This window comes from Plectropomus leopardus, chromosome 6 (genome assembly GCF_026936395.1).
Source record: "Plectropomus leopardus strain MGB_pleo_1.0 chromosome 6, ASM2693639v1, whole genome shotgun sequence".
In the NCBI taxonomy this organism is placed as follows: domain Eukaryota; kingdom Metazoa; phylum Chordata; class Actinopteri; order Perciformes; family Serranidae; genus Plectropomus; species Plectropomus leopardus.
Window position 1 is genome coordinate 6754129 of NC_142181.1, and position 241534 is coordinate 6995662.

The window sequence follows — 241534 nt, forward strand, 5'->3', positions numbered from 1 at the left end:
TGGCACATCATGACACACACCGCTCGCTTCACCTTTGACCCTCCACATACAACCCCATCTCCACAAGATCAGATTGATGTCACTGTCAGATAAAGCCCCCTAGTTGAACTTGTGAAATCATATCATGGGCGCAGTATTTTTTATGATATGCTCTTTGAGAGCAGACTGTATTGATTGTGGCTGCAATTTAGAGGCAGCCTCAGTTAATGTCTGACATAAAGAGCATAGCGGTATTAGTTGGCAACTTCAAATCAGTTCACATTTCCTCAACATGAATAATGAATTGTGGTCTGGTGGTAACGGTAACAGTAATACAAACCAGACAGGAACTTTGCATAGAACTATAACTAAGCTGCACAGACTTTGAACACAAACACATTGCTAGAAATATGCTGCTGATAAAGAAGCTCCAGGTCACTCAAGCAAATGTGTTTTATCTTGGATTGATTCTTAAAGAGAACTTAAAGTCAGGAATCCTGAAAGACATTTCTGCAAAAAAAGGCTTTAGCTCAGGTCTGGTAAATACTGCTGTGGTGCTGCATTTAAGTCAACAATTTCTTCCCTTGAACTTTGTTCCTTGATATGAAACCAGAGAGAAATCTTTCTACTGCAGGCCCCAAAAAAGACGCAAGAAATGAACTTCAGGGCAGCTGAGGTAATCAGAGCTCGTTTCTGTCCTTGCTTCCCTCCATCTTCCATCCATTCCAGTACATTAGAACAAGTAATTGCCAGAGCTGGCTTTGTTGGGAGGGGATTGAAGAAAAGTACAGCGGACTCTTTAAGTGCAGCCAGTCTGCACACACACAATACACAGACACAGGTGCACAAATTATCTTGCAGGTATGAAGACGTTGCATGTGCAAGTGTAATGAAGGAGACTGTTGACAATACACAACCTGAACTTGTTAGCATGCAAACATACGCACACGCTGTCCTGAAAGAATTATCAGCCGGACCCTGTCCTTTAGTACACACACACACACACACACACACACACACACGCACACACAGACGCAGTGTATTTAAAGGGCTGGGCTTAGACTCTCGCTCTCACACTGTGACAAGCACACCTAAAGGCAAACCACTACCTCCATTTCAAACAAAAATGCCTGCAGACTACAATGGACGTTGGGAGATGGTGACCAACGACAATTTTGAGGATGTCATGAAGGCCCTTGGTAAGTTGCGCGTTTTCCTTAATGCTAAACTGTATGAAAAGGGAGATTGTGGCATGGTAACCATCAAAATCAATTAAAACTTTGCATTTAAAGATGCAGCCAAGTAGGGAGCTAAAAATGTGGGACACATGTGACAGAAAGAGTGATAGAACAGCGTTAGGAGGAGGAGAGAGAGGAAAAAAGAGGAATGCTGTGGCACTGCTTCATTTCCTCATTGAGCCGCTGTCAGGCCAAGTTAACCTCCACTCTGTGAGCGCTTGCCGTCTGTTACAGCGCCAAATAAATATTGATTCACTCCATTCTGATTTTCCATCCTCCCGATCAGGAGAAAAGGAAGACAGATTCGACCCTGGATCAGGCAGCGGGGCAGCTCGTCATAAAAGAGAGAGAGAGACAGAGAAATAGAGACAGAGAGCATCTTTCTCTCTCCTCCTTTTGGCGCGCCATTGATCAGGCCCAGAAACACTTTCATTATTCACGACTCTATCTGCAATTCATAAAACAACCCCGGTACACTCAGCTCGCGCAAAATCCGGGGAAATCCTGAATGCCTCCACCTCATTTCCATCGAGCGGATAGGAAAATGACATCCTTATGGAAATGGGTCAAAAATATTATTTAGATGGGTAAATATAGGGGCCTCGTCTGTAAGAGTGATGGGGAGAAATTGAATTTTTACGTTAAGGCAAATGGGATATGAATATCTAAACGGTCGGGGCGTGTGGATCTCGGGGCCCTGGCGCTTAACGGGGCGGAGGAACTCATTTGACTCGGGGGCAAGGTCATTTTTAAAGGGTAAATGAGACTGTCAAATGGACCAGTAGGAGAGGAATCATAATAAGTGGCCTGGAGTGTCTCATGTGTGTCTGTGGTTGTGTGCTTTAGTGTGTCTGTGCACATAAGAATTGAGTGTGTCAAAAACATCCCCACATGATTCATGCTGCCACCACTGACTTTTAATCCCTTTTGCTTGCAGATATCGACTTTGCCACCAGAAAGATAGCCTCCCACCTGCATCAGACGAAAGTGATTGTCCAGAACGGAGACAAGTTTGAGACGAAGACTGTGAGCACCTTCAGAAACTACGAGGTCAACTTCACCGTGGGAGAGGAGTTTGAGGAGCACACAAAGGGCCTGGACAACCGGAAGGTCAAGGTGGGACTACTTTCTTGGATTTTGCACTGAATTGAACTAAGAAAGTCTCTCACTTTTGAATAATAACCTTCAAAAAAATGTTTTTTTGTATGCTTGTGTGCTGATATCAGACTCTGGTTACCTGGGATGGGGACAAGCTGATATGTGTTCAGAAAGGGGAGAAAGAAAACCGTGGCTGGAAACATTGGATCGAGGGAGACCTGCTACACCTGGTGAGAGAAAGTGTGACACCTGTTACTAAATCATGGGAGTGTTATAAAAATGTTGATATATCTGCCAGGAAACTGGCTGTAGCTACAGCAGTAGCTTGCAAATCCAGTCTCTCAATTAGCCACACTTTACTACAAAGTAAACACAATTTAAAAGAGAAAACACTGTCTGTCGTATGGTGCTTAATTAAATACATTCCCAACCCTTAGCTCAGATTAGATCTTCGCAATAACAATAAAAAAAGATAATGAGTCCCTATCTAAAACACATAGATATAATGATGCCTGATTGCGTAACTGAGAGATACATCTGTTGCATCATGTTGGACTCGCAGTCTAAAGGTCTGTTTCTTCTTTTGCAGGAAATCACTGTGCTCGACAAAATCTGCCACCAAGTATTTAAGAAGGCCCAATAAGATGGAGATTAAAACTGTCTATTGTGTGTTTCTGCATGTTTCTGCCTATTTATAATGTAATTGTGAAAACCTGTAATGGCTTGATTTAATATCTTTTAATTATGTTTTTTAATTAAAATATGTCAGACAATTGTAGAGCAAGTAGTATTATTTTTTTCCATATTAAGGTCCAGCTTCTTTCAGTTCCTGTCTATACTTTTCCATTATAAGTACTAAAAACACTCCTGTCATTACAGACATTCATACAGATAAAAGAAAATTGAATTTAAAAAAATAAATAAATGAGATTAAAAAATAATAATAAATTAAATACAAATACAGGCTACATATTGGCTATTGATATTTAAGATTAGGCATGCATACATTAAATATAGTTATACAAGTTTTGGGAATTTACCTTTGCACTTAAAGATTTCTCTTAAATATGTTCAGAATATTTCTACTATGAAGAGGAGGGCGCTGATGATGCACTACAAAAAAAGTGTCAAAAACAAAACTAGTTAAAGTTTCAACTTCAATATAAAATTCTCTGAAAGGTTTACATCATACAAAAAAACCCAAAAAGAACATGTTACCCGTTGTCATAATTCCCATTTGGTTCGCTAAACTGTAAGTAAAGCTGGCCGGTTGCTGTCGTGTAGTTTGTGTATTTTTTGCAGTGTAAAGTAGCTCGCGCTCACAGGTACAACATGTTCTGCCGGATCTTGAGCTGCTCCCGCAGGAAGCGCTGCAGGATCCACGTCGCCAAAACAAGCTGCGTCAAGTCAAAACAGCAGAGAGAGTTTTCAACCGGAAAACAAACATTTTTTCTTCAAAATAAAAGTCTTAAGGCCAGCTTTTATGGCCAAGAACCATAAAAGAAAAGGTTATCTAGAAATGTTCAGATATCTAGACAAAAACTGGGTCAACACCTGTTATTACAAATATATTACAGTTTGGTATGCAAATTGTGCAATAAAATACAATTTACTGTTGTTGCAAAATATAAATGTAAGCATCTACTATAGCTTATAAATGCTGGTGTATAATGTCCAGACAACCAGCTCTCCCATGTGCCCTTGCACATTAGCTTTCCTTTTTACATTAACAGTTTGACCTTTATGCAGACAATGTTATTGTTTATTTTTTGTTTATATGAAGAAACATATTGGCTAACTATTATTTATATTCTTGAGTTAAGAGCCTTTGGATATCGGAGTCAAAATTTTTGTTTGCATAATATTTTGTTATGCTCTAATAATTGCTCTGAATGTAATTATTACAGCACAGGAAATTAATACAACCAGCAACAACAACTACTACTACTACTGCTACTACTACTATTACGCCTACTATATACTACTACTACTAACACTATTACTGCTACTACTACTACGACTAGCAATACTACTACAAGCTACTGCTACCACTAATACTTGTACTACAAATACCACTACTGCTAACTACTTCTACTACTACCACTACCAATACTACTACTGCTAATACTACTACCACTATGAATAATAAAATAATAACAATAATAATAATAATAATAATAAGATTATTATTATTATTACTACTACTCATTATTAGTTATTTTTGTAATGTTACTTTAAGTTGGTTTTATATAATTTGTTTCACGTTTGAGAGAACTAAGCGCTTTATTGTGAAAATATATACAGGAAGTCATTCTGTTTGCATTCTTGCATTTGGTTGCAAAACTTTATCCACGGAGTTTCTCAGCAGAAGCCCGACGAGGGCAACAGGGAAGCCGGTCATTTTTGTGGACAGCACAGCAAAGACTCCCTGACGTGGAAACATGGTAGGAGGACAAAAACACAGTCAACATGTTTGACCATAACTATCTCTGCTTGTTGATGCTTTTTGACGTTTTTTTTGTCTGTGTGACGCGGCACCATGTGCGTGCAGTCACTATCCATTGACCTTACCTGCAAAGCTGTAAACTCCATTTAAAACAGACAGCATATGTATAGTAGGTAGGTACTGCAAAAAAAAAACAAAAACCATAAACTCCAAATACTTAACAAAAACAAAAAGTAGCACTAGACAACATTTTACTTTCTTTGACAAAGTTTTTTGGATTCGTGTATTTCGAAATTGTCAGCGTTCATTCATCCCATTAAAAGCAGACAAATAAAAAGTCCACTCATTACACGGACATGATTAGACTTGAAAGGATCCAGTCATTGTGGAGCAGGCATGCAGATAAAATGTGGAATGGGAAGTATCAACAGACACGCCCCCTCCACAGCAAGCTGCAGAACCTGAAACAGAAGAGCAAGCAGCCTTTTATTACAAATGTTTCCACATTACAACATGGAAGACAATGAATTAGAAATGTCTACATGACATATGGACTATGATAGTTAACCTTTTTGTTGTCTTAATGTTATGTACACACCACTTGTCCTAAGGGTCAAAAATGACCCGCCTTCACTAAACCTGTAAAATAAAGCAACTTGATTGAACTTTAAACCCCAAATCTATTTTGCATGAAGAAACAGCCTGCGATTCATCACAAACTTTGTGAATATCTTGGTTTTCCCTCTTCACAGTGCACAAAAACTGCATTTAATCAGTGGAATCCATTCGATTTTATCACAGCACACCTTTCATTTTTGTTTTCCTATCACGTTTATTGTTATAATTATTATTGCATAAGGTACTGCGCAGGTGTAAACATATTTTTGCAAGATATATTACTTGTGTAGCTCAATAAAGTAGAGAAAATGTGCAAAAAGTAGTTTTGAATGCATTTTATTAAAGGGGAACCATCACAATCTTTAGCAACATAGTATATTACCCCAATTTCTCAGTTTTGAGATCAATAAAGTATATCTATCTATCTATCTATCTATCTCTCTATTATACTGCACAATGAGGACAGTATGTAAGTTTGTGTGTATGGATTTTGCAGAAATATTTCTGCGTGTGTAACTGCTGCATCAAAAATGACCCCTACGACAAGATTTTTACTCTTTTGGGTGTACAGCTTTCATGGAAATATGAACACAGGCAATGTTTCACTTTTTTTTACCTATGCTGTTAAACATTGTGAAGGTCATTTTTGACCCCTAAGACAACTTAAAGGTTAAAAACAGGCAGCTTATTGTGCTTTTTTTACAATCTGCTGGGGAAAAACATCGACCATTGTTGAGAGAAGCTTATAAGTCACCTGATTATTTGACCTGATTATTTTATTAATTTATTTTTTGTGCAATCATTAGTCTTTCTATTTTTTCTCCTCTATCTTAAGCCTCTGCGGTTAGACATCAAGCGGAAGCTGACTGCTCGGTCAGACAGGGTGAAGAGCACCGACCTGCACCCCACTGAGCCCTGGATGGTGGCGAGCCTCTACAGCGGCACTGTGGTGGTCTGGAACCACGAGACACAGGTCACTATCGGTCACTTACACACTCCTCTGATCACACACTCTTTCACACACTCACAATCTCTTCATATTTCTTCATTCCTATTATGATGTCAATAAAATCTGTACAGTGTTTATCTGGTTTAATCGCTCCTTTTTGTGTAGATGATGGTGAAAACCTTTGAGCTGTGTGACCTGCCTGTCAGAGTGGCCAAGTTTGTAGCCAGGAAACACTGGGTTATTACTGGAGCTGTAAGTACTGTGACTCAACTGGGGTATAAATATATATATTAAAAGTCCAGTGTGTAGGATTTAGGGGAATACATTTGGCAGAAATGAAATAAAATAATGGAAAGTGTGTTTTCTTTAGTGTATAATCATCTAAAATAAAAAAAAAAATCTGTGTGTTCTGTTGCCTCAGAGTGAGCTGTTTATACCGACATACAGAGCGAGTCCTCGTCAGGGGAGATCGCCATGTTGCCTTGTTATGTTTTTACAGTAGCCCAGAAGGGACAAAACAAATGCTGGCTGGTTATTTGTGTTTTCATGTCAGCAACTTTAGATCTCCTACACGCTTGGCACACGGGGCAAAGTTTCAGTTGGTTTGAAATCTGCAACCTCCCCGCTAAATGCCACTAAATCCTACACGCTGGACCTTTAAAGTTACAGTGTTTATCAATTACCTTTCCTTTCCTTTGATAAGAAGTCAAGTTTTAAATGAACTTGTGATGAGCATTTTGAGCTAATTTGATCCATTTTCAGTAGCCCAGGACAGTTCAGTTGTTTTATTATTTCCCTTGGAACAAAGAGCCATTTTTGCAGAGGAAATATTTTTCAACTCTTAAATTTACAAAAACAGTTGGATTTCGTAATTTGGGTGAATGTAGCACAGACTTAATTTTACCCAGAGCCCAAAGGTCCACCACTCACATCCAAGACAAGTTACTATAATGTCACTGGTCTTGTACTGTATGTGTATCCTTTGCAGTTTTAAATGTCACACACATCATTTTGCACAACTAACGATCCATTTGAGAGTTTTAAGGTCAGACCAGAGCTTGTTCTTTCTCAAAAAAACCAACTGTTTCGGGCTGATTTGGTGACCCAGTGTTTTTTTTATTCATAGGCAGTGCATTAAGCAGTCCTGCTCCTCTTTGGAGGCGGTGACTTCAGCTAGATGAATCTGTGTTTTTCAGTTTTGTTCAGGGCTAAACATTTTTGTCACTTTCCGTGTCTGTCCCCAGGATGATATGCAGATCCGTGTGTTCAATTACAACACGCTGGAGCGAGTTCACATGTTTGAGGCTCACTCTGACTACATCCGCTGTATCGTCGTCCACCCGACACAGCCCTACATCCTCACCAGCAGTGGTACGAAAGAACTATACACAAAAAAAATGTTTGTTTTCTCTAATTTTTTACATAAATGGGCTCTGAAACTCCCACCATTTCCAACTATAACTAGTAAAAGTACAGCATATTCAGCACATATGTATCAATATTGGTGTGGCAACACATTTTGACAAATACAGGCCTGTCTTCATTAGAAGCCAGATGTGGTTGCATGCAGTTCATTTTTATAGAGGTTATTTGGATGTATGAAACCAGGCTGTTGGCTACCTGCTCGAGATAACCTTAGTCAGCGGCTTCGATTACGTATACGATATGTATTTATGTTCAAACTTTTGTCAGTTTGGACTTGCTGCAGACATCGTTAGCGTCTCTTCAATTCAATCATTCAGTTAATTTTAGTGAAACCGTGAGCACCAAAGAAGACAGTATTATCAGCATGGTAAGCAAAAAAGATGCAAAAAAAAAGATTAGTAGATGTAGAAGACTATTTTTAAAAAGCTAGGGGAAAATGTCCAGCGAACTATATTCATAATTATATTATATTTTCCAGAATTATTATAATTTTTAAGCATTTTTTTCAGGTCATTTCTTTGTAAATATATATGTAGATAATTAAGTTTAACGGTATGTATATCTTTTTTCAGACGACATGTTGATCAAGCTGTGGGACTGGGACAGAAAGTGGTCGTGCAGTCAGGTGTTTGAGGGACACACTCACTACGTCATGCAGATTGTCATCAACCCCAAAGACAACAACCAGTTTGCCAGTGCCTCTTTGGACAGAACCATTAAGGTACACACACACTCACACACACACATGCAAATGCTTGTAAGAACACACAAAAGAAGATGACTTTAGGGCACAAACATCAGATGAAGATGAGGGTTGTTCTTCCAGTTTAAATGAAGGTAAAAGTGACAAAAAGGAGGAACGTGCTTTTCACAGCCAGAGGTAACAGGGATCGTGGGAGATGTGGTCTTAATTTTAAGCAACACTTCCACTAACAGCGCACCACCTCTGTGATATTTAGAGTTATTTAAAATGAACCACAAAATATCTTTAAATTACCCTATTACTTATGTATTACTATGCCAACTGTCCTGGGTTGCTCACTGTCGTACACGCTCCCATACACACTGTCTTTCTGCATGTTTCTTTTCCGCCTGCTGCAGGTGTGGCAGCTCGGCTCCAAGACTCCCAACTTCACTCTGGAGGGCCACGAGAAGGGTGTGAACTGTATTGACTACTACAGCGGAGGAGACAAGCCCTACCTCATATCAGGGGCTGATGACCGCCTGGTCAAGATCTGGGATTATCAGGTAACACGTAACCACTAGACTTATTTATCTCAGTATTCTGTAGCAGTGTAGCAGTTACTGTGTATTACTAGGTATAATAATAATAATAATGATTATTATTGCTTTGGCAAACAAAGCAATACAGAGGCTTGAAATCCCAAAAGCAATATAATAAAAGAAACTGTTTAAAAATGCTGCACAGTAACAAAATAAAGGTAATAAACACAGAATATTTCACAGAATATTAATCTTTGTGTCAGACATGCTATTTTATAAAACATGCACATACAGAAAAAAAGTGTCAGTTACACTTATCATACTTTATTGTGCTTTTAAATAACATATATGAAAAATATACACTGAAAAGATCTGCAATAAGCCTAAAGTCCCAGGCATTCTCCAAGTAACTGTCTAATTTAAATGTTTCCGTGTGAAGAGCCAACTCAGTCCTTGTGCATCATCCAAGTGTTAGACAGCTCCCAGTAGAAAAAGGATAATAGAAAACAAAATGGAGAATGCATGTGCTGTGTGTCTTTATCTGCCAGAATAAAACCTGTGTTCAGACTCTGGAGGGTCACAACCAGAATGTGACCTGCGTCAGTTTCCATCCAGAGCTGCCAATCATCCTCACCGGCTCTGAGGACGGTAGGTTTTGTATTTCAAAGAATCGTTTTTAAAGCTACACTAACACAGCTCAAAATCTTCACAGCATTTTATTTCCATTTGACCACTCTGCCTTTTTCCCTCAGGCACTGTTCGAGTGTGGCACTCCAACACCTACAGACTCGAGAACACGCTCAACTACGGCATGGAGAGGGTGTGGTGTATATGTGGACAGCCTGGCTCCAACAGTGTGGCGTTGGGCTACGATGAAGGCAGCATCATCATCAAGGTATGCTGTGGTTTTTTTGTTTTATACAAAGCACTATCTCCCTCAAAAAACTGCCCAAGTGGTACATTTTCATTTTAAGCACGATACTCTGTTTTCCCTCATTCCTCCATAGATGACTAAACTTACAAATTACCTTAACTTTTAAGAATAAAAAGGTCAAGGATGGTCTTGGTAAGCACGTAGGGGTGGGATGATTTGAGCCATTCATTTCGGAAAATTTAAAAATATAATGTATAATGCATTTTTTATTATTTGTGTCAGTAGTTTTTCTCAATTTTATTCTTTAGCTACATTCAACATCCGTCATTCAACCCCCTCTTTTGTCAACAGAGCCCTGAGGACAGCGGCTATGAACCACTGACTCATGAAATAATCTTAATAATGTCTTGTTAACAAAAATGTTCAATTTTAAACTGTAAACAACTCTACAGATCCCTAGAGAAAATAGAGGTCGAGACCTCTCTATCTGCGGTAAAAGCTTTGGGCAGTCATAATCCACCCTCAGTTGGATTATATTATATCCCAAATTGCACTGTGTAAGCTGAAGGAATATTTGTTTACCTGCTATATTAAAAACAATCTTTCACGTCATCCACTGTTTCCTCTCCGTCTCTGTCTCAGATGGGTCGTGAGGAGCCGGCCATGTCCATGGACTCCAGCGGGAAGGTCATGTGGGCCCGCCACTCCGAGGTGCAGCAGGCCAACCTGAAGGCCATGGGAGACACTGAGATCAGAGACGGAGAGAGGCTGCCGCTGGGCGTCAAAGACATGGGCAGCTGTGAGATCTTCCCCCAGACCATCCAACACAGCCCCAACGGGAGGTGAGAGCGGTGGGCTGTGGGTGGAAGAAGTGGTGATAAAAGGTTTTATATATATATATATATATAATTATCACACAGCTTTGTTAAATACTGAATTCTGATTGGTCAGTTGCTTCATTCGACGGTCTGTTATCTCTGAAAAGCAGACTGTTGCTATGGACACAGTTGTGATCCTATTTGCTCAGAAGAACTAATAGAATTATTTTTAAATGTGTGAAATTCAGGGTCATTATGTATAATGAACCCTGACAAACCCCAAAGCAAATCATAGGAAACTTGACTCATCCTACACATACATAAATACATACATGCATACATACACACACGCACACACACCCACACACACACACACACACACATACATGCATACACACATATTGTAAGAGGTACACAGTAAAATTGTGGGTTTTCTAAATTTCCTTTTCCCAGTACTAAAATGTGTTCGTTGCTGTATCGTGTAAAGTCCTTGTTAGACTTTGACAATTTTAACTTGGCAGTTACTTCTGAGACTTTACAAACCAGCACTGTAACACTGTTAATATTCATCACCACGTTGACTTATCTGAGAGTTACTGAAGTTTAAAAAAAGCAATGTGAATATTACTGAATGAAAATGATAATGTTTGATTGTGAAAGTATCTTTGTATTACTTTTTTTATTAATAATAGTTTCTACGGTTATTATTATTATTATTATTATTATTATTATTATTATTATTATTATTATTATTATTATTATCATTATCATTATTAATGATATTATTGCAAATGTTTATATATATTTTATATATGAATATGTCTGGCCTGTACTTTTATGTTTGTGTGTAACTACAGAGAAACTGTCCAGGACACTGTTTAAAAAAGTGTGTATCATCAATAGTTGAGGTTTTTCCATATATGTATGTGTTTTTGTGTATATGCAGATTTGTAGTGGTGTGTGGAGATGGGGAGTATATCATCTACACCGCCATGGCCCTGAGGAACAAGAGCTTCGGCTCAGCTCAGGAGTTTGTCTGGGCCCATGACTCCTCTCAGTAAGTCCATATTGTGGCAGTTTAAATCTTATTTGCTGTCTTGCTGAGTTAGATGAGATTGAAAGATTGAAACCAGCATGAGCATGGCAATGTTCTTCTTAACTAAGTCTCACCAGAAAGTAAATAATTAAGTGTTTAAATTATTTTTTATAGGTATGCCACAAGGGAAGGCAGCAGTATGGTCAAAATATTCAAGAACTTCAAAGAGAAGAAGGCTTTTAAACCTGACTTTGGGGCTGAAGGTGAGCTTTATTTTCTTTTTTTTCCCCATTGGCATGAGTGTTTTTTGTTATGTGGATACAGTACGCATATACAGTTAATGCTTGGTGTCCATCTGTCCCACAGGTATCTTTGGTGGCTTCTTACTTGGAGTGAGGTCAAACAGCGGCCTGGCCTTCTATGACTGGGAGAGTGCTGAGCTGATCCGCCGGATCGAGATCCAACCTAAACATGTGGGTCTTTACTGTTTCAGCTCTTACACCCTCATTAGTCTGTCTAATACCCTCAAATAATATCTTGTCTTTGTCTTTAGATTTTCTGGTCAGACTCTGGGGAGCTCGTGTGTCTCAGCACAGATGAGTCTTTCTTTGTGCTACGCTTCCTACAAGAGAGAGTGGCAGCGGCTCAGGAGTCCAAGGAGGAGATAACAGATGATGGGATAGAGGGCGCCTTCGAGGTCCGAGACAAGTAGTTAATCCTACACACAGGACCTTTCAATTTTAAGACAATTTTGTTTCAAATGATTATTGTCTTGTTGCTTCCCGCTCACCAGGTGCTGGGGGAGGTCTCAGAGGTGGTGAAGACAGGGGTTTGGGTGGGAGACTGCTTCATCTACACCAGCTCTCTGAACAGACTAAACTACTATGTTGGAGGAGAGATCATTACCATTGCTCACCTGGACAGGTACACCGCATGTATTCATGCACATTTGCAAAGAGCTCAGCATTTAACCACAATTACACCCTTTGAGCTGTACACCTTTGCATCCACAGCCGTCCCCTTTTCTCTTGCCATCCATTTCTACCCAGTAAATTCGAAACACCATAACAAATTCTTAAAGAAGTGCCTTTCTGGTGTGTAGGACCATGTATCTGCTGGGCTACATCCCCAAAGACGATCGTCTGTACCTTGGAGACAAGGAGCTGAACGTCATCGGCTATTCCCTGCTGCTGTCAGTGTTGGAGTATCAGACAGCTGTCATGAGGAGGGACTTCAGCACAGCCGACAAGGTGCTACCCACAATCCCCAAGGAGCAGAGAACCAGGGTAGCCCTGTTTTTGGAGAAACAGGTACGTTTGTCCTCAACTTTTTGTGAAGCTCTGGGCTTTTCTTTCTGCTTGAGCTGACTATAAATTCAGGGCTTGTTGGAGGAATGCATAATTTACAGAACATCAGGCAGCCAGATGGAGTCAAATCTCAGGGCAGAATTCATGCATGTTTCACTTTTAATATATATTCATCATGGGAGTGGTTTTGCGTCTCACGCAGTGTCTTTTGCCACTTTGCTTTCACGTAGTTTCACGTATTTAATCTACAGATTGTCACTGCACTTTACATAGCTGTTTATTCTGTTGTTTAGGGCTTCAGACAGCAGGCCCTGGCTGTGTCCACCGACCCGGAGCACAAGTTTGAACTGGCCCTGCAGCTGGGAGAGCTCAAGATAGCCTACCAACTGGCCGTGGAGGCAGAGGTCAGAGCAAACACACAGTACACACAAAGAAAGATGGCAAAAGCTGTATCCACAGATGTTAATCATACCTAGACAGCTGACCAAAGATGGCGCCTATTCATTCAATGGAGCTGCTAAAAAGTTTTTCTACCTTCTGGGTTTACTTCCGTGCAGTTGTGTTCACCCTGCTGTCCCACTCGGCTCATAGACTTTGCATTGTAATGACGTCACAGATTTTTCAATCACTTTTCTCAGCTTGTGGAAAGTTTTACAGATATAAATTCACCAAGGCTCAAAAATTCAGGGCAGAAAACGTCATAATTGACCTTGTCAACATTTTTATAGACGTCTCTGTACATTTTTATAGACATCTCTGTAACAATGATGTCTGTAGTGAAAATGCTTTCTAGGCCACAGGGGATTTTTTTCGCCACAATACCACGTGTCGCCACCGAAAAATCATTAGCTGTAAGGCTGAGCGACTTTCCTGGGGGGCTGGTTGAACAGTAACTCTATACAGTATGTACTACATTCTTATCGTCATATGTTGTAACAGTAATTATACCAAAACGTCCTCAGATATTTTATACTAACAAGAAACGATACAATTAGTGTCATCTGCTTTCAATCAAACATTGGAGAACTACTGCCATTTCACTTCACAGTGAGACGGCAAAGTGTTTTTTTGTTGAGCTTTAATATTTATTTTTGCTTTCTAATTTTTTAAACTCTTTCACAACTGCACACATTTTTTTTATCTGAAAGCAGGTCATCCATGTTATCTGTGCATCACAATGATGAAGAACAGGGTGCATCAACAGCACCCTGTCCTGTTCAAATTTGGGGGAATTTTCTTTCTTTCAAATTTTTGTTGATTTTTAAGCTTTTTGGTCATTTTCTTTGTCTTTAATTTAGTTTTTAGATTTTTTTTCTTCCTCTAAAAATGTTTTTTTTTTTTTTTTTGGGTGATGTTTTTTTCCTATGTGTAGGGGCTGACACATTGAGACAGACATACTCATGTATTCACATCTACGGGGCCATTTCTAGTCAAAACTTAGCATAACCTGCATGTTTTTGGACTGTGGGAGAAAGCCAGACAACCTGGAGAGAACATGCAAACTCGGCCAAAGCCGACCAGCAAGTTTGAACCCAGAACCCTCTTGTTGTGAGGTGACAGTGCTAACCACACAGGGTGATGTTTAGTCACATCCCTGGCTTCCCATACTTGACAGTGTATTGTTGTTGTGGTTCATGCTTTTCCTCCTGTGATAATCCTTTCTCCCGTCTCTTTGGCACCTCGACATGTGGGTACTACAGTCGGAGCAGAAATGGAAGCAGTTGGCGGAGCTCGCAACGACAAAGTGCCAGTTTAGCTTGGCTCAGGAGTGTTTGCACCAGGCTCAGGATTACGGGGGATTATTGCTGTTGGCCACCGCCTCGGGCAACGCCGACATGGTGGGAAAACTGGCCGAGGGAGCAGAGAGGGATGGCAAGACCAACGTCGCCTTTCTTACTTACTTCCTGCAGGGAAGGTGAGCAGGAGGAAGGGAGCTATGTTCAAATCCAGATTTTAATCAACTTGTTTATATTTTTCTAAATTAGTTTATTTATTTTTGCCCATTACCACTTCTGTATTTGCCCAGATTGGACAAATGTCTGGACCTTCTCATCGAAACAGATCGGCTGCCAGAGGCTGCATTTCTGGCGAGAACATATCTGCCCAGCCATGTGTCGAGGTAAAGTTGTTTTTTATTGAGTGCACAGCATATGCCTGGGTGTTGTGCTCCAGCCTGTGTTTGTGTGCATACATTAATCATATATCTGTACCTGAATCTTTACATATACTAGTTTGCCTGTAGTTTTGAATTAATACCTGTTTTTGTTTCCCATAGGACATCATATTTCAAGTTTTTAATAACAGGATTGTCTGCATCTGTGCTTATACTTACATGATGTATTACTGTCGACTGTACACACTTCCTCTCTTCCAGGGTGGTGAAACTGTGGAAGGAGAGTCTTTCCAAGGTGAACCAGAAGGCAGCAGATGCTCTGGCTGACCCCTCCCAGTACAGCAACCTGTTCCCTGGCCTCCAGCAAGCCCTGCTGGCTGAGGAGTACCTGAAGGAGACTCACGTCAGGGTCAGGCCTGCTGCAGAATACCCACTCATCATGGTCAGTGGAAGTTAGAGGAGCTATGCTTAAAAAACTTTTAATAGATTGAGGGGTGATTTTATCCCAGATAATACACTAAAGTTAATTTATTCAGTCTTTTAACCAGTTGTTGTATATGTCCCCTTAAATCATAATTTGCACATCCATGAAGCAGTTGAATTAACTGTTCATACCTTGAGTATCATGTTTGAGATTACATTTTGCACGTCTCTCTATTCTTTAGCCAAACGAGGACCGAAATGTTCTGGACGAATCTGCAGGTTTTGTGTCCAAAGGAGAGATCACTGAGCCAGAGGTGAGGACCGATTGAGAAAGCTGTTACAACTTTGGCAACCATGGGCAGAAAAACACCCAGGATACGGGGTTAATTTGATACAGTAACAAAAAAGACCCAACACTGGCTCAAAACAATCCATTGGTACTGGATTAAGTTATCCCAGTTTTGCATTGGTGCTACATTGACCCATGCTGAGTCCATTAGTATCTCACATTTTTTTATGTGTTGTAATAGAGCATTTTAAAGGGACAATTCACCCCTAAATCAAAAGAACATATTTTTCCTCTTACCCATAGAGCTATATATCAGTCTAGATTGTTTTGGTGTAAATTGCCAAGTGTTGGGAGATATCCTCTGTAGAGATGCCTGCCTTCTCTCCAATATAATGAAATTAGATGGCACTCGACTTGTGATGCTTAAAGTGCCAAAAAAATAATAATTTAAAAAATGCAACAGACAAGTCTCTTTCCAGAAATCATGACCTTGTTACTCAAGATAATCTACAGAATTTGTTGTGAGCAGTTTCATGTTATGTTTTTTCTACTGACATCTAGTAGAAGGCAGACATCTTTATGGCTGATATCTCCAAAACAATCTAGATTGATAAATAGCACTGCAGGTAAGAGAGATAATTAGCATTTTTTTATTTTGGGGTGAACTGTCCCTTTAACATTCACGTATTGTACTTTTACTTACATAAAGTATGTGGTCAGTTTCAATGTATGTATGGGCATGTACAGAGTATAGTATAAATATAGACTCATAAATGAGTATCAAAATTTGTAATTCTGCTTGTTCTTTATACAGGAAGTGGTGAAGAGCGTTAATGAAGTGGTCATGGTAGCAGCAGTGACTGAGGCTGTATCTGCAGAAGCGGCAGTGGTGGAGGAACCAGTTCCACTACAGCAGGACATAATTGATCCTGTTTCCGCAACACGAGAAGAATCCATCCCAACAGCAGCATCTCCTCTGCCTGTCACAGTAACAGAAGCGCATGTTGAACCAGAGAAAGCGGAATCTGTGTCTTCTGAGGAGGACGCCGTCCCTGCGTCAGACGAGCCTTTAGTCTCTGTCGAGGAAGACATTGTAGAGTCCACCTCAGAGATTGCCCCCGAGGAGCCTGCGATGGTACATCCCAGTCCTGTGGAAGATGTTGCATCATCAGTTGAGACAAATGTTCTGGAAATTTCTCCAGCTACTGATGCCGAGCTTGCTTCCTGTGTATCTGAAACATATCTAATCAAGACAACATCAGAAACCATCATGGCAACAGAAGAAACACCAAGTGAGACACCGGCAACAGATGCCTTCATTAGCACTGGTCTGTTAGTTGATACTGATGTAACAGAGTCCGTAGCAACTGGAGAAATGCCTGTTAATGAAGAACTGGAAACAGGTATCATCTCCTCAGAAGCAGCAACTATTGTAGAAACAGAAGCAGAGGAGACTCGTGTTACAGAGGAACTTGTTTCAGAAACAGCGGTGCCAGCTGCAGTGGAGGAGCTGATCTCCTTTGAAAACACAGCCAGTCCAGTGCTGGATGAGCCTGTCCAAGCCCAAACTTGTACAGATTTTGCCCTTGATCCACTGCTGGGCCCACTGGAAGATACAATGCCAGCACTGAAGCCAGTTCCAGCACAAGAACCAGAACAAGAGGAACAAACCACGGCACTCCCAGTAAAGCCCGAGGACAACCTGGAGCCTGCTGTGCCTCTGCAGGCTGAGCCAGAGGTTGTATCCCCAGCAGCAGCTCCCGCAGAGGGGAACACAGCGGAGGAGGAGGAAGGTCCTGCGGGAGATAAGAAACCTGCAGAGGATCTTGAAGCAGAGATAAATGAGGAGGTAAACATCAGTTTTTAATTCTATGGCAAACACTTAATACTATTGGCATGTTAATGGACTCGAATAAATTTATGTGTCAAAGAACACCGTGTGTCCTTTAATACAACCCTCTTTCTTTCCCACACACACCTCTAGGCCCTGGATGATCTGGATCTGGACAATTTTGACCTGGAAGATATCGACACCACAGATGTCAACCTGGATGACGATTTTTTGAGTGAATAGGAAGAAGAATCTTTCACGAACCAAACTTTTCTATTTTTTCAGTGACCAAAGAGCACAGGGCTGTTTTTCGACACACTGAAATGCCTTGAAGCTTAATTCTTTTTTTTTTTTGGTTATGAACGAAAATATTATTTAAAAAGATGTACCTGCTTTTTGTAAATTTGTGGTACTGTAAAACTAAATTGTTCAAAATAACACCTCCAAGAAGACAAGTTTAACCACAAATTAAGTTACAGCCTTGATTAACCGTTCTGACGTGTCCAGGCTGTGTTTAAACCCGACCTGTGAGACCAAACACATATAGTGGCGCTCTGTCGTAAAAGTCGAGGGCAAATTGAAAGGATCCCAGATGTGCTTAAAGGGAAATTGAGAGGCAAATTCCCTCCCCTTCTGGTATCCTCCATGGGACCTTATGCTGGAAAAAAATGTACAGTAGTCAATGGCAAAACAAATATTGTTTTGCATCCAAATTCTGCTATGAGTTACACATATGATTTTTGTCATAGTACTATTTAGTTTTGTGCAAAACCTTAGTGAACAACATCTCTTTACTTGCACAATATACAGGCATGCTGAGTAACTTAGCTATGTTTCCCAAACTACTGTAGCGTTATCTCTCTGGATCTCGTATGCTGTGTTTTATCCAGAAACTCTGGGTCATTTTATCAGCTAGGAAGCAAAAGAATGAGCAGGACACAATTGCTCGTGTAAATGCATTCCAGTTGAAAACACACAAGTATTGTTAGAAGTTAATGTCACCTATGCAATTTCTGTAGTCTTTTGAATTATGTCTTATTCTTCAACAATTTTACAACAAAATTTGATTTTCTTGACTTGCAAAATTATGTTTTATATTGTAGTTCATGGCATAATTCAAAAGGGATTAAAAAAAGCTCACGTTTATTACCATTTTTACACTACACATTTTTTATCAATACTGTCACCGTGAAGGTTGTGTTTTACTTCTTTCACATCACAAATTTAAGTGTCATTAGTTTACAATAAGAATCTATATTTAGTGGTAATGTTTCTCATCTCTCTGTGCCATATGCTTTACTAGTTGACTGCGTAACATGAAACGTATGAAGTTACTTTTTTTTTCCTCATACCTCATACAGCGTGACACAACTGTTGATCAGGGTGTTATCCAAGCTTTTGAAGAATTCTTCAGGTTTAAATACTGCCTTCAGTTTTGAAGTGAAAACATTCCTGCTGGAGGTAATCAGAGCAGTATTTTTGAACAACCATCTAGTACAAGTCTGCCTGCACCAAATTAGTGCCAGTTTTTATAAATAGTATGCATTCAACAATCAGCCCACACTTTGGTTACATCCTGTGTCCTTATTACCTCTCTGTTGTTGATGTCCTAATAGTTTGGTGCATGTTTACCTCTCACAGCTTGTATTATCCCATACTGCTGCTTTTAGTCTTATCAGGTGAACTTTAATGCAATCTACAGTATGTTTCTGTTACAAGTGCCTTATATTTGTTGTTTAAGGGATGTGTTTTCCCCTTCTTTTAAAAAGGATGGATGGTACTATGTATCCAGGCTTGGAAATTGAATTAAATAAATTTTAACCAATAAAGTCATCTATGTTATCCCAGGCTTAAAGTTATTTTACGCCAACAACTTCTCACACATGTACAAAGATCTTTATTTTGTTATGTACATCATTTGATTAACAGGTTCGACTCAGATCCAATTAAATACACATACACATACAGACATACTGCAATTTCTCTGTATGGATAAGTGACTCGGTTTGTGCATCTTACAAGAACTTTCCGAGCTAATTCTCCCAGTCCATGCCTGTAAAGTGTACAGCTTGCATTTCAATAAAGGAAAGAACAGACAGCTGTATTTTACATATGAGAGGCAATTTTCAGTCTGTTCCCATGGTTATGGGTACCATTTGCTCATTTTGGATGAATTTGTATATTTCTATTCATGAGTGAGCCAGTCAGGCTGCAGAGCTCTCAGCAGCCGTCTGTCTGTATGCCTGAAGGGCCAGCTCGATGTAGCCCGACCTCTGGGACTCCTTCTGGGCATAGATCTGCAAGGACAAGGGTCAGAGGTCAGCAAAATGGAGGAGAGAGAGGTCACCCCAATTATTTTGACGTTGGGGCTGTAGTCAAAAACGAACAATCACAGTGTTAATTCATTTAGCAGTATAGTAAAGCACAGCTAAGTATGTGCTCCATGAGCAACCGTGACTAAAGGAGAGGCCTTGTGTGATAGTGACTGCAGCAGACACACACACACCCGTGTCTCCTGCCGCTAACCTTTCACATTAAATGGCTGTCACTCTCAATGTCCCTCCCCGCTGCTTCAAGGCCGACGGGCTGTGAGCGCTAATAAGACCTGATGTGTCCTGGGCCTGGCCCCACAGTTCCCACGCAGGAGACAAACGCAAACCCTCTAACACAGGAAACCCAAGATGAGACGGCCTTAACATGACCTCTCAAGAGCTGCACTGACTCCTGATATACTCTAATACCCGAGGGGGCACGATTTTCCCGACGTGAACCATTTCTGGATCAAATGGTGATTCATAATATACACAGAGCACAGAGAATAGAGCTATACAATATAGCTACGAGTCAGCAGATATTTCAGGGCAAGGTTGAGATTTTCTCACCTGAAGAAGGTCTGCTCCGGTGGCCTGCTGGCTGGCAGCCTCCTTGGCTGACTCACTGTGGGGGTGGACCATGTGGAACAGAGATACTAGGCTCATCGCATCCTCAAACCTGTAAACACACACACACACACACACTGAGGGCTTAGGTCACAGCTCTTTGCCAGCAGGTACAGCAGCTTATGTGACCTAGAGCTGACAAAGACAAATATTCCAGCCAGAAAACCATTTGCAAAAACAGTTTCTTATACTTGTATTAACCACGAGCTGGATAAAATAATCGACGTAGCATTCCGTGATGTAACCCATTAGTTTGTGGACTGCCATTTAAAGCCTCAAGTTTGGCAGTTTTTTGGCCCTAAACATCTTAAATTTTTAGAGCCAGAAAAGCTTTGGAGCTTTGTAGAAGTTAGGATTGGATCTGACTTATAAGCACTATTTACACTGCCTGTTCAAGGCAGGAATGTTATACATTATGCCACTTCGCCATTCTGTACAAAAGGTACAATCATGGAATGGGAGGGAGAAAATTGTCTTGCCTTTCAGCCACCGCAAGAGGTAGTAACACCGAAACGGTGTCTGTATGAAATGGACAGCCGGCAGATGGCTCATGGGCGGGATGGGTGTGACGTTTTGACAATGTGTTATGTGTGCAACCCACTGCGAGAGATTTAAAAAGCAGCTGACAGCAGTTAGCAGCTAGCAGCAGCTGGAAATGTTCACAACATGGGAGACCCCTGAGATTCAGGAGCTCTTTACCCTACAAGCAGTGGATGAGATCAGCTGCCACATGACAGAAATGGTAAATGATCATTATTCACTTTATGTCATTGTTTTTGTTTAGAAAGCGCTGCCGACGTGTTTGTTATAAGTCACACACTGCAGAGGCCAACAGTGCTGTGTTAAATGTAACACGTCTTTTGCTTCTGTGATGCCAGCCTGCTGTCTAAAATGACACAGTTATATAGCATGATGCCACTTTTGTTTGGTTCTGTGTAAAAATGCAAATGCACCGCAAAGGAGGGACTCAGTAGCGGCCCTTTAGTGCATTCTTCATATTTACAGCTATACACTGTGGTGAAGCCTCACAGACAGTCTGTCACTCAAAGCAGCCTGCCCTTACATATGCAGAACTTTAAGTCTTAATAAAATATATACAGGTGAGTTATATAAAAATGTGTTCCCTGTGCAGTTGTCATGAACAGGGAAATTAACAATAGAGCCCAGAAAATGTTTTTTGTACCAGGCTGTACAAATGTTTATTTCTGCTGTAAAGTTTGGCATTTTAACACGGCGGTCTAGGAGGATTGACCCACATTTAGAGCCAGCCTCAAGAGGCCGTTAGAGACACTGCAGTTTTTGGCACTTGTGCATAGGATTCCCTTTTTTAGCCCCGAGGTTGCCACTTTGAAAGATGCATACAGTTATCACGCACAAACTTACCGCTCTCTCTTCAGCATGTCCACTATGAGCCCATCGACCCTGCGAGCGTTGAGCAGGTACCAGGCCATGCCTCCGAAATGTCTAGTGGAGCGCAGCAGCTCATATTTGCCGTGCTTTTCCAGGTCCTCATAAGTGGCTGCATGTGCCTGAATACACAGCAATGAAATGGATATGATCCTAAATCCACTCGACACGGTAGACACGCAGTACAATGCTCTTCACATGAAATTCATGAATGTCCAATTCACACTCTTGTCCAATTTTACAGTTTGTATCAAGTGACCTAAAGAAAATATAGTGCTGACTGTGTTAATGTCATGGTTTTACATGCAAAATACAGTCTACAGGTTTCAGTGCAGTTGGTGAGCAGGTCAAAATAACAGGAAAATCAATGTCATCTTACCCTGATGTACTCTGAGGAGTCTGGTTCAAATTGGACCTGACACAGGTCCAACACATCCTCATGACGGTCCTGGGAAAACACCATCTAATAGAGAGGGATGTATAAATGCGCCAAAAAATGAAAGCCTCTAGACACACACTGGGCACCCACACAGGTGTTTTCACTTATTGTGCCTGATTAGACCTCCTCTCAGGACCGTACTGGTGTTCACAGAGCTCACACCGCCCCCCACAACTCCTATGTCAGTGAAGACAGCTTACAGATTTATTACTGATTGTGTGTTTACATGCGCATTAGTATTATAGTAATAACTAGGTTTTGGGGGGGGGTTCTGTCTACTGGGGGAGATAGGATAACCCTATTTAGTCGTTTAGAAATAATTATGTTTTTTACCCCAAAAATATTGGAATCAACTCCCCACGTCTGCTGGGTTCTAGCTCTTCATAGACAAAGACATAAAGTTTGTCATCACTGGAAAGACATTCATCTCTGATCAGCGAAGCATAATTGGAGGAGGCAGCAGACATGGCTAAAAATAATCTGTATCCTCTTATGATCTCCTTAAATCCTCAGATTTAGAATATCCTACCTTGAGGTTCTCCTCCTTAAAAATGAGAGGTGCTATGATTTTGCGTCCCACCCTGGGGAAGTACGTCTGAATGAGCCTGTCTCTCTCCTCCCATGTCGCTTTCCTCAGGGTCCCACTGGGCTCCCGAACAACAATAAACCTCTCCTGGAGAAAAAAAACATGGAGTATACAATTTAGTAATTTGTATACATCAGGATAGATTTGAGCAATGTCTTAATCTAAAGTCCATTAACTAAGTACAAAATTGGGTTCTTATCTTATGTTATGGATATTTACTATATTAAAGTTAGAAAGGAACAACTCGCTACTGACCTGTTAGCATGTAAATCTGTGTGATATCAATGCCAAAAGATCAGCAAGGGTTACATTATTTTAGGGTGTTTACTCTAAAATAACCAGACTTATGAATTGTGCTTTGGTATGCATCAAGAAATCACCAATCCAACCAAAAGTTACACACATGCACACAAAATAAACTGTCATGTACCTACCCTGTGCGGCACAGTGTAGGTGATGTCTGTGAAGACGTATTTGGCTGTGTCCATGCCATCCAGGAACTTGTCATCAGACAGAACATCGATAATGGGCTTCCTCTCTGGCAGGACGGGGGGCATCTGCAGCAGCTTCTTAGCCTGCTCTGTGGCCAACTCGATCGCCTGGAAACACACACAAAAGATTGGATCAAAAACTGTGTTACTGTGACATTTGCGTGCATGATTGAGAGGGTGTGATTATGGTTTATTTGAAAGGCACCTGCTCCAGCTGTTGATCAGTCATGAGTTTATATGTGGGCGGCTCCAGCTTCTGTTTAAGGGGTCGGAACACTTTCTGCAGGTCCAGGCCCGTTATCCTGGTGAGGATGTCCTGCACGGCTGGATCTGTGAACTGGGGCTTTGGATTTTCTGGGAGGGCTAGAGAAAAAGTCATGGAGGGCACTTTAGTTATATAAAAATTTCTTCACGTAAATTATAAGTAAATATATGTACGCACTCACAGTGTACTATGTAGCTAATGGAATAGCGAATAAGCTTTCGACAAGAGATCTAATGAGTGCTTGATGTTACCTGTAGTACAATAACAAAGACCAAAATCCTTACGAACAATTCAATGTTTAACTTTAAAGTTAGGGGCTTTCCGCATCAACACATCTCTTGCAGCTAGTTTATTTGTTTATCATGAGACCTCGCCAAATTCACGCAGCTCCTTTCCTCAATGTACACCGAAAACCAAGCAACACCTCTTGTGATTAAAACAGTAACTGCCATCTTATTTAGCTAAAAAAAAAAACGTTGCTATTGAATGTAAAGTTATGCTAATGTTGTAAGCAGCTAACAGCTAGCGCATCTCTAATAATATTAGATTTTAGTATAAAACTACCGACACTTCATTAACTAACGTCATGCCGAATTTACAGAAAAACTGTGATTATTTGTAAAATACATTAAACGTTCTTCTAAATGGTCTATATCTTTCTTAAATATCTAAAGCGATCTTAAACTGGCCGATTTGTCAACAGAGTTTGGCTCCCGCAGTGAGAGCACCGAGGCTAACGAAACACGCTGCAAGGTCAGTGTTACAGCTACCAAAATAATACAGGTACAGTGTTATTCACTGCATTAACACATACCGGCATCTTGTGTTCCGCTACAAAGTGTCCTGACGCTGCATTTGACCGATATTTGTTGGCTCTTTTGGACATTTTTCACCCGCGAGTAGGTCCGAAATAAGAACCGTGCTTTACCGAGCGCCGCCATGATTGTTATTGCGTCACCGAGGCGACGTAACCTTTGACCTTACAGTTCGACAGCCAAGGGGTGATGGGATATGTAGGCGTAGTGAACAAGCTACGGTACAAGGCAGATTTATTGGCATTTTTCATAAACGTGGTTTAAGAGGAAATGAAATTGAAGTTGATCCTAAATCCTGCTACATCTTTTTGGCATTGAAGGAGGAGTTGAGTTCTTACGTTTCCATAGAAAGTAGCGCCTTCTCTGTGCTTTTTTAACTTGGGTGGTGATGTGTGATGACCAAGGTATATGGAGCCAGATCAATGCCAAAAAGTTTGTTAATTTGAAAAAACTTTGATTGATTTTTTCAAATTTAACACTGAAAGTTCAAGTTTTGATCTTGAATTGTAAAAAAAAATGACAGTATTTTCAAATTTGGAATAAATGTACAAAAATATTGATTTCAGTTTAAATATAATTTTGATTTAATTCTGATATTCTTTCAAATAAATAATTTATTTTCAACTTTCACTTTTACATATTTTCATATTTGAGGTCTTATTTTTTTTTCAGTCGCAGATTTTGTTTTCAGATTCAGATCTCTTTTTTCCACTGTCAATTTAATTTTTTTGTTTGTTTCAGATTTATTATTTTTTTCATTTTGTCCCCGATTTGCCATGGGGGGCGTCAACAGCATGACAAAGAAGGTTTTGGGCCCTCCCCAAATTATGCTGCCTTCAGGAAAGGTGGCTACTTTGATAAATATGACTCAACACACACTGTATTCACGTGGTTTGCTGGGATAACGTGATGCTCAGGACAAAGTTATGTTTAACAAGCTGTTTTAGACCACTCTTGGCAACTATCAATGTATGAAGAGCAGTAAAACATGCCAGATTCTGATATTTCCCAGTTCCTCTTAAGACTGTGAATGTATCGCAGATTATGATGGCGTCCTCCTCACCTGGACAACCTGCCGTCGAGGGCGAGCTGGTAAATTTGGAAAATTATCTTTACCATAATAAAGCTGGGTAATTTTGGAAACATGGGGACGTACAGAAAGACTTCTTTATGTCGGGAGTTTGTCAAAGCTGTAAACTAAGCATAAAGTCAGCATTAACTAGCTTTATGCTGTTAACTGCTGTTAATGAATGTTACAGTCCTGTCAGTGTGTAGCTCAAACTTTAGTCTTTAGCTGTCTTTATTAACCGGTGTGTTTTAGTCAGTTATGCCGCAGCACAGCACTGCACTGAAGCGCTTCTTAATGTGTTCACACTGAATCTCAATACATGTATGTTATAATTTAAATAAACGTTTGTTTATTGTAGGAGCGACTGAAAATTGACTTTTTTCAGAGGCTGCTGACTGCAGTGCTGTACTGCTACATAACTGACTAAAACACACCAGTAAACAAAGACCACTAAAGACTAGAGTACAGTGTATAGAAAGTGTGCTGAGTCATATTTATCAAAGTAACCACCTTTCCTGAAGGCAACATAAGGGCCTCAAGCCTTCTTTGTCATGCTGTCACTCAGTGAAAAAAAAATCTGAAACACACACACACAAAAGTTTGAATTGATTTGAATCTGAAAAGAAAGTCTGAAAGACCTCATTTATGAAAATTCGTAAAAGTGATAATTGAAAAAAAAAAATTTCAAAAGAATATCAGAAGTAAATCAAAATTATATTTAAACTGAAATTAATCTTTTTGTACACTTATTTATATTTGAAAACTGGAAACTTTTTTTCAAATGAACAAAAATTTTGGCATTGATCCGTTGATCTGGCGCTCTAAAGATTCTCAGTTTCTCAGTGACAGTAATTACAAGGAACCTGTAGCTCTTCACCTGCTCCGCCTCAGCCCCACTGATGTAGACGGGGTGTGTGTCTTTGCCTCCTTCTTTCTAAAATCAACAATCAGCTCCTTGGTTTTACTGTTTTCATGCTTAGGCAGAACCATATGGGCAAGACCATAGATTTGTTTATTATTATTATTTCTTTATATACACTTTATATGCAGAACCCACCGATAGCCTAGATATTTTATTTGTTGATTTTTGTTTCCAAAAGTCTATCATGAATCACTTTATCAACAATGTGCTAATAGACAAAACAAGCAAGCCAAGAAGAAAAATACTCTGGGTTTTTGGTGCTGCTGTCGCTACATTTTTATCTGTGGCTTTTTTTAAATTATTTTTTTTAAAGCAGTGGACCTTCAACAACATAAGAAAGCATACATTTTTTTATGTAGTAGTGGCCTAGATTTCCCAACAGATAGTAACTGTACAATAACATATATTAAAAGGTCATCCTAATACTTGGACATCTAAGGAAATGAGTATAATAAAATATTGTTCTGTTTTGGGTGAGAAGCCTGTCTATGTGGAAATTACTTTACCATGAAATAATCAACAAAATCTTTTTTTTTAAACCAGTCACTAAATTGATCACCAGGTGGCACTGTCCTACCAAATATCATTAAAACTCAGTGTCAATATCACCAGTGAAGCAATTTATTGTTCTCTCAATAAGGACAGTTAGAGATAATGCTCATTCATGCATATTCAGTGTTCATATCAGAGTGTCACAGGCTCTTTTGTCTACCTCCTCCGTGGCTCAGCTCAGTGTAGCCTACACACATTCCTAACTTGTCATTACAGCGTGTTCTTGAATTGACTGATAACTTAAAAATCTGTCTGGACGATAAAAACCGTGCTAAGAAGTCAAACACTCTACTTATAAAAGGAAACACCCACAAAAATATACATGTTTTATCAAGTCATTTGCCTCCTCGTTTATTTTAAATAAAAGTGATTTATTATTGTGTAAAGTGTAACCACAATGATGTAGTACACTTATCAGTGATCATAGAAATAAGTAAAATTTTCTGTTATGGCATAATTTAAGTACAGTCAAACTATTCTATTTTTTTCTTTTTTTTCTTTTTTTTTTTGTTTGTTTTGTGTGTTTTATTTTTGGTTTTTTTTTGGTTTTGTTTCTAATTATAAGAATGAATTGATGAATTCTTCATTTTTGCAAGAAAAGCCATTAAGAATTTAAAGCTGTTAAAAAGTTAAAAAGATGTGCTTTCAAATACTGAAGACATAACAAGACAAGAGAGATGATGCACACACACACACACACACACACACACACACACACACACACACACACACACACACACACAATTTTGTATCTATTCACAAATGATACATTATTATTTTGCGGGCTATGTTTTAACAAGTGTTTGCTGCTTTAGTTCAGCTTAAAAATGGATTCAAAGTCTGGCAGTATTGCAATAAAGCAGATAAAAATATTACCTTCTTGCTGCAGTGCTTTTAGTCCCCAAAAGTGCCTGAACAGTGGAGATACTGCTCACCAGGTTGTGTAGCTTTTGGCTGCATTGTGCTCTTGATGCTTTAGTAATGAGTCAATCACTGACACATAAAACTGTAACGCGTTATCAGAGTGCTTCATCATCACATTCAGCACTGACTAAACACAAAGTAATGTCCATCAGCAAAAGTTGTTGTGGAGAAAAGCTGAGGATGAGTAATCCTGACAGCAAGAGTTTGGCTGAATTAGATTCTGCTGCCATAGCAGATTTTTTCAGATTAATACCAAGATGTTCATATATTTTTATTTGTATTTTTTCTATTTTAAAGGGATGCCACCGAAGACATGAAAAGTGTGTTTTATAAAAAAAAAATGCTGATTGATTCTTTTTTTCTTCGGACTTTAAGCATAAAAAATGCCCCTCACTTTCATGACAACCAGACAAATATTAGTGAAATTCTCTGTACAGCCTTATTTTAACAAATATTAATTAAAATTTACCTCCCAAAAAAATCTACATACTTATATTAATAGTTGTTAGCATGAGCTACTGAGAACTTGTTTTAAGATGTACTCTTATAACTTGTGATGCAGAAATTAACAAATTGATACATAGTGTTGTCGACAGTTGTACGATCACAGTGGTGTTCATCCTGATGGAATAAACCCTAAGTAAAAGTATGTTTTTTTGTGCAGCCTTACTTGTTCTGATATGTAATCCACAGTTGCAGGATAATTCTGTATATATATATATATATATATATATATATATATATATATATATTTAAAATTTAGAAATACTTCATTGATCCTCAGGGGGAAATTGGAGGGAAATTGTGCAGGAGAAATTGTAGAATATCATCACCAAGTCCTACCAACCTCATTTGTTCCCATTGCGGATATAAAAAAAGAGGGGCTTTAAAATATCTTTAAAAAAGTTAAATTATTTTCTAAAGCGACTGAGTACTGTAGTTTTTAGCAAACATTTCCCAAATAGGATTAAAACATGCACTAATTAGGGACTACTTGGTGTATTTGGTGTGCTAGTGAGTGTTTAGAGCAGCAGGACGCTATATGTCCGTAGAACCTGCTGTGTGTGTGTGTGTGTGTGTGTGTGTGTGTGTGTGTGTGTGTGTGTGTGTGTGTGTGTGTGTGTGTTAATGGATTTAAAGGAACACATCAGTCAGCGCCACAGTGTGACGCATTGATGTGCTTTTAATAGGCTTAGTTTCTGGACAACAATGGATTACAGGGAAGACGTGCATGTCACTGCATTGATGGTTATTGTTTTCTAATGAAATTTGTTGACTTTTTTAAACTTTTATTTAAACAGGGGATGCCGTTGAGAGCAAGCTCTCTTTTACAAGGATGCTGTGATTACATTACATATAAAAACAACAAAAGCGCTCCACAGTAAACACTGACAAGACATGAGAAATGTAGCTGATACTAAAGTGCACATTACAGGCAAACACACACTGCATACATCAACAAATAGCTCAAAACATCAACATCTGAGACAGCATCACTCAAAAAAACATGTGCATTTGCCCAAAAATCTCTTACAGCATTCATTGTGCCCTATGCCAGTCAAGAGAGATTTAAATTCATTGGAAATTGTGTGCTTAGCACAATACGGGAAATAGACTTATTCTTTCAAGACAAAAAAAAATAAATGCATGAAGAAGATTCTCAAGCAGTTGACCTAGACTTTTGTTAGGGATAGAAACTTCAGAATAAAGCTATTTTTCACATTTTACACCATCATGGAGGGATTACGAGATCACATGACACCATCACTCTCTGCCTTCCTCGGCACATATACACAGGTACTCTGTGTAGTCACAAGCCCCCAACATGCCACCTCTATCCACAAACCCAAAAAGCAGCCGCTGCCGCCACACAATCCCAGAGATCATTAATAAAACCTCATGTGCCACGCACAAACTCTCCTCTAGGATCTTGTTTCCCCTCTCCCCCCCAGCCTCCCCCCTTCCTCCTCCACAGGGCCCCGACTCCCCCACTAATCTGCAGTAGGATTTAGATATTAGGCGGACAGATGGAGGTGTGGCTCATTCAGTAATGAGGTGAGCAGTGGCAGCGAGTCCGGAGGCCCAGACACTGGCAAAACGATGTGCGGATTGAGCTGTAAGAGGCCCCTACATAACCAGATGTACACAGCTGTCACACTGCTGACAGAAAGTAATCCTGCGACCCCAGCCCGCTGCCAAAGACAGAGAGAGAGAGAGGATTACAATCTCTCCTGTGGAGGGTTAAATGACTGCCAGATTTAAAAAGAAAAGTTAAATCTATCTATCTATCTATCTATCTATCTATCTATCTATCTATCTATCTATCTATCTATCTATCTATCTATCCATCTTTGCAGGAGGGGGAGCGTGAACCCTCAGTGTAACTCTAAGTGATCTTAAAGTGGCACTTAGCTTCAGCTCTCAGGTATGAAATGTGAAATGCTCGCTGTTGAATTGGAATTTCCGTTCACCTCCTGAACTGAGATTGAGTTGACCCTGAAACAGACGGCACACAGTGGATCCACATGGACAGGGCTGCTGTTGCACACACACACACACACACACACACACACACACACACACTGCAAAAAAGAGACTAACTTTATACCCTGAGTCTTCAACAGGGAGTTCATGACCCCTAGGGGGTCCTCAGAGTTACTGCGGGGGAAGCCAAATTATAGTTTGATAATTTCATTTGTTTTAAATTAAAATGTTTTTTTTAAAAAAACACATAGACATGAACCCAACCCATTATTAGTGAAGATAAATTCATAAAACTCTTTTAATTTACAGAACAAAACGTTATTTATACTGTCATTATAACTGTTACCCATGACTCCTTGTGCAATATTGTGAGCTAACTAATGCTGAAGCACTGCTGCAACTTTAAAAAGAAAGAAAGAAAAGGAGCTAATGAGGCTGATGCACCTCGCCATGCTCCAGTTGCTGCTGACTTAGCAGCTACAGGAAAGGACAAATGAGAGAAGACCAAAAAATATAATATAATATTAAGTGCAACTTAATTTCATACAGTAGGGGGTCGCTACTTTCATCTCTTCTTAAGCTAAGATGTCCTTTGCCTTAATGTTTTATTCAGGTAGAATTTTTTTTTTTTTTTTTTAATAAAGTTCGCAAGTAGCAGACATAATTTCAGGGCCAGTTTTTCGTTGCACTTTCATGGGTTTTTCAGCATCTTCAAAACAGGACTGAATAAGCAAAGCAAATATAGTATGAAAAAATATATATCTTTAATGATTTGACTGGTAAATGATGGTAGTTTGCACTAGAACATTTGTAATGACTTCCTTACAACAACAAAACAAAACAAAACAAAAAAAAAATCACAACATTTTCATAACTGAAGAATTTTTGTGACTACATATCAGTGTGTATCCTACTTTAACTGGAAACAGAGAAAGAAACAAAATATGATCCATTTACTCAACTGGGCCAACTTTTGGCGTGCTAAAGCAAGATGATAGAACCCCTCAAAAGCATAGATATATTTACTATAAACTGTACAATTACATCTAAGGCCATATTGACAAAAAACTCAGTATAAAAATCATTACTAATATTGTGGTAATTAACGACTCGTATTATGTTTATGAGCAAACGATTTAAATCTGTTATATAAACTCTTAAAAAATGCAAACCATCTCTATGATGGTGTTTTGGAAAAAAAAAAAAATAAAGCCGATACCAACCAAACTATAGCTAAAAAAATTATAGACGTATTCTACATTTACTATAATAACTATCAAACTATTAAAAACTGTTCAATCAAAAGAATATTTTCTTATTTTTTTTGGTATTTATTTAAAATGACGACGCACTGATGAATGCTGGGTATTTGTCCAGTGTCAGGACGATACGCTTCCGGTTAGTTGAAGCGCGCAATCTGTCAACACTGATAACCGGAAACACCGAGGCAAACCCCGGGAGCAGTCAGGCCGTTCAAACACAGAAGTCGTCGCAAGAAAAAACATGAGAGAAAAGAACAGGAGAAGAAGGCTGAAAAGTTCCCTAAATTGGATTTTTTAATTTTTATTTTTTACAAACAGTCGCCAGCTCACGGACAAGCTCCTCGCTGCTGCCCTGTGTGAGTCAGCAGACATGTCGCAGGTAAGCTAACGTTAGCAATAAGCTAGATAATGTTGGTCTAAATTATCGTAACGTTTGGCGGTTGTTTCAGATGTAGGTATTATGTAGGCTAAGTTGGAGGCCGCTAATAAATTAGTATCTCTACCGTGTGGATAGTTAGCCCGAGAATTATTATGGAAAGCTAGCTAATAGCCTATTAGATGCTAGCTGTTCCTAGCATTAGTTAACTGTTATATTTACATGTTTTCGGTTGCAGGTCTAACCAGTCAGAGACAGAGGCTTTCAAATAGGTGAGTACAAGTGGCTTTTTAAGGGGATTTTGGGTATCTGTTGGGCCGCCGAGCCCATGTCTTAAATGTTGTTATTATTTGGGAGTCAGGTCACTGCCAGCATCTGTGTCCTGTGTGTATTTTTGTGCATGTCGCTGTAGCTGCTAGTTTTCGGACATTGTGTGTTTTGTTGATAGCTATTGTAGCTCTCTTCTCTCTTATTTACTGCAATCTCTTGCCTGAGGAGTGCAGTTGGCCTGATGTTGTTGTACTAAAAATGCTTGAAAAAGTCCACGGTCATTTCAGCAGATAGTGATTCTTTTCTCTGCTGTCATTGAATTGTTGTCATGTTTGTAAACTTGTAAACTTGGGATCACTTTTTTTGTTTACCTATATATTCTGCAAATAGAGCAATTGATTTAGCATATTCCCACAGTAAAATCCAACACATGGTTGGTACTCTATATTCCGTAATTGTGTGTGCATTTCTATGTGTGTGTGCGTGTGTACTTTCTAACTAACAAGCCCAAGGACCCGTCATTACTAACTTAGGCCACTGGAAAAGACCAAAAAATATTCAGAGATTATCTCAAGTACAACTCTATTTAATACAGTAGGAGGTCCCTACTTTCGTCTCTCTGTAAACTAAGGAGTCATTTGCCTAAATGTCATATTCAGATAGAAAATTTGTAGTTTTTTTTAAATTAATTTTGCAAGTAGGAGACATATTACCAAAGCCAGTTTATCATTGCACTTTCATGTGTTTATCAGTATCTTAGAAGCAGGGCTGAATGGAGAAGGAAGGAAAACATGCTTCAGTGATTTGACTCTTAAATGATGGTAGTTTGCACTGCAACATTTATTTTGACTTTCTTACAAAAAACATAACATTTTCAATTTTTTTTTGTAACTTCATATCAGTGTGTAGCCTGCTATAACTGAAAACAGGGAAATAAACTAAATAAATTAATTTCTTCAACTGGGCCTACTGTAGGACTGCTAAAGTAAAATGTTAGATACCTGTGTTTGGCTTCGGCCTACTTTCAGTCATTTGCTTCTGTTCTACTACATTTTAGAAGTTATATTGTACTGTTAGTGATTTTACTGATTAAAAATCTTCATACATAACACATCATCTTATAAAATATGATGCATTGTTATATTGGAAAAATGCCCATCACTCTAAGAGGTCATGAAAATAGCTCTAGCTCAACCAGCTGCAATATTAAAAATGCAACTTATATGTTAAAGTATCAATGATAACATTAGTAATCCAATCATTAAGTCCATTCTGCATATAACCAAATATTTAGTATAGTATGCTCTATGGAGTATAGTATATTTCATATTATATTTTTAATCTTGATACTGTACTCTAAACATTTTGCAGTTATTTCTTGTGTTTGTTAACAAAAGTAGCTTAAAGTTTGACTAGTCATTAAGTATTCTGAAATAAAAGAAGTATTGCATCTTTTACTTAAATAAAGAATTCGTCTTCCACCACTGCCTCTACGACAGTCAATAGGTTGAGTGTAAGAGTGTGTGTCAGTGTGACTGGGAGCAGCAGGAAGCTGAGAGGTGAAATTTGAGTGTAGAAGAAGGGCTGGATGTGGGTGGGGGGGTGTGGAGGAGATCATGGAAAGGGATGCAGGGGGTGTAAAGGGTGGTGGGCGGGTGAATGGCAGTAGTGGTGGTGTTAGTAGTGGGGCACTCTGGGAATGACTCGCTGCATATGTTTATTAAGTTTTCAGCATGGTGGACGGAGAATGGGTTCAGAGCAGGGTGAAATGGAAAGGTGTGTGTATGTGTGTGTGTGTGTGTGTGTGTGTGTGTGTGTGTGTGTGTGTGTGTGTGTGCACTGAGGAGATGATGGAACAAATAACTTCATCATAAACTTGTCATTGGGAATTTGGCACATTGTTTCCATCTCTGATATGAGAGATTTATGAAGGGATGGGAAAATATGTGTCTCTGTTGAGTGGTTTGCAGACAGAGTTCATTTCAGAGCTAAAAAGTGTTTCCATAATATTCTTTGTGTATAATATTATTATTCTTGATTTTATTTCATCTAGATTGGAGTGCAAAATCGTAATAATCACTGGCATCTTCTTATGATCTTGTTGAAACTAAATACTTGGAAAAAAAAGTACTGATAACCCTCATTTGCCATAGACCGGGGCAACACATTTGATGAAAGTGACAAAATAAATTACCATAATGAGTTATTACATCACATTTAAAAAAAAAAAAGGTTCTATATGGTCTATGCATAAACAGACATAGAATTATTTGTATGCCAAAAAGTCATTCACAGAAAATGACATTTTCATTTTCCCTCATTGGGACATTATGGGGGTCAATGAGGTCACAGAGAGTTCAAGCTCCATGTTAATCTGTCTGTCAGTTTTGTGTTTAATGTGAACTCAAATAAAATGAACTTTACTGTAGAAACTGACAAGTGACTTTTATGGTGTCTAATGCAGCTCATGAAATAATTTGAAGATTGTTGTAGTGTGTGTTTGAGAGAGAGAGAGAGAGAGAGAGAGAGATGTTGTGGCTTGAGAGAAAGATCTCAAGGCCAGTCTTATTTCTCCTCCTCCTCCTCTTCCAGCCGCTCTTTGAAGAGGAATGAGGATGGGAGGGAGGGCGCATAGAGGGCCAGAGGAGACCCAGTGATAGTAGAAGTGAGGGGGAGAAAGAGCGGAGGAGAGGAGAGAGGGAGGGAAGGGGGCAGAGGGCACAGTGACATTACCTCCAACAGCCTCCGCCACCTCCCTGTGAAACTGATTTAATAATTCAGAGACTGAGACGTTCAGATGAAAAGAGAGAGTGTGTGTGTTTACAACAATCATAGCTTTTTAAAAGTATGAATGTATTCATTTTATTTTGCAAAACAAGTCACACTTGTCACCCAAACCAAAAACGATTTTCCATTATCTATCGCTTCCCTCATTTACGTTTTTTTGTTTTACTGAAAATCTCATTATTGTGCACTTATTAATCATCAAATTGTAGTTTACATGAAGAACTAACAAAAATTTGCCATACAAAAATATTTTATTTTAAACTGCTGAACTTCTTTTAACAACAATAAATTCTGTAAAGTGATCCTTCCTGAAATGAAGTAAATAAGTTAGTAAATTATGTGACAGTATGAATTAAAAATGCACTGGAATAAGATGGATTTTTGGCATTTCCAACTGTTTGAAAGTGATAGTAAAGACACAGACAGAAAATGAGTGAAGAGAAAAAGATGGGCATGACATGCCCAAAAGGTCCCATGCTGAAACCAAACCGGGGACGGTGCGGTCATGTGGTATGTGTCTTAACCGCCATGTCAGCAGGACGTCTCAAATGGGATAATTTTAACCAGTTGACCAAATGTTTCTCTTGTTTAAAAAAAAAAAACAAAACAGGAGATTTGAAAGATTTCAGACTTTGACTTTACTGCCATTTGTGACAGAGAAAGAGAGAATAAAAGCAGAGCCAGGGATAGTGTAGACATGGTGTTTTTGTGTATTTACGTGTGTGTGGATGTGTGTGTGTGCAGCAGAGGGGGGCTGTGAGGAGGGTCAAAGTCAGGGAAGGCAGGAGGTATGAAGCAGAGTTCACCTGCACCTAGTGACCTTCACTGGCCTCCATCCATATGTTTATATTCACTGATTCATGCCTTCTAGAAAAGACTTCATAGAAATGCATGCACGCATGCACGCACACACATGCACACACACACACACACACACACACACACACACACACACACACACACACACATACACACACACACATGTTAAAGTCTATCAATTGGCATTTTTTTTTATTTTTTATGATTGGCCTTGAGTGGACAAGTAAAAGTAAAGATAAAGACACACCTTATATATTTATTCCATATTTTTCTTAAAAAAATAGAAACAAAAGAGATAGATATCGAAACAAAAAGATAAAATATGAGGGAAAAAGACATCATGTATAAGTCACCAGTTCATCATTTTGTCCTGAATAGGCGACATTTCTTTATCAGAAACAGTTGGTGTCCATGTGCATAAAGCATCCCCAATTTTTTTTAGAATATGTGGCCTTCAGTAACATATATCAGCTTTATCATGGCCAGGCAGCTTGAGAGGCTATCAGCCATGTTGTCCTTGTACGGGTTAGTGTACGTGCAGCAGTGTTAGACAGTGCAAGAAACACAAAACTGTTGTACAGGTTTTAAATAAACTCCCAGCTTCGAAAAACGTATTTGGAGGAGGAATTTCAAATTTGACAAAGAGCACCTATCCATGTATCGTTTTGTGCAATGAGACATTACTACAACAACTGCCACATTTTCAGATCTCTGTAATCACTTCACTGATTACACTGTTACCAGAGGCAACAGAAATGAGGGCAAAAGCTACAAAAATAAAACCCAAGTTGTTTTAAACTGTAGGAAATTCTTCACACGCAAATGCACTGTTACACACATAAACACATAAATATGCACACACTAACCTGACTTCAGCCTCACCCATAACCCCCTGCTAGCTTGAGCTGAAAGGCAAACCAACACCGACCCACACACACCTCCATCAGACCTCAGCGCTGCATTTGTTTCCAACTAAACCCCCGCCTGGCCGAGTTTACGGGGTTTACATGCAATGCGAGAAGCAGCACACACTCCTTCACACCCCCACACCCCCTTCACTCTCGCTTTGTTATTTTTATAATTCAAGATTGGGGTGGGTAAGAGATGGGGTGACAGGGGGAGCGTGGCACTGATAAGGTAGCTAATACCCAGCTTTTTAAAAGGTCAGAGGTCACCTTCGCTTGACTGGGTGGTGGTTGGGCTGTTTTTCGCATTTGAGGGGGCGGCCGAGGTTATGGGGAATGGGTGTTAGATGACGTGGGGTTGTTTTTTTTTATATTATTTAATTCTTAGCAATAACAAAAAAGAAAAAACTGCAGAAGGAAAAGCAGAATGTTTTTCCTCAGTGACGGTAAACGGAATCAGTGTCCTGTAGGAGCAGGAAATCCAGCGGGATCAGTCTTCTGATCTGCCCCGGCACTCCACTCAGACGAGACACACACACACACACACACACACACACACACACACACACACACACACACACACACACACACACACACACACACACACACACACACACACTTGCTACCACTAAATCAGGCTGTTGATTGAGCCGGCCTCTAATTTTAGCCGCAGACCCCCGGCTCCCGACCAGCAGCCCTTTACATCTAGGGTCCGGTTGGTAATAGGCGGAAGAAAAGGTGATTAATAACTGTCATGTCTGTCACGGCACAGTGGCGCACAAGATGGGGAGGGGTCTGCGGCGCTGATGCTGTGGGGGAAATGGAGTTACACGCGAGATGCTAACAGCTGTTGTTGTTGTTGTTGTTGTTGTTATCTGGGGAGAGTATTACATGTTTCTGCAGTTGTTGCAGTGCAGCTATGCACAGACATCTTGCTCAAATAGTTTTGCTTAAGGAACATGCAGATAATATGCAAGACAATATGACCTTAGACGCTGAGGGAGTTGCAGCAGCAGAGGGAAACTCATGGATAACATTAGAACAATATTGATTTAAGACAGATATAAATATTCTAATACAACCCCCTAGGTTTTTTCAATTTTAATTTTTAGAATAAAATTAACTGAGAAAAATTAAATCACAAATTCAAATGTCTTTTAACAGGAAAAAATGTTGCTGATTTCCTAATGACAAATTTGCTCTTGATTAGTGATCAGAACGGATGGCGAAGCTACACATTGTCTACATGTAAATAAAGCACACACGTACACAGAGACATACATGCACACACATACGCTGCAGCCATCACGTACTGGTCACACACACACTGTTGTTCCTCTCTCATTTCCATTTACCTTAACACAATTTACTTAACTCTTATGTTAATTATCCGATTTCTGTATCTCTCTAATGTGATCTGATTTTTCTTATAACATCTCTCTGCATTCACACTTAACTGGAGTCATTATCTTATATATATAGGACAGACCACTAGAGGGCGTTAGGTCAGAGCACGATGGGTGACACCAGAGCCATCCTCACTGATTTCCTTTAACGCTGGTTTGCTGTTTGATCAAAGACTTTGCCAGGACTTGTATTATTGGCTAAAGATATAGACTCATTCAGTTCTCAACCATCATTTATATCCCACTAGACGTGTGTGGCGGTGTGTTTTTCTGCAGACTCTGCCCTCTGCCTGTATTTTTGTTTTTTCTGCTGGTTTTCTGAGCTGTGCTTGTACCCACAATGCTCAGGTGAAGTCGGGGCTAACTAAAAAGGTAGTGACCAGGTACCAGACTGTAAGCAGCAAGCATCTAGTATAAAGTCCAAACAAAAACCAAACAAGAGTGAATCTGGGGTTGGCTTTTGCTTTCACTTTCGCTGGCGAGCGTGTTTACAATCAGTAACTTACCACCCTAAATAGTATACCTTTAAATGTTTGTGTTATTCTTCCAAAGACAGATAGATTAATTCAGAGATCCAGCAGGAGTTTTATCCAGTCTGATTATGCTGTTGTAAAGGTTTTGTGGTCCCCAACTTTTATCTTTTAAGACCCCTTGCAACAAAGTGAATCTGCTCTCTACTGCTTCATCAATGGTTGCATAAGACATATGGATGGATGGATACTATGGATACGTTAATCTGAACTACTTAGAGTTTAATAAAAATAGCTTGCAATTTTGCCCCCCCAAAAAATAAAGATTAGAGAAACGTGGCAGAAATATGTTATTATTTTTTGTTTTTGCTTTACCCCCACAAGATTTATATTGTGACCTCTTGTGGGATTCCTTACCACCATTTAGGCATGGACCAACTTTCTGTCTTTGTTGGATTACAAAAAAATTAAAGCCAAGATCGTTAAAAAGAGTTTTTTATTAGGCTTAGAGGTTTTGGTGGTGGTCTCCGACTTTTATTTCTTATGACCTCTTACAATGAATTAAATCTGCTCTCCACCGCTTCATCACTGGTTGCTTAAAGTCACGATATGATCAGTTTAACTGTTTTCTTTGAAAAAAGAGAATAATTTTCAGTAGTAACTAAATAAAATGAGTTTGAAATTTAACCTTGGAAAAGGAGTCCTGATCCCCATGTTGGCATAAAGCAAACTTTTATTATTTTTGGGTTTAAAAACATCTAAAGCCAAGATCTTAAAGAAGATTTAGTGTTTAAATGAGTGTAAATGTTGCTCTGATATCTTTAGAATGCAGAGAGACATCTGAAACAAGCGTCATCAGGAAGGTTTAGACTGAAAATGGTGTAAGGAGGAGTGTGTTTTTACAAAATACTAAATGTTTCAGATTTACCGTGGCCGTGTCTCGATGTTAAAGTGTAATGTCACAAGATATTTCACACTATTTCACTTAGTGTACACATCTTACATCACTCGTGCACTCTCTCTCTCAGTCTCTCTCTCTCTCTCACACACACACACACATTCTCACGTACACACCCGGACACACTACACCCTTATATTATATTGCTTGTCAGTGCCATGTAGAGGGGTTTAATCTTAATTAGCAGCCAACATTAGAGATGTTTAGACGTGTCTGTCGGCACCAATCACTTAGAGCCTAGCTGGTTTCCAACAAATCATCTGCAGTTGACCTTGCTCCTTTGATGATTACCCAGTTAGCACCTGTTTGCTCTGCCACAGGTAAACTCTTGAGAGAAAATAATAGAGGCATGGAGAAAATGTTGCAATGCTACAAAATGATACTGCAGGTCTGTAAACTTTGAAATAGGAGTATCAGGGTAAATTGTTGAACCACACTGTGCAGTGTGCATGCACTGAAGCATGCACGTGGGTGTGTGTGTGTGTCCATCTGTGTGAGTGACCTCAGTGTATCCACCGCACTTTATCTCCGGCCCTGCAAGACTGTGTATCCCCTCGTGAGTGGGAGGCTCCGGGCGTTTGATGTGGCTGACAGTCGCCTCCTCTCTCCCTCTGGCCTCAGATCAGTGGCGTGGGTCGGCCCGGTTGAGATGACCGCAGCGGCGACGGTCAGCTGCCAAACCCACCGGTCAGGTTCTCCTCAGTCACATGACCTGGGTCACGTGACCCACTGGGGGCAGCCAATAGTGTTGCTGCCCTCACCTCTTCATGTGGTGGGAAAACATTCCAACAGCTGGCCTCGGACTGTTTCTGAAACATCTGCAACGTCCGCCACTAGTGAGAATCCCACCCCCTGCCGCCTCAGAACATAACCTTATGATAATAGAGTCGCTGGATTAGGAGTGATATTGAAAAGGCGTTATGCTCTTGTGTCCCACGGTGCATTTTTTGAAAGGTTGTGGGAGAGCATTCATATCAGCCTGACACACAGAGTGGACTTATCTGCAGAGGTGCTGAGGTTATTCCTTATCACAAAGCAGATCTAAGCGTGTGTGCATGTGTGTGCATGTGTGTGCATGTGTGTGCATGTGTGTGCATGTGTGTGTGTGTGTGTGCGTGTGTGCCGGAGAGCACTCCATAGCCTTTGACATATTGTTAATTTGAAGAATGTTTGAAGTATGATGCAACATCAGCTGCTCTCACTTAGCTTTGAGCTGCTTTCCTCCAAAAAGTCCCCTCCGGTCTCAAATTACCACCGAGACAGCACTAGTACCACACTTTGTATATGTGTGTGTGCATGTATGTGTGTGTATGTGTGCGTGCGTGTGCATTGTTGAAAGAACAATACTCTAAATGCCTTGTAAATGTGGTTAATACTGTAACATGAATTCCATATGAGATTAATTGGACATTTTTCAGAGGCGTTTATATGAACTGACAAAAATTTTTGGGGGCATTCAAAATTTCCAAATCCAAAATGTGGAATAGATAAGATCCGTATCTGTTTTGGAAATTTGTGCTCGGCTAGCGCACTGCTGTGGCGCAGTCTCCAGTTAGGGACTGTTATGAATAATATTCAGTTGAGTTTTTGTGCATTGCTTCTTTGTTGTGATGTGGATGTTAGTATAAGTGGTTTGAGTAAAACAGTGTTTTCCCAATTTTCCAAAATCTGTTGGTGGAAGTGTGCGGTAGAGATAATTTTGTTTCTATTGGGCTCCATTTGTTTCCGTTCCTTATAAAGTGAAGGAGGGTGTTTGACTAAACCTCTTCATCCTCTTGTCATGATGTAATATGAAAGGTTTCTGTTATCTCAGATTGCAACCAAAGCCCCAAATACCCCATTGTTCACACGAAGTTATGACAAGCCGAGCATTAAGCATTAGTCGGTCAAAGAAATGTGTTTTTCCTCACTCAACCCTTGACATTACCCTTGACCCATGGAGGACATTGCTTCCTCATTCACACTCTCTTCCTTCAACATGTTGCTCTCTTCATTCTCATCATTTTCCTTCATACATGAGCTCATTTGTTAATGTACCTCTCGGGTTGGCCTCTATCCATCCTGGTCTTCCCAACAGTTCCTGTTGGTGCTCTGCCAGGTCTTTAACACAAGTCTCAGGGTTTGGTACTGTATGATCAGCTGGAATTTTACATGAGCAGCAGGCTTACTACTGATGTTAGAGTTTGATAAACAAGAGAGGACAGGATTTGTGGCGCCTCGCTAACCTGGCTGCCGCTGCAGAAAGGACGCCAGCAAGAGAGATTTTCACCCAGAGTTGTTGTGATCAGCAGGGATACTTTTGCATAGAGAAAAAAACAATGTTCTTGTCATTCGTTTACTGCGGCAAGTACAAAGTAGTGAGTATAATCAAACCAGGATGAAGCTGACTTTTTGCAAAAGTGATTTTGCACTGAGACTTGCTTCATACATGCCAACATTAACAGTAAATGTATTAGTAAATTTTATAAAAATAACTGGTAGAAATAGGGGTAGGCTATAAAACTTAGGCTGTGATTAATCTACAATTCATTTTATTTGAAATGAATCATTCATTTTCATTTAATTAAGATCAGAGGAAAAAAATAATTTTGTGAATAAGTAGTGACAACAACTACAAGAAGATAAAGTATACTTTTGGATATGTTTGTATCAAGACAAGCTCCATAAATACCAATGTTACCTGACAATATCATGAAATTATTATAATCTAAAAACTATGAATACAATTCTGAACATTTTGAACATCTAACACCTGATTTCAGGGCACGTCCCACCGGTAGGAGACCCCGGGGAAGACCCAGGACACGCTGGAGAGACTATGTCTCTCAGCTGGCCTGGGAACGCCTCGGGATCCCCCGGGAAGAGCTGGACGAAGTGGCCGGGGAGAGGGAAGTCAGCCCTGCTTAGGCTGCTGCCCCTGTGACCCGACCCCGGATAAGCGGTATAAAATGGATGGATGGATGGACACCTGATTTACCCTATTCTGGGTTTTTTGTGTAAGGCACTAATTTGTGCCTTTTCTGCATCAAAGGTATAAATGTCTTTAATTATGTAAAACTAAAAGCACATGTTCTAAATATTAACAGGAACATGTCCCCTATGCCACCCCCCACCCCCCAATATAAATATACATCTATGGATTTGGGCAATTACAAGTAAAAGAGTCTACCTTTTTAGAAGAAAAAAAAAGTATCAAGATTAACTTAAATGCCAATGTTAACTGACAGCATCAGTCAATTATAATCTAAAAACAATAAAATGAGCAAATAAGTAATCTAATAGTCATACTAATAATAATACTGATGATTACAATACTACTACTACTAGTAGTAATAATAATAATGAATGAAGGACTTGTAGGCGGAAATGAAACAGGAGTTGGGGGCTTTCCACCATTAAATTTTCAGAGTAATTTTTGCAATTCTGATGACTTTTTTGCATCTTCTTTTTTTTCCAAGAAAACCAATATTATTTTTCTGCATCAATTTATGTTGCAAATGTCTTTAATTATGTCAAAGTAAAAACTTTTATAATTTTATTTGCATCCATTCTAAATATTGAAGGGGGTGTCCCCTGCATGGAAGTGATAGTAATTACACCACGATAAAGTATACTTTTTTAACTCCATATACAAAAAAAAGCAACTAGCATAAATAGTAGTTGGGAAAGAATCTGAATTAATAAACTTTATAAAAAAAGTCTGATGAGAAAAATGTAGTAACTATAATAATATTAAAGTGCCTCAAATTGCAGTGAACTTTTTGTCTCACCTGCCACCCACCTTTAGCAGTTTTGCTGTGACAGTTAAATGACGACTAATACATCACCGCCTATCTGTCAGCTACATCAAGCAATGTACAACAACAGTTTTAATTTGCACTGGCATTGTTTCTGACCTCTCACCCACTGAAGTCACCCCATGTTCTGCCCTCGTCTTTCAACTGTGAGCACAGGCTCCAGGCCCTCTAGCTGCTAGCCTCTAGGTCAGTGTGGATAAAAGCTCTGCATTATAGGAAAAGGAAGCAGCACATGTTGAGTTTGTTTTACATGGGGCTTAATGGATTCCCGCTTATGCATGCATGTGTGAACGTCCGCTTCCCTTCACCGTTGGCCCAGCAGCACAGACACGCGTGAGCATGCACACGCATCACGCCTGGGGACAGGATGGGCACCCACACATGTGCCCACATCACTGGGGCTCGGGAGGCACGACACAGGGGCCGACGGTTGCCAAGGCGGGCACGGCGGGCACAATGGAAGGATGTGGTGTATTGTTCTAACCCATGTGGCAATGGGGCGAGGGCTGCCAGAGGCGAACGTCACGGTTTGACACATGTGGCAAGGTCGATGACTGACGGTAGTAAGAGCTGAACCAGTGCACGTGGAAATAGACCCAAACCGTGAACTTGAACTTTTGACTGCGGTCGATATAATGGGATCTTATCAGTGACATAACAAGGTCAGGAAGGGAATGAGAAAAGGTTATGAAAATGACTAATTTTGAGCAGGTGCTGCCAAGTTATATTCAACCAAGGTACTTTTTTTTGACATTTTTGTAGCAAAACAGCTTCCAAGCTTGAGTGTTCGGACAAATTTAGCACATCTCGTCTGTCTTTAGCAGCCATGTATAATTTGATAGGGCGACATCAATGGGAATGTAAGTTGGAGTGGGTTAGAATGTGGAATGTGCCACAGCCAATCAGGCGCCTCAATCTCAGGCTGACAGCCAATCAGGTCATGGCACTTCAGGTCCCCGAGAGACCACTGAACTCCGCGCAGAGGACATTTCTGAAGAGATCATGAACTTTTCACTCCAGGAGATCTCTGCTTCCTTTTCTCCATCCATAAATTGCTTTTTTTCTGTCTTAGAGAAGTATGTCTCTCTGGTAATTGTATTTTGCCTCATGCCAAAGAAATGTTTCCTCTCTCACCGCCCCTGATCTCTCTCATTCTGTCTCTCTGTCCGTCTCCCCTCGTCCCCCCTCCCTCTGTCTCACTCGAGTGATGGGAAAAGAGCCTGAGCAGGAATTTTTGTGTCTGTGAGTGCTGTTTGGTTAGACAGAGTCATATAACACGGCTATGGCGCGTTCACATGTGCCTGAGAGTTGGGGCAGCGACGGCTATTTACATTAAAGAGCCCAGAGCGCGCAGCACTGGGGCTCCCAGCCCTCCATGGTTACATTAAGTGAAATAGAATCAGCCTAACGCTCACCACTCAACACTCTCCATCTCTGTCTTTTACTCTGTCTTAACACTTTGTGCCCCTCTCTCACATTTTTTCCTCATACTTTATCATGCTCTCCAATGTCTCTGAGGTATCTCAGTCACTTTAGCATCATTTCAATTTCCTCTTTCCACGCCACTCTTTCTTTGGCAGATGCTAGTAATGTCATCACTCTCAACACCACGCAGCTCAGCAGCATTGTCCGCCATACAAACCTTTAAGTCCATGTGGAGCAAGATTTCAAAACAACAAAAGTATTCTAAGGCAGCATCACATCAGTCATTGGCAAATTGGCAGCCTTCTGTGGCTCACTTCCACTCTGTGCTGCAGTTTGCACCCAGTACTGCAACATCTGGCAGAAATGGAGCAGTACCTCACCTCTACCTTTACCTCTTCACCTCTGTTATCCAGCTGTTTCAGTGGAAAACAAATCAGTAGGCTTGCACTGTAGCCCCTATGTACCTTTCAACTGGTATACACTGTCTTCTGATGCAAACATGGGGGGGTGGGGAGGGTACACTCATTTGTTTCTTGCCAAGAGTTAGATAAGAAGATAAATGATGAGAAGACTGATAAACTCTCATGTCTGTACGCTAAAAAAACGCTGTTAGCTTAGCACAGCATAAAGACTAAAAGCAGGGGGAAACAGGTAGCTTAGCTCTGCTCCAGACTACTAAGTCCTCCAAAGCATCGTAAGGTCGCCTAGCAACCATAGGAGACCCTACAAAGTCCCTTTGCCTGCCCAAAACATAATCTGGCACATATCTCAAAGTTGTTGTCAAAGCACAACAGCATTTTTGAAAACACAACAGAATTTCACAAAATACTGCAGCGAAGTGTTTAGGGAAATGCTGTTTTGTGAAATGTCATATTTTGCAAAATATTGTTGTGTTTTGTGAAATGTTGTGCTTTCTGATGCTGTTGATAGTAACAATTACTTTCACCTGTCTCAAGCACACACATAGTGTATGTCTTTCTCAGAGTTTTAGTCTTTTGATAATTTCATTTCTGTGTGTTTACACCTCTGCTGATTCCCATGATGTGGAGAATTAAGACAGGTATTGGCTTTGGCTGCTGTTGAAGGAGGCTCAGCCGCAGCCAAATATGTCCCTCACACACACAGCCGTGCCTTATATTCACTTGCACACACACACAGAGTTACCATGACTAATACCGTACCTCTTGGCAGGCACAGGCTAGGTTCAAAGGTCAGCTCTGTGTCAATAAACAAGGGACCATTTGATTGGCTCCACAGTGACTCAAAGCATTACTGCAGCCTTGTTTGATTGGTTTAAACCCAGGCTGCCACCTCTGAAATTGTCTTTTAGTGAATAATACATTGAAAAAAGTGTTTTTGCTGAAGTCTGACACACAAAATATGACATAAATTATATATTTTTTTTAGGGACTAGGGTACATATCACAGAGACAAACATACAAATACTTGATTAGAGGAATAAATAGTTGAAGGTAAATCAAAGTAAGCGACATCTAAAGCAGTTCTAGCAATATTGTAGCAATCCTCGAGTATTTCAGAAACATCCTGTTTGATAGAGCTTGTGATATTTTTCAGTGTTTTTGGATTTGTCCCCTGATGTGAGTTGAGTCCTGACTTTGACCCTCCTGAGATCAATTCCTTTCCTTCTTAACCTGTCGATGGCTCTTACCTCCAGCCTGCTCCAAAAGACAGGTATAGTGTTTCTCCCTGAGATTTACACTAAACTTGACCCCGGCACATAGAAAACATGTTAGATAATGGGCCTGAGCTAGCCAGTGGGGCCAAGTCATAGCGTTTGATCAGGAAATCCTACATGCAGGCTGTACTGGATGGAAATCTGATTAGTAACCTTGGTGACGAAGCGATGGGATCCACAAGGCTTTGCTTCAATCAGATGTGACAGGTCAAGCTTTTGTCTACAGCTCCAACGCGGCAGGATCACCTCTGCCTGTAAGAGCAAGTTAAAGCATTAGATAAATTGAATGCATCAACCGGGGATGGTCACCGGACCTCTGATTATGCATCGATAACCTGATATAACTGTACCCAGTGCCCTACATGCTATGTAATGACTAATTTCTACAAAAGCACTAGATGGTTGCAGATCTGTGGCTCCAGATATCAAACAATTTCACAGAGTTCTTGAGATGTTTATGTGCCTTTTAAGGATGTAAAAGGAGCGGGGCCAGGGTGATGCAGTGGCCAGGAAAATCAGCAACCTGAAGGGTGAAAGTAGATTCCAGTAGTCAGGAATTTCTAAGCATAACAAACATGTCAGACCTATTTAGCAGGCAACGGCAGGTCGCTAGCCCGAGCTATGAGGTGTATATTGTTTCTGATTAAGCTTTTCTATGCTCATGTTGCTGCACTTTGTAACAATTTACTTTCAATTCATTAGAGCTTCAAACATTTTGCTTTGTCATCTCCATAAAAAATAAATCCGCCTTGCAGAAGGAATGAAGCAGAGTGCTGATTAGCAGCAGTGTTCTCTGATCCTCTATTGCACTAGAATTTTTTGAATTTCGAAAGAATGCAGATAAAAGATATGTGTTCTTTTTACCTTTGCCAAAATTAAACTTTTTGTAAGGCATCCAATTTACTATTTCCCTTTGTATCTATAGATTGATCAAGCACAGATTCCTATCACTGTTTCTTCACACTTAGACACTCAAAATAAATCATCTCCTGGAGTTCTCAATCTATTTTTCCTCCCAAGGTCATGGATATTAATATCAAACGGGAACATTTCACACTAAAACACCTCATCCGCTCTCTCTCTTTCTCTGTCCCCCCGGGGGATAATGAACAAAAGGGATGAATTGGGTGACCATAAAAAGCCAACGCGCTGATAATTTCCCAGACATCTGCGAAAAATGTAACCTTTCCGTCGCTCTCATGATGTCAGCGGGCTGTTGTGTTCAGCAGGGGATTGGGGCTAAAACGCTTGTGACGGAGCCAAGGTAAACCGTTCCAAATGGAGCGCGGCGCGGGAAAAGGGACACCATCGCAACAAAAGGAGTTAGATATGGATCGTTGGGTCTGCGCACCGGCCCCAGCTTGAGCCAATTATTGGTGTCATCTTGATCCAATTTAATCAATCTGAGGGGGGACTAGGAAAGCGGAGGGGAGGAGGAGGAGGGAGTGTGGAGTGGTGGATGGGTGCAAACCTTGGTCAAATATCTTGAGCTGACTGAGGAGCTGTTGACCCCCCCTCCCACTGCCACCCACTGAAACCCGTCTTCATACCTCCCAAAATCTTGAACTTGTGACCAATATTTGATCATTTCCATGTAGCTATCTGCAGTTTGCATGGACACAATCATCCCACAAACACTTCAGAGTGTGGATTTCCAGGAAACCAATATTACCATAGCATATAAGGAAGGATTTCATAATATTAAAATTATAGGTAAATGTGTACGTGCCAAGTTTTGTTCTCGATTTCAGTAACATCCACTTACACCTCTTTTTCCTCTGAAAATGTAACAGGAGATACGACTAAACACTCATTGCCTGAAGGCACTGAATCCCTCTGCTTAGCACGGCTAAGTGTTCCAGATTTCCTGTTTTCTAAGGTGGTCCAGCTTTACTGTTGTTTCAACACCTTTTTTTCTTATCTTTGTTTTACTCATATTTGTTATGAATGAAGTACAAATGCTGAGCATGTCTGCTCTTTTGAAAAATTGCCTTTCTCCACAGGAGAGGCAAACCAGGCAAGTTTTTGAGCCCCCCAAAATTGCCCCCGATGGCAATTTGTATTGGCACATATTGCAATGACAACTTAGAACCCCTTTAAAATGTTGAATAAAACCAGGCTGATATGCTTTTTTAAGCTTATTTGCATAAATACAAATAAGGTTACACATTGAAGCTGCCCTTTCAGCCTGGTTTCACTTCCAAAGTGCTGAAGTTCGCTGATGAGGGAGTTTCATTGTGGGCACTGTTTAGCCTCTGTGTCTGAAGCTCAGGGCTTTCCACCAACCCCAATGTGAACCCATCAGCATTATTTTTAGGTTTCAGAGGAACAGGCATAGTTTTGAAAGTGTGAAAGTCTGCTCAGGGTGGTTGGGTCCTACGCATGTCTCTGACGCAGGAGAGCGGTGTTCAAGACCAACAAACAAAAACATAGTTTGCAGTGTCTGTGCCTCTACCATTTTTTTTTAGCAACACACCCATGCCTTTGTGGCTGTGTTTATGCCCCTCAAAGTTGTTTTTTTTTTTTTTTGGTGATATCCGTTATCTTATCAAGTATTTTTGTTGATTAAACCTAACTGCCAACCCCTTACGTGACTTAAGTCAACCACAATCTTTTCTCAATCGTTAATCCAACTCCTTCTGCGTCAAGGTACAATGCAAAAGGCTGAAATCGCATTGGTCCAGTATTTTGACTCGAAGAACCAAGGTCTAACTTAGCTCCTAGTTCCTAGTCTGAGAGCAGCATTTTTCCAAAGATCCAAGAACACAGGCAGATGTTGCAGTGCGTCGTTCATACATAGACGGTCACACTACATTGCAATGTTTCTAGCTACATTGCCACCACCAATAGCAATCAGAAAACTGTCATGAAGCCAATGTCAACCACTGTTTATTTTTTCATGATTTAATGTCTTCTTGTCTGTAGTGTTGTTCTGTAAATACTTTTGTCTTTGTCTTCTGTCATCCATCTGTGGTAAAGAATTTTTAAAAAATTAAACCAGTGACAGGAATGTTTTTATGATCAGAGCCTACTAGTAAAAACATTGCTCTGTAGCGCCTCTAGTAGTCAAAACCTCCACTAAGCACCTTTATTTTTGCAAATACATTATATTATATATAATAATTAAATACCTTGCTCAAGAGCATCTCCTGCACAAGTACTTATGCAGGTAAAAGCATATATTCTACTCAACCGACCAATACACACTCACACACTTGCAGTGTGTAACAACTCTCATCTAATCAGTGTTCCATCTCCAGGAGTCTGTTGAAATAATTAAGGCTTGAGTAAAACAATACACAAGACCAGCTATTATTTTTCATCTAAAGCCAGGTCACGTTCCCAATTACTCTAAAATGTTGTGATGACATGCTCTCTGTTTTCACTGATAATATTTATATTATTCCAGGTAATGTGTTTCGGCACGGCAAGTGAATGAGATACATTTCAGTTGGTTGAGATTGTTACATGCAGTTTATATTGAAGTTTTGACAAACCACCTAAACCAAAACCTGTCATTTGATTAAAAAAAATAACCTAATCAATGACATGCTCAGTGATTAATTAATCTAAATTAATTGCATACATAAATTGTTGCTTTGAAAGTATTTTAGAAAATTCAATAGAGTTACATTTTGACAGATTAATAAATCAGTGAATAATTGAAAAGTATTTTAGCATGCAAATGAATGAAGTTTTCACTCACTGCCAGTGACATGTGCAGTAATCTGAGGTAATTGAGATTGCTAACTGAAGTCCAGTGATCCCCAGTCAGGGAAATATATTCGCCCGCGCCACTACATCTTCTTTTTCCTCTTTCCGGTGCCATACGGTGGCTGGATTTTGGACACAATTATGCTGCCTGATGGCGGCTTATAATCTGTGTCAGAGGATGCTACCTGTAAAGCCTCTGATAACCCCCTGTCCTCTACCACCGAAACTGGTCTGCAGTCTCATTGAAATCCATTTTGCAAGTGAGTTAGTTAGTTGGTCACAGGTAGACTTACTCAGTTTGCGTCTGAATGTCTGGTTGAGTGTGGCTTGACAAGGCTGGCTGCTAGCACTAGCATCACAGGCTGTGCTAGCTCGGACCTCTGGGTTTGCTGCTAGATGGTTTGCGTTGAAGTGATATATCTGGCTTGAAGAACACAGATGGTACAAAAAACTCATGTTACAAAGCCACTGTGGCATTCAATGAGGAACCAGGTCAAAGGGCACCACGAAGTGCGATTAATCAGTGTTCATTTTTTTAAAGCATTGTTTTTTCTGTGATTAATTTATTGAAATTAATGTGTTATTTTGACAGCACATTTTTTATATCTGTGAATGTAAAGCTTTATTTATATGACTCTTTTAAAAACACGCAGTAAGTGATTCACAAACACAATGGATTAAATAATAGTTCCAAAAAATTACAACACGAAATACAGTACAATGCGGGACGGACAAGACCCAAACAAACAAATAAAAACATCATACATGGAGTTGCTATAGGAAGGCTTGCCTTTAAAGGTAGGTTTTTAGTAGATGTTTAAAACAGTCATAGCAGGACTCAGTAGGTCTGATGGACAGGGTAGGTTTGTTAGGGGCAAGATCACCTTTTATAAAAAAAATAAAATGAAAACAAAATAAATATTTAAAAATTAAAAAAATTAAAACAAAACAAAAGTTCTGACTATTCTGAATAATTCTAGATTTTGTTTTTGTATTTCTATTCAAATTGTTTTGTGGATCTCCTTAACAGTTGTTTCAGTAATTTACTTAATATCCCATCAGCCCTGTGATGTTGTGGCAACTGTGGAAGCCAGTGTGTGCATCCACAGGATGGTAGCCAATTATTTGGAGCCCGCTCCAGTTTTCCAAATTAAAAATGGCCTCCTTCCACTGTTGACCTTGGATCGGCTTTCCATTTCTTATTATTATTAGGTTATTAACACAAACCCCTGAAAGTATCTTTTTAAAGTCTAAAACAAATTTGATTAGGCCTCTTTACTCGCACCGGTGCAGACATATCACTGTCTAACTCCTGTCTGCTCCCTATTACCTTCGACACTGAAGTCAGTGAGAGAGTCCGGACCTGAAAGCCTATATCCCCCTGCACACTGGACAAGGCAGGGGGGTGCCGGGTTTGCAGCACATTACCGCTTTATTGAATTAATTATGATAAGGATCATAACTTTAAACGCGGGGTGAGGCGCGGGGCGTTTTTCGGCACAGATCGCTTGGAGCAATTTCTCCTCTGAACGACGGTGGAGGGGTTATTGGATCTGTCAGGCCTGAACTCTGTGGCATTGTAACGAGCTCCATAAGGTAAGCTGAGGTTGGGCACAGTTCGCCGCACTGATCCCTATATGCCTGCAACACGGAGGAAATTTGTACTACATACTGAACAAATAACAAGAGAAGAGAGAGGAGAGAGGCGACTAGTGAGGCCTTGTTTTGATGGCGCCTCAGTCCGAAGGCCCAGAGGGTCATGGAGGGTTATCCTGAGGTCTCGCGCCATATACAGTTCCAGTAGATGCAATGAAGTGTGTCATTATATTATGATGCTGCTTGGATGTTGCAAAACGTTTTTCCTCTGCTTACTGAGCTCTCACTGCTCCCAAAGGGCTGCGTCTTTGTGGGTTATACAAGATTTTAGATTCCTCCGCAAGGTCCAAGAATCCCCAGAAACCAGAAGGCATTCAATCATGGTGGACTTTGGCGAGACCACATCAGTCAAGCTATTTTTAGGTCCTGTGGCTCATTTTAGGTTAAAATGAGGTAAAAGAAAGAGTGAAGGTCAGTGCTGGCATGCTGTCATGTCAAATCTAGGGATTAAAGAGACAATATAAGTCAACATGCTGTCCTCATATGTCTAACAATTCAAGGATGCGTGTATCTAGAAACCCAAACCTCTATGCAGTTCACTTCAAAGATTCCCTGGCCCTTTCTTATTTCCACCATGTGTACCCGCCAGCGACATTAAAAGTGGTGTTGGACATTTAGTGAGAAACATTTGTCCTTTTTTTTTTTTTTTTTTAGAATAACAAAAGCCTTCACCGCATGGGGGTTGCGGGGAGAAAAGACTGACTTGAGGAAGGAAATCACCAAGGGTTAGTCCGTTTCGGATTAGCCGCCACATTGATCAATAGGTCTCCCCCGGGGGGCGATAGGCAGCTGATGACGTGCAGATAGCGTTTTTATTGCTTTGAGCGCCCACCAACATTTTAGCACGTCTGACAGCACTCCGAGACCCCTCTCTTTGACTTTTCAGACATGTGAGGTGTGTGTTCAATGTGTGTACTTTCAGGCGTTGTGTCTGCGTGAGTGTGTGCATGGCCAAGAGCTAAATATGTGCAGATGTATCATAATATTTTCACTGTAAAAAAGGGACAATAACCTGCAGCTGAATCAGCGTGCTGCCCCGCCACGCGAGTGCCTTTCATATTAGCCACCCAACTATCTGGAGAATGTGTAGGCTCGCTCAGGGAGAAAGTTTGAGTGTTTTTTTTCTCCTTTTTCACATGCACTGTTATGGTCTGTGTGGATATAGAGTGAGCCAGTCTGACATCAGCGTGTGTCTGTTAATCATCCTCTCTGCACACCCTTCCATCAATATGTTTTTTGCGCACAACCACTGTCGATATTACTCACACCTATGCATGTTCAGAAAATAAGCCTGCTTGATCGGAGGCTTCTCTGTGTGATTGCATGCAGCAATGCTCTTTTTTGCTAAACAGCAACATACTGCTGTGTTGGTGTTCAGGGCAGACAGTGGGGATATGAGATGCAATCACAGGCTTAGACAGCTGGCTCTTGTTTAGCTGGTCGACACTGTTGCAGGGGGAGGAAAACTAATTCCCAATCAAAATACTTTAGCATCAAAGAGCCTCCAATAAAGGCTGAGAGTCATGGCTGCTAGTTCATGAAAGCTTGGGTGATCTTATATTGACAAAATTCTGAGCTGACTTAATTGGACTTCTGAATAGACTTTTGTGTGGCGTGTGCATTTTTAAATTTGCATTCTTGTGGCCGTGATTGACAGTGTGTATCACACTAATACCTGAAATAAATGTGACCATATTGGGTGCGGTGTATTGAGAACATAGCAGCAGCTTGTTGAGCTGTTTTTTTTGGGAAATCCTTTGCTGAGAGATCCATGCAAGGTTTTGGAGATTAACATTGGAGATGAGTGGGACAAATGAGTGCGGCTAAGTGAGTGGAGTCAGTCTTCCTACTGTCCTGCTACCTGCTACCATCATTAAAGGTTGCATATTGTATAGTTAATATTGTCATAGGATATGTTAGAATTGTACATCAGTCAAAGAATAGAGACCGCCTTATGATGAGATCACACCAGCCTCGACATCGATCCACGACTAAAAACGAATGTAGGCCAGGGGCATTAAGTTGATGGAAATGGCCCCTTCCCTACTTCCTTCACCCCTACCACCAGTGCTTAAATCATATCCATCTTCAAACTTAGCCTTCAGTGTGATTTCAACTTCACACCTGTATGGTTTTGTAACTGCATCTTGCACGGTTGTGAAGCTATAATACTGACAAAATCTGTCCACAAACCTATAAACACCTGTCAGATGGTTTCTGTGGTAGTTCCTCATATCATATATGTCTTCAGGACCACATTTTGTCATGATGACAAACACACAGACTCACAAGCTGAAAACAGTCCCAGCTGTCACAACTGGTAATACATTATGATAGTTAAAGGTATATCATACAGGACTTCCATGAAAAACAATGTATAGACATTGAGCCTCATAAACTGCTCCAGGGGTGCTGTGCTATGGCTGACCCTGCGCTACCCCTCTGAAAAAATGCATGTGGTGGTGTGTATTAAAAGAAAGGGATATGCAAAGACATATATTTCAACAGCCTTGTGTGAATTTGCCTTGTGTTGATTGACGGATAAAGCTTTTTTCTCTGGACACCCTTGGGAGTCATGAGCAGACACCCACACAAAATAATAAAGCCGTCTAAAATTTGTGAGATAATAGAAGAAGGAAACTATGCATTGGAACTGCATTGACGAGCATGCACACAAACAGATGGCCTGCTTTAGAAGTCCACTGTCTCCTCCCCTCCCATCTCTCTTTATCTTTGAGTTCAGTGCACAACAAGGTCACAATGCAGCCACTGAGGCACAATGTCAAAGCAGCGTGGGACACAAATCTGTGTATATCCTTACAACTCCTGAGCTGCTGAGATTCATTAAAGTGGTAGCTCCTGTGTCCAAATTTGTTGAAACTGAATGTCATCTCCTTTCTTGCAGTGTTTTAAAAAATGTACAATATGTACATGGACTTTATCTGCGGCACAATGTTTTAATTGTGGCTTTTATTGTGAAGCATCCACAGCACAGGCCCACACAATTGAAACAAGTTATTCCTTAAAGTGACATTGCACCCCCAAATCAAAACATGTATTCCCTCTCTTACTATATATATCAGTCTAGATTTTTTTGGTGTTAGTTGCAAAATGTTGGAGATATTGGCCCTAGAGAGTCTGACTTCTGTGCAGTGTAATGGAACTAGATGGCACTTGGCTTGTTGTACTCAAATCACCAAAAAATAACATTTGAAAAACTCAACAGCAGTGTCTCTTTCCAGAAATCGTGACTTGGGTACTCCAAATAATCCACAGACCTTGTTTTGAGCAGTTTCATGTAGGAACTATTTTCTTTCTACTGACCTACACCTAAAAAACCATATCACTGCACAGGTGGAAGCATGCATCTACTCATGGATGACAAGCTCATGCTCTTGACAGAGCGAGATGTAAACATTAATGGCGTCCTCTTCGGCTGAGCTGCAGCATTAGTTACCTCAGTGGTGCTAGGTGAACTAGCAGTAGAAACACGCTTCTTTCTGTGCAGTGATGCAGATGGCTGGTGTAGTTTAACAGAAGGAGGTAGTTCCTACATGAAAAATGCTCACAACAAGGTCATCAAACAGTCTGTTCTCATGCACTGTTCATATGTTTTCCTACAAAAATGTGCCATACCATACCATACATATCATGTATTCATGAGCCAATAATTCATGTATAATCCCGGTATTTGGGGAGGCTGCAACCACATGACCAATGTGCTGATGGTAAAGAAGAAAGCGGTCCTGTAAGGAGGCAGGTTGTAAGGTTGCCATTTACAACATAATACAAGGAGCACCGGGGCCCTTATAGGGCGTATGAGAGGGAACGTAGACGGGTCTCACAAACCTTTTTGTTCTACACCTTACCATCCATGCTGTTGTTGCATGTGCTTTATCAACGACGTGCCGTATAATCCCACCATGTGCATGTGTGGACATCATGGTAGCAGCATCCCCAAATGTAAACAACAGAGGCGGAAGGATACCTTACTCATAAGATGTAGATATGGAAGTCCATCGACAAAGCTGCAGTATGACAAGTTGGGATTAGAACGTGTTACTTTACTTGCCTAAACCAAATTTATGTAACATCATTTGTAGGTTTTTATACAAACTGTTGTATACTTTACTGTGGATTAAGTACATTTCTGGGAAGAGATATTGCTGTTGAGTTCTTCAAATGTATTTATTTATTTTTTTGGCACTTGAAGCACCCCAAGCTGAGTGCCATCCAGTTCCATGGCCTATATTTGAGTAAAGGCAGACATCTCTACAGCTGAAATCTCCAACACTCGACAACTCACCAAAACAATCTAGATTAATCTACAGGTGAGAGGATTGATTTTGGGGTGAACTGTCTCTTTAAAAAATAATCAGGGTTTATACTGGATATGTAGGAAATATTTGTTTACTTGCTAGTTCTTTATATTGTGCAGCCCTGGTACACACAAATATAAATAGAAACCCTTCACCCATCCCTCCCTCCCTTCCTCCTCTGCCTCTTTTTATTCTATTAGCTGAATAAATATTCTGTTGGATCGTGGACTCTTTTGGATTGACAGGCTCTCTGAACTCTACAGAAAAGCCTCTTTATTTCACACTCTGGACCTTATTGGCCGAGCTATCTCTTCATCTTTGGCCCGGCTGAACTTCTCCAGTTTTCTGGCCTGCTCTCTATCTTTACATCTCCGTCTCTTTGCCTCTTTTTTCTCCTCCGTCTGCATGTTTCTTTCCTCATCTATCCCTTTAGATTTTTTCATCCAGGAACGCCTCATTTTCTCACCTTTTTACTGCATTTCTCTATTGGCCAAAACACATATTTTCACAGAAGGATTTAGACATGGTGCTGTAGGCCCGTGGGAATTACATATTTTCTTCAACTGATCTCTTTGTGTCATTTTGTGTGTTTCCCTGTCTTTGTCTCCAGTGTGGGTCCATAGCAGTGCTATTTATGTTTTGCTCACTTGTCACTTCATTATTTGTTGTGCCACGGTACAGTAAATGTTTCTGATAGAGATAGGAGCCGCTGGAAAAGCACTCCTTCGTTTGTTTTGTGTTTATTTTGTTATCCTTCCCTCACTCCCTTTCTCTTCATCTCTGGGAGGCGAGCAGGGCCGAGTCTTTATCTGGTAGCCAAGTTTACACACTGGAAGGGGAGAAAGGCTTCAAACAAACAGCTCTGCTACTCTTAACGTAAACACCAGCACTTTAACTAGACCAAATATTTACCTTTCGCCCCCGTTCATCCCTCTGTTCGGCTTCTCTTTCACCTCACAGTGCCACACGCCCGGCAGATGGATATCACACACTCAATAATTTGGCTTGAATATGAGGAGCCTCCAGTATTTTGGATTGTGCCTCAGTGTGTGCACGTGTGTGAGTGATAACTTTTATTTTTATTGCTAACAGAAGGCAATACAAGTTTATATAAATAAATATACAAAAAAAAATACAGAAATTTGCATTGACACACATTCATATGCCTATCTCAACGGGCACTTAAAATGATGTTTGTTTTCATATTCATTGTCAAAATAATGCTTCTTCTCACTCACATGCACTTGCAACTTGCACACACACACACACATTCATAATAGTCTTGGCTATAATCGCAAACACATGCACACGCAGGTGGAGCATTTGAACTGAACAGGTGGGACCAACTTTGTGAAGAAGGCCCTGTTACAGATGCAGCAATTTTATTCCACGGCTTTATTTGGGCCACTGGCGAACACACACACACACACACACACACACTGCTAGCTCCTCCTCTCAGCAAGTGCATGATTGTTTGTTTTTATAGTTTTTTCAAAATTGATAAAACAATAAAACATAACTCTCTTTTTCTCTCTCTCTCTCACTCTCTCTTTCTCTCTCTCACACACACATATCTCAGCAAGTGCTTGATTGTTTGTTTCCATACTTGTTAAAAAATAATAAAACAATAAAACTTAATATCACTCTCCCCCCCCCTTCCCTCCTCATGCGCGCGCACACACACACACACACATGCACGCACGCACGCACGCACACACTCCGTAGCCTGCTCTTTGGAAGAAGTTGGAACAATAACAATGGATATGATTTGGGTGTGAATGCCTAATGCACAGATTCACTCAGAAACACAGTTTTGCAGATAAGCTGACTTCACATGGGTGCTACTTATAGTACTTCTACTCGTGTGTGTGTGTGTGTGTGTGTGTGTGTGTGTGTGTGTGTGTGTGTGTGTGTGCGCGCCGCCCGCGCAGCTCTCTCAATGTTCATTGTGTTTGCGTGTTTGTTTAGGGGTGCAGCTTTTGTTTGGTCCTGTCAGAAGCTTCATCGCTCTCTTCCTGTGCAATGTGTGTATATGTTTGTTGTGTTAGGGTTGTGTAGGCTAGGTTTTCCCTTCAAAAGCAGTGCTCTGCTCACCTTAAGGGATTGAGAGTTTGATAGAGTCCAGTGCGTTCTGTGATACAATTAGCTAAGTATTGTATGCATAAGAACATTTCACACTCATGTAAAATGACATCACATAAAACTACGCCCTACCTCTGCTCTCAGGTGGGCTCTGAACGGCAGAAAATGTGTTTCACCTTGATACCAATATTGCGATGCACTGCAGAATTAAACCCAGTTTAACTCCTCCTCCCACTGTTAGCACACGTAATCTTCAAAATGGAGCCACTCTGTGTGTGCATTCTGTGCTTAGATATGAGTTTGTGCCATTTTCATGAGCATACACAGGGGTTATGTGTATCATGCATTTGTGTGTCTTGTTGAAGAACAGCTGCAAGCAACAGCAATTAGGTTGAGAGAGTTAGTACTGGGTGTCACTTCACACTTCAACTCTCAGCCAAAGTCTGCTCAGACATTCCCCCTGTCACTGCTGACACCTGCTGCAGCATGCACACACACAAACACATACACACAGAGGCCCTAATACTGCTGTTTACACATAGGTTCACAAGCATACTCTTTCAAAGAAAGGCAAGCTGATACACACATATGACTGCTAGTGCTGACTAATGAAAACCAAAAAATGTAAAATACCATGGTAAAAACAGTTCAATGCAATATGAATACCGATAATATTTTTTTTTACTGAGTCTGTTAACACTTCAAGGCCAGATAACTTTTGTAACTAATAGTATCAAGTCTTTTGTATATAATGGAAAAGGTAATAAGCAGCATTCAGCATTCGGGGCCAAATGACTCTGCAGTACTCAGGGGTATATATCAGCTCCAGCTCTGATTAGCTCCATTCAATAGCAATGGAACTACATCATCCACATGGACATGCAAATTTTTGCCCTTTTTTTTTTTGGTAAGATACAATTACGCACCACGAAGAAAATCCACTCAGCCCCATCGAGGCAGTGCGCAAACATTGTTCCTAATCTTTTGGCACCTAGTTTGAAAGAGAGACTAAGAAAGGAATATGTACGAAAAAAGGCAGCAACACAACACTGGCCTTCATGCTGCTTTCAACTGTTTACTAACCTGTTTTTCTGGTGCATTTGTGATGCCAAACATGAAACAAAAAAAACAAAAAGAAACATACCAGAATGGCATACCGGTACTCGTCGACTGCAGAGCCTTGGTCTAGTGTCTTCCTGCAAGAACCATAAATTGTTGGAACACAGGCGATATTAGTTTTAATTTCTACATGTTTGTACTCAGGCTGCAGGAAAGGGTTAGATTTATATTTACAAGTCAACAAACAGAGGCTGTGTTGGCAATTTTAAATGACAAATTTGGCACCATGTTGGGTGCAGGAAGCTAATCTGGTTACAAAGCAACAAATTTGCAGAAAAAGCATGCTCAGGTCGGAGGAGCAAATCTGGAAAGATGATGAGATGGATAATATCTCATCATCTTTTAAGAGGGACTTACTTTCTAAATCACATGAAATCCTTAGGTAATACCACAGGAATATGGTGTTAGATCCCAAAATTCCTGTGAGAAGAATTGGTGAAAGGACCCAGTTGATTGTATGGAGGGTGTTCTCAAGAATGAACATAGTTTACATGGATCACCACAGATGTCGTATGAACTCATTGCCCTGCAGGATGAAACAGAGAAGCATGCTGCTCAGGACACACAACATGTTGTTGCATTGTCAGTATACTTCATTTCTGCTTGGAGAGATAAAGCAGCAGGCTTTGGGCTGTTCCCTGCTATAACTCGCCACCACCATCCCTCCACCTCCCTTTTCCATCCCGCCCTGGTATTTGGGAGCCTCTCACGAATACCAGCATGGACAAGCGTGTCCTACCACTGAACCCCATCCCACCTCCCTGGTGACACACCCGCCCTTATCGCCACCATCACGCTGCTGAGTAGTTGGCTTCCTGCTTTGCTCACACACATATAGAGCGCGGGCACACATGGCTGCTGCAACACACACTCTGCACTGTCACAGCATCATCACAGCACCCCTCTTATCTCATTTGTAGAGATTCAATCACACATAACTTCATGTGCACCAACACACTCTCATCCAGGGGCATACGCTCACTGGCTCTGCAGTCTGTGGTGGTGTTTGTGCGTCCTGTCTGAGATGTGAGGGAGATGCCTATCTGGACCCTACAAGAAGAGTTAAGCAGACAGCAGATTGGAAGAGAGGGGGGGAGACAGAAAGGACTGTGACTCAAAGATGCGTACAGGCTGATGTGTTTTATCTTCTGCTTCCATGTTAATGGAATCATACAGGCACACACACTCATACTGGACACAAACATGGACCCACAAACTGTCTCATGTCTCAGTCTGCTGTTGACACTTGTAAAAGAATCGTTTGACATAGTGGAAAATGTGCTTCATTTAATTTTACAGTAGATGGTGTTAGCCTCCTCCATGGTTAAATCTTGTTACTAATTCTGTTGGTGATATTCATGGACAGGATCAGGAGGTGTCCAGTTTTCAGAATTGCATCTCTGCTCTACGCAGATCATGGGTTTGAAACCATGGTTCTCTGCAGAAAAACGGTAGATTGCCCCCTTAATATCGTTCCTCACTTTATAGTTTGTTTGCCTTTGGAGGTGTTTGATAATTTTTTTTGTCTGTTCATTTATTTTAATTAGAAAGTAAAAAGAAGAAAAACAAACAGTGCATTGTCTTCAGACAATCTTCTCTCCATCTCTTGCTCTTTTACTCACTCCCTCACACACCCACACACACACACACACTCACACACACTCGCACGCTACAATTAGCTGTGGCTTTGCCCGCAGGCCGTGAGTCTTGGTAATAAGTGCTTGTTGATGTTTTCCAAATCTTGCTAATAGAAAGAATAAACATGGCCTAACCTTTTAATTGAGTGATGACGTGACTATGATGGAGAGATTGTTAAGCTCTCCGTGTTGAGCTAGAGAGGAGTTTCCTCGTGTTTCCTTCTTTAATTTCACCCCTCCATTCATATGCGTGGTTCCTGTTTGTGTTCATTAGCATCAGGATGACTTGGGAGAATGTGCTGTTTTATTTCTTCTCCTGTCTGTACAGTACAGTATGTTCTCTTGTCACTGTGCTACAAATAACTAAAGTAACTCAAGATGTTATTCATGGTATTGCGCTGTTAGCCAGTAGCTTTCAAACCTTGTATCCAGAATGCTTCCCCTGCAAGTCTTACATTTTGTCTATAGACTATTACTGTCAGCAGCACATAAGCAACAGATAACCCTCCTCTCCTTCCTCCTCTTCTCCTCCTCTTTCTTTGTGTTGTGAGATCTCCTGTCAGAGCCCTGCCACTGCTAATCTCTGTGATAGATTCCTGTCTTTTATTTCCTCTGTATGTGCCTCCACTTTAACCCTCTCTTCCTTTATTTTCTTTGTTGCTGATCCTAGAGGTACTAAAGTCTTAGTTTAGTTTATTTTGGTCATTTTTTATAACTTATAAAACTCAAATACACAAGTAAATATACAATAAATATACAATAAGTCATTGCTTTGCATTGGAAACAGAAAAAAGTCCATGTACTTTGGCTGGAAATTTGGTCTCATTATTGCTGAATTTATTGTATCACAGTATTAGGTCTGTATTTACTGTGGAGCCACTACTGCGTGATAAATTTGATCTATTATTTTGTTTTTTTTCTTCTTATGAACAGACACTTCAAAATATAGCTACTCTGCTGCACTGTTGTTTCGCCAATGTCCACTCGGTTTCTGGTAATCCTACTATATCCTACTCACAATTGGCAAAAGGAGCTGTTTATGAATGGTGGTGGATCAAAGTTTATTGAGATTACAGGCACGCGGTTGCCTCCCGGACTCATATGCAGAGAAATCTCCTGTTGACGGTCTGGGGGTTCAGCCTGGGGCTGATCCACAGATACTGGGCTGTTTCAGTCCTTCTCTTTTTGCTGAGTCTGTAGCCAAGACAAGCGAAACAAATTGTTCGTTAACTACAATCTCAGTTAGCAACATAAAGGTATGTAGGGTAGCAAGCATATTTATGGGTCTTTATCATGGAGGACATGTTGACTCACCAAACAGGAGTGATAACTTTAATGATGACTGCGTTACATTTATGCATGTCAGTTGAAGGACGCTGGGACTGTGATATGACTTACACATAAATGGAGCAAAGCCAACACTTAGAAACCATCTTGCAATGTGTCACTCAAGCTGCAATACAGCGATCCGTGACTTTAAAACCATTGTGGGCCAAGGGTGTTGAGGTGGAGGGCTAATGGCCCCTTCCCTGCAATTTATTAACAGGGCTTCTATCTTCTTTAACCTCAAGATTAATTAGTATTACAAGATGCAGTTACAGTAATAACTAACAAAACAGTAATTAACAAAAAAAAAAAAACATCACAAATATCAAGGTTACAGCTACAACACTCAGACATTATAAAATAGCTAAAAATGCTCACATCTCTGATTAAGCCTCAGCCAGGATTTAAAACCTTTGTTCAAAATCTTAATAACTGGTGTTAATTTTATTTCAGTTGTTAGTGTGCTCCACATTTTAGAGCCTTTTATGGAAAAAGCTTACTGCCCCAAGGAGGTCTTCCAGTGTACGGTTTTACAATTGTCGCTTCCTCTGCCCCTAGCGTTCCTACCACTATTTTGCCTGCTGATAAGTTTTCATAAAATATCCGGCGTAAGTTTTGAAGGCATTTAAAAAACAGTTTGAGGGATGAGAATTTTAGAAAATTATCAAAACTGAACAAATTGTACTGCTTCAGTGTGTGACAGTGATGCCACCTCATGTTTTTTTTTATCTTTTATTTTTAAGACTTAGTTATCTGGCTGCACAACATAATTTGCTGTCAGATTTTGTCAATTCTGCCCACATGCCTTTTGAAGAAAGCGAATAAGCAACTAAGTAATGGTTATATCATGTGGTATGCGTTACATTGCAATGGCAGGACACAGTGACATTGCAGTATTTGTCATGCTGCATAACTCAAATGCAAGTGTTTCTACATGTTAAAAGCTGACCGGGAGCATCCAGGGTCAACAGAGAACTTCAATTATAGCATTTTGGTGTTTTAAAGCAAGTTCACATGCATGATCACTTCCAAACTGTTTATAAAGATGGTTATTACCACAGGATGTGACCGCAGCATAAAGCAGGACAGATTCTCACTTCAGGGAACAGCTCATACTTTCATCTTTCCCCTGCATTTGTCTTCCTCATTTCTACTTCAGAGTTTTAACTTCACTTCCACACAAGTCTGTTGAGCGGCTTTTCTTAAGAGATTCCTTGTACGCACACATTTTTTTAACATGAGTAGCAGAACAACAGACAGGTGTACACTAACTGTGTCTTTTTTTACACACACACACACACACACACACACACACACACACACACACACATTTGTGCACACTTTTAAAAGCAGAGTATCTGTCTGAGTGTGGGGGAGGTCCATGGCCCCCAGGGAACCAATAGCAGGTCAGCATTGTAAGGCCGGGGGGGCTGTCAGCCTATTAGAGAGCCACAGAGGAATTCTCTGTGAAACAGAGACCAGCCGACTGACAGAGACACCACACAGCTGCACGACTACAGCGCCGCTGACAAGCTGTACTCGCCAGCTTTTTAAACCCATTTTCTGTCTTTAGACCCATTTTCCTTTGTTGTCAATCTCGTGCACTTCCTCCAGCTGAATCTACTTTTTTAAGTGGTCACTGGAGACAACAAGGGACAGATGCTATTCTTTTGAGGCAGTATATGCAAACAAGTAGTTTGAATTTTAATTGATAATTAATTGGACTCACATGGGGTATGACAATATAAAGATTAGATGCTTTTTAGATGCAACAATGAGAGTTTAATGTGATATATCAACATATCCTCATACACCGGTTAGTAAACGCTCACATAATGATATCTAACGAATTAGCGCCCCAATAATGGCATTTCGTTCATAAAGGGATGGTTCACATTTTTTGAACTGGGGATGTATGAGGTACTTATCCCATGGTCAGTGTTAACACGATTTGTCAAGATACAGTAGATTACAGTCGGCACACTCCCTGTTTAGAGAAGCAGATGGACTAGCATCCCAGAAGCAAAGCTGTGCATTGCTCTGGATAAGGGTTTTCAGTAAAATATATTTTACCTATTAAAAAAGCACCCCATCCCCCCAAAAAGTCAGTTTTTAGTCTAAGTGGATGCTGTTTTTAGAATATTTTTGCCACTTTACCTCACTTTACACTAAAACAAATACATATAGCATCTTAAATGTTGTGTTTCACGGACATGACTGTTTGGTGCGCTTTTATGGGTATGTGCTGTATGTATAAATTTATGTCTAATTTTTGTGTGAACTCTAAGTGGATGCAAAATGAATTTTAGTGTAAACTGACAATAAAGTTGTATTGTATTGTGTTGTATCGTCAGGCAGCCCTTTCCTGTGGTGCTACATTTTCTAAACCATATCACTTCATTATTACTTCTCAAAAGCCCAACTGTGCCGTGCACTGTATTACTGTTGCATGAATCAGTTTTTTAATATTTTATTCTTTTGTGATCCCTCTGAAAGCCTGACCTGAACAGTTGACCTGCGGTATAATACAGTAAATGGCACAGCTGCCCTTTTGCATAGGAATACAGATGTTACAAGGTTGAGAAAACATTGTGTCAAAGGAAAGGACTGTCTGACACTATTTTCTTAATATAGTGTCCACTGTGACTAATATTGATTTTATAAGCAAGCCTTTTGTTATATACTTACTATGGATACGTACCTCACACAGCCCCACAAAAAAACAATCACAGCTATTACTTCAGCATAAAGTTACACAGGTTGTGTTTAGACAGAGAAACATTGTGCATTTTCAGGATAAGGCAAGTAAAACTGTGTAGGTTAGGTTTTGTAAAAGAAACATTGTTTGGCATCATCACATTACGTACTTGGCATAACATACTTAACATAAAGTCGCATAGGTTAGGTTAAGGAAAGAGATAGGGGTAGGGGGTAAGAAGGGCTAGGGGTCAGGTTAACCCTTATTCTTAGATAAGTTAGGTTAATGAAAAGAAACACGATGATGAGGTACCTTAAAATAACTCCAAGTTTACTTGGTTACACATAGTTCTGAACGCTCGTCCCGTCTGCCACCTCGTACATGGAATTTCAGTCCTTATACCACCTCCATCCTCACTCCTGTTAGCACATTTGGTGCAATCTAATCTAATCTAATCTAACAATCTGTATCAGTGTCAGCCCTGAAAAATCAATATCGGTCGACCCCTATTGTACATGGATTACTTGTTCATGATTACATGGGTTATAAAACATAAATATACAAAGTGTGGTGCATTGCATTTTGCAGGTATGTGTACATACAAGGTGTGAAATCAGTCTAGATATATACGGTATGATTCAATTTGCGTGCGTGCGTACGTGCGTGTGTATGTGTGTGTGTTGAGATATGAGTGTATCACACACACCTAGTGTTTGTCTTGGCCTCAGAGGTGCAGACACAGACAGAGAGAGGAGTGGAGAACCATGCCCTGCAGTGTTTAGATAATGAGCCATGTGTGAGTGTATGTGTACGAACGTGTGTGTGTGTGTGTGTGTGTGTGTGTGTGTGTGTGTGTGTGTGTGTGTGTGTGTGTGTGTGTTGGAAGCAGCATGTGGATTCTCTTCCCACAAGCTAAATGATTTTCATTCTTTCAGCGTGTGAATTGAGACAAGATATTATCACACATGCCAGTCAGTGGTACAACAGGTAGAAGTGCCACAAAAGAGCTGCAAGCAACCGGTTTCTGCACTTTTCACAGTGTTTTGTTTTCACATTATCTGATGAGCGTTTTGCTCCAAATTCATTTCACCCCCTTAATTGGCATAACATATAATAAAGCCCAGCTCTTGTTATTCTTGTGTTATCTTTATTTTTAATTCACATGAACCGCACAAATAAACAGGACAAAATCAACGCTTGCAGACACACACTCTAATACACACACACACGTGTGGTTTCGCGGTGTGGTGGGTTGATTGGCAGGCAGTAGAAAGGAGAGGAAGTGAGGCTGACAAGACTCTCAGGTGGTGTTAACTCCTGACTGACAGGCAGGCCGCGCCCTCACTGACAGGCGGGGAGAGTCAGTTAACTCTTCCTTGCCCAGACTCTCCGCAATATTCGAAATTTATTGTCACAAACTTTTTTTTTTTTTTTTTTACTTTTCTCCTTGAATGAAAGCATAGTTTGGGAACACAGAAAAACAAGATGAATATCATGCAACAGAGGTCATGAAATTGACCTTGATCATGATGCTGAACATGTATGATCATGTCAGGCACAATATGTATTCTTTTCACTATTTTTTCAGTATTAAATGTGAATTTATTGATTTATGGTTTTGAGATCTTGAGTTTTCAATCGTTGATTCTTTGTTCCAGCCTCACTTCTTTGCCCCTCCTTACCCTCCACCTCTCTCTTTGTCCCTTGTTGAGTACTATCTTGCATCTGGCTCCTTCTGTCTTCTCCTGTTTCTCTAGAGTGTTTCTGCTGATCCCTGACTTTCCCTGCAGTTCCCCAGGGTGTGTGTCTGTGTGTGCATGTGAAGCCAGGTGTCTGCTCTTTGGGCTGTGTCTGTCAATGATGTCGGGGATAGAGTGGGGGGGGGGGTGGAGGACGTGTGAGTGTGTATCTGTGTTGTGTGTAAGTGTGTGTGTTGGTGAGTAGGAGCTGCCGGGGCACTGTGACCAGGAGCGTCTGGGAGAAATTCCCTACATTCCCAGGGATCTGCCTGGGATAAAAGCTCCACAGCAGTGCCATGCACCTGGCTGGGAGAGGAAGACAGAGATATACATGCAGAGCCCCGACCCTGACACACACACACAGCAGAACACACACACAGAGGCATCATCTCATCACCAATTAACCTGAAATGTAAAACTACACCATCAAGCACAAAGGTCAAATAGAGAAATTGAACCCGAGGACCACCCTTTTCCTCCTTTCCTAACAATCTAAAACAGATATTTTACCATTTCATTCTGTTTCTTCTCTCGTACACACCATTGTAAACCACCATCTTTGATACTGAAACATATATGGATTCTCACTGAACAACACTGTAGAAAAACATGTCCAATCCTGAAGATTCAACCCCTCCTCTTGATTCATTTTGGTATAATCTTCGTGTCCTTCTGTTCTGTAGTAGTGTCAGTCAAGCTGAGTATATAAAGGCGGGTGTAACAGTGAGTGAAAGTGTGCTGGTGAAGCTGTTTGTGTGATCAGAGGCCCTTGACAGTCTGTCATCTGTCAGCACTAGTCATCAAGAGCACTGAGAAAACAACCACAGACACAGACGGGCGCAATGTGAGGATGGAAAAGCGTTACAGGAGACGGAGCTCTGGTTAAACATTGTGTTTAAATGGTGATATGATATTATATACAGTGCAGTTCATGGACACAACAAATCTGTACTGAAAAACAAGAAACAAGCGACTTCCATGTGTCTAGTGAATGTTCACAGAAATTGAACTTTACTTGAGCATGTCTTAATTTTTGCTACTTTTCTTCTATTTTATATGTTGACAATAATAATAATGATAATAATAAGTACCTTTGACAGAGTTAGCGACTAGGCGGTGAACATAATTAAATATTTAACAGCTAAAGAGGCAGATATTTGACTCAGGACTTGATAGTGACCAAAAACAGAGCGTAAAGACACTCCAGGTGGACAGATGCGCCGCTCCAAATGCATGATAATGTGCTTTGCAACAGCTGGATGTGTAAATATGCAACTGTTGCTAACATGGTTACCAATTAAAAAGGTGATGATGTGCCAGCGTTTTCTTCACAACTTGTTTTGGCTCCCCCCAGTTAGTTATTGCAGGTTTAAAGAAAAAAGATGTTTTAGCTTATGTGCTCTCTCAAATACATGGTACACAGACATGGCACAACACATCTCCCACAGCATGCTGCTACACTGACCATATAAGCTGTGCTTGCCCATGCAGCCATCATGCAGCGCTCCTCCATTTTTAAATGACCGATCTATTTATTTTTCTCTATGCTGTGGCCATCCACCATGTAAAAACTATATCAAACTGTTTTAAAAAAGAGATCAGTTTGCTATTTCAGAGGCATTGTGAAGCAACAGAACAAGCTTGGGGTTGGAGTGTTTTTGTATTTCACATTAAAATAAATTTAATCAAATAAATGCATTATGTGGTTAAAACGATCCATTTAATTAATTTAGCAACAGTTGATATAGCTATCCAAACGTTGCAAAGCCGACTGCATTAGAATTTGGCAAAACTCAATTTCCAAGCTATCAGCAACCACACACTGCAAAGACGGAGTGTGTATAGCAGGTAAAAAACCGTGTTTCACCTATGTGATGTCTTGCGTCCTTATATTTTGGTTGTTACTCTCAAAGAGAAAGCAAATTGGAGTTTCCCAAAATGTTTTTTTCCTTTAATGCGGATACAGTATTTCTTCCAATCATTATAATATAATGTGTATAACAATACAACTCCCCGTGTAGTGTATTAAATTAATAATGAATACTACTGATTGATTGTGTGATGGGTTGCTCTCCACAGCTGACTCTGCTTTAGCTCACTTTAAAGCCCATCTCTTTGATACAGAGCAAATGTTTACTTGTACTTCACTCCCCTCCTGTTCTTTTGTTATTCCTCCCTTCCCTCTGCTCATCCCTCCCTCTCCTCTGTATGTGTGTTTCAGCGCACGTTTCTTTATGTCTGTGTGTGTACATGCAGGTGTGTTTTTGTATGTGTGTGTGTGTGTGTCTGCTGGAATGTTGACCCACACGGAAAGAGGGTGAAAGACTTCCCAGACATCAAAGAGCAGGTAGCTGACAGGGAAAAGAGGGGCTGATAAGTCCAGTTAGATGACAATAGACCCCAATGCACACCTGGACTGTATGGAAAGGCAGCGATGTGGAGAAAACTGCGTGCGTGCGCGCACACTCACACACACACACACACACACACACACACACACACACACACACGCACGCACATGCACACACATACAGCAGGTTTGCAGCTCAACACATTCTCGTTCATTTCCCTCTCCAGTTATGCTCCAAACACACACACATCCTCTTAAACGCCTCTAAGCACTTAGCTCGGTTACCATGCATGTCTCAGCAACATTCATATGCTCCTCTCATCCCCCTCACAATCCACCCACAGAGACCCCCACCCGATCCACATCCCCGACCTCTGCACCCACAGGTGTTGGGGTCTTTGTCCTTGGACATGTGTGAGCAGCCCGATGTTGTGACGAGCCCTCAGACCCTCAACCGCCCCCGACATCTCTCCTCTCAGGTGCAGCAGGGTCTCAGGTGAGCTTGTGGGGGAGTTTGGTAGGAGGCTGAAGATTAAGCAGAATTTCACACCTCACAAGTCAAAGCATTTATGGAGGGATCACAGGCTGTTTGCCCTCCTTTTTAGACTTGAAACTGTTGTCAGTCTGGTAGTTTATTCCAGATGATGTTTTTTTACATAGAAACATTGCTGCCTGTCCTTACAGCCATACAGTGATATTGTGCAATATATGTGAAATTATGTACACAATAGCCAAATATGTAATCGTTATCTTTATGGAAGTGCATTGCACTCACCGAAAGCAAAACAAAATAGGAGACCTTATCTAATAATTATGACATCTGTGTCTCATAATTAATATGTATCTAACTATGTTGTTTCCAATTTAAATTGCTCCAAAATAATACTAAAATCCATTAGCTTGAAAATGTCTACAATTTGATCTAAAGCCTACATAAAAGCCCACCTCACCTATTATCATCCAACTTTGCAGTCCATTTTCATTTATTATGTTTTCTGATTAGTTTAAAAAACCAAAACCAAATCACAGAAAGCATTTTCCTTTAGCGGCCCAAAACTGTTTTCAGTCTCACAGCTGTAATCAGCTCTGTATCCAGATGCAGCAGAAGAGGTGTGGACTCCAGTCACATGACTTGGACACAAATCAGGCCTGAGTCACAAATTTGACATGACAAAGACAAAAAAGATTTGGACTTGACTTGGACTTAAACACTAATAACTTGTGATTTCTCTTGAAATTAGTCTTTTAACTTAAAAAAAATAAATACTTAAAACCTTCCCCAAAACTCAAACATAAAAAAGTGTTTTATTCAAAAACTACAGCTGCACTGTTGCTCTGTAAATATAATCTGTTCGGGATATAATGACCCTCAGCTGAATTCATTAGCAAACAGTGTCCAGTTTACTCAGTCAGTAGACAAGCAGCTAACTTTGCATTCATCTGTGTGTGCTTGGCCACTTAACCTAAGTAAGTCTAGTATTAATCCTCTTTCCAGCCATGTTTTTGTCTCAGGAATATATGGCTCTTCAGCACTAATGGGCCACAATGTTTGAAAGCTAATAAATAATAATAAAGCCTATTTATATAGCCCCTTAAAAAACAACATGACAAAGTGTGTTACACAGAAAATCACAATAAAACACACATAGGCAAAATAAACAAATAACAAATTTATTGCAAACAACACAAAAGAAGAATATAAAAACAATGGTTGAATTAAAATCAAACAAAGCAGTGCGAGACTTACTTGCAATGTCAGACGTAAGGTACGACAAAATAATAATAATAATAATAATAATAATAATAATAATAATAATAATAATAATAATAATAATAATTTGAAGAGAAATTATAGAAATGCTTTTTGATAAAAAAAAATAATTATTCAAAATGGGCTTTAAAAGAAGATAGAATTTGCCCATTTGCTGTTAAGGGCTGGGTGGGTAGTGCACAGAGGTTTTTGCCAAAAATAGCTAAGTGGAAATGATGCTAATGGTAGCAATGCCAGTGAACCAAAACAGTGAAGTAGTGGCCCATGAAACCAAAACAGTGAGCTAAAAAGCTTTGTAAAACTATTGTCAAATTGGTTGATAGAATACACTGATGATTCTCTGGGGGTTGTCTCCTTTCACATTATATATAATGATTTGACCCGTTATTCATTTAAAAATTACTTTTGTAGCTTTAACTAAACAATGCAAATATTGCTATAAAGGTCAGTTGGATGTAATTTTGTGTGTAACGTGGACAAATGTGTCTACATACATATAAGGTATGAGTGTTGTGCTCACAGTTTAAATGTCTCACCATTGTGTTCACAGACATCTTTAACTCCAGTGGGATCCTGTAAAACTTCCTCTGCGAAAAAATAGCATACATATTATACCTGTCAAAACATGGTATTCTTTATACACACCTACACTACACTAGACTACAACTTCAGAAGGGGTTGAGAGCGATGGCTAAAGTTCTGAGAAAAAGGATTTGACATTTATCTGCCTAAAGACTTTGTTTCTCTTTGAGGGGCACGCTGGGTTACAATGATCTCAAAAAGGCTGAGAGTTCAACAAGTCTGAGTCACTCAGATTGATACTGGTGGAGTAAAGACACCAGGAGGCTTCACTTAATAGCTCAATATGAATTATTTAAATAGAATATAAGATATGTGCTCATCTTGTGCAGCATTTTGCATGTATGCAGCACTTTCATTGTTTGGATTTTTCAAAGTTAATGAACCTGAGAGCCTGTGTTCTGGATAGACAAGCAGGTATTTTGTCTGATAACTAGTCCAAGGACTCAAAAGGGAGGAAGAGAGGGAGATAGTACACAGAATAGAGACAGTTTAATTAACAATGACCTCCAGCCTTACACCTTATCATCGAGAAAAAGTGCAGTGGTGTGGATCGAGCTAGGACATGGCAAGGGCTTCTGGGAAAGACAGAAATTAAGAAAAGAGGCAAAGCTGGATTCATTTTCTAGTCTTGCCTTCTGTGTCAAATCTGCATGAGAAAAAGTTATCCATATGCCCAAAGCGTGTTCACATGGCTGACATGTTTATTTTAAGTGACACAGTCCCATTAACACATATACCACAAATGAAAGAGGGGAAAGGGGCTGCACGCGAGCGAGGAGGGGTCCAATCAGAGTCACTCCTTGCCCTCACTTCCTGTTTTTCCTGCCGGGATGTCCCGTCACCTTGGCGACCCAGTGGCACACGCAGCCTCTCGGTACCCCCCTCCTTCAAAGGAGCCGGTAGGCCTCAGGAAATTAGTTTAAGGTCTCTGAGAGGGAATCAGTCCATTTCCTAATGGGCACTCATAAGAACAATGGACAACTGCCAAGTCCACACTGGATTCAAAGTGACATGTTTTCCTTCTTCTTGTGTTAATTGTGTTTGATTCTCCACCTATAGCATGTCTTTTTTTGGTTTCTTTTGGTTTCTTACCTAATTAATGCTCTGTTCTTGACAAGACAAGCTCTTATGAGATGTGAGTATATTCAGCCTGTAAAACCGTAAAAACCTGACCCTTATAAAAGGTTTCAGTTGTAATTCATAATCAAGACATAGTGCTGGGAAGTTTGAGTCTTACGTTGGTATGCTCCTGGTGAGACCTTTAAATATATGGTCTCTTCGGTATGTTTAAGCATGCTGGCAGCAGCTTAGCATGTAAGGAAAGTGTAGAGGGCAGCTTTTACGTACGGTAGCTCAATATTAACAGCAGTCGAGTCGAGTCGAGTCGAGTCGAGTATTGGTTTATAGTGCGGAGCGATCTCAGCAGCAAGTGCGTCAGTCAGTCAACACCTGCACCACTTGATGCTATACTTAGTCACACAGAGTGAGTTTGTAACATTTCTTAAATTTTGCAGTCCATTCATTTCAAACCCTGGTAGGTAGACTAATAATATATAAGACCGGCGAAGAGGGAGAAAGAGAGCTTTTGCCGTTGCTGGATTGCGGAGCTATAGCTGCTTCCTGGAAGCAGCATGTACCAGTGCAGACCCAGGAAATGTGGTGTTAAGTAACTTTTAGCTTGTTTGCCATCTCTTTGTAAAACTACCTTAATTTCATAATGTTTTGCCTCACTGTATTTTCAATATTTTGGCACTGTGTTCTGGATTTTCTTAGCTTCTTCTTGGATATGTGCTACTTACAGTCTGGCAACTCTGCACTACTGTCCTAAAAGTCCCGACCTCATGTGTTCCTGTGCCCAGGAATGTCCCAAACACAGCAAAAAAAGAAAGAAATAAGAAAACACAGGCAAAGGGCAAAGTCTCTGCAGATAAGTACGTACTTCTAGTGAATCATAAGTGATGATTGAAAGGCATTACTTTTGTATGCGTCTATTCATTGTATTTTTTTTTTATATTTTAAGGAAAACCCTGCACAGCATACCTTTAATCACCCAGACATCACTTCAGTGAAGTGCTGTCTGTAAAGGTCTATAAATATGTTGGCATCGGATACATGAGCACAGATTGTCGGCACAGTGGCTTGTCCTGTCTGTCATCACGTATTGTGGCCATATGTTCTTTGTCTGTTTGTTGGAATCAGGTATGATTGGCCTCTCATTACACATATAACATCTGTCAGTGACTTGGTCTGGCTAAGATTACTGTTGATGTAGCTTGTAAAGTATTAGGCTGAACTGACATGTACTGGATTTGGTCCCACGACTATGTGATCAGGCCCCTCTGTGGCGTCTTCTGTGGCACTTTGGGTTTCTTTTGGTTCATCCAAATACATCAGTGCACACTATGGTTAAAGCATATGCATACTTGGTGGTGCGTGAGTATGCATATTTGTATGTGTGTGTTCTCCATCAGGTTGCGCTAAAGGTCAGGGCTGAACCTCAGGGAGACATTTAGGCACACGCTCACCTCACACCCCTCTGCCCCCCTGTACTGCTTTCCTCCTTTCATTCATAATAGGGTTAACGAGATCTGTCACCACCTCGCCCTGCGTTTATTATGAGTGGGCTCTTTCCTGTGTCAGGTAAAAATAATCGAGCGGTTTCACGGACGCATTTGGCCACTGGGGTCCTCGGGGGTCCTAGATGGTTGATTTGTTTTTATTGCAGATTCTCCAGGGGGAGTGTGTTGGATGGAGGGGAGGACAGAGAGGAAGTGACTTTAGCTTTTAGGTTTGTAGTCAGGAATGTTGCCACAACCTCCGCAGGATTCTCATCTTACCTGCTAGAATTCAAATTTAAAAATATATGAGTATTTTTGTCCCACTTGTTAAAAGTATATTTGACAGCTCGTAATGGCAGTGAGAAGTAACTGTTCCATTAAAACCTTTCAACAGCAGGGTCTGTTAAACAGTAAAGACACTGACAAATTGTTTTTGAGCTTTTTAAAAAGTGATCTGAGGAGCACAGACCAAATTTAGCTCATAGCAATCAGGTTTTTGCTTCTGTCATACGTGTAGGATACACTCATCATTGCAACCGTAATGAATTAAATCGAAAGAATCCTCCTCAGTTAGGAACAGGGCGGATGGAGAACAATTGATATTCCTGTTATCATATTAGTAATGGCTTATATTTATCACTTTACAAAACACAGACACTTTTTGGCACCCCCAAACCATGTGATAATACGTCCCACTGAAATCATTGAAGCTTTTAACCTTTATTTAACCAGGAGTAGCTTATATCAATCTGTGGAGATGCCAACATTTGGTATAAAACCAGCAGAGCTGAATAAGTTCTGTGAAAACATTCATAATAAACCAATTGATTAGCAGTATTTCTTGGGGAAAGTTTAATAGTATTCATTTTTTTTCCTTAATGAGTTAACGAGAGTATTAAGAGGTAGTGTATTTTTACATACATATCAATATATTCGTATAACTTATGAGAGTGCATGTGCAACAGTTTGCGTGATGTCTGACCAATCACATACTTAACATAAAGTCACATAGGTTAGGTTTAGGAAAATAAAGTTACAGAGGTTGGGTTAAAAAAAACAAAAAACATGGTTAGTTCTTGTCACGCTACATACTTAAAATAAATGAACATACCTAATGGTTAGAGTTATGGTTAGGTTATGGTTTGGAAAGTACAGTTATGTAGGTTGGGTGTAGGGAAAAAAAAAACATAGTGACATACCTTAACTGAGATTTCAGCTGGTATCAAGTGGGACACAAGTGGGAGTATTTGTTTGACCCCTCGACTACTTCAACCTGCATCCTTACTCAGACCAGACTAAACACTACTCCCGTCAGTGTAGTGGTCATGTAATGGCAGCTTTCCAGATTATATTGATTATATACGAATTCTGGTGCGTTACGTTTTGTAGGTACATGTACAAACAGTTACAATTTTATTCAAGACTGTTGTTATTGTCAAGACACAAGATATTGTCTTGACTAAACTTGTGTGGCATGGAGTAAGTGTGCAGGCATTACCCTTTTTTCTTCATGCAAGTTTTTTAAAAGCTTCGCACCTACGTGATGTGCGTATAACTAACCTTTTTCATACATACGAACAGTCCCATCAGAATGGCCTGGTATGAAAGATGGGTTTAACAAGTCTTTTTTTTACAAGTATGTTTGAGTTGAGTAAATATTTCATGTATTGGATGAGTGTGATATCTAATAATTACCTCCCCCACCACCACCACCACCACCACCACCACCAATGGCATCATAACTTTATGTGCATTACTTAGTTATGTGCTTAAAGTAGAGTTTTGTAGATCAGCTTTGGGTAAGTGAAGTTACTTAGGTTAGTTTTAAAAAAAAGAAACATGATGACAACATGCCTCAAAATAACTCAAAATTCACTTGGTTTCACTCAAGACACAAACACAAGTATCCCAGGGAAACGTCTGTTTGTTTGATCCAACCTACCTCCACACACAGACTTTCCTTCTTTACTTCCATCAGTGCATTTGCCACATGATCTCAGCCTTCCCCAATTCATAGGTCATAAACGAATTTTTCGCTCATGGGTAATATACAAATTGTGGTGCATTATATACATACAAATAGTGCATGAGAACAGCCTGCGCTAGCTATTAGACTATAAGCATTAAAGGAAGCAAAGATTAACTCAGTCTTAAAGTTATTATTTAATTTGGGATGATCAGATTCTTGTGTGGTATCTGTTGTTGAAAGTGCTTTGACTTTTACCAGGAACTACTTTCCACCAACCAGTTTGTTTTTGTTTTGATTTCATTTCCAGTTCTGTCTTTTCACTCTGCAACAGCCTTTCTGATTAAAGGCCAAATATTCATCATGCCGAGACAGCAACCTATTTCAGCTCTCTTCACCACGTCCTCTGCCCCCAATTCACACCCTTAACAGGCTGCAGGCCCTTTTGACCAAACATGCATACAACATATTATTATACACACTCACACACAGCACTGGCTGTGATATCAAGAATGCCTTGGCTGATTATTGAATGCACCTGTCAGCAAATGCGGACACCCACAAGTATTCACACCCGCCCACACACACACTACACAGGAGCTGTTTATCCCAATGAGGGCAGAGATGTAGGTCCATGTAGGCCAATGTCAGCGTTACGAGAAGCAAAATATTTTCATTGCGAGGGTATCTGTTCGTGTCAACAATCTGATAGGGCGCTGGGTAGAGATAGGCGGTTCCCAGGAGGCCTGTGGCCTCGGCAGCAACAGGGAAGGGGGGTGAGGGGAACTTTTCAGGGTGAGGAGGGGGTTGCGGGATTGGTTGTTCCCAGATATCAGGAACATGGTGAGTGTCAACACCTCCAGAGGGACAGATAGAGTGAGGTCAGGACGTGACAGACGAGTGATAGCCACCGTGATACAGGTGATCCACTGTAGCTGCTGCAGCACAGCATTCATTTTGATATAATCTTTTCCTGAAAAATATGTTTCCCTGAAAGAAACACATTTTTGCATTTACCCTGTATATGCAGATATAGCCTATATGCCTCCAACTCAATACAATACACTGTTTGTTTTGCTGAAGGCAAAAAAAAAAAAAAAAACGTACAAAATGAGCAGCACAGGCTGTCATTTCTTAGGTGATAACTAGTACTAATGGAACTGAAACAGCTATGCAGAAATTTTAGTTGTTAATACCTGAAAATGTGGAATAACACATTAAATTCAATTTCTTTGCATGGCTAAGTACCACCAGAACAGCAGTCAGGGGCCAGGTACAGCATAAAGGGCCTCTTGCTTGTTCTTCTTTTAAAATTACTTTTCACAAATCTTTTATCTGAAATTTTTTTTTTAATTTTCTAGCAAGACTGCAAAATTAGAGCATAAAGGCATAAAAATGTCTCTTCATTTCATATACTTTCAATTCTTGTAAACATGTACACTCGCTGTGACCAGAAGCACCCCAATTCAATGCAAAAAGCGGGTGAGTTGGCAGAATGTACAGCTCTGTGCGCAAGGAGCATGAATTTTCATCGCTCTTCTCCGCTCACATTCGCTGCCTCTGATATGCTCCTCATGTCTTTCTGCCTAGTCTCTACTTGTGTTTTGCTGTATACTGCTGTTTATTTATTGTTATTCAGTACCACTATCAAGTTTTGTCCTTCTCATAGTGAATGTTTTTTCCCCCTGCCTTAATTCTTCTGCACTCCCACTCTCGTTAAAGAGGCTAGCTCCCGTCTGCCGTCCTTGTACATTAGATTTTGCTCTGAAATGACCTGACTGCGGAAGCGAAGGACAACTGAAATCGTACGAGTGTAAATCTGTTCGTGTTTTGTATGAATGAACTCCATCCATCTCAGAGACGCACTGTTTTCATAACACTCTCTACAACTCCGTCCCAGCAGTGTGTCAAAGGGAATACACACTCCACACGTCTGTCATGGCTAGATGTGTTTCTGTTGATGATAAAACAAACTCATCTCTACTCATCCGCACACCAAGCCAGACACAATGCAAATTGATTGGAACTGCAGATTTATCTTCTCTATCCTATTACCTCTGAAATGTCTTTTAAACACTCTATAGTGCTGTCATAATATTGGTGTTACATGTGTCATAACATGCAGCAGTGTATTATGCCTACGGCGCTTTTTTTTTTTTTTTTTTGAAGTGCAGATTACTCTGGCAATCATTCCTTCAACATTTGTGTCTGAAAAAACAATAAGTATAGTGGCAAGCAAAGTCAAGCTTCCAGCATTTTAAATGTGTGTATTTAATAAAAATAAAGCACGATAAGTGCAGTCAGGTGTTAGATAAGTCGAACAGTGATAAGTAGGGTTAGATTTGGGTAAAGTTACAGAAACAACCGTAGCAGCGTATTACATAATAGGTAGATTTGGCATTTGATTTATTCTTTCAAACCACCAGTCCAAGGAATAAATGATTGTAATTTTAAAGAAAAAAAGAAACCAAGATTTTGTTTATTGTGCAAAAGTCAAAGTATTATTCAGTTTACATTTTTTTCAAAGCAATAAATCATGAATATTTCAAAAATCTGAAATAAGGTGTTAAGGCGGTGACATTTCACTTTTCTTTTAATTTAACTACAAGGTTTTTGTCAGATATTTAGTAATCTGAAGTGGCAGTAATCTTTTAATGTTTTAAATAGTCATTGAATACGTTCGATCTGCAGGAAAAGACAGTAGCTGCAGAGTAAGGCTTTACCCTTGAAGAACATTTAGGAGAACAGTTGGTTCCTCTCTGACCTGATGTGACAATCTCAGTCATACCACTGCTGCACCACCTACCGCTGATGGGCTGACGATGGCCTTCACTCAGGAATGTTAGCCTTAAATCTAGAGGAACAGCATCTTGGGAAAATATTTTTGAATTTTAAAATATTTATTTTCCGGACATAACAAAAACAATAGCAAACGTTAAAATCTAGAGTTTGATAACCAAGTTGCAAGCAACATGATTAGGAATAGACTCTGGCAGGATATTCTGAATGAAATTGAGCGCTGTTTTGCTGATCAGTTTTAGCCACAGAAGACAAATATGGGACGACAGTAAATGCTAGCCTAAAAGTAACACAAGTGAAGATGAGTCATTAAAGTTGCTCTTATCAAATTTATTTTAAACTAACAAATAACAAGTGTCAACGTAATGTGAAAGGGTTATTTCTTACCTACTGAAAGTGTACTCAGCTTATTGTTTTGATACTACGACTCACAACCATGAAAAAGCTGGAATAAACCAGCATTGGCCTTCAGGCACTTAACTGCAGATAGGAGAAGTTACAAACTAGTTGGTGATCATAATGGAAAATGTGTGCAATATTACACGAGAGGATGTGCTTTAACGTCTTTTGAGCACAACAGTGCGGTTAGGAACGAGGTCTATGAGCGTTATTTTTCCATATACAGATTTAGCTATTACATCATTACAAACTTTACCTGTATTTTTAAGCTAGTGGCTGAAGCTAATGGAGGATGCCAAACATTTCCAGTAATTCAAGAGCATGGTGAAGTCCAAAAGTCAAAATTAATGAAAAAAGAGAGATCATTTCCATAATTCACAACCTGTTGTTATCCAATTAAATATTTGATGTAATTCTGCGTCTTGATGCCATTTAGCCTTTCAGAAACATTTTCACTGCAGTCCCAATCACTTAGCCTATATTTCCCATCATGCCTAGATCTGGACTGAGTCATTTTTAGTTTGCAGTGAAGTTTGCTGTTTTATGTATGCAAATGTCACTTTAATGTGTCCGTTCAGAGCATGGTGGTTGATGCTGTTTTTTGTCATCTTTGTGTGAGTTTATAGTTAGTAATTTACAGCAGTAACATTCTAAAATAGCGGTAGGATACGGGCAGCTAGTAGTTCACCATAATTTTGGGAGAATATTTGTTACAGTGTCGAAACAAAAGAGTAAATGGTTACTTTACATTTGTGAGGTGGCCAGAAACACGACACCAAATAAATGCTAATGTTGCTCCATGTCTGCTGGATGTGTAAATGGTCTGCTGTTTGCTAATATGTTTGCTAAATCAGCTTCAGAAGCTAATAATATGTCAGTGTTGTATTTTATTTTATTTCATCCAAACTATAAAAAGCAGTTAGAATGAATTATGCAGCAGTATTGAGCAAGAGTGCATGTAACTGTTATGTAGTTTAGGTTTTTATTTGTAAGAGGAATAGCGTATTATGCTTCTTTTAAAAGCGACTGTCTCAATTTAAAGCAGGTTGTGTTAGCAACTGATGTCCCGTAACTGGATAGTGCAGCAGCACTCGTACTTCAGGTGCTACATACACATGCTAGTTGTAAATGACTGTGACATTGTATGTATTTAATGAACCTAAATGGCCTAAGGCAGCTGCAAAGGCAGACTGATGCATAAGCAGCACAAAAAGGTTTCGGGTAGGCCACATTTTTCCTCAGAAGGATTTCTAAGTTTGATGAATAGGGCTTCAGACAGACGTTCCGTGTCACTGAGGCTTTTGTACACCCAAACAGCAAAGTCCTACCACTCGAACTCCCAGCTTCCCTCCACAGAAATCCTTTGATAAAGTCAAAGTGCTGATGTGCATGTGTGCCTGCCTGTCCATAAGCCCAAAAGTGCATGCTTTCATTAGTACTTCTGTGTAAAAAAAAAAAGGAAAAACATTTACATGAGAATTTCAAGCCAAACGTGTTGATTCCTTGCAATATTCAAAAAAATATTAAAAAGATTTTTGTGCACAGCATGCACTGTACTACATCTGAAATATGGATATATTCACATGGCTTTAACCTTTTCTTCCTTTTTTTTTTCGTGACACCCTGAACTGGAATATAGAAAGGGGGTGTATCAAGGAGAAGAAAAAAAAAGACTGACAAAGAGGAAAAGAAAGGAAGGGTAAAGGAGAGGTTAGCTGGGAGGCAGACATAGGAAGGAGGAAGTTCATCCACCTGTGTCTGATTTACAGCAGTCGGATATAATCTCCCTGACCAGAGAGAGATACAACTCTTTTTTCAGATCGATATGCTCAAACAGGACTACATAGGATGAGGCCTGTTCTTGATATCCGACTACAGATATGAGACAAAGGAGGTAATAGCGTTGCAGTATAGGAAACGTATGGCTGTACCATTTAGGGATCAAAGAGGTGACAATTCAAGTGTTTTGTTTATATAAAAGATAAAATATATTGCTGGATAATTTAGTTGAAAAAAAAGTACAGTTATTAACACTGCTTCATACCTGACACCTAACTTCAAAACTATAAACTTGTTTAAATCCAATATGAACTTTGAAGAGTCTGCCTTCTGTAGAGAGGTCGAAGGTCAGGTTCTGCGACAGACTAGTGCCCTCAGAGTTGACAAGACTTTTCAAACAGTGTTTTGTCCTATTTTAGTAAGCTGCAGCTTGAATATAATAAGTAAGAATATTATTGTGCAAGATCTGGTGCCTTTCTTTGGTCAAAGCTCTTTTGGTTATTTCAAATAAACATTCAGCTGCACTTTTTTGCTTGTAGATTTTTTTTTTCAGGGAAAGACCACAACCACTGCTGGTTCTGTGTAAAAATGCAGGAGAATTATAAAAGGAGGATTTAGTTGCGGCCCTAAAGTGCAATTTCTGTGTAAAAGCGGCTAAAGTAATGCACCAAATATGATATATAACTTGCATAATCATGAGCTAGTAATTCATGTATAACCCCTTATAATTGGGAAGGCTGCGATCATGTGACCAATGTGCTGATGGGAGTAAAAAAGTTAACAGTATAGGTTGGGGAAGCAGATGGGTCAAACAAACATAGGACTTTACACCAGGATGGGTTTTTCACTACATTGCACATGGTAATTCGATCTATGGTTTATATTAAAATATTGATAATTGCAGCTTTAAAACTTGTGTTATTTATTTAAAAACAGTTTGCTCCTCTCATTAATATGAAGACATCGCATAGACAGAGAATACTAACCTTTGATACAATTTGCAAGGGTCTATTTTAAAAAGAAAATTCACCTTAAGTTATATGAAATTGCACAGGGACACCCCATAATCTGTAAAAATATCTGGGACAGGAGATTCAAGAGTGGAGTGAGTAATAGATTAAATAAGATGATTGTTAGATATTGTGATGTGCCTTTTCTTCATTAATGAACATTTTAGCATCCCTACATTTTTATGTCATTTTAGCTTCCTTCCTTGTTTTTGTCAAATTCCACAACTACAATGTGCCATTCTAGGTCTTAATTGTTATCGTCAATTGCAAACTTTATCTAGAAGGAAGTCCAGCCGCAGATTGCATAATTGGCTGCTGCTTTTGTAAATCGGATTGTAAATTCAAGAAAGGATTGTTATCACAAAATAGCTTGAAGTTCACATTTCACATTTGCATGCTGCACATAAATCTAGCTGTGGATACGAGCTGAAACTCTGGAAAATCCTCAAAGGCCCCCTAACTCTGTCAGCCACACTCCATCTCCAGCAGCTATCTGTACGCACGGAAGAGCTAATCAGCAATTAGTGATTGTCGTGCCACCGTCGTAACCCCGCCACAGTGACATTTCCTGGCGGCCGGGGCTCCGCTGACTGACACCCTCCGGTTCTTCCACTGTTGCGTATCCCCCTCAAAGAATCTAATGGAGCAAATATGGCTGCCGATTACGTCGTCCGTGCGGCCTCCTCTTCCCTCGCTCTTTTCTCTAATCATGGTCGAAACAGCCCTCAGCTCTTGGAACAAAGGGCGGTGTTTGTTTTTTTGCGGGCCTTTTACTCCAGGCGTGTTCCTCCGTGTGCGCGTGCTGGTCTTTGATGTATAACACACCAAAGTTCGCCTCGGCCGCCCTGCCTACTGAACTATCTGGGCCTTCGACAAAAGCGTGCAGAGAGGAGGGAAGACGGGAGGCATACAAAGGAGAGGAGAAGTGTTTTCTTTCCTTCTCAATCACTAATAAACTATTTACAATTGTGTGTTTTAGCCAGGAGTCTTTCATTTAGCTCGGCTCGGATCTGAGCTAATCAGCTGACGTGACAGTAAACTTTTCAACCAAAGCACCCTGATCTGATGTGGGCTGTTACTAAGTTTAGCTCAAACTAGTTTGACTTGTAACGACTTGGGTGTTTTTTATGCCTCCTCCTGCTGTTGATCACAAGGAAACTGAAGTTTTTTTTAAACTTGTGTGACCCTGAGTTCATGATGTCTTGATGAATGAATGATGAATACTTATTTTATTCGTCTAGACAGAATCTGAGTCACATAAAAGCACGATTTTTGTCAGAAAATTCACTCATGGCATATGAACCTATGCCGATTGTCTGATAGGAGGGAGTCCCCTCCCGACAGATGATAAAGAGACGGGGGCTGATAAGGTGGTGTTACATGATGAGTTCCCCCAAACACACACACACACTTCATCGTCTGCTGGATGTTACACTTGAGCTAACGTGGAGAATGCCTGCGTCTCATGTGTGTGCGCTTAGTGGAGAAGGTGTGAAAAGTCTGACTTCTAATTCACCTCCCTCTGCATAGGGGTTAATTCTTCCTTTCCATCCGGCTTACTTAGGATTTAGGAGAAGGGGGGTCTGAAGTGGCAACAGATGCATAAATATGCCTGTGTGTGTTATTGGAGGAAGGACCTTTCTCACACTCGAATGTCTTCACTAAAGCCCTGGCTGTCACACACCCGCAGCCCAAAACTTGGTAATTGTTTAATCATTTTTGAGCACGACCCCCATGTCCTAATCTGAACACACACTTTTAATATAATGATTACAGATTCTCCTCTCAGCATGTTAAGTGTTTTTGTAGTCTCTCTAAACAGACAGGAGCTGTTTGGAATAACACATCTTCAAAACAAGCAAAACAGACTGTTATCAGACTGGGATCAGTCAGTTAGGGTCTGTCAGCTGAAGCTGTCTGTGGAGCTGTTTATTCTCTGCAGCGCTCCACAAGGGGGCAACGTTTGTAGGCCAAATGTGTGACATCATCATGAGCTGTGCCCTAAATCCATGCTGCATACTAAATCTAGCTTTAGAGCTTGAAAAGTGATCAAATGAAGTACAAGTCGCATACCAAAAAAAAACTCACTGAGCGTAATGTTGATGTACAGTATAGTCCAACAGGAGCTGCTCACAGCTGCATGAAAAGTCTTATAAAGTCAGAACAGTGGTGAAGAACTGAGCTCCAGGAAGACCTGGGAAAGCAAAAAATAACTATTAAATCTTTGTAAAAATAATAAATAGATAATAATCATTTTCTGTTAGCACACACACAAAAAAATGTAAAGTGCATTTTTGTACTGACAGCTAACAGAATGGTGTAGCAATGTACTTGTCCAAAAAAAATCCCCCAAATGCTAACTTTTCATGCCCCCTAAAAAAAGCCCCATTATTATTACTTTTTAATTTATTGTGTTTATTATAAGTGCTAATTAGAAATCAACACAAAAACAACTTATCTATCAAAAAAATAATATAAAAATAGCAAATTCGATATGTGCAAATTTGTCCAGTTTCAACTTTGTCTTTTTTTCTTCTGTATTTTTCTCTGTTTTTTTCTGCTGCAATAGCTTTTGAATTTTTTTCCCCCTTTACTCTAATGCTCTATTCATACAGTCTTCCTTCCCCATCAGTGCTCCAGCATTAGATTTCAGGTTTATTTTTCCTTTATGTTTGATTTTTTTTTTTTTTTTAAAGTAAAAAATGGTGGGTGGGGGGCCCTATAGACGTACACCTATTTTGCCAATAGGAAGGTCCACCACTGGACTTTTAAATTGTTTATATTATTTAGCCCTAAATAGAAATTTCCTCGACCCCTAAAGGAAAACTTCATCTGTAGGACTATTTCAAAATCTTAAAAAGGTTTATTTTAGGTTCTTCTGTCCAACTTTTTCATTTATTGTTATAAGACTCTAAGAAAATTCCAACAGCAGTAATAACACATTTCTCCAATCTTAATTACCACTACCATGAGTAAAAAAAAAAAAAAAATTACAGATACAGGCAAGGTGCCCCGTTTTATGTGCTGGGACCCAAAAATTTGGACATTTTAAACGCCAATTAACGTGCTTCAGTTATGTCCATCATCACAGCAAACATTAGGTTAATGCACATAGTTAATCCTAACAAATTAAAATGTTAATTTACAGAAATATTGGATTGTTTGGTGATAGTTTACCTGATGCTGAAGACACTCTCTGAGCAAACTGACTAAACATAAGAAGAAGAGAAGGGAAAGTAAAGGGTTAAGAATTCTTCTTGGATATTTAGTGTATAATGTCTCAACAGCCTCACTGAAGATGCTTTATCGTTATGATAACCTCTCCCCGCTCCTCAAACTCCCTCCGTCTCCCCTCACTGGTAGCCAGTCCTGGTAATACCATACATGCCCCACAAAGGCTCATAATTGCCAAGTGCTATTAGATGGCCAAATGGGATTATTTCTTCAAAAGAAACATTAGCTTCTTTTAGGAAGGAGTGTGAGGGATTGGGGCTTGCTGCTCCCCCTAATCTGGCAGGAGACCCCCACAGTCACACTCCACCTGGCTCCCATTACCCCTCCACAAATCCCTAATCCCTCCGTTTGTTTTCCCGGATGAGACAGAGAAGAATGGAAGAGAGCGAAGGCGGAGGAGGAAAGGGAAGGCAGGAGTTAGGGTCATGGGTGATGGCGATAATAGTGATTTGACAGTTATTTGCTGATTTACAGCTGCTTAATCTTTCTGTTAATAGAGCAGAAATTTTGCTATTTAGGGGGAAGAGATACGTGTGTTTCTCTCTCCCTGTGTGTGTGTGTGTGTGTGTGTGGCTGGCCTCAGCGTCCTCCTCCTCCTCTCTTTAATAAAAGTATTGTTTGTGTTTCTCCTGATTGGGAACACATTGGGCCTGGGTCGGGCCCTGCCGGAGCTGGGGTCCGGGGTCTGGGGCAGACCGGGGGTCCTGTTCTCCGGGGGTCTCTCCTCTGGTCCTTCCTCTTCTCTCCTCAGAAGTCCTGGCTGCTCGGGGGGCCACGAGGGGCGGCGGGGTCGCCCCTGAGAAGTGTCCCGCCGCGGGATGACCCCGCGCTGCCTCTATCAGGGGGTAACCTTAGTTCTCTCCTAACGGACCCCCTCCCCTCCCCGCAGGGATGTAATACACACACAGACACACAAGCCAGTCACCAAACAGCCACACAGGGTGATGAAATACACGTGCGCACACAAAATTCACATTCCCTGCCATTGTTCTCTTTTTACCAGACTGTGAAATACACACATACACATTCACACCCTTTTGCTAGACACCGTCATGCACACACACACACACACACACACACGCACACGCACACGCACACGCACACACACACACACACGCACACACACACACACACACACACACGCACACGCACACGCACACGCACACACACACACACACATTACTAAAGAGAACATCGTGCAGGTTGAGCCCAGCTCTGCCTGTGTGGCTTCAGCTTTGTTGTCTTGACGACACCCTGTGTTTGAGATCTCCACATCTGATAGTGTTAACATGATCAAATTCAAGCTGTTCGAGCAATGTAGCTGATGGAGAGACAAAGAGAGAAAGTGAGACTAAAAACAAGAGTGGGAATAAAAAAATCCAACATGGCATGATCAAATTGAAGTGGTGGCTTGGCGAATGAGGAAGTGCAGGATGAGAAAATGCTACAAATTAAAGTCAGAGATGAAGAGAGAGTCCACCACACCTCCACGCAGCATGAATAACCAACACATGGACTCTATATTAGCTCATAGAGTTAACAGGCAGCAGCGGCGCTCTGACATGAGCTCATGTGTTTGGACAGATCTGCTGAAGGTTTAAGACCAGTACTGAAGCCTTATCTGATCCAGAGATAAAGTCTCTCACTAAGAATGAGAGGAAAACACACACAGAGGCAGCCAGTGTGAATGAGTGGTCAGAGGAGAGCGGAGGAGAGGGAGAAATGTACGGAGAGAAAGAGGAAGAGAAAGAGCGGGCCTGGCCCCTGGATGGAGGCTCAAAGAGCATAAGTGTGTCCTGGGAGACCCCCGGTCGCAGAGTCTGCACTGGGTGTGTATTGGTGATGATGTCAGTGTGAAATACTAAAGTGCGGACAGATATGAGAACAAAAGTCACCACGGACCCTCGGCGTGTGTACGTACTACATGTGTGTGCGTATTTGTATGTTGTTTTAAGTCGCCAGATTTTATGAATGAAAGTGACATCTGTATGACTGAGTGTGGAAGTGTATTATACTCATGGGTGCATGCACATCTCATGTTAAACTGTAAAATGTTAGTTCTGTAATGACAAGCAGTGGATCATTTGGATCATGTAATTGGGGTAAAATAACCTCATTAGTTTCAAATACATTTTGCCTTTCAGTAATTAACTCTTCAACTTCCCCAAATTATTATTAGCATTATTAGTGTTAGTATTATTGTTATTATTATTATACAGTAGTAGTAGTAGTAGTAGTGCACCCCAGATGGCATTTCTATTACTTCTATTACTCTCATGCTCTCCACTCATATTGTAAAACAAAAAAAACAAACAAACAAAAAGTTATTTTTGTGGGGACTTGGAGGCAATATTGGCACCCCCAATATCTGCCGCTGGACATGTAAATGCTTTCATCACTTTTTTGTTTAATGACAGTTCATCTGCTTTCAGTGATTTCACTTCAGGTGTCACTTCTGGGCCAATTTTTTCACTTAAATTTAAACTTAACTCCATTTACTCAACTAAAACTTCTTTTAGGACTTTAAATTTTCACTTTTGAGTCATACTTAATTAACACTTCAACTTTGTTCAGTAACACTGAAATTTACAGCCTACCTCTCTCAGTAGATATCTTACATTTTTTTATTTCCATCTCAACCTCAACCTCAACCTATATTTTATATTTTTTCAATGTTGTAAAAGCAAATTTCCATTTGTGAGCACATTCAGCTCCATTCAGCGCTTTTACTCAAAATGAAACTTCAACTTCTTTCAGCACTTACATTTTCAACTGTCATTTCAACTTCCTTCACTAACTCCATTTACAGTACACTGCCACTTCAGCTACTTTCAGTATCCAAACAATTTCACCTGCAGTTTGTTAGTTGTGAACACGCGAAGCTTTTGCCTTTCGTCTCATATGTTAGTCATGCCTTTGACATTGTATGCAGAAGTTTGTACACGTTTTTGGAAGTCAGTATTTAAAGCAGAGTAAATGGCACATTACTTGCGTATCAAGAAAATTAAACTTGATACGGGTAATGTCATTGATTTTTTTTCCCACTTGTTTTACCAAAAATGTTTACATCTTTTTATCGCCATGTCACTTTCAGAAACACAAAATGATATCAAATTATGTGTCTGTTTCCCTGCATCTTTCAGTGGTAGTTGCATTTTTTTCCAGCAGTGTGTCTGCAAGACAATTCCTCCAGGTGACACATTATAAAGTTAAAGGCATAAATACAGTGGCTCAGCCTCTTATAGCTACTTTCTCAGCATCTCACATCAATTACTTTTGACTGTTTGCACATCTGTATTGCAGTGCATTATTGTAGCATTACATCTGTACACAGCACACATCAGAACCAGATCTGAATGGCCAGTGCTTGCCAAGGCTTTGGTGCCCAGCGTGATGTTGCTTCCTGCAGGAAGAGGGAGAGCAGAGGAAAAGCAAAACAGGACATCTTCAGATCTGTCAGGGGAGCAGCCCCTCTCCTCCTCTCTGCCCTTGGGGGAAATCACACCAAAGGAAGCGCTCTCTCCCTCCTTTTATCCCCCCTTGTCTGCCCTTGCTCTGCTCTGCTCTCTCTGGGATGTGTTCTCCCTTCCAATACTCCTCTTTTCCTCCGTGACACTGAATCAAACAGTGATGGGTGTCACCTTGCATGATCTTAAATTCAGACAACCACCTGTTTCACACAACTGTAACTTCATCACTGGAGTTCTACTTTTTCCAGTTACATAACAATTACATTTCAGGCCATTATAAATAGGACTTTTGCTCACCTATCATCGCAATACGTATAATTTTGACACCAATACAACATTGTCACATTAATAGACGTTCTTATTTTAATGAATTATAAGAAACTGGCAGTTTTCTTCTCGTTCCAGCTGGGTTTTTTGTTTTTGGTCAACAATATGATTTTTGGTGTAGTCTATAAATGTTCTGTATGTGTTGTGATTCCAAATAATAGACATTTTATTATATTATCATGTATAAGTATTGTTATAAAAACTATTACATAAATAATATTGTTATATAATATTATTAAATAATTGTTTAGTAAAATTATAAATTATTTATTTCATAAATAATAAATTGTTGTTTTCTAAAAGCTTTAATAAATAGTAGCAGTAAAAAATAGCCCAAACTAATGAAGTGATAATAAAAAACTAAAATCATTTTAATTATTCTCCTTTCTTGCATATTTACTAAAGACTTGTGTTTTTAGTTAAATTTCCATTTTACTCCTAGCAGCCAAGAGAATATTTTTACTTCTTACTCCATGTGCATGGACATCAGCTGTGCTGTCTCTCACATGTTTTTGCCATCCACTCCATCTGCAAGCACTATGGGGGACTTACATGGATTAGGAAAAATTACATGAACATCAGCATGTAAAATATTTATCAATAATTTAGACCAATTTTTTGAAACGAATACCTTGCTAAAAACTAATCCGTGGCAATATCAAAAATGTGGATTTGTCTCCTCCAATAAAAACATGAAAGCAACAGAAGACTTTTATTTTGACAAAATGAAAGACACTTAATGTGAATTGATGCAAAAGAAGACACAAATTGGTGCATAGAAATTTACCCAAATATTTTATGAAGGATCCCTCATTTTACGTGTCCCCCAAAGTTGAAACAAAACTTACGCCCTCGGTGTCGCCATTTTGGAATGCTGATCTTAGATGGATCAAAATTTCTATTAGCCACATGTGTATTTTCCAGCACTTATTAGGTGTTTATGACTTGACCAAGTGGAGCCAGAGGGGGCTCTGCTGTGTTCCAGCCTGAAACAGTAACCCTAAACTCTTCTCTCATCCTCTGCGCTCGTAAACCATCGCCAAGGTTACCGCAGCCACTGTATGTGCTGTTTGTGTGAGAGTGTGTGTGCAAGTTTTTGCTGTAAATGTGATGATTTTGTCTCTTCGTGCGTGTGTGTTCCATTGCCTGGTTTTCCTGTTTGTTATTGTGGTCATGACAGAGGCAGGAGAGCTGGAATTGGGGAGGTTTGTGTGGTGTGCTTTGCGCAGGCGGATCCAAGAGAGAATGACACTGCGTTGGCCGAGCGCAGTATGTTTTAGTGGTGCGTGTGGTTTCAAGATCTCATCTTTAAACTATATTCACTGGATCTGTTTGAAGTCAGCGGCAGTGGCCTCGAACATCATCTCATTTACAACAAATGTGCTGAAAGAAAATCATGGCCAAATTCAAAATGAAGAGGCTCTGGTTGGCTCAGAGTCCTTTTTTCAGTACTTTTGCCCAATTAAGTTTGTTTATGGTCAATTATGACATTGAAAACCTGATTTTTTTTCCCCCTGATTTTTGCTTTTCCATCTCAAAGTCATGAAGTCACTTTTAGGTTTGGCCAACATGTGTATACATGTAGCAGCATATTAAGCTGTAATGCATGGGGGCCATCTATTACATCAGCTTCTGTTGCATCAATCAGTAAGATTGTCATTAGTCAAAGTAACATAGCATGGACCCCAAGCTATAGCCATGCTTAATAAATGATAAGCAGATGAAGAGATAAAGGAGCAACACAAGAACAATATAGAACACTGATGAGAGAGAAAGAGAGAGAAAAAACAAGCAGGAGGACCATAACGGACAGCTGGTGCTCAGTGGAGACTGCCTGGCTCTTTCCATGTGGCGATTAGATAACATCTCTTACCTTATTCACTGAAACCCACATACACTCTGCTCTATTGTACACGGTAGGCTGGCATGTTAGGGGAAGGAAGAATAACCTTGCCTGGTTGCCCTAACAACACTGTGGTTCAGACAGAGGCTGCAGGGTGTTTGTGGAAGAGAAACAGAAAGAGCAGCACTTGTACTTAGTATTTAGGTTAAATAAAAAGGACAGTTCCCCTCAAATCTATTTTTCCCCTCTTACCTGTAGAGCTATAAATCTAGATTGTTTTGGTGTGAGTTGCCAAGTGTTGACAATATCAGAGATATCTCCCTTGTCGTCAGTATACTGAAATTAGATGGCAATTAGCCTGTGGTGCTCGAAGAATTAAAGCTTAAAAAATTAAAAAAATTATATATATATATGAAAAACTCAACAACAGTGTCTCTTTCCAGAAATCATGACCCATTTTCTCAAAATAATCCACAGACCTCATTGTGAGCAGTTTCATAGGAACAATTTTCTCTGAACCACTCCTGCTGATCGTATCACTGCGCAGACTGTTCTCATGAACATTTTTTTCCCCTACGAAAAAAAACTATTCATAGTTCAATTTTTTGGGGAAAATTGTCAACAGACATCTATATCTGTTTAAGGATTAGGGGTCAACGGATAGTGTTTTTTCAGGGCCAATACCGATACCAATCACTAGTATTTGATAAGACCAATAACCGACATGCTTTTAAAATAACAATAAAAATATTTTTGTCAAAATTTAGAATTTGGAATATAACAATCTCCAACACAAAATTTTGTTTAAATGCTTTCAGACAATGTTTAATCAAAACTGTAACATTTAACATCAAATACAGCAAATTACCAGCGATTTTAAAAAAAAATAAAATTCAGTAAAAATTTAAATTACTAATTTCTTTTCATGTATTGCAGGATGTAATACGCCCTCATTTTCACTAATTTATTTTATCTGCAATCATTAAAATAAAACACTGATACAGATAATCGGCAAAATGCCAAATATTGGCTCCGACAAACAGCTAGGCAGATAATCTGTCGACTCCTATTAGGTATCAAACAATTTTCATCACTGTCTCAGTAGTCTGTTTGTGACGGAAAGTATTTCATATTGACACAAAAATGTCCCAACTGACCCCGTTCTCCCCCCCTTTTTTTTTCTTCTCTTTTTTTGGGGGCGTGAACTGTCCCTTTAATTTTTGTGCGATTGAAAAGTTTTAAGTGCAAATGTCAGAGAAAAAGGTTAAGATTGCGTAAAACTATAAATAGGTGGAACAAGGCATAAAAGTGGCTATTATAAAGAAGAAGCACATCACCACGCCCGATGTCGTTCCTCACCTCGCAGACACGCAGACCACCAAAGCAGAGTGCCACCCCTAGCACAGTATATGCACTACATCTCCACTGTTCTGCACCATTAACACACACTGTTCTCACATGCAGCTCAACTGTAAAGGTCGCTCTATTCACCTCTGATTCCTCTCAATCTTTCAACTGCACAATCCCCTGTGCCTCTATAGAGGAAGTGTAGATGGTGTGTGATGTGCACACATCCATGTACCCGTAAATACAGCTAATCGTGCACATGTTGCAGAAAATGAGAGTGTGAGTGCTTAACAAGGCGGTGTTTGAATGTTCTCCTCCCGCTCCTTGTCAGCCCGACGCTTTGATCTGTCTTCAGGGTGTCAGCTGGCAGCCATGTTTGTTTGCCCAGCGAGGTAGGCTACCTGTGTAATTACCTCTAACGAAGTGACTTGTTTTGATTTGGCCTGAAATCTAATCCCCAGCTTGGATGAAGATGTGGAAATGGGTTTGAGGTTACTTGGGGATTTTTAAGGTGTGAATTAGGCTGTTTCAGGGGTGAAAAAGGTTTGGCTTGTGAGTTTTCGGGAACTTTGTATTGTGAGGAGGAAAATTTTGGTGTTGTGTTAGCTGTTACTTTTACTGTCATATCTCCACATCCACACATACCTCACCTTATTTTTCTCTTTTCCCTCCCCTTAGCCTCTATCTCACAAACACACACATACAGAAAATCTGCTTGTTGACTCAAACGCTCTCCCTCAGCTCAAACACACACATACTTCTGCTCCTGTGAATCATTTAAGCCCTGGCAGCAGTTCAAGAAAACCTCAAAGAGTATGTTGTTGGCAGGAGGCTGCAGCACTTCACCTCTCCGTAAAGGTTAGCATGAACACAATGTGGCTCTCCTCTGCTCTGTCCACTCTCCTCAGCTCTCTCTGACTTATCCTCTGCAGTCCGTCCGTGCTCTTCACTTCTACCTTTAGCCTGTTGAAACTTTTTAATGCTCATTTGTTCTCTTGTTGCACTTGCAAAAAATTGATTTCTGCTTTTTTTGTCAGCACAGGCATTTAACCAACATACCCACATATTTTCACGCATGCATGGGTGGATGATGAGACAGTTGGCTCCTGGGCACAGTTTTACAAAAGCCACCTCTCCTACACAGGAGGAGACTTGTGGTTATTGACTGTATTGTTTTGCTATAGTCATTTTGTATGTTTTTTTTTTTTTCCTCTTTTTCGAAATGTTGTACGTGTTTTTTTTGTTGTTGATTTTCCTATTTTAAGATAATTTTGTGTTTGGGGTTTTTAGTGTGTTTGTTTTGGGGTGTTTTTGTTATTTGGGGTTGTTTTGTATGGTTTTGTAGTTATTTTGTGTCTCTTTGCAGTTAATTGTCATCTCTGTCATCATTATGAGTCTCTTCGTGGTTGTTTGCTGTTAATTAAAGTGATATTTGGCAGGTTAAGTTGTGGGGGGGGCTGACATTTTGGGCCGCTGGCCCTGTGCCCTGTACACCCATCTAGTAATCCTTCCATGATGCGATTATATTCATATTTTTCACTCGATGTGAAATCTGTTCAAGCAGTTTGCACAATTTATATTGTTGTTTTAAGTAAAGTGAGTGATAAAAACCTGTTGAAAGTTAAATATGCTACCGTAAGTATCATTTTCTTGTTTTTTATTGTTGTTTTGTTTTGCGGTGGAATTGAATTTCTCAAAGATTCAGACTATAAAAACAGATTTATTATCTGTGTTGTTGTTTATGTGAAGAAACTGTAGCTGTTCAGGGTGTCTTTGCTTTTTAATGGACTATGTCCATGTCACAGGAGTTGCTGTGGAAGGCCATAGAGCTTCCCATAGGCTTCCTGCAGCCGATAAGAAATGTAAGCACACTGGGCCACAAAAAAAATCCCCAAAAACATGTCATTCTCTGCACTGGAGCTAGTGGTAGTAAAGGAGAGGAGGGATGTACTCCCACACAATGATGTGAGTGTTTGAAGGAGAGGGGATGGACTGTACAAAGTGAGGAAGTGTCCCTCACACGCCACCCGCTGAGCATCCCCCTTAATAAGACTTTTTTTCTCATAGGATCACATGCACATACACACCTCTAAAGGGCGACCATGTGTGCATATGCATATATGTTTACGTGTATCCCCCCACTATCCGTCCCAGAACCTTAATCCATGCGGGTGGGGATGTGAAGGAGATGGGTGGAATCTGGTGGTCAGTGTTTATTTGCTCTATCTCTCTCTTCTTTCTGAGAGGAACAAGAGCCATGTTGGAGACGCTGCATGAGGGCTGAGGGTACATCCTTCTTCTTCCTCTTCGCTTCGTCCCTCTATCCCTCCTCCCCTCGTCTCGCATCTCCCTCCTGCACCTCAAAAAGATTCCATTGAGAGGAGGCAATGTCTTGTTGATGTTTAATCATGCAGGCAAGCCAGATGCAAATGAACCAGAGACCATCCCAGAGAGATCAAACTGGGACAACCAGTGAGAGATGTCTCTCCCCACAGCCTGTCCAGGGCAGATGCACAAGATGAAACAACAAAAATCATCTTGCAACACTTTAACGTGATTGATTTGCAATCAACATAACTCAGGCATAAGTGCAACTTACATATCTTTATGCCACAAGTGTAACCAACATGTAAAAGGAAATTACAATAAAAGAGCATCACCAATTACAAAACGATTCAACACACTACTTAATACCTCATTTTTAATCATTCAGATATTGATATCATAGCTTATATTGTTTGGTGACCATAATCCTTCAACTTAGCTGTTGAAAGGGACTCCAATCCATGAGCCACGATAATGTTTTGCAATATTTTCCACTGAGGAGATGACATTTAGTTTATAATACAACATTCTGGAGTAAGACAATCAATGACGTTCATTTCTGAAAACTTCAAACATTTTTTTTAAATGCAGCTATATTAGTGTGTGCGTATGTGCATGTGTGTGTATGTGTTGTTACAAAGGACACAGAATAAAGTTCAATTGCATCCTGGTGATATTATTCTTGAACAGCAGAGGTTTCCTTGAAAGAAATAAGCCATAAAGTGGGGGATATGCACAACACAACCACAATGATAAAAATAAAAAAAGAAAAAGTAACTATAGTTAGTTGTTTGATAAAAAAAATACTTCCAAAATACTAGCATAGACAACTACAGCTATAATAATAATAATATCAATGATAATAATATTAACAACAATAATAATTATGATGTTAATAATAATAATAATAATAGAAATTTTTGGTTTTCTCGCCAGTTTTATATCTGGTCCCGTTTTTACCAGACTGACTGAAGCCTCTCCAGTCCGGGTGGTTTTTCTCCGATCCCGACCTGACCCGGCGGATCCGTCCGCCGCATTCCACCCACACGCGCTATCATAAACATCCTAGTCCTGGACCTGCGAGGGCAGGAAGTGCGCGAGGACAGGAATTCCACTCTTTCAAATTACATTAGGGCCCGTTGCAATGATGGCTCTTCAGTTCATTGTGCCACACGCACACTGCGCGTTGGGAGGTTATAACTGCGGCCTGTGACTGTGGCAACAGATAGCTTTCAGACCAAGTCTTATCACTAAAATTTATACTGTTTCAGAGAGGTCTGAATGATTTATGAACATAGACTACATGTTAAGTGAATTCAGATTTCGTATTCTTTTTTTTTTTTTGAAGGTGTGTGTGTCTGCGTGTGTGTGGCGGCCTGTAGGATTCCTTTATAGGAGCATTGATTGGAGAGGTGTTGACAGACTTACCGAGTGTATATTTATGTAAGAAAAAACACGCACTTTTGTCTGTCTGTGAAAGTGTCCTCTGTCTTTGACATGCCGCTGTCCTATTTATTTCATGCAGCCAATAAAAATCCACTTTATACAGGAGCAACAATGCGTTTTGACAGATTGCACCGTGCGTAAATCTGCTAGAATTAAATTTCGTCTTGTCTTTTTAAAAAAGTAATTAAGAAAAAAATATTTACATGTTATGCGTGTCGTACATGCATGTCGGCATTAAAAAAAATCTTGGAGGCCTATAATGTGGCTCAGAGAAATACTTACATTTTTTAAAAAATGTTTTAACATCACTTGCAAAATCAAAGCGTGTAATACAATAAATCACAATATGCCAGAAATTTAAGAAACCACGTGTCAAAAAAATTAAATGCAGAGTAAATTTTCATATGAGCCAATATCACACTTAGCAAATTAGGCCTATAGTTGCTATAAATAGCTATAAATTATAATTTACCCTACTTATATGTTGATATTTATTTAATCTAATTTATTGACCTATTTGTTTGTTTATTGCCCGTTAAAGTCCCTGCCTACGAAAGCAGTCTACACTATCAAATTAACATTCCTCAGCGCCTCACTGAAGCCTACAAGCAGTTCAAGTTTCAGGCTCCTTGTTTTGTTTACGGATTGTCGACATGCTAGTTTTCAGCTTTGTTGTGACGTGACGCGCGTGACTGCGGCAGCTCAGAGCCGGGAAGGTTACAGGTAATAGAGGAGGAGGGGGAGAAAAATACAAAAAAAAACTTTAACCAGAGGGGTAGACATCAGTTGAAAAGTAAGTCCGTTTGAAATAAGAGAGAAAAATATTTATAGTCAGGCTTCCTAACGCATAGCTATATCGGTGGTGCTCAGTGCTTATTCAGATGAAATATTAACAGACTACATGTAGGCTAATTAGACAATTTTTGCCATGAACGTTTTTCACAACAGATAGACCTAATGGGAGTATTTATGAGCCACTGCAAAATACCTGGTAGATAATATTGAAAGGCGGGCTACATATAGGCTATCTGTTTTTATGGAAATTTCAAGCAACATTTTTTTTAATATATTAGCTCATTTTAGCCTAAAATAGGCTAGCATTTAATAGTGTTTTTAGGGTGATGTTCGGGGGATGCCAGGGTCTCTTTGAAGGGGCTCTGCTAAATGACAAATAGGTTAATTTTACTGTCTTGAAAGGAACTCAAGGCAAGTTTTATTTCTAAATGGCACATTCAGACACAAGGCAATTATACACAGGGGTATAGCAATACATGAAATACAATACATCAGGAAATCATCAATGTTGCATTCAAAAGGCAGTGAATAGATACATATTCAATTTTTAAAAAATGAGCAAATTGTGTTGACAGACTAATCTAAATTTTGAATAAATTAACCTCTACATATTGACCGTTTTATTATTTTTTTTTTCATATGCTTATTACATTAAACAGTTTTATAAGATTTGTTAGTTCACTGCGAATGCTAAAAATGATCATGTAAACAGACAGGACTATTTTCAGTCACTCTGAAAGGTCTTTCCTCGAGAGCTTGTTGGGTGATTCCCGCTTCTGTGTTTGTTTGAGTGCAGGAGCAGGGAAGAGGAGAAGACCACAGACTTTCTCTGGAACAATAAAAGAAGACTAAACAACTCCCGAAATCATGAGGTAAACCTAAACACATAGCGGGTAAGTCAAATGGGGTCTATTTTGTGGTCTATGCCTTATTTTTTGACAAACTTACAAACCACTTCACAAGCTTATATTTCTGTTGATTTGTTTGTCTCAAATGAACAGCAGCCTAAATGCCATTTTCTCCCTCTCAAAATAATCAAAACAAAAAAGAAAAATGTTAAATTTAAAGTCAGCTAACTGTCTTTCCATGATACAGTCATTTTTCACACTTCTCTCCTCTGTTATAAACATGCATTAAAGCAACACATATTATTATCAATATCGGTTTAAATGTTTTTAAATAATGCATTGATCTGCAAATTGAAAGGTGCTGTTTATTCTTTCCTGTGTTATTTGATAACCTCATTAATTAACACATTGAATGATGTAATGCTTTAACTAAGCCAAATACTCACAACGCAGAGGCATGACAGCGGTGTTGAGATTAACGGGAAATGCTCTCCGTCTTAAACATGTGAAAAAGACATTGAAACAAGAAATAACACGGCGCTGTAACGCTTGAAACTGTGAGTCTGCGGTAATTGCACGATGAGAGATGGTTGGCTCTCACCGCGGTTCAGCTGCTGCGGCCAGGCTGCAGACTGGCTGCAGGGTGATGACACACATGCCAATGCTGTTCCACCTGCACAGACTCCCAGAGCACGGAAATACACTCCCAGAGAAAGCCGAGGGGACCCTCATGGGTGGCCAGAGAAATGTATACCTCTCCTTGCACTTCCCTTTCTATGTGAGCTAATTAAGCAGCAGCGTCCGTGTAGTTCTCTTAGTTTGCAAATGTGCATGTCTTTGGTCTGAGATGACGAGGGAGTGTAAAGCCCCCATTTGGCAGAGCTTAGTCAAATATGTTTGGTTATCGTTTGACTTGCGTTGTTTGGAACGAATTTTGTTGAAACAACTGTCGAGGCGAGAAAATACATTAAGGGAGGATTTATATTTTGCATTTAACATAAAAAAAGTTCCCCTCAAATTTGGGATGGGAAACTAATTTAAACATATTTATTTATCAATAATCATTTGTCCCTAATATATCATTTTCAATGGCATTGTGCACGAACACATCACAAAATAATTCAACCAGTTATTATTTTCTTTCACTTTTTCTCCTGATGTGCATTTCATGCAACTGAATTTAAAGACATATGTGTAAATATATGTCCATAGTTTTTCAGAATTGTATGTTTCTCAGTGAGTTTATTCTTTTTGAATGCAAATAGGCCTATATTTAATGTCCATATTTTGCTCTTTTTTTGACCCGGGTTCAACAAAAACGAACTTCAACATGTTAATAGCCATTATTTTTTCATTCACTGTAACCACCGGAGGCGGAACTCAAATACGCGCAAATCACGACGCACAACGTCGCTCCATTGGAGCAAAAGCAGCCTGTCAGTGGACCTGAGGGAAAAAAAGAGGAAAGGGCTGGGCTTACTGACTCACAAACCACAACTTGGGTTGCGCCTTCATCAGAAACCAGTTTAGAAAAATCCCTGTTGGAGAGAGAGGAAGGTCTGATGCATGTCACCTACTGAGCCGCAAAAATAAAGATTCATCTGTGCGCTTTGGGGAAACAGCTTTCAATTTTCGGTGCATCTTGAGGTTCTGCAACGCATCAGTTTGCTCATCGAGGGCATTAAAAGTTTTGCTGCTGCATTCGGACTGGACTTGTTTTGTTTTGGCGTGCGCAATGATGGCCACTTACCAAAACCCGGAGGATGACGCAATGGCCTTAATGATCCACGACACCAACACGACCAAAGAGAAAGAGCGACCCAAAGAGGAGCCGGTCCAGGACAAGGTACCGGAGAAACCGGATCCGTCCCAGAAACCACCGTACTCCTATGTGGCTCTCATCGCCATGGCCATTCGCGAGAGCTCCGAGAAGCGCCTCACTCTGTCCGGTATTTACCAGTATATCATCAGCAAGTTTCCCTTCTATGAGAAAAATAAAAAAGGTTGGCAGAACAGCATCAGACACAACCTGAGTCTCAACGAGTGCTTCATTAAAGTGCCGCGGGAGGGCGGCGGGGAGAGGAAGGGGAATTACTGGACACTCGACCCAGCCTGCGAGGACATGTTTGAGAAGGGGAACTACAGGAGGCGCCGCAGGATGAAGCGGCCGTTTAGACCTCCACCGACGCACTTCCAGCCGGGGAAGTCCTTGTTCGGAGGGGACGGCTACGGCTACCTGTCTCCACCCAAGTACCTGCAGTCTAGCTTCATGAACAACTCTTGGTCGCTAGGCCAGCCACCCACTCCGATGTCCTACACGTCCTGTCAGATGGCCAGCGGCAACGTGAGTCCAGTTAACATGAAGGGACTGTCAGCCCCCTCATCTTATAATCCCTACTCCCGGGTGCAGAGCATGGCGCTGCCCAGCATGGTGAACTCTTACAACGGCATGAGTCACCATCACCACCCGGCGCATCCCCACCATAGCCAGCAGCTGAGCCCGGCCACCGCGGCACCTCCTCCGGTCTCCAGCAGCAACGGAGCGGGCCTTCAGTTCGCTTGCTCCCGCCAGCCCGCGGAGCTCTCCATGATGCACTGCTCTTACTGGGAACACGAGACCAAACACTCGGCGTTACACACGAGGATTGATATTTAAAGTTTACCAAAGTGGTCTGTGTAAAAAAATGAGGACTCTGAGAGTTAATTCCTGTGATTTCAAAACAGAACCAAGAGTATTTTTGAAGAGACTTTTTCTGACGAGCTGTTTGGGTCCAGCTGACATCCATAAATGCCGATCGGGAGGTATGCGCGAGTTGAAAATGTTTTACAAAATGGAATCTGGAGGTAAAGAAGTCATCAGGACACATCAGGTAGCACAACCTCTGGGAGCCATTTCACGCGCCTCTATTACACTTGGACTGATGACCATAACTCGGTATTGTAGTCATAATTGTGCCTAAAAGCTTTTCATTTTTCACGGGGATAGACATTGCTGACATTTCTTCAGCTGTGTTATTGTGCGTAATGGTTTCTCTCAACTTTACGCACGGCTTCTCCAAACTCTTGCCAAATGAAACGTGAACATAAGACGCCCTAATTTAGTCAGTGCTTTAATATGTAATTGAATCAGAGCTGAATTTGGCCCCCTTAGTAACTTGCACTGAGCAAGGCCTGCATGGTGAAACTTCACCTCCTGTCAGAGTTGTGAACTTTGTTGGGTTAAAAGGTGAGAGTGTGGAGATCCAGCAGACCGTCAACAAAACAATTCAGGGTTTTTGATATTTCTTGATCCCACACATGTATGTATGATATCATTTCCAATATGACGCCAGCCAGTGCCAGGTTTTGTTAATCTTTCTGATTATTATTATTATTATTTTTTATAAACGTGATTAGCTTTATTGTCTCATTCATGTTGGGGCCATGTTTCATTTTAATTAGCACTTTTCCCTCTTTTCTAGGTTTGTGAATTTCTTAATAAACTTGTATTTCTTAAAGTAACACAGTGGTCATGAAGTAATCTGTTTTATGCTCTGGTAACCACTGTTGGCACTAGAAAAAATCCCAAAAAAAAACAACTTGTGGAGCATGAAAGTACTGTATTGTTAATATACAGCAGTTTTTACAGTTTGCTAAAGAAATGTTGAAGATATATTAAACTTAGGCAAAGCACTGCGCAGCGTTAGAAGTTTTGCACTTTTTCCACTATATACCGCGTAAAATGTCTGCTATGTAGGCATTTTGTCTCTTGGTAAATTAATTGCCTCTATAGGCTATAAATTTTAATATAGGTCTATATATTTGATAAGTTGCTAATTATTAATTAATTATTATTTCAATGTATGCCGAACTATTAGGGTCAATTTATAAGATAAAAATAAAGATTTTTTCACTTACAGTAATAACTAGATGATACAACAACAAAACGACAATAGAAATAATAACAATAACAACAACAATAACAATAATAATGATAATAATAATAATAATAATAATAATAATAATAATTATATAGTAGCAATAATTTGAATTTACAGTGTCATTGTTAATTTGTGTCCCACAGCGTGTCTTTTTGGCAATTAAATACATTCTGTGTAAATGTTAGCCTGCTGCACAACTGCTGTACAAAAACACGCAGTGCGCATTTTTCCTGTTAGATCACTTTACGGCAAACGTGATTTTTTTCTTCCTTTCTACTATTAAGTATAATTTGTATATAATTTACAAATGATCCAATTTCGGTTGCAAAATGGCGATGCAAGAAGGCTGACTGTCTTCGGGTTAATTATTTTATTCTTTCTCCTCTCTATATGATTAAACGCAAAGATTTCCACCCTCAATTTGATATGATATTGCGTTGGATGTGTGATCGTGATCATGAGGTTACCCTCATTTTTCTTAAATTTGCTTTTCTAGTTCTACTTTAAATAGCAACTGCACCAACATCACCAAGAATATTCACAGTAAATATTAGGACAATAATAATAACCTTCGTTATCCTGATGGTTTTAACTGTTAAGACCGACAACAAGAAAATGAATAATGTTATTGCACTTAACTTGTCGACTAAATACTAATTAAGGAAGTATGGTCAACTAAGACGGGGAGTAGGACTTAAAAAAATCGTCAATGCAAACTTGTCTTACATGTGCTCATAATAACCCTTGATAATGTTGCAAAATGTGACATAACACGCGAAGAGGATTTCGGTTCTCTGAAAGACTCATTTAGTAAAATCTTGACGTCTTGCCAGAGAGTCTTCTCTGGAGGGGGGACAGTTTAAATTCAGTCAGACAGCTCCTCCTTCTCTGTTGTTTTTTAGTGTGAGACTGTTGAATTACGTAGACACGTCCCCGCGAGCCCCAAAAGAGGGAGAGACATGTCTGTCGAGTGAAATGCCTCAATATGCACCGACTGATCTCAGCCCCGTCCCTCCTATAATCACTATCATATTATCACAGCGATATTGGTGCCATGTGGGTTTCGACTTTTACACTTAAAGGGTGTATCAATTCAATAAGTTTACTGTTTTGACAGCAGTCCGCAGCTATCGTGCACACTGAGTTATTGTTTTAAAAGCTGACCAGTTACAGAATATGACTTCTGAACATCTAATAGCACATACTATATTAGATTGTGAGATCAGCCTTGAAAGGTCAGACGTATTTGGCGCCGGAGTTAACTCTGAAGTCCAGCGTGGTCAACATGACTAAAGAGGGCCAGGAGGTGTATCCACGCTTTCACCTTGATCCACCCTCTGTGCTGTCAAACACAGGCCCGTCATCCCGAAAACCTAAAAAAATAAATAAAAAACAAGCCTACACACCCTTGTATATCAATAACCAATCTAGAACGACTCAGTTGTAATGCGTTATTTTCAGAATCACATTAAGTCTTAAAGCACAGCTGCTATTAAGTAGCCTATATTATAAATAATGGTTGTTTAATTAATTGGTGTGCTTTTGTAAGCTTTTTTTTCCTTTTTTTTTTGGTGAAGGCTTGTTGGGACATGAGACACAATTTGAAAGGTTTCTCGTAGTGCACTTGCCCTTTGCACATATAGCCTAAACCTGCAGATTTACATATTTTGAAGCGTAGTCTTTTAAACGCCTCGACTTAAATTCAAGTGAAGAGTGCTACAGATGCAACGAGTGCAACAACTAATAGCTGTAATATAGGAATTTATCATGAGGAAACATGGATGAAAAAGCTAGAGTAAAACAGTTATTAAAAATTGCAAATTAACACTGCATAATTTACAAGGCATTTTGATCGACGTAATACGGTGTGTGTGTGTATATATATATATGTATACATTTTTTTGTTGTGTTTATGTAGCCTACAACTTGGTTGACCCGCTTTAACATGCAAACTAAAATATATGCTAAATCCCCCAAAGGTTCAAAGTTCAAAAGGTTGTTTCAGCATAATGAAAATACTCATCGTAAACATTTATATGATTCATTCCTCCCACACAAAAAAGTAAACGTTGCTGAGGTCCATCAAATATATATATATATATATATATATATATATATATATATATATATATATATATATATATATATATATATATATATATACAGGCTACAACGCATGACATTTTGCTGACTGCTATAAAAAAGTTCATATTTTTTAAAAGTTGACTCCAAGAGATGCATTGCAGAAACTCAGTGAGAAATCATTTCTCATTACTTTCTGAGTGAAACCACAACACAGCTAAAATGAGAAGAAAGCCTGATTACATTATGGTTTAAAAAGTCGTCTGTGCACGCGTCTTCCTCTCAAAGCCAGCCGTCGAGTCAAAGAAGCACAAACAAGCGCTTTACGTCGGTTGCGTATAAAGCCTGCGTGAAACTGCAGTGATAGAAACATGAAATGAAAGTGCCATCAGCTTCGGTCCCGGTCGGAGTAACACTTGTCCATCCTCCCGCGTGCAGAGGGAGCTGAGCTGTAGTGCTCATTCTCTGCTTCCTCACATTAATGTTTTGTAAACAATCAGGAGATAAGGGCGCGTTTGAAAGGCAAGTGTATTCTAAACACTCCTCCAAAAATAACAAATACTAGAGTTTTACATGAATATATGTTTCGGCGAGTGTAACTAACCTTTACATAAACTATGAACCAGAGGTTGGCTTAATGATTTTAAAGTTAGGCCTGAATACATCCGCTGATAGTCCAGTTTAATCTTTTTAATTTTCTTTTTTAATCTTTGTTTATTTTTTCTAATGTTTTCCTTTTTTATATAAAAATAAATAGCACACGTTTGGTTTATTTATAGTCACATATAGATATGTTTTGTTTTGTATTTCTTGTCGTTGTTGTTTTTTTAATCTTAGCATTTGACCTGAAGTCTGATGTGCCTATATGTATAATTCGTGGTGATATTTTGCAGTTTATTTGTTTTAACTTGCTTTTTGTTTGTCCTGAAAGGGGGACTGTAAGGAGCCCAAGTCTCTATTACATGTTACCCGAGGGCTATAGTTTCCTGCCTGTGCAACACATGCGTTCAAGTAGGCTTACACACATTAAGACACACATACCAAAACAAAACAGAGAAAAACTCCGAGTCCTACATCTCCCCAGTAAAGGCAATAAACTGAATATGGTCTGTCTGTGCGGCAGGTGTGCATCTGCGCAGAGAGGTTGGCAGTTCAGCCGGTCGGCCGGGAACAATGGGCCTGCATACAGGATGTCTCAGGGGCTGACAGAGATAAGGCCAGCCGAGGTTCATGGCTCCAACAGGCCTGCTTTAAAATTTTACACTGATTATAAAGTCAGCAGATCCACACTGCGTCAGCCTGGATGTGCACGTTATTTCATATATGAAAAATTATTATATTGTGAATATTTACCTCTAAATGAAAAACCTGATTAATATGATTTAATTACTTAAGATTAATTTAAAATATGCAATGGCGAATCGCTACTCTATTCGAAACAGACTCCTCTTTGTAGAAATAGGATTTGTTGGCATGCAGTACGTGTCTGCGTGAATCAGGTTCTGAGAGTTTATCATGATATTATGTGAGTAATACCTTCAACTAAAACTTAACCATATAGGGGAAATATTAGCAAATGTTCCATGAGTATGGAATATATTATTAGCCTAATAAAGTCAACTCAACTGTATTTATATAGCACCTTTCATGCAAACATGCAGCAGCAAAAGTTAAATAACAGACATAGTTTAAAGGATAACATATACATACATTTTTTGCAAGACAAGAAAATTACAACAATAAGACAGTGAAATGTTTTAAAAAGAAGCACGAAACAATAACTGCAGCTCCAATATGCAGCGATAGCCAAAATACAGTATGCGCGAGCTTTCAAGATAGCTGTGAAGGTGATGCATAAATGTTTCTGTAAAATTTCAATTATTTCTGCACGAGGTGAAAGGGTTTAGCGCAATGTGCGCTTTTGCTTTCACTCGTCTTTTCCGCTGAGCGCGCGCTGAATAACCGTGATTGTGTCCTTTGTTGTGCTCTCAGAGATGACAGATTATAATCAACAAGACGAATGAGGTCAACTCATTGTAGAAGGAACACATTTGACCCTCGTTTCTTCTTCGTCACACACACGCGCACACACACACACACACACACACACACACACACACACACACACACACACACACATACACGGAGACAGCAGCGTACCTGGACTCGTTCCGGCTGTGACAGCTTGCATGCTCCACGGGGCACCGGCGATGCGACCCGGCCGGTCAAGTCACACGCAGGTTGCAGGTTTCCCAATGTCTGCACACAATTGAATTCCTGGCATTCTCGCTAATGTTTGAGATTGAAGAGCAACAGTTTCCACCTAGAAGCGGCGCACATCACCCCAGCCCCATTGAAAAGGAGAGTGGGGGTCACCACTGTTTGGTATACATCTGCTCCAAACAGGAAAATATGCAAAGATTTGATTCGCAGAAAATCCGGCAATTGTTCAAACCAGCACGAGCTTTTTTTTCTTTCTGTGTTGTTGGTGCAAAAATACTAGAAGTTTCATTCTGCCTGTGCTATTTCTATGACATTAGTCAATATAGAGCTGTTTATTTTCACAGCGCGTCCTCTGGTGAATCTCCAACGTAATCAACCTGTCGCGGTGATCTACGTGATGTTTTCAGTGACTGCTGATTTCTATCTTAATGACGACCCCGCGAGACAATAGACAGCATGTAATAATTCTTTAATTTGCCAAAATAATTACAATAGTGTGTGTTGATACACGGCTACAGTTTATAAATAGGAACCGCGCATTTGTTAACTTGGACGTCTGGTCAACAGAGGTTCATCAAATGTCTACAAATACCGAGACTATAAATACACACCAGTGTCATCTATTGGAGGAGAAGATGGACTGTCATCTATTCACAGAGAAAAATCATCACGCACTGACCTCCGTTTGCCCTCCAGCAGCACCGGGCCGCTCAAATGTCACATACGCGCTAAACAGGCTGTCCAAATGAGGGGGACTCTGAGTCTGACCTTCAGAGGAGAGCCGCTGGAAGCCGAAGAAGAGCCTTTGTGAATGCGAATACATTATATATTGCACGTTGAGGTTTGCCTGCAGTAAATGCAGTTATTAGTGCATCTCCTTGCACTAACTGCAATCACACTATCTGGAGAAAACAAACTTCATCCAGAAACTCACTCCACTAAACCAACAGGTTTTTCATAATGGAATATCACCTTTAAGCAATAACTGATTTTGTGCCAACAGACCTGTTTGAACAGACACGCATTCACCACCGTTTGGCTGCTGTTAATTTCTGCCTGTGGATGTGGCGGAACCGGCCAGCTTGTACTGTAAAGGGGAAATGCGATAAAATGTTTCCGTTCTCTTGATTATGAGCTGCAAATTGCTTTGTCGGGATTTAAATGGCACGTCTTTTCCCATCGCGCGCTGATGGAGTCTATTTTTAAACCCTTTTCCTTTCTCGCCACCCCCTAAAAACTTCCGCAGGGGCTGGCAACAAGAAGCTATTAGGATAACTCTTCTGCTGTTAACATTCCAATTAATCAAAGATGAAACCCAATTCCCACAGGGATCATTAAGGCCCAGCACCTGTTCTTCTAATACTGCGGGCTATATAATAAACCAGTGCAACTTTTTGGTCAGAAATTGGCTGACCTCTTGGGACAGTGTGAGACATATAATCACTGCATCAGGCCACTATCAGCAAAAGAAATACGAGCTCATTCGGATATGCCAAATACTGAGATTATTCCACAACCATAACAATTCCAAAATGCCCTCTTATTTATGCTATCAGGATTTTCTTAAATTTCATAACAGTGCAGAACAGCTCTACACTGTTAGGGTTCAAAAAGCTTCAGATTTACAGTACCAACACCATATTTTACCTCTACACTAACTAACTGTTACTATAATTGTTTAATACAGCATATCACCATAAAAACTTAAGTTATCTGTATAGTACTTTAATCCACTTCAACTGTAATCCAAAGAAAAACTGTAATATATTTAACTTATTTTTAAAATTATTATTTATATAAAATTAAAAGGTAAAAAACAAACAAACATAAAGTGTAAACAAATATAGAGACAAATTAGTTAAAATATTTATAATGCATATTTTTTTAATTGTCTCTCATTTCGCTCCATCTCTCTCTCTCTCTCTCTCTCTCTCTCTCCTTTAAAACTAATTTTCAGGTCATTTTCTTTTCCTTATTTCTTGCAATATGTGGGGCATCTCTTGCCAATTTACTCATGGCTTTTTAAGCCATGTTTTCAAAAGAAATGAAATCAATTTGCTCAGGGTTCAAAGGATTATATGTTTCTGAAAGGCGTCTTAACGCAGCACAAGAACACTGATGTTGTTCCAGGTTTCAGAGGGTTAATATTAGGGTACAAAATGCATGATACATAAGGACAATAAAACATCCCAAAATTAACTAATTTTAAATTAAGTGATGATACAGTCAATTGGCTGTTAAAGCTCTCCGTTAAATGTGTATGCCATTGTCATATATTATTGTTTTGTTTTTGTTTTGTTTTTTCCCTTATAAATGATAACGTTTGTGAAGTAAGTCTCTCTTTTTATTGGCTATAACATTCACATCCAAAACAGGAAGTTGGCTTTAGGCCTGACCCCTCACCCTGCCTTTATGCACATGCCAAACCCTAGTCCCAGGTCAGATCTCAGACACTGCAGTCCAATTTCAGCCATATTGCTTTCAAGCAATTACATACCTCTTGGCAAGACCTCACAATTAAACAAATGATGATATTTTGATATCCATAATTATATGCATTCACATAAGGTACCCTTTCAAGTTAAATATGCTTTTTATTACACGCTTATCATCTGTGAAGAGATTATGCACAGTGTGGGTTTGGACCGAGTTAGGGTACATTTAATCAAATAAGAGGAGCCGTAATGGAAGCATGCTGGACTCAGGACTACGCTGCACAGGCTGCTCCCTTTGAGCCCAGCTTATGTTAAGCAAATTTCAGACAATGAGAACGTTATGAGGGGGACTCTGAGGGAGAGCCGTTAACCCCTGCTCGCCAGCAGGTCAAGCACGTGGCACATGGCATATAATTTTTATGTCACTGATGAGGTGTACCACACATACTTGTAGCGTGAGGAGATTGTTTAAATACACTTAACGCTGAAAAAACACACTTATGGTTCCGATCATGGCAATATCTCAAGATCCAGGCCAGCTGCATACATGGCACTGTAACCAGGCCAGTATCCACGTGCAGTAAAGACAACGCATACCATCATTCACATTTCATTGAAAGCAGTCACATTGGGAGCATAATTTTTAACAGAAGTCACCCAAATGTGCTCACTGTCAAAGACTAAGCGTGTTTTCTCCCTTTGAAACTGACTCACCACAATAACACTGTGCTGTGTGGATATTTGCTTCCCCCTTGTGGCAAAACAAAGACAGTCGTGTAATTTGACTCATCTCTTTGTGTTCTTCTCTGAATCAGCCCCATTGTATAATCGAACAACCAGAGGCATGACAGCACTTTAATTCCATTTCTTCTCAAACCACGTTTAAGAAAAATGACAGTAAATCTACCTTGTACTGTGTTCTTTGTAAGAGCATAAACACAGTTTACAATAATTTGGACTCAAACTCTGTAACATAAATTAAAACACAAGCAAACAAAAAAAACATAATGTGATCTTTCTTAAATCATGACTATTGTGCTGAAATAGATAATAATAATGATAACTTGATTCATATATCACCTTTAAAAACAGTTGATTACAAAGTGCTTTGGCAGACAAAGCAAAGGCAGGAACTCAGCAGTAATAAAATAAACATTAAAAAACATGCCAAACACAGAAAAGTCTATAAAAGTCAAACTAAAAGGCCAGAACAAAATGTGTCAACTAAAGGTAAAAAAATAAAGCAAATAAAAGGGATAAAAGTGATAAAGCAGGCAGATCTGGAAAAGGAATTAAAGTAATAAAATTTTAGAAAATATTAGAATAAATGCAATCAAAAATGATAACAATAATATAAGAAGAAGACATCAAATCAGTGGGGATTCATTATTATAGAACTAGACAGGCCTAAATCTTCATATTCCTTTGAATAACACTTCCCATGGTCAGTTTTCTGTCAAATATCGTGGAGTTATCTTATGGAATGAAAATGTTCAATAACTGTATTTTTGTGTCATTGTCTGTGTACAAAAATAGACTTGGAAAAGCTCTGTGAGATTTTGAATTTTTATCAACTAAATGTATTTGTGTGCTGATTGCTTGTATTTTACTGTTCATATTTTTTCTGGGTGTGGTTTTCATAAAAGCTGGTAATAGGTTTCTACCACGCCCTTACATGTGCTTTTTATATGTTTTATCCCCATTGTTTGTATTATGTGAAACAAATAAACTAAACTAAATGGGGATAAAACAAAAATACGATGATTAAACAGATGAAAAAGAGATAGATGAGCATGTAAATAAATTAAAACATTAAACATGATTATAAGACCAGGACATTAGACGGATAAGGAATGAATGAATAATAAGTATGTTTATGGGTATACAAGTGTATATGTGTATAGCGATGAAAATATATGTATTTTTATGGGAGACAAATGAACTCAATATGTAAGTTATAGTATAGACGATAAATTGTTTATAAATTCAATTCTATTTTGTAGGGCATATTTGGTTACAATGACATATGTCTGTATGTTATATGCAAATATATATATATATGGTATATATATATGTATATACCAGCGTCTTTTCTGCCTGAGAAGTCTGTTGTACTTCCACATTGGACAAACCATGCTTACACTAATTTATCGTGCTTTTACTGAGTCGGTTTCATCCTTTTCTTTGGTGGCATGGTCTGGCAATCTGACACTCAAAGACAGGAACAGACTGAGTCAGGTTGTCCATGGTCCAGTTGATTGATTGGTGAGTCACAGCGGAGCATTGAGTCCCTGTATACTAATCAACTGCAGTGGATAGCCAGTCACGTCCTTGTAACTCCCATCCTCTTTCTGAGGAATTTCAGCTCGTACCATCTGGGCAAAGGTTTAAAGTACCTAGGTGTAGGACGAAGTGCTACAGGAACAGCTTTGATCCAACCGCTATCATTCATTTAAATAAAGCCTGGCATGGGTTGCACACAAATTCTCTTAATTTTATATTTATTTATATAGAACTATTTATCTGCTTTTTAGGCTATATTTGATTTTATTCCTGTTTCTTGTGAGCTTTGAGTACCCGGTGTTTGCCCTGTCTGTTATGCATGTGTTGTCTGTCAGTGTTTCTCGTTTAATGTTGTAAACTAACATGGATGCTCTCTCTGTAATGCTGCAAAACAAATATACCTACGGGTACAAATAAAGTCACCTACCTACTTACCTATATATATATATATATATATATATATATATATATACATACACATACACACACACACACGCACACACACACATGCATATATATGTGTGTGTGTGTGTGTATATATATATATATTTCATTTCTATTTATTTCTGTATTCATGAGCTATGTTTTTTAGTAAGGAAGCATATGTTGATTTATTAGTTAATGAACAATGGAGAGAGGGTGGGATCAGATAAGTTTTTACTTCTTCCTACTCCTTTTTCGAACAATGGATTTGACTGTTTTCTTTTTTGTCTTTATTCTTTTTCTTTTTTATGCACTATTCTTTTGATTGTAAGTTTATGATCTTGAAAACAAAATTTGAAATAAATATTGCAATCAATCAATCAATCAGTAAATGGAGTGAGAGCAACAAAATGAAGAAATAAATAAAGGTGACATCACATTAAAGCAAGTCTTTAAAAGTGAGTTGTGAGAGAGAGAGAGTCATTTCATCCTTTTCTTTGGTGGCATGGTCTGGCAATCTGACACTGAAAGACAGGAACAGACTGAGTCAGGTTGTCCATGGTCCAGTTGCCTGATTGGTGAGTCACAGCGGAGCATCGAGTCCCTGTATACTAATCAACTGCAGTGGATAGCCAGTCACGTCCTTGTAACTCCCATCCTCTTTCTGAGGAATTTCAGCTCGTACCATCTGGGCAAAGGTTTAAAGTACCTAGGTGTAGGACGAAGTGCTACAGGAACAGCTTTGATCCAACCGCTATTTGAAATAAATATTGCAATCATTCAATCAGTAAATGGAGTAAGAGCAACAAAATGAAGAAATAAACAAAGGTGACATCACATTAAAGCAAGTTTTTAAAAGTGAGTTTTGAGAGGGATGCCACCGATTTTATAAGTCTTATCTGATGTCAAAGGCAAGGTCCCCTTTAGATTTAAGCCTCCACTTTGGAAGGAGCAGGAGGCCCCGTCTGAGGATCTGAGACTGCACGTTGGCTCATAATATATTCAAAATATTATTTCGTTTTTAATACTTTTATTGTCATCCTATCTTGTCATACATAAGCATTATTATATAACCTGTGTGGTGATGATAATGTTTATTTCTTTACATAAATAGTGATATTGGGTGCAGCACCCAGTGATAGCCTTCATCTTCATAATAGACATATGACAATAAGCTGACATAAATAATTGCACAGTTTATAGTAGATTTAAATTACTCTATCGACTTCACACAAGTCATCTTTCATCTTTGAAAATCGACCTTCAGTGTTCCTAAAAATTCATATGTTCTACTATTAAGCATTGGCAACTAAGACAGGACAGACAATCAAATTAATAAATTGTACACAATAAAAGAGAGAAAAAAGGAAAAATAGAAAATACAGAGCCTTATTCAAGGCCGGGCTTGTGTAGTGCTCCCAATCACAATTCAGTTTGTTCAGTTCATTACTCTTTAAACATATTTATTACACTAAATATTATTTCTAGAAGAATCAAATAATATTATGTTCATCAAATTAAATGCTCCCCCAAATTATGCCAGATATACATACATACACCTGGCAATAACCTGCATAATAAACTGTCAATGTGTGAAAACAAGTTAGTGGGAGCTTTCTATATCCTGTAGCAGTTTTGCCCAGGAATTTAGTCTTTAAAACCCTCAACTTAAGCATGATTTTTAAATTTATTTTATTGGGAACAGTGTGAAGGCTACAAAATGTTAACGTCAAACCCCCAACATTTCCCACGACAAGCAAAAGTGTATTTCCTACATATCAGCCGTGTATAATATACTGAGTGCAATGTATTTTTAGGTGAAGAAAAAAACAATTGATCACCAGAGGGCAGCAAAGCTCAAACTTTACCCCAAACTCTGCTTTGTGCAAGGTCTGTGCACATTTCACAGTGATGGAAAGTTACAACTGTCACACTGATGCATGATCTGATAATGATGTTTTTGTGGCTTAACTTGGTGGTTAAGTGCTTAATAAAAGGTTAATAACGGCCAAAGGAATGTACCACATTTATCTGTGCACGTGCTAGAAACCAGCTGCCTTGGAGCTCCCCACATTCATTTTAGTTTTTTCATACAGAGGCGGTTGAAAAATGTTGTGTTTCCGGGTGAAATCACCGGTCATAAGTTTTGCACCGGCGGTATGCGGTTGTTGGAAGAAAGCCGGCTGCCCTCCATGCCTCAGCCGGAGAACTGCACCAAGCTGCAGTTACAGTCAGGCGCAATAAAACCACAGGAAAAGAAACGAGGCCTTCACAATAAAAGCCCCACGTGGTCACTCATGAACAGCTGGCACGTTTTGAGTCATTTTGAAAACAGAAATAATTCCAGTCTGTGTTGTGTAATTGTGAATTTCCTTGTATAGGCTATGTAGCCCTATGCTATTTTGCAAAACTATTAAATATTTATGTATAGGCTACAGGGAAACAATGGACAAACAAAGACAAAACATCCTACAAAGCAGATATTTCTTAATGTGTTCTTTGATATTGTACAGTTGTGTGAAGATTTTTGGAATTTCTTTATAAGGTGAGAAGCAGCATTAAGAAAAATATTTTATTTAATTTATTTTTATTAATTTTATTTATTTATCTTACTTCATTTTTAGCATTTAATGTGGAAACAAATAAGCCTATTGGAGCCGCTTCAGTAAATAAACTCATGTTAAAGTTTACCTGGACAGTCTCTGATTCACAGCTACAGTTCAGATTTAGACTTTATGACAGTGAAGCGACAGGTCACCAGGACTGCAGTGATTGCTCTTTCAAACCAGATTACACATGGTCCTGAGGATCATTAATCAAAGTCCCCTCACTTGCAGGCAGTAATTTTCCTAAAACGGAGGATGTATCTGCATTGTGCTTGAATCAGCAAAACAATTCTGTGTTTAGCGAGACGTTGGGGTTGAATGCTGAAATGTAGTGTTATGAAGGCTTCATGAGCAGTGGAATGTAAAACATTGTTATTGTTTACCAGAATCAAGCAAAATAAGATAAGAACCACTTGTTGAAAAAGGCCAAATACTGCAGGCGATATCATGTTGATTTGTAGGTTAGAATGTTTCAGTGCTGTGGCCTGCTTTCTGTTTATGTGTACTCAGTGTACTGTATTTGTATGTGCAGTTTATAGGCCGATTTGTAGATAAAATACAACATTGTAGGGGCATAAATATAGACAGTGCAGGCAGGGTGGTTGCACTGGTGCCCGTGGGTGAGAAGGCCTATAGACAGAGTGGCCTCTTCAACAATATGTTTTTTTGTGCAATAGTCAGTAGCAGTATTACAAAATATATTCTCAGGTAGCTAATCCTACACAAACTATAAATAAACTATTTAAAAAACTACTCATTCAATCCATATCTATTTATTTTTTTTAAATATTTTGTCATGTACATACATATGCAATGAATAATTCTGGGTAATATGTATTTGTATGAACATGTATGAACGAGATTTTAAGATAATAAGGTAGCTAGTTTAGGAGCAGAAAGAGTAACTCTCTACGCCACTGCTAGAACCAATTTTATTTTCTTGTATTAATTTTTACTTGCATGGTTTTAATGTTCCCTTTTTTTAAATCACCGTAAAACTTCAAATATAAGCCTAGTCTCAATTAGACGCCCAACTTCTTTTACTAGCCCTGTGTGACGACACATTGTGACAAATAAAGGCCTGTCTCTATTCGAAGCCTGGTCTGGTTGCCATGCAGTTCATTTTAATGGAGGTTTTTTGGATGTATGGCCACATGCTACACACAGTGTTAGCTTGGTAAGATTTCCCACAATTCAATAATTCAGTTCATTTTACTGACACCATGAGCACAGAAGAAGATGGTATTACTGGCATATTTAACAGTGTTAGGATATTTATGTATATATTTTTTCATAATTATATATTTAAAAATATTTTACAGGATTATTATAATTTTAAAGATTTTTTTCCAGATTCTTTATTTATTTATTTTATTTTATAAGTCAATTTGCAGAGGTTTCAAAAGGTTAAATAAATAATTTCACTGCATGTCCATCTTTGCTCAGCAGCAGTTTTGTGTGAAAGAAATTAAAAGCCTGTCCCATATAAATGCCATATATAAGCCTGTTGAGGTCAATGATTTAAGCAAATATTAGCCCGGGCTATTAATTGAAGTTTAACAGTAAACTAAAGCTCAAAATCCAAATTCTAAAGCCTATGCAGAGTTATTACTTGAGAATCAATGGACTAACTCCAAACAATGTAATCTGTAATATTTCAGATAATTATGATATAATTCATAATATGTGTCTATAATAAGTATTTGAAATACAACATAAATAAATAAGTATATAAGTAAATAGTACTAAGTAAATAAATAATAATCTAAAATAAAAAATAAGTGAATTAAATCTCGGGGTGGATTTTTCCTTTAATAAAAGCGTTTTATATTGAGTCTCACGTCAATATGTTCGTCATCACTATGTTTTTTTTTATTTTGAATTCACTCAGCGGAGGTCCTATTTTTCTCCTCCTCTCTCAGACTTGACAGTGGCGGCGGAGGGAGCGCTGGCGGAGGAAAAAGCAGCGGTGGTGATTAACATCTTGAAACAAACAGGAAGCAGGACCGCGCTCCTGTCCACCTGCGAGGTCTCAGTCCTGCGTACGCGGACAGACAGCTGCGGCCGTGGGTCGTATGTCACACACAGTTTCTGTACGTGAAACTACTCTACCGTGAAGACATACCAGCGGTATTAACTTTCGGCTGTTTGTTCGCCCGGTTCATTCTTCAACGACCGAGCGACTAAAGGTGAGTCTCCACTTGTTTTCTCACGGGACAGATTTTAGTCCCGTACTTTCCTGCGAGTGAGGACTACCTGCCAAACTCCCTTTATCAATCTGTCAATTGAATGCCGCGTTGCTTAGGCTGTTTATATGAAAATCATAACCCTGCCTTAGAGAGCATAACTTCATAACTCACATTTTATTTCGACATTTAGCCATATAATTTGTTTATCGGTCATTATCCGGGTAAAATTCACCAGGTGGAGTCGTTTTGTCGGTTGTTTTTTGTCCAATTTTCACAAAAATGAATTGTAATGGGTGGCGGTGACGAACACGTTTTTTTTTTTGAGTTACAGTGAATTGAGACTTTCTCCTGAGAATAAGTGTACGCCGAATAAAGCAGGAAACCCTGTGGATTTGTTAAGGATCCAAAAATTGTCAACAGAGTTGTTGACTTAAGCTGCTCAACGAGTCAACAACAAACTTACAAGATTTTTAGACGGAGTTTGTTCAGGGCAGTTCCCCCTCATGAGAACAGTGCAGCGAGTGATTATATACCTCAGCACAACTGCTTGATTTCTAATCGTATTGTTGCCTTTTTTCTGGGGGAGTGTGTGCTAATTTTTCCTATTTGAACGACAATCACAGGTATTTTAATTATTTCAAGCCATATTTATCTCAGGTTCTCTAAACTTGGACTTTGCGGTAGTTTTTGTGTAGTTTTATATTTTATGTCCTCCTAAAAAGTTTCCTTTTTATCAAATTCCTTCTTACTGTTTGGCAATCTGCATGATGTTTTTGCCATCATTTATTTTGAATTGAAGTGAGAGCAACCTTTTCAACTATTATTTTTCTCATTTTGATCTGTATCCTCTGGTTCAAATGTCAGGAAAAAGTGATCAAAAGACAAAAATAGTCTAAGGGATCACTGGGACACACCACTTACTCGAAACTGTGTCACTGATGACAGCTATGTGTCTTTCATTGTTGGGAAATGGACAGACAACAGAGCCAAATAAAGAGGATATGAAACTTAAGAGGGAGATTCATATAGTCAGCTTTTCTGCCATTTCTATAATAACTTTTTGGTTTTATTTCATTTAGAGGCAGAAGTCAGCGCAGGCGAAATGTCCTCATTACAGTCTAGCTGCTGCGTTAAATTGCACGCTCCTGCTGATGTAGTGGAACTCAAGCTGATTCATAAAAATCTGGATGAATCAAGAGTTATACTTATTTTTGACTGAGTTTTGGCACAGTGCTTGTCCCAAGCTGTCATTTAATCTGTTTCATCTTTCAAATGTTGTTGCATTGGGCAATAACAATTTGCCCAAAGGATGCAAGGAGCCTGTTTTAAGTATTTGCCAAAAAAAAAAAAAATGGGTGACTAGGCCACTTCATTAGAGTTATTGTAATGTGGATTCAGGTTTTGGCATGTTGAGTAACTCTGTCATCCACTTTCTCAGCAAATGTACTGGATCAGTGCCAACTGTGTTGCTCGTTTATTACCTGTATGTGGGGAAATTGTGTCTGATTTTGTGTGTGCTCACTTGTTTGTGTTCCTTACACGTCCTGAGGTTGAGTTTTACTAAAAAGTCCCCTGTGCTCAGAATCGGCCATCAGAAAAGCATTTCTGAGTCAGAGTTTGAGCTCAGTCTGTGTCAGCGGAGGTAGTCAGTAGGTCTGTGGTGATAATATCAGGCAACATAAGGACAATGTAACAAATGCAGGTTTGTTGACAAGGTGTGTGTGTTTACATCGGTGCCCTCAGTGACAGCATGTCCTCAGCACCAAGCCCGAGGGTTGAGCATGAAGGTGGTGTATGATGTAAGTTTGTTCAATCAGCAAATATTTGGCGGTAATGTTGCAAAGTGATGAGCAGTAGTGCTTAATGGTTATATTTTATTGTTATCATATTTTTATGATTCAACTATTGGTATTAATTAAAAACAAGCAGACTATGTGCTTATTTTATCTCAGTTTAATGCACACTATACGGTATTGTGATATAAATGTACTTTATTCAGTACCACAACCTGGGTCTTTATCCCTATCACCTCACTGAACGTGTTCCAGGTGACGGGGGAAGCTGTTGTGGCTGACTGAATTTTAAGTGATGCGAGACGCAATCTGACATTTCGCATTTGATTGTTTGTAAAACTGAAACACACACACAACACACATAACCTTCAAGAAGATTTGACTGTTCATTAGTCTTCATTTTTGGAGATATTTGTCACAGTGATGCATTTTAAGGCGTCTTGACAGCAGGTCACCCACATTTCCACCTGTGCTGTCCCACGCAGTTGATCACTCATGCTTGTATAGATGTTTTCAGAGGAAGAATCTTGCATGTTACAAAAGGAGTTTCCTAAAAGATTAAGCCATTTGTGCTGTTAATTTTTGCATTTACACACAACACTACCACTTTCTGAAGCATTGTTACCAAGCTGACGCCTTCCAAAATGTTATTTCGATCAGGCAATGGTCCCGGCCTCCCTGTGCTGGGCGAGGTGTGTTGTCAGGCCCCCTCTGAAGTAAAGTTAGAGAACACTGATAAGACCAACTGACGTCACTCCACAGACATCAGCCAACAATGCAGCTATTTACTCCAAGCCAGATTTAGTCCCAAAGCAGGCCTCCCGAGAATCTGGGTACAAATGAAGACAGAATTCTAAATAAGTGTCCCACACACACAAAAAAAGAGAAGTTTTGCAACTGTGATGACGTCCATGTCCTGTGTTGTCTGCCTTACATAGCTGAACAGTACTGTTAAATGAGGTTATTTTCTGTGGAAGACTTCTGATTTTGTATCGTAGCTTCGGATTGAACAACTTGGAGGATTCAGGGAGTTTGAGGCTGATGTAACAGAGAGAGAGGGGTGGACTGAAGTATGTGCCTGGTCTTTGGGACCAACAGCATGGTGAAACTGTGAGGTAAAGCTTAGAGCAAAGAAGCCTGTGGCTAATACAACCACACTTCCTTTAGCGTGTTTGGCGTCAGTAATCAGAACAACATGATATTGGTGTAGCGTGCATCACTGGCTGATCACAAAGACGCTTACAGTAAAGCACATCAAAACAGCAGGGTGTGCTGGTATATTGCAGCATGGTAAAAAGTAAACGCACAGAACAGTCTGTAAGTATTTGGACAGTGATATATTTTTCATAGTTTTGGCTCTGCTCCACCATGTTGGATTTCAAATAAAAACAATGACTGTGAGGCGATAATGCTGACTTAAAACTTTAAGGGCGCTCACATCACACCGGGTGAACCTTGTGGGAAAGCTTAAAGTCAACACTCAAATGCTTTAGTCATTGTTTCATTTCAAGTCAAATGTGCTGGTGTACACTTTATACTACACTTAATACTTACAGAGCGCACTGTAAATAAAGAGATACTAAAATAATAGCATTAAAACAAAATGTTCAGGGTAGTAATCATAATGGTTTGATCCCCGCCTCCTCCAGTCCGGATGCTGTTGTGGACCCCAAATTGCTTCAGATTGCTGTACCATTAGTGAGTAATTGTGTATGAGTGTTTAAAAACTGGCCTGTGTATTGGGTGAATGTGAGAAGTAGTGTCAAAGCACTTTGTGTGTTTGACAGGATAAGAAAACAAAAAATAAGAAAAGGTGGTTTTTGAAGGCTCATTATAGAGAATAATTATTATCAGTGTGTCTGTGCACAGTGTCGGATCAGGATGTTTGTGTGTACTGACTCAGTCATCCTTGACCAGCTAATTTTTGCCTAACATGTTTGCTCCCTACAAGGGATCAACAGATTATCGGCATGGTTGATTATTGGGGCCGATATTTGGCATTTTGCCGATTATCTGTATTAGCATTTTAACTTGAAAAGAAAGTGAACAGCATGGGAGAAACTTTTACTTTGTAAAACCTCAGGGAGTTATTGTTATTTATTCATTTTTATTTAAATTTTCACAAGTGCTGGGCACTTTCTGTACATGAAACTTTTTCCAAAGGCATTTAAACTAAGTTTTGTTATTTTACAAATTCTAAATAATGACAGAAATATTTTCATTTTTATAACACATGTATTTTGGTTATCGGTTGTCTGTTTTATTAACTACAAATAATCGGTAACGGCCCTGAAAAACCAATATTGTTCGATCCCTACTCCCTACCCTTTGAGTTTCTGTCTCACTGATTGCCTGCTGTGTTCAAATGCTGCTTAATTTCCCCTGAGCTCTGAAAGGCAGCGTTATTGAACTGCATAGAGACCAAGCAGTGGTCCATTAAAGAAAAAGCTGTGTTTTTCAGGGTATTTGTTCTAAGTACTCATTTACATGAAACACCTACATATTTTTTTCAGGAAACTCACTTGTGCATCATAAATTCTATTATCAGTGTCTTTGTTTAGTCTGAACACCTGTGTGTGTGTGTGTGTGTGTGTGTGTGTGTGCGTGCGTGCACGTGCGTCACTCATGGTGTTCACTCTCCCCATTATCTTCTGTCTTTTCTCCTGCCTCACTCTCTCACACTCATGCACACTTCCTGCTGTAATACTTTTAAAGTAATCACCTCTCATTACAGTGAAAGGGTTGTGTAACATCCACCGAAAGAGTAGAATGAAAGGGAGTCAGTTGATGTTTTTTTGTGTGTGTATGCGAAAGCTGGCTTGCACAATTTGTCTGCCAGCCTGCGTGAAAACTATTGTCTTTTTTGAGCCTCACAATCTGATCTAGCCTGCTACCAGTATTGCCTGAGAAAAGGGAACCTTCAATAATCACTCAAAAGTATGTGCAAACTGTACCTTACTGCTATACATAGAATGGAAATTGCCATAGCAAGAAATGTGACTGACTGTGAGATGAGAGCAGCCTGCTGGAATTCTTCACTTTGCTGCTCAGCAGGCCCAAACCTGCCAAAGAATGCAGGGAAGACAGCAGGAGAGGGACAGAGAGACGAGATGAACAGAGAGAGAAATGCCAGAGAGGGTACAGTGAAATAAAACAGAAAGAAAAACTGTAACATCATAAATTAATGGTTCCTTTTAACTCAATCTAAGTGAGGAATTTGCACACAGAGCAGAAACACAGTAAATTTGACTGTAAAAACAATAAGATGCATCCAAAGCAGGCATGGTTATATTTATGCACATTCTGCAGTCTTAATGCAATACTCAGGGCTTGACAGCAGCATCCTTCTGTTCACCAATAGCATGTTTATGTTGTGGTGCAAGCAAACGCACTCTCGCTTTCCGTTTACCGATTGTGAACAAAATTCGAAGAAAATACTCTCCAGTTACCAAATGGAAATAACATCGGTATCTCCTGTCACTTATGCATGCAGGAAGTGCGGACTCCCTCAACATGAGACCCACAGACTCGTGTTTCTTTATGGTGTGTTGCTGTTGCGGTTTATTGGACTTGAAAATCAACTGATAAACAGCATCGTATTCAGCAGCTCCACAAACTATAAATGGTACTGTTGAGAAAACAGTGCTGTACATTTGGTGTCTTCTCCCATCAGAGAGGTTGCTGTCCAGCTGTCAGCTCCCAGTTGTAGCACATGACCATAGAAACTGAGTTGTATTTCTACGTCCATTCATGTTTCTTCTCCAACATGTCCATTGCTTGACTTTTGTAAATTTGAGCACGTCAGACAGGAGAATGAGTCAGTAAGTCATTCTGCTAGTGAGTCAAACAGTGATGACGATAATTACATGATCAACATTACAGATGATCAAATATCAGAGTAGCATGTCATACAAGGTACAATGTCCAGTTAAGACTCTCAAATTGTGCCTAAAACAATATGTGCACTTCCTGTATACTTAAGTTTAATGTCGTGTTCGCAAAAATATCAGTTGATATTGATTCTGAATATTTCTATGAATACAATTAAAATTGTATGCACATAATTTCCCCCATAATTTGGAAAATTGTATTAAAACATTAACATTTTGATGAGTCTTGCTTCAAAGTTAGAGATTCCAGTATTGTTACAGCACTATTTGAGGGCACTGGGGTCGTGCAGACCACAGCTAGTCTTGGATCAGCTGTGAAGCACTCTTGGCTGTACTGCCTGTAGAAAAGCATGGGGATATCCAGGCTATCACTTGGCTGTATTTGAGTTACCCATTTGACATATACATCTGTATCTTAAGTCGCAGTGGCACCACCATGTCAACAGAATTTAATCAGGCTTTATTTTATGCACGCAATTCACATGCTGTATGTTCCCATGGTCTATATTTGCAGCACATCTAATGTGAGGAGCATCCACATAGTGTGTCTGTGTCACATTTCATGTTGCTGTCTATAGCTGAGATGCTGATTAATGGTATGGATTTTGTCACATGAGACTGTCGTCTGGGAATTTGGTCATGAAAATGAAGCTAAATTGTTGTGCCCGTTTTGTCCTTAATCTGATACATTTCATATAGAGGGAAACATTTTAATTTAATGATGTAATTCAGCTAAATTATACATAGACAAAGTCTGGTTGCAAGACGTTTGATGATTTCAGGTGTCAAAGTTTGCTGAGTGAGCAAATATCTGAGGTATAGTAAGGCAGGCAACATGCTTAATAGACCGTCTGTTGCAACAGTCCAGTGTTTTGGGCTGCTGTGTGTAACCTTCTCTCACAGCAAAGTTAATCTTGTATGAATATTCAGTTAAAACCCACTGAAACCTTTGTTGATACTACAGTGGAGACAAATGCATATAAATCAGCAAAAGCAAAGAAATATTTCTTACATTTATATGCTTGTCTCTTAATACATAACTGTGAAATCCCTCAGTATCTGGTGTTACCTACATTAGGCCAATGACATTTGCAAATTCTCTAACAAACAGTGTTGCTATCTCATGTGCAGTTGGGTTTTTTTTTTGTTTTTTTTGGCGCAAGCTATTACTGAATGGAAAACGACAATTTAAACACATAACAGATGTTCCAATTAAAGTCTTCAATTATTCTGTATCTGAGCCAAGATGGACTTTTTAAAAGAAAGAGTGTGATTAGAGGAAGAAGCCTTCTGGCTAATGAACGAACACTTAAAATACGAGAGAAAAAGTTGAAGTAAACATATCAAACAAAAACTTTGTAACAAAAGAACCAGGCTTCTGCCTTATAACACTTGAGGTTGCAGTGATTGTTCGTTGTCTCCTCCCAGATACTGTACCTTTACGCAGTACCCGCCGCAACCCTAGATGCACAGATAGCGTTGGGTTATGCTGCCACCCTGGGGGGGCGGGGGGGCTCCATCCTCCACTCTGTAACCTGATAGGGCCAAACCTCAGCTTCACATCTCTATGACAACGCTTCCTCCCAGCGCAGGTCCCAGTCTGCAACTGCTGATGACGCATGCACACTCTGTCCCACACACATTCTGTTGAGAGCGCGTGTCGAGCCTTGTGATATCTTCATATGCATAAAGCCCTATGGTTCAATGTGCATGTTGCATCTGTACGGAGATGCGTTCGCAGGCTGCCATCTTGCCAGCATTCCTCCACCCACACAAATCTGAAAAGTGATTACAATTTATACATATAAACATGTTGCTTTAAGTGTCTGTTCACAGATTGCACAAGATGACATGGAGGGGATACAGTACGGCGAGCTTTTGGAATAAAACAATAAATGAATGCGAGATAATGATTGATGAATGAATGGATGACTTTATTTTGAACCAAAAATTAAAACATATTATAAACAAACAAACAAACAAAAGTACAGTGTCCAAAAAGGATTAGGTAGAAGTAAAACTTATATACCCCTTTCTCGCTTTTTTCTTTTAATTCATATATTATGTCAACAAATTCCCAAATTTATTTACAACTAGTGCACAAACAACCATCCCCAGTTTACTTACCACCAAATTAAATAAATAAATAACTATCCCAGGTTTATTTACAATACAGATATCCCCCAGTGTTACAAAATAAATACAAACACCCCTAACACAACCTTTCCTAATCCATATACCTGCCAAAAATATCTTTTTTTTGTATGTTTTTTAAAAATTGATTTATGTTCATGCTTTGCTTCAACCCATCACCCAAGTCCACCTACACTGAAATACACAGACTCTTTTTAGTTGTATGAACACATTATTTTTTTAAATTAAATTCTCTTAAATTAGAACCCCTCTCCCTGTCACAAAACATTTTTTAATGATTTTTTTCCTGCTTTAAACATGATTATAGCAGTTTTAAAAAGAGTGTTCTCACAATAAGCTGCACAGTGTTCAGTTTTAGCACCCCGTTCTCCCGATATCAGGCTTGTTAAGTGCGGAAATCTTCTGAGAAAGTGACGATGACATTTGTCATCCGGCTTCCTGCTGTCCTCTTGATGTCACGGCTTCATTAAGTCCACAAGTCTGGCAGGTGTTGAGTTGATTTTATCTCTGTCTCTTTTCTTTTTCCCGACATCTTGTAAAACTATATGACTTATAACCGATATCAGCAAGTTGCATCATTGTGTGTCTGCATTTTAATGACAGTTTGGTCTCGAGTTGTGCTGGTGTGTGGGTCTTTTGAGCGATCAACTGTTCTGTACCCCAGACCTTTGCTCAGCCAGGCAGCCGGAAGGTAACTGATTTACAGCGTCCGAGGGGAACTTTTCAGAATACACATACAGACACACTCATGCTCCACCCACGTAAGGGCAGCTTCACAATAGCACCTAAAAATAGAGATTGAAGCAAGTGCTAAATAAAGAGAGACAAGGGGAAGGAGTGGGTAAAGGCCATGGGCATGCTCAGACACCACACACATGCATTGACTCAAAGACTTCACATTAAACGCTTGTAACTTTGATGACAGTGGACCTCCTCTGTGTGTGTGTTTCTCATGTTTCTCTGTGATGCAGGGTTATGAACGTCCCACTGCGCTAATGAGTGGGAGTGTATTGTTTTTAGAAATGAGCGGACAGCGCTCTTTTGTTTACGGTGAGGCGGTGATGACGCACAGTCAAATGTTAATGGCTCTTCAGACCACACTTGGTTTGGCGAGTGCGTGAAATGTGTGTACTGTTGCATTCCTCCTGCATTCCTTTTGCATGTTTTGAGCTCATTACCTAAATCGTCTTTATTTGAAATTTCCCAGAGGCTTAAAACTTGATTGTGATCCTTTCAGTGGACATTTATTTTTCAGTAGTTTTTAACACTTTGTTGACATCTTGTGCTATACTGATAAGCTTGACAAAAGTAGTTGTCACTTTATTCTGTTTCGCCTTTAAGTTTTTCTTTTATTGTGTGTCAACATAAACATCCTTGCATTTAAAACATGCACATATTTGGACATATTTATTATGGAAGTTGTAATAATTGTGGCCAACAGGGGTTTATACTGAACTCTTTTTAGTGTACCAAAAAATTATGTTGATAGTACCGAGTACTGACTCTTGTTGAATAAATGTTGGTACCTTAGAGCTCATCTGGTTGAGAATGCCACGTTAAGACAAAAGGCAGACGTGCTGCGAAGTGCCCCAAATCCTGAAATCCATCCTCGGAGCTCTGACGCCACTTTGTCAGCCGCTCCATAGCCGTCCAGCAAAGCCGAAACTGTTGCTGCACTGCTGATCTGAATAGATAGTTTTGGCGTGTGGTCTATTTTCTTTTCTGTGTTATTTTAGTAATAGCCTTATGTCATTGCTATTATTGCAATTTAGTACAATATATCACCCCTGCAGCTTGTTTAAAAAAATATTTTTTTAAGATAAGATAGAACTTTATTAATCCCAAAGGAAATTCCTGTGCCAGATTGCTCCAAAAATACAGTAGCAAAAAAAAGAAAACAACAGAGCATCAAATAAGTGAAAATAAAGTACAAAGTGTCTAATAATAATGTTTAAGAGTTAAAAGTAATTTGGCACCTGGAGTTTAAAATTGCAGCTAACATAAGTAAAGTGCTATTACTAGGGCTATTTATTAAAGTATTATTACAGAGAAAGTCAAGTACCACAGAAAGGTACAACTGGGTAGTGGGGTACCAGTACTGGTACAAGTATTGCTTCAAACATAAACCGTATGCAACCTTAAGAGCAACTTTAATGTATCCCAATTACTGATTTGGGGATCAGTATTTGTGATTCTGGTTCTGATCTACAGTTAGGGTTCCCTTGGATCCTCAAAAAGTCTTAAAAGGCATTGAATTCATTTATCTAAAAATAAGGTCTTAATTGGTTCTAAATTGACTTAAATTAATCTTTCAAGTCTTAAAAATGTTCAGACATGGGAAGCAGGACTTTATGAATCCTTTTTCAGACACCGCATTGTAAATTTTGTTTAAATAATTTAATTAAAAATGTTTTTCTTAAACTCCTAGTGATGGGAAATTAACTTTTTTGTCCACCTGTCACTGTGGCTCATGTATTCCAAAATCAATCAGCCACCCAATAGAAGACTTTTTTTTTTGGCTAGTAAGGAGAGCAAAGCTAGCAGCCACTTGCATATTTTACCAGCATTTGGCTGGTAGCTGGTGCTAATTTCCAACCCTGATGGGAATCCAAGCAATGGAATCTCACATGCAGATTGAGAAATACAAAATCGTCCCTAAAACAGGCCAGAAATCCCAGATATTTTCAACTTCTGTTGGTTAACTAAATAAATACTTTATGATAACAAATAACATAATATATTCATTGTCTTCCATGTGTTCCACTCTAAAAAGGGTTATTTTTACAACATTTGACGGAGATAATTAACGATTTCAGTGGACAAAAAAGTCACAATTTTGTTACAATAAACATTCGGGCAAAATAAAAGTGTATTTGTTCAATTTTGGTTATTAGTAAATTGGTCTTAAAAGTCTTAAAAAGTCTAAGCTGCTGTATGCTGCAGGAACCCTGTCTATAGTATATCCATGCTATATTTGCTTATGTTTAGGCCCCGGGGTTAAGTCATCTTAAGGCACAGTAAAAAGACAATGGCGTTGTCTAAGGACAGGGAGTGCCCTTGGTTTATTATGCAACCCTTCAGGCCTTGGAAAAAAAACAGCAGCACCTGTTTATAATAGGAACTCTCACCTGTCCTTTATGGCCTGAAGGTTGAAGGAAAGTTAAGGATATTTATGAAAGGTAAAGGCTGGCTGCCCATTAGACTGGCCCACATGACCAACGCAATGAGAAATAGAGGGCATATTGGCAGACGAGGTGAGGGAGAGTGAGACGCTTTTTAGGATTGTGCATTCTTCAGATTCCTGTACCAGAGGATGGGTGGAGGGGAGGAAGGGTGTGTGTGTGAGAGGGAGAGTGTTTTCAGAGAAAGTCATATCAAAGTTAGATTCTTATTGTAGTGTTTGTACAATGATACGAGTGACAACAATTTTCTGAGAAACCCTTTTTTTCTTTCAATGCATGTGTTTGTACGTTAGGTCATTTAGTTCTCCTGTACAGAGAAGTGTGTGTGTGTGTGTGCATTAGCTCAATTCGTTTTGCATACAAAACCACACTGGACACACTGTTTTTCTCAGAAATAACTTGATCATCCCTGGCTGCCTGGTCGTTAATCTAAAAAAGTAAGTTAACTTAACCAACTAAAACTGGAAATTAACCACTTAAAACAAAAACATACATAATTCCTTCCTTTATTCCTTGCAAATAAAGAACAGATCGGGAGTTTCCAATAATCCATCATTTGCTTCTTTACAATGTGCCATGAACACCAAATTAAATGCTTTGCATTTTCCATTTTCCTTACAACCCACACACACACCAGACGTACAAATAATTTCTCAGTTTGGTGTCTTGTGTTCAGCTAAACTCAGTTTTAAAACAATTTAATTTATTCTTCATGAAATTCTTTCAGTTTATATAAAGTAGCATTAACTTTAAATAAACTAGAACTCAACTTTTTCAATAATAAAGTAGATTACAAATGGCTAAAGCCATAGAAATTGAGCTGTTGGTTTTGTCAAAAAAATTGAACCCCTGTGACTCATTATGCTGTAATCAGAAATGACATTTCATAACAAATAAACTTTTTATACTTTTCTCAATTGTAACTTTTTTAATTGCAAAGGAATGTAATCTTCGTCGGCGTTTAGCTTAGCATTAGCTTTTTGTTGCATTTATGCTTCTTGTTATCAGTAAAACTCTTTTGTTATGTTCAGATAATCTCATATAACAAATATGTCCACACTGAGTCTGACCCAGATCTACTTCTATTAAGGTCAGTAGACCTTTTTACATCATGTTAGGATCTTACCAGCTATATTCATGTGTGTTCTTGCTGAGGATGAAAGTTGTTGTCCGTTAATGGGGAATTGAGTCTATAAGAGGACAATTATGTGGTTGGACATTTGGATTTTTCTCATGTCTGGGGACAAAAAACAAGACAAAAGTAATGGTGAGCAACAAACTCAGACTTAGGGCTTCAAATAAATCCTTTTAGAAATCGGTGGGGGAAGTCAGTCATCTCTTATAATCTATTTTTAAATCACAGAATATTTTCAGCTTCAGCCCAAAAACCCATTGACGTCGAGGGGAAGTGTTTTCCAGAGATCTGTGGCCAAGCTAACTTTGGGGTCAGCCCCCCAGCTAAAACATCATCAATGATCCACTACATGCAGAATCCTCTGTTTGTTTCCCTCTCAAATTTTCCTAAAATCACACACACACACACACACACACACACACACACACACACACACACACACACACACACTTGCTGTGGATCATGTGATGCTTTGAGCTAAAACCAGTCGGGGAGTTAAACATTGACTGTCTCTGGCCTGAGATTTTATCACTGCGTTAAACAGTGCACTTCCTGGAACTGGTCATCCCATATGCGGTTTTGCTGTAGTTGTGTGCGGAAACTACACAAAATAACTTCTGTGACTGTTTTCGTGGGAGACTCAGTATCTCACCTCTTTCTATGAATTTATCTTCAACCTCAAGGGTATGAATATCAGTGTGCCTTTACATAAGACATCCTTGAATCACACACTCTCCCACCACAGTTGTTTTTGGGAATCTCTTTGTGTCACACCCTGGTAAACAAGATAGAGCATCTTAACCACTGGGGAAGAACAGGAAGTTTACTGGCCTCAATCAGAGTGTGTGCATTGCGTGTCATCAATCTGCATGGCGTCACTGTGTTTTTACCCCACGGTATATTTGTTTACCGTATCGCTCAGATCACATCTTGGTTTCCATGCTGCTGCTCTTTGAACTGCAGGCAGATGGTACTGATGGAGAGGCCTATGGACTGCCATGGGCACTTTGTCTGCACATACAGAGGTCATGTCCTTCATTTTTGATGTTGCAGTTTGTATTTTAGGTTCAGTTGATAAGACTCTCCAGAAGTCAGATGATTATTCTGATAATCGATTAATCGGTCGATTATTTTTTCGATTAATCAGTGAATCTGATTCTAAAAAATAAAAATAGAAATAATACTAAAATAAGCATTTTTTTTCTCTCATCACTTTGTCCAAAAACAGATTATCACTGACAACAGTGCAAAAAGTGCAGAAACAGGCGGTTGCTTGAACATCCCTGAGCTGTCAAAATTATATTAAATTATAAATAATAAATAACTCTAAAATCAAATATGAAGCAATTCAAAAATGAAATGCTGACCGCTTTTACAACAAGCCGTTACATTTCCTTACTTTAAAACTGAACATAGGTGGTTTTTTGTCGAGACTTACATGCCTTTAAGCTCGCCTACTCACTTATGCTTTAGATGCTGCATCATAACCGTCGTGCTTGCGTGCCGTGCCGTGCCGTGCTGTGTCACTTTTGCATATTTGGCAGCTAACGCACTTCCTTGTTTTGCATAACGTGAAGTGCTCCCAAACTTTTGAAGTTTTCATACAAAACGTCCTCTCTGCTTCCACCATGCCTCTTCAGAACACAGGCTTCTCCTGTCTGCGTGTTATGTAAACAGTCTTGCGACACAGCAAGTGACGCAATAATCGTGCAACACAACAAATGGATATTTTTTTCGTTGAAATGCCTCTAATATAACTGGTATTATAGCTGCAAGCAGTATTTCCTTTATGATCAATCAGATGATTATTACCTTGGAAAATCTATAAATTGTTTTCTGCATAAATTGTCTCAAAACACCCATGATGGCATCTTTAAATTCCCAGTTTTACCCCACCACCATTTTAAAGCTAATCCAATATTCTCTTATACATGACAAAAAGTTGATTTGAGACATTTCAATCATTTTTAATAGAAAAAAGACAGTTGGTAGATAACCAAAATCGGTGCCAGTTAATTTTCTTTTGATCATCCAATGGATTAATCTGCTAATATTTAAGATGTTGCCGTTATTACTGCACTTAGTGGGAAAACAAAGGTAAATGTTTGAACTTGTTTCAAACTTCAGTTAACTTCATTTATACAAATATTATCTGGTAAAATTAAAACAAGGAAAGTATACACATTGACAGATAAATAGTTATTGTTCTATTGTGTAACCCCACAAATGACCATCAGTTACTCATACTTCGCCACCCAAATGACCATTTTGACAATGAGGCTTTGATTATACTGCAAGAGTTTTTTAAGAGTTTGTATTTTGATATAGTTTTGCTGTTGTCTGACGTGGATGCCTATGACTTCAACTCATCAAGAATTTTCTCTGTCTTGGATTCTTTGATCACCAGAGACATGCGGGAAAACGTTTTTTTCTTCACAAATTCAACATAACACAGGGTGAGTAATTGATATAAAATGGTCATTTGGGTGGTGAAGTATTCCTTTAAAAAAAAATTCAATTCTCCTGGATGTTCATATATTTTGGCTCAAAGATTTCTTAAAAAAGGACTTCTGCTTGATTGCAACATGGAATTCCTTTTGGCACTTCAGATTCTTTACGCAAGACTTTTCTAAAACACCTTGAAGATGTGACTCAGACTTTCTTGTAGGTGTGATTGGTGTTTTCTTTCGACCATGAGGCATTTTACTCTCTCAATGAAAAATAGCATGTCTTTACTTGGCTTTTTTACCACTTCAGGGTACAGTGAATATGTCAATATCAGCAGTTGTTACACGCAATCATTTTATTTTGTTTGCTGTTAGGACTGAAAAACATGACTTGAGTGGAAAAGGTGAATCATACACTGTTGTTTTCCACGCATGGTGTTCAAATTATGTTGCTCCGATACATGTGCTTGTTGTTGAGGCTGACTGTTTTTAGTTTTCAGTCTTTCCACAATAAAAAACACCTGCCAGAGGAATATTCTTGTAGAGGTGATGTGCTTTCTCAGGGATCTCTAAAATTATCTCCTCGGTGACCTTGAGTGAAAGGGAAATGATTAGGGTATCAGAAAAGGGAACATAGAGAACAGATTGTAAGAAAAGAGGGACGGGGTCAGAGGGGGCATTCTGCACTCTGTACTTTCTGTTGTCTTATCTCAAATAACTGGACAGCCGGTGTGTTGGTGTGTTGAGTGCATAGTCTCACGCACAGAGCAAAACCCATCTTTCCATTTATTTATTGTTTTAAATGTATGATTTAAATGTCTAAACTTCTTCTTACATACATTTTGAATAAGCACACACTTAAAGGGAAAGCTCATAATTTTCAACCTGGATCCCTTTTCCTATTTTTTTGTGACTTCGTAGTAATGGGAGCAACATTTTTTTAAATGGTCCAGTATTGAGTGAGAGGGCTGCAGCTGGCGGCTGTGAAACAGGCTGCAATATAATGTGAATGGGCAAGTGCACACTGTCAATATACATCTATTTTTTGCCATTGACATGCTCAGATTTGTTTATTTGTTTATTCTAAGGATCCCCATTAGCTGATGCCTAGGCGACAAGCTATTCTTCCCAGGGTCCAAGACAGCATAACATTACGTTACAACTGAAACAAACAGTAATAAAAATGAATAATAATAGAAATCAATAAAATCAATTGTTATCATAATTGTCTGACAACATTATTGAAAGGATCCATACAGAGACAGAGCTTTCTGAAGAGTTAGAGCTGGTTTTGTTTTACCAACAGCCCCAAAATTGCTATCACTGAACCCATCAGACTCCATTTAAATAAACATTAATTTTAGAGTGTAAAGAGTCGACATATTTTCAAACTAACTGGGTGTATTAAGGCTTTATTTCAACCAAAATCAGAGCTAGTGATCAGTGGAACAGTGGAAAGATGAAGCATGAGAGTTTGTGTGAGTTTTACTTGGTTTCTGTCAGATTTAAATGAAGTGTGTTTTACGTAGATAAATTTACGTTTCTTTAAATCGATTCTGTCGTGTTTGGCAATGACGATTTTGGGGCTGTTACTGGTTGAACAAAAAAAGTCTGTCCCCATAGGAATCCTTTCATGTAGTTGTTGGATTCTTATAATAACAATCTGAGCCTGTCAGTGGCAAAAACAGCATCTACAGCGTTCTCCCTCAACACTATCAGTTTTTAAAAAAAAAATGTTGTTCTCATTTGTCACTTGGACACAAAAACAGGGGAGAGGAGTGTATTGTCCAGGTTGAATAAAAGCCAAACTTACCTTTTAGAGTAACATTTTGTGGGGTTCCCCCTCCCCTAACAGTTTATTTTGTCCTCTCATCCATCAGATGCAGTGTCCCAGCCGCTATCCAGACACCCTCAGCCAGGAGCAGAGGCACAGGAAATAAGAGACTAAGGCAACAGCAGGTAAAACCTGTGTGTGTATGTGTGTGTGCATGCTGTATCTTGTAATTATCTTGACCTACTTTACCTGTGATGCTGCTATATGCATGTGCGTTTCTGTGTTTAAGTGGGAGAGGAGGAATGGAGCGCTGACTTGGCTGGAATCTGGGAGAGTAGGCCTCGTCCTGACGAGGGGGGGTTTGTGTGGAAGTCAGCCAGCATGTTTTTGTTTTTTTTTCACATAAGCTCACCTCAATACACTGTCACTGCATCATTTTTGATGCATTAATCCTCCCTAACTGGCTAAATGTCTGGATATAGTCTGGACAGGACAACATGTCTCATGTTGTTGTTTTGTTTTTCTTGTGTCACTACATGTAGGCATTTTGTGAAAATGATCAGCATCTTTTTGCCTTCTTACTTTGTTTTGTATCTGTCTTGGCTCTGGTCAACATGTGTAAAGTCTTAAGTGTCATCTGATTTTAGTTGTTTCTGCACCTGGCAGTCATTTGGTTATTGCACCCTGTGTCATTTTTAGACAGACTTTGGGCTGTTTCTGTAACAGTGTGCCCTTAGTGCAGGAAATAATGTGCAGTGCTGTATGTGTGTAAATATATACATACAAGTATATATAAGGGCTTTATCTCCCTCACTGTACTTGCCCTGTGAGCTTATGAGCAGGTCCTTTTTTAGAGCAGATGTAGTGATAGCATGAATGGCAATAAAGTACTTAACTGTGGCACTCTCAGTACTACTGACCCAGTTTAGCGCTCAAGTCCTGGTTGTCACAAGTGGAGTGTGTGAGTCTGCTGCCTTTTTAAGTGCAGAACAGTTTGTTCTTTACAGTCTTTTTTTCTGTCGTCACCACATGCCCTCCTGCCTCCTTGCCCTCTGAGCATACGAGAACTGAAACAGTTTGCCAGTTAATTCATTGGTTTATTGACAGAATTGTTAGGTTTTTTTTATTTGTAAAAATGCTTCTCAAATGTATTTGCTGTTTTTAATAGTCTTCTTTAAAAGCAAACTGAATACCTTTTGAGTTTGGGACTGTAGATTGGATAAAACAAGCAACATGATGTTTGGTGAACTGTGATGGCAATATTTGCTGATTTTCTAAGGGCCTTTTCACACCAGAATCCACATGCAATACCTAGGTTTGCATTTTTGTATACATTTGATCTGTTTAGTTGTGGTTAAACATTGCAAAAATGCGAATGAACTAAAGAACTATAAATGACATACCTACGCCCTGGGCTCATCACCTACGTGAGTTGCCACTCTAGGTTTGTAGATGGGCTGTTCTTGCCTTTCTTATCGCCTCTCTTATTGAAAACAATTGAAAAGTGTCCGAGTTTTTATGATTTTTTTCCAAATGACTTTATATAAAGTCATCTCCTCTCCACAACACATGTACATCCAACATCACCAACACTTTTAAATGGTGATGGACTTGCACTTGTGTAGCGCCTCTCTAATCTTCCGACCACTCAAAGCACTTTTTGACTGCAGAGCCACATTTACCCATTCACACAGCTGAGGCTACCATTCAAGGTGCCACCCACATTCGCACAGCCATTGGGAGTAATTTGAGGGTTTAGTATCTTGGCAGAGGATACTTTAGCCAGTGTGCTGGACTGGAGGAGCCTCGGATCAAACTGACAATCTTCCAATAAGTGGATAACCTGCTCCATACCTCTGAGCCACACCCACCTGTTTGCTCTGTGCACAGCCACTGTCACTCTGTGTTACCAGACCACACACACGCTCCTCACTGAGGCGCTAAAATACACTCAACACTTGACAATAACCTGCCAAAACTTCTTGTAATTGGTCCGGAAGTCTGGACCATCAAAAAACACCAGAAACAAAAAAAAAACATGGTTCAATTTGATGTGGACAGAGACCGCCTCTTATTGTTGGCCTAATATTCAGCTTTTTGGTCTTGACCATGGTCTGGGGAGTAGTCTCACCGGTAATTTTAGTTCCAATACAACTTAAAAGTCAAAGAGTCCATACCAAACAAGGTATGTGTGAAAGAGCCCTAACATTTTACAGCTACAGTAGTTAACAGATAAATCAATAATGAAAGTATTTTTTGTTGTCCTCAGGCATATGCACGTAGGCAAAAGCCTAAAGAGATCGGACTGGAATTTTCAGTTTTATTCATTTCCTGCTGTTTTTTCACCACGATGGCATCTGTGCTAACTGTGGGAACTTGCAGAGTAAACACCATCTTAACTTCCTCGTCCTCTCAGCTGTAATGCTTTATAAAAGTGGCAGTGCAGGTGCAGCTTCGACATCCATCAGCATGAAAATAACACATTTCCTGCTGTCAGTCAGTGCTGGTGGCCAATAACCACCAATAATCAGTACAGAGGCCTCCCACCTGCGCTCTGTTTGTCTCCCCTCTTCCTTCACTCCTACTCAAATGTGGAAAAATGGCATGATCCAATTACTCATGCTACGTTCTGTCTCCAGCAATCTTCCCACTGACACCGCAGTAATATCACCACAGAGGAGAGCGACTTTTAATGGCACCGCAACATCATTTCATAGCTTCTCATAAGACACATGAGCAACATCTGTGCTTACCTCCTGAGTGTTTTTTCCCTTCAATATTCACATCAAGCAGTGCGTTGAAAAACTTTGACTCACACAATCCTAGGAAGCCCTGCCCTCGGACACATTCTTAGGAGTGTGTTTGGGTGGCATTATCCTTATGGCACTGACCTCGCTACCCGAGTTTGTTTTCATCTGGACAATAGAACATGTGCTGCAGTAGTAAACTAATTATAGATGGAGAGTAAAGAAAGGTAGTTAACTTGCATGCAACATTATATTTTCATTTTTCTATAATAAGAGATTTATTTGTGGATTTGGCATGGATTCTTTTAGAGAGCATTTGCTTGCTTGTGCAACACTAATAGTTAAACAGAAAGGGATGCTTTGGCAGGACAGTGTGTGTGTGTGTGCGTGTGTGTGTATAGAGTCGAGCAGCCCAGACAGATGGATGGATGTATAAACTGGAGAGGCGGACATCAGCGTGTCATTTACCGCAGCTAAGTGTTCCCAGCAACCCTGTCACCTCTATAGCGAAATGTCAGCCGGAGCCAAGAAATGTCTCCCATTTCCAGGCTTGTGTGTGTGTCATTCAGTGCCAATGTGTGGCCCTTTGTTTATGAGGGAGATAAATGGCGGTTTGGCAAGATGCTGGGCGACCAATACTGAAAAATCAGCAGTGTGTGTGGGAGCCATCCCCGCGACATTCACGACAGCTCAGTGTTATTTTTGTCTATTTCGTTCTCAATGTAACCACCAGCTGCAGTCCTGGGGATGCTTGTGTGGCTGTGTGTGACGAGATGAGATTTCCTTCAAATCAATTCCCGCTTTTAAAGAATCTCTTTGAAGTGAGTTGTGCCTCTGGCAATGACCTTGTATAACCTCTCAATCAGCTCTGTTGTTCTTATGCTGAATTTGTTTTTCACATAGTCCTATGAGACTCCACTCTTGTGGGTGTAAATGATGGCACCACTTCTTTGCAGAATAGTAGCAATGCTAAAGAGAAATGTCTTGTCTTTTGTTGGTGTGAGGTGGTGGATAGGGGGCTGTCAGATCATGAAAGCCAAGGATTAGTAATGGGCAATTAAAACCACTGACAGGTGAAAATATTATTATTGCAATGTGTGCAATGTTTTTCTGGGAAACCTTGTGTCTGTGCCTTTATGTGGATGCACCTTGACACACCACCCACCCAGATATTGTTGCACACCAAGTAAACCTCCTCATGCCAACTGCAATCACCGATGGCAGTGCCCCACCAAAGGTGTGGACCAATTTGACCTTTCAAATTCCCCAGATCTTAATCTGATCAAGCATCCTGGGACATGCTGGAGCCCTAGAGCCCAGTCTGATCCACGGTGGGGCCTCCTTGGATCAGACTTGAATCAGATTTGGCTCTGACCTGTAGAGCCATTAGCACAGGACTTCTGGGTGTGTTCTGTGTTGTCTGGCATTGAAGGGCGTTGATGGTGGATCTTTTAAGTCCTACAGGTTTCAAGATTGGGTACTGGCACAACACAAGGATTCTCAGTTTGGGATCTCAAGATCTCACTTTTTTTTGCAGCATGGCATGGTGCATTGTCTGGACTTGGTCTGCAGGAATATTTGGTTGGATAAATGGTTGGCAGAGTTGGAAATAAACTTTTGCAGGATTCCAAAATCTACCAGCCTCTTAATAGATTACCATTGTTTTTTGGCTGATGAGTAAAGCAAGTCTTGCAGCCACTTGCATATTTTACCAGCATTTAGCCAGTGACTGGTGTAATTTCCAACCCTGGTGGTGCTTGTCAAAGGGCATCCACAAGAATGCTCGAACCCAAGGTTTCCCAGAGGATCATTACATTGTAATGAGATGATCAAGGTTATTCACTCAACCTGCCCACGGTTTTTGTGGCTGATTAGTGTATATACAGTATTTAATCAGACATCACTCCATCTGACAGGCAGAATGGCAGCAAGACATGAGTGATGTTTGGAAGTATTTGGATAAAATAAAGAAAATGATTGTGCAGTGTAATCTATGAAGTGTTAATATTGTGCATCATAGCTAAACGCTGCAGTCTGTGCAATGCAGAAAGGAAGGCTAACCCTAACCCCTACCTGGACCCTCGTCATATGTATGTATATATACATAGTACTTGATAATAATTTTATTTGAGTACTGGATTATAGAATTTACTTAAATTCCCAACCCTGCTGGTGATAAGTAATAAGTGTAGACAGTAGATGTAGTCATAAGATGTTGAATGTTCAATGGAAAAATGTTGACCTCAAGAAAAAACATGTCCACAGTATGTCATGCTCTAATGATAGCTGTTCATTGTTTCCTTTGTCAAAGTTTCCAAGGACGGCTTCTCTGTCCTCTCTCTCAAAAAAAAAAGAAGAAGCTGTTGTGTGAAATGGAACAAAGCTTAATCCTCATGTCACCCTCATAAAGCAGCTGTTAGTGCGCGACCCTACTCAACATCAATACAGGACAAACCATACTGGCCACCTCCAGTCAGCATGCACACTGTCTGTGATCATTGGATGCTGAGGTGAAGGAGGGTGGAGCTCAGCCCCCAACACTCCATTTTGTCAAATGGTACTTTTAAAAAGAAGAAAAAAGGAAGCAGCCCGTGATACAGAATTAAAAATAGATCTTCTGTTTTGATGACATCAAGAGTAAGATTTATTTTTGCAACAATTTTCTCAGAAATTCCCTTTTCTGCTTTTGATTCATTTCCAAGAGCAGATGACGCACAAGGTGTGTGTGTCTGGTGTGTGTGTGCGGATATGCCCTTCCATTTAATTTCTTCATTTCCTTTTTCACAGAATCAGACTGGCAAGGAAAACTTTGCATATGTGTTATTTTTCCCTGTAAGGCTTCCTTGTGCCTCTATTGTGTTGGTGTGTATCAGAGCTTGATTTAAATAATGGCATGGGGTTGTGATAAGAGTTTGCATAGCTCTTAGCTTTTCAATGAAGGTATTGTAAACATCAGCTATGTGTGGGTGCTTTGCTTGCATGCCCGTCAGGATGGCTGGTGCATATTTACTGTATGGGCTTTAATCAGTAGTGCTTTGACTAAAAAAACAGGATATTTACATGTGCTCAGGCAATGACCCTTTTGTGTGTGTGTGTGTGTGTGTGTGTGGAAGTTACTGAAGGTGTGAGTAAGCAGCCTAAAGCTACAGATACCACTCTGCAAAATACAGTAAATCAAATGTTTTTTGTAGGGGAGGGAGGGGGGCACTGTGTGATCAGCACCATGTGACCGTGTTGCCCCCTCCAGCCTCAGTGTTTTTACTGGAGCCCAGTGTGTGTATTGGTCTGTGAGGCCAAGCTGGTTGGGCTTTGTGTGTATGTGTTTGACTGTGAGAGAGAGACAGAGAGAGAGAGAGAAATGTTGTAAGGGGAGGGGTCGGTTGTGAGGGTTGATGGGTGCAAGGGCAACACAAGGACGGTGTTTGTGCAGGGCACGGGACTGTCCTCGCTGGCACGCACGTACACATCCAAACACACACTTGCCAAAAACAGAGGCTTATTGTGGACGCCAAGCCCAGTTTGGTCCACGCACCACAGTCACACATTGTATCACACTTTGCTTCTCCATCTCCTTCTTTCTCTCATCTTTCTCTCGTCATCCATCACAAACGACTGCCTCTGTCTGTTTTTCTTCCTCTGCTGCTTCCCTCCATGCTATTTTAAACTTTTATTCTTGTTTCACTTCAGTTTCTAGTGTTATCATGACCTCACATTCATACCTTTCCTGAATCTTAAAGCTCAACAGTGTCTCATGTGCATCTCTTGTTCCCTTATTGATGGCTATTTTTGTCTTTTATGCACCCTTTCTCCACACCAGAGTCAGTCTCTAACTATCTTGACTCGTCCTCTCATCCCCTCTTTCATAGAGGGAGGTGTTAAAAGTCTTGCAGTTGAGTCATGGAGAGATGCATGCTAGCGCTGTTTATATTTGTCTCTGTGTGTGTAGCGTGTGTGCATCTCCTCACTTGTCTTGTGTCTGTGAAGTGAATCGGGCTCTGTGGAACATCACACTTGCTCCCTCACCACTCTCATCCCTCTTCCTCACAGAGATGGAAGCTAATAAGATAAACTCGTAATCCGTCTTTATTATGCAGAATATCTGCATAGCAATTAACATCCACATTATATCAAATTACTTTTGAATTATAAATAATATGATTAAGGCTTCTTAATGCTAATCAATGCACTTTTGCAATATTTTACTGTCCTGTAATTTTCTCTGGCTGTAAGCTTGTTGATATTCTTTTTAAGAAATTAGGTATGTTACCATGGCCACTAATGCAACAGTTTGCATCTCATCTTTCTATTCACTCCTCTTTTCCTCCCTGTACTATTGCGCCCTTTCCTCACCTTTCTTTGTGTTGCCCCCATAAAAAACATCACACTTATCGATACACCACTTTCCCATTATGATGTCCTGCAGCTGATGCTTAATTTCACTGCTGTCTGGGAGTCCAGCACCTGCCAGTTTACCACCTGTTGTGACTTGACTGATGCATTATGTATGAAATGTGAATAAACTTGTCTTGCTTTACCTTACACATACAGTATGCACATCAACAAGTGTACCCTTGATTAACCTGTAATTCCAATCAGCACATCTTGAAGCTTTGAGCACAACATGTCAGATAATAATGTACAATCAATGCAGACAAACCAGAAGGGCAGAATGACAGTTTCAGCCACAAGCATATCTACACGATGACAGTATATCATGACACAGAAGAGATTTGTCATTTATTGGACTTCTGGTAGTGATTCCTGTAATATTTCTGGTTATGTACTGTCAATGCTGCAAATCAGTGACCAATGAGAAGGCTTCACAGCAAAATTGGACTTGACTGAGACTCTTTCAAGTCAGTTTTTGTCAGGCAGTGTGCAGTATACTTATGGGATGTTTCTGTCCCCAGATGTAGCTGCAGTAAGCTCCTCGCTTTTACGCTGCTGTCAGGAAGCTGGTACAGGCAGCTGTGGACCCTGACCCAGGGTGAGACTAGTGAAGGCAGCTCCAGTGTCAGCAAGAAAATGTTGATGCATGTTTCTGATTTGTCATTAGCATAATTAGCACTCCTTTTTTTCTTCTATGGAAAGAAAGGAAGTACTAAACAGCCAAATCCAATTTGACTGATTCTGTCAGGTACAGGCCAAGTTTTTGCATCAGTGTGATGATATACTTAAATTTGTATCACTACCGTGATGTATAAATATGACCTCGGCCAGTTTATTAGGGGACACTTAGCTGAGATGTATTTCTGCTGGTTAACTTACCTTCATAGATATTAATAGAGTGAACAAAATAATAGAAACCTCTGTCAGTATACAATGCAATTCAACTGTGCCACAACTACATCCCCCAAAGTGTACAGTTGAATCAAAACCTCCCAATAACAGTTTCAAGAAAAACTGAACAGTAACCTTTATGAAAGTAGGATTTAGGGATGTAACGATTCACTCAACTCATGATTCAATACGATTCACGATACAATTTTCTCATAATTTTTTTAAAATACAAAATGAGATTACAGGAAAAGTTTGACTGAACAGTATTCTTTTAATTTATCTATTTATTTTTTTCAAACAGAAATTATACAAAATACTGCATTTTCTCTTGTTTTCTATATCAAATTAAAGAACCACAACTTTTGCTGTGTGACATAACAGGACAAGGTTTCACGTCAGAGAGATCAGTTTTGTGCTATGTTAATTTAGGGAAGTTGTTAAAAAAAAAAAAGTTACAAATTTTCATTTCTGTCAGTACAATGTGCAAGATCAGTTTTTGGAGATTCAATTATAATTGAATTCATGTGTTGAATAACATAATTTAAGAATAAATTTCAGGAAAAATGGCATCACACAGCTGGTTGTGTCATTCTTGTTTTGCGTATCAGCTGTCATGTTAAGAGAAAAGGACATTTAAGAAACTGTGTGGACTAACAAAATCAAACATCCACACATGCAGAAATTATAGTAGTTTTTTTCTTTTGTCTCTATCATGCAGACTGTACACACAGTAACAGCTTGCACGAGCAGTCCTGTACAAAACTATCTTCACAGTTGCATACATACAAATATTGCATCTCTACAGCCATTGGTAATTCTTGTCAGAGAAGTTATGCGCTGCTTTAAGAGCAATCTGCAGTGTGCATCAAAGTAATCTATTCCCATTGCTCTTCTTCTGCTGATCCCCCTCTGTCTGTCTCTCTTCATCCCTCCCCTACTCAGCTGATAGCTGCATCAACTGAGTGACCTCGTCCTCCTGATGCAGACACAGAAATAGATGGCATTAGACCCCCTAATGTCATTCAAGCTTGATATAGCCACAATGCAGACTTGCACTGTCACAATCTATCTGGCAGAGTGACTCATCATGATGTCACGGATGGAGCGACTTTGATGTGTTGGTGCACAGTTGTCGCAAGAGATAGATGGTGATATAAGATCTTTTTTTGATGTAACAACAGACGTTGGAACAGATAGTTATGATTAAGGTCATTGTGGATTAGCGGTCTCATACCATACCATATGTGACTTTGATCACAGGTGAGTTTTAACCATCTAAATTTTAATTTTGTAGGAAGTCTGGACTAGCTCAGCACAAAATGTATCAATGATCCTGCAGTAATTCATTACTCAAGATGTCTGTGCCACAAAGTTTTGTGATGTCACAGTGATACTTGGTGAAACTGAGAACATCCTCCCCTCTGCCATCTAACTAATAACAATAATATATTTGGGCAGGCCATCTGCATAGTCGTTAGTCTGCCTCGGATGGAGATAACTGATATACTAGGGAGAACAAAGACCATTTCTGAAGGAAAAAAAGTTAAAGATGTATATATGAGGGGACACAGCGGGCACAAGAAGGTGGATTTTGACATTTTATTCACCAGGACACTAGCCTATGAATTGCAGAAAATATGTTAGCTGCAGCTGTGCAGCTTGCTAAGCCTGTGTATTTATGGGACAGACACTAATTGAATTCTAAACTCCAGAACTCATAACTCCAGCTCTTTCTGTTGCTTTCCTCCTGTTTCTCTCCATTTTATTGTTTTCTGTCTCTTCATGGGGTCATAAGGCCACAGGATGAGTGCCAAGGTTTTGCTCAAGTTGAAACGTTTACAACTTGTTCTGATGCATCATTGTAGTCTGCTGCTCAAGGCAAGTTTGTTTGTGTCTGCTGGCATCTTTGCAGTCGCAGCGCCCTTTAAAATTCACTTTCAAATATTAACTTATCTTTCAGTTTGTGATGAATGTACACATTCTTATTCTGCCATAATAAACAAAATCTGTTGAACTTTCCCTGAAAATGCTGAAATGCTAAAATGCCATGCTGATAAAGTGCATGAAAGACTGGGATCATTGAGAGCAAACAAACAGATTCTATTATTTATTTTTCATTTTTCAATCTTTAATACACATTGTTATGTAGTATGGGATCAGTGCATGGTACAGCTGTCTCTCTGTTCAGGATAGACTGGCTAGACTCCTACATATCTTCTCAAAGATTAGGAATTTTGTCAATTTTTCAAGCTTCCTTCTAAAAGTATGTTGTCTCTGGCAGGTAATTACTTCTGATCGTTCTCGGATGAGCTTTGAAGAGTATACGTTTTTGCCATCACACTGAGGACTGAGAATCACGCAGGATCAATTGAGCAGACTGACAAACTAATTTGTTCTTCAGTCTGTCAAGCTGTTAAATCAGATTATGGACTGTACGTAGCTTCAGTGTGGGGGTTGAACACTGAATGAAATAGGAATTATTAATTTGTTGAACTATTATGGTGTTTGGATACAAGTTATATTGTGTTTTTGCATTAAATGCATCAATATGATACATATTGCAAGACATATTTAGGAATCAAATCAAATAAACAAAGCTTTTTGTGTGCACAACCAGTACAAATATATTTAGTATTTTTGTACTCCAGTTAATTAGATGATGTTAACTTGACTTGAACACAGTAAACAACATTAAAAATAACTCTTCAGGATTGTGAAAAACAGCTCATCTCAGCCTGTGATTCAGTGTTCATCAGCTTTTTATGAATGACTGTTGGGGACTTTTGCTCCTGCTGTTGTTTGTCACTCACTTCCTGTCTGGTGTCATTGCTTCCTGTCTGAGAAATGGGCATGTGCCACTGTGTCACTAGAAGCATTTAGTACGATGGAGCACTGTTTGCTGTCCGGATGTGGTTAGTTCACACACACAAACCTTATACAAACACAACAATTCACACACACACACACACACTCACACATGCTCCCACTTGCTCACCTCATTCACACTTCCTCTCATATACAGTATTCATGGTGACAATTTGTTCTTAGAGGCTGTGAGAATATTTTAACAGGGTATTTATTTTCAAGACGACTTCCTCATTAAAGTTTCCCAGCGTGATGCGTCTTTCTCTCCTTGTAGTAAACAGCGCTAAGATGATGATTTGATGAGCAAAATCAGATGAAACTGATCCCAGTGGAGGAACTGAGACAGTGAAGCAAGAAATAGTAGCAGGATGCGGCAATGATTTAAAAATCAGAGCATGAAAAGGTGTGGATTACATTATGAAGGAAAAGTAAAGAAATACTGTCATGAGTGCAATATGAGGGCGTCGAAATTCCTCACTGTGGACACAACTTGTAAGTCCTCGTAAACACTGCAGTCACTTTGTACAAACACATATTCATACACACACAAACATGTCTAGTCACTGACTCAGCCACAGTGTGTCACAGTTGAAATGACCGTTACACCTTAAAATGTGTTTACCGTCTTTAGCCGCCACCTACGTCCACTCCTAAATACAGTAAGCGCTATTGCTGCCCTACTGGTGACTCACACACACACACACACACACACACACACACACACACACACACACACACACCAGCCACAGTACACAGACGCAAACCCCAGCTGACAGCTTATCCACACACCACCCAGACAAACACACACTGTTGAGCTTAACAGCTTTTCTGTTAACTTACACACAGATGCCAACACACACTAATATTCAGCCATATTTGAGCACAGTAAGCATATTGTGCACAAAGCTGACAGCTCTGTTCATTCATTTCTTCCGCGCTGACAGGTTACGCTGCTCTGCAAGAGTTACCTGAGGCAGTTCATGTGCTGTGTTTTTTAAGTAATCATCGATTAAGAGAAAATAATTGCTTTAATAAATGGACTGTGTGCTTTTGCTGGGATTAATTTCAGTGTCTGTCCTCGATTTTTGTGATTGAGAGCATTTAGCGTACAAACTGTGAAGGAACATCACAGGAGCATCCAGCTTTGTTCTGTTACAGATTTATCAACAGTGTGTTTCATTCAGTGCCCTTGTGGTTTGTGGCTGAAAGTGAAACTGAGCATGTGGTGGTGGCATGAACGTAACAAAGTATATTGATTGATGTAATGTTCAAGCAATCAAGCAACAATAAAATTAGGCAACTTTTGCTTTCATTATTATTATTATGGTGCCGGAATGAATCCTAAAATGCAGAACTGAGTTATCATTTTAGCACGCCTGGTTCCCTTGTCTCAAAGTCTTCAAAGTTGTTTTTTTAAAATGTATTTTTGGTTAGAGGCCCTAAATAAGGTCAGTGGTTAACACAAGCTTAAGGGACATTAATGTTTTGTTCTATGACATAAAATATGTCAATACTTGTGAATTTGGAAACTTTTTCATGTTTTATTAAAGGCGGTTGCAATGAAGTGACTTACTGAGAGTGTCATCGTGCCGAACACGGCTTTACTGCCCCGCTGTGGTGGCGCCGATGAAGTCATGTGACCAAGGTGTTGTAGCCTAACATTAGCTTTTTACTCCCAGCAATTGCATTTACGTGCAATTTAAAATCATAAATGTGGTGTTAATTTGTGAAGACGGTCTTGCTCAACAAAACATGTAAGTTTCATGAACACAACTTATTTTCTGCAGTAATCCAAAATACAGTGGCGTGACCACTCTGTTTTGTTATACATAATGGGTTTCAGTAATTAAAAAAAATCTCTTATTCCTGCTTCGTAAATGTGGATATTTTCTGGTTCTTTACTTCTTTATGATAGTAAACTGAATATCTTTAAGTTGTGGTTTGGTTTGAGGATATCATCTTGGGCTTTCGGAAACACTGGTTGACATTTCTCAGTGTGACATTTTAAGAAAAAAAAATCCTCACAGTTTTATCAGATGTAATCAGAAAATCTTTCTGGTTTTGTTAAATTACTTGTCCATTGACTGAACAGTCAGTCGAATTCAGTTGTTTAAACACTAATGAATGAAAGCGTTTCTTGTTTGGTTCTGTGAGACATTTTTAAAGTGTCGAATAAAAAAAAAAATTGTTTTTACGCATAAAGATGAGCTGGATGGAGTAAGGGAGTATCATTTTATTTTATTTATTTTTATGTTTTGTATATACACCCACCCACACCTACGCAAACACCAACACACTCTCACTGCGCTTACCTGGAGTGGAAATGCTGATTCAGGCAGTCTCAGTATTTGCTGTGTGTCTCTGTACTCATTTACAGGAGTTCAGTAGTGTGGAGGTGAAGAGGTCTTAGATCCTCCTTGTGAACTTTATTTTTAGCCCAGTGGGGAATAAAATGTGTCACAGGACCCTTAACCACCACACATGACTTTGTATACACACACACACACACACACACACACACACACACACACACACACACACACACACACACACACACACAGAATTTATGTTAGCCCTTCGTTTTCATTCAGTCACACACACACACACAGACGGGTGGACACACACTCCATTGTGGAGAGCCTCATAGGCCTCTTACTGTCAGGCAGAGAGAGCTTTAGAAAGAGAGTGCTGAGTAACACCAGTGTTTAAATAACCATAAATGCATCTGGGCATGAAAGCCTTCACAACATGTCACTGTGGCTGGTTCAGAGGAACTACGTCCATTTATAAGCAGTGATTCGCTTCTTCTGTTTGATCTGAGCTTTGATTTGCAGGCTGCCTTGGCTGCACTTTATTGCATGTTGGAGGTTGTGTTTTGTGTTCTCATCTATTTCTGGAAGTAAATATAATTTTAACCAAACCAGTTTGCCTCTCTGGTATGCTTCCCTTGGATCTACAACTCTCTTTTGATATACTGACGCACCTTTCCAATGCAACTGGAGGTATTTGGCCAAACTAGGGCTAATTTTTAAATTGCACTTAATTGCAGAATTTAAATAGTTAATCATCATTAATCACATTTTCTAAATCTCATGTTTTCCTTTCCATTATTTTGCATTAAAAAACTGTTGTTTTTATTATAGCCTATATATATTTATATTTTTATACATATGTCAGACCCCTTGAGGGTTTTCTGGGTCTCCTTTTATTGAAATTTATAATCTGCTAAATACATCAAATCAAAATGATAAATCCATATTCTTACCAGATTGTCATGATTAGGGATCAAATGACAGAAAAACAGACAGCTTAAAGTGGCAGAGTGTGTAAACGGGAGACGCACGTGTACCCAAAGAACCTATTTCCATTCACATATTTAAACATGAGAGTTCGGGGACGGGGACCCCTGTGAAATGACCACACCACTTTTCCATCGCCAAAATTTAGCCTACCTTTGAAGCATTATTTAGCACCCCATCAAAGAAGTTAGCATGACCACTGGATTCCCACGGTCTTCCAGTTTCATGTGAAACATGTGAAGCTTTAAAACGGTACAGCCTCTTAAAGACACAAATGTCGTCGAGCGATTAATGAGCATCATGATTACCGTGCTAACGTTGACAGCCTTAGATCAGACATAAAGACTCAAACGTGAACAAATGGCAGGTTTTTTTTTTTATCATAGTCATCCGTATATGTTTGTAAAAGAGAAAACCAAAGAACAAAAACAAGTCTCCTGCAAAAAAAAAAAGACCAAAAATTGCAATTAATGCGTTAAATTTCAGTTGTGTTTCTCACTGTTAACATAAACACAAAATCTGTCATGGTTTGCACAGAAAACAGCCAAAGCACATGTACACAGGGTTATATTTCTCCACCTTAAAAAACAAAGAGTCATCAAAGTGTGCCCTGGAGCTGTGGACTGAAGGCTCCATAGTGATACATTGTTTATCTCAGCTGATGTTGACTAACTGGACAGATCCCTTTAGGCTCTTATGTTTGTAGTCACATGAAACTCTCTCTTTCTCCCTGATCTTGCAAACCTACTTGTTCTCCTCTGATCCACCCGCTGAAACCTGACCTTACAGCAGACCTCTGGCTGTCTGCCACCACATCCTCAATAACCCTGCTCACCTGTGTATAGGCTGTGTGTGTATGTGTGTGTGCAAGAGACAGAGCCAGAGCCAGAGAGACAAGGGGGCGAGTGTGTGTCAGCACCTCAGCAGGATGAGACACTATTCAAGCTGTCTGGTGTGAAAACGTCAGCCATATTTAATGAGACAAGCATTTATGTGCAGAAATGTGTATGCAAATGTGCTTTGTGTTGCACCCAGTGTTGTCAATGCGTCAAACAGACATGCTAGGTGTCATGTTACTTTTCATGCGTGTAACTGTGCACCTTTATGACGTTTCAGGCTCGTCAGTGTCTGCCCTCTTACTGTTTGTTAGTTTGACTGCTTTCTTGTGTTGTTTTTGTGCATTGTCTTGTTGCCACCTGGCAGTGTGTCTGTGTCAGAAAATTAACCTTTTGAAACCTGGAGTGACGTCATTTTTCTTGTGCTGCTTTCAGACGTCTTTCACAAGTATTTTAACTTCTGAAGCATGGGCAAATTAAAAAATTATAATTTTAAGTCACTTTTCCAGGTCATTTCCTTTTCTTTTTCTTTTTCTTTTTAGTAATTTTCTTGTTATTTTCTTGTATTTTTAAATAATTTCTTCATCAAATCAATTTTCTTAGGATTCAAAGAGTTAAACATTGTCTTGTGTATATAGGAGTTGTTCAATTCATTCCTGTGTAGTATAATACAAGTGGTTGTGTTATTTGTTCTGCGTCATTCCTTATCACATGCAGGAACTGCAAAGTCCCTTTAACAGATGTTCAGACAGTTTGAACAGCACACAGAAACACACACACACAAGATTGTTTCCATTTGCATGGCCGATAATGTTAAGTGTTTGGGATTGTGGCTCCAAATGCACAGCAGATATTGCACCGTCCTCAGGCACGTGGCATAACAACGGCTCATCTGCTGGTTGCTCGGGCACTTAACTTCGAGGGGAAAGACCATTAGAGGCAATCAGGGCTGTCATTTTTAATGGGCGGATCGAGACGAAATGGAGATGGACCCGTGGACTAGTGGAAGAGTTAATGTACTGGGCCACTTGAGGACTAGGGAATGAGAGAAAGGGCAGGTGGAAGTGGTGTGACGGTACAGCTGTGGTTGAGGCGCGAGCCCAAATGGAAACCAGGCTGTGGGCTGTTTTATACCAGCAGCTGGGAAGCCACTTACTGCATCTCGATGGAACTCCCTGCAGTTAACATGCATGTGTCCAAGTGTGTGCACTTGTTATTTGTCCTTTAAATGCATGTTTACTATGTTACATTGCATGCACTGGCTTTTGAGTCTTCAGCATATCTCATTGGTTGACAGAAATAGCCGTTCTCAGCCAGTGCTTTTGAACACATAGAGAGGAACTGTGGCAGGCTAACCCCCCCCCCTTCTGCTATTTTGATAATTACCTTAGCAGCAGCCGCTCTGTTTTTGTTTGTGTGTGTCTGTGTTTGTTTAGGGATGGTGTACATGGTGCATATGTATTTGCGTGCGCTTTAATGCATGCATTATCCTTCTATAAGTGTGTTTTCTTTGTGTGTGTGTTCTCTGCCAGGGGGACCAGATTGTCAGATGAGGGGAGGGGAGGCTGACCTTTTGTTCTGTTTGCTTAGTGGGCATTCCTCTGAGCACTGGCCCTCACCCAAGTTAAAGCCAGCAGCCTCCTACTGGTCTCAGCACAGGGCTGCCCCCACAGGGACACAGTGGCACTAAATCATTTATGCCTGCCAACTTATTAATGTAGAGGTTAATAGAAAAAAGCCTGGATGTGGGTTTAAAAACAGTACAGTGGTGGTTTTAGGATTATAGAATTGAAAGAAATTAAGCTTCACAAAATTGTTTTTGACTTGTTATTGACAAGGTCAACAGAAATTTTGAATAGCCATGATTTTAATATGTCCATATCTTCTTGAAAAGCCTTTAAAAATATCTGCAGCTTGTTTCAAACAATGCAACAATCAATCTAGGCTCTGTGAATTAAACTTGATTGTTCCAATAACACTCTTCAGTCTGAATGACAAAGTTAGTTTTGAGGAGCAGCCTAATGGCTTTACCACCCTGAGCTGTTTCCAGAGAAGTGTTACCAGCTGTGATAACATGTTCGTCTTTGTGTTGGTAGAGTTTATTGTATTGTATTGTCAATAAATGTCTAATTTTTACAATACTATACACTAATTAAAGGAATACTTCACCCACAAAAACCATTATTGTATCAATTACTCACCGGATACGTCTTTAATTTATAAGGAGAACTTTGTTCCCCTTGCATACCTCCACAGTAAATGAAGAAAAAAAAAGAAAACATTACTCATGAATTAAAGTGATTGGGGGCCACGTGAAATGACAGAAAAGTTATATCAAAACATCCGTTTACAGACTCTCACACAACTCGTGCAGTATAATCCAAGTTTTATTTATCGAGGTGTATGCTCAGTACTTCCCAAACACATGCTTTTTCTCTTAAACTTTACAATTTTAAACACACAGCAGTGGAAACAGTCTTCTGCATTGCTGAGTGGCACGCCTGGACATGCAAGTGAGTTTGAACTCTGCTCCATGGAGCTGATATCCGTGCATGCTCAGGTCCAGTACTTGGTGGGCTCATATGCTGCTCACACTGACACAGAAACGGCTCAACTAAGTCAATAAACCCATTAATAACCGTTGGGTGAAATGATCATTCCTGTCACTGTGTGTGTGACAGGCGCAGCAGCAGGATCACAAACACTGAAATGGCATTGGTCCTCTGCAGGGAAAAAAAAGAATATCCAAATGCCCATATTGAAAACCAAATACCTTATCAATTAATGAATAGCCGAATATTTGGGTTCAGCCCTACATGTGAGAAAACCAAAGTTTTCTTCTAGAATTTAAAGTAACACACAGTCAGAAATTGATATACAAATGATCACTTTGCAGGTAAAGTGTTCTTTTAAATCCATGAATCTTCTTTTGAAACCATGAATCTCAGTCTAAAATAAGTGATTGTTTTTTCTCCTCTGTCCCTCCAGGTCCTTATGGTTGAGGTGGCGTGTGGTGCCCCTTACCATGCCTCCTGCCATGACAGACCTCCTGGACATATGGGCGACCCACTCGCCCCTGGCCGGCCACGCTCTGGACCAGATCACTGTGGACTTTCTGCTGCCCACTGGTATCTACATCCAGATGGACGTTCCACGCGAGGCCACCATTCAGCACATCAAACTGGTGAGTGGCGCTGGGTTGGATGACATCAGCCGTATGTTGCTACCGAGGCGAGGTCATTTCAGTTTCACACGACAGATAATGAATAGATTCAAGAAGATTAAATGAATTTATTTGCTTATTTTGAATACTGACATTATGTTATTGTCCTCACATGCCTCTTGGTCTGTTGTCTAATTGACTAATAATGGAAAAACAACAGTCTATAGCCCACACAGATATTTACAAGTACACACACACAGACACACAGCTGGTCCGTTAGACATTATCTAATGCCTGTTTTGACAGAGGCGGCTTATGCGGCTCGCTGTGTGTTACTTTCAGCATGCAAATAGCTCATGACATCATGCATGACTGCTTTTAGTTTTGTGAAACAGGTCAGAAGTCACAGACTTGATGAGTCTTTTAGAAGTTGTTCAGGAAATTACTAACAATGTTTACTAAGTGGCTTAAAGCTAAGTCTGAAGGTGTTTGAGATAATCTTTTTGCTGTTTATGTGTGGGGATAATGACCGCCCTTGTGCTGTGACTTGGGTATTGATTTCATCCACACAGAGTGACAGGAAAAATGGAAACACCTGTGCAATGCAAGACAGTGAAATACAATAGTCCTCTAATAACTGCTTCTTCACTTTAGGCTGTTTTCAATTAAAATGCACTGTATTGAAAGCTGTTGTGTCTAAAGGTCTTTGCCCACCTCATGTACATATACAGATACCTCACAAAAATGTATTCCATTATGACCTCCAAAAGTTTGAGTTCAGTCAATTAAAACAATTTAAAATGATCAATGACAACATTATCACAGCTGGTATAGCATTTTTTAAATATTTTTAAAATATGTTGATTAATGTAGAAAACATGAGCTGCATTGATACATGACCACGAACATGTTTTCCCCAGATGGGCAGTATTAAATAAAGCCTGAGGATGTTGCCTTCAATAGCAAAGAAACAAGTCAGTCAGTGTGTTTGTGTACACATAATGTCTGCCTGACATTTTCTAGAAATCCCTTCTGGCTTCCTGACCCCTGTAATGTGACCGATACAAACTAATTTGTCTGACATTCCTAGAAATTCACTATTACCAATAATGCTTTTGTTTGTTTTCTATGAAACATACAATTACTGAGGTTTGTGCCCATGTCCAGGCCTTTAAGCTTGTCGGACTTAATGCATGTATATACATAAAAGAAGTCTGTTGGCACTCACGTGATGAATGATCATTCCCTCAGGCAAGCATGTACAGAATTGCTTGAAAGCTCTGACAAATTATATATCACCAAAGCAAGAAAGAGAAAAGACAGAGAGAAAGGGGACTCTTCTGATACTGTTCTAATGAATGAAAGACGGGGAAATGTGAATATGCCAGGAGGCCTATGCAGTCCTTACATCTGCCAGACTCTTAATCAGTTATCAAGCAGCCAAGAAAAGCAGGCTTATGAATTAATATATTCCATTCATGCCGTCAAAGACAAGATCAGATTTTCCTGAAAACAATTTTAAAATGTTTCGTTGAATAGTTAACATCAGAAAATCTACATTTTGCACTTGTAACTAGTTGAGACCACACCAAAAAAAATTAAGAGGCCCTATTATGCTCATTTTCTGGATCACGTTTGCATAGCTGTTTCAGACAGCTTTGGCTTTGTATGTACGTTCACATCGGTGTGAACACGGCATGAGGCAGAGAGAGCTCCCTTTGGCTTTGACTTTGGGCTTTATTACTTCAGAGACCTTTTACAAGCACAAAAACTCATAAAAAATCAATGAAAAAAAGGAAAACCCCAAAAGCATAATAAGTCCCCTTTAAAATATTAAATTCTCTGAGCATTATTCATGTGGTTTAAGGAGAGACGTGAGAGTTCCTGGAGGAGAAGATATTTGTTGTTTCCTGCTCCAGTGTGCTACAGCATAACTCTGTAACCTCAGACAAACACACTGAACCTGCAGCCCAACCCTGTGATCATGCTGTGGCTACACAGGGACATGAATCATGCCAGGATTGGCTAGCGGCGCATATTACTCACATCCTCATTGGCTCACACAGAAACTGTGTCATGTTGCCGTGAGTCATGTTTGTTTATGATCATAAAACGTACACTTCCATCAATATACGACGTCATTAATGATGATGTTGTCATTAGTTTTTAGGCATGTGTTAAAAATGTGTTGTACTGTTCATTTTATTCATGGTACATCTCTGTCAGAAGTTTTTTATAGAAGATGTCGCGAGGCTTGCTAAACCATCAGATAACCTCATGGCTATTAAGGCAAAAACATGAGTGCTGTTCATTCCGGTTGCACGTATTCGAAGTAGGCTTTATTTAATATAGATTAATGGAGACGGTAAAAACACTTCCTGTGGTTTTGTAGCACAGAGGCACTTCAGTAAAACCTCAATTCTTCTTCTCCCTCCAAGCTCTTATGGAAGCAGGCGCAGTCGTTCCCACTGTTTCCCTCCCTGGGCGAGATGGAGAGCCACATGTTCGAGTGTGTCAACCAGGCAGCCGTGCACGAGGAACTGGAGGATGAAACTCGCAGGCTGTGCGACGTTCGCCCTTTCCTGCCGGTCCTCAAGCTGGTGACGCGCAACTGTGGCCGAGCGGAGCGCCAGCTGGACTCTAAAATCGGCGTCCTGATCGGCAAGGGTAAGACAGCATCATACAAGTTCTCACAAACATTACTCCCTCCCCGACTGATTCGTGCACTGTCCCTGTTTGACATTCCCAATAAAGAACGGCACTTAAGAGTTGGTAAGTGGGACAGTAAATCTTTCCCCACACACAATAGGCCTTAAGCACCTCCTCCAGTTTGCTAAGTATCTCAGCTACTCAGCACATTCACCGCAGACATCTGCAGCTGGCTCCTATCAGCGGCGCTGCTGTCTGATAGAGAAGCGTGAGGATTGACTGGACATTTTCCTGACATGTCTTCCATCACCTGTGTCTTTGTCTTATCACTGGTGAATACTCGGCCCTTTATGAGGAGGCGAGGGGATCGATGAGTACTGTAGAGAAGCCCAGTCATCTGAGGTGATTAAACATCTGTTGAAACAGAATATTTATTTAGGAGTAAGGCTGCAAAGGGTCAAAAAATTGATTTTCCATATAACCACAAACAATTATTAACCAATCCCACCACCACTGGCACATACCTCACGAAGGAATTGAAAAGTACAGCACTAATAAATGAATAAGTAATAATAATAATAAAAATAAGTAATAAAATAATAAAAGTAACAAATGAATGAAGAAAGGAAGAAAGAGTATGTTAGATGAAACTAGAAAGCAAGACGATTATGTTCACTCCAAAACAATTTGACAGGCTGTGCTGTTGACATATAACAGAAAGGGATTCAAGGTCTTAATAAAAGTATTACAAGTGCCAGACACAGTCTGCCTTTTATTTCAGTTTTACAAAATACAAAAATGGTACCTTTTTATTTGTAAACCAATTTTAGGGGGGGAAATTACACACGAAGCAGTACCAGCTCTTATGCCATGTTTTGGTTAATAGTATGCCTGTTCAGTTGAATTGTAACCATGCATTGCATTCATGCAGATTACTCTTGCTTAAAACGTCTTTACCATGTTTCCATGTGGGATGTATCTTGATTGAGAATGCTATTTGAGGAGATTTAAGATGTCTATTTACTTTGATTCTTCATTGTAAAATATCTGTTATATAAATGGATTGTTCACTTTGAGTTTGCACACAACGCACATTGTTGGCTGACTGAAATTTTTAAAGTACCCTTCTCCATCAGTTAACTCTCTAGCTAGCTAACTCACCACATGGTACATTTTGAATTGGATTTACTTGACAAATGAATAGATCAATTTGGAGACTTAATGGGTTATGTCTGGATATGACATGGCCAATACAGACTGAACAAATACCCACATTATCCCATTTTAGTTCTGTGTCCCATAAATTCTTGTGACTTCCCATGAAGTGTTTTTTCCTTGAATACTCACAGAATTTTGCAACCATATTAATTCATTAAAAATAAAGAAAGACTTTCTTACTTGGTGCACAAGATCTAAAGCTGGACTCATAAATCTAGATCATATAGTCCGGTTACAAAGCTATGTTATTGCAGTGATTATTTTTTGATAATTCACTAATTTATTTTAGTCTTTTTTGGGGCAAACATGTCAGGGTTCACCATAATGTTTTTTTCTTTCACTCACTCAGTTGGTCAAGTGGTTCAGATATGTTCTTGCTCAAACTTTTTTTTTATCACTCCTCTATACATATGTTTTTATTTAGAAGAGGTTATCAAATTAAAACAAATACAAAGATTCGAGAGAATGAAACTACAAGCTCACACCTTAGTTACTTTCATTATCATTTCTAGAAAAACACTGTGTTTAATTCTTTTTTACCACTTGCTTGGTTGGACAGCTGAGTTTCTGGATTCAGTAGCCCGATGAGGCTTGTAATTTGTCCCCCGGCAATCCTTATTGTTGAGGCTTGCGTTTTCTGGATCATCTTCTCAAATGAGGATATTTGTTTCTTCTCTTCGCCATTGGACTGCTGGTTGAATAAAAAAGCAATTTAAATACATCTCCCTGAACTGTGGGGATATTTTAAAGCCATAACGACATCGATTGAAGAAAATAATCAGCAGATTGATCAATTATTAAAGTGTTTGTTTGTTGCAGCCCTACTTGCCATAGTTGCATGAAGTATGATGTATGCGTGCACGCAACTTCATGCACACTAAATGTTTTTTTTCGTCGTCACACACAAACACACACATTCAGGGCTCCTCTAACCAAGATATGCAGCATTATTGAAGTTCTTAGTTCACTGCAGACCTCCTCTGAGGAAGAAAGGCAAAGAGGGAGAGAAAGGGGCTCTGAGTCTAATTGAAGGAGACTCAGACGATATTGATATTCTCCCCTCCTGGCTCCACTTTGGTCTGACATGATCTTTTAAAGGCTTTTGTCAGAGTAAAGTGGTGTTTTCAAAAGGAACCCCACAGGCACGCCTGTCGCACACACTCACACTCACACACACACACACACACACACACACACACACACACACACACACACACACACACACACACACACACACCTAACCTCGTGCAAAGCACAGTAACAAACGATTACACACTCACATAGCCAACCATGTTTTTCTTCCTCTCCAGAAAGTCACACGAACCAGCTTGCACACTCACACAATGCAGCTAATGTGGTCCAGAGCCCCTCTTTGACTGCTGAGGGTCATATGAATATTAAATGTCAACATGTTGTTTTCATTACCAAAAGACTAATGTGGAGAACCCTTTTGAAAATAAATACAGAAAAAAAGCTCTACAGGGAGCCAAGAGGTAAAGTACGATTAGCCAAAAAACAACTCATACTTTATGCATTTGGTCCTGGTGTGAATATTAGGAGGCTCTGCTTTAACCCTTTGAAACCTGAGCATGTCTGCTTGATTTCTTATGAAAACATCGCAGGGTGATGAGCATCTTAACAAAAAATGGCCCAAAGAATTAGCAAAAAATTTACAAGAAAATTACTGGAAAAATAGAAAAAAAAGTAAAGAAAAAAGTAAAGTAATAAACAAAACAACAAACAAAATAAAATGACCTAAAGAACATGCTAAATGTTTTAACAAATATACATTTATAAGAATTATAACTATAGCATTTGACTTATTTTCTCTTAAAGTTTTTCAGCTAATTTCCATTTAAATTTTTTGTCACCTTTTTCTTTTTCTTGCAATTTGCATAAAATTTCTTGCTAAGTTGGTCATTATGTTTTTCCAGCATTTTTGTAAGACATCAAACCACAATTTGCTCAGGTTTTAGAGGTTAAAATGATTGAGAAAGGCGTCTGAATGCAGCAAAAGAGAGCTGATGTTGGTCTAAAGGGTTAATTCCATGAGCGACTGCTGCTGGAAATCCCTTTTACACATTCAGTTCTACTAGTTGCGTCTGTCTGGCGTTGAGTGTTGCACAGGTGTTTGTGCATTTTTAATGGCCTCTAAAGACCGTCATAAACAGCTTCCTACTCGACAGCTTTTTGAACTTCACGAGCTTCATGTTCACATGAAGAAAAAAAAACAGCTGCAACCTAATCTGTCCACTTACCTCCACTAGGTCTCCATGAACTCGATGCCATGAATGACCAGGAGGTGAAGGACTTTCGCAGTAAGATGTTTCGTCTCACTGAAGATAGGATGCAACGATTCCAGATGATGACGTGTACAGAGTGGCTGGAGGCCTCCTTTTCCCCACAGCTGGAGCCCGCAGCAGGGACGGCCATCACAGACGGGATCAATGACCGGCCGGCAGACCTGAAAGTCATCATCCACTTCGACCAGTCTCAGGTGAGAGTCCAGTGCTGGAAATGCTGAAAATGTTTAGCATAGCATTTGTGGTTCATTCAGGATATAGATTGAGAGCAATCATCCAAAACAGCCAGACTTTTGGGTGATGTAATGAGCAAATTGTGGTCTGAATTTAGGTCTTCTAACACCCCTCAGAAAGCATAAACAGCCCATGGCTGTCTTGAAACAAGGTCACCACGTTACAGCCTGGGTCTTTCGCCCACACATTTTATATTACATATGTTCCATAAAAATGATCACCATATTACATCTATAGACTTTTCAAACACAAAATCCTTCCTTGTTACAACCTCTGCCAAGTACACCATGTCTTTAGTTCAGTTTGTGCACTTCTATGTTTGTCAGCAAACTTATTTTTTAAAAAAAAAAATTACTTTCATTAAACTTAGTGAAAGGATATTTTTTTTCAGTTTTTAGGCAGATCCAAATAACAGGATGGATTCTCAAATTGTTTTTCACTTTGTAGTGTATAATATTCGCAGTCTGGGCAGGGATTGCACGCAGCTCTCACCCCGGACGTCACGAGCGAACATAGTGGTGACTAAGCCGAAATGGTGGCGGCAAACAAAGCAATGCTAACGAAGCCATCAGTGCTGATAGAGCTAATGTTTTGGGGGGTTTGCTCACAGTCACAGGGGAAACCTGGGGAGAAAACTAGAGGGCGGGCCTTACACTCCCATGATAAGACACTTTTATCAGCGGTTTTTAAGGCCAAACAACAGCAACAGTGCTGACAGAGATAGCAGTCTGATCATACGACGTCCCGTATGATCATCGCTCTCCGTGCACGCCCAGCGCAGGTAATGCATAGTGCAGAGTGCTGGTGATTAAGTAACCAGTGATGACATAATTAATAGTAGTTTGCTGCTACATTAACGTTGTAAATGTCAAGATTGCTAATGGGGGCGTTTGGCCTGACGAAGGTCTGCACTCTACGACCGCCCCTCTAGTTCTAGTTTCCATTTCTTTGTCTATAATTGTGTCATTACTTTTTCCTTGATTGCATTTAAATTAAAGGTTGCACAAACATTCTGCGTCAGAAAATCCCCCTAAAAAGATTTTCAGGAAATGTTTTAATGAAGCTTAGTTTTAATTGAAAGCAGCTGTTTTTCCCTGTGATTTTATAATGGAAATCAGAACTATTTTATCAACACAACAACCCATTAGACATAAGTATGCGATTTTAATGGGTACCGTGTAGTGTATTAGCAGAGCCATCTTAAAAGAATACTAGTGCACTGTCATAGACATCCAGTACAAATTTCCAAAGGCTCTTCCTTTCCGCAAAGGACAAGACACAGGAGTATTTTTCTCTTTTTAGACATTGGTTTTATTATAGATTGCAAAGATGATTGGAAGATCAATTTTGAATCAGAGACATTTCAATTTGATGGCAGTGGATGATAGATAGATATAAAATACAAATACATGTATAATGAGAGCTAAAATGCATTTGACAATACAGACCTCTTAGGGATCAAGGTTATTTGAGGATATATCTGTTTGTGTTACAGCACGTTGTACAAACACAATATACACTCTAAAATTAATTAATTAAACATAATAGGTCTGTATTCTGTATAATGACGTTAACTTTATTATTACGGTAAGTGGCACTTGAACAGATTACATTATATGCTGGGAGGGATATTTCTCGGCAGAAAGCTAGCAGTTTCCAAGAATGATGTCTAATTTGTGTATTTAGCTTCATTCGTTTTGGTCGTCATTTATCCTAATTGAGCTCGAGTAGGCCAAAAAAAATCCATTGATAAACACATTAGCCGTACCCATAACAACTCTACATACATAATGAACTCAGAATAACAGTGTGATTTACCGTACCACTACAGCAGACAAAACCACCTTGTTTGAGTAGCAAAAGTAGCCATGTGACTCCACCAGCGCAGGCACATGCACTGTAGCTCAGCCTGTTTCTCCGCTCACAGTTGGCAGCTCCGAAACAGTCGTGTGACTGAGCCCAACTAGCAAGTCATGTGACAACACTAAGTGGGTCAAAAACCATCAGCGAAATTATGCCATCCTCCCGGACACACGCACACATTAGCATGGCAGCTCAGGGGACCCGAGCACTGATTAAAACGAACCTCACTTTCCCTCAATCTCTGAACTCTCTGACTGTCTCCCTCCATCCGTCCTTGTCTTGCTGTGTCTTTCTCTTTGCTTCTGTTATAGTAATAATGTTATCTAATTATGAAACAGATGGTCATGTCCTTTCAGCCCTGTGTATATCAGCTTTGATCAACATCACAAACACAAAGACGGGCCATCTGTGCCACTGCGCTCAGGTGGACATCGGCAGGAAGTCTTATTTGGGTGCTCAGACACAATAAGCCACATTATGGACAGGAAGTGCGGTGATGTGGTTTATTGTTCTAAGGTGAATATAAGCAAGGTTCAGCATGAGTCTTGCTTTTAGTGATATAATTAGGATTATATAATTTCTCAGCTAACCATGGTCTTGTTCTCTTAATCCCTCACTGCATTTGCATCCAAACCTTATCTAACTTTAGCGTCTAAATAGTGGAAAAGTAAAATGCTGAAGTACTTTCACAATATCTCAGTGCTATTGGTTTTGTAGTTCCACTATGATCTAGCCATTGACATTTTTTTTCTGTTAATTATTAATGGGTGACATTTTTTATCAAACCTCCAGGAAATTGTAAATCCTTCTCAGGTATCAGGTCAGCGCTGAGCTATAAATAGGATGAGCAGCAAGCCTCTGGGTGGCACATTAGAGTGGCTGTGGCAATGTGTGGAGGGCTCACATGCATGTTGACGCATTTTAGTTGCAGCATGAGTTCTCTCAGCTACGAACACACACACACACACACACACACACACACACACACACACACACACACACACACACACACACACACACACATATGTCTATGGGATCACTTGTATATGAACTCAGTGACTGTCTGTGTGTTACCTGCACAGAGAGGCTGTATAAATTGTGAGCAACCTGTCTGTAATGGATTGTATGTAAAGCCCCGTCTGTTCACGTCCATCAGTCTCCTGTGTTTCTCCATATATTTCATCAAGACTTCGATCTATAAACAAACATAAAAGATGGTGCAGATCATCGAGTCCTTTTTGTTTGACATAATTTAGTCCAGATTTTGACTAGAAGTAGACACAAATAAAATGTTTTTAGAAACAGGCATTATTTCACAAGGGTTACAGTTTGACCTGTTTCAGTGTGCCAGTGGTCAATCTCTCTTACCCGCTTCTTGTTTTTGTGTGTGTGTGTGTGTGTGTGTGTGTGTGTGTGTGTGTGTGTGTGTGTGTGTGTGTGTGTGTGTGTGTGTGTGTGTGTGTGTGTGTGTGCGTGTGCGTGCGTGCGTGCGTGCGTGCATGTGTGTGCTGTTTTGTTGTTGGTATGTCTGTACGATGTCACAGACAGCCAGGCGAACAGGTAAACAGTAGACAGCAGCAGGAACAGCAGCCTTTGAAAACTTTTCAGTGGTTTCTTCGCTTTATACATCTTTTATTTATTCAGACTGTCCTTTAAACTCGGCGCAGATGTATTTGGATCTGTGTTTTCGCGCCGCTTAGGAGGAGACAGACAGTAATTAGTGATGCCGCATTATTGCATCTTGCCGGTTATGGAGCTCAAATTACCGCGCTCACCTGAGTGTTGTATTCCCATTAATGCTGGAGCTGGAGGCGATAAAAACCCGTGTCTAGACTCATTCGACCCGGGTGTGAATGCAGATCGTAAGCATTCTCATTGCGTTAAAAAGCCAGATGTTGTCGGGTGTTAGCGGATTTTTTCTGCAGGGGGAATGATGTTTCTGTCTCTGTTCTCCACCCTTGTCTTGCAGGACTCAGCCAGTCTGAAGGTGCCATCATCCTGCACCCCCTCTGAACTGATGGAGCTGGCTGTAAAGAAGTGGCTGACCACCCACGGGCCTGAGGAGGAGGCGTGGCGAGGTCAGTACGTCCTGAGGGTCAGCCACTGTCTGGAGTTCCTCTGTGGAGAGCAGCCCCTGATTCAGTACAAGGTCAGTGGCTACACTGTAGACTCAGTCAGTGTCTATCAATGACACGGATACTGTCCTCTTGTGTCAATATCATGTCCAAAAATAGCAGAGATGGTCCTCATAAAAAAAAATGTATTGTTTTATTCTAAATATCTACAGCATGGTTAATGCAACTGCTCTAGTTCTGAGGAAGTCATATCATTATATTAGTGTGACAATTACAGCCCCAAGCCTTTTTTATGATTACAAGGAGAGTCTCTGTTACACGTCTGACTGGGCAAAGTTTAGGTATAAACTGAAAAGGAAAGGCCGATGGCTCAACAGTAATATTTTTGAAGCGATGTAGATGACGGGTGTGTTTTTACAGTTTAGGTGTAACTTGTTCTCAACTGTTTCAGAAAAGATTAAGAATTACATAAGGCACATAAAAACATTCCTCAGCTAGCTTTTTCCAAAGACTTACTTTGTTATTAAATTGTTTTACATGGAGTATTACTCTCTTTGGAATCCATTTATCAAAGCTCTCATTGATCATTTTTTAATTCCTATTTTCAAACCGTGGACATTATTCAAAGTTGTAAACTCTTTAGTTATCTGGCTAGTTTTCAGTTGGGATTAAAAAGAGCTGTTATGAACTATTTACAAAAAGACACCACACAAATAAGGCACCAAATACAAAAAGCTGCAAGATTACAATTTTCTGCAGGAAGCACAGTATAATTGATGGTTCAGAGCAAGTAAAGCGTACATTAGCATGCTGGAAGGCAACTGTTGAAAGCAGAGAGGTATGTAAATCAAGTTGCGTGGATGGGTTAAGATTTACATACAAACAAAGGGAAGACCTTTAGTAGGAACAGTCGCAGGGATAAATCAGTTTTGAGCTGAGATTCTGATCTCAGAAAAAAATATTGGTTGCAGAATAACATTTCATCCTGTGTTTTTTTCCTTAAAGGAGCACTTCAACAACAAAATTATTATTTTTATAGCAATTACTCAACCCGTGTTATGTTGAATTCTTGAAGAAGACTTTGGTTTTTTTTCGCATGCCTCCAAGTCCACGCTAAACAAAGAATCCAAAGGTGCTGAAAATTCTTGATAAATTGAATTCATAGGTGACTGCATTTAAAAGCAACAAAACTATGTAAAAGATTTGTTTGCAAACTGGCACACAACTCATGCAGTTTAATCCAGGTCTAATTTATCTGGTCGTGTGCTCAATTCCTCATGTTTCATATCGGGAACTGAGCTTTAAGTGAAGCTTATCTGTGCTCTTCAAAGCCAGGAGCTGCCAGTCTACCACTGAATCTCAGCTAACCTTTAAAAACACCAAAGTCACACAATAACACTAGCTAACATACTGAAGACGTGGTAGACCAGGAGCTTCTGTGTTCAGCGAGTTAAAATGACTATTTTTGTCACTGGAGTCTGACTTGCACCCTTTGTATGTTGATTTGATCAAGTCTGCCGACAAGCTTTGCATAAATTACACTTGTCATGGCTTGTTAATTTCTCTGTCCTGAAAGTCAGACGATTCTTTCTGTTTCGTCACTTTTATTTCCAGTATAGCACTGCTTTTGCACACTTGACTGTTTATGTTTATCTCATATATCAGATTGAAGTGAAAGTTCAACTTTAACACACAGCAAAACGGTAAAAAGGGGATATAGCTTCTTTTTTTTTAATGTTGGCTTAAATATGCACACAGCTAAAAAATAATTTCCCGTCCTGTCTTGTTTGCAGTACATCCGCACATGCATGCAAGCTAAGGAGACTCCACACCTCACCCTGGTTCACACCAGCACCGTCAAGAGCATGTTTGACAAGGAGATCTCTACCATCGGAGCTGTGGTTTGCCGCAAGTCCTCCAACCCACCTTTACCACTACCTCCCAAGAGAAGGGTTCCCACGGTTAGTGCAGTAATGTATAAATGGCTGTGCTTCTCACTTTTTGTGTTGTGGTGATTTTGTCTGTTCAACATCTGCTGCTGTTTTCAGGGAAACCGTAGTCTGGCTAAAGTCAAGTCAAACAAATGGAGTAATTTCCTCATTGTTGGAATTTATTTCACGTTCTATTATTAATGTGGTTGAATTCATATACTCATGTATGTAATGTGCAGTGTGCAAACTTGATCAGTAATTATTTGCCATTATTATGACCTAAAATGAGGGTGTAATGCTCATGTGAAAATTCACTCAAGATATTAATCCCTTAATATCCGCCAGAGTTTACTGAGTAGTTTTCTTGTTTCACTAAAATAGTAAAACCCCACAGATAATTGATTCACCTGCGCTGAGCGAGGCAGGTGTGGAGGTTTACCAAGTAAACATGTACTTGGCAGCTGCCACCTGTCTTTTATGAGCCCGCGTTCTGATTGCGTTGGAGCAAGCCTGCACTCACCGCCCTGCCAGCATTTGCCACGTTGTCAGAAAACGCTGCTAGCTTATCGCTGATGCTGCCAGGTGCACACAGTGACATCACTGCTCGATGCGTGCGTCCACATTTTAAATGTCAGGATGAATTTAATTGTTCTTTGTTAGCGAGTCCCCTGGGGTTTAATTACCTAAAGCCATGCTGACTGCAGATGCTGCTAGTTAGTTTGGAAAATCTATAAATATCACTGATGTAAAGCATCACATGAAACTTTACTTTATTAAATTTATCCCACACATTCAGAACTGTGTTAAAGCAGTATTTCATAACTTGAACTTGCTGTCCTCACCTTATGATTGAACATTTTTGTTGGTTTACAGTAAAAAGAGCCACCAGTTTAGCCTCACTTCCACTTTTTTTTGGATTAGTTCATATATTCTAACTGGATGATATGACTCAGGAAGTTACAAAGTGTCACAATCGCAGTTTATCATGATTTATGATAACGTATCTACTGTAAAAAAAAAAAATACTGTCCAGATGCAGTGAGTTAAGCAAGCAAAGGAGACAAAGAAATGCATGCTTTTCCATATTAGGAGAGATAGTGTCCTGTAGGCCCTAATGAGGCTTTGGAAAAATGGAAATATGTTCAGATAATTGGTTGAGGCTGGAACTAATTAATATTTTTATTAGATTAATCAATTAGTCTTTTAGTCTTTAAAGTGTCCAAAAAATTGTGAGAGAATCTAACTTCACGGGGCAGCACAGTATGTGGTGGTTAGCACTGATGCCTCACAGCAAGAGGTTTGAAGGTTCGGACCTTGGGCAGAGGGGGTCCTCTGTGCGGAGTTTGCATGTTCAGCGTGGTTCTCTCTGGGTTTTCGCCGGGTTCTCTGGCTTCCTCCCACATGAGACATGCAGGTCAGGTTAATTGGGGACTCTAAATTGTCTGTCTGTCTTTATGTGTCAGCTCTGCGATAGTCTGGCGACCTGTCCAGGGTGTACCCCACCTCTCGCCCAATGACAGCTGGGATACGCTCCAAGCGGTTTTGGGGAATGAATGAATGAATCTAACTTCACACCCTTTTGCCTTTATATATCACTCATTTTATGGTATGGTATGAGCTGCAGGGTGCCCCAAAATTTCTGTGGCTTTTGACTTGACTTTTGGTTGATTAATAAGTTAATTGATGAATCATTTTACCTCTAAATTTGATTTACTATCCCATTCTGTAAGCATGCTTATTTTCACCAGGAAAAAAAACATAGATTTATAAGAATAACTAGATACCGAAGATAGCGCCTCTTCATTCCAATAAAGTTGCTCGCCTGGTACGTACGCCACAAAATGCTTCTAGCTTCTGGGTTTACTTCGCCATATGCTCAACAGTGTTTCTCCCGGTGGCCCCGCCGACGAGTTCCTGCTACGCTCGTAGACTCTACATTGTGATGAATTTTTCGAGGAAATGTTTACAAAAAATCAGAAGAGAAAGTCATAATTGACCTTGTTTGCAGTTCGAGGTGTCCTGTCAACAGTTTTACAGACACAGAGGAAAATGCTTTTTGGGCCATAGGGTATTTTTTTGCTGCAGTACTGCCAGCGGTCACTGAAAAAAAAAATGGAAGCAAGGTTGAGCATATTTTCTTCCCTTCATTCTTTCCTTTCCTTTTTCTCACTTTACCATATCACTTTAAAAATAACTGTAATTGCAGCCCTCATCGCCTCCTGACTAGAGTACTATAATAACACCCTGCCTTTTCTGATGGATATCTTCTCTGTTTACAGCTCGCTCAAAATTAATATGCTAAGATATAAACTGGAATTAAGAAATAAGATCATACTTAACTATCCCTGACATTCCTGTAGTAGACTACCTATTGATCTTATAATGGATAATTAATTGTACTGATAACTTTTGATGCCAGGATGGCCCTGCTCTTTAGTTTCCACCTCTGTTTCTGAGATCCTCTAAAGTTTTTTTCCAAGATCTATGTTTAGACGCAAAGATGAAAGGGCCTCTGCTTTTAGGATTTCTTCACAATCCAGTATGAATTGCTTGAAAAAAAACCCCACATATTTTAAAGTATTTTTCTATGATTTGTTGATTGCATCCAACTGTGTCTTCCTAATGCTGTATTTATCATTAATTTTGTTTAGCACTTTGTTTCTTATACAACCAGAGAGTACAGCAGTGCGGCAGATCGGAGGAAACAGAAGCGCAGACTCTGTTCAGACTTTAATAAACTTGCCGTATAAGCTTGGCTGTCTGTGACAGGAAGTGAGAATTATTTTAAGGAAAGGAACTTGCTGTTGGATGCTACTGTACTAAAGGAAACCTGAGTGACAGTTGGTCAAAAAAAAAACAAGAGAAGAGGACAGAAGGACTGGTTGTTTTTGTGAGGATACAGTACACAACCCACACAAAGACGAGAGACAGCAAACTGCAGGAAGTGTGCTAGTTAGTCATGTTCATAGACTCTAGGTGTCATGTGATGCTGTTTTTCCTGCTGACTGCTGACCCTCGCAAATCCACTTGGCTTGACATCAGAATGACCTGCCTGACCTCCCACATTGTGTTTTTATGTGTGTGTGTGCAGGGAACTGGTGGGTGTGAAGAAGCGCCATTTCGGAGTGCATATTTTAACAGTACAATATGCTAATACTGCTCACTCACAGCAAGAATTTCTCCTCTCACCTTCCCTCTGCAGCAAGTACAGACGTGTGTGTGGGACGTGTCTAGCCCGTTTAAGATAGTCCTAGTGAATGGCAGCAAGGTGAACGCGGAGGAGACTGCTAAGGTAAACTCTTTGTCCACAACCATAGAACTGTCATTTACATTAGTGCTGATAAATCACTGCAAACACAAAAAAACTACAAGCACAGGCGTCCATTAGGTAATGTCAAGATTTCATTAAAGGTTTTTAATCTGAATGTTGTGCCCATAAACTGTACATAAAGATGTATAATTTGCCCCCATTTACCCCCGCTATGCTTAAGGGAGGCTAAAATATCCCTCATACGGCGCTGCCATGTTGCGCTGGTGACATCATTCGGAGCCTGAGTCTGCACAGTAGTGATACCTGCGATGGGAGGGTTTCCGCCAGCAGGGGAAAAAAGGGGAAAATCCCCTTTTTGTATAATTTAATAACTCAGGCGGATGAGAACTACCTGTTAAACTCCTGAACTACCTTCAGTGACAGAAACAGTCTTTGGGAAAAATTTATTTCGTGTGAACTTTGAGTTTTTAATTCACTAACATGGAGGGGCGGGCTTTATGGCCTTTGCTGCAGACAGACACCAGGGGGCGATCAAGTTAGGGGGAACTGTCACGTTGTCCATCTTTATATACAGTACATGGTTGTGACTCTTTCCATGAGGCTGAGACACAAAGCGATTTGGACAGGAAAGAAATCCAAAACAAGCTAGCTTGTACATAAACATCCTATTTAACGCAGGATAAAAAAATTACTCCGTACTCTTGCTCTCACCCACCCAGGTCCAGGTAAGGGCGGGGCTCTTCCACGGCACGGAGCTGCTGTGCAAGCCAGCAGTGAGCAGTGAGAGCAGCGGCCGCTCAGACCACACGTGGAAAGACAGCACGCTTGAGTTTGACCTCTCTGTCTCTGACCTGCCGCGCATGACCCGCCTCTGCTTTGCCATCTATGCCGTCATGGATAAGGTCAAGAAACAGAAGTCTACCAAAAATGCTCACATAAACAAGTACCAGACCATCCGCAAAGCAGGGAAAGTGGTAAGTGGTTTTCATTGGATCAAATGAAGGCCTTAAAAGATATAAAGGGCTCTTTAATTTCCACAAATATACAGCATCTTTGATATATCATTGACTCATGATCATTTTTCTCTCTGTGTGGTCCAGCACTACCCTATAGCTTGGGTCAACACCATGGTGTTTGATTACAAAGGCCAGCTGAAGACTGGAGACATCATCCTGCACTGCTGGTCTTCCTTTCCTGGTATACCTTTTATCTCTACAAATATAATAAAACCTGGGTTAAATGAACTGTCGCCATCATGCAGTTAATGTGTGTCCGTGTGTATCTTTCTCAGATGAACTTGAAGAGATGCTGAACCCCATAGGAACCATTCAGACCAACCCGTACACTGAGAACGCTACAGCACTGCACATCCACTTCCCAGAGTACTCGTCACACCCCATCATTTTCCCTCCCTTCGACAAGGTCAGACAGCTCTCAGTCATTGCACTTACAGAAATGTACCTTCTGAAGACTTTTGGATCATAGCCTGTATAAAATAACAGACATAGTCACTGGGATGGCACCCACTGGTTTGTGGACTCCCGTTTTAGAGCCTTGAGTTTGATTTTGAATCCACAAGTGACCAAGTTTGGACAAAAAGGTTGAGATGACCTGCAGTTGTGGTATTTCCACGTTGACTTCATTTTTCAGCCTTGGAGGTTGCCACTTGATTTGAATATGACGAAGAGTTTAAACTTTTAATAAACATGATCAGTTCATTCCTGCTGCCGTACACTTGAACATGTCAAGACTGCTATGATTGTACCGTACTCATCCTGTCTGGACTTCAACGATTGAATCAGACCTCTGTGGCCTTGTTTAAAAAACGTGCTGCAGTTGAATTTGTCATGGCAGAGCCTTAGTGCTCTTCATAATGGTACCTAGTGATTATGATGAAGTGGTGTCTGTTAGCACAAGAGGATCAGAGCGTGCTCGGCCTACCTAATGCGCTCTATCAGTGTGTGTGTTTACTCATGCGGCGCTCACTGACTTTTTTGCAGATACTGGAAAAAGCTGCAGAGATCGTCGGAGCAAGTGACTGCGTGCCCATGGTGAGTTGATCCACAGTGTAGATATGCCTCTACATTTAATTGCATTTTAAAATAAATACAATAGCAGACCAGGGGAAAGTAAAGTGACAAATTTGTAGCCTGCAACTACTACTGCATCATTTCTGTGTGTCTCTCCCCCTCACACACCACCAGTATAGTACAATCTCAATCTCGCACTGCTAGTTTCCTTGGAAACCCATTGTTATCACTTTGGCAGGGTGTAGCTGCAAAAATATTTCAATCCCCTTCAAAACTCGAGTCTCTAATCAGATTACTTGTACGTTTTTCCTGTCTCACCACCCCTCAACTAGAAGCCCACTCCTGGGCGTGTTACAGCCAGTTACGTAACCCTGTGTTATGTAGAGGGCATGCCTGAACGGACTCTTTCAGTGTGAGGTGTGTGTGTGAAACTATGGATTAGCACTACAGCTTAGTGTTGATTTTACTGTAAGTCAGTTTGTACATCAGTTTACATTCCCATGGTGTTCTTCTCACATTATTATTATATAATCAAAGTCCAGCCTCTGATTTCTTTTATTTTTGCATATCATTAGTTTGTGTTGATATTATTGGTTTAGAGCATGTTTTCCCTTTTGATTAAGACACCATAAAGCTTGTTTTAAACAGAGACAATGTTATTCCTTGGTTTGTACATTGAGAAGAGTTGCATTCAAGGCAGTTTTACTTAGAAATTGCAGAATGCCTTGTTACACTCCTGCCATCTTGTGGTTCTTTACACAAACTGCTGCGCATTTGCTTACACGTGCTGGCTCCAATTTTTCCTCATCATCCTCTCGCTCTTTCTCTCCTCTACATCGTCTTTATCCTCTTTTTCTCTTAAATACCCAATCCAACTGACCATTCCTCCCTCCTCGTGATTTCTCTCAGAGTCGTGGGGGTAAGAAGTTCCACATAGAGCTGAAGGAGATCATGGAGCGCGACCCGCTCTCTCAGCTGTGTGAAAACGAGAAGGATTTAATCTGGACACTACGCTGCGACTGTAGAGAGAATTTTCCTCAGTCGCTGCCCAAGCTGCTACTCTCTGTCAAGTGGAGCAAACATGAGGACATGGCCCAGGTTAGTTAGTAGTGTGATCGCTATTTATGCATTTTAAAGGACAAAAGTGAGTTTCTTTTTGATTGTACAATGTATAAATTAATTAATAAAAATAGCTGCATAATTTTTAACATTATTAGAAAACAGACTGGGCTCACACCTGTGTACTAAAGATGTATACCATCAAGTTTAATATTGAAGTCATTCCTATTAAACTTCCAATTCCTATAAACATTCATATTTTAGGCTGTTCTGAAAGTATTTTTTCAGCCCACCAATCACACAATATAGATATTTATATGTTTTAACATGGAAAATGAGCTTAGTACCTTAAAGACCTACCCTTGAGATGACATTCCATATAATATTAATTAAAGCATTAATTATTATTATTATTATAGGTTTAGGCTGCTCTTTTGGCAAAAATTGTATTATTTTAGTCATTGTTATTGTGATGATTATAGATCCATCTTTGAGAGCAGAACAGTTTTATTGCTTTTATAGCTTTAGTTGGGGCGCCCTGCAGCTCTGTTGGTAGAGCGGGCGCCCCATGAACAGAGGCTACGTCCTTGCCGCAGCTGCCGATTTGATTCCGGCGTCGGCCCTGTGGTGCATGTCATCCCATCTCTTTCCCCTTTTAATGCTCAAGCTTTCCCTTCTCCAGTAAAGACAAATGCAAAAAAAAAAACATCTTCAACTGACAGTTAACTACCCTAACTATCAGATTGTACTTAATCAGCCTCAGAATAAAAATAAATAAACAGTTTAAGCCTTTCTTTACATGAATAAGCATGCCCTCTTGAAGCGACTAAAATTGGACTCAGTAATAAACAACCTGCTGTGAGTAGAAACTGTGTAGTTACGTCACACCTGCATGTAATGTGCGGAGAGACGCTGCTGCCGCCTGCAGACAGTACTGCGTTTGAGAAGCAGAGACTGTTCAATCACAGCACTCAGGAACAAACAAGTGTGACAGACTGTTTGCTCGGGAACAACTACTTCAGTGCACCTTAAGAAGCCATCTAAAGATGGTCTAAAAGTCTTACGTTTTCACCTGATAAACTGAAAAGAAAACCTAGTTGCCATTACTGTAAGATTACAAGGCAAATCAAACTCATAATAAACGTTTTATTCATTAAGCTCCACAAGGACTAATAATCTGTGTGTGTGTGTGTGTGTGTGTGTGTGTCTCAGCTCCAGGCACTGCTTCAGATTTGGCCTAAACTGAGTCCCAGAGATGCTCTGGAGCTCCTGGACTTTAACTACCCTGATCAGTATGTCAGAGAATATGCTGTGAGATGTCTGCGTGATATGAGGTAAACATATGTAACACATGTATATTACAGTGGCCTTCTCTGTCTTTGTCTCATATTCAAGCTCTTGTACTCTTTGGTACATTGACAAAAGAAAGCTGTGCACACCAGCTTTTAAACAATGTATTGAGTGCACACTTGTGGCAAGGGACAAAACAAACAGAACCCCGGCACTCACAAATTCATTTTCTTTATTAATGTCGGCAAAATAGCTTTGAAGCTGAAACACATTCATTTTTGTTTATTTTGTCCACATTAAATATCTATCTGTGAGTGCTGGTGTTCTGGTCACTTTCTTTCATTTCCTTGCTGTTGTATTTTATTATAAATTACCTTCTGAAAGAGCACATAATTACTAAAATCCAACTAAAAGTTTAAAAATGAAAGGGAGGTAAAAATCTAGAAACAGCGTCTCAGTAAACCTCCTCTCACGCTTGTCTCTCTGTCCCTCCTTGTCCTCTCACCAGTGATGAGGAGCTGTCGCAGTATTTGCTTCAGTTGGTGCAGGTGTTGCGTTATGAGCCTTACTATGACTGCGCCCTCACCCACTTCCTGCTGGAGCGCGCCCAGAAAAACCGCAAGATAGGACACTTCCTCTTCTGGCACCTTCGGTGTGTATGGACACGTGTGCGCATGTACAGTTGCACATGAAAAGGAAAGACGTGTGTTTGTGTGTTAAAGTTGAGTCATCGGAGGTTTCTTTTCTGAATGTGTGTGATCTGCTGCCCCCTTCAGGTCAGAGATCCACATGCCAGCTGTCTCAGTCCAGTTTGCCCTCATCCTGGAAGCGTACTGCAGAGGCAGCATCCCTCATATTGAGGTTTTAAAGAAACAGGTAGGGCAAGATATATATTTTACTTCTTGTCTTATGCACACACTTGCTTTTACTGTTTGTTTCTTTTTAGTTTTTACCTTTGAAGGTAAAATCTTATCCCTCACTGCCATAGCTGTGCTTCAGACTTTTACTTTACTGGTCCTTGCTCAAGCAGCAGAAAGCTATAGTTTATTGTTGACCTTGGCAGGACTACATTTATGGTATTTTTAGCCCATCGGTGACAACAGCGTCACCCTCCTGCCCTGTAACCTTTGCCCTGCACGGGGTTGCTTCTGACAGGCACTCCTGTGGACGCTTCCTACAAACTTCCTCATCAGCGCAGTCATTTATCTCACCACTTTCCTGTTTGGAAGAAGATACACAATGCTGACATCGTCTGTTAAAGGGGAATGAGCTCAGTTGTGTTTTACAGGGATCAGTTATTCTTAGCTTTTTTTGGCACAAACAAATGATGAAGTATTGTTACAACATTAGCAACTACTCAGCCACATGTTCCAACTTTTGACTGATCCAGGTGGAAGCCCTGAGCAAGCTAAAGTCGGTGAACCAGCTAATTAAGTTGGGAACCATCAAGAACGCTCGAAGTAAGACCAAGGAGGCAATGTTGACCAAGGAGGCCATGATGACTTGTCTGAGGCAGAGTGGCTACTCAGAGACGCTGTCAGACCTGCACTGCCCTCTGAACCCCAGTGTCCTGTTGTCTGGCATCAAGTAAGACCACATCTAAGGCCAAATCCACACTAATATGTTTTTATTTTAATAAACAAAAAGGATCTCTGCACATAGAAGCATTTAAGTACTGTTTTAGCAATTATCTGCACCCATACTAAATAGGGGTCGACAGATTATCGGCCTGTCTGATTATTTGGGCCGATATGTTGCAATTTGCAGATTATCTGTATCGGCATTTTATTCTTATGATTGGCAATGAAATTAATTAGTTAAAAAGTGTGCGTATTACACTCAACCAACACCAGGAAAGGCAGTCTGCAATACATGCGAAGAAATTGTCAGCATGGGACAAATATGACTTAATTTTACTTTACTAACTTAATTTTTTTTAAAAATTGCAGGGAACTTGCTGTATATGATGTTGAAAGTTTCAGTCTGATTAAACAGTTGCTACAGGCATTTAAACAAGCTTGTTAAATTCTAAATTCTGACAGAAATATTTTCATTTTTATTGTAAATGCGTATCATTTCCAAATATCAGTTATTGGTCTCATTAAGTACTAATAATTAGCATCCGTATCGGCCCTGAAAAACCTATATCGATCGTCCCTCAATACCTGAAAACATGTATCACACGACCATTCACATATACTGGGCATGTGCATGCTTGTGTAAACAGGAAGTAGATTGTTTACTCTGTGGTTGGTTGCTTAATTACAAAAAATACAATGAAGATGATGAAAAGTAATACTAGAGATTTCTTGGGCCGACAACACGATTGAGCTGTCACTGAAAGTAACACGAGTATAAGGTAATCGAGGCGATTAAAAACAGGTAGCAAATTGTTTTAAAGTAAAAGTGGCTTGACGTGACGCATCATGACTGGTAAGACCCAATCGGGAAGCGAATATGGACATGGAAGTTTCCAAAAGTCTCACCCGTCCAGACCAAAACTCAAACTCAAACAGGGTTAGTAATACTGTCAAAGGTTTCAGTTTCAAGGGCTCCAAAACGCTGGAAAAGTTTAAACATAAAGCAGCAATAGATCAAAATGAAAGTGTGTTGGTGTGGATGTAAGCAAAGTTTCCAATCCGGGCGAACTTTTCCTCCTTTATGTCACAGTGCATCATCCCCCGTCTCTCTTTCATTCTCCCATCAGCGTGGAGAGGTGCCGGTACATGGACTCTAAGATGAAGCCACTCTGGATTGTTTACAATAACAAGCTGCTCTCGGGAGACACCCGGGGCATCATCTTCAAGAACGGAGACGGTAGGAGGAATCAAAGACTGGGGGGGCAGAGATACTGCATGGTCGTGATGATGAGGGACTGAAATCACTTTTAATCTTTTACTTAAAAAACACAACATTTTCTTTTAAAACTAAGATAACTTTTTGCTCTTCCCAGACCTGAGGCAAGACATGTTGACCCTCCAGATTTTGAGGTTGATGGATCTGCTATGGAAAGAGGCTAATCTTGACCTCAGGTGAGAGTGTGAGTGTGAGTGTGTGTGTGTGTGTGTGTGTGTGTGTGTGTGTGCGCATGTGTTAAATAGACAGACTTTTTTAAGCTTGTTTCTTCCTGCTCTCTGTAGGGAAGGGGAAGCTCTGTTGGGGTGCAGCAGAGGAGGGCAAATCCTATTTTACCTCATGCTAGTTTGACCTCAAACCTTTTTACACCCTGCACACACACACACACACACACACGCACACACACACACACATACAATATCTGCATTACATCCTAATCAAATCCACACTTTCGCACGTTGACAATCCCTTTTTCTCCCCTCGTCATACACCGACACATCTGGAGCTGAGCGGTGGTGGGGGTTGTTTTGACAGTTGAGCTTGAGGACGGTGCTTCAGATTACAGGGACACGGGGTCAGAGTTCGAACACTGTGATGGGACATTATGAATGAAGGGAGGGACGATGTAATTTAACCACTATGATGCGGTGGGCGTGAGGTTGTTCTGGGATTTCTTGCTGATGGATTTTACCGCATGTATCCTCACTTGTCGGCAGTCTGTAGTTGTTTTTCTTTATTCAAACTCAACACCCATCAAGCTGAGTAACATGGCATTTGGTCCACATTAAAGTTCTGTCAAACTGCAAATTAAATCTAGAAACTGAGCCTGGTTTAAGCATTGGGTTTATGGCTTTCTGATGTGTAAGACTTTGAGGGCACTGTGTCAGTAAATTACAACTGAAAACAAATATTTCTGAGGCAGATATGTCCAGGTCACATATTTCTGCATGCCGCTAAATGAAGACTTACTGCCATCCTGTGGCAAGAAAGAAAAAGTTAAAGTGAATGGAGAAGAAAATTTTTGTCATCTGGCTGATCAGCATGCCATCACGTAATTGCCATATGTTCCTCGCCATATGTTCCCATCGGTCCTGTCTAAACTCAGTGTTAACATGATGATATTATGTACTGTCTGACAGTGAATTGCTCCCAGGGGAAAGTTTATATTAATTAACCTCCAAATAAACCACAGTCTAATGTCTTAATCTTATAAATATGTAAGACTAGAACTGGATCAATAGCAACATAAACACAAAGCTACATTTACACTGCTGGGTGAAATGACCCAGTTCACATTTTTGCTTTTATGCGGCACAGATTTATGGATCTCTCATGTTTTGGGGAGTTTTCATTCATATTTTGAAATAAATATGACAGAAATCATAAGGGGCTGCCCTGAATACCAGTTTTGGAGCATCAAAGCTTCATTGACAAATATTCCAGGTTTTTCCCGCACATTCATTTATTTGTGGCGTGCCACCACGATCAAAACATCTACAGACACAAATATATTTTCTATTTTAGCAGCTGGACCATTAACTGGGAGCACTGTCGAAAAACATATACTGAAACTCTACATACTACATACAAACTATACAAACTCTCAGAGCCCGACATTGAGGGCAGGAGGAGCAGCAGAACGGCACGGGCAGTGAAAGTGAAACTTAATCATTAATCAGTGGGAAACCCTGTATTCACCATTAATGTAAACATGGAGGGGAGGTGGCAAAAGGACATTCTTTAAAGCATCAGTTTTCATTCGATGCTCCGAAGACAATGAGCCCATTTGTTAGCATGTAGGTTGCAGTAACATCAGCCACACTAACTAGAGAAAAAATACTTTGCAAGACAGCTAAGCTGTTAAAGTGTAATTTGTCGAGATGGTTGTAGATTTGTGATTCTCCAGTTTCCTTTGCCGTATCTTGCACTCAACTTTTTAGGGGTCATTTTTGTAAATTTTCAAACTATTCCAAATGCTTGACTTTTTCAACATCTTGCTTTCATATCTGTATAAGCCTGTCACGTGTGTCACAAAACTAGCCCTATCACTAAGGTTAAATGTCTTTGTCTCAGAATGACTAAAATTTGATGTTGACTGGATTACTATTTCCTTATATATGGACTGTTTGGGAATTTCGGGGTACTTGTATAAACAAACAGCATTCGAATACTCATCAAGGCTTTGAAGCATGCGGGTCAGCCGACAAAAATCACGTACTGCTGTCACAACTGCATCCGATTATTATTCATAACAGTGGGCATATGCAGATAATTCAAAGTGTCAGCTGAATGGGAAATGGTGTATTTGTTGTGACTGGTATTTTCCAGTCTTGCCTCATTTTCCTGTGAAGTATGTAAGCAATCAAAATTCTGGCAATAAGTATAAATGTGAAAAGAGTCTTTACTATTATTATGTGTTCTGTATCTAACATTCGAGGTTGTCAAGTGTCCCTGTTTGGGATTTTTTTTAGATGTACCCCAAAATCGTCTAAGATGGACACGTTCCACGATGTTCCAGTTGCTATCATTGAGCTCTTTCCTTTTCTTTCTCTACATATCGTGCAGAATCGTACCTTATGGTTGCCTGGCAACAGGTGACCGGGCAGGGCTGATCGAGGTTGTCTCATCAGCAGACACGATTGCCAACATCCAGCTGACCAGCAGCAACGTGGCCGCAGCTGCCGCCTTCAACAAGGACGCTTTGCTCAACTGGCTTAAAGAGAGGAACTCAGGGTAAGATAAAAATTATAAGTTGCTGCATTTTGAGAATTAAATTTTTTTCAGAAAAAAAAACACTTACATGTATCTTGTGTGTCTTTTGCATTGTCAGCGATGCTCTTGATCGAGCGATCGAGGAGTTCACTCTGTCATGTGCAGGCTACTGTGTAGCCACCTACGTCCTGGGCATCGGAGACCGCCACAGTGACAACATCATGGTCCGCAGCACCGGACAGGTTGGACAAGACAGTTTTATTTATCTGTAGAAATGGTTGTTGCTGTTTTTTTCTTCCTGGCTCCTCGGTGCTCAATGATTGGCCCTTTTGTGTGTCAGCTCTTCCACATAGACTTCGGCCACATCCTGGGCAACTTTAAGTCCAAGTTCGGCATCAAGAGGGAGCGAGTACCGTTTATTCTCACACATGACTTCATCCACGTCATACAGCAGGGCAAGACGGGATACACCGAAAAATTTGGCAGGTTTGTTCCTTTTATTTTATCCTTCTTCAGCCTCCGTAAAGCCTAAATAACAAAGCTGCGGAGAATTGTAGAGATATGTAAAATTGCATTTTCAGCCTTAATTATAAGATACATAGTGAAACGTGGTGATCTGACCTTTTCGGCATTTCTGCTGCATTTAGATACATGACTGTGTTGCTTTGCTAGCATCTTTCATAAACTAAACCTACCTGCACAAAAGCTCAGCAAAGCACTGCTGTGTATGGAGGCTGTAGCAAAATGTGTTTTAGCCTCTTAAAACACTCAATATCATTTTAGGGGAAACTATATCTGGAATGACAGTCCTCTAAATAAAGGTTACACTTAATTGATTAAAAAATTGTTTTTGGATGGGCCTTTTTTTATATGGTTAAATGCTAAACAACTGAGCATTTGCTTAGCATGATTTAATTTTTTGTACGTGATGGTGATGGTTTTCTACCAGGAAGTTATTGTCAACAAACATGATTTGCTCCATTTAGATCATTCCATTGCTGTGTTGTTTCTAGGACAAAAGCTTTGGTCCCTGTTTACTTCCTGTCAGATACCGAATCAACTAACATTCAGCAGTTTATGTTGTCAAGTTTGAGACAGTCTATATGCATAAAAGGGCCTGTTTGTCTTGTTTTTATGCTCTAAAGACACAAACAAACATGTGCGTGCTGTTTTGGAAAAATCTGGAGCTCACAATTGATCTATGTCTTTAAGAAAATCCACATTTAGCTCATGACAGAAAATACAAAATCACTTTTTTTCTATGTTTTTTTGTTGGTAAAACAGAAGAAGAGTCCAAAATAAGGTTTTGGAAAAAAGAGGATAAATATTAAATTGTGTAAAACTTTCAGAGGATAGAAAAGGCGATCAGAGGTTTAAGGCGTGTGAAGGGTCATAGAGGGCGTAACAGTTAAACCACTTGTTGCATAAGTTAGTCAGTGCAGTACTGTTTCCCACCAGCAGTCAGCAGTAGAAGCTCAGCCACTGATCAACACCTCAACAGCAAGTCTCAAAAAAGGAAATATAACTGTCTCGCAGTAAGACTAAAGGATGAAATACTTAGCTATCACTCACGGGTCAGTTAAAGTGCACTTAAGTTCAGGTAAACGTGATCAGCAGTGTCATAGCTTACTCACACAAATACAGGCAGAAGGAGATAGCCAAAAAGGTATTGATATATCCATATGTATGTAAAGTGTTTGGATCAGATATCTTTGCAATTTCTCTTTCAGCATTTAGTGCTTTAAACACATTCACATGTGGAGAAATTTTTACGTGAAGTTTAAAGAATACAAATCTAAAATATTAAATCCATAACCACCAGCCGTGTCTGCTGTCACACAGACGCCTTCTGAAACATTCAAGTGCTGAACGGGTATCAGTACTGTCAGCCTAGATAGATGCTCCACTTTATAAGCAGAATCTGCCTTGTTGTTGTCACGTTCCTCATAGTCTGAAAATACACAACTTCTTTTACTGAGAGACGAGCACGCTGGTGCAGCATTCATGAGCCTCATGAAGCGGCACTGCTGAATCATTGTTTACCAAGTAGGTATCAGTGATGGAACAATCAGAGAGTACCCTTGTGTTACAGTAATCTATGTTATTGTGACCTACATGCATTACCACAGGAGTGTAAACAAGTAGAGACAAGTCCTGTGTTACATCTACTGTTCCTGTAGCTGAAGTAAAAACAAAAATCCAAATTAACCCATCATTTTCTGAGATTTGGTGAAGAAGTCCTTTGTAAAACAGCTATCCTCTTGTGTTTTTTTGGTTATCAAATCAGCCTGTTGGCAGCAGTTTAGTTAGCATTGTTTGAGATGTCAGAGTGCTGGCTGTGACCATGATAAATCATCGTCTGAAGAGGTTCCCAAGTCATTACATTTTTCATTGCACTGAGTGATTAGCTTTATACATAATACTCAGCATGCCCATGTGACATTTAAACCTAGTTATTCAACAACTAGGCTTCACAGCTGGGTGTTGGTGGTAAAGAGAAGCCAAGAGGTGCGCAATATTAAGTGATCTATCCTTAGAAATGTTCACATGCATTGCTGTGTCATCAGTTGTGGTTTGTGTGGGTTCAAGAAATGGTACATTGTGTGCCAGATCAGATTGAGAATGCGTCAACAAATCATTTTTGCAAAAGCAGAAACCCCCTGGTGAAACGGTACCAACATTCGATGACCTACAGTACAGTTTATACCTGAATAATAAAGTAAATGTAAGCTCCTGACCTGTTTACGGAAGAACTGTTTAACAAGCATACACATCAGGATCATTTAGGTTTGTCAGCTTTTGCAAGAGAAATATTAGGAGTTGAAAGTCACACTTTGAGACCACCTCCTGTGCTGACACAAAGGCAGAGAGCAGAGAAACTAAATGGTTTGTCGCCTACTATGAGCACTGTGAGGGCAACTTCATTCAGCTGAGTCTGCAGATAAACCAGACAAATCGCCGCTGCACAGTGCAAGTTAGCATACAGGTGGTTAAGAACATGCAGATGCCCCAACAAAGAATTATTACCGTTTCTTTGTCTCTTAACTTAAAAAAAACAGTTGTCTTGCTGTCATCTGGTTTGGGTTACAGTACTCTCATGCATGCAGAGAAATTATTGTGATGTTTTTTTTCTATAATGGAACTTTACAAGAACATCATGACCATGATTGACACTGTACACAGTGTCAGTGTCACAGTTGTTGACACTGTACTGTATGTGTCAGAAATAATGAAGTGTGTCCGTCTTGGTCTTGTAGTTTCCGTCAGTACTGTGAGGAGGCCTATCTAATCCTGAGGAAGAACGGGAACCTCTTCATCACACTGTTTGCCCTCATGCTGACTGCTGGACTGCCTGAGCTCACCTCCGTCAAAGACATCCAGTACTTAAAGGTATTACACACACACACACACACACAAACAGCAGATTTTATACATGTAAAATATGCATATCAATCAGTGTGAAAGAAAACTTATGTGGCCAGTGGCCACATAAAAAGTCGCACATTTTAAACTGTGATGATTTCTTAGTAGAAACAGATTTTAAAACCACCACTCAGTTATCACAGGACATCTTCAGTATGTGGTTTCTTTTTGTGCATCTCTTCAGCTTCATGCCTTTTTACAATTCAACTCTGTAAAGAGAAAAAAAGGAATAGCAATAAAGCACAGTTAAAAAGTGTAAAACTCTCAAACCCTAATGTGAAATTGCAAATTGGAAATCTTATGACCAAAGCTGCATGCCTTAAAATCAGCTGATGCGGTAGTAATAATAATATCAATAATAATAACTTAGATTTATATAGCACCTTTGGAGAAACCCAAGGATGCTTAGAAACCCAAAGACACTTAGTTGGAAGATCACTCAGTAAAACTTCACACAGATTTTCTAAAAATGCTTTAGGTTTGATTCGCCTCATCACCTCAGCCTCAGCCCTTTTTTACTTTTCCTTTGCGGCATAAAATCTGTCAGTCTGTTAATTTTGTTAGCTAACAGTAGAGAAATGTCCGTAAACAGAGCAGCAGAGGTCCACAGCCAAACCCGAACCCGGCACTTTACAATTGCGTGGTTGGTCAGTGCCTGAAACCTCTCGACCATAGATACTCAAGTTCCTTTGCCACTTTTACAAAATGGATGGAGGCCAGAGGGCCAGTTAATCAACTAAAATTGAGTTATCATATTCTCTTTCTGTTGGTGCCCCCAGGTGGGAGTGCTGCACTGAAGCCAGTGTTTTGGCTTGAAATGGCGCGACATGTTAGCAACCTTGCATATAATAATTGGCAAATTTAACACAGTGATGTAGGTGGGAGGCGGGAAAAAAGGCGTTTTCATCTATCCAGTTTCCTTTATATTTCCTGTTTCCTGGGGCAGCACGCTGGCGTCGTGGTTAGCACTGTTGCCTCACAGCAAGAGGGTTCGAAACCGCTTCCCTGGTTCAAAACCAGGTTGGATCGGGGTTCGGTCCGTGGGCGGGGCCCTTCTGTGCATGTTCTCCCCGTGTCTGTGTGGGGTCTCTCCGGGGTCTCCGGCTTCCTCCCACATTCAAAGACATGCAGGTCAGGTTGATTGGTGACTCTAAATCGCTCTTAGCGTGAACGTGAAAGGTTGTCTGTCTGTATGTGTCGGCCCTGCGATAGTCCGGCGACCTGTCCAGGGTCTACCCTGCCTTCCGCCCGATGGCCAATCTTCTGTTTAGCGGACGACCCGCTCTGTCTCCTGAGTCACGGCTGAGCCTGAGACTAAGCAAAGTCATTTAGCTGAAGTACTTGACAGATTTTGGAGTCAAAGAGTCCATCTTTGACTAATCCTGCTCCTTTCTTCCAATCCCTCCCTCCTCAGGACTCTCTGGCTCTGGGTAAAACGGACGATGAGGCGCTGAAGCAGTTCCGCCAGAAATTCGACGAGGCCCTGAGAGAAAGCTGGACAACCAAAGTCAACTGGATGGCCCACAATGTGGCCAAAGACAACCGCTCGTAGAGCAGCTGAGATCCTTCAACGGCCAGGGGTCACGGGCCAAGAGGACACACTGAAGGAGTGTGTGAGCAGGCAGGAGGGGAGAGGTGTGCCCAGGAGACCGGGTGACAGCCACCCTGATTTAAAGAAGGGAATCTAGCAGAATATCCCAAACATGAGCAGATTCAGCCCCACAAACTGTACATACAGAGTAAAGCTACGCTCCGAAACAGTTCAGCTACCCTGCACCCTGAGTTACTGCACCCCTCCTGGCCATGCAGCACTCCGGCACGGTGCCTCCTGAAAACCCAATTCATGGTCTTGTGACATTTCTGTGGAGTCATGGTGGGGAAAGTCGTTGCAAGTTTTGCACAGGCACAGCAACAGCTGATGGAGCACACAGCCAAAGGAAGGGAACTGAAGCACCCACTCTGCGCACACTAAAAACGAACTGTCCCTACAGAGTGGGCTGACAACAAAATAAAAAATCATGCTCTCGAGTGGGTGAATTGCGTCAGATGGACTTGAAACTCTGCTCGTACGGACTCTAAAGGGGCACGCCGTTTGACCACGCCCCAGGACTGCTTGAAGTGCAGCGGAGATAACAGATGGGCGTGGAAAAGGCGAAATCAAAAAGACGTCTGACCCCCATGTCTTAAAACAATGTGCACAGCGCCCACAGGAAGTGCATCTTAACACTCTAGCTCCCGCTGCCTCAAAGTGTGCCTCAAAACTGCGGGAAGATTGTATTTTTTATGAGTTTTCTTTTGCCATTTAAGAGTTTATCATGAGACATCTACGTGCCAGACTACTTTACTAGTCCACAGAGAAAACTTGTGTTAGGGAAGTAACGATGAAAGAGAAGGGGTGATCAGAGAAAAGGATGCCCTGAGCCTTTTGGTCCACTGTTTGAATCTCAGTGAATTTGGACCATTGAACACTGGAATGTTTTCAGAAAGACGTATATGAGAACTTTCAAATAGTCTTTTAATGAACTAAACACTTTATTTTTTAGTTTCTTTTATTTTGAAATGACAATGTGCATTGTTTCTTTGAATAATTTCAAATCAAGAGCATTATTGGACAAAGTGTTATAACCTGTGAGTTATCGCTAGCCAATTTGTCTTAAAGTCTAAGAGGATGTTGGCTTTTTAAAGCGCCATCCCGCTCATGCTAGCAACCATGACAAATAAACTCACTGAGGAACAACTGATGCTTTTAACATGTTAGGACCAAAACAAAAAGCAACTGTTCAGTAATGTCATTGTTCATATTGTGTTTTTAATTATCTGTGTCTGAACTGAATGTGAAAATATGTGCCGCTCTCTTTTTAAGTGTATTTGTTTTTATACGAGCAGGTGTGGGCGGAGTTTAGGGGCCGGTGTGGGCGGGGTTTATCAGTAGGGACGTTACACTGCGATGCAAAGCTACTTCCTCGTTTTGACATACGGTGCTCCTCAGCATCTCCATCTGTGTTTGATTTTTTGTGCAATATCCGAGTATATGAACCATATCTTATTATGTAAAACCTTAGGCTCGGGCCTAAGCGTATAATGGTTTTTCTCTGTCGGTTTATGTGTGATGCAGCTGTATTTCGCACCACTAGCCTTCATCAGTCTCAGACACTGGATATTGTCAAATGTACAGGCTTTTATTGTTTTGCTGTTTTTTGTTTTCATAGGAATTTTATTAAAGTTATTTTCCACCGCGCTGCATTTCCGCCTGTTGTCCGTTTTCTTTTTCGAGATGTAGGTTGTGAAACTGCACCCACTCAGGACAGCAACATGATTTTTTTTTCTCTGTTGTGAGAGCTGTCAGAAATACTTATTGATTCAGAAAGATATATTCAGCCCTGTAGTATTTTTGCCTGTTCACAAGAGAAAATGAAAAAAGAAATAGTTTTATTGCAAAACAGAAGGAAGTATTACAAATACACATGTACTTATACATCCACAGGTAAGTGGAGGTCAATATTCCCTGCATGGCTAAGATGACAACATACACAATTGACAAAATATATACTCAAGGTAAGCTATGATTTTTGTGTAATTAGAGGTAAATTTTGAGCTCCTAAAATGAGCCTCTGTAAACGATTATTTATCTGCACACGATGACCTCCTCAATGTCTCGTTATTTTAGGTCACACTTCCACCGTCGGCCTTGGTGGCTCGGTTAGGGAGTGCACAGTGCTAAACAAGTGAGAACACAGAGGGCTTTATTTTAAGATTTGAGCAAGGGCATTGAATGTTGTTTCTCATTCAGACACATTTTTAAAAGACGATGAAAACATACGCTCTCTAACAGCCAAAAAAAGCCTCACTCAATGCCACCATTTCTCTCCATTCTCTCCATTTCTTGCTCCTCCCAGCTCCCAGCAACCTCCCAGGCAACTATCATGTGTGTATAGTAGTGACCCATGGCTGTGTTTGCAACAGCTTTTTTGGCACAATAAGGTGATGTTTTTTTCAGTGACATCTCTGCTCTTCACGCCCTCCAAACTGGGTATTTTAAGCCAAAACATGTTTTTTCTTATTTTTAAACCTAGTCTTAACTACATTAACCAAACGCTTGTTGAAACAAAAAGTTTTAACATATCTCATATACAGTAACCTGCAAATGTAACAAATTCATGGACTGCAGAAACATATAATGCCAACATTTTTGGGTGTGATAGGGTTAAAAAAGTTTTAATTTAACTGCCTTTCCTGCTACTCGATGCATATAGACTTAGAGTTTGGGGGCTCAGTGTTTTTCTAAATTTAGTTCAAATTTCTCAGTCAAACAGTAGAGAATGAATGCAGTGCTCCTTCTTTAAGAGACTGTGGCGTGAGGAGGAAGTAAGTTTTATCATTTAAAACTAGACAACCATTGATACCAACCATGTTGGCAAGCTTGCCAGCAAGGGGGCTAATTAGAGCTCCAAAGTTAGGCTTGTTTTGGCGCAGGAAGAACTCACATGACCATTTTTAAAGGGGTCCTTTGAACTCTTACCCCAAGATATATGAATGAAAACGGGTTCTGTTGGTACCGAGCCGCCCCTCGGCTTGAGAGGGCTCGTTCCAACTACATGTTTTGTTCCTTACAATCAGCTTCATCTTTCAAATTACAGCTGCATATTTGTCTTGTCAAGGAAAAGTATAACCAGACTATGACTACTGTTGTTTTGCTCAGTTTGTTGATATGAAATTCACCCTGTAGAATATAGTACAAGATGACCTCAAAAGTTGCCCAAACAAAGGGTGCACTGATTTTAGACACTGAATTAAAGGATATCGTGGGGGGTCTTTGCAAATGCCACCCTCCTCATCATGACGCTCTTTTTTGTCAGGGCTGTTCATCACCTGAAGTGTACAAAAGTGCTGTTTTGATGCTGTCTGTATGACTCATTTCTTTTTTTGACTCTGTGGGAAATGTTAAAATCTCTACTTCCAGCGACCATCATTTTTTTGTTCTCTATCACTTGAAGCTAGAATGGTTGCTCAGAGTGAATGCACCTGCTGTATATGTTGTTGTTTGCAGCAGTTACGTAACTTAATAACCTGTAGAGGGAGTGATCAGGGAAGGCAGACACAGTAGCAGATATTCTGCATGGAGGATGTGAGCAAGAGAAAAGCAAAATCTATGAAACAGGTGGCTTATATTTCTACAATCAAGGACAAAGCAGTGAAGGAGCTATGCAGGATTTCAGTCTGCCACTGACGCGTCCTTGACACTATTTTCCACTCCCTTAACCTTAGCTTACACATATTTGATGCTGGCCTACTTTCAGAGACCTCATGCATTACATACCCATTTTTAGATAGTGGTCTTTTTACATGGACAGGATGCCGCTTTGCCAAATCGTGTTGCTGCTAATACACAGGGCAAGGGAACAGACACTGCACAAGATTCTGAAAATGCAATAAAGTTACTTAAAGTTAGTAAATCCAGTATTCAGTAAATGGAGCGTCATAATGTAAATTAGCCCCTCCATGTAACTGTACTGTATTTTCATTTCTGTTGTCAGTTTCAGCCACCTGTGTGTCTTGGCAGTACGGGGATGTCAACTAAAAATCTTTAATTAAGGGACCCATGTTCAAGCATCCATACTGTGGGGAGAATTTTGGTTCAATATTCAAAAGTATCTAAGGTATACCTGATTAAAATATGGATCGAAAAAGAGAACAGACAGACAGATGGACTTTGACCCAAGTCAAGGATCTGAATACTTTTTCTACCACTGTATGCACAACTATGAAAGTTATGGACAATTCACATATTTGTGCTGTTTATATACTTTAATATAGATAGATGTGCAGACTGTGCAGACCTTTTGAAGGAAGGATGGCTGCAGCCTTCGTGTGAATGTGTTTGTGTGTGTGTGTGTGTGTGTGTGTGTGTGTGTGTATTATGCAGTTACTTTACTTACTGCAGCTCAAACATCAGAAAAAAAGCCAGCTTAATGCATCCACGATAACATTTATGGTGATATATACACCATAAATTCAGAGGATTTCTGGTTAGATAATCATAATAATCATGACCGCCAGTCAAAGCTCCTGGGCTTTACGGATAAAGCCACCCACACCATGACTCACTAGTGTTTAGGGAATTCCACCCACCTGTAGCATCTCCAAGTCTGTGTGTGTGGCTAAAGAGAAGATGATGGGAGTGATCTGTGAATAAATCTGAATACACTCTCAAAGTCAGATCCACACACTGATGTGGAGTGTTATCAGAGCTTGAATTTCCCCATGTATGCTTGTATGTATCACTGAATGCATCCCCTCCTCCTCTGGGGCTGTTGAAAGGCCTCGTGCAAAATGCTGGAGAGCAGCGAACAAGTATGACCCAGCCAGACAAAGCCAACTATAGCACCTTATATTGGGCTCTCAGTGTGATATCATACAAGCCGTTTTTCAAGGGGGTGTATGTGAGAGACCTGGCTCTCACATATTCTGCTGAGTGGAGCATCACAAGGCAGACAGCAGGGTGTGTTGTTGACTAGAGTGCCACCTCAGCGGGGGCGTGTGGCTGCTACTTGAAACTGGCACTTGCGGCACTCAGAGTGCCCAAATCCAGATTTTCTGTGCTGAGATATTCTATGGAGGCTCTTGGCTTGAAAAGAGGAAAATATGGTGTTGTGGCTGCCATGCACGCATGTGAAAATAACAGTGTCTGCTCTCCAGTCATCACTCAGTCATGACAAACTGCCATGTGCAAAGCAAAATCCCATGTATTCATCAAAACAGGCTGCTGAGCAACAGTCTGGGACAGGAAGAGGATGTAAACCCAAATGTTGTGCCTGATGATGCAAGCGAGAGAGAGGGAGGGGTTAGAGCCGTGCCTGCATGTTTCGATTACATATAAGAAGCTGCAGACTTCTATGGGCTGTAATACTTTATAGCAATCGTGTGTGCAGTATTTTTAATTTATCTTTTATTGTATTTTTTATAAACCTCCATGTATGAAAAGTTAAATAAAAAATAATCCCCGATAACGTTTGCGGGCAGTTTATCCGTGCTTTCTCGGGTAAAGGCAGCATCACTGCAGCGCAGTGACAGATGTGACGTAGACACTGTGGAAAAACATGTCCACAGACTTTGCCGTCGAAAGCCTCGCTGGTTTTTCTCAACAGATATCTAAAAAGTGTGTTTTTAAGCTTGTAAAGAATAGTTTAATTGCAGGGTGCAATAACTTCGCTCGCAAGGCGTTTTATCTTAACGATTTTTTTTGTTTGTTTATTTGTGTTGTGCGTTATTATATTTATGTTGCTTTTTTTGACTTTGTATAGTGTCTTTGAGTCTCTCTAAAAGCGCTTTATAAATACAATGTATTATTGTTATTATTTAGCCGACAACATCGCGTTACGCACTTCTGGGCCGAGGCAACTTAAACATATTACTGACTCATATTTAATGCGTTTCATTATTTCATGCATGTTTCCTCATCAAACTTTTTCCCTTATGTAATTTCAACACTCGACACGTCGTTTTAGAGCCGCCGTGGCCGTAACTACTCCGGCCTCACACTGCACGATACACACAACATGGGATTCCACGTGCAGTGGATAACTTGTTTATATAAAACGACGGACAGCGCTCCGAGCCAATGATTTTACGCTATTTCAATTCCGTCATCTTCGCCATGGAAACCCGTAGTTTTAAGCCAATAGAGAAACACCAGGGGCGGAGTCTATATTGAGGTCGCGCGCCGAGCTCGCTGATTCGTCAGTTGGCCGGTGCCGTAGAGAGCCGGGGAGGAACCGCCGACTACTGTGTCAACCCGTCTGAAGCTAGCCTCCCATTGAGGAATGCTGGAGCCTTTAACTGTACGTTTTATCCACCGGTCGGTTTTGTTTCTCTCTACATCGAGGACTACCTGAAAGGGGGATTTTTACACAACAAACCAGGTTGGTTACGTTTATTTTCACCTGTTAGTTGTTGAAAGATTCAAAAACGAGCACAAAAAAATAAGTTGCATAACTAAATCCGATGTGCGCATGCGCGAAGTTGTGGATTGCTCCACTTTTTGTACTTTTATAACCTAAAAATGCTGTTTGGAGGTGTTGTTTTTAGTCGTAGAGACAGAAAAGTGTCTGCTTTTAAGAATCGCCGCCCCTCTGACAGAAATGGTGCGATTTGGTGTCGGGTTTGGAGCGATATCGTTACTTTTACATAACTGTGTCAGTGTACCGTGCAGTGGATTGCAGGTCAACGTGTGTGTGGATTTTGAATAGCAGGTCAATGGAGTTAGATGGGGGAAGGGATGTTTGTTCCCATTTAAAGTATGATTTTATCGTATTTCCTTTGATGAAACTTCTATCTTTTGTAGCTTTATCGATGTGTAACATTTGCTACGGGCTGCAGCGTTTACCATGAGTCATAAAATCAGCTGTTTGCTAGTTTTAATTTGGGGGGGACTCAAAGAAAGCTTTGGCGACCTGTCATCGCCATTTTTTTTTACCTGTTTACCTGAGAAAATGGTTTATTTCAATATATTGATTAGAGATTTGACAGTTGTAATTGGGTGGATATAAATACATGGATTAGGATTTCCAAACTAGTAGGATTATTTTCTGCTTACTATTTTCCTATTTGAGGCCTACTGTCCACATATACTCACACACACACACACACACACAAAACTACTGTGCCTGCCTCACTACCTGTGGATATTAGATCAACATTATAATCACATTACAGTGCTGGTAAGTTCAAAATGATCTGGATTTTAATGCTAGACTTTTATTAAACAACACCAGATAGACCGTGAGCTGATTTTGACTTTCAATTATAGCAAATATGTCTCCTCCATATGACCACAAAGAAAGCAGTTTTCTTGTAATGAAAAAGAGTTTAACTCTTGTTTACATTGTTTCAGCTTTAATTAAGATACCTTTTATCTCATCACTCACAAATCCCAGGTCCCATTTCAGGAGATACTGCTATCATTATTACGATCAAATTTTATTTTTGTGGTTATACTTGTGTCATTGCTCTAGTCAATATTTATAAGGTGAAATATACATTTAATAACAGCAAAAAGTGTATTTTGACTGTGATGTAACCCACTGCTATGATGTCATTTTAATGAAATGCTGGAGTGGGTCTTAACAGACCTCAACATGAAAATATTGAGGAAGTATACCAGAATGTGTGTGGCAACTTTGCAGTTATCCTATTATCTTCATATGACACCAGATCCACGTTTTTTCCTGTTATTATCAACTGAGTTGTGTAAAAGATAAACTAGAGTTAATCTCCCATCTTCACCGTGTTATAATTTTTAATGTTTTCTATCATTAACTATGCTTATGTAATTCCTCTCTGAAATTCAATCCATGAACACACCTCAGAAGCAGAGGAATTGGATACAATTAAAAGCATGTGGTTTTATGAAGCAAGGCTAACATTGCTTTGTGCTGCACTAAAGCCACATCCATGTGACTGGAGCAGCGTTGTATAATGCCTGAGATCTGTGCTAGTGTTATGCGCGCTCACTGAAACTGGTTCTGAGCTGGAAGCAAATGGAGCTCAGTTTCATTATATCACTCTTCTGCTCTGTCTTTTGAGAGTGACATGTTTTTGTGGACATATCTGGGAGAGTTTTGTGGAGAAGTTTGTACTTAGGGATAATTTTGCCTGCTGTTCTGTGATGTGAGAAAGGGGTCTCTGGTAAGCTTGTTTTCATATTTCAAGTTCTTTCATTCAAATTTGCTAAAAAATGACTTGGATTTTAGTTTTTGTTTGTAATAATGTGATAAGTAAGCCAATATATTGGTTAATAGGTGTGCAATATTTTCATGATGATGCAATATTTTTATTTGAAAAAGTATGACAAACCTTGTAATGCAGCAGACTTTGATATATGTTGTGTCTGGCAACAGTGTCATTGTGTCAACCTAGTTCTTACATGTTTTGCAACATTTCTTGTTGTCCCCTCAAGGCCTCAACATCCTGCTGCATATAGTTAACATTGTCTCCAGGAAACTGAGTGAGAAATATGAAATAACATGCTGGGTTATGCAATGATAACAATCTAGTTTTATGATTTGGTGTGCTGTATCATACGCTTAAATATATTTTCTCTGTGCACAAGGAAATAATAGGCCTGTGTCTCTGTTGACATCTGTGTAACCTGAGGTCAGCTGATTGGTTGACATCTTTCTTTCTTGTTGTCACTCTAAGCTCTGGTGATTGGTCATTTGCAGCAGCCAATAGAAAGTCCCCTCTGACCGCCCTAGTTAAATCCAAGAGTGGGTCAAGTCCTAAGGTGACAGTGGACATGGGTGGTTGGAAATAAGTTTTTTGTAGATCTTTAAAATAAAACCTTCTCTGTAACTTGACAAGTTATGTAAATCAGCTTGTGTAAAAAGGAGCAGAATAGACAAGCTGAATGTGCAGTCTTATATAAATAGCTGCATGCTGATCTTGGAAAGAAAGAAAAAAGTGAAATATTTTGGATTTGGCCTCAGTACCTGTTGCCAGTATGGCGTAAGCAGACATTAATAGCTCCCACTTCTGCTGGTTTGCTGTGGAGGGTGTAGGAGCTGAAAAAAAAAACAGTGCTCATGATTTTTTTCAATCAGGGTTCTTTTAGAGATTGAATAATATTTTAACACCTCCTCATGCTCTTGAATAGCCTTATTTAATTGTTGTTTACCACAAGCGAATGAAACTCTGCCTGTTTTAACAATGTGGATGCTCGTGTTACTGTCATAGAGTTGGCAGAGGTTGTCTGAGCTGACTTATGTAAATACTAAATATAATGCTCCTGATATAAGGTGGATGATACCTGAGGGATTATGGGGGCTGCGCGTCACTACTGATTGTTTTCATTTTAGATTACCTGTCAATTATCAGTTGTTTGGTCTATGAAATGTCAGAAAAATGGTGAAAAATGTCAATCAGTTTTTCTCAAAGCCCAAGATGATGTCCTCAAAGGATTTGTTTTCTCTACAACTTCAATGTTCAGTTTGGAGGAGAAAAGAAGCCAGAAAGTTTTTACATTCAGGAAGCTGGAATCTGAGAGTTTTGACTTTGTTTTTTCTTTAAAAGATTATTCAAAGTGATTAATCAATCATCAAATTAGTCGATGATTAACTGAACAGTTGATAGCTGGTTGAACTACAGTCACAGTCAGATGCGTTGAGCTTTTGGACTGGCCATCTGTCTGTCCCATTCTTCTGAATGTAATATCTCAAGAAGGCCTTGAGGGAATTTCCTCAAATTTGGCACAAATGTCCACTTTGACTCAAGGATGAACAGATTTTTGTATTCGAACAGACACGTTTTTGTCCATAACTCAAGAATCCATTCACTAATTATGTCTAAATTTCACACAAATATCTAATAGGATAAAATGATGAAGTGATAACATTTTTTATCTTAAAGGTCAAAGGTCAACTTCAGTGGTGGCACTAAACTTGGCTGCCCACCTTGACATTAAGATGTAACTGGAAGCCTAGATTTCAATATAATGATGACTTTAATTTCGCCTAAAATACTCTTAATAACCTTAATCTAATTCATTTGAAGTCATGACTACAAACATATATTTTCTGCACAGATGTGGATGTAAGCTGCAGCTGGACTGGTTGAATGAGGTAAACAAATATAAGGAGCCAATTATTGTATTATTTGTTGATTCAGGGACACTGCACTCCGTTACATAAGGCTATGTTTGTTTGATTTAGACTTAAGTGAAAATGGACAATGCATTAATACATGTTTATTATCTCTTTGTGAGGAAGCTGTGTCCATGGTGATGAAAATGCTGTTATTTGTGATGGAGAGCTATTTTCTAACCAGAGATTGGTTGTTTGTCCTCCTGCCTGTTTATGAGTTAATTTGAGCCAGGCCCTTGGCTACAGAGGAGACAGGCTGATTAGTACAAATTATTTGAAAGCACTTCGTCAAATAGTCCTGGTGGAGGCGACCTTTAGCTCAGTTGGTGTGAGTGTCCCATGTGCCTGGGACTTCTGCAGCGGCCCGGGTTCGAGTCTGGTTTGTGGCCCTCTGCTGTGCATCATTTTATCTAAACCTGTCCTATCAAAAAGGGAACCCCCCCAAAAAAAACAATCTTTAAAGAATAGTCCTGATGGTTTGTGTGAGATGAAGGTTTTTGTTTGTGTCGTGTCTTCAGAGCCGTGTTTTCATCTCTGCAGAGTCACCTTTCATACGATAAAGCTCTTTTGAAAAATTTCACCGGATCAAACTGGTCTGGGGCTTTAGTCCATCTGCAAAGGGCAAACAACGACCTATTTACTGTGCAGACCTTTTGAAGGATGGATGGCTGCAGCCTTGGTGTGAATTTGTGTGTGCGTGTGTGCTTGTTTGTCCCGCTGTGCCTTTTCTTTATCATTGACTTTTAAAAATGTTGCGATCCAAAGCTTCACTGTCTGAATCCGATCAAAGTGGTGGCTGGGCCCCATCGATCGCCTCTATTTTAGGCCTATGTCCTAAGTCCTCATCTGCTGTCTATGCAAGTGCACTGAATTGTAAAAGGTTCGTCTGAGTGATTTGTGTTCGATTCTTCTCCTGTAGACTGCATCCCCACGGCTGAGGCATCAACTCCATTTACGTGCCATGCGCTTCGTGGCATTGCGATGTGGAAGGTAACTTAGTCCCCTACACTTCGCCCATCGCTCCGCCCCATGTCTGAGGACAGCGATCCAAAACACTACCTGTACTCAACCCTGGACGGGCACAAAAGGAGCCGGGAAAGGGTCGGCTTCCAGCTGGAGGAAGAGGAAGGCTCTCCCTGCGGCTCCATCAGCCAACTTCACCGCATGGCCAACAGTTACAACGAAGGTTGTGGCGGGCAGGATGGGGCTGAACTGGAAGCAGAGTTGGGATTGGCCTCTGAGGGGAGTGACAGCAGCCACGAGCACCCGGCTTCACCCGGCTCTCCGCATGAAGACAGGAAGCGTCCACGCCCACCCTTACATGAGGATGTAGAGATGGGTGGCAGCGGCTCGAGTGGGAGCGGAACAGAATCCCATGGCAACGAGTCGCATGGCAATGAGTCCCATGGCAATGAATCTGTGGGGAGCTCAAACGGGAATGGCAAGGATTCGGCTCTCCTGGAGTCTTCAGGGAGCAACAAGAGGTGAGGGCACATCAAATGCACTGAATCATGATAAATGAAGTTTTTTCCCGCCACCATGGGGGAGCAGACCATCTAGGTCACGGAAGTAAGGTACATTAAACGTAATAGAGGGGCCATTTTCTCCTCTGTGAGTCATTGTAGGTCTGAGTCATTGTTGTAGTTTAACAGCAACTGTCTCGGACGGAGAAAAGCAGCAGTTATTTAATTCTTTATTATCAAACAGATTGCCAACGATAATGACTGTTGGCACAGTTTCGTGTTGGTTGATTAACAAGATGCAGGTCAAAGATACGGTTTTGCGGTTAAAAAGTAAGACGTGAGTTTAATTTGATGGCTACAAGCTCTTTGTGCCGCTTGATTGAAATGTTGTAGCCGCATGTCTTCTTAGACATTTTGACTTAAACCAGCTCATTTGTAGTGAAGCCCATTTCCTCATATTACACAAATAGACTCGCCCTATTGTTTGCTGCTGAGGAAAGAAACTCATGGAGAGCTTCGCCTTCATGGATTAGCAGAAACCTCAGAATTTAGAGGGGAGACAGAGTAATACCAAAATGAGACAAAGGGACAGAAAAAGAGAGCTTGCTGAGCCCAACCCCACCAGCCAATCCTGTATTTTTGAGGCAGATACAGGTATTAACATTTGAGGGTTTTAAAAAATCTGATTATATTAACTGATGATTTCTTTGTAAAGATCTTTTTTTTAAAAATAAATTTCCCATAAATTATTTTTTAAAACAATATGGAGGTCAGTGTCAGTTTAGTGCAAAACTAATTTGGTTTGTTTGTCTTGGCAAAAGTCTGGACTTCGTGACTTAACTTATAACTTTTTGAACTTCTGTTCAATTATTAGTGGTTAATGTAGTTATTTTCATTTTAATCATACGGGGCTGTCATGTTTTGTTAGAATTTATATTGGCAAGCGATTCATGATGTCTGTAATTCAGTAGATCTGGTTGGTAATAGCCAAGGGTCGACAGATTATCAGCCTGGCTGATTATTGGGGCCAATATTTGGCATTTTGCCGAATGTCCGTACCTGCATTTTATTTAAACGATCACGATAAAATCTATTCATTACAAAGTGCAAAGAAAGTGTCAGCGTGGGAGAAACTTTTACTTTGTAAAACCTCAGGGAGCAATATTTAATTATTTATTTAAATTTAAATTCTCACTTGACTTATTAAAAAAAGTTGCTGGGAACTTGCTGTATATGATGAGGATTTCTGTTTTTATTTGACATTTTATTAAGTTTTGTGTTGGAGTTTGTTACATTCCAAATTCTAAGTATTGACGGAAAGACAATTCATTTTATTGTAAATGCATATCGGTTTCAAACATTGGTTATCAGTCTCATTAACTACTAATAATCAGTACCGGTATCGCCCCTGAAAAACCAATTCCAGTTGAACCCCCGTAATAGCTTCAGCTTTTATCGGACGTCATCGTTTGCGTCCCTCCATTCACTTTAGAATAGAAAGCATCACCCTTGGAGGTTTGAAGGTTTGCAGTTGAAATGACTCAGCTGGATGAAAAGCAGAAAATATGCTTGACAAATCACAATCACTGGGGGACATGGATAACAACACCATGGCACCAGCAGTGATAGAGCTGTACCCTTGTCATTGGTATTTGAATGTTGCATCACAAGAAAGGGGCCACAAAAGGCCCTACAGAGTAGTTTAAGTCAGCTGACTACCAGCCAGCTGTGTAGACGTCACCTGAAACTAACTTAAGCTAAATCCTAGAGGGGATTAACATGCCGTTAGCTGTCTACTTCCCTTCATTCAAAAGGCTGACTTTAATTTGGTGAAAGTTCTTTTGTTGCCTCATTGCATCATTGATTTTGTCAGAATTTTGTTGGACTTTGTCACTCTTTTAGAACTGCAGTACAATGTTAAGACACTAAAACTTGTACTGCATGATAGTGTTGACATGCCATCAGTATTTGCAGATAGTGACATCTGTATTATTGGCCAAATTAGTTTTTATATATTGGAACATGGGATATTGGCAAAAAAAAAATCCAAAAACATGCACCCCTACCCTAAACAAGTAGTAATTTTTAGACAATATTTAAAATACATTTTTTTTGTACAAAAATGTTCCATCAGAAAATTACTTTACGGAAAGGTTTTTATTTTAAAAAAAACCCCAACTTTTAGGATGGGAATATTATCTGGTTGTCAGATTACCCCATTACATTTTTAATTGTTATTTCACATTTTTCAGTTTCTTTTTTCCAAATTGGCATTTCACAATTTTATTTTTTTATTTTTCCCATGCATATTAATAGAGGAATTTTATTTATTTAAATATTGTCAGTACCCTATATAATGAAAAAGCAAACTTGGAGAAAAGGAGCTGTTAACATGAAGCGGCACACCACCTGGTCCTTGAACTGTGCCACTGTATTTCAAATCCAGGGACAAGAATATTCAGCCTGCTTGTTTACTCCTCATTAGCTACTGTGTATATTTGTATAGAAATATTTATACAGGTGGGTACGCTCTACAACACCCAAGTCCTTGACTCACTTTACATGTTTAGTCTTACCTTTTGTTTTGGCGCTGTAACTGGTATTTCATAAAGATCCTTTTTGTGGTAGATAACACAACATGTTGTTTATGGTTACAGCTCAAACTCTCACAGCCCCTCGCCGCCAAGCAGCTCCAACGCCTTCAGTCTGGTGAGCTCCGAGCAGGACAACCCTTCAACCAGCGGCTGCAGGTTAGCAAGCATAAATCTTGCCCTCCATAATAAATTTTTAATTATGATGCAGTGCTCCACTTTGGATACAAAGTTTGACAGAAAATAAACCAAGACACAAGATTTATTCCTCCTTAAATGTCAAATGTGTTGCCAGTGGAAGTTTTTAGTTGTGTGCAACAATGAACCGTTCTCCAAGCCAGACCCACCATGCCCCCATTATCTTACACTCTAGTAGGATGTTTTAATGGTGTCATTCTAACATGTGTGTCTGTCTCATGCCCGCCCTGCAGCAGCGAACAGTCAGCCAAAGCGAAGACACAGAAGGAGCTCTTCAAGACTCTCAAGGAGCTGAAGATGCACTTGCCGTCAGAGAAGAGGAGCAAGGGAAAGTCGAGCACCGTCAACACGCTCAAATATGCGCTGCGATGTGTCAAACAGGTGAAAGGTAAGACTCTCTTCCAATGGCACATTTTTCACGCACATGTATTCACATCAGTTACATTAATGACAGTTACACTGATAAATAACCTCACGTTTCTCATAAATTTCTCATACATTTCATTTAAATTTAAACTATAGATGCTGAATTTTTTTTTTCAAATTTAGGGCATGGATATTACACTGAATACAATACATTGATCCATCTTCATTTTGTTTTGCAGCCAATGAGGAATACTACCAGATGCTGATGGTTAATGACAGTCAGCCGCCAGGGTTTGATGTGTCGTCCTACACCATTGAGGAAATCAACAGCATCACCTCTGAATACACCAACAAAAACACTGTAAGTACCTTTGACCTTCACCTCCAAGTCTTTGGTCATCAAATACATCTGCTTATTAACCCTTTAAAAACCTGGAGTGATAGCACTTTTCTAGTGCTGCCCTCAGAGGCCCGTTACAAGCATTTGAACCTTTGAGCCAATTAGTGCGATTTCTTTCCAAAATATGGGGGGAAAAAAGGCAGTGAGCAGCTTTGTAAGAAATGTTTCTCAAATTGCAAGAAATGACTAGATTTAGAAAATTATTTATAAAAAGTTAGAGAAAAATGTCTAAGGAAAAAGCTTGGAGAAAACTATGTTTATAACTATCATAGTTACATATTTGAAATTAGATCACAGACCTAATATATTTAAAGGCCTTTCCCTGGGTTATTTCCTTGTTTTTAAATGTTTTTTATCATGTAATTTTCAGTATTTTATTTTATTTTATTTTATATTCAGTTCATTTTCTTGTACTTTTTACTAATTGCTTGTGAATTTTTGGGCTATTTCTTCTTTCGTTGCTCATTGCCTTATTTCCTTGTTTTTGAAAGAAATTATGCTAGTTTGCTCAAGTTTGAAAAGGTTATTACAAGTTGAGTTTTCTGAAATAATTTAAGAATTTGTTTTAAGTGAATTAAAAAAAAAAGTCAAATCAAACTATACTGTTTAATATATTTAATATAATCTATTTATATAATTTATATATATTTATAATATATTTTTTTCTTTTACCTGCAGGATATTTTTGCTGTAGCCGTTTCTCTCATCACGGGGAAAATAGTTTACATCTCTGACCAGGTTGCGTCCATCTTAAACTGCAAGCGGGAAGTGTTTAACAATGCCAAGTTTGTGGAGTTCCTGACACCTCAGGATGTCAGCGTGTTCTACAGCTTCACCACGCCCTACCGCCTGCCCTCATGGAGCATGTGCACCGGAGCAGGTACCAGTTACCTCTAACCCAAAAACTTCTTAGGTTCAACTTTTTTAAATGTAATCTACATTACATATTATTACATATATTAAAAAATTGCCACGCTAAAATAAAAAATATTTACAACTCGCCAACATGAGGCAGAGCGTTGTGGTCACAGATTTTGGATTTCCATCACCTTCAAAGGGCAGGTGGAAAACCCACATCAAACAGGACCCACACTGTGTGCACACGCACTCGCATCTATTTTCTTTACATGACCCACCCCCGCACATTTTGCACAAATTTCATTATCATGCTCAGTTTCACTGCTAGGAATGCACGCCTACTCACACACTTCTGCAACATATTTTCTAAAGACATAATGGCAAGTAGCTGCAGTCAGAAACTTTGAGTTACCTGTTAATGTGGTGCACCTGCAGAAATCTAATGCAAAGCACTGCAGAAACTCTTCAAGAAGTCAAAGGTTTCTGAGGGCTGAAGATTTCTCATTGTTGACACTTTGTTTCAGGAAAATTAATTCATGTCAAAATATCAATTTCAAAAATCAACCAATAACTTTTAGAGGTGTAGCGCTGCTCGAAATGATGCAGTCCTTCAATCAGTTTTCCAGCTGGTTATTCTTTTAACGCTATTTCATTATTAGGTTGCATAACTATACAAAACTCTCCTGCTCTTTTTAACTTGTCTCTTATTGGAAGCGTGACAAACTTTTCAGGCCCTCTCAACAGTGTACTGAATATACATAGATGACTAACAGATGGCTTGTTTGAGGGCACTCAAGTCTAATGCATTTGCTAAAACATTCATCCCACCTTCTCCCTGTCTTTGATTAAGACTCGTCTCCCACGGAGTGCATGCAGGAGAAGTCCTTCTTTTGCCGCATCAGGTGAGTGGCAGTGACGCCTTCTCTGATCCATAGTTTCCTGCTCAAATAAGCTCTGAGTCAGCACAGGGAGGAGGGTTGACAAGGAGGGAGGTAGTTAGCAGCTGTGAGCTTTGAGTCTGAGCCTCCATCTAGTGGCCAGATGGGAAGTTACAGCTACAGATTTAGATGAAGAACTTTGGTCGGTTATTTAAAATATAATGTGATCATGTTATTAGTTTAGAGGCCTGATATAGTATAAAATATTCAGGAAATAAATGCAGGGTGAAATTTTCTTCTTAAAAATTCAAGCAAAATTTAAGATGTAGTTTGAAAGCTTATTAACATAATACGCTAATATTATGAAGCAGTATTGTAATGTTGCCGTATGCATGTGTGTGTGTGTGTGTTATAGTGGTGGTAAGGAGCGTGAAGGGGATTTGCAGTACTATCCTTTCCGTATGACTCCATACCTGATGAAAGTCCAAGATGCTGAGCTGGCTGAGGAGCAGTTCTGCTGCCTCCTGCTGGCTGAGAGGGTGCACTCTGGATACGAAGGTGAGGCCTGTGAACACACTCCCATGGGTTCACACACACTTTTGGTGCAATCTTTGACGTATATCGGTTATAACACAATTCCCTTCTGTTACTTACAAGTTAGTTAAAGTTAGTTAAAGTTGTATTACCATTTATTTTTTCTCCTGTCTGTGTGTGTATATAGATGGCACAAACATCAAATTAAGCAGTTGGCTAGAAGCGGGGTGTTGTAAATATTAAATGGCCACATTTGCTTATTTGGTTTGCAAGCCGCCTCATTTCTGTCTTCTTCTCCTTCCACAGCACCCAGAATCCCTCCTGATAAGCGCATCTTTACCACCACACACACACCTAACTGTGTGTTCCAGGATGTGGATGAGAGGTGAGGGCCCACCCCCTCCACACACACACACACACACACACACACACACACACACACACACACACACACAACATTACAAGGTGTCACATGAAGTGTGCCCCTCAGCTGCTGTTCCTCTGTTGAACAAAGGGTATATTATAATAACACATATTTGTTGCTGTTTCTCCATCAGGGCTGTTCCTCTGTTGGGTTACCTCCCTCAGGACTTGATCGGGACCCCTGTGCTACTCAATCTGCACCCGGGTGACCGACCGTTGATGCTGGCTGTGCATCGCAAAAGTAAGAACCGCTTTCATGTATGTTACTACCTTAATTGATGTGCTCAGTGTCAATGCTGAAAGGGTAATTTTGCATCCACAATTACAGATTTTGGTTGCAATTTTTAGAATTTCCCAGGTCAAGATGCTTTGAACAGTAGCAATGATGTTGCTAGGTACGCTTCCTACATTTAGGATTTTGCTGATTATGGAGCAGCCCAGTGGACAGAGGCACCACTATTAAAGTGGTTAAATGAAATGCAGATTCTGCTGCTACTGCTTCTTCTTTGTAACTGGCTAGCCAACTGATATATGTAGTCGCTTAAATTGCTAGTGGTATTTGTAAAAAATTTAGGAGGTTGTTTTTTCATGGGAATGTATATATTAGCAAGGGAGTGTTTGGTTTTTTACATGTTTGAAGTAAAGATTCATTTGTTCCTGACACATTAAAGTCTGAAAGAGTGCAGTAAACGTATTGTCAGCGTGGTGTGCCCAGTAGCTCAGGTGGTACAGAGGCTATGTTCTCGCCGCAGCGGCCTCGGCCCTTTTTCACCCCCTTTCATGCTCACGCAATGAAAAAACTTACAATCAGTGTGTCCAGGGAAGCAATCTCTTTTTTCCCCTGATAATATCACATTGTGAACAGCAACTCCATCTTGAAATAATAGACATCAACTACAGAGACCTTGCTTTTTATGTATTTTATGTATTTTATTCAGGACCCACTCAAAAGAAGCATCAATGGGTCCCAGGGACTCATTGTTTTTAAAAGCAATGAACATCACAGATATAGAGCGGATTGTGGTTGTGTTCTGTGACTGAAAGTATACTCAGAGTAAAGTGATTCAGCCATGTGACTGGTGCCTTAAACCTTTTACGTGGCTCAGCTCTCACTCACACACTTTACCTTCTGTTGCCAACAGTTCTGCAGTGTGCTGGTCAGCCATTCGACCACTCCTCCATCCGCTTCTGTGCAAGAAACGGCGAGTACATCACCATCGACACCAGCTGGTCCAGCTTCGTCAACCCCTGGAGTCGCAAGGTCTCCTTCGTCATTGGCAGACACAAAGTCCGCATGTGAGTTTACCCAATGTTTGGTTTTAGTTAAGGTTATTTTTCACCTTTAGTGGAGGTATGTTGGAAAGTATTTCACCTTGAACACTGTAGATGATGGTGGTCTGTGTGTTTTTCAGGGGTCCTGTGAATGAAGATGTTTTTGCACCACAAGCTTTCCACGGAGGGAAGATGATGGACTCAGACATCCAGGAAATTAGTGAACAGATCCACAGGCTGCTGCTCCAAGTATGTACACAGACAAACACACTGCACTTAAACACACACTTGTACACACACATTTGTTTGTTTATGTAACAACTTTTTCTCTCTTCAGCCGGTCCACAACATGGGCTCCAGTGGTTATGGCAGCCACGGCAGCAATGGTTCCCATGAGCAGCTGGTGAGCATCAGCTCGTCCAGTGAGAGCAACGGTAACAACGCAGCGGGGAATGCAGTGGAGGAGACAAGCAAGACCAAGCCTCCCAGGACGTTCCAGGAAATTTGTAAAGGGGTCCACATGTTGAAGAACCAGGACTCCCAGGTCTGCCTGCGCTCCCCTTCCCCATCGCCCTCGCCGTCACCATCTAAGCCTGAGCAGAAGAAGATCATTGACAGTAAGTTCACTGTAATATCACCATACAACATGCGTGTCCAAAGTCTAGGTGGGGGGCCAAACGTGGCCTGCAGACCAACTTTAAACGGCCCTTGGATCGACAGAATATGCTAGATGTGCCCTTCAGACAATTTTAGTTAGTCAAACAAGTTCACTTTGTCTTTTTTTATTTCACCTGATGATGCACTATCACACAGTTTGCACATATGCACCAAATTAAACCTACGCAGGTGGAACTAATGTGTTTTCATAAATGGACTGTACACGAACAAACAAAGCAGACATTTCCTGCTAGGTAGCCTCAGCAAAGAAGTAGATGGTTAGTGCTGTTGCTTTCAGGAACATATTGTCTGTTATTGTCAGAGCATCATCACTGAAAGATGAAACATTTGCATTGGTCATGATGGTTCGTGTGTAGGTTTTTCTTAAATAGCCCATTTGAAGAAAGAAGCAGCTAAACCCAGGTATTTTCACATTATCCAATCTGGCCCCCATTCAAAAAAGTTTGGACACCCCTGCCACAGTTACCACTCTGTGTCTTTGTGTGTGTTTGACACTTTCTTTTGCTTTCCATTCCAGCAGGAGCTCAGAGGAGTCCAGCAATGCGTGTCAAAGACTCTGCCCCCTCCCTTTATGTCAGAGACAGTACTGTAGCCAGCATGGAGGACTTTCCCTGCAAAGACCAGACTGTCTGCTCCTACCAGCAGATCAGCTGCCTCGACAGTGTCATCAGGTACGGCCTCGGGGTTTGTGTCCACAAATGATGATGGTTTAATGATCACTTGTGTGAAGGGTGCACTCTCAACTCTCCCAACCCATTTCTGTTTTGCAGGTACCTGGAAAGTTGTAATGTCCCCATTACAGTGAAGAGAAAGTACCAGTTCTCCATCAACACCACCTCCTCCAACTCTGATGAGGATAAGAAGAGCTCAGAGGATGGCACGCAAGTGCCTCAGGATACAAACTCAGGCATGTACAAGCCATTCATCTTTGCATGTCACAAACCATTTAGGATATCAGATTCAATTTTGCAAAGAAACACCCCCTGTGTGTTGTCATTCTCTTCATTAGCTTAAGGTCACCAGCTTTACTGAGAGGAATTATACTGTAATCGTGTATGGCTTGGAGCTAACAGAGGGTTGTTCTCTCTCCATCCAGACCCTTTGATGCTGGATGCCCAGCCAGGCCTGTCAAACATGAAAGCACCCAAGAAGCCTTCATCTGGGGCAGCAGCTGTGGTGGGAGGCCCCCTGGCACCCCTCACGCTGCCCAGCAAGGCTGAGAGCGTGGTGTCCATCACCTCACAGTGCAGCTACAGCAGCACCATCGTCCACGTTGGAGACAAGAAGCCTCAGCCAGAGTCTGGTGAGTGTCGGTGTTTTAACATTATTGATGTCGGACACTTTTATTCAAGAGCTAGAAGACGTTTGACTGATGTGTATGGCTGTGATTCATTCTACAGAGATTATCGAGGACGTAGCAGAGAGCCCTGCGCCCCCCGCTCTGCCTGTCAGTGTGGTGTCTCCGCCTAGCCAGGAGAAGGAGGCCTACAAGCGGCTGGGACTGACTAAACAAGTGTTGGCTGCACACACTCAGAAAGAAGAGCAGGCCTTCCTCAACCGCTGCAGAGAGCTCCGCAACGCCAGGACCTTCCAGAAGGACTATCCCACATACCTGCACAAGCAGAGAGGTCCAGCCAATGCTGAAGGTACACAAGGTTTAATAGTAACCACATAAAATAAAAATTGTTATCACAATTTATATGGGCTATAAGCGTTAACCTGTTAATTGCGATATGATTAAGCTTTGTATATAACACTTTTTTAAAAACTTTTTTAAAAACTTTTTTTTTAAGCAAAGCTAAAATATCTTCAAAACTGTTTATTCAGTGCAAAATAATGTAATTTTGAACGTGGTTTTAAAAAATTCATTAAATTGCAATTAACTATTGAAATTCCTCGATTAATTGCTTAAAAAAACAACCTAATCATTGGAGACCCCTAATAATTTTCTTGTTTATTTATGATTCGTCATTTTTTTCTGTGATCTCTGAAAGTCAAACCTTGACTTCTTCTCTATGTGTCACCTCAGAACCATCTGGACTACGAGGTGCAACCAAACAGGGCACCACCAGGCCCGAGACCACTGCCAAGAAGGGGAACCGCAACAGGAAGTCCAAGAAGCCACGGATGAAGCATCCTGACTCGTCAGACAGCGCCGTATTAATCCGCAAACCCCGGCCCCCTCTCCAGGGTCTCAACCAAACCTCGTGGTCCCCGTCAGAGGCGTCCCAGTCAGCTTTTAACGTCTCCTATCCAGCCATGGTGCCTGCCTATCCGCTTTACCCCCCTGCACCTGCCGCCCCAGCACAAGCCCCCCGCCCTGACTCCTCCCTATCCACAGGCTTTGGAGAGGGGCAGCGCACCCAAGCCCCACCCTCTGCTGCTTCTTTTGCAGCACCCATTGTTACACCTGTGGTGGCTCTAGTGCTACCCAATTACCTATTCCCCCAAATAGGACAGTTAGGTCAGATTGGGCAGTTGGGTCCTGCTCCAAGACCACCGTTTTTCCCTGACCATACCCAGACGCAACCCGCATTCACGACTCAGCAGCCCTTTCAGCCCCCACAGCCAGCCTACACCATGCAAACACAAGCCCCCTACACCAGCCAACAGCCATTCCCTGTGCAGACTGCCTTTACCCCCCAGCAGCAATTCCAAACCGCTCAGACCCCATTCACGACCCAGCAGCCTTTCCAGGCCTCACAGACCCCATACGCTGCCCAACAGTCCTTTCAGACCCCTCAGACTGCCTACACTTCCCAGCAGCCCTTCGCTGCCCAGCCTTCTTTTCCAGTGCAGACGCAGTTTGTGACTCCAGCCACATATCCAGCCCAGCCCTTCCCCTATAGCCTAGCCTCCGAGCCTCCCAAAGCCATGGCTGTGGAGCCCCGGGAGGGAGGAGCTTCAAGGTCCTCCACCCCAGCCTCTGCGGCGAGGGAGCCCGCCACATCACCGCCGCTGTTTGAGTCACGGTGCAGCTCGCCCCTGCAGCTCAATCTGCTGAGCATGGAGGAGGGACAGCGCTCAGTGGAACGACAGGACGGCACAGCGCCTCTTCTTGGATGCCTGGGCATGAGTGCAGCAGCAGTGTCAGCGGCAGCTGGAGCAGCAGGGGAGAAATGCGGAGGCACTGAAAGCATCCAGCAGGTGAGAACCAGCATGTACTGAGTGATCTATCTTTGATTTGACATCAGAACCAGCCTGTCACAGCACTGATGGTTTGCTACCTTGTGTTTCAGGTGGAGTCTCCAGGAGATGGTGCCAACAGCGACGGTAACTCCTCCTCCTGTGACTTGCTCGACATCCTGCTGCACGAGCAGGAGGACTCCCACTCCGGGACTGGATCAGCCACCTCTGGCTCCATGGGCTCAGGGTCAGGCTCCGGATCAGGCTCAGGATTGGGCTCAGGCTGCAATGGCTGTGGTACATCAGCTAGTGGAGCTTCTGGCAGCAGAACAGGTCAGTAAAGAGACACCAAAGCTTGACAAAGAAAACTTGTGTTAGTGCAAATCATGAAATGACTTGTTTCTTCTGGGTTTGTATGAAACACAACATTTCCTATGAATGGGTTGAAGTCTATTTTTGACTGTTTCACTGCCTTTTTAAAACTAGGGAGCAGCAACACCAGCAAGTACTTCGGCAGCGTTGACTCTCTGGAACACGACCTTAAGGCCAAAGCAAAGACGAGAGGCAAAGAACGCTCTGAGGGCAGCCAGTCGCACACCACGGTCTCATCCCAAAGCGAGGGTGATCATTTCATCAAATTCGTTCAACAGGAGCCCCTTTGGCTGTTGATGGCCAATGTTGATGACGAGATCATGATGACATATCAAATGCCATCTAGGTGAGTCATTGGGATTTTGCATTGTTTTAACAGAATTTCAAGAAAAAGGCCCATAGTGCAACTAAAACAAAGACAGCCAAGTTCAGAGTGTAATTTTTACATTAGAGGCCCCTCTTTCTTACTGATAGTATCCACAGTTGCATTGAACCATTATTTTTAAGGGACTTGTTTGTAAACTGTGTGTTTGGTGACCCACAGGGACATTCAGAGGGTTCTGCGAGAAGACAAGGAGAGGCTGAGGCAGATGCAGAAGAGCCAGCCTCACTTCTCCAAAGATCAGCGACGAGAGCTAGTGGAGGAGCACCCCTGGATGAGGAGGGGAGGTCTACCTGCTGCCATCAATGTGAAGGTAAGGAACACAAACGTTGTGTATCTCTAAAAAGACACATTCAGGGATTCCAGCTAACCTGAAGCTAACCTCAAAAAGCCAATGGGATTTTTCCATTGGACTTTGGATCATTGCAGAGAAAAGGCTCTGTGGCAAACAAAGGTTTATGATACTTACACGTTTTGTTCAGCAAAATAATCTCCACAAGTGAATTCGCTTTTACTTGCAATCGCTGTGAGTAAAAAGCTATTGCTAGGCCAAAAACGATTGCCGCCACAACGAGGCTGTAAAGATGTTTTCAGCGCAGTTTGACGCTTTGACGTTTGGTAGTTTCATTTAGCCACTTGTTGGTAACTCTATTGTTTGCTCTACGACACAAAATCCGCCAATAGATACTCCACTGTGAGCTTTGAAGCTTTTATGTTTGAAAAAACAAAGTCTCTTAAGCTTTTGATAACCACAGACCTTATTTCAGGCTTCTAACCAAAAAGACATTCAAAAAAACCCTCAGATTTTGAGACGAGGCAACTGGAGTTGCTGACATCCTGAAGGATTTCCATGTTTTAGGACTCATTACTGGTGCTCTCTATGCAAATACAGTTGAATGAAAATAATAACATCTAAATGTATTTAATATTTAATATCTGCCTGTATGTGTTCAGGAGTGTGTGTACTGCGAGGACCCAGCGGTGCCCATTGAGGAGGACCTGCCTCACATGGATATGGGTGAGCTTGGCGAGGAGTTGGGCCAGAACAGCCAGAGCCAATCAGAAGAGTCTCAGCCTCAGCCAGATGCTGGCTCTTGAAGACACACGCCGCCAGCAGGGGGACACACTCAACCAGCCATGGACCTTCATAATGCACACACAGCACACACACCTTGTTGTTTCGAGACAGCTGTGTGCCGGACCATCCTCACAAACACACACATACACACGGCATAAACTCCAGCTGAACTCTGCTGCCATCGTGGTGAATATGAGGATGTGCGGAGCTCGTGTGTTATTAGTTGTGAGTTGTGCGGAGGACTGAAGTGCAGTTCTTAATGCGTCCATGCAGGAGCAGTTGTGCTGAATGAGGGCTGGTGCAAACAAAGACCCTCATAAAGTGCTTTTGCCACCTCTCTCTCTCACACACACACAATACATACGCTCCCTCTCTCTCTCTCTCTCTCTCTCTCTCTCTCTCTCTCTCTCTCGTTCACCGAAAGGACCTGGGCCAAGCCGGTGTGGTTGACCTTTGGCCTCCCACGTATTTTTTTTTTATGTAATTGTTTCCCACCCTCAGTGTCAAAGGCAGCGCTTTACAGCAACACGAGCAGTTATTATTCTAAAAAAGACAAAGTTAATAGTTAATGGACCTCCTATAATCATCCTATTAATATATTTGATTTGCAAGAATTTTATTTTGACAGAAATGTTTTTAATAAGCAGCCTGGCATTGCTGTTTAAATTCTGCCAGACATGAGTTTTTGTGGGATTTTTTTTTGTCATGGTCCCATTTAATCCTCTCAAACCTTGTTTTCCCATTGTTAACTATGTAGAATAGTTGTTGATGATGTAGGCTGGGTCAAAGGGCAGGCACCGCCACTTTTGTATCATGGAAGAGTTTTTATACTGCTACTCTCCTCCAAACGGATTATTTGCAGCATCCAGGTTGCACCTTATTCGGCAGCCAACAAAATGAATATCAACAGTGACAATCTGATACAAAGAGCGAGCTATTCATTTAACTAAGAATCGTATTTATTTTCTACAAGATTATGTATCTAGAATAGACTGTGCAAAGCTAAAGCCAAATCAATTCCGACAGTTCATATATATATATATATACATTAATAGTTTACAGGCATTGGCAGTAAACTCTGCAGGATAGCAAAGTCACTTTACTCTGACAGCTATAAACTGGAGTGAGCAGGTCCATATTTCCAGAATAACCTCTAAGTGTTGTAGGCCTCTGCAGACCTGAAAACATCACTGGTGCTTAGAAGAAGAGGGTGTTATCATCGATTAAACAGCTACTGAAGTATGTTTTGTATGAAAAAGTCAAAAGAAGGAAATTGATACATGAAAAGCCGAGGCTGAGAGGATAATGGTTATCCTCTAGTTTAGAAACACAAGGCTGCAGATCAAAGCTGAAGAGGATTGATTGTTAAGCTAAAAAGGTCCTTGGAATTGGCTTTTAATGATGTATTTTTTTAAGACAGGTGTGACCACGTTACATTGCAGAATACTGCAAAATTTGTTGAGTAATATTTTTTTCCTGTCAAAATGGTGCAGCTCTACTTCAAAATGTCATTTTTAGAACAAATTGAAGCTATTTCTGGGATTTATACATGACATCTATTGAATTGTTTTTCCCAGAGATTTTTTTTAAACAATTTGGGCAAAATTCAGGTGTCACCAAAAGATCTCATAATCCTAAATGTCTGCAGGAGGGCAGGAGCGTGTGCTGCTGCACAGATCCTGACTGATTTAAAAGCTGTTGGTCGAAGCGTTGTGTGACACTGCGTTCTTAACAGAGGTCGATACTGAGCATCAGCACTTAAATATAAGAGTACGGTGGGGAAATGAACAGCATTACAGTTGTAGCAAATAAGGGGACCGTGTTGCCTGAGTAACCTGGCAACCATGTGAGCCCCTCCTCATCTAACATGAAGTATTAAGAAAACTGTGATCTGCAGTGGCTCAATGTAGTCGAGGTAAAACAGGAGGAATACTGGGAACAACTCTGGTGCTAGGGCAGAGAAACCGAGGCAGGGCTTGTGAATGTAACACAGACTGGACCAAGAGCATCTCACTGGCAAAGTTTGTTTTCATGATTTGCTTTTTAATTTCTTGTTCTCTTGTCTGAATTTTTTTTATTGGTCTATTTTTCTATTTTTTTCCCTCTTGTGTGTTTTATTTTGTTTAGTGAAGGTAAGGAGCTTTTGAGTGTCATTCGGGATGCACCCTTACCTCTAATGAAATCCAGGTCATGTTACTGTAAGCAGAACATAGCATGTGTATGCATGTGGGCGAAGCGCAATGGACAGAGTGGTCAGATACTTAAGTGATTCCTGTTTGTGGACTCCTGTCTGCTCTGTTTGAAAAAATGCACAGAGAGGACGGGCGCCTTTCACCACCCATAGCAGCTGCAATCTGTCTCTGTCTTTTGTCTCTTTTCTGTGCAAAATGTGTTGACGGGTGGCCTCCAATGCCCACCTGTGTGTATACACCGTTAAAAAAGTCAGAATGAATGTTGAGAGTACACCAGGTAATATTTATATTTCATAAGGCCTTGCATAGAAATTGAACACACCGGTGGGCTGTTGGAAGCACCCTGATCTGTAAATGCATACACACGGTACTGGCACATGATGTTGTGTATGGTCATGTAAATTTGTTTCATTGCCACTGTATGAGAATGTGGTATATTAAAATAGCACAGTTTGTGCATTTTTGTAGGTAAAAAGATGTGTTGTTTGAGACATGTTTGAGAAACAATGTTGTAATAAAACTACAGAAATATAACCTACGTGACTCACATGGCTTTCCTTTTCCTTGTCCTTGCCCCCCGCCATGTCTGCATGGGGGCGGGGGGTGGGGGGTGGGGGGGTGTTATTTGTTGTAGCACTGTGTTCTGTCATGGATTTAAACTGTAACTCACAAAAAACCCAAATACCTCATAGTTTAGCATGTCAAAAAAATCGCTAAAAAACCCAATACTATAATATGTTGAAAAATGTCAAATTCTGACGTATCCAAAACATGACTAAAAATGACGCTATGCTTTTCTGTTTTTGGCCATTCTTTTGACATACTAAATTATGAGTTTTTATTAGCTTTTTTCGGCCTTCCCACTTTGTCCACCATGACGCGTCTCCACAAGTTATTGTATGTCATATGTTTGTCATTTTCAACCAATTTTAGGAGCATAGTATATTATTGCCTTGTTGGCCATTTTTTAGGGATGCAAAGTTTTTTGGACTTCATTGGCCTTTTTTCCCACTTTGTGTACTATGACGCGTCTCTACAAGCTATTCTATGTAGTTCTCAGGTACTTTTACGAGGGGTCAAAATTTAGATTTTTTCGACATACTATACTATTGCCTTGTTGGCCATTTTTTTGACATGCTAAATTATGAGGTTTTTAGCATTTTTTTGGCCTTTATTCCCACTTTGTGTATTATGAAGCATCTCTAAAAGTTGTTTTATGTAGTTTTCAGCCATTTTTAGATGCGATCAAAATTTGACTTTTTTCAACATACTATACTATTGCCTTGTTGGCCATTTGTTTGGACATGCTAAATTATGAGGTTTTTAGCATTTTTTGGCCTTTATTCCCACTTTGTATACAGTATCCCGTCTCTACAAGTTATTTTATGTAGTTTTTAGCCATTTTCAGGAGCGGTCAAAATTTGACTTTTTTTCGACATACTATACTATTGCCTTTTTGACCAATTTTTTGACATGCAAAATTATGAGGTTTTTAGCATTTTTTTGGCCTTTATTCCCACTTTGTATACAATAACCAGTCTCTACAAGTTATTCTATGTAGTTTTTAGCCATTTTTAGGAGCGGTCAAAATTTGACTTTTTTTCGACATACTATACTATTGCCTTTTTGACCAATTTTTTGACATGCTAAATTATGAGGTTTTTAGCATTTTTTTTAGCCTTTATTCCCACTTTGTATACTAGGACGCGTCTCTAAACGTTATTTTATGTAGTTTTTAGCCATTTTTAGGAGCGGTCAAAATTTGACTCTTTTCAACGTACTGTACTGTTGGCTTGTTGGCCATTTTTTGACATACTAAATTATGAGGTTTTAGCATTTTTTGGCCTTTTTCCTTTATTCCCACTTTGTATACAATAACCTGTCTCTACAAGTTATTCTATGTAGTTTTTAGCCATTTTTAGGAGCGGTCAAAATTTGACTTTTTTCGACATACTATACTATTGTCTTGTTGACCATTTGTTTGGACATGCTAAATTATGAGGTTTTTAGCATTTTTTGGCCTTTATTCCCACTTTGTATACTATGACACGTCTCTACAAGTTATTCTATGTAGTTTTTAGCCATTTTCAGGAGCGGTCAAAATTTGACTTTTTTTCGACATACTATACTATTGCCTTTTTTGACCATTTTTTTGACATGCAAAATTATGAGGTTTTTAGCATTTTTTTGGCCTTTATTCCCACTTTGTATACAGTATCCCGTCTCTACAAGTTATTCTATGTAGTTTTTAGCCATTTTTAGGAGCGGTCAAAATTTGACTTTTTTCGACATACTATACTATTGCCTTGTTGGCCATTTTTTTGACATACTAAATTATGAGGTTTTTAGCATTTTTTTGGCCTTTATTCCCACTTTGTATACAGTATCCTGTCTCTACAAGTTATTCTATGTAGTTTTTAGCCATTTTTAGGAGCGGTCAAAATTTGACTTTTTTTCGACATACTATACTATTGCCTTGTTGACCATTTGTTTGGACATGCTAAATTATGAGGTTTTTAGCATTTTTTGGCCTTTATTCCCACTTTGTATAATATTACACATCTCTAAAAGTTATTCTATGTAGTTTTTAGCCATTTTCAGGAGCGATCAAAATTTGACTTTTTTTCGACATACTATACTATTGCCTTTTTTGACCATTTTTTTGACATGCAAAATTATGAGGTTTTTAGCATTTTTTTGGCCTTTATTCCCACTTTGTATACAGTATCCCGTCTCTACAAGTTATTTTATGTAGTTTTTAGCCATTTTTAGGAGCGGTCAAAATTTGACTTTTTTCAACATACTATACTATTGCCTTGTTGGCCATTTTTTGACATACTAAATTATGAGGTTTTAGCATTTTTTGGCCTTTATTCCCACTTTGTATACTATGACGCGTCTCTAAAAGTTATTCTATGTAGTTTTTTGCCATTTTTAGAAGCGGTCAAAATTTGACTTTTTTTCGACATACTATACTATTGCCTTGTTGGCCATTTTTTTGACATTCTAAATTATGAGGTTTTTAGCATTTTTTCGGCCTTTATTCCCACTTTGTATACAGTATCCCGTCTCTACAAGATATTTTATGTAGTTTTTAGCCATTTTTAGGAGCGGTCAAAATGTGACTTTTTTTCGACATACTATACTATTGCCTTTTTGACCAATTTTTTGACATGCAAAATTATGAGGTTTTTAGCATTTTTTTGGCCTTTATTCCCACTTTGTATACTATAACCCGTCTCCACAACTTATTCTATGTAGTTTTAAGCCATTTTTAGGAGGGGTCAAAATTTGACATTTTTCAACATACTATACTATTGGCTTGTTCGCCATTTGTTTGGACATACTAAATTATGAGGTTTTTCACATTTTTTTGGCCTTTATTCCCACTTTGTATACAATAACCCGTCTCTACAATTTATTCTATGTAGTTTTTAGCCATTTTTAGGAGCGGTCAAAATTTGACTTTTTTTCGACATACTATACTATTGCCTTGTTGACCATGTGTTTGGACATGCTAAATTATGAGGTTTTAGCATTTTTGGCCTTTATTCCCACTTTGTATACAGTATCCGTCTCTACAAGTTATTCTATGTAGTTTACAGCCATTTTTAGGAGGGGTCAAAATTTGACTTTTTTCGACATACTATACTATTGCCTTGTTGGCCATTTTTTGACATACTCAATTATGAGGTTTTTAGCATTTTTTTGGCCTTTATTCCCCCTTTGTATACTATGACGCGTCTCTAAAAGTTATTTTATGTAGTTTTTAGCCATTTTTAGGAGCGGTCAAAATTTGACTTTTTTCGACATACTATACTATTGCCTTGTTGGCCATTTTTTTGACATACTAAATTATGAGGTTTTTAGCATTTTTGGCCTTTATTCCCACTTTGTATACAGTATCCCGTCTCTACAAGTTATTCTATGTAGTTTTTAGCCATTTTTAGGAGCGGTCAAAATTTGATTTTTTTCGACATACTATACTATTGCCTTGTTGACCATGTGTTTGGACATGCTAAATTATGAGGTTTTTAGTTTTTTTTGGCCTTTATTCCCACTTTGTATACTATGACGGTCTCTACAAGTTAATTTATGTAGTTTTCAGCCATTTTTAGGAGCGGTCAAAATTTGACTTTTTTCGACATACTATACTATTGCCTTGTTGGCCATTTTTTTGACATACTCAATTATGAGGTTTTTAGCATTTTTTTGGCCTTTATTCCCACTTTGTATACTATGACGCGTCTCTACAAGTTATTCTATGTAGTTTTTAGCCATTTTTAGGAGCGGTCAAAATTTGACTTTTTTCGACATACTATACTATTGCCTTGTTGACCATTTGTTTGGACATGCTAAATTATGAGGTTTTTAGCATTTTTTTGGCCTTTATTCCCACTTTGTATTCAGTATCCCGTCTCTACAAGTTATTCTATGTAGTTTTTAGCCATTTTTAGGAGCGGTCAAAATTTGACTTTTTTTCGACATACTATACTATTGCCTTGTTGGCCATTTTTTTGACATACTAAATTATGAGGTTTTTCGCATTTTTTTGGCCTTTATTCCCACTTTGTATACTATGACGTCTCTACAAGTTATTCTATGTAGTTTTTAGCCATTTTTAGGAGCGGTCAAAATTTGACTTTTTCGACATACTATACTATTGCCTTGTTGGCCATTTTTTTGACATACTAAATTATGAGGTTTTTAGCATTTTTTTGGCCTTTATTCCCACTTTGTATACAGTATCCCGTCTCTACAAGTTATTCTATGTAGTTTTTAGCCATTTTTAGGTGTGGTCAAAATTTGACTTTTTTCGACATACTATACTATTGCCTTGTTGACCATTTGTTTGGACATGCTAAATTATGAGGTTTTTAGCATTTTTTGGCCTTTATTCCCACTTTGTATACTATGACACGTCTCTACAAGTTATTCTATGTAGTTTTTAGCCATTTTCAGGAGCGATCAAAATTTGACTTTTTTTCGACATACTATACTATTGCCTTGTTGACCATTTGTTTGGACATGCTAAATTATGAGGTTTTTAGCATTTTTTTGGCCTTTATTCCCAATTTGTATACTATGACGTGTCTCTACAAGTTATTCTATGTAGTTTTTAGCCATTTTTAGGAGCGGTCAAAATTTGACTTTTTTTCGACATACTATACTATTGCCTTGTTGGCCATTTTTTGACATGCAAAATTTTAAGGTTTTTAGCATTTTTTTGGCCTTTATTCCCACTTTGTATACAATAACCCGTCTCTACAAGTTATTCTATGTAGTTTTTAGCCATTTTTAGGAGCGGTAAAAATTTGACTTTTTTTTGACATACTATACTATTGCCTTGTTGACCATTTGTTTGGACATGCTAAATTATGAGGTTTTTAGCATTTTTTTGGCCTTTATTCCCACTTTGTATACAGTATCCCGTCTCTACAAGTTATTCTATTTATTTTTTATCCATTTTAAGGAGGGATCAAACTTTGACTTTTTTCGACATACTATACTATTGCCTTGTTGGCCATTTTTTTGACATACTCAATTATGAGGTTTTTAGCATTTTTTTTGGCCTTTATTCCCACTTTGTATACAGTATCCCGTCTCTACAAGTTATTCTATGTAGTTTTTAGCCATTTTTAGGAGCGGTCAAAATTTGACTTTTTTTCGACATACTATACTATTGCCTTGTTGACCATTTGTTTGGACATGCTAAATTATGAGGTTTTTAGCATTTTTTTGGCCTTTATTCCCACTTTGTATACTATGACGCGTCTCTAAAAGTTATTTTATGTAGTTTTTAGCCATTTTTAGGAGCGGTCAAAATTTGACTTTTTTCGACATACTATACTATTGCCTTGTTGGCCATTTTTTTGACATACTAAATTATGAGGTTTTTAGCATTTTTTTGGCCTTTATTCCCACTTTGTATACTATGACGTGTCTCTACAAGTTATTCTATGTAGTTTTTAGCCATTTTTAGGAGCGGTCAAAATTTGACTTTTTTTCGACATACTATACTATTGCCTTGTTGGCCATTTTTTTGACATACTCAATTATGAGGTTTTTAGCATTTTTTTGGCCTTTATTCCCACTTTGTATACTATGACGCGTCTCTACAAGTTATTCTGTGTAGTTTTCAGCCATTTTTAAGAGCGGTCAAAATTTGACTTTTTTCGACATACTATACTATTGCCTTGTTGACCATTTGTTTGGACATGCTAAATTATGAGGTTTTTAGCATTTTTTTGGCCTTTATTCCCACTTTGTATACAGTATCCCGTCTCTACAAGTTATTCTATGTAGTTTTTAGCCATTTTTAGGAGCGGTCAAAATTTGACTTTTTTTCGACATACTATACTATTGCCTTGTTGGCCATTTTTTTGACATACTAAATTATGAGGTTTTTAGCATTTTTTTGGCCTTTATTCCCAATTTGTATACTATGACGTGTCTCTACAAGTTATTCTATGTAGTTTTTAGCCATTTTTAGGAGCGGTCAAAATTTGACTTTTTTTCGAAATACTATACTATTGCCTTGTTGGCCATTTTTTGACATGCAAAATTTTAAGGTTTTTAGCATTTTTTTGGCCTTTATTCCCACTTTGTATACAATAACCCGTCTCTACAAGTTATTCTATGTAGTTTTTAGCCATTTTTAGGAGCGGTAAAAATTTGACTTTTTTTTGACATACTATACTATTGCCTTGTTGACCATTTGTTTGGACATGCTAAATTATGAGGTTTTTAGCATTTTTTGGCCTTTATTCCCACTTTGTATACTATGACACGTCTCTACAAGTTATTCTATGTAGTTTTTAGCCATTTTCAGGAGCGGTCAAAATTTGACTTTTTTTCGACATACTATACTATTGCCTTGTTGACCATTTGTTTGGACATGCTAAATTATGAGGTTTTTAGCATTTTTTTGGCCTTTATTCCCACTTTGTATACAGTATCCCGTCTCTACAAGTTATTCTATGTAGTTTTTAGCCATTTTTAGGAGCGGTCAAAATTTGACTTTTTTTCGACATACTATACTATTGCCTTGTTGGCCATTTTTTTGACATACTAAATTATGAGGTTTTTAGCATTTTTTTGGCCTTTATTCCCAATTTGTATACTATGACGTGTCTCTACAAGTTATTCTATGTAGTTTTTAGCCATTTTTAGGAGCGGTCAAAATTTGACTTTTTTTCGACATACTATACTATTGCCTTGTTGGCCATTTTTTGACATGCAAAATTTTAAGGTTTTTAGCATTTTTTTGGCCTTTATTCCCACTTTGTATACTATGACGCGTCTCTACAAGTTATTCTATGTAGTTTTAGCCATTTTAGGAGCGGTCAAAATTTGACTTTTTTTGACATACTATACTATTGCCTTGTTGTTCATTTGTTTGGACATGCTAAATTATGAGGTTTTTAGCATTTTTTGGCCTTTATTCCCACTTTGTATACTATGACGCGTCTCTAAAAGTTATTTTATGTAGTTTTTAGCCATTTTTAGGAGCGGTCAAAATTTGACTTTTTTCGACATACTATACTATTGCCTTGTTGGCCATTTTTTGACATGCAAAATTTTAAGGTTTTTAGCATTTTTTTGGCCTTTATTCCCACTTTGTATACAATAACCCGTCTCTACAAGTTATTCTATGTAGTTTTTAGCCATTTTTAGGAGCGGTCAAAATTTGACTTTTTTTCGACATACTATACTATTGCCTTGTTGACCATTTGTTTGGACATGCTAAATTATGAGGTTTTTAGCATTTTTTTGGCCTTTATTCCCACTTTGTATACAGTATCCCGTCTCTACAAGTTAGTCTATGTAGTTTTTAGCCATTTTTAGGAGCGGTCAAAATTTGACTTTTTTTCGACATACTATACTATTGCCTTGTTGGCCATTTTTTGACATACTCAATTATGAGGTTTTAGCATTTTTTGGCCTTTATTCCCACTTTGTATACTATGACGCGTCTCTACAAGTTATTCTATGTAGTTTTAGCCATTTTCAGGAGCGGTAAAAATCTGACTTTTTTCGACATACTATACTATTGCCTTGTTGACCATTTGTTTGGACATGCTAAATTATGAGGTTTTTAGCATTTTTTTGGCCTTTATTCCCACTTTGTATACTATGACGCGTCTCTAAAAGTTATTTTATGTAGTTTTTAGCCATTTTTAGGAGCGGTCAAAATTTGACTTTTTTTCGACATACTATACTATTGCCTTGTTGGCCATTTTTTTGACATACTAAATTATGCGGTTTTTAGCATTTTTTTGGCCTTTATTCCCACTTTGTATACTATGACGTGTCTCTACAAGTTATTCTATGTAGTTTTTAGCCATTTTTAGGAGCGGTCAAAATTTGACTTTTTTTCGACATACTATACTATTGCCTTGTTGACCATTTTTTGACATACTCAATTATGAGGTTTTTAGCATTTTTTTGGCCTTTATTCCCACTTTGTGTATTATGACGCATCTCTAAAAGTTATTCTATGTAGTTTTTAGCCATTTTTAGGAGCGGTCAAAATTGGACTTTTTTCAACATACTATACTATTGCCTTGTTGACCATTTGTTTGGACATGCTAAATTATGAGGTTTTTAGCATTTTTTGGCCTTTATTCCCACTTTGTATTCAGTATCCCGTCTCTACAAGTTATTCTATGTAGTTTTTAGCCATTTTTAGGAGCGGTCAAAATTTGACTTTTTTTCGACATACTATACTATTGCCTTGTTGGCCATTTTTTTGACATGCTAAATTATGAGGTTTTTAGCATTTTTTTGGCCTTTATTCCCAATTTGTATACTATGACGTGTCTCTACAAGTTATTCTATGTAGTTTTTAGCCATTTTTAGGAGCGGTCAAAATTTGACTTTTTTTCGACATACTATACTATTGCCTTGTTGGCCATTTTTTGACATGCAAAATTTTAAGGTTTTTAGCATTTTTTTGGCCTTTATTCCCACTTTGTATACTATAACCCGTCTCTACAAGTTATTCTATGTAGTTTTTAGCCATTTTAGGAGCGGTAAAATTTGACTTTTTTGACATACTATACTATTGCCTTGTTGACCATTTGTTTGGACATACTAAATTATGAGGTTTTTCGCATTTTTTTGGCCTTTATTCCCACTTTGTATACAGTATCCCGTCTCTACAAGTTATTCTATGTAGTTTTTAGCCATTTTTAGGAGCGGTCAAAATTTGACTTTTTTTCGACATACTATACTATTGCCTTGTTGGCCATTTTTTTGACATACTCAATTATGAGGTTTTTAGCATTTTTTTGGCCTTTATTCCCACTTTGTATACTATGACGCGTCTCTACAAGTTATTCTATGTAGTTTTTAGCCATTTTTAGGAGCGGTCAAAATTTGACTTTTTTTCGACATACTATACTATTGCCTTGTTGACCATTTGTTTGGACATGCTAAATTATGAGGTTTTTAGCATTTTTTTGGCCTTTATTCCCACTTTGTATACTATGACGCGTCTCTAAAAGTTATTTTATGTAGTTTTTAGCCATTTTTAGGAGCGGTCAAAATTTGACTTTTTTTTGACATACTATACTATTGCCTTGTTGGCCATTTTTTTGACATACTAAATTATGAGGTTTTTAGCATTTTTTTGGCCTTTATTCCCACTTTGTATACTATGACGTGTCTCTACAAGTTATTCTATGTAGTTTTTAGCCATTTTTAGGAGCGGTCAAAATTTGACTTTTTTTCGACATACTATACTATTGCCTTGTTGACCATTTGTTTGGACATGCTAAATTATGAGGTTTTTAGCATTTTTTTGGCCTTTATACCCACTTTGCATACTATGATGCATATGTAAAAGTTATTCTATGTAGTGTTTAGCCATTTTTAGGAGCGGTCAAAATTTGACTTTTTTTCGACATACTATACTATTGCCTTGTTGACCATTTGTTTGGACATGCTAAATTATGAGGTTTTTAGCATTTTTTGGCCTTTATTCCCACTTTGTATACAGTATCCCGTCTCTACAAGTTATTTTATGTAGTTTTTAGCCATTTTTAGGAGCGGTCAAAATTTGACTTTTTTCGACATACTATACTATTGCCTTGTTGGCCATTTTTTGACATGCTAAATTATGAGGTTTTTAGCATTTTTTGGCCATTATTCCCACTTTGTATACTATGACGTGTCTCTGCAAGTTATTCTATGTAGTTTTTAGCCATTTTTAGGAGCGGTCAAAATTTGACTTTTTTCGACATACTATACTATTGCCTTGTTGGCCATTTTTTGACATGCAAAATTTTAAGGTTTTTAGCATTTTTTTGGCCTTTATTCCCACTTTGTATACAATAACCCGTCTCTACAAGTTATTCTATGTAGTTTTTAGCCATTTTTAGGAGCGGTAAAAATTTGACTTTTTTTTGACATACTATACTATTGCCTTGTTGACCATTTGTTTGGACATGCTAAATTATGAGGTTTTTAGCATTTTTTTGGCCTTTATTCCCACTTTGTATACAGTATCCCGTCTCTACAAGTTATTCTATGTAGTTTTTAGCCATTTTTAGGAGCGGTCAAAATTTGACTTTTTTTCGACATACTATACTATTGCCTTGTTGGCCATTTTTTTGACATACTAAATTATGAGGTTTTTCGCATTTTTTTGGCCTTTATTCCCACTTTGTATACTATGACGCGTCTCTACAAGTTATTCTATGTAGTTTTTAGCCATTTTTAGGAGGGGTCAAAATTTGACTTTTTTTCGACATACTATACTATTGCCTTGTTGGCCATTTTTTTGACATACTAAATTATGAGGTTTTTAGCATTTTTTGGCCTTTATTCTCACTTTGTATTCAATAACCTGTCTCTACAATTTATTCTATGTAGTTTTTAGCCATTTTTAGGTACGGTCAAAATGTGACTTTTTTCAACATACTATACTATTGCCTTGTCGGCCATTTTTTTTGACATGCTAAATTATGAGGTTTTTAGCATTTTTTTGGCCTTTATACCCACTTTGCATACTATGATGCATATGTAAAAGTTATTCTATGTAGTTTTCAGCCATTTTTAGGAGGGGTCAAAATTTGACTTTTTTCGACATACTATACTATTGCCTTGTTGGCCATTTTTTTGACATGCAAAATAATGAGGTTTTTAGCATTTTTTTGGCCTTTATTCCCACTTTGTATACTATGACATGTCTCTACAAGATATTCTATGTAGTTTTCAGCTACTGTTAGGAGCGGTGAAAATTTGACTTCCTTCGACATACTATACTATTGCATTGTTGGCCATATTTGTGACATGCTAAATTATGAGGTTTTTAGCATTTTTTTGGCTTTTATTCCCACTTTGTATACTATGACGCATCTCTGCAAGCTATTCTATGTTGTTTTCAGATTTTTTTCGGAGTGGTCACTTTTTTCTGCATACTATACTATTGCCCTTTTGGCCATTTTTTCACATGCTGAATTATGACGTTTTCGTAATTTTTTGAAGTTACTGCTGCTGCCCCACTCCCCCTTCTTTGTGTGTAACCTGCTTTGGAGTGCTCTGTGCTTGTGTGTGTGTACAGTTTTGAGTGTGTTTGTGTTTGTGAGTGGTGCACAATTTGCAGGCTGATGCCATCCAACTATGCGGTGCTGCCAGGGAGGAGGATCTGATTAGTGCGCAGCTGAGCGAGGACCACCACTCAACCCCACAAGAGGCCTGGGTCTGACTTCTGACTTCGCTCCTCGATTCCAGAGAGACAGCCTCTTTTCGTGTCCAAAGACTAGAGCTACCCTTTGAAACGTTTTCTAAAATTATTGTTAATTCTGAGGCACTCGTCTTGGTATTTTGATCTTGGGCCTTCAACCTTAGTTAGAACAAATTTCCTTATTTTACACACACTTATTCTGTGAATTGTTAGTTCACTAGTTTGGTTGCTGTCTAATTATATTTCTGATTGTGTTAAGTTAGAGTACTAAACAGATTTCTTTTTCATGTATTTATGGTATTTAATGAGAGAAAAAACAAAATCTGTGTTAGAGTCTTCTTTTGTTATAATTATTTGTTTATTCAACAGCACTCATTGGACCGTTATTCAACACCTAGTTATTTTTTCACAATAAATAACTTCCATTTTAGGAACTAAATCTGGTTTCGTTGTTGCTTCTCTTTTCTCCTCTTCAGCCGGGTCATAACATTTGGCCTTTATTCCCACTTTGTATACTATGACGTGTCTCTGCAAGTTATTTGATGTAGTTTTAGCCATTTGTAGGTGCGGTCAAAATTTGACTTTTTTCGACACACTATACTATTGCCTTTTTGGCCATTATTTTGACATGCTAAATTATGAGGTTTTTAGCATTTTTTTGGCATTTATTCCCACTTTGTATACAATAACCAGTATCTGCAAGTTATTCTATGTAATTTTTAGCCATTTTTAGGTGCGGTCAAAATTTGACTTTTTTCAACATACTATACTATTGCCTTGTTGGCCAATTTTTTGACATACTCAATTATGAGGTTTTTTGCATTTTTTTGGCCTTTATTCCCACTTTGTATACTATGACGTTTCTCTACAAGTTATTCTATGTAGTTTTTAGCCATTTTTAGGAGGGGTCAAAATTTGACTTTTTTCGACATACTATACTATTGCCTTGTTGGCCATTTTTGTGACATGCTAAACTATGAGGTTTTTCGCATTTTTTTTGGCCTTTATTCCCACTTTGTATACAATAACCAGTCTCTACAAGTTATTCTATGTAGTTTTTAGCCATTTTAAGGAGGGGTCAAAATTTGACTTTTTTCGACATACTATACTATTGCCTTGTTGGCCAATTTTTTGACATGCTCAATTATGAGGTTTTTAGCATTTTTTTGGCCTTTATTCCCACTTTGTATACAATAACCCGTCTCCACACCTTATTCTATGTACTTTTTAGCCATTTTTAGAAATGGTCAAAATTTGACTTTTTTCCACATACTATACTATTGCCTTCTTTGGCCATTTTTTGACATACTCAATTATGAGGTTTTTGACCTTTTTTGTACTTTATTCCCACTTTGTATACTATAACACGCCTCTACAAGTTATTCTAAGTGGTTTTCAGCCATTTTCAGGAGGGGTCAAAATTAGATTTTTTTTCGACATACTATACTATTGCCTTGTTGGCCATTTTTTGGACATGCTAAATTATGAGGTTTTTAGCTTTTTTTTGGCCTTTATTCCCACTTTGTATACAATTAGGCATCTCTAAAAGTTATTCTATGTAGTTTTTAGCCATTTTCAGGTACGGTCAAGATTTGACTTTTTTCGACATACTATACTATTGCCTTGTTGACCAGTTTTTTGACATGCTAAATTATGAGGTTTTTCGCATTTTTTTGGCCTTTATTCCCACTTTGTATACAATTAGGCATCTCTAAAAGTTATTCTATGTAGTTTTTAGCCATTTTAAGGAGGGGTCAAAATTTGACTTTTTTCGACATACTATACTATTGCCTTGTTGGCCATTTTTTTTTACATGCTCAATTATGAGGTTTTTCGCATTTTTTTGGCCTTTATTCCCACTTTGTATACAATAACCAGTCTCTACAAGTTATTCTATGTAGTTTTTAGCCATTTTTAGGAACAGTCAAAATTTGACTTTTTTCGACATACTATACTATTGCCTTGTTGACCAGTTTTTGGACATGCTAAATTATGACGTTTTTAGCTTTTTTTTGGCCTTTATTCCCACTTTGTATACTATGACGTGTCTCTAAAAGTTATTCTATGTAGTTTTTAGCCATTTTCAGGTACGGTCAAAATTTGACTTTTTTCGACATACTATACTATTGCCTTGTTGGCCATTTTTGTGACATGCTAAACTATGAGGTTTTTAGCATTTTTTTTGGCCTTTATTCCCACTTTGTATACTATTAGGCATCTCTAAAAGTTATTCTATGTAGTTTATAGCCATTTTTAGGAACGGTCAAAATTTGACTTTTTTCCACATACTATACTATTGCCTTGTTGGCCATTTTTTTGACATGCAGAAAAATGAGGTTTTTAGCATTTTTTTGGCCTTTATTCCCACTTTGTATACAATAACCAGTCTCCACAAGTTATTCTATGTAGTTTATAGCCATTTTTAGGTGCGGTCAAAATTTGACTTTTTTCGACATACTATACTATTGCCTTGTTGGCCATTTTTTTTGACATGCTAAATTATGAGGTTTTTCGCATTTTTTTGGCCTTTATTCCCACTTTGTATACAATAACCAGTCCCCACAAGTTATTCTATGTAGTTTTCAGCCATTTTTAGGAGGGGTCAAAATTTGACTTTTTTCGACATACTATACTATTGCCTTGTTGGCCATTTTTTTTGACATGCTAAATTATGAGGTTTTTAGCATTTTTTTGGCCTTTATTCCCACTTTAAATACTATGACGCGTCTCTAAAAGTTATTCTATGTAGTTTATAGCCATTTTTAGGTGCGGTCAAAATTTGACTTTTTTCGACATACTATACTATTGCCTTGTTGGCCATTTTTTTTGACATGCTAAATTATGAGGTTTTTCGCATTTTTTTGGCCTTTATTCCCACTTTGTATACAATAACCAGTCCCCACAAGTTATTCTATGTAGTTTTCAGCCATTTTTAGGAGGGGTCAAAATTTGACTTTTTTTCGACATACTATACTATTGCCTTGTTGGCCATTTTTTTGACATGCTAAATTATGAGGTTTTTCGCATTTTTTGGCCTTTATTCCCACTTTAAATACTATGACGCGTCTATAAAAGTTATTCTATGTAGTTTTTAGCCATTTTAAGGAGGGGTCAAAATTTGACTTTTTTCGACATACTATACTATTGCCTTGTTGGCCATTTTTTTTGACATGCTAAATTATGAGGTTTTTAGCTTTTTTTTGGCCTTTATTCCCACTTTAAATACTATGACGCGTCTCTAAAAGTTATTCTATGTAGTTTATAGCCATTTTTAGGTGCGGTCAAGATTTGACTTTTTTCGACATACTATACTCTTGCCTTGTTGGCCATTTTTTTGACATACTCAATTATGAGGTTTTTTCGCATTTGTTTGGCCTTTATTCCCACTTTGTATACAATAACCAGTATCTGCAAGTTATTCTATGTAATTTTTAGCCATTTTAAGGTGCGGTCAAAATTTGACTTTTTTCGACATACTATACTATTGCCTTGTTGGCCATTTTTTTTGACATGCTAAATTATGAGGTTTTTCGCATTTTTTTGGCCTTTATTCCCACTTTAAATACTATGACGCGTCTCTAAAAGTTATTCTATGTAGTTTATAGCCATTTTTAGGAACGGTCAAAATTTGACTTTTTTCGACATACTATACTATTGCCTTGTTGGCCATTTTTTTGACATGCAAAATAATGAGGTTTTTAGCATTTTTTTGGCCTTTATTCCCACTTTGTATACAATAACCAGTCCCCACAAGTTATTTTATGTAGTTTTCAGCCATTTTTAGGAGGGGTCAAAATTTGACTTTTTTCGACATACTATACTATTGCCTTGTTGGCCATTTTTGTGACATGCTAAATTATGAGGTTTTCCGCATTTTTTTGGCCTTTATTCCCACTTTGTATACAATTAACCATCTCTGCAAGTTATTCTATGTTATTTTTAGCCATTTTTAGGAGGGGTCAAAATTTGAATTTTTTCGACATACTATACTATTGCCTTGTTGGCCAATTTTTTGACATACTCAATTATGAGGTTTTTTGCATTTTTTTGGCCTTTATTCCCACTTTGTATACAATAACCAGTATCTGCAAGTTATTCTATGTAATTTTTAGCCATTTTTAGGTGCGGTCAAAATTTGACTTTTTTCCGACATACTATACTATTGCCTTGTTGGCCATTTTTGTGACAGGCTAAATTATGTGGTTTTTCGCATTTTTTGGCCATTATTCCCACTTTGTATACTATAACCCATCTCTACAAATTATTCTATGTAGTTTTTAGCCATCTTTAGGAGCGGTCAAAATTTGACTTTTTTAGACATACTATACTATTGCCTTGTTGGCCATTTTTTTGACAAGCAAAATAATGAGGTTTTTAGCATTTTTTTGGCCTTTATTCCCACTTTGTATAATATTACACATCTCTAAAAGTTATTCTATGTAGTTTTTAGCCATTTTTAGGAGGGGTCAAAATTTGACTTTTTTCGACATACTATACTATTGCCTTGTTGACCATTTTTTTGACATGCAAAATAATGGGGTTTCTAGCATTTTTTTGGCATTTATTCCCACTTTGTATACAATAACCAGTCTCTACAAGTTATTCTATGTAGTTTTCAGCCATTTTTAGGAGCCGTCAAAATTTGACTTTTTTCGACATACTATACTATTGCCTTGTTGGCCATTTTTTTGACATGCAAAATAATGAGGTTTTTAGCATTTTTTTGGCATTTATTCCCACTTTGTATACAATAACCAGTCTCTACAAGTTATTCTATGTAGTTTTTAGCCATTTTTAGGAGCAGTCAAAATTTGACTTTTTTCGACATACTATACTATTGCCTTGTTGGCCATTTTTGTGACATGCTAAACTATGAGGTTTTTAGCATTTCTTTGGCCTTTATTCCCACGTTGTATACTATTACGCATGTCTAAAAGTTATTCTATGTAGTTTTCAGCCATTTTTAGGTGCAGTCAAAATTTGACTTTTTTCGACATACTATACTATTGCCTTGTTGGCCATGTTTTGACATGCAAAATAATGAGGTTTTTCGCATTTGTTTGGCCTTTATTCCCACTTTGTATACAATAACCAGTATCTGCAAGTTATTCTATGTAATTTTTAGCCATTTTTAGGAGCGGTCAAAATTTGACTTTTTTCGACATACTATACTATTGCCTTGTTGGCCATTTTTGTGACATGCTAAACTATGAGGTTTTTAGCATTTTTTGGCCTTTATTCCCACTTTGTATACAATAACCAGTCTCTACAAGTTATTCTATGTAGTTTTCAGCCATTTTTAGGTACGGTCAAGATTTGACTTTTTTCGACATACTATAATATTGCCTTTTTGGCCATTTTTGTGACATGCTAAACTATGAGGTTTTTAGCATTTTTTTGGCCTTCATTCCCACTTTGTATACTATTACGCATGTCTAAAAGTTATTCTATTTAGTTTTTAGCCATCTTTAGGAGCGGTCAAAATTTGACTTTTTTCGACATACTATACTATTGCCTTGTTGGCAATTTTTGTGACATGCTAAACTATGAGGCTTTTAGCAATTTTGGCCTTTATTTCCACTTTGTATACAATTAGGCATCTCTAAAAGTTATTCTATGTAGTTTTTAGCCATTTTTAGGAACCGTCAAAATTTGACTTTTTTCGACATACTATACTATTGCCTTGTTGGCCATTTTTGTGACATGCTAAATTATGAGGTTTTCCGCATTTTTTTGGCCTTTATTCCCACTTTGTATACAATAACCAGTCTCTGCAAGTTATTCTATGTTATTTTTAGCCATTTTTAGGAGGGGTCAAAATTTGACTTTTTTCGACATACTACACTATTGCCTTGTTGGCCAATTTTTTGACATACTCAATTATGAGGTTTTTTGCATTTTTTGGCCTTTATTCCCACTTTGTATACAATAACCAGTATCTGCAAGTTATTCTATGTAATTTTCAGCCATTTTTAGGTGCGGTCAAAATTTGACTTTTTTCGACATACTATACTATTGCCTTGTTGGCCATTTTTGTGACATGCTAAATTATGAGGTTTTTCGCATTTTTTTGGCCATTATTCCCACTTTGTATACTATAACCCATCTCTACAAATTATTCTATGTAGTTTTTAGCCATTTTTAGGAGCGGTCAAAATTTGACTTTTTTCGACATACTATACTATTGCCTTTTTGGCCATTTTTTTGACATGCAAAATAATGAGGTTTTTAGCATTTTTTTGGCCTTTATTCCCACTTTGTATACAATAACCAGTCTCTACAAGTTATTCTATGTAGTTTTTAGCCATTTTTAGGTGCAGTCAAAATTTGACTTTTTTCGACATACTATACTATTGCCTTGTTGGCCAATTTTTTGACATGCAAAACAATGAGTTTTTTTGCATTTTTTTGGCCTTTATTCCCACTTTGTATACAATAACCAGTCTCTACAAGTTATTCTATCTAGTTTTTAGCCATTTTAAGGAGAGGTCAAAATTTGACTTTTTTCGACATACTATACTATTGCCTTGTTGGTAATTTTTTTGACATATTCAATTATGAGGTTTTTCGTATTTGTTTGGCCTTTATTCCCACTTTGTATACAATAACCAGTATCTGCAAGTTATTCTATGTAATTTTTAGCCATTTTTAGGAGCGGTCAAAATTTGACTTTTTTCGACATACTATACTATTGCCTTGTTGGCCATTTTTGTGACATGCTAAACTATGAGGTTTTTAGCATTTTTTGGCCTTTATTCCCACTTTGTATACCATAACCAGTCTCTACAAGTTATTCTATGTAGTTTTCAGCCATTTTTAGGTACGGTCAAGATTTGACTTTTTTCGACATACTATACTATTGCCTTGTTGGCCATTTTTTTGACATGCAAAATAATGAGGTTTTTAGCATTTTTTTTGGCATTTATTCCCACTTTGTATACAATAACCCATCTCTACAAGTTATTCTATGTAGTTTTTAGCCATTTTTAGGAGCGGTCAAAATTTGACTTTTTTCGACATACTATACTATTGCCTTGTTGGCCATTTTTGTGACATGCTAAACTATGAGGTTTTTAGCATTTTTTTGGCCTTCATTCCCACTTTGTATACTATTAGGCATGTCTAAAAGTTATTCTATGTAGTTTTCAGTCATTTTTAAGTGCTGTCAAAATTTGACTTTTTTCGACATACTATACTATTGCCTTGTTGGCCATTTTTGTGACATGCTAAATTATGAGGTTTTTCGCATTTTTTTGGCCTTTATTCCCACTTTGTATACAATAACCCATCTCTGCAAGTTATTCTATGTAGTTTTTAGCCATTTTTAGGAGCGGTCAAAATTAGATTTTTTTTCGACATACTATACTATTGCCATGTTGGCCATTTTTTTGACATACTAAATTATGAGGTTTTTTGCATTTTTTTGGCCTTTATTCCCACTTTGTATACTATGACGGTCTCTACAAGTTAATTTATGTATTTTTCAGCCATTTTTAGGAGGGGTCAAAATTTGACTTTTTTCGACATACTATACTATTGCCTTGTTGGCCATTTTTGTGACATGCTAAATTATGAGGTTTTTAGCATTTGTTTGGCCTTTATTCCCACTTTGTATACAATAACCAGTCTCTACAACTTATTCTATGTAGTTTTCAGCCATTTTTAGGAGCGGTCAAAATTTGACTTTTTTCGACATACTATACTATTGCCTTGTTGGCCATTTTTGTGACATGCTAAACTATGAGGATTTTAGCATTTTTTTGGCCTTCATTCCCACTTTGTATCCTATTAGGCATGTCTAAAAGTTATTCTATGTAGTTTTCAGCCATTTTTAGGTGCTGTCAAAATTTGACTTTTTTCGACATACTATACTATTGCCTTGTTGGCCATTTTTGTGACATGCTAAACTATGAGGTTTTTAGCATTTTTTGGCCTTTATTCCCACTTTGTGTACAATAACCAGTCTCTACAAATTATTCTATGTAGTTTTCAGCCATCTTTAGGTACGGTCAAGATTTGACTTTTTTCGACATACTATACTATTGCCTTGTTGGCCATTTTTGTGACATACTCAATTATGAGGTTTTTCGCATTTTTTTGGCCTTTATTCCCACTTTGTATACTATGACATTACTCTGCAAGTTATTCTATGTAGTTTATAGCCATTTTTAGGAGCGGTCAAAATTTGACTTTTTTCGACATACTATACTATTGCCTTGTTGGCCATTTTTTTTTACATGCTCAATTATGAGGTTTTTCGCATTTTTTTGGCCTTTATTCCCACTTTGTATACAATAACCAGTCTCTACAACTTATTCTATGTAGTTTTCAGCCATTTTTAGGTGCAGTCAAAATTTGACTTTTTTCGACATACTATACTATTGCCTTGTTGGCCATTTTTGTGACATGCAAAATAATGAGGTTTTTAGCATTTGTTTGGCCTTTATTCCCACTTTGGATACAATAACCAGTCTCTACAAGTTATTCTATGTAGTTTCTAGCCATTTTAAGGATGGGTCAAAATTTGACTTTTTTCAACATACTATACTATTGCCTTGTTGGCCAAGTTTTTGACAGACTCAATTATGAGGTTTTTCGCATTTTTTTTGGCCTTTATTCCCACTTTGTATACTATGACATTACTCTGCAAGTTATTCTATGTAGTTTTCAGCCATTTTTAGGTTCGGTCAAAATTTGACTTTTTTCGACATACTATACTATTGCCTTGTTGGCCATTTTTTGACATGCAAAATAATGAGGTTTTTCGCATTTTTTTGGCCTTTATTCCCACTTTGTATACAATAACCAGTCTCTGCGAGTTATTCTATGTAGTTTTTAGCCATTTTAAGTAGGGGTCAAAATTTGACTTTTTTCGACATACTATACTATTGCCTTGTTGGCCATTTTTTTGACATACTAAATTAAGAGGTTTTTAGCATTTTTTGGCCTTTATTCCCACTTTAAATACTATGACGCGTCTCTACAAGTTATTCTATGTAGTTTTTAGCCATTTTTAGGAACAGTCAAAATTTGACTTTTTTCGACATACTATACTATTGCCTTGTTGGCCAATTTTTTGACATACTCAATTATGAGGTTTTCCGCATTTTTTTGGCCTTTATTCCCACTTTGTATACAATAACCAGTATCTGCAAGTTATTCTATGTAATTTTTAGCCATTTTTAGGTGCAGCCAAAATTTGACTTTTTTCGACATACTATACTATTGCCTTGTTGGCCATTTTTGTGACATGCTAAATTATGCGGTTTTTAGCATTTTTTGGCCATTATTCCCACTTTGTATACTATAACCCATGTCTACAAATTATTCTATGTAGTTTTTAGCCATCTTTAGGAGCGGTCAAAATTTGACTTTTTTCGACATACTATACTATTGCCTTGTTGGCCATTTTTTTGACATGCAAAATAATGAGGTTTTCCGCATTTTTTTGGCCTTTATTCCCACTTTGTATAATATTACACATCTCTAAAAGTTATTCTATGTAGTTTTTAGCCATTTTTAGGAGGGGTCAAAATTTGACTTTTTTCGACATACTATACTATTGCCTTGTTGGCCATTTTTGTGACATACTCAATTATGAGGTTTTTCGCATTTTTTTGGCCTTTATTCCCACTTTGTATACTATGACATTACTCTGCAAGTTATTCTATGTAGTTTATAGCCATTTTTAGGAGCGGTCAAAATTTGACTTTTTTCGACATACTATACTATTGCCTTGTTGGCCATTTTTTTTTACATGCTCAATTATGAGGTTTTTCGCATTTTTTTGGCCTTTATTCCCACTTTGTATACAATAACCAGTCTCTACAACTTATTCTATGTAGTTTTCAGCCATTTTTAGGTGCAGTCAAAATTTGACTTTTTTCGACATACTATACTATTGCCTTGTTGGCCATTTTTGTGACATGCAAAATAATGAGGTTTTTCGCATTTTTTTGGCCTTTATTCCCACTTTGTATACAATAACCAGTCTCTGCGAGTTATTCTATGTAGTTTTTAGCCATTTTAAGTAGGGGTCAAAATTTGACTTTTTTCGACATACTATACTATTGCCTTGTTGGCCATTTTTTTGACATACTAAATTAAGAGGTTTTTAGCATTTTTTGGCCTTTATTCCCACTTTAAATACTATGACGCGTCTCTACAAGTTATTCTATGTAGTTTTTAGCCATTTTTAGGAACAGTCAAAATTTGACTTTTTTCGACATACTATACTATTGCCTTGTTGGCCAATTTTTTGACATACTCAATTATGAGGTTTTCCGCATTTTTTTGGCCTTTATTCCCACTTTGTATACAATAACCAGTATCTGCAAGTTATTCTATGTAATTTTTAGCCATTTTTAGGTGCAGCCAAAATTTGACTTTTTTCGACATACTATACTATTGCCTTGTTGGCCATTTTTGTGACATGCTAAATTATGCGGTTTTTCGCATTTTTTTGGCCATTATTCCCACTTTGTATACTATAACCCATGTCTACAAATTATTCTATGTAGTTTTTAGCCATCTTTAGGAGCGGTCAAAATTTGACTTTTTTCGACATACTATACTATTGCCTTGTTGGCCATTTTTTTGACATGCAAAATAATGAGGTTTTCCGCATTTTTTTGGCCTTTATTCCCACTTTGTATAATATTACACATCTCTAAAAGTTATTCTATGTAGTTTTTAGCCATTTTTAGGAGGGGTCAAAATTTGACTTTTTTCGACATACTATACTATTGCCTTGTTGGCCATTTTTGTGACATACTCAATTATGAGGTTTTTCGCATTTTTTTGGCCTTTATTCCCACTTTGTATACTATGACATTACTCTGCAAGTTATTCTATGTAGTTTATAGCCATTTTTAGGATCGGTCAAAATTTGACTTTTTTCGACATACTATACTATTGCCTTGTTGGCTTTTTTTTTTACATGCTCAATTATGAGGTTTTTCGCATTTTTTTGGCCTTTATTCCCACTTTGTATACAATGACCAGTCTCTACAACTTATTCTATGTAGTTTTCAGCCATTTTTAGGTGCAGTCAAAATTTGACTTTTTTCGACATACTATACTATTGCCTTGTTGGCCATTTTTGTGACATGCAAAATAATGAGGTTTTTAGCATTTGTTTGGCCTTTATTCCCACTTTGGATACAATAACCAGTCTCTACAAGTTATTCTATGTAGTTTCTAGCCATTTTAAGGATGGGTCAAAATTTGACTTTTTTCAACATACTATACTATTGCCTTGTTGGCCAAGTTTTTGACAGACTCAATTATGAGGTTTTTCGCATTTTTTTGGCCTTTATTCCCACTTTGTATACTATGACATTACTCTGCAAGTTATTCTATGTAGTTTTCAGCCATTTTTAGGTTCGGTCAAAATTTGACTTTTTTCGACATACTATACTATTGCCTTATTGGCCATTTTTTGACATGCAAAATAATGAGGTTTTTCGCATTTTTTTGGCATTTATTCCCACTTTGTATACAATAACCAGTATCTACAAGTTATTCTATGTAGTTTTCAGCCATTTTTAGGAGGGGTCAAAATTGGACTTTTTTCGACATACTATACTATTGCCTTGTTGGCCATTTTTTTGACATACTAAATTAAGAGGTTTTTAGCATTTTTTGGCCTTTATTCCCACTTTAAATACTATGACGCGTCTCTACAAGTTATTCTATGTAGTTTTTAGCCATTTTTAGGAACAGTCAAAATTTGACTTTTTTCGACATACTATACTATTGCCTTGTTGGCCAATTTTTTGACATACTCAATTATGAGGTTTTCCGCATTTTTTTGGCCTTTATTCCCACTTTGTATACAATAACCAGTATCTGCAAGTTATTCTATGTAATTTTTAGCCATTTTTAGGTGCAGCCAAAATTTGACTTTTTTCGACATACTATACTATTGCCTTGTTGGCCATTTTTGTGACATGCTAAATTATGCGGTTTTTCGCATTTTTTTGGCCATTATTCCCACTTTGTATACTATAACCCATGTCTACAAATTATTCTATGTAGTTTTTAGCCATCTTTAGGAGCGGTCAAAATTTGACTTTTTTCGACATACTATACTATTGCCTTGTTGGCCAATTTTTTGACATGCAAAATAATGAGGTTTTTTTGCATTTTTTTGGCCTTTATTCCCACTTTGTATAATATTACACATCTCTAAAAGTTATTCTATGTACTTTTTAGCCATTTTAAGGAGGGGTCAAAATTTGACTTTTTTCGACATACTATACTATTGCCTTGTTGGCCATTTTTTTGACATGCAAAATAATGAGGTTTTTAGCATTTTTTTGGCATTTATTCCCACTTTGTATACAATAACCAGTCTCTGCAAGTTATTCTATGTTATTTTTAGCCATTTTAAGGAGGGGTCACAATTTGACTTTTTTCGACATACTATACTATTGCCTTGTTGGCCATTTTTTTGACATACTCAATTATGAGGTTTTTCGCATTTTTTTGGCCTTTATTCCCACTTTGTATACAATAACCAGTATCTGCAAGTTATTCTATGTAATTTTTAGCCATTTTTAGGTGCAGCCAAAATTTGACTTTTTTCGACATACTATACTATTGCCTTGTTGGCCATTTTTGTGACATGCTAAATTATGCGGTTTTTCGCATTTTTTTGGCCATTATTCCCACTTTGTATACTATAACCCATGTCTACAAATTATTCTATGTAGTTTTTAGCCATCTTTAGGAGCGGTCAAAATTTGACTTTTTTCGACATACTATACTATTGCCTTGTTGGCCATTTTTTTGACATGCAAAATAATGAGGTTTTCCGCATTTTTTTGGCCTTTATTCCCACTTTGTATAATATTACACATCTCTAAAAGTTATTCTATGTAGTTTTTAGCCATTTTTAGGAGGGGTCAAAATTTGACTTTTTTCGACATACTATACTATTGCCTTGTTGGCCATTTTTTTGACATGCAAAATAATGAGGTTTTTAGCATTTTTTTGGCATTTATTCCCACTTTGTATACAATAACCAGTCTCTGCAAGTTATTCTATGTTATTTTTAGCCATTTTTAGGAGGGGTCAAAATTTGACTTTTTTCGACATACTATACTATTGCCTTGTTGGCCAATTTTTTGACATACTCAATTATGAGCTTTTTGCATTTTTTTGGCCTTTATTCCCGCTTTGTATACAATAACCAGTATCTGCAAGTTATTCTATGTAATTTTTAGCCATTTTTAGGTGCGGCCAAAATTTGACTTTTTTCGACATGCTATACTATTGCCTTGTTGGCCATTTTTGTGACATGCTAAATTATGCGGGTTTTCGCATTTTTTTGGCCATTATTCCCACTTTGTATACTATAACCCATCTCTACAAATTATTCTATGTAGTTTTTAGCCATCTTTAGGAGCGGTCAAAATTTGACTTTTTTCGACATACTATACTATTGCCTTGTTGGCCATTTTTTTGACATGCTAAATAATGAGGTTTTTCGCATTTTTTGGCCTTTATTCCCACTTTGTATACAATAACCAGTCTCTACAAGTTATTCTATGTAGTTTTTAGCCATTTTTAGGAACAGTCAAAGTTTGACTTTTTTCGACATACTATACTATTGCCTTGTTGGCCAATTTTTTGACATACTCAATTATGAGGTTTTCCGCATTTTTTTGGCCTTTATTCCCACTTTGTATACAATAACCAGTATCTGCAAGTTATTCTATGTAATTTTTAGCCATTTTTACGTGCGGCCAAAATTTGACTTTTTTCGACATACTATACTATTGCCTTGTTGGCCATTTTTGTGACATGCTAAATTATGCGGTTTTTCGCATTTTTTTGGCCATTATTCCCACTTTGTATACTATAACCCATCTCTACAAATTATTCTATGTAGTTTTTAGCCATCTTTAGGAGCGGTCAAAATTTGACTTTTTTCGACATACTATACTATTGCCTTGTTGGCCATTTTTTTGACATGCAAAATAATGAGGTTTTTAGCATTTTTTTGGCCTTTATTCCCACTTTGTATAATATTACACATCTCTAAAAGTTATTCTATGTAGTTTTTAGCCATTTTTAGGAGGGGTCAAAATTTGACTTTTTTCGACATACTATACTGTTGCCTTGTTGGCCATTTTTTTGACATGCAAAATAATGAGGTTTTTAGCATTTTTTTGGCCTTTATTCCCACTTTGTATACAATAACCAGTATCTGCAAGTTATTCTATGTAATTTTTAGCCATTTTTAGGAGGGGTCAAAATTTGACTTTTTTCGACATACTATACTATTGCCTTGTTGGCCAATTTTTTGACATACTCAATTATGAGGTTTTTTGCATTTTTTTGGCCTTTATTCCCACTTTGTATACAATAACCAGTATCTGCAAGTTATTCTATGTAATTTTTAGCCATTTTTAGGTGCGGCCAAAATTTGACTTTTTTCGACATACTATACTATTGCCTTGTTGGCCATTTTTGTGACATGCTAAATTATGCGGTTTTTCGCATTTTTTTGGCCATTATTCCCACTTTGTATACTATAACCCATCTCTACAAATTATTCTATGTAGTTTTTAGCCATCTTTAGGAGCGGTCAAAATTTGACTTTTTTCGACATACTATACTATTGCCTTGTTGGCCATTTTTTTGACATGCAAAATAATGAGGTTTTTAGCATTTTTTTGGCCTTTATTCCCACTTTGTATAATATTACACATCTCTAAAAGTTATTCTATGTAGTTTTTAGCCATTTTTAGGAGGGGTCAAAATTTGACTTTTTTCGACATACTATACTATTGCCTTGTTGGCCATTTTTTTGACATGCAAAATAATGAGGTTTTTTGCATTTTTTTGGCCTTTATTCCCACTTTGTATACAATAACCAGTCTCTGCAAGTTATTCTATATTATTTTTAGCCATTTTTAGGAGGGGTCAAAATTTGACTTTTTTCGACATACTATACTATTGCCTTGTTGGCCAATTTTTTGACATACTCAATTATGAGGTTTTTTGCATTTTTTTGGCCTTTATTCCCACTTTGTATACAATACCCAGTATCTGCAAGTTATTCTATGTAGTTTTTAGCCATTTTTAGGAGGGGTCAAAATTTGACTTTTTTCGACATACTATACTATTGCCTTGTTGGCCATTTTTTTGACATGCAAAATAATGAGGTTTTTAGCATTTTTTTGGCATTTATTCCCACTTTGTATACAATAACCAGTCTCTACAAGTTATTCTATGTAGTTTTCAGCCATTTTTAGGAGCCGTCAAAATTTGACTTTTTTCCACATACTATACTATTGCCTTGTTGGCCATTTTTTTGACATGCAAAATAATGAGGTTTTTAGCATTTTTTTGGCCTTTATTCCCACTTTGTATACAGTATCCCGTCTCTACAACTTATTCTATGTAGTTTTTAGCCATTTTTAGGAGCGGTCAAAATTTGACTTTTTTCGACATACTATACTATTGCCTTGTTGGCCATTTTTTTTGACATGCTAAATTATGAGGTTTTTAGCTTTTTTTTGGCCTTTATTCCCACTTTAAATACTATGACGCGTCTCTAAAAGTTATTCTATGTAGTTTATAGCCATTTTAAAGGTACGGTCAAGATTTGACTTTTTTCGACATACTATACTATTGCCTTGTTGGCCATTTTTTTGACATACTCAATTATGAGGTTTTTCGCATTTGTTTGGCCTTTATTCCCACTTTGTATACAATAACCAGTATCTGCAAGTTATTCTATGTAATTTTTAGCCATTTTTAGGTGCGGTCAAAATTTGACTTTTTTCGACATACTATACTATTGCCTTGTTGGCCATTTTTTTTGACATGCTAAATTATGAGGTTTTTCGCATTTTTTTGGCCTTTATTCCCACTTTAAATACTATGACGTGTCTCTAAAAGTTATTCTATGTAGTTTATAGCCATTTTTAGGTGCGGTCAAAATTTGACTTTTTTCGACATACTATACTATTGCCTTGTTGGCCATTTTTTTTGACATGCTAAATTATGAGGTTTTTAGCATTTTTTTGGCCTTTATTCCCACTTTGTATACAATAACCAGTCTCTACAAGTTATTCTATGTAGTTTTTAGCCATTTTTAGGAGCGGTCAAAATTTGACTTTTTTCGACATACTATACTATTGCCTTGTTGACCAGTTTTTGGACATGCTAAATTATGAGGTTTTTAGCTTTTTTTTGGCCTTTATTCCCACTTTGTATACAATAACCAGTATCTGCAAGTCATTCTATGTAATTTTTAGCCATTTTTAGAAATGGTCAAAATTTGACTTTTTTCCACATACTATACTATTGCCTTGTTGGCCAATTTTTTGACATACTCAATTATGAGGTTTTTCGCATTTTTTTGGCCTTTATTCCCACTTTGTATACTATGACGCATCTCTACAAGTTATTCTATGTAGTTTTTAGCCATTTTTAGGAGCGGTCAAAATTTGACTTTTTTTCGACATACTATACTATTGCATTGTTGGCCATTTTTGTGACATGCTAAACTATGAGGTTTTTAGCATTTTTTGGCCATTATTCCCACTTTGTATACTATGACGTGTCTCTGCAAGTTATTCTATGTAGTTTTTAGCCATTTTTAGGAGCGGTCAAAATTTGACTTTTTTCGACATACTATACTATTGCCTTGTTGGCCATTTTTGTGACATGCTAAACTATGAGGTTTTTAGCATTTTTTTGGCCTTTATTCCCACTTTGTATACAATAACCAGTATCTGCAAGTTATTCTATGTAGTTTTTAGCCATTTTTAGGTGCAGTCAAAATTTGACTTTTTTCGACATACTATACTATTGCCTTGTTGACCATTTTTTGACATGCAAAATAATGAGGTTTTTCACATTTGTTTGGCCTTTATTCCCACTTTGTATACAATAACCAGTATCTGCAAGTTATTCTATGTAGTTTTTAGCCATTTTTAGGAGCGGTCAAAATTTGACTTTTTTCGACATACTATACTATTGCCTTGTTGGCCATTTTTGTGACATGCTAAACTATGAGGTTTTTAGCATTTTTTGGCCTTTATTCCCACTTTGTATACAATAACCAGTCTCTACAAGTTATTCTATGTAGTTTTTAGCCATTTTTAGGAACGGTCAAAATTTGACTTTTTTCGACATACTATACTATTGCCTTGTTGGCCATTTTTTTGACATGCAAAATAATGAGGTTTTTCGAATTTTTTTGGCCTTTATTCCCAATTTGTATACAATAACCAGTCTCTACAAGTTATTCTATGTAGTTTTTAGCCATTTTAAGGAGGGGTCAAAATTTGACTTTTTTCGATATACTATACTATTGCCTTGTTGGCCAATTTTTTTGACATACTCAATTATGAGGTTTTTCGCATTTGTTTGGCCTTTATTCCCACTTTGTATACAATAACCAGTATCTGCAAGTTATTCTATGTAATTTTTAGCCATTTTTAGGTGCGGTCAAAATTTGACTTTTTTCGACATACTATACTATTGCCTTGTTGGCCATTTTTTTTGACATGCTAAATTATGAGGTTTTTCGCATTTTTTTGGCCTTTATTCCCACTTTAAATACTATGACGCGTCTCTAAAAGTTATTCTATGTAGTTTATAGCCATTTTTAGGTGTGGTCAAAATTTGACTTTTTTCGACATACTATACTATTGCCTTGTTGGCCAATTTTTTGACATGCAAAATAATGAGGTTTTTTGCATTTTTTTGGCCTTTATTCCCACTTTGTATACAATAACCAGTCTCTACAAGTTATTCTATCTAGTTTTTAGCCATTTTAAGGAGAGGTCAAAATTTGACTTTTTTCGACATACTATACTATTGCCTTGTTGGCCATTTTTTTGACATAGTCAATTATGAGGTTTTTCGTATTTGTTTGGCCTTTATTCCCACTTTGTATACAATAACCAGTATCTGCAAGTTATTCTATGTAATTTTTAGCCATTTTTAGGTGCGGTCAAAATTTGACTTTTTTCGACATACTATACTATTGCCTTGTTGGCCATTTTTGTGACATGCTAAACTATGAGGTTTTTAGCATTTTTTGGCCTTTATTCCCACTGTGTATACAATAACCAGTCTCTACAAGTTATTCTATGTAGTTTTCAGCCATTTTTAGGTGCGGTCAAGATTTGACTTTTTTCGACATACTATACTATTGCCTTGTTGGCCAATTTTTTGACATGCAAAATAATGAGGTTTTTTGCATTTTTTTGGCCTTTATTCCCAATTTGTATACAATAACCAGTATCTGCAAGTTATTCTATGTAATCTTTAGTCATTTTTAGGTGCGGTCAAAATTTGACTTTTTTCGACATACTATACTATTGCCTTGTTGGCCATTTTTGTGACATGCTAAACTATGAGGTTTTTAGCATTTTTTTTGGCCTTTATTCCCACTTTGTATACAATAACCAGTCTCTACAAGTTATTCTATGTAGTTTTTAGCTATTTTTAGGTGCAGTCAAAATTTGACTTTTTTCGACATACTATACTATTGCCTTGTTGGCCATTTTTTTGACATGCAAAATAATGAGGTTTTTCGCATTTTTTTGGCCTTTATTCCCACTTTGTATACAATAACCAGTCTCTACAAGTTATTCTATGTAGTTTTTAGCCATTTTTAGGAGCGGTCAAAATTTGATTTTTTTCGACATACTATACTATTGCCTTGTTGGCCATTTTTGTGACATGCTAAACTATGAGGTTTTTCGCATTTGTTTGGCCTTTATTCCCACTTTGTATACAATAACCAGTATCTGCAAGTTATTCTATGTAATTTTTAGCCATTTTTAGGTGGGGTCAAAATTTGACTTTTTTCGACATACTATACTATTGCCTTGTTGGCCATTTTTTTGACATGCAAAATAATGAGGTTTTTCGCATTTTTTTGGCCTTTATTCCCAATTTGTATACAATAACCAGTCTCTACAAGTTATTCTATGTAGTTTTTAACCATTTTAAGGAGGGGTCAAAATTTGACTTTTTTTGATATATTATACTATTGCCTTGTTGGCCAAGTTTTTGACATGCAAAATAATGAGGTTTTTCACATTTTTTTGGCCTTTATTCCCACTTTGTATACTATGACATTACTCTGCAAGTTATTCTATGTAGTTTTTAGCCATTTTTAGGTGCAGTCAAAATTTGACTTTTTTCGACATACTATACTATTGCCTTGTTGGCCATTTTTTTGACATGCAAAATAATGAGGTTTTTCGCATTTTTTTGGCCTTTATTCCCAATTTGTATACAATAACCAGTCTCTACAAGTTATTCTATGTAGTTTTTAGCCATTTTTAGGAGGGGTCAAAATTTGACTTTTTTCGACATACTATACTATTGCCTTGTTGGCCAATTTTTTTGACATACTCAATTATGAGGTTTTTCGCATTTGTTTGGCCTTTATTCCCACTTTGTATACAATAACCAGTATCTGCAAGTTATTCTATGTAATTTTTAGCCATTTTTAGGTGCTGTCAAAATTTGACTTTTTTCAACATACTATACTATTGCCTTGTTGACCAGTTTTTGGACATGCAAAATAATGAGGTTTTTAGCATTTTTTTGGCCTTTATTCCCACTTTGTATACAATAACCAGTCTCTACAAGTTATTCTATGTAGTTTTTAGCCATTTTAAGGAGGGGTCAAAATTTGACTTTTTTCGACATACTATACTATTGCCTTGTTGGCCAATTTTTTTGACATCCTAATCAAGGAGTTTTTTAGCATTTTTTGGCCTTTATTCCCACTTTGTATACAATAACCAGTCTCTACAAGTTATTCTATGTAGTTTTCAGCCATTTTTAGGTACGGTCAAGATTTGACTTTTTTCGACATACTATACTATTGCCTTGTTGGCCATTTTTTTGACATACTCAATTATGAGGTTTTTAGCATTTTTTTGGCCTTTATTCCCACTTTGTATACAATAACCAGTATCTGCAAGTTATTCTATGTAATTTTTAGCCATTTTTAGGTGCGGTCAAAATTTGACTTTTTTCGACATACTATACTATTGCCTTGTTGACCAGTTTTTTGACATGCTAAATAATGAGGTTTTTAGCTTTTTTTTGGCCATTATTCCCACTTTGTATACTATGACGGTCTCTACAATTTAATTTATGTAGTTTTCAGCCATTTTTAGGAGCGGTCAAAATTTGACTTTTTTCGACATACTATACTATTGCCTTGTTGGCCATTTTTTTGACATGCAAAATAATGAGGTTTTTCGCATTTTTTTGGCCTTTATTCCCAATTTGTATACAATAACCAGTCTCTACAAGTTATTCTATGTAGTTTTTAGCCATTTTAAGGAGGGGTCAAAATTTGACTTTTTTCGACATACTATACTATTGCCTTGTTGGCCAATTTTTGTGACATGCTAAACTATGAGGTTTTTAGCATTTTTTTGGCCTTCATTCCCACTTTGTATACTATTACGCATGTCTAAAAGTTATTCTATGTAGTTTTTAGCCATTTTTAGGTGCAGTCAAAATTTGACTTTTTTCGACATACTATACTATTGCCTTGTTGGCCATTTTTTTGACATGCAAAATAATGAGGTTTTTAGCATTTTTTTGGCCTTTATTCACAATTTGTATACAATAACCAGTCTCTACAAGTTATTCTATGTAGTTTTTAGCCATTTTAAGGAGAGGTCAAAATTTGACTTTTTTCGACATACTATACTATTGCCTTGTTGGTAATTTTTTTGACATACTCAATTATGAGGTTTTTCGCATTTGTTTGGCCTTTATTCCCACTTTGCATACAATAACCAGTATCTGCAAGTTATTCTATGTAATTTTTAGCCATTTTTAGGAGCGGTCAAAATTTGACTTTTTTCGACATACTATACTATTGCCTTGTTGGCCATTTTTGTGACATGCTAAACTATGAGGTTTTTAGCATTTTTTGGCCTTTATTCCCACTTTGTATACAATAACCAGTCTCTACAAGTTATTCTATGTAGTTTTCAGCCATTTTTAGGTATGGTCAAGATTTGACTTTTTTCGACATACTATACTATTGCCTTGTTGGCCATTTTTTTGACATACTCAATTATGAGGTTTTTTGCATTTTTTTGGCCTTTATTCCCACTTTGTATACAATAACCAGTCTCTACAAGTTATTCTATGTAATTTTTAGCCATTTTTAGGAGCGGTCAAAATTTGACTTTTTTCAACATACTATACTATTGCCTTGTTGGCCAATTTTTTGACATGCAAAATAATGAGGTTTTTTTTGCATTTTTTTGGCCTTTATTCCCACTTTGTATACAATAACCAGTCTCTACAAGTTATTCTATGTAGTTTTTAGCCATTTTTAGGTGCGGTCAAAATTTGACTTTTTTCAACATACTATACTATTGCCTTGTTGGCCATTTTTTTGACATACTCAATTATGAGGTTTTTTCGCATTTGTTTGGCCTTTATTCCCACTTTGTATACAATAACCAGTATCTGCAAGTTATTCTATGTAATTTTTAGCCATTTTTAGGTGCGGTCAAAATTTGACTTTTTTCGACATACTATACTATTGCCTTGTTGGCCATTTTTGTGACATGCTAAACTATGAGGTTTTTAGCATTTTTTTTGGCCTTTATTCCCACTTTGTATACTATGATGCGTCACTATCATGATAAACTCTATAATACATTGGTTTGATAAAAACCATCCTGTAGAATAATCTATCATAGGCTGCCAAAAATCTGTGAATTTGCTGTAATTATCAGTTGTGGCAGTAAGCGTCATTATGGGACAAACTTAAAGACATCTCTTCCTCTTTGGTGCAGTAAAGGTGGCCGAATGCATTTGTATTGAGCTGGACAATTGCTAAAATCCCAAGTATTACAATG

General features: G+C 39.1%; 6 protein-coding genes across 7 annotated transcripts; 5 read left to right on the forward strand and 1 right to left on the reverse strand.

Moving 5' to 3' along the window:
- Positions 1-1017: 1017 nt before the first annotated feature.
- LOC121943047 (retinol-binding protein 2-like) lies at positions 1018-3093 on the forward strand. Its single transcript, XM_042486418.2, has 4 exons — positions 1018-1178; positions 2155-2333; positions 2444-2545; positions 2905-3093. The coding sequence occupies exons 1-4, from the start codon at positions 1106-1108 to the stop codon at positions 2956-2958; spliced, it is 408 nt and encodes a 135-aa protein (XP_042342352.1). The 5' UTR covers positions 1018-1105; the 3' UTR covers positions 2959-3093.
- A 1550-nt stretch (positions 3094-4643) lies between these two features.
- On the forward strand, positions 4644-19510 carry LOC121943042 (coatomer subunit beta'-like). The gene is made up of 22 exons (XM_042486411.2): positions 4644-4759; positions 6215-6352; positions 6494-6580; positions 7573-7699; positions 8326-8474; positions 8855-9001; positions 9526-9625; positions 9730-9872; positions 10494-10693; positions 11616-11726; positions 11880-11968; positions 12072-12178; positions 12259-12402; positions 12499-12629; positions 12808-13015; positions 13306-13416; positions 14713-14927; positions 15039-15131; positions 15387-15567; positions 15791-15862; positions 16652-17686; positions 17822-19510. The coding sequence occupies exons 1-22, from the start codon at positions 4757-4759 to the stop codon at positions 17909-17911; spliced, it is 3681 nt and encodes a 1226-aa protein (XP_042342345.2). The 5' UTR covers positions 4644-4756; the 3' UTR covers positions 17912-19510.
- Positions 19511-19542: 32 nt separating this feature from the next.
- On the reverse strand, positions 19543-24768 carry mrps22 (mitochondrial ribosomal protein S22). The gene is made up of 8 exons (XM_042486413.2): positions 24610-24768; positions 23736-23893; positions 23474-23638; positions 22983-23126; positions 22394-22477; positions 21991-22136; positions 20551-20659; positions 19543-19965 (listed from the first exon to the last, which is right to left on the reverse strand). Exons 1-8 carry the CDS (start codon positions 24734-24736, stop codon positions 19873-19875), a joined length of 1026 nt encoding a protein of 341 aa, XP_042342347.1. The 5' UTR covers positions 24737-24768; the 3' UTR covers positions 19543-19872.
- Positions 24769-32082: 7314 nt separating this feature from the next.
- pik3cb (phosphatidylinositol-4,5-bisphosphate 3-kinase, catalytic subunit beta) lies at positions 32083-182754 on the forward strand. The gene is made up of 27 exons (XM_042486215.2): positions 32083-32202; positions 32438-32471; positions 97820-97895; positions 115766-116032; positions 132514-132592; positions 150423-150618; positions 153036-153264; positions 156732-156961; positions 160834-161013; positions 162733-162900; positions 166073-166162; positions 166861-167115; positions 167242-167338; positions 167433-167563; positions 168142-168192; positions 169081-169269; positions 170443-170564; positions 171029-171172; positions 171297-171396; positions 171911-172107; positions 173228-173337; positions 173474-173552; positions 175942-176109; positions 176207-176330; positions 176429-176574; positions 179346-179478; positions 180926-182754. The coding sequence occupies exons 6-27, from the start codon at positions 150460-150462 to the stop codon at positions 181061-181063; spliced, it is 3240 nt and encodes a 1079-aa protein (XP_042342149.1). The 5' UTR covers positions 32083-32202; positions 32438-32471; positions 97820-97895; positions 115766-116032; positions 132514-132592; positions 150423-150459; the 3' UTR covers positions 181064-182754.
- Positions 99376-101372, forward strand: foxl2a (forkhead box L2a). The gene has a single exon (XM_042486417.2). It carries the CDS (start codon positions 99607-99609, stop codon positions 100525-100527), a length of 921 nt encoding a protein of 306 aa, XP_042342351.1. The 5' UTR covers positions 99376-99606; the 3' UTR covers positions 100528-101372.
- Positions 182755-187269: 4515 nt separating the features above from the next.
- On the forward strand, positions 187270-208492 carry LOC121942800 (period circadian protein homolog 2-like). Of its 2 annotated transcripts, none has more exons than XM_042486062.2 (22): positions 187270-187430; positions 192067-192631; positions 195268-195360; positions 195633-195787; positions 196005-196126; positions 196844-197045; positions 197874-197925; positions 198317-198459; positions 198742-198820; positions 198993-199099; positions 200001-200154; positions 200271-200379; positions 200468-200747; positions 201329-201479; positions 201579-201715; positions 201905-202111; positions 202209-202454; positions 202838-203955; positions 204048-204267; positions 204421-204652; positions 204851-205001; positions 205643-208492. In XM_042486062.2, exons 2-22 carry the CDS (start codon positions 192177-192179, stop codon positions 205784-205786), a joined length of 4557 nt encoding a protein of 1518 aa, XP_042341996.1. In that variant the 5' UTR covers positions 187270-187430; positions 192067-192176; the 3' UTR covers positions 205787-208492. The 2 variants fall into 2 exon arrangements, with proteins under 2 accessions (XP_042341996.1, XP_042341995.1); XM_042486061.2 differs by having other exon boundaries at positions 187271-187430; positions 201326-201479.
- Positions 208493-241534: the final 33042 nt, after the last annotated feature.

Excerpts from the sequence above, each read along its gene's own strand:
- LOC121943047 (XM_042486418.2), top strand. The coding sequence starts at position 1,106 with ATGCCTGCAGACTACAATGGACGTTGGGAGATGGTGACCAACGACAAT. Across the intron at positions 2,334-2,443 it reads TGGACAACCGGAAGGTCAAG|ACTCTGGTTACCTGGGATGG; the intron begins GTGGGACTACTT and ends TGCTGATATCAG. Across the intron at positions 2,546-2,904 it reads AGGGAGACCTGCTACACCTG|GAAATCACTGTGCTCGACAA; the intron begins GTGAGAGAAAGT and ends CTTCTTTTGCAG.
- LOC121943042 (XM_042486411.2), top strand. Across the intron at positions 11,727-11,879 it reads TGGGCCCATGACTCCTCTCA|GTATGCCACAAGGGAAGGCA; the intron begins GTAAGTCCATAT and ends TATTTTTTATAG. Across the intron at positions 14,928-15,038 it reads ACTTACTTCCTGCAGGGAAG|ATTGGACAAATGTCTGGACC; the intron begins GTGAGCAGGAGG and ends GTATTTGCCCAG.
- mrps22 (XM_042486413.2), bottom strand. The coding sequence starts at position 24,736 with ATGGCGGCGCTCGGTAAAGCACGGTTCTTATTTCGGACCTACTCGCGG. Across the intron at positions 23,639-23,735 it reads CTGATCAACAGCTGGAGCAG|GCGATCGAGTTGGCCACAGA; the intron begins GTGCCTTTCAAA and ends GTGTGTTTCCAG. Across the intron at positions 22,478-22,982 it reads TTAAGGAGGAGAACCTCAAG|ATGGTGTTTTCCCAGGACCG; the intron begins GTAGGATATTCT and ends CCTCTCTATTAG.
- foxl2a (XM_042486417.2), top strand. The coding sequence starts at position 99,607 with ATGATGGCCACTTACCAAAACCCGGAGGATGACGCAATGGCCTTAATG.
- pik3cb (XM_042486215.2), top strand. The coding sequence starts at position 150,460 with ATGCCTCCTGCCATGACAGACCTCCTGGACATATGGGCGACCCACTCG. Across the intron at positions 170,565-171,028 it reads AGATGTCTGCGTGATATGAG|TGATGAGGAGCTGTCGCAGT; the intron begins GTAAACATATGT and ends TCCTCTCACCAG. Across the intron at positions 173,553-175,941 it reads GAGGCTAATCTTGACCTCAG|AATCGTACCTTATGGTTGCC; the intron begins GTGAGAGTGTGA and ends CATATCGTGCAG.
- LOC121942800 (XM_042486061.2), top strand. The coding sequence starts at position 192,177 with ATGTCTGAGGACAGCGATCCAAAACACTACCTGTACTCAACCCTGGAC. Across the intron at positions 200,748-201,325 it reads GCAGAAGAAGATCATTGACA|CAGGAGCTCAGAGGAGTCCA; the intron begins GTAAGTTCACTG and ends TTTCCATTCCAG. Across the intron at positions 201,480-201,578 it reads TGCCTCGACAGTGTCATCAG|GTACCTGGAAAGTTGTAATG; the intron begins GTACGGCCTCGG and ends TCTGTTTTGCAG.